At 39.9% G+C, this 265,527-nt stretch overlaps 7 protein-coding genes and 1 non-coding gene across 22 annotated transcripts; 4 read left to right on the forward strand and 4 right to left on the reverse strand.

Moving 5' to 3' along the window:
- Nucleotides 1-15,294: 15,294 nt before the first annotated feature.
- tmem182b (transmembrane protein 182b) lies at nt 15,295-23,239 on the reverse strand. 2 transcript variants are annotated; one of them, XM_047159021.2, is made up of 6 exons: nt 23,146-23,239; nt 22,960-23,036; nt 18,158-18,281; nt 17,935-18,021; nt 17,513-17,650; nt 15,295-15,964 (listed from the first exon to the last, which is right to left on the reverse strand). In XM_047159021.2, the coding sequence occupies exons 1-6, from the start codon at nt 23,174-23,176 to the stop codon at nt 15,681-15,683; spliced, it is 741 nt and encodes a 246-aa protein (XP_047014977.1). In that variant the 5' UTR covers nt 23,177-23,239; the 3' UTR covers nt 15,295-15,680. The 2 variants fall into 2 exon arrangements, with proteins under 2 accessions (XP_047014977.1, XP_017336323.2); XM_017480834.3 differs by lacking the exon at nt 23,146-23,239 and having other exon boundaries at nt 22,960-23,139.
- Nucleotides 23,240-31,194: 7,955 nt separating this feature from the next.
- inpp4ab (inositol polyphosphate-4-phosphatase type I Ab) lies at nt 31,195-110,447 on the forward strand. 5 transcript variants are annotated; one of them, XM_053684105.1, is made up of 23 exons: nt 31,195-31,325; nt 59,463-59,656; nt 62,106-62,150; nt 62,596-62,714; nt 64,816-64,932; nt 67,003-67,082; nt 67,258-67,369; nt 68,136-68,226; nt 69,719-69,866; nt 74,582-74,712; nt 75,712-75,816; nt 77,225-77,333; nt 80,797-80,983; nt 81,266-81,475; nt 83,892-84,201; nt 87,527-87,559; nt 87,927-88,099; nt 91,368-91,491; nt 92,302-92,569; nt 92,768-92,865; nt 93,163-93,275; nt 96,695-96,849; nt 106,699-110,447. In XM_053684105.1, exons 2-23 carry the CDS (start codon nt 59,566-59,568, stop codon nt 106,829-106,831), a joined length of 2,952 nt encoding a protein of 983 aa, XP_053540080.1. In that variant the 5' UTR covers nt 31,195-31,325; nt 59,463-59,565; the 3' UTR covers nt 106,832-110,447. The 5 variants fall into 5 exon arrangements, with proteins under 5 accessions (XP_053540080.1, XP_053540082.1, XP_053540084.1 ...); XM_053684107.1 differs by having other exon boundaries at nt 83,892-84,030; XM_053684109.1 differs by lacking the exon at nt 106,699-110,447 and adding an exon at nt 100,606-100,878 and having other exon boundaries at nt 83,892-84,030.
- Nucleotides 110,448-123,555: 13,108 nt separating this feature from the next.
- On the forward strand, nt 123,556-159,112 carry cacnb4b (calcium channel, voltage-dependent, beta 4b subunit). Of its 3 annotated transcripts, XM_053684565.1 has the most exons (15): nt 123,556-123,717; nt 123,842-125,638; nt 128,323-128,406; nt 139,549-139,680; nt 139,970-140,092; nt 141,362-141,489; nt 142,512-142,561; nt 142,812-142,831; nt 144,987-145,067; nt 150,394-150,452; nt 150,574-150,683; nt 154,410-154,561; nt 154,731-154,826; nt 156,133-156,318; nt 157,543-159,112. In XM_053684565.1, exons 2-15 carry the CDS (start codon nt 125,576-125,578, stop codon nt 157,813-157,815), a joined length of 1,557 nt encoding a protein of 518 aa, XP_053540540.1. In that variant the 5' UTR covers nt 123,556-123,717; nt 123,842-125,575; the 3' UTR covers nt 157,816-159,112. The 3 variants fall into 3 exon arrangements, with proteins under 3 accessions (XP_053540540.1, XP_017336265.1, XP_017336266.1); XM_017480776.3 differs by having other exon boundaries at nt 123,556-125,638; XM_017480777.3 differs by lacking the exons at nt 123,556-123,717; nt 123,842-125,638; nt 128,323-128,406 and adding an exon at nt 132,976-133,769.
- A 12,000-nt stretch (nt 159,113-171,112) lies between these two features.
- Nucleotides 171,113-178,797, forward strand: etv5b (ETS variant transcription factor 5b). 3 transcript variants are annotated; one of them, XM_017481485.3, is made up of 12 exons: nt 171,116-171,279; nt 172,640-172,789; nt 173,063-173,150; nt 173,279-173,326; nt 173,564-173,611; nt 174,834-174,957; nt 175,054-175,323; nt 176,014-176,303; nt 176,530-176,592; nt 176,736-176,974; nt 177,059-177,166; nt 177,446-178,797. In XM_017481485.3, the coding sequence occupies exons 2-12, from the start codon at nt 172,742-172,744 to the stop codon at nt 177,677-177,679; spliced, it is 1,560 nt and encodes a 519-aa protein (XP_017336974.1). In that variant the 5' UTR covers nt 171,116-171,279; nt 172,640-172,741; the 3' UTR covers nt 177,680-178,797. The 3 variants fall into 3 exon arrangements, with proteins under 3 accessions (XP_053540025.1, XP_017336974.1, XP_017336975.1); XM_017481486.3 differs by having other exon boundaries at nt 177,059-177,160; XM_053684050.1 differs by having other exon boundaries at nt 171,113-171,279; nt 174,834-175,323.
- A 6,256-nt stretch (nt 178,798-185,053) lies between these two features.
- Nucleotides 185,054-185,158, reverse strand: LOC124628779 (U6 spliceosomal RNA). Its single transcript, XR_006983461.1, has one exon. It is a non-coding gene; the product is annotated as a U6 spliceosomal RNA (small nuclear RNA).
- Nucleotides 185,159-186,466: 1,308 nt separating this feature from the next.
- On the forward strand, nt 186,467-209,756 carry gca (grancalcin). 3 transcript variants are annotated; one of them, XM_017481488.3, is made up of 8 exons: nt 186,467-186,626; nt 199,960-200,103; nt 200,287-200,356; nt 203,940-203,983; nt 204,707-204,854; nt 205,620-205,733; nt 208,283-208,341; nt 209,390-209,756. In XM_017481488.3, exons 1-8 carry the CDS (start codon nt 186,606-186,608, stop codon nt 209,414-209,416), a joined length of 627 nt encoding a protein of 208 aa, XP_017336977.1. In that variant the 5' UTR covers nt 186,467-186,605; the 3' UTR covers nt 209,417-209,756. The 3 variants fall into 3 exon arrangements, with proteins under 3 accessions (XP_017336977.1, XP_053540026.1, XP_017336978.1); XM_053684051.1 differs by lacking the exon at nt 186,467-186,626 and adding an exon at nt 190,734-190,884; XM_017481489.3 differs by lacking the exon at nt 186,467-186,626 and adding an exon at nt 199,156-199,833.
- A 1,152-nt stretch (nt 209,757-210,908) lies between these two features.
- Nucleotides 210,909-244,613, reverse strand: ptprnb (protein tyrosine phosphatase receptor type Nb). 3 transcript variants are annotated; one of them, XM_017481490.3, is made up of 23 exons: nt 244,056-244,611; nt 237,675-237,725; nt 235,797-235,907; nt 235,366-235,471; nt 232,569-232,692; nt 232,125-232,452; nt 230,483-230,620; nt 230,335-230,369; nt 229,838-230,121; nt 229,555-229,641; nt 228,688-228,767; nt 228,413-228,477; nt 223,760-223,963; nt 223,349-223,597; nt 223,062-223,209; nt 222,764-222,837; nt 222,122-222,199; nt 218,436-218,555; nt 218,158-218,324; nt 215,154-215,207; nt 213,239-213,303; nt 212,845-212,918; nt 210,909-211,699 (listed from the first exon to the last, which is right to left on the reverse strand). In XM_017481490.3, the coding sequence occupies exons 1-23, from the start codon at nt 244,129-244,131 to the stop codon at nt 211,628-211,630; spliced, it is 2,790 nt and encodes a 929-aa protein (XP_017336979.1). In that variant the 5' UTR covers nt 244,132-244,611; the 3' UTR covers nt 210,909-211,627. The 3 variants fall into 3 exon arrangements, with proteins under 3 accessions (XP_017336979.1, XP_017336980.1, XP_017336981.1); XM_017481491.3 differs by lacking the exon at nt 237,675-237,725 and having other exon boundaries at nt 244,056-244,613; XM_017481492.3 differs by lacking the exon at nt 229,555-229,641 and having other exon boundaries at nt 244,056-244,602.
- Nucleotides 244,614-246,815: 2,202 nt separating this feature from the next.
- dnpep (aspartyl aminopeptidase) lies at nt 246,816-254,163 on the reverse strand. 2 transcript variants are annotated; one of them, XM_017481494.3, is made up of 15 exons: nt 254,043-254,163; nt 253,736-253,826; nt 253,175-253,263; nt 252,180-252,293; nt 251,761-251,886; nt 251,544-251,668; nt 251,335-251,425; nt 249,917-250,024; nt 248,943-249,020; nt 248,765-248,845; nt 248,411-248,571; nt 248,110-248,149; nt 247,925-248,026; nt 247,584-247,751; nt 246,816-247,178 (listed from the first exon to the last, which is right to left on the reverse strand). In XM_017481494.3, exons 1-15 carry the CDS (start codon nt 254,046-254,048, stop codon nt 247,128-247,130), a joined length of 1,431 nt encoding a protein of 476 aa, XP_017336983.1. In that variant the 5' UTR covers nt 254,049-254,163; the 3' UTR covers nt 246,816-247,127. The 2 variants fall into 2 exon arrangements, with proteins under 2 accessions (XP_017336983.1, XP_017336984.1); XM_017481495.3 differs by lacking the exon at nt 254,043-254,163 and adding an exon at nt 253,931-254,024.
- Nucleotides 254,164-265,527: the final 11,364 nt, after the last annotated feature.

Raw genomic sequence — 265,527 nt, forward strand, 5'->3', positions numbered from 1 at the left:
TATTTATTTATTTATTTTATTTTATTTTTTATTTTTTTAATTTTTCCATCCCAGACAGATTTGAAAGCTTCATGATCACCAATCCTTCATGATCTTCTGTCCTTATTTATTTTAGTTAACTTATTTAGGTATGTACTAAATTGCAGTTTCTATTCTATTCTATTCACAGGGGAGCCGCAAGGGGGGCTCCTGCAACTGGCTGATATATAAACAGTTTCACCAAACGATTTTTTCTATATCTGCTCTCATCATGCTCTCAGTGTCTGGCATTTCTACTACTGAATTTATTCCATTTTTTTCTAGTGTATCCAAGGGTTATTCAGGTTTACATTTGAATACTAATACAGATACACATATTTGGAGTACTAAACAGACTATACAGATACATTTTCTTACCTCTCTACAATGAAGGGAATTAAAAATTACTACTCAACGTAAGCAAAGCCAATAGACAGATTTGAACATGGCTTACCATTGGAGTTGTCTTAATATTTTAGGGGAAGATGACTTTTAGGGGAAGATGACTCTGATATATTATTTAAATTGACACGTTTTAAATTAAGCGCTTTTATTTTCCTCGGCTAAGAACGAAGACAACTTGCGTTTTCTGGCCCAACATTGACTCTGTATGCTAGTTGGCAAGTTGTAGCTCAGTGAAGGAGAAAGCAATATTTACTTCCCCATGTACTCTCCCCATGAGCTTTGTCAACTCTTTTAATAGCATCTTGGAGAGAACCTGTGAGAAGATTAAAATGCTGTCGTTAAAGCTCCTGAAGTAATTGCTCTGGACAGGTCTATCACTGCAGGACAAAGGCCTCAGTGATGAGGGCAAGCAACAAAAGCGTGAGTGGTGCATGTGACACTCCGGCGGTGGGAAGGAAGCGTACAGAGAAGAGGGAGGTGTAGGGGGAGGGGGACACAAACCGGTAATGAATCTGCCAACACATTCCTCACTACAGAATCATGGAAAAAAAATTTAATCTGAGAGATATGAGTGAATACGAATATCCGTATTCATTAAAAATCTACCTTAAGACCCGATTCGTTCGGGTGGTTTGACGAGGCCTGTGCTGACAGAGATGTTTAAGTTGGTTTAAGCAAATGTGACAGGTTCAGGTAGAAGACTGTAGACTATATGCAGTTTGATGGTGGCTGTAATGAGGAGAGTGCCGATATTAGTGCAAGTTGAACGCTTTGCAATGAGCTATTCATTAAGAATTTGCCCTTACTAAACAACAATTTCAAATGATTCATTTCTCTTTTAAATGAACAACTTTTAAGCACTTTTTTTAAATGAATCATCTAATCAAAACTTATTCTGTTACCCATACACTAAACTCTTTAAGCTAAACTTTGTTTAGGTCTTACTAAAGCATTTGACTTATAACACGTCACATTTCATCTGATGTACTTAGTTTTCTATTAGTTTTTGGTTTTCCCCTTACAGCTCAGTTCCAGTGTTGCCCATGTGTTATCTTATATAGTATCATATAAATGTTTGACTTATCACACTCTAAAACACACTGGGCTAAAAACAACCCAAACTGGGTTGACCTCGTTTCTCGTTTCATGTTCAGACCTCGTTTCATGTTTAGACCTCGTTTCTCGTTTCATGTTTAGACTTTGTTTCATGTTTAGACCTCGTTTCTCGTTTCATGTTCAGACCTCGTTTCATGTTTAGACCTCGTTTCATGTTCAGACCTCGTTTCATGTTTAGACCTCGTTTCTCGTTTCATGTTTAGACCTCGTTTCATATTTAGACCTCGTTTCTCGTTTCCTGTTTAGACCTCGTTTCTCGTTTTATGTTTACACTTCGTTTCTCGTTTCATGTTTAGACCTTGTTTCATGTTTAGACCTCGTTTCTTGTTTAGACCTCGTTCATGTTTAAACCTCGTTTCTCCTTTCATGTTTAGACCTCGTTTCTCATTTCATGTTTAGACCTCGTTTCATGTTTCATGTTTATGACCTCATTTCTCATTTCATGTTTAGACGTTGTTTCAAGTTTAGACCTCGTTTCTTGTTTCATGTTTAGACCTCGTTTCTCATTTCATGTGTAGACCTTGTTTCATGTTTAGACCTCGTTTCTCATTTCATGTTTAGACTTTGTTTCTCATTTCATGTTTAGACCTCGTTTCTCATTTCCTGTTTAGACCTCGTTTCATGTTTAGACCTCATTTCTCGTTTCATGTTTAGACTTCATTTCATGTTTAGACCTCGTTTCTTGTTTCATGTTCAGACCTCGTTTCTCGTTTACTGTTTAGACCTCGTTTCATGTTTAGACCTTGTTTCTTGTTTCATGTTTAGACTTTATTTCATGTTTAGACCTCGTTTCTCATTTCATGTTTAGACCTCGTTTCTCGTTTCATGTTTAGACCTCGTTTCTCGTTTCATGTTTAGACCTTGTTTCATGTTTAGACCTTGTTTCTTGTTTAGACCTCGTTTCATGTTTAGACCTTGTTCATGTTTAGACCTCGTTTCTCGTTTCATGTTTAGACGTCATTTCTCGTTTCATGTTTAGACCTCGTTCATGTTTAGACCTCGTTTCTCATTTCATGTTTAGACCTCGTTTCTCGTTTCATGTTTAGACCACGTTTCATGTTTAGACCTCGTTTCTCGTTTCATGTTTAGACCTTGTTTCATGTTTAGACCTCGTTTCTCGTTTCATGTTTAGACCTTGTTTCATGTTTAGACCTCGTTTCTTGTTTCATGTTTAGACCTCGTTTCTCATTTCATGTGTAGACCTTGTTTCATGTTTAGACCTCGTTTCTCCTTTCATGTTTAGACCTCGTTTCTCATTTCATGTTTAGACCTCGTTTCATGTTTCATGTTTATGACCTCATTTCTCATTTCATGTTTAGACGTTGTTTCAAGTTTAGACCTCGTTTCTTGTTTCATGTTTAGACCTCGTTTCTCATTTCATGTGTAGACCTTGTTTCATGTTTAGACCTCGTTTCTCATTTCATGTTTAGACCTCGTTTCATGTTTAGACCTCATTTCTCGTTTCATGTTTAGACTTCATTTCATGTTTAGACCTTGTTTCTTGTTTCATGTTCAGACCTCGTTTCTCGTTTACTGTTTAGACCTCGTTTCATGTTTAGACCTTGTTTCTTGTTTCATGTTTAGACTTTATTTCATGTTTAGACCTCGTTTCTCATTTCATGTTTAGACCTCGTTTCTCGTTTCATGTTTAGACCTCGTTTCTCGTTTCATGTTTAGACCTTGTTTCATGTTTAGACCTCGTTTCTCGTTTCATGTTTAGACCTCGTTTCATGTTTAGACCTTGTTCATGTTTAGACCTCGTTTCTCGTTTCATGTTTAGACGTCATTTCTCGTTTCATGTTTAGACCTCGTTCATGTTTAGACCTCGTTTCTCGTTTCATGTTTAGACCTTGTTTCATGTTTAGACCTCGTTTCTCGTTTCATGTTCAGACCTCGTTTCTCGTTTCATTTTTAGACCTCGTTTCTCGTTTCATGTTTAGACCTCGTTTCTCATTTTATGTTTAGACCTCGTTTCTCGTTTCATGTTTAGACCTCGTTTCTCATTTCATGTTTAGACCTCGTTTCTCATTTCATGTTTAGACCTCGTTTCTCGTTTCCTGTTTAGACCTCGTTTCATGTTTAGACCTTGTTTCTTGTTTCATGTTTAGACCTCGTTTCTCGTTTCCTGTTTAGACCTCGTTTCTCATTTCATGTTTAGACCTTGTTTCATGTTTAGACCTCGTTTCTCGTTTCATGTTTAGACCTCGTTTCTCATTTCATGTTTAGACCTTGTTTCATGTTTAGACCTTGTTTCTCGTTTCCTGTTTAGACCTCGTTTCATGTTTAGACTTCATTTCATGTTTAAACCTCGTTTCTCCTTTCATGTTTAGACCTCGTTTCTCGTTTCATGTTTAGACTTCATTTCATGTTTAGAACTCGTTTCTCATTTCATGTTTAGACCTTGTTTCTCATTTCATGTTTAGACCTCGTTTCTCATTTCCTGTTTAGACCTCGTTTCATGTTTAGACCTCATTTTATGTTTAGACCTCGTTTCTTGTTTCATGTTCAGAAATCGTTTCTCGTTTCCTGTTTAGACCTCGTTTCATTTTTAGACCTCTGAGATGCCTCGCTGACATATTTGTTTATTGTTACGAAATGGTAATGGAGGTGGAAGCAAGTGCAGATCACAGACTTTATTCATGGGAAAACAAGGCCATAAACATGAAACGGGAAACGAGGTCTAAACATGAAACCAAGTCTAAACATGAAACGAGAAACGAGGTCTAAACATGAAACGAGGTCTAAACAGGAAACGAGAAACAAGATCTAAACATGACACAAGGTCTAAACATGAAACAAGGTGTAAACATGAAATGAGAAACGAGGTCTAAACATGAAAGAAAGTCTAAACATGAAACAAGAAACGAGGTCTAAACATGAAACGAGGTCTAAACATGAAACGAGAAACGAGGTCTAAACATAAAAGGAGAAACGAGGTCTAAACATGAAATGAAGTCTAAACATGAAACGAGGTCTAAACAGGAAACGAGAAACGAGGTCTAAACATGAAACAAAGTCTAAACATGAAACGAGAAACGAGGTCTAAACATGAAACGAGGTCTAAACATGAAACAAGAAACGAGGTCTAAACATGAAACGACGTCTAAACATGAAACGAGAAACGAGGTCTAAACATGAAACGAGGTCTAAACATGAAACGAGAAACGAGGTCTAAACATGAAACGAGAAATGACATCTAAACATGAAAGGAGAAACGAGGTCTAAACATGAACGAGGTCTAAACATGAAACGAGGTCTAAACAAGAAACAAGGTCTAAACATGAAACAAGGTCTAAACATGAAACGAGAAACGAGGTCTAAACATGAAACAAGGTCTGAACATGAAACGAGAAACAAGGTCTAAACATTAAACGAGGTCTAAACATGAAACGAGAAACGAGGTCTAAACATTAAACGAGGTCTAAACATGAAACGAGAAACGAGGTCTAAACAGGAAACGAGAAACAAGGTCTAAACATGAACGAGGTCTAAACATGAAACGAGAAACGAGGTCTAAACATGAAAGGAGAAACGAGTTCTAAACATGAAACGAGGTCTAAACATGAAACGAGAAACGAGGTCTAAACATGAAACGAGGTCTAAACATGAAATGAGGTCTAAACATGAAACGAGAAACGAGGTCTAAACATGAAAGGAGAAACGAGTTCTAAACATGAAACGAGGTCTAAACATGAAACGAGAAACGAGGTCTAAACATGAAATGAGAAACAAGGTCTAAACAGGAAATGAGAAACAAAGTCTAAACATGAAATGAGAAACGAGTTCTAAACATGAAACGAGAAATGAGGTCTAAACATGAAATGAGAACTCGTTTACACCTCGTTTCTCGTTTCATGTTTAGACCTTGTTTCTCGTTTCATGTTCAGACCTCGTTTCTCGTTTCTTGTTTAGACCTCGTTTCATGTTTAGACCTCGTTCATGTTTAAACCTCGTTTCTCCTTTCATGTTTAGACGTCATTTCTCGTTTCATGTTTAGACCTCGTTCATGTTTAGACGTCGTTTCTCATTTCATGTTTAGACCTCGTTTCTCGTTTCATGTTTATGACCTCGTTTCTCATTTCATGTTTAGACGTTGTTTCATGTTTAGACCTCGTTCATGTTTAGACCTCGTTTCTCATTTCATGTTTAGACCTCGTTTCATGTTTAGACTTCATTTCATGTTTAGACCTCATTTCTCGTTTCATGTTCAGACCTCGTTTCTCGTTTCCTGTTTAGACCTCGTTTCATGTTTAGACCTCGTTTCTCGTTTCATGTTTAGACTTCATTTCATGTTTAGAACTCGTTTCTCATTTCATGTTTAGACCTTGTTTCTCATTTCATGTTTAGACCTCATTTCATGTTTAGACCTCATTTCATGTTTAGACCTCGTTTCTCGTTTCATGTTTAGACTTTGTTTCATGTTTAGACCTCGTTTCTCGTTTCCTGTTTAGACCTCGTTTCATGTTTAGACCTTGTGTCATGTTTAGATCTTGTTTCTCGTTTCCTGTTTAGACCTCGTTTCATGTTTAGACCTCGTTTCATGTTTAGACCTCGTTTCTCGTTTCATGTTTAGACTTGGTTTCATGTTTAGACCTCGTTTCCTGTTTCATGTTTATGGCCTTGTTTTCCCATGAATAAAGTCTGTGATCTGCACTTGCTTCCACCTCCATTACCATTTCGTAACAATAAACAAATATGTCAGCGAGGCATTTCCTTTATTTATACACAAGAGGTTGTTCAGAAATGTATTGCTATAGCTGATAAAGTGGGGTTTATATATAGACTTTGAAGTAAATGACTCAAATAAGTCGTACATTTAAGATGAAAATGTCAGATTTTGATCAAAGGAGATGATTTAAACATCTAATTCTGATCATGAGTAACCAACAATCCAGCGGGCATTACAAACATGTAAGCCAAAGCTAAAGAACATAGGGGTGCATTTAATGTCATGTAAACTGGACTGTTATTGCACATTTTTGCTTTTTCTAGTGTACAGTAATGGTTTTATGGATAAATATATGATAAATATGATACAAACCTTCATTCCATCATTTTTTAATTTTTAACACACCTGTGTGTCTAGTTAAGGACAACGCATTTTGTGTTGCTTTTAACACAGTTAATGTGTTAGTACATTTAACACATGCTGTGTGTTAAACATTTCCACACAAAAATGTGTTAAAAAATAAAATAACATCCCCTACATTCATCCTAAAACGCAATTTGTTTGCATGTAAAAATTCTACTAAAACGCTCACAAAATAAGCAATTGCATGAAATTCAGGTCACATTTATTAAAACAATTTAAACATTTGACAGATGTAAGAATTGTAGTTGATGCCTCTTCTTACAAATCTTCCTGCCATCTGGGAAGACAGGAGTCCCACTTCCTTCTATTTAAAAAGGAAAAAGAGGTTAGTTAGTTGTTTAGTTATTAGCTATAAAATATGGACAAATGCCTTTGGGCTTTAACTGAGAAATTGCGTTACAGAATCCCAAATTGTGTAATTTTGGAAATGTGGCCTCCACTCTCCTAATGAACAAAATGACGCTGTAGACTCGCTAGAAAAATGGATCTAACTTATGAATATTTATTTTCCAGCCTTTAGCAACTCAGCGCCAATTTTTTTGCACAACCTAATTAAGTCAATCAACATTACAGAGATAGTTGAAAGCATTACAACCTAAACTCCATCCTCTCTTTTTGTCACATTAACCTTGTGAAGAACATTTGGCCTCAACATTACTGAGCTAGCTAAGTTCCTTTAGCCACTGACTGTCTGCACCTGTTACCCGGCATTAACATTCACCCTATACATGAAGAAACACCTAACCCATCCTCCTAATGCTAATTACTACAGCTTGCTAAATGTAGTTAATGTAAACAAAGTCTCTGTATTACATCATGGTGAACAGCTGTAATGTTAGGTTATTGTTATCTTTCAAAAAGGTAAAGCGAATGTCTAACATTACTGTGAGCTGTATGCTAAAGTAATGTTATTATCTCAGGTGAGCGTCTAGGTTAGCATCACTCATCCCTACTGGTGACAGCATCTAGCTATCTAACCCTAACTCTGAGTCTCAGATAAGATGTAGACCCAGAGAATTATATAATAACCTCAGTCCATTTTTCACAGCCAACATAAACACATGACACTAGTAGTGTAACACTGAGGAAACAGTACATGTTATTCATTTTTGAAGCCGTTGCGATAGATAAAGTTAATTATCACTCGTTGAGTTACAGTTTTCCCATGAATACATTTTGGAGAGCTCCCTGCCTAAATATCAGAAACTCGGACAGGTATTTTCAGCAGCATTAACGCTAAATAGTGATGAACACTGTATAATTTACCTGTGGTTATTTGGATTCCTCTCCTCAGGACTCCAACTCACAATCACTCGTGTGAATTTATTTCTTTTTTTTAAACACATTTATTGGATAATTTAACACGTGTTAAATATTAAAAACACAAAAAGTGTGTTGGAAATGAACACATCCTTTCTGAGTGAAAACCGCTACCTCCACTTGAGGCGAATTCAAACTGAGTTGATTCGACCCAAGGAGCTGGACTGATATGTTGGGGTGAGGTAGGGGTGAATTGATTCAACTGTCAGTGAAAATGACCCAGCCACTAACCCAGCAGTTGGGTTACACAAAACTAGCCAAAAACTACCCAAGATTGAGAAAATAACAAAATTAAATGACCCAAAAGGCTCAACCCAGCATTTGGGTAGAAAAAACCCCCTAATTTTATAGAGTGCAGACACATGTCCATTAAACATATGGTAGGATAAATGTATCATTTGTGGTATTAATTGCATTATTATGTCTATGCAGAATGGCTGCTTATATTATAGGGTTATACAAATGTTCTTTCAGTAGATCAAGGTTCTTCTTGGACCTCCCTCTTGGTTGCAAACACTGTTGTAAGATTCTTCATAGAATCTTTACAGATTTCCCCAGAGGACAAAACTGAAGATCCCGTAAGCATGCTAGGAGCAAACCTTTCTGTTTTATATTCCCTGGCAGTGATTTGGACTTTTCATTTTACATTCTTAAAAAAGTTCTATATAGTATCCCAAAGCATTTTTCAATTTGTTGCTCTGGGGGACCCTGAAGGACAAACCCACTAGGAACGTAATGGCTCATAATGCTGCTATCTGGTGTCACCGAGAAGGGGATGGATTCCCTTTTGTGTCTGGTTCTGGAGTTTTTCCTTTCCGCCATTGCCTCTGGCTTGCTCCTTAGGGACCAATTAAAATTTGTATCTGGATTTCTGTAAACCTGCTTTGTAAAAGCACTATATAAATACATTTAATTGAATTTACTATGCAGAACTAAATGACTCTATAAGGGTTTCACTTCTAGAACCATTAAGAACCCATGAGGAACTTTTTTCTATGGCGCTAAGTCAAATTACACGAGAGATAGTTTACAGGAGAAACGTAACATTTACAATATTTAAAATTTCACACCAAATCACCAGAACACGTTCTGCTGCTGCTCAGGACTATTAACAAAGTTATCACTACAACTGTACAATAGTGTTTAGGTTTATTTTACAGTATGTAGAGTCGGGGTACTCAGTCCCATACTCGGACTCGAATTCAATTATGAACAAACTCGGACTTGTCACACACTCAGCTAAATTTGTACTCGAACTAGACATGTACTCGGACATTTTGGACTCTGAAATGTTTCTGAGTACAGTCGAGTCTGCATCATGTGACTCGAAAGGTAAAAAACTAATAACAGCATAAAATTAGGATAACAAGCAGGGGTGTAGCTTGTGAACAGGCAAGGCAGGCAACTGCTTGGGGCAGCAGGCCATTAGGGGCCCCCCATGGTAGACCAACTTTACTCCACAGCAATGTCTCAAAATGTGGCAATAGCGATGACAACCGACGACTTGCAATGACATGACAGTTGGAAACCTTCTGAAAGTGGCCCCATGTCATTCCCTTTGACTTTTCGGAAACTATTATATAATTAATTATTAATTATTATATAATTATTATATTTTCAGAAAACAACATCAATGAAGGAAGGTTAAGAGGACTTTTCTGTGTGGAAGTGACAGAATGCTGTTATTTAGATACGGCGGCTTAGTGGTTAGCACATATGCCTCACACCTCCAGGGTCGGGGGTTCGATTCTCACCGTGGCCCTGTGTGTGCGGAGTTTGCATGTTCTTCCCGTGCTGTGGGGGTTTCCTCCGGGTACTCCGGTTTCCTCCCCCAGTCCAAAGACATGCATGGTAGTCTGATTGGCGTGTCCAAAGTGCCCGTAGTGTATGAATAGGTGTGTGAATGTGTGTCCAAGTCCAGGGTGTACCCCGCCTTGTGCCCAATGCTCCCTGGGATAGTCTCCAGGTTTCCCCATGACCCTGAAGGAAGGATAAGCGGTATAGAAGATGGATGGATGTTATTTAGATATGGAGGACATAGTGGCAGCATTTACACTAGCAAATAAGCAGCATTTGTAGAATCAATGCTTAAAGAGTGTTGATGAGCGCTGCCTTATAATGTGGGTTTAGATCCCTAAGAAAACTAAAAAAAAAAATCAGTTTTTAGATATATTGTTTGCACTATATTTGTATTGTTTTTATTTTAAGTGTTTTATTTTAAGTGTTTATTTTAAGTGTTTTATCGTTCTATATATTTATATTTTGTTCTGTATTTTTATATATTTTTATTGACAATTTGAATGGTCTTTTGACCTGGAGTTATTTATTGCTTTTATTGTTCTTTGTATTTATAGTTTGAAAATTGTACTAATGTGAACATTTGAAATAAATACAAAAGTTTAGATTGTGTACATTTTTGGTTGGTGTCAGATTATTTATATCATAATAGTGATGAACGCTGGTTGGAGGGGCCCCCTGAGAATTTTTGCCTAGTGCCCCAACAGACTCTAGAATCGCCCCTGATAACAAGAAATTAATGAATGTCTCCCTGCCTGACCAGGGGGCTTTCTGTGTGCCCTCATCATGCGAGTTGAGTTCTCTTTAGCGGCTTATTGCGATTGGACGGTCAAATAAATACGCACACATCATGTCAAATTTCAGGTCTTGCCGAGTATTCATGTTTTAATATTCAGTCGGAGGTGTGTCAATACAGTATATTAGATCTGTGCATTAGGTCTTAAAGTGACAGCAATCGAATAAACCTGCTGCTGTCTGTGTCATTAATGTTCATCAAACAACAAAACACAAAGACAAAATCACTCTCATTTAATAAGAATCACTGTATATGTCATACAGTGAAGTCTATTTTATTTTACATTTAATTGCTTTATTCAGTTTTTGTAGTATTTATTACTTGAATACTACTGATAGACCGACCTGAGAAAACGTATCGTTATCGTGAAATTTTTTTGTTGATTCCAGTCTTGAATTTCACATAAAAATGTAAAATGTACTTCTTAATATAGTAAATATCACAAACCCTGCTGAAAGGGATTTTTTCATTTTAATTAGAGTTTGCATGTTCTCCCAGTTCTTCGGGGGTTTCCTCTGAGTAGTCTGGTTTCCTCCCCCAGTCCAAAGACATGCTTTGTAGGCTGATTGGCATCTCTAAGTTGTCTGTGGAATTGTGTGCGATTGTGCCCTGCTATTGGTTGGCACCCCATCCAGGGTGTCCCCCCGCTTTGTGCCCCGAGTGCCCTGGGATAGGCTCCAGGCTCCCCGCAAGCAGCTGCTTGTAAATACTCAGAGCTACAGGTAACTTGTTCACCCAAGATTGTAATAAACTCCTCTAATCTCTTCTGCCACAGTGAGTGGTAGTGAGCTGGCAGTGCTAACATTGCTAGCCTTATTAGCCATCAAACCTATTTTGTTGCTTAGTAAGCAGCACTCACCTTTCATTCTTTCCAGGCAAAAAACCTGCGATTCACATATTACATCACTGGTGTTCTCATCAAAATGCATGCTGTCCAAGTGCTAAATGAAGAAGCAATGATGACACTACTGAGAAATGACAATATTTCATTACATGTGGCGCACACTGATAATACACCATTTTCCTGCTGGCAAACATTTATCCCTCTGTAGGGAATCTGAGCCACACAACTCTATGCCAACCCTGGGCAGTTCTATTTCAACTCAGTTTATGCATGGTGCCAAGTGTGGTAAGCAAAATTCCACTTTACTGGACGTGTGCAAATCATCACTGGGAATTTTGCCCTGTGTGCTATGGCCCTGTGTGGCATACTGCCAAAGAGGCACTGTTGAAGAGGGCACAAGTTTACATGGCTCTTTTAGGTCATGGCAACTTGGTTCCATGTTCCACCATCCACAAAGGTTCCACCTGCCTCATACATGATTTAGGCTAGGACACTTATGGGCTGGCCCTAAACAGTACTCCCACCACCATAGGGAACATGCCTGTGAAAGGCATTGGCTGGTGACAGGATGATTTACAGTGCAAAATATTGCTTTTTGCTCAATGCACAGTGACTACATCCTGATGACATAGTCACAGGGATAAAAATTTAAAAAATTAATGAATTTCCATCACTCTTCACTGAGCACACTCCAACTCCTCTTTCCTCATGGAAAGAGGTGCAATTAAAAAGCTAGACCCCACAGATCAAAATGGGTCTAATCAACAAACATCCTTGTTCTATCAAATTCAGAAGAGACTAAGCTGGTTCCTATAGATACCCTTCCCTTCCATATGCTAAGGGTATCGGATGTAATTCATATGATGCAACCACAGGACTGACTTTTTAAGGTTTTGCCTTCCAAGGACAGTCATTCATTTATATTAAAGTTCTTATAGTTCATGGGTGTTTTTGAGCTGTATACAAAAAGCCTTGTCTCCCCTGATAGCCAGCAGCATCAGGATACTGCTGTACTGCTTTACAACTGGCTCCTATGTGCCACTACCAACAGCAGGTCATTCTCGCACCCTACTCACACACATTGCAGTGCTTGGTCTCATGGTGAACTCAGAAAAAACTTCTTAACAGTCTACACAATTAATCGGTGATTCACTGATAATACTAGCCTCCCTTACACCACAATGTGTGGCAACCATTATTAGGCTTGCCAAATCAGATTTAACCTGGGCACAATGTGCGATACCGTTTCCTTTTGAGGATACTAGGTATGTTGACCATCAGCTGCAGTGGTAGTCCCACTGGGCTTGCTAGAGCTACAAGCTTTTTAGAAGTGGGTTATCAGCCTAACAGAGCCATGTCCTTGTTTCAGTAAGAGAGACACTGTGTCTAGATTGCTGGAGATGCAAAGCTTTTCTAACAAATGGGGTCCAGTTGAAACGGGTGCCCCATCGGAGAGATATAATCAGCAAGGACACTTGGTTTACTGATGCAAGGACACAAGTTTTTTGTTGTTGTTGTTTTTATACCAGTTTTTAGATTATCAGACAATGTGGGACACACAGTGGGGGATATAAGAATTGGATAAGTCAACATTTTTTTCAGTAAATATATTTCCAATGAGGCTGTTCACATAAATTTTTTAGTATTAACTCACAACGTTAAAGTCAATAAATAAAGGTATGTGTAATAAAGTGGAATGACAGGAAAAAATTATTGAACACGTTAACTGAAATTTATTTAATACTTAGGGGAGAATCCTTTGTTTGTAATGACAACTTCAAGAAGCTTCTTGTATGAAGAAATTAATCGGCCGCAATATTCAGGTGTGATTTTTGTCCCGTTCTTCTAAACACATTGTCTTTAAATCTTGTTCAATTGGATTCGAGTCAGGTGATTGACTGGGCCATTCTAACACCTGGATTTTTTTCTCTGAAACCAATTGAGAGTTTCCTTTGCTGTGCGCTTTGGATTGTTGTCCTGCTGGAAGCTCCAGCCACGTCTCATCTTCATCATCCTGGTGGATGGCAGCAGATTCTTCTCAAGAATCTCCCGGTAAAGGGCTCCATTCATCGTTCCTTCAATTATATAAAGTCTGTCAGTATCATGCAATGAAAAACAGCCCCACACCATGATGCTTCACCTCCACACTTCACTGTTGGTTTAGTGTTTTAGGATGATGTGCAGAGCCATTTCTTCTCCAAACATGGTGTGTAGTATGACAGCCAAAAAATTAAATTTTGCTCTGGTCTGACCAGGCTACACTCTCCCAGTATTTCACAGGCTTGTCCAAATGAGTTGTAGCAAACTTTAAAGGAGCTTCGACATGCCTTTTCTTTAGTAATGGAGTCTTGCGGGGTGAGCGTGCATAGAGGCCATGGTGGTGGAGTGCATTGCCTATTGTTTTCTCTGTGACGAAGGTACCTGCTGCCTCCAAGTGTTTCTGGAGCTCTTTCTGAGTGGTCCGATTTTCCTGTGTCATTCCACTTTATGACACATAACTTTATTTATGGACTTTAATGTTGTCAATTCTTTATATTTGCAGATTTCTTGAGTTAATACTGATGTCTGGTAAAAAAAAAAAATTATGTGAATAGCCTCATTGTAAATATATTTACTAAAAAAAATGTTGACATGTGCAATACTTATTTCCCCCACTGTATATATATATATATATATATATATATATATATATATATATATATATATATATATATATATATATATATATATATATATATATATATCAACTTATCAATGTGGCATGTACAATGGTTTAATGGATGTTCTGTATATCCAAGTATTGTATTTGCTTCCAGTAGTGGTCTCCCAGATCTAGGAAAGGAGTAAATGGATCTTCACTGATGCCATGATTTTAGGTACCGCTGCTACTTTTGCTAGAGTTCAGAAGAACCTGGCTGCTTCCTCCCCAAGCCACGTTAGTTGCACCTGTGGATTTGGCTTCTCAGTACGAATCACAAACACTACTGAACAAATGAGTCCATTGTACTCAAGCCTTGTATTTGTGTATGAAAACTTCCAGAGTTAATATTTTAAGTTAACTCAATTGACATTTGAGAACTGACCAGTAACTAACTAACTAACCACTCCAGAAAATTCCAAGGAAAGACTTCTGTATGACAGTGGTATTTATTACAGATACGGGGGCATACAGTAAGTCGTGGCTTTGCTGGTCCTTAGAACCTATCCAGATGATTCTCACTGCATCTACCACAACATCTACCATTCTTTCTGGCTCTAGAAAGAATTCTTTAGTAAAAGACTAATTTGCAAATGAAAGACCACAAAGCGTGACATTTTGTGAATGTTTTTTTTTTTTCCAAAGCATATTTTTTCTTCATGTTGAACTTATGATCTATATATAGTCAGTAATATATGACTGCTATGGGCGTTAGTATAATAGGAGAGATTGATTGACAGTGAGGCAAGTGATTTTGCTTGCCACTCTGAACGTGAACAATCTTCAAGTAAAATTCCTGTAAGTGAATATGTAGTTTGGAAATTTAAAAAAAAAAAAAAAAAACACTAAATTGAGTTGTAATTCATATCTCTAAGACAGTGCGCATGGTGCTCACTCAACATGAATTTAAAAAAAAAAAAAAGGACATCTTGTATTTGTAGAATCACATGAACTGATTTTATGTATAGATGTGGCAATTTGGTTTATCTCTAAATCCTATTGCGTACAACAGTTACTGACTTAATCAGATTCTTACTGGATACATAAACTAAGCTCATTTGCTCTTTTTTTTTTAATACAATGTAATAGAAATTGCAGTCTAAGTCCTCATGTTGCAATACTAAAGCAATACTGCACCCTGGTGGTAGGTTGTTGTAACCAAAATAGGCTCTTTAGGTCTAGTCCACACATTACAATAAGACACAGCCAACATTGTAATCAACTTTTATTTACAATATGCTTGTGGTTGTCCTCTACAGCTGTCCAGTCTACTCTATATTTATGACTGGCTTCCTACTCACACTGAACCACAACAACATGACTGTTGTCCTCATACAGAGAGTTAAGTCATTTCCAATGAAAGTTCCCTTCAGAGTGAGTATCAGTAAATGCAAACCAGTAGAAAAGCATAATTGTCCTTGCTGCTCAGCAAGGGTATATGTTTTTAATGTGTAAAATTGTCTCTTCTATGTGAAACTATTTGTGCTGCCGTCTTGACCAGGACTCGCTGGAATAAGAGATCTTGTATCTCAGTGGGACCTTCCTGGATAAATAAAGGACAAATAAAATAACATTTTTAAAATGGCAGTTTTTGCTACCCCAGAATGCACGCATCCAGTTCCTTCTGTACAGATGGGGGTTTGTTTGCTGCATTTGCTGACACTGTTCCTGAGGCAGTCTGTGTGAGAAGAAGGAAGATGCCACAAAGGATGCTGAAGAAGGAGGCAGGGGGCGCCAACATGAAGGATGGACCGTAATACAGATTGAGGTGCAGGTCCGAGCACATGGAGGACCTGCGCTGGAGGATGTAATGCTCCAGAGAACCTGAGACCTGCACCCATACTGCAAATGTCACCACCACGACCAAAAGCAAGAATCCTAAAGACATGGATAGAAATTTTAGATATTATGCTGAATTTTATGGAATTGATAAGAGAGGAAGATGATGAAAGTTAAATTGAAATGATAAATGTTAGGGTTAGACATGTGCTGATTTTCACATTGCAGTAATACCTTACACTTTTTGCATGGTTTTCAATGTTATCCTGATATTTTAAAGATCCAATTCTATAATGATCCAGAAAAGATATTGGTCTGATATGGATAGCTAGTATCAGATTAGTGCTTCCTTTATTAAGGGACTGACTGTTCTTTGCAAATTTAGTTGAAATAAGCTAACTTAAAAGGTGAAGCAAACAGCAGTAGCAATGTACAGTCCCCTCTGAAAGTATTGGAACAGTAAGGCCAATTCTATTGTTTCCAAAACATTTGGGTTTGAGATCAAAAGATGAACATGAGACAGCAATTCAGAATTCCAGCTTTCATTTCCTTATATTTACATCTAGATATAAAGGGGCGGGGTTCTCTCTTCAATCTCCTCTTCAGAAGGTGAAATGCTGCTCAACAGCGTTAAGGTCTGGTGATTGACATGGCCAGTCCAAAACCTTCTACTTTTTTGTGATAGCAGTGCTTTTTTTGTGCAATTGTTATGCTACATGATGATATTCCTCCCAATTAGATTGGATGCATTTCTCTGTAAATTGGAAGACAGAGAATTGTTTCTGTAAACTTCTGATTTCTGCTGCTATCATCATGAGTTACATCATCAATAAAGATTAGTGAGGCCATTTCAGAAGCAGCCATGCAAGCCCAAGCTATGACACTACCTCCACCATGCTTGACTGATTTAGATCATCACTTTGGTAGAGGTTAATCTTGGTTCCAGAACTTTTGTGGCTCAACTCTGTATTTTTTTGTGAATTCCAATCTGGCTTTCTGATTCTTACTGCTTATGAGGGGTTTGCATCTTTTGGCCTCTATATTTCTGCTCTTGAAGTCTTCCTTGAAAGGTGGATTGTGATACCTTCACCCCTGCCCCGTGAAGGTTGTTGATGATATCACTATTTACTCTATAAACAATCAATTTAACAGGCACACCTGGGCAGCAAGAAACACCTATCAGTCACACGTTCCAATATTTTTGATCATTTGAAAAATGGGTGGGTTCAAACAAAAGGTGCCATGTTCTAAGTTGTGTAACACATCTAGATGTAAATATGAGGAAATGAAAGCTGAAATTCTGATCTATTGTCTCATTCATCTTTTGACCTCAAACCCAATGCCTTCAGTGTATAGTGGAAACAACATAACCTTGCTGTTCCAAGACTTTCAGAGGGGGACTGTAAGTGCCCACAATATCAAGATTGTGCATGCCAAATATTATGGTATATCACACAACTGATTATCAGCACATGCCAAATGCAAGCAAATTTGAAAGCAATCCTGAATACAATATTGTATCTGCAATCCTGTATATCAAAGAAAGGAAGGAAATAGAGATGATGGAAGAAATATTGCAAAACAGCAGGTATGCTAAAGGAAGAAGAAAACGAAACAGAATGCATTATTAGCCAGGAGTGTATTTACCACCAGTTATGAAAAGAGCACCTCCAGCTTCATAAAGGCGACGGTTGGCTCGTGGGACAGCGCAGACGGTGACAAACACACCAATCATAACCATGGTGAATCCCAGGATAGACATAATACACCAAAAAGTCCTATGCACTGGAAAGCATATTGGATAAAAAAATAAATATTTGCTGGATATCCATCAGCTCTGCAATCAAAATGCATCAGAGGGTAAATTAGGTGTATAAATTGTTTTCCAGAAATCTTTTTATAGTATATTACTATATATTACTATATTGTTCCTGAACTTTGTTTTATTTTGTTATGACAACAATAGGCTTAAAAGGAAAATTCTGCTTTCACGCATACATACAGTGTATGTATTGTGCATACAGCTTTAGATATGCATTTTTTTGTGAAGTTCTCACATGTAGTTGTACCTGCATTTAAAGTGTTTCTTCTTTTCTCAGGTAGAGGATCATGGGAAAGGTAGACAGGCATGCAAATCTTCTCTGTTGGTTGGTTGGCTGTTAGAAAAGGCATACAGCATGAAAATGAATAATTCACCCATCAATAACACTATTCATGCAGATTACAACATACAGTAAGGCAAAAGTTAAGATCATTGCATTGGTACTTCAGGTTCCTGGTATGGTCACCTACTGATCCAGAAATCCAGTATGCTCTGCTCCTCTCTGTCTGTTCTATAGGAGCATCTCCAAAAAATCCCTTCATGGTAGGACAAGACTGTGTTTTTACTATCATTTGGGTCTTCCTTTAGGCCATCCTTGACATTTTAAACAGAAAAACAGTCATTTGTAACAAAAATCTGCTTATTTCTTTTGTTAAAACTAAGCACATGAGTTAAGAAAACACATTAAATACACAATTGAACTGGATTGAGTTAAATCTCACACAGTACATATTCAATATTCAATACATATTCACACACCCATTCATACACTACGGACACTTTAGACACGCCAATCAGAATACCATGCATGTCTTTGGACTGAGGGTGGAAACCGGAGTACCCGGAGAAAACCCCCACAGCACGGGGAGAACATGCAAACTCCGCACACACAGGGCCATGGTGGGGATCGAACCCCCGACCCTGGAGGTGTGAGGCAAACTGGCTAACCACTATGCGCCCTACCACCATACATTATACTTTTATTCACTGTAGCCTATCTTTTGCTATGCAATCATCTATCACATCCCCAAAATATCAACACCACTGAACTGTTTAGTTAAATCACTGAAACAAAAAGTACACAGAAAATGGTAAGCTGTATAAACAGTACACCTACAAGGTACATTAAGAAGGTAGGTCTGTCTAATAAATTGACCAGTAAAGCCCAAAACACTTCAATTTAATTAGAAAAGAAACTTACAAAAACTGTGGCATTTTTATGGCAATGTTACATCAGGAGACGTATTGTGCTGGTGTGTTCTCTCTCTCTCTCTCCATTTGTTTTGCTCCCACAGATCGCTCTACCTTAATTGGACGTGTTGAAGTTATGAACAGGGATTGGAGAGGAGAAGAAATTTTAAAAGAGCATCTTTTTAAAAGAAATAAGGACATTATGTCAAGAGGAAGGCGGATGTGTGGTGTGTCTGTGATCACTTTGTGGCAGAGTGTACTCCTCATTTGTATATATTGCAACCTATTGTAAATATTTCTTTTCTTGGTATCACGAAAGCTGTAGGGGTTGGGTGCCATTTATTTTGAGTCGATCTTTTGTTCTCTGTTTTTGATTCAGCTAGGGAGTTAGGTCAGACTCTGCATTTTGTTTTGAATTACCTTTTCTGTTGTTAGGTTATTTAAATTGATACGGGCAAGCTAGCGGCGGTTTTGTTTATTATTTTGGTCTCCCCCAGCCCTGAAGAGATTTTGCTTTCTGCGTGATTCTGTTTGTTTGGGATTATTTCTTTCTTGCAATCATTAAATTGGCAAGGTAATCAAATAGTTGAATGGAACGTGTGTCGACCTCATTATTTTGATTATGATTTATGTTTATACTTTTTATGTTACACCTCGACCCTAGACCGGGGTCATAACAGGCAACATGAAAAAAACAGAAGGTGGTGAAAAAGACGGTAAGAATAACAACTCTGAACATTTTTGCAGTGGTTTTGGTTATAACACAATGCTTACACATGGTGTAGGCGCATGGGGTACCTGCTGAATTTCAACCACTCTTTCGTCGTCATTTATTTTGAGGCTTAAAAACTTACGTGTGTGAGATTGTGCACACAAAATGCTACAAATGCAAAAATAGAGTCAGCTTTAATCACAATCATTCAGGCACCAAGTAGATTTAACACTATAGACTAAGAAGCTAATAATGAGCACAAATTGATGGTGGCTTTAAGTACTACAGTATCAGTAAAAATGTTTTAAATGAAGTTGTCACGATTTCCCCTCGAGCCAGCGCTGCAGTATTGCAGCGTGCTCTTAAAACCAAAGCGTAAGCTCATGCATGATCTTGATGCGTGAGCTCTTAGCGGACGCATGCTTTTCAGCCTTCAATATCATTGACTTTGTTTACGTTGGACATGTTCTTTTGTTATGGTTATGTTCTGTCGCCACTCCTGTTCTGTCATTGGTTGTTTCTCGAAAGTGTGGCATCATTGTTTTCAGCTGTCACTTGTTTAAGCCATGATTACGTTCGTTATATAAACCCCTTGTGTCCCTGTGCACATTGCTTAGTATTGACTTTCTCATTACCAAGAGGTTGTTCATTATTTTTCGTTTTTGATTCATGTTTCTCGTTTCTCGTTTTCGATTCTAGCCTCGCCCAGTTTATGCCTGACCTTTTGCCTGTTATTAGACCATGCTTTGGATTACCGTTTTGGATTTGTCTGCCTGCCTCTCTCTCTAATAAACGTCTTTTACTGCACTTGCATCCGTCCCAACCTCTATTACGTAAGTTACATAACAGAATACTATGCCATACCATGGATGCAGCAGGAAGACAGAGGAGACGACACACTAAGCAAACCATCCCCACCTTGGATTTGATCCAGTTTCCACAATGGACTTTCGTAGATCTCCCAGATCTGTATGATGGGTTTTTTGGCTACACTGAATAGCAAGCCTAACGGACCCCAAGCCCAGTGAGAAGCAATGGATAGGGTTCATGTTGTCCCAGTTTTTTGGCTCAGCCCACCAGTGGGCGCAGTGTCTAGCAGCCATGGGATCGAGGGGACTGGAGAACATAACTCAGTTTGTGGGACTATTCATGATGATGTTTGGCAGTCCAGGATCCAGGGAAGTCTTGGAGGATCTTTTTTGTGCCTGCCTCAGAGATGAAGCTGACGTGCCATTCACCACCTATTATGAACAGGCAAACTGGGGGATCTCTTTCTCAAAGCTCCTGCCTAAGACCCACTATGTGGTCTCCCCTGCTGAGCTCCAGCCGGAAGTCAACATGGTGACCTCATCTCCAAAGCTCGAACCTGAGACCCATGAGGTGGTCTCACCAGCCGAGTTCCAGCCAGAGGTCAATGTGGTGACCTCGGCTCCAGAGCTCAAACCTGAGACTCACGAAGAGGTCTCACCTACCGAGCTCCAGCCGGAGGTCAACATGGTGACATCATCTGCTCCACGAAGTGGTCTCACCTGCCGAGCTGCAGTCGGAGGTCAACGTGGGGACCTCTGCTCCCAAGCTACAGCCTGAGATCCACGAGGTGGTCTTATCTGCAGCGCTCTAACTAGAGGTCAACGAGGTGTCCTCCCAAGCCATTTTTACGTCCGAGATAGAAGAGGCGACCTTTCAAGCCAAGTTCCTGTCAGAGGTTGAAGAGACAACCTCTCAAGACACGTTCCTGTATGAGGTTGAATAATTGACCTCCCAAGCTAAGTACCTTTCCCAGGTCAAAGAGACGGCCTCCCAAGCCAAGTTCATGTCCGAGGTTGACAAGGTGACTTCCCATACCAAGTTATACCCATACCACTTATGCTGATACCAAAATCTGTCGATATGACCAACCAAGTCCTCATGCCTGAAATCGACGTCACGACCAACCAGGGTCTGCTCACGCATGAAAGTGACATCACGACCAACCAAGATCTGATCATGCCCGAGTCTGCTGACGCGGACAACCAAGTTATGCTCACGCCCGAGTCTGCTGACATGGACAACCAAGTTCTGCTCAGGCCTGAGACTGCTGACACGGGCAACCAAGTTCTGCTCAAGCCCGAGTCTGCTGATACGGACAACCAAGTTCTACTAATGCCTGCAGCAGACGTCATGACTAACCAAGTTCTCCTCATGCGTGAGACCGACGACACGATCAACCGAGTGCTCCTCATGCCTGAGACTGATGACACAGCCAACCAAGTTCAGCCTGCAAAGTCGATGGAGAACGACGCTCAGACTCTCTGCATGACTGAGGATGCCGCTCAGCATCCCTATACATCTGAGGATGCCACTCAGCCACCCTGTTCTACAGAGAAAGTTTCTCTACCTCCCGTTGCAGTCAAGAGCTCCACTTTGCTTCCTTATTCTGCCGTTAATGCCACTACACCAGGGTTCTATATGGACGTCGCTCCATTTTCCCATGCCACTGAGGACGTCGCTCTGCCCTCCTGCTCCGCTGAGGACGTTGCTCTGCCTGCCTGCTCTGCTGAGGATGTCACTCTGCCTGCCTGCAGCGCCCTTGGGAGGCGGTTCTGTCACGATTTCCCCTCAAGCCAGCGCTGCAGTAAATAAACCCGAAGCGCAAGCTTGTGCATGAGCTCGGTGCACAAGTTCTTAGCAAAGGCACGCTCTTCGGCCTTCAATGACATTGACTTTGTTTACATTGGACACTTTCTTTTGTTATGGTTATGGTTGTTCTGTCTCCACCCCTGTTTTGTCATTGGTTGTTTCCCAAATGTGTGGCATCATTGTTTTCCCGTGTTTAACCCATTATTACATTCGTTATATAAATCCCTCCTGTCTCTGTGCACATTGCATAGTATTGAGTTTCTCATTTCCAAGCGGTTGTTCATTGTTTTTCATTTTGATTCATGTTTCTCGACCTTGTTTCTCGTTTTCGATTCTAGCCTCGCCCAGTTTATGCCTGTTTGTATATCGTCTGACCTTTTGCCTGTTATTAGACCATGCTTTGGATTACCGTTTTGGATTTGTCTGCCTGTCTCTCGCTCTAAAAAACGTCTTTTACTGCACTCGCATCCGTCCTAACCTCCATTAAGTAAGTTATGTTACAGAAGTTCTGCACTGATATCAAGGAAAGTAGTTCATCTCTAGTCTAATAACAGAAACAGATACACACACACACACACACACACTCACACACACACACACACACACACACACAGTTGTTCCAGGATCTCAAATAAAAACCAGTTACTCTTCATTTTCTAATTCCCAAGCTTATAGCTAAATGTTGTTTAGCTTCTTTTATTGGTATAGTGCTTTGCTCCATGAAATATTATGCAGACACTTTGTTCTTACCTTTCTGGTGACTCTTCTTAGTTTTTCGGTGTTTTTGTCCTGTGGATCACAAGACTCCAGGGATAAGAGCCAGTAGTCTGTACCGAGAGAAAGCAGAAAAAACAAGGAGCCCAGAGCTCCACAGAAGCCAGCCATAAACTGAAGCACTGCTAACCGCATAACGAAAGAACTCAGACAGTCACCTACTATAGCTAGACTCCTGTCTGCCTTCCAACATCTGTTTGTCTGTCCATCTCTCATGTCTGAGGAGTCTAATGACAGCTTGTGATACAGTTTCAGTTGTAACCCTCCTTGTTATTTTTGGTACATTCATTACATACCAGTTACAAAACCCACCCCAATTCAAAACTAGTTCAAAAATAACAACTAAATAAAGGAAGCAACAGACACACATGACATATGGGGTGTTGCATTCCTCATGGTGGGGGCTATATAAGGATACTGGGTGTTGGAGTTGAGGTAATGGCAATCATTTTAGAATCTCACACCAAGTGTTGCGACCTTAGGTCATTATTAATAGTCATTTTCTTTTATAAGACCTGAGTTAGCATGTACAGTTACACAAGAAGATTTTTTTTTTTTCTGTGGCACTGTATCTACTGAATAGTAATTCAGTAATACAGTGAATATAAAAAAAAAAGTCCACACAACCCTGTTAAAATTGCAGGTTTTTGTGATCTAAAAAATGAAAAGATAATTCATGTCAGATATTCTACCATCTTTAATGTGAAAAAAGTGAAAAACAAGTAGAAACATTTTAGGAAAAAGAAAAAAAACTTACAATAACCTGGTTGCATAAGTGTGCACACCCTTTTATAATGGGAGCATGTAACTGTGCTCAGAATTATCCAATCACACTCAAACTCGTATTCAAATGTGTTTATCATACAGCTGTCATCAGTGAAGTTATTCAGATTTACCCCAACTAAAGGTCAGCTGTTTCTGTAGGATTTTCTTGTTTTTATCCTACTGCTAACACCATGGTCTGCAAAGAGCTTACAAAGCATGTGCAGGATCTTAGGTATTGATCAGGAGATGAGTGCAAAATAATATCTAAAACATTAGACATACCATTGTAACACCATGAAGTCCATCATCAACAAGTGGAGAAAACTGGGCACCACAGTGACACTGCAAAGAACAGGACATCTTCCCAAAATTAATAAAAGGAAAAGAAGGGAACATATCACAGAGGCTGCCAAGAGCTCTAACACAACATTAAAGGAGCTTCAGGAATATCTGGCAAGTACTGGTCACTCCCTTTATGACAACAATCTCTTGTATTCTTCACAATTCTGGGTTATTTGTTAGGGTGGCTAGATGGAACCTCTCTGAAGAAAGAAAGAAAAAAATCCAAGCCAGCCTACATTTTGTCAAACCATGTGTCAAAATGTCTTATGGTCTGATGAGACCAAGGTATAACATTTTGATCGTGAAGATATGCTTCCAGCACAAAAGCAACCCAAAGCACAAATCCAATGGAGAACTCCCCCTCAATGAGGGCACCCGCGTTTGTTTCCAGGCTAAGCTTGCCTTGGTTCTTTTCTAGTCTTTGGGGGATTTTTTAAGTTGTATTTTTATTAAAGATGTCTACAATAACATCCGTCTTCCCTGGATTTCCTGACAAATGGAATGTCTTAGGTAGAAGATCAACATTTTGCAATGGTCCGGTCAGAACCCAGATCTAATTCTTATCAAAACCTGTTACTAGAAGAGGGCTGTGCTTATCCTCTTGTAATTTGATAGATCTGGAGCATTTTTCAAGGTTAGTTGAAGAAAATAGCCAAATCAAAATGTTGTTCTAACATTAATAAACTGTTAAAATGCTGTATTACAAGCAAAAGGTGCTTTAACAAAGTATTTGTCAAGGGGTGTGCATATTTATGCAATCAAGTTATTGTAAGTTGTTTGCCACTGTTCTGAAGCTTGGTTATTTGAGTGTGACTATACTCCCCTGAAGGTGTTTCCTTCCACAGAACTGATGCTCACTAGATGTTTTGGGGGTTTTTGGGGTTTTTTTGCACAATTCTGTGTAAACTCTAGAGACTGTTGGGTGTGACAATCCCAAGAAATCATAATTGGCTGATTGGATAATTGCATGAATGTGGAGGTGTACATCTGTTCCTATTAAAGTGGTCAGTAAATGTATATGCTTGTGATTTGCTCAGTAGTCGGCTACCGTCAGAGCTAGTTGGCTACTACAAAAAATGGGTCAACACCTTTTCAGATTAGAGAATTCAGTAGTGCTGTGGTACAAATCCATCCATCCATCCATCTTTTACCGCTTACGCCTTTTCAGGGTCATGGGGAACCTGGAGCCAATCCCAGGGAGCATCGGGCACAAGGCGGGGTACACCCTGAACAGGGTGCCAATCCATCGCAGGGCACAATCACACACACACTCACACACCTGTGGTACAAATATAAATCGTAAATACATTATTGTTATAATACTAACATTATTGTAGAGCTTTATATGTTGAAAACTAACATCATTGGGATATTTCCCAAAAATCCGGCTCTCCAGACACCTGAATCTAACAGATGGCATACAAACCTATCCCTATGTTATTCTGCAGGGTGCCCAACACAGTTCCCACATTCGAAGGATGTGGCATGGTGCCAGCTATGATCAGGCCTATGATGATCAGACTTGACTCAGGCAGGCAGATGGCAATCTTTAGATGCATGTGAAAACCTTTTTAATATATTGCATGGGTAATTTAAAATAAAAATTGTTCTCACTACTCCAGAGTCCCTGGTTCGATCGTGAGCTCAAGTCACTGTCTGTGTGCCATTTTGCACGTTCTCTGCATGTTTGTATGGCTTTCCTCCAGGTTCTCCAGTTCCCTCCCACTGTCCAGAAACATGCACGTAGGTGGACTGACTACACGGACTTACCGGGAGGTGTGAATGAGTGTGGAAATGTGTGATGGACTGGGGTCCCATCCGTGGTGAATTCTCCTGCCTTGTTCTCATTGCTTCCAGGATAGGCTCTGGATTCACCTCAGGTCTGATCAGGATACAAGAGGTTACAAAAGATTGATGTATAATAAATAATAGTACAAATATGTTTTACCATGTAATGCAAAAGTGCTGCTCAATCTATGTTGCACAGCAGAGAAAAGAAGTTGCATCAGATAATCACACTGGTAAACACAATGATATTGTATTGAAGATTAATAATGTTCTTCACGGCTCATGACTGTTCATGAGTTTGATGGATTCTGTAAAGAGAGGAAACTCTTCATATGTCTGGTTGTTTTGACACCAGATGACTTATAGAGCCGACTCGAAAGACGATAATCAAATAAGGTGTGTTCAGGATGTGAAGTGTCAGTGATCTGACAGCTCAGAGCTTTAACCACTGAACCACCACTAGACAAACTGAAATGTGATTATGAAATTAAGCTCAATAAAATAATTTACAAAATACATTTGTTACATCAAAAAATTCCAAATTATGCGATATTATAATGCATTGTTTGGGAATTACTTGTTATTCTATGAGAACTCAATTATTATTTTCTAGTAACAATGGCTCCAACAATCACTTTTTCAAAGATAAAATGCAAAATTTCAAATGGTTAGTATGATGGATGCTGAAGACATTGGTGGAATTAGTCTTTTTTTTTATTGACCGGATCACATTTTAATGTCATTGCAATTATGTCTAATGCATCAAGAACAGAAAAATATAGGATGACGCCTACGTTGAGTAAAAAACACTTTCATATTTTGCCCATTGTCCATTTACCGTATATTTTACTCATTTGGTCAACGTTTTATCCAAAGCAACATGACTGAGACAGGATATAGCTGAGGGGCTGAAAGCCTTGATCAACAGCTCAACAATGTAAGTTTGGTAATGCTGGTGTTTTAACTCTTTGAATGAATTTCTGATCAGTAGCTTTACCATTGAGATACTACTGCCCAAACTGTCCATGTAACATAATCTAAATATAAGGGCAAAAAAATACTAATAATAATAATAATAAAAGCAGATATAGCTGCTTTTTTCTTATGTTGATACTAAATTTAATTAATTTGACCGCCGAGAATTATTATGAAATTATATATTGAACTTTGAAAATGAAATACTTGCATCCAATGATCACATGGTGGCAGCAGAGTCCTAACTCAATTTGAGTTACAGTTCATGAAGTTCATAAATTTAGATGTCTATACTTCCTGTAATAAAGAATGGTTTATTAACACATAATGCAGAATTCATAGAATATAACATTTTATTTAATATGAGAAACATTATGCTGTACTGATGTGGAGAAGTGAGAAAAATATGGCATAGTTTTGATAAATCTTTTCAGGGGAAAGGATCTGATGCATGTTCCAAAAGCCGCTAGAAGTCATCCGCTTATGTCATATAATAATTTGTGTATTAACTATATTATCATGATTGTTGCATATTCAAATGTATTACATGAAGAAGGACGATTTTCTAAAGACCAAAATACTAGACTAGAATAGAATATAAGTAGAATAGAGTTTTATCAGAATAGAAAATAATAGATAAATTGTTTTTTTATAAAAAAAAATTTAAAGTCTTTGATCATGGCACCACGAGCTAACTATATACACTATATGGCCAAAAGCATGTAGACACCTGACCAACTCAGCACATCCCATTACAAAACCATGGGCATTACAATCACTGATATGACACAAAACAATTTTTGTTTATTATCTGAACATTCTGGCTTCGTGAAGCATACCTCAAATAAGTTAAATGAAATTATTTTAATTAATGGCTTATTTTCTCCACATAAGTACAGGAAAAAATTATTTGTCAGTTATAACAATTATAAAATTATTTAACAATTATTTAACAATTATAAAACTCCTTCAAGAAGGAAATCAAACACAGTGTGGTAAAAGATGCTGGTTGTTCCCAGTCAGCTGTGTCTATAATTTGGTGCAAGTATAAACAAAATGGGAAGGTGAAAAAATTGAAAACATACGGGTCGATCAAGGAAGTCGTCAAAGCGTCAGGATAGATAACTCAAAGCAAAAAGCACAACAAAACAAATGGAAAACAAATGAGCGTTAACAGGAGTCAATGTTTGTGACAGAACTGTAAGAAATCAGCTGAATGAAATGGGATTTACGTACTGAAGAGCCAAACGAAAACCAGCACTAACACCTAAACAGAAGAGAACAAGGTTACAGTGGGCTAAAGAGATGCAATCATGGAGTGTGGAGGATTGGATGAAAGTGATATTCAGTGATGAATCACGAATCTGCATTGGCCAATGAGATGATGCTGGAACTTTTGTCTGGTGCCGTTCTAATGAAACATATAAAGATGACTGCCTGAAGAAAACAGTCACATTCCCCACTCATTTATGATATGAGGTTACATCTCAGGTAAAGGACCAGACGAGACCTCTACAGACGATGCACAGGTGTACACTGAAATTTTGGACACTTTTCTCATTCCATCAATAAAAATAGGTTTGGTGATGATGAAGTCATTTTTCAGGATGGTGATGTATCTTGCCACAGAGCAAAAAGTGTTAAAGCTTTTCTTCATGAAAGGCATATCATGTCATAACTCAATGACATGACCAGCAAACAGTCCGGATGTCAATCTGATTAAAATTTATGGTGGAAATTTTAAAAAAAATAGCCCATGACAAGGCTCCATCCTGCAAAGCTGATCTGTCAACCTCTATGTGAGAAAATTGGAACCAACTTAATACAGAATATTGTTTTTCATTAGTGAAGTCCATGCCTCAAAGAATTCAGGCCGTTATAAAAGCATGAGGAGGAGCAACAAAGTACCATTTGCGATTTGATTTTATTCATTTTTTATGGAGTGTGTATATTTGTATGAGAATTTGTGCCCATGCACTCAAAAGAGCATTTGTGAGATCAGGCACCGACGTTGGGCGAGAAGGCCTAGCTCGGAATCGATGTTCCCATTCATCCTAAAGGTGTTCACTGGGATTGAGGCCAGGGCTTTATGCAGGTCACTGGAGCTCCTCCACACCAAACTCATCAAACCATGTGTTTATGGACCTTAATTTGTGTACATTCATGCTGGAAAAGGAAAAGGCTTTCCCCGAAGTACATGTTCCCACAAAGTTAAAGGCAAGCAATTGTCTAAAAAGTCTCTGTATGCGGAAACAAATGGGGCCCAGATTTGTCCATCATACTGCCAGATAGGGCAGGATGATTCATCACTACAGAAAATATGTTTACACTACTCCAGAGTCCAGTGGCGGGGTGCTTTACACCATGCAAGCCAGTGATTTGCATTGTGCATAGTGATCTTAGGCTTGTGTGCTGCTGCGAGGTCATGGAACCCCATTTAATGAAGCTCCCAGTGCACACTGCTTGTGCTGATGTTGCTTTCAGAGGCAGTTTGGACCTCTGTAGTGAGTGATGCAATAGAGGATAGTTGATTTTTATGTGCTACCCAATTCAGCACTCAGTGGCCCTGCTCTGTGAGTTTGCGTGGTCTGCTGCTTCATGGCTAAGCTGCCGTTGCTCATAGATGATTCTATTTCACAATAATGACACATGTAGTCTTCCGGGGCAAATCTAGCAGGCTAGAAATTTCACAAACTGATTTCTGACGAAGGTGGCATCCTATGACAGTGCAACATTTAATCATACTCATCAGTATGATTCTGTACATTCTACTGCCAATGTCTGTCTATGGAGATTGCATGGCTATGTGCTTGATTTTATGCACCTGTTAACAATGGTGTGGCTAAAACACCTGAACTCAGTAAGGATGGGGGTCCACAAACATTTAGCCATACAGTGTATGTATTCAAGTAATAATAGATAAAAATAGATAAAAATATATATATAAATAGACAAAATGTACTGGTGGTAGTAAGTAGTTTGGAAACAGGCATGATGGAAAATTGTGATCAGTGGTGATCAGTGATCACTGGGAATTGACTCATGCAAATGCAGCTCAGTCAGGCTTTACACTGGTGTGGGGTCTGGTGAACCTTGTATAACCATAAGCTGTGATGTGAGCTAGAGGGCTGTACTGAGTGCTTTAGTCACTAAAGTCAGCTCAAGAAGGCACTAGATCTTTTGCTAAAGGGGCCTACAAAAAAGCGCCACATCTAATGTAAAATTGGCTAAGAAGGCAGCAGTGAGCAGATCCGTTTAAATTAAAATGTACATTTATATTAAAATTAAAATCAAATTTAAATATCATTTTAATAAAAAGGCTCAACCCACCGTGGCCCTGTGTGTGCGGAGTTTGCGTGTTCTCCCTGTGCTGCAGGGGTTTCCTCCGGGTACTCCGGTTTCCTCCCCCAGTACAAACACATGCATGGTAGTCTGATTGGCGTGTCTAAAGTGTCCGTAGTGTATGAATGGGTGTGTGAGTGTGTATGTGATTGTGCCCTGTGATGGACTGGCACCCTGTCCAGGGTGTACCCTGCCTTGTGCCCTATGCTCCCTGGGATAGACTCCAGGATCTCCCGTGATTACCTCGATTAAGCGGTATAGAAGATGGATGGATGGATGGATGGATGGATGGATAAAAAGGCTGAAATGTAAACAACGAATTAAAAAACATGCACAAATAAGAAATATAATATATTAATAGATACAAATAAATACTGTGTTTATTTATTTACGTATTTATTTAAAGTTATAAATCAGCATGTATAATATATATTTAAAAATAAATCTAATGGTTTTATATTTTTAAAAGTGAAAAATATTGTCAATGCCGCTCAGATGGCAGCAGTGGGCAGGTCTTTTTTTTAAATGACATTTTACATTTATATTTAAATTACAATTTAAATTTGAATCAAACTTTTAAAAAAAAAATGTGAACAATGAATAAAAAACATTATTAATTTTTATTTTTTAAAATATATTTATATTTACTTTTATATATATATATATATATATATATATATATATATATATATATATATATAGTATTAGTATTAGTATAGTATTTTTTACAGTATTTATTTTTATAGTATTATTATTATTACACAAATAAGTCACTACTAATACATGTTAATAGTTGCAAATAAATGACGAATTGAGTTAGTTATTTATTTATAGATTTAAATCAACATGTCTAATGTGTATTTAAAGACAGACACAATGGAGTTTCTATTTTAAAAGTAAGAACACTGTCAGCCCTTTGACTCTAGGAGGCACGCGTGTAGTCGCAGACCGCACGTGCGCAGGGGGCGGGGTCAGTTGTGGCGACGTCACTAGGAAGGGCGGAGCGAGCTTATGCGGCGGCGCAGGCGGCAGGGTTGTCTACATGGAGGTACATGTCTTCGAGGAAATACACGGGGAGTTGAACGCATTTGGGTTGAAACATGGACCGATCATGTGTCTCCGCTCCACATGTGAGTATGTTTAGTTTGCAGTGTGTTTGTAAATGGTCAGTTTGGGGAACGCCCTCTGCGTCACCGGACATTTTAACTGGAGCTGTGTTTACTCGGATGGTTGGAATCCAGGGAGATGTGCGCAGCGAGGCTAAACTTAGTAAACAAGTAAACATTCAGCTCTGTTAGATGAAGGGGGACGTGGAAATCTGCATGCAACTCTGTGCATTGAGGAAATGTGTCACTATAATGAAGCAGGGCTGTGTTTATGGTGTGTAGATAAATAAACACACCCCAAGTGTTATTGACACATGAAGATCTGATCAGCTACCCAGTGTTTATCTAATACAAACCTGGGACAACATGCAGATGATCACCATAAATTATACAGCAGGACCATTTTTTTATTGGGAATAAATACATTTATTTTCTTACTTGATGAAATGACTCATACACCTCAAGGATCACCTGAGGTCAACTTGAGATCATGAAAAAGTCTATGAAGAGGACTGAAGTGTAATGCACGCTTTATGGTCGCTAACTCTCCTGCTCCTAGATCTAATCAAGCTTGCGGAAGGGGTCGATAAGATCAAGGTTCTCAAAGTGGCGTCCAGGAACTTCTGGGAAGTATTGCCGAGATCCACGTTATACATCCAGTATGTTGCACGTATAAAGGCAGCAAGTGTTGACAAGGCGGTACAGTAGATTGGTGGTTAGTGCATTTGCATCACATCTCCAGGATTGGGGGTTTGAATCCCAGCTCTGCCCTGTGTGTGCGTGGAGTTTGCGTGTTCTCTCTGTGCTTCGGGGGATTTCTTCAAGAACTTCGGTTTCCTCCCCACCCCCGAGTCTGAAGACATGCATTGTGGACTGATTGGCATTTCCAAATTGTTCGTAGTGTGTGAATGGGTGTGAGTGTGTGTGCGTTGTGCACTGAAAAGGGTTGTCCGGGGTGTCCCCTGAGTTCCCAGGGATAGGCTCCAGACTCCCCTGCAACCCTGTGTAGGATAGTAGTAATAATAATAATAATAATAATAATAATAATAATAAGGTACGGAAACCGGATGGATGGAAGTCCTGAGCAATAAAATCAAGTAATTCCAACCAGCTATAAATAGCACCAATAAAAAGTATTACAAGACACACTTACATGTGATAGGACACGGCGACACCTGAAGACTACAGACTTTAAAAATACTCAAACACTTGGGAGATTAAATAAGTTTTGAATCAGGTTTTTGTCAAGATGTCTCCATAAACTGCGACAGAACTTTGGTAACTATGGTTAACTTTAAACCACATTCGAGTGTGTGAAATAATAATAATAATAATAATAATAATAATAATAATAATAATAATAAAACTACTGTTGGCTTGAAGATCTTAAAGTTCCAGAAAAAGAATGAGTACAGAAGAAGTCGGAGATATATTTAGATATCATTTAAATCTACTGATTCACTTTTTTCATACTTGATTGATTCAATACTAATATCTGACTTAGGAGTAATCCAATACTGGAATCCGCTTACTAACCAAGCTGACTATGCGCAAGCTTCTTTTGCCACATTTTGCAAAAAATATTGCATGCATGATGGCCTTTAAGACAGTTTATGGTCTCTGTGCAAGATCTGTGTTGCTTCAGTCCACGTCACACACTTTTATGGCATGAAATATGTCAGTGGATCGGAGAGGTAAATATCACATGCAGTATGAGATTGGTCCAGTGTTTCACTGTGTTAACAGCTGCTACCACGAAATAAGTGCGCAAACAGCCGACTTGATCTTTAAACAGGGCTGCTGAAGTTTACTGAAGGCTGGAAGGATGTTGCATAAACTTGAGATGAGAAATCTAGTTTGAGAAATGTGGTGGGCTTGCTCTCATTAAACAGGGGAACTTGGCCTGGTAAAGCTGCTCAGAGAAAGGGTAAGTAAAGGACTTAAGTGCCAAAAAAAAAAAATTAGAAATGAGGAACTGTGCTCCTTTACTTAGGCTTAAGGATGGGAGAACAATATACAAAAAAATATTTAGTATTCTTAAATTGAGGCGTATTTACAAGTGCTTCAGAGATTTTTTTTAAAAATGCAATTTATACAGAGCTCATAAAGAACGAATAACTCCAGCAGTCTGGTAAGAGGAGATGCACACATCATCTGGCTTCTCTGAAAAATGGCTTGATACAAAGCATTAATCATTTCTGCCTCTCATGGCAAACTGTTTTCTTATCCTTACTGCTCAGATTGAAGCCAAATCCACTCTTTAGGCTGTTTGTTCTTTCTTTTCTTTTCCTTTCTTCCATCCACCCTTCCACCTGTTCCAAAATCCAAATCTATACACTATATGGTGTGTATTTGGATTCAGTAGGGACCATCCATCCATCTATACCGCTTAATCCTTTTCAGGGTCACGGGGGAACCTGGAGTCTATCCCAGGGAGCATGGGGCACAAGGCGGGGTACACCCTGGACAGGGTGCCAATCCATCGCAGGGCACAATCACATACACACTCACACACCCATTCATACACTACGGACACTTTGGACATGCCAATCAGCTTACCACTGGGGGAGGAAACCGGAGTACCCGGAGGAAACCCCCGCAGCACAGGGAGAACATGCAAACTCAGCGCACACAGGGCCACGGTGGGCCACCCTGGAGGTATGAGGTGAACGTGCTAAGCACTAAGCCACCGTGTGAGTAGGGATCATAAAGCAGGCTAAACTTTGATAACATCACTTAGGAAGTATATAGAAGCTGTAACTGTATTACCTCAAAGGAAGTGGCATTAAATTTGTTATCATGGACACTGTAGCGTAGTAAATGTGGGATATTTATTTATTGGATTTCACATAAATATAGGTGCCTTTGAAACTAGTTTAATAGTGTTTTTATTATTATTATTAGTAGTAGTAGTAGTAGTAGTATGGCAGTGCAACTATCGTACTTAGCTCCTAGGATTGACTCCTACGTCTTACTTAGAGTTGCTCAATGAACTTTTATAGAATGTCTACTCTCAACTTTTAACTGAAATTGTTCCAGTCTTCAGTATTACTTCTGAAAACGAAGCATGTGCAAGCCTCACATACCACCGCTTGAGTCGGGAGTAGTTGAGAATATACTGTAAACTGTTTAGCTTAATCCACTGCTGGATTGTGTTTGTGATTTAACAAATGCTGCTGCACGTGGTCCGTTAATGAGTGATGATTTGGCTTCATGAGTCGAATGAGTTGAACTGTCTACTAGCAGATCAACATATGGAAAATAAGAAAAACCCGTCAGTCGTTCAGCAGCTCTCCTTGTTAAACATGAACTACCGTGGCTTCTGTATCAGAGAGTGGCTTGTTGTGACCAAGCATGGTTTTTAAAAAAAAAATAAAAATTTTAATTTACCATCAACAGTGCTTATTCTAAAATGTCTATGGGGAAAAACAATGTTATAAGGCGGAGAAGTGTGTGTTTATTTGCCGCTTCACATTCAACACAGATGTCCTATGTGTTCAGAGACTGTAGCGCTGGTCAAAAGTCATAACATGTAGTGCCGAGGCGAAAACCACTTCACATTGATGAGTTCGTGGCTGTAAATAAGACTAAGCAATAAGGTAACCGTTGCCGTTCAGTCGTGTTAGTTGCTTGCGAATTGTGAGTAGCTGGACTTTCATAAATACAATAATACTTAGATAGGAGTGGCATCACAATCATAACCACCAGGGATTCTGGGTGTTCCATCGTACAGTTTTCTTTACAGGAATTTGGTTTGTCTGTCTGATGCAAAACCCACTGAATCTCTTACTGGAACGAGGACAGTCTTAGTTCAGTTGTGATCAGCACTGTATGCTGTTAAGGCTAAATCCTCAGCTGTTATAGAATATAAAGTGTAATCATTATGTGTAACTACAAAGTTTACAAAGATGAATTCTGTGTCTTACCGAACAGTAATTGTTTTTCTGTACCAGCCTGTACCTTTCTGCACAGCAGGCATAATCTAAAACTATAAAACACTTTCTAACAAGTGACATTCTAAGTGTGTAAATTAAGAACCTTGTGTTTTGTCTAAAGCAGCTTCACTCTATGGCAATAAATTAGCATTTAGACATTCACCAGAATTGTGTTTCCAACCAAAGCCCTTTAAGCTTGCAGATCAGTGTCAGAATAAAACGTAAGACTTCCAGGAGGAAGGGTACCAGGCTGGGACTAGAGCCAGAAAAACATTAAGGTATAAGGGTGAATTATGGGACGAGGGAAAAACCCTGTCCTGATGAAATATTTAAGAAAATACAACTGACAGTGTATGCACCAGACAAATGTAAGGTATCATATGGATATGAATATTTAATTAAGGCAGTGGAGATTGTTTTTTTTCTTGAAAGAAAAGGTGAATGCCTCACCTATGGAGAAGTATATAAAGACATGTTTGTGTATGTATAATTCAGACTTTCTGCAGACTGTCTCACTTTATTGTTTCAATAAAGTTTAATTGCTTTTTGACATCTGCTAACCTTCGGTCTCTGAAGTTTTTTGGTAGGCTGGAAAGATTGTTCGCCACGACACTATCAAGGATAGATACCTGATGGGTCCATCATATGTTTTTTTTTTTTTTTTCTTCTTCCCTAAGCTGTCCTTAGATTTGCTTGGAGAGAAATCATGTTTGTCACATTGAGATGACAGTGGCTCCCGTACCATTAGTTAGTGTCAGATTTGGTAAGAAGTTGGAACCATTCCTATTTTCAGGCCAATTAGAAAAAAGCTGAAAATAACCTCACTTTTATAATCATGAGTGAACCAACGCCATGTAAGTACGAGCTGCTATATGTGCATGTCATGACAGAGAGACGTATTTTTAAGTCTTTCAGCACTGTGTAGACCGGTTTATTAAGTCACAATGTGTTATCGGGACGGTTATATTAGTTGGACGTGTGTGAAGAGTGGGTGGGGTGAAAGTGTGGCCAGGGAGAGTCAGAAGTTTTTTTTTTGTTTTTTTTTTTTTTTATAAATGCAACACGTTTCTCAAATCAGAACAACCCACACCATGCAAATATTTTAAATCACACCCTGTTCACTGGAATAGTTTCATGAACTTCAGCCTCATTAAATTATTTCCTTTCACACACAGTAGTCTGACGTGCCCAGTTCACAGGGCAGTTATTTTCATGTTTATTCAGAGCGGTTACAGCCTTGCATAAGTGATATTGTAGTGCTATGAGCATGAGAATGTAACTACTGGACATTTTAGGCTACTGAACGAACAAGTGGGATGGAAGATTAATAAGAATCTAGTGAATAAGAAGTCAACTTGAGCCTCATGAAATGAAATTATTTTTAATAGATAGAAGTGGTTAGCACATTTGCCTCCACTCTTGGTTGGGGGTTTGAATCCTGCCTCCACCCTGCATGTGCGGTGTTTGCATGTTCTCCTCCAGTCCGAAGACGTTGTAGGCCGATTTGGCATTACGAAATTGCCCATAGTGTGTGAATGTGTGCGAGATTGTGCCTTGCGATGGGCTGGCCCCCTGTCCAGAGTGTCCCTCGCCTCGTTCTCCGAACCCCCTGGGATATCCTCCAGACTCCCTGCGACCCTGTGTAGTATAAGAGGTACAGAAAATGGATGGAAGTGTTCTTCAAGACGCTGTCACTATAGTTTCTGCCTTGAAAAGCTGTTTCTATGGCTACTAAATAAATAGTCAGACTAGTATGGACATTTTTAAAAATGATTTAATAGTTACTTAATTAAATTAATAATTACGTGTTCTGCATAAGGTTTGAAATATACATGTTTTGGCTCAAATAGAAGGGGAAAAAACCAGTGGGGGGGGGGGGGGCGCGATCTATTCAGATGAGTCATCCTTCACCATATTCTCAACAAGTGGGTGAGTACATGTTTACAGCACATGCTTGACCCCTGCAGTGAGGGGGCATGTTGGCTTGGTTGTGCTCTGTGGGAGGCATTTTGTTGACCTGGCTTTGCTCCACTTGTTCGCTTACAGGGAAGCGAAAGTTCTCCTGACTGATTACCTTTATTTCTATCCGGATGCGAGAGGTCTCTTCTAGGATGACCCTGCTTCCATCCACAGGGCACAAGGGCTCGCTGAATGTTTTGATGAGGGTGAAAATAATGTCAGTCATATGCTTTGGTCTTCACAGTTAGCTGGTTTTAACCCAAATTAACACCTATTGGAGACTTTGGAGCAGTGTGTTGAGTGTGCTTTTCCACAGTCATCAAGCCCCCGCTTTAAGGAATATCTTTTAGAAGAGTGGTGTTTCTTTCTCCAGTACAGTTCCAGAAATTTGTAGAATCAGTTCCAAGGCACACTGACGCGTTTTCTGATTGCTGGTGGTGGCCCACCCTTAAAAAAAAAATTGTTTGTATGTTCTGCATGGTAAGAGAGAATAATAAGCTGCTTTGCATCTATATATATATATATATATATATATATATAAGTCATAGTAAGCTATGCAAGCTATCTATGCCTCCCTCATACAGGTGATTGGCAATGGCTGGCCTAGAGAGCCAGATATGTTTTGCAAATGCAAATGACTTTGCAAATAAGATGGCCCAACTGAGGCCTTGAAGCCCATCAAACATATATGAAATATGATTACCTTTCCTATGTTTTATTAAATCTCAGTAAGCTGCATCCTCTTGTCCATGCACTGAGAGTGTGTTTTGCTCCTTATCGGATTTTTTTCTTTTCTTTTTCATTTATGGGAAAAAACAGTTATGCAGTCATTTTTACCTGGAGCTTGTTACATTATTCAGGAGCACTTATTTAGTTTTGACCGAACATTGAGTCACTCTCGTATTGCGTCTTCACGATACACGCTGCTTTTATTTATTTATTTTTTTTAAATAATACATTTTATTTGTCTAATTTTATTTTGCTTCAGAGATTTACCCGTTTAAAGGAATATAGCCTTATAATGCACAGGGCGAAATAACAGGCAGTTTAGTCATTGAAATTTCAAATAAATCAAAAGAAATGTTTTTTTCTTAAATAAAAGTTTGGCTTGTTGTCGTACATGTTATCATATATATCCTTAGTGCTGTTTATTGATGCAAGAAAGCTGTAGAACATTTAAGCCCCGTAATGGAGCTGTTCCGTCTCCTCTCCCTACCTGCTTTTGGTGTGTGCCTTTAAAGATGACTTTGCAAAAAGTCTCCACAGCAGGCCTCTGTAGTGTTACATAATGTTCGTTCTGATGCTTCCATGGACAGTATCCACTCTGTAGTCATGTGGTAGATTGCATCATGGAAACGGTGTCTTCCATGGATTAATGGAGAACTCGCTAAGAACAAGAGCCAGCATGGACAGCTGTGAAACCAAGGTGTTCTGGGCAGAATATACTGATTTACACGTAGAACATGGAGAACTTCCCACTTGCCAAAATTGAGAGAGAAGACAGAAGCTGACAGAAGTTCTGTAATGCTGCGTTTATCCTTACTTTTAACTGCATGTATGCAAGATGGTAGTCGTGCTTATCCAGCATTTTTTTCGATTGCGCAAGCATGGGGGTAAATGTTTGGGTATAGTGTCATGTGTCACAATGTCTGTAGTAGACTAAACAAATTGGAGCTGTGCCTTAAATTTTTGTGTATTGACCTTTGCCATTGCAGTTTATCTCAGCTGTAGCCATTGAGGCAGATGGACTAAGCAGAATTTTTTTTATATATATATCTATATTCTACAGATTTCTGGCCCAGAAATCTGATTTGCCAGAGTGACATTTGACAGCTTTTCCAAGATCGCGACACACGATTAAAGGCATTTATGAGTAGTGTGCCTTGTGTACATTTACCAATTAAAATACAATAACAGTTGCAGTCAAAATTATTCAACCTCATTGCAAACCAGGTTTATTGTCACAATTTACAGACTTTCAGCTGTTTGCAATGACCAAATCAAACAAAAGAAATTTAAAATAGTTCAGCACAACGAATGCTTCAAGTGGTTTCCCCAAATTCAACTGAAAATGCAATTTATAATGACTTCAAAATTAGTCAACCGCTTCATGGCAAGCATCTTTGGTACTTAATAGAGCACACTTTTTCTGTTATGACCTGCTGCAAACGAGATGCATAGCCAGATACCAGGTTCCGGCAGCGTTCCTGAGGAATCTTTACCCGTTCCTCATGAGCAATGGCGTCCAGGTCAGTTATATTCTTGGGTTTGCGTGCTACAACCGCCGCCTTCAAATCCCACCAGAGATTTTCCATGGGGTTCAAGTCAGGTGACTGTGATGGGACTGTAGAATCTTCCAGGACTTCTTCTGCAACCAAGCCTTGGTGGAATTTGAGGTATGCTTGGGATCATTGTCCTGTTGGAAGATCCAATGACACCCAAGCTTCAGCTTCTTCACAGATGGCATGACGTTTTCTCCTAGGATTTCCTGATACTTCAGTCAATCAATCTTGAATTCCATATGCTGCAGGTTTCCAGTGCCAGAGGATGCACAGCAGGCCCAGAGCATCACTGAGCCACCACCATGCTCGACTGTGGACAGAGTGTTCTTTCTTCATTCTTCTTCCTCCAGATGCTGATCCATCGTGCCAAAGAGTTCCAGTTTTGTTTCATCGCTCCACAGCACAGAATCCCAAAACTTCTGTGGCTTATTGATATGATTTTGAGACAAATTTTCTTGTGCATTTGGGTCAGTCGTGGTCGACGTCTTGGAGTTCTGGCATGGAAACCTTCTGCGTTTTTAGTATTCGCCTTACTGTGTTCACTGAAACCTCAGTGCCTGTTGCCACCAGGACTTTCTGCACGTCTTTTGCAGTCACTCGAGGGTTCTCAGAAATCTGGTTGCAGCCTTTGATAGCATCCTCATTCTGCCCTGTCCAGGTAGTGTACACTCAACAAACCACTAGCCAGTTCAGGTATTTAATGTGTTCCCGCTCAAGCACATCTGGTGCAACTAATGAAGCCCTTGATTAGTTACATCAGGTGTGCTTGAGAAAACACCTGTTTTGCATATTTGTGCTGTTGTGAATTCTATTCAGGGGTTGAATAAGTTTGAAACTGAAGAAGTCATTATAAGTTGCATTTTCAGTTGAATTCAGGGAAACCACTTGAAGCATTCATTGTGTTGAATTGTTTCACTTGTTCATTGCAAAAGAGCTGTAAATTTCGACAGTAAACCTGATTTGCAATGGGGGTTGAATAATTTTGATTGCAACTGTAAATATCTCAGAGTTTAAATGGAAAAAAAAAACCCTAATTTTGTTTAATCCCCCCCAGCAGTTCTCCAGGATTACAACCACACCCTTCAGTTTAAATAGTATACTATTTACTATTTTAAACTATATAATATACTCTGCTGTATTCAGGCTAGGGATGTCACGAGAGCCGATACTTCGGTACCAGGTCTGTACCAACATTCTTAAAACGTGACGGTACTTGCTTTTCCGCAGTAGCGTTGGCAGCCGGCGTTGTTGCCCTGAAACCAGCTGACGTTATGCTCCAAGTAATGTTGCGATAGCCAGTTATTTGTTAACGACGCTTCTGTTAACGACACATTGCAATGTTATAAACTACCTCCTAATGGGCCTCCATGCATCTCCATTCAGCCCGGGTCCTGTCAGCAACATGTAGCCTAATCGCACAAATAATTATTCAAATGTTCATGCTTTTCATAAATCTTTCTGTCCTGCCACTATATCAGTGAATTTAAACTAATTCTTGCATTCAGAGTATAAGGTGTGTGTGCATGTGTGTATTTAGGAGTGCACCTTAGCACTTGTAGCCTCCACTGTTTTATTAGTCATTGTCAGACAGTGTTTGATAACTAAAATATCCCCCCTCTCTCTCTCTCTCTCTCTCTCTCTCTCTCTCTCTCTCTCTCTCTCTCTCTCTCTCTCTCTCTCTTTTTTTGCCAGTATCAGCCAGAGGAGGATGTCCTCCAGGAGAGTTTTTACGTTTATTTTTAAAAATTTTATCTTTAAACCACACCATGGTATCGACTTTGGTATGGAGTATCGTGTACTTTTGGTGGTATCAGTACCGACTACTAGATTTTTTTTTTATCGTGACATCCCTATTTCATGCCCTTTTAAAATCCTAGTTTTCTGGTAATCCATCATGTTGAATGTAGCTGAATATAACAAACTGAAATAATAAATATTAAGAACGCTATCTTGTGTATTGTCTACGCCTCTGAGAAATCTGAGTTTATGATTTTAACAGAATCATTGTGTAAATGATGAACATGCTCTTTACAGTCACTTTCATCACTGCATCATCGTGCCTTGTTAAAGATTTCTGCACTCTTGAGCCTTTGTGCTGTATGCTGAATTTGCTCTTTGCCATTTTGAATTATGTATTTATTTATTTTAGAGGTGTTTTTTTTTTTTTTTTTTTTAAAGAGGAGTAAATAATATATGTCTTGCATCGTGCCTTCTGCTAATTTCAGTAGTGGCATTTAGTAGTTTTCGGCTTCCTTATGCAAGGCTGATTTTGCTAACCACATCACTGAAGTCATGTCAGTAATCAGCATAGACCACACACACATCCGTACTCACACGCAATCTGTGATTGGACTTCTTATATTTACATCACCTGCCTTACCACACGTATGTGGGGCTAATAATGAGTGGAATCTAGTAGCCAAAATGCTAACTGGTGGCTGTGGCTTAGCCACATGCGTATCCGTATTGAAATACACCTTGCCAGCCTAAATAAATCCTCACATCATTCATTTATTAATGAAATAAAAATGTCCACGTTGCTGTGGAGTCATTTTGGATGGTTAACTTACTCCAGACAGTTTTGTTATTCCGTTATGCAACTATTATTTCTGGTAAATATGCACGCGAGAGCGTTTAAAGAAAAGCTAAGCAAGATGGCTATCTAAGGAATAAAATCTAGTGTAGAAAATCCACCTGCGTGCACGTTAGTGGAAGAAACCAGAGGAAACCTACAAGGACACAGGGAGAGCATGCTAAACCCCAGGACCTGAGCTCAGGATCAAATGTGGGACCCTTGAGCTGTGAGGCCTCAATGCTACTACCCTGCCACCTCAAGTTCTAACTTACAATAACCACAACTTTCACTTTCTCGCCATACTAGATATGGCACCTCTGGTAAAACATTAGCAAACACTCTGCCAAAACTCCCTGCTTTCCCTTTGCCAAATTCTGTGTCTGCCACTGATTTGTTCATCTTGATTTATTGTTCGGAAATTATGGTGGTGTTTTTAATAACTGCTATAGTGTAACGTAAGAGTGATCAGTGCTCGGCTCACGTCTTCTGGTGTAACAGTGCACGACAGTCATGTCAAGCGAAGCGAGAAACTTCCTGTTATTCTCAGAGCGAGAGCTGAGGCGGTGAATTTGGTCGTTTTCTCCTCCTCCTACCTACTCTTATGACACGTAAGAGTTTTGACACAAGCAAAGAAAAAACAAGCGAGAAACATTTCCTAGGTCACTCATCGGTCACTTTATGTTTCCCGGATTGCCCCTGCTCTGATTCACCAATCGATTAACACAGTTCCTTGATGCCCAGCTATTATAGGACACGCTTGTATTGTAGGACTCGTTGCCCTTTTGGTCAAGCACGCAAAATGGGTTTGTCAATATGTGGCAGAGAGGCTTTTATCTATAAATTGATTCCAGTGTGACATTTTAGCTCATGTTAGATCTCTGCTATTCACAGGGAGAAGCTATTGAACATGTGTGTGTGTGTGCGTGCACGCACGTTATACTGGCTATGAAGATATCCCCATGTTTCAGGGTAGAAATGTTCGTCTGTGTTTGTGGTGTAAAAGAGAGAGAGAGGGCGATCTAAAACACATGGTGCTGCAGGAAGGATGTCCGACGCTCATTTTCATGTGAAAGGGTTACCTCTTTTGAGGCCTTCCAAAGAAATTATGCATGCTCTACTTTGAATAACAGGCCTTGTGTCTTTTTTTTTTTTGGTGGTGTTGCCTTTGCAACACACACAAAGGGTGAGGGGTTCGAGACGTGTTCGTAGCACCAGCACATGATCAATGTCTGCCATCTGGAGAGTCTTCGTGTTGGAGAAACGGAGGCTTAACAAAAGAGAGCTGCAGGCTAGACTCTTAAGAGTTCTGGGGAAGCCAGTGAGCCAGGAGCTGTCAGGAGTCGTGCAGATGATGATGTACTGAGCCGATCTAAGATTTATGTTCTGTATATTTTTGTTTTTAAACTTCTCCTAATCTGTATTAGCAAATGTATTAGCTAGCCCACGGGCAATTAAAAGCTCCAGTGTACTAAGTCTAGTGTTTTGGTTGCCTGGAAACTGGCTAAAATGTGGTAGATAAGGTAATATAATAACATTATAGTAAGCCAGTTATGTGCATTAATACAAAATTAAGATAATGAATAAATACATATTCATGATCTTCTTCGAACTCCAGTGGTGCTTGAAAATATTTTCTGCATATTCTAGTATATCTGCATAAATATGACCTAAAACATCATCAGGTTTTCACACACATCCTAAAAGGAGATTAAGAGAACACGAAAGTATGTGAACCTTTGGTTTCAGTATCTGGTGTGACCCCCTTGTGCAAGAATGACTGCAAATAAACATTTCCATTAACTGTTGATCAGTCCTGCACATCGGCTGGGAGGAATTTTAGCCCGTTCCCGTTAGCCCATTACACAGGTCTTGCTCTTGGAGTGATCTTTGTTGGACGATTACTCCTGGGGAGGGTAACAGGATCCCTGTTCTTTAAATAAAACCGGGCGCTCACAGCCACCTGATTGTCATCCCATTGATTGAAAACACCTGACTCTAGGTTCACATAACTTTGCCGCTCACACATAAGTAATATTGGATCATTTTCTTAATAAGTGAATGACCAAGTATAATATTTTTGTCTCACTAGTTTAATCGGGTTCTCTTTATCCACTCTTAGGACAATCAGTGTAAAAAAAAAAAAATCAGATGATGTTTTAGGTCATATTTATGCAGACCTGTAGAATATTCTAGCACCACTGTAACTGTCTAATGTAGCACATTGTGTTCATCCTCAACGAGTTATTGGCCGGTGTGTTGGCTATAAGGTGTGCTGGTCCATCTTTGCGTTCAGTGTAAGAGATATTATTCTGATGAGTCCGGTTTGTGTCTCGATACGTTTAAGCTGCTCTGAGAGATGAAGGCCTGGTTGTGTTTCTCTCCAGGTACAGCGTGTAACACCGTAGAGCATGTCAGAGCGCATCCGTGCCTCTGCTTTCATTAACCGCTGATCGAGTTTACAAAGGAAACAGCTGGGAAGATCGACGCACTATCACTGAGCAGATGTTCTGATCTCCGTATCCTGTTTTAGCGAAACCACAGAGTGTGGAGTTAGACGGTTGTACAAGGTTTCATTTGTGGTTTGATGTGATCGCAGCAAAATCAGTGTGTTTATGTGTCCTCTGGAGAAAGAAGCTAACGCGTTTATTATTTAATAGTCTATTGTATTACCTGACTAATCCCTAAGAAACCATGGAGTATTCCACTCACTCAGATGGCAGGGTGGGTGTGCTGTTGTAGGAAAATAATAAACTACCAGGTGGTGGGAGGCGGAGCTACTGTTATTACCACAAAGTCGATCATTTTCCGATAATAACGCAAGTGTTGCAATTTTCTCATATCATCATACATTTTCCAACACTAACCTTTATTATATATTAATGAATAGCACATGGTAGGACTGGGAGATATATTCATGTAATATTGATATCATGATAAATGACAACGCAGTACAATGTTCTGAGATATTGTTAGTATGGTGATATATATTAAAGAATCATCAAAGTCAGTTTAACGAATTTTTATTTTATTTTATTTTTTAAATTATTTTTCAGACAATTTCTTAGCTAAATTATATATATCGTGTTGCACACCGTGTATTGTAGAAATGTCCTCAAGTATCATGATATGATATTTTTTGTCCTATCGCCCATCCCTAACGCGTGGCACATTTGATACATTTATTGTTAGGTTTAATGTTGTGAATGACCCTGAAACACAGGTTAGTTCCTTTTAATCACTTATTTTATAGCAGCTATAAACATTCATTTCCCTCACTAACTTTATCTGTTTGTCTCTCTTGAAGTTATAAATACTCAATGAATGAATAAATAAATCAATACTCTGACCGTAACTCTTTCCAAAAATGCGAAAACACAAAACATTCACAGTGTTACGGCCCAGTCCAGGTTAGGCCGCACAGAGTGACCAGCTCGGGATTCAATTGGGTTGACCTTTAAGAATGAGCAAGCCAGGAATAACAACACAAACAAGGTTGTTGAAAAAGGTTGTGATATATTGTAACACACACAATTATATACTGTACAGATTAACCAAACCAGGCGTAACGTCAGGGTGGGCCAAGGCCAAAATAATAAACAAAAGAATTCTATTATGAGGTAGCTAGCTTACCGAAACGGAAAAGAAAGCAAATACAAAGATACTTCCCTAACTACCTAAGCCAAAAAATAGAGACAAAAGGACCCTCTCCCAAAAGAAATGGCAGCCACACCCCTACTGCCAGTGAACCAAGTGAACTTATATACAACGGTGGATAAAATGCACAAAAACAGGTACAGGGACAACCAAACTCAAAGTAAAAAACCAGAACAGCCGTCAGAATATAGCATAAAGCAGCACAACCAAACACAATCTCTAAACCACCAACACACCCCATTCTCACTCCTCTTCCTCTTTAAATATGGCCGCCATTTAGCGATATCATCCTGGGAGGCGGGAGCAAGGCACGCTAGGGCATGCTGGAAACTCTGGGAAGGAGTTCGGACCTGCACAGCACACAAAAACTTCCCATCCCAAAGATAGCGGCTTGTAACAACGGTATCAAGCGTTACAAGGTTGTTGTTTTTTTAAATCTGTTCATGTGGAATGTTGTTATTATAGACACGATATATGTTCGGCTACATGACATATGAGAGCGTGCATTAATATAAACGGATGATTTGCTTTACAGCTGCACTACACTCAGAGCTGATGTTATAGAAAATGAATCGACACCTTCTGACCAATCAGAATTGAGAATTTAACAGCGCTGCGGTACGAACTGTAATATTAATGTAAACATTTTGAAGTCTTGAGCACTGGAGGAAAGCACACTAAGATATACCCATTTGTTCCTGTTTCCGCTTGAGTAGCTATCACATGTCAGTACCCTAGAACAGGAAGTCGCTTCCAGTGTATATGATGCCAGTTGCATGTATCGAGTGTATTCATTATTTGGTCAGGGTTTTCAGAAGAAAAAAATCAGGTATATTAATTTGAAATGATGAAGTGTGTGTGTGTGTGTGTGAGAGACTGTGTAATAAAAGTTAGTGCACGTGGGCAGACGACCGAAGACCTGCAGCAGAAAAAGGCTTGTTGAGTTTAGTGCTGCACTCCTATTATTCAGTGTGGGAGTGTTGGATAAGCGATGAAATGTCATCTCTGAGGGTGGTTCAGGTCTCTTTGCCATCCTCGTTGTTAACGCGTGTGTGTATGTATGCATAAGCAGGAGGTTTTGAGGTTTGGCTCGCAGACAGAAAGGAAAAGTAGGGTTTGCCCTTTTATGGTTGCTGGGCTCTGCTCTCGGTCCAGCGGCTTGTGGAAAATGAGACTCTTTAAACAAACGTATCCTCACGTTTTCATCTTTGTCCGTCGATATCGGATAAACGCAGCTTCTTGTGTTTATCTCGGATGCGGTCCGTACAGAAGAGGGTGTTTAACTAATGAGTCCCGATCGGAATTAGCATTATATCTGTATTGCATTTTTCCACCTGAAAGTTGAAATCCTGTCTCTGACCTTTTTCTACATACATGTTATTCAAATCTCACAACTTGAACATGGTGTCAGTTTTCATACACGCAGATTCGAAGGCGGAAATCCACATTTGCATGTCAAAGAGCTCATGTTCTACTTTAAATCTTCCAAAGTAGTACTAAAGTAATATAGGTAATAGTAGTAGGAATTATGATGTATTGTTCCAAACGGTATTGTTGTCCTTTTAAGACCCTTTTATGCCACTGATATAATGGTTAATATAGTAACATAATAACACAGCTACACCCTTTGAGTGAGCAATGAGCGTTTAATTCTTAAGAATGTTCACGTATTTGAACTTGGATGGTCAAAAGAAAAGTTATATCCTAAATAAATTTAACATAAATAAAAATAACACAACATTGTGAATTCTTTGTGCTGTAGTTATTCGTTGTGCATGTTTTAGTTCGGCGTTATGGAACGAGCGCATTCACAGTGTGACTTCCGTCTAGCGCTTTACTTAAGCTCAAGTTCACTTGTGCGTTTGTGTTATTTTGTGCAGAAGCAGGTTGTCGTATTAGGTTTGTCTTGTGTGTATGTCTTATTGATCTCCTATGTGTATGAGATGCGTTTGGGGGAGATAATTAACCCGCTAGTAAAGCGCTTCAGTTTACCGGTGTTCATTCACTGTTCAGCTTCAGCTTAAGCGGCTCGATCCCGGACGTTATTGACTATGACTTTATTTGAATCACTAGAACTACAACCCGAATTTCAAAAAAGTTACTTTTCCAGCCTTTTGTTGCCCTGTCCCAATTTTTTTGAGACGTGTTGCAGCCATCAAATTCAAAATCAAGCCCCCCTGCCCGCCCCCCCGAATTTGTTCAGTTTAAACATGACATGTTTTCTGTGTTCTATTGTGAATAACATATGGGTTTATGGACTCTGCAAATCATTGCATTCTGTTTTTATTTACATTTCACACAGCGTCCCACCTTTTTTGGAATTGGGATTGTATCCTTTCTAGATTTTTCCTTCTTCAAAAAACACTGTTCGTGCACTGTTAATATCGATGCGTGTCATTTTTTTCCCCGTAGTATGTTTTCATTCAAATCTGTGTTATTGCTTGCTACACATCTTAAGATTCGAATGCACGCAGTTGTTGCGTGTTAACGTGCATTTCTATCTCAAATTTGATGAAGATTTGGAGTTCGGAATTTTATTTGACAGCCCTAGAGCAGACGAGACGACAGAAGCAGTGTGAATGGCTAAAATGTATTTTTTTTTTTTTTGGATAAATCGAAGCTTGTAGAAATTTGTACTTTAGCAACTCTTATCAACGCGACTGTGCAGAGCTGCATGATAAAAACGTGTGGTAGTATCTGCATCTACGCTCTTATTGCAACACTGGTAGCACAGATGCGTTGAACAAGCCTCCTAACTGGAAGATAATCATGAATGATCTACCTACCAAGCATTTTTGTGAAATCAGCAGAGTTTTTTTTTTCTCTCTCTTCCTAGGTATTTTTAAAGTTTCTCGTTACGCAGCGGTCACAGTGTGATGTTCGTTTCTTTCATGCAGCGGTTAGATTCAATACGCACAATAACCTCCAGAAGATCTTGAAGTATGCCTGATGAAAAACCCGTAACAGGATGCGAATGTGTTAACGACTCGCGCAAAACACAGTCTCCCTTCCCTCTCACAACAGTGGCTGTCGACAGAGTCATTTTTGGTTCTCTGGACAAACGCCCCCTCACTCAGTGCTTTTACTTGCATTTCCTCATTAGTGCCCATACAAAATCTGCTAAACATACCGTGCCCTACAGTACTCAAGAAAGCCTGCTAATCCATGAGCAGACAAATTTTCAGCACCGACACAAAACACAGGGCCTTTAATGTTCTGACCAACTGAGTCAATAAAGATACCATTCTGTTCAAGAGCACTGACCTCACGGAACAGTGGAGCGAGCGCTGCAGAATAACCATGTTTCCGGAGGTCTGTTACTTTACAAAGCGCTAACTGGATGGTATGTTATGCTGATCGAAATTTAGGGGTAGCTTGGCTAGGGTTCGATGCATTGCATGAAGTTGATGAATTTTGCGAGATGTCCCTAGACGGTTGGCAATTTCAAATTCATCAACGTAAAGCCTCCGTTAGTTCTTTAGTCAAGTCAAGTCCAGTGAGTTTTATTGTCATTCCACTATATAGCTTGTATAAATTGGGACAAAATGTCGTTTCTTCAGGACCATGGTGCAACGCAGAATAGTATGCAGGACTGCATAAAGTGCAAATACACAGCAGTCTTGAGACTAGTGCAAGAACAAGAGGATAAATACATCGAACAATAAATACACGATATAGTAAATACGTATTACTTGGGCTATAAACTGTAAACTATCGTGTGGTGTAGCAGCTCAAGTATAACAGCAGTATTGGCAGCAAAAACAAGTTCCATAATATAAAAATGACTGATGCAGCTTTGTAAAGTGCGGTGGGCAGTGGTACTGAGTCATACTGGGTTAGGTGTTTGACTAGCCCAGGAAAGCGTTGGGAGGTAGCGGGGTATTGAGTAATACCCTGACTGCCTCGGGGAAGAAACTTGCAGAGTCGGCTGGTGGTGGAAAAGATGCTCCTGTACCTTCGGTCAGATGGTATGGTATGAGGGTGAAGAGTCCGTGTGAGTGGTCACCCGCAATAGTGGTGGCTTTGTGGAATGAGGCTTCGATGGCGGGTAGAGAGCCTCTGATGATCTTTAGTGGACAGTCACTCATTTTCACGGCAGTAGGTATAATCACTGTTTGACATATAACAGCTAAGCTCTGAACTGCCTACGGTAATCTTATTGAAACAAACACCGAGTCATTTGTAGAGCCGGAAGATACATGCTACGATGTCCAGATCACTCGACGTGTCATTACAAGCCGATAGTCCTGCTCGATGAATGTCTTCCTGCATTTTGATGAGAACAATTCTATACGTTCAGATGTTGCATCGAATAGAATAGTACAATTCATGACAACACTGAACGATTCACACGCAGTGATCGATGATTCACACCACTGACGGTTTTCCTGGTCGATGACCGTGATGACGAGTAGGTTCGGTTGAGGTGCTCGACCATTTCTTTAGTAGCTGTGTTCCACAGTAGATACGTGAAGAACGGTCTGCATCTTCAGGAATGAAGCGGCTGCATTACGTTTTAGCTGATTTCTCAGAGCATCAGAAGGATATGGATAACTGTCCTGTATATCTGTGTCATCAACGGAGAGCTCATCTGAAATATCTCGTGCATCAGAAGTAGAGGAGACGGGCTGGCTTTCAGGACTTTCAGTCAACAACCTTTTGGAGAGCTGAGAGATAACTAGTTTGGTGTCCCCTACTCTTGTGCGAGTTGAATGACGAAAACACATTGGTGCTATAATTGCAGTTCTTATATGGACACACCATAGTCTCGTGACTCTTAAGCTGGCGTCTACGGTGACTAAAAAGTGCAGCCTCGGAAATGGATTGCTCAAATGTACACATTTAAATGAACTTATATTACGGCTACTTTCGCCATGGTTTCTACATAAGTGAGTTTTGAGGGTAGTGAATGTCTGAAATTACCCCCACTTTTTTGGGGGGGCTGATTTCCTTCAAAAATAAAACTCCTCCACTTCAGTGGCTCTGATACCGGGAGTACACGAAGACTCTTAACAGAACACTTACAAAGCTTACGAAGCGGAGACATTCTTATCACTATAGCTGCTCGAGTGCAGCTCACTCAGGGGAGGAGCTATGCTAATAGGGCAGAGTCAGTCACCGGTCATGGGCGGGGCCTGTTCCAACATGATGTCACATTGATGTGAAAATGAAAAATGATTCATTTTGAGACACAGTTTATGATTTATGGGGCATATATATTTTTTAAAAAGGATCGGGTCGATGTTTACTATTATCAGGTGGTTGTGTACGCACACTGCCGATACACATTTATGTCCAAACACCATTTAAAAGTGAGTTTTGCTTAATAGGTCCCCTTTAACACCGCTACAGGCTTAACGTACAGTAGCAGCATGTACTCGCAAAATCTATTGCTGATCTATTGCAGTCTAGCAAATGCGATCTGTCTGGATAACTTTTTGACAGAACAGCACATCTAAACAAATTCTAGTCCTGGCACTACACAAACATCACTCTTAACCCTCCTATTATGTTGGGGGAAAAAAGTTACATCTGTTATGTTACGGGTCAAAATGACTGCAGCAACGAACAGCTTAAAACTGTACGCCTTTTTATGGCTTGTCCGTGACAAACCATAAGAAGAATGATTTGCATACCCTAAGTTTCTTGTAATTTCTTGAATTTTAAGTTCATGACCCTAAATGAGGAAAGTCCAAAAATTTCAAAGAGAAAAAGAGAGATTGACCAGTATTTCAGACATCTCAAATGTGGAAATGGGTCACCATAACATAATAGGACGGTTAACTATCAACGCCGAGATGACGCAGAGGGTCCTCTGGTTTTTAAAGACGATACTTACGGCGTTAGTGCTGCAAGACCGTTCCGCCGTCATGAGAAGAGAATTCAGCGTGGTCCGTTTGCGTACACCTGGATGGCGTCGGACGCAGAATTGCTCCACGGACGAAATCTGAGTTCTTCTCAATTTAAAGCGAGAATTTTGTTAAACTCAAAACAATAAAACAATTCCCGTTACTCAAAAGTCAAAAGAAAGAGAAAGTTCCAAATACTCATCAAGGTTAAATTTTTCCCTACTCAAGACCATTCATTTCTTTGAACATTACGGTTTACAGTGAAGCTTTAATTGGCATCATTAATTGTGCAGTACGTTCGTGACCTACAGATCGCTGTCGTTTTGTGTCATCTGGTCATTAGCGCAACAAAATACATTCGATTTCTACGCCTCATACTATCACCTGGTATCAAGCTTTTTTGTAAATGAGCACTCTATCGGGCCGATACCATTATCGGTATCAATACGTCCATAGTGTTTTTTTTTGTTTTGTTTTGTTTTGTTTTTTTTAAATAGTTATTGGCCTATTTGACTAGTCTGAATATATGAATAAACCTAAATATCTCATAAACAAGTCAGCCTATAAATACACATTGAATCTAGTGACAAAATGAGTGAAAAGTTCAGGGGAAAAGCAGCCATAATAATACTGTACACATTTAAGACCTTATTCCAATATGTGAATGTGTTCATCATTAAGGGGTGTTGGGGATTAGTATTTTTTTTAAAAACAGTTAAAAGGTTTCCTGGCTGCAAAAGTTTGAGAACCCTTGCTATAATGAAAAAGATAAAGCTATGTCTACAATGGTGTACAATTTTGAGTAGTCCCTGACCAAATTTTATATATATATGAGGTGAGAGTGTTGCTAGAAGCTTGAGACAGTTTTGTGCGTTCTCTTGCCAGAGGTTCACACATAGAGTAACATAATTGAGAGGACGTTCACACCATCCCTCCCAAGAGTGTTTTAGTCTACTCCAGTAGGCCTGCTGCTCAGGCCAACGCTTAGCAGATTTTTATAGTAAATTTAATGATATACACCCTTATTTCCTCATTCTCACCCTGCAGATATGATCTCCAGGTCGAGTATGTGTGTCACTTTCAGCAGGTCATATGAAAAGTGTGTCAGGCTGTCTATGGGGGATTCGTTTTAAAAAAAAAAAGCTTCCCCAGATCCTTGTTCTAGTTCACAGAACCCTGAAAAGGTCCTATAAATGGCACTTAAAACTGTTTCTAGTCTTTCCTTATTAATCCTGAGAGTTTAGTTTCACGTATGGCCATACCACGACCACGATCAGCCCTACGATCAGGATTCACATTCACAGATCCGATGATGTTTTAGGTCATATTTATGCAGAAATATAGAAAATTCCAAAGGGTTCACAAACTTTCAGGCGCCACTGCAGCGTAAAAGAAGAGCAGTGTGTCGAATTGTGGTAACAAACAGGATGTCTCTATAATGTCTCGTCAAAGTTGCATTATGACGAGACTAAAAGAGGCACAACGTGGAAAGAAAAAATATATATAGGTGTGTAGCTAGCTAATTAGCATGTGAGCTCTGTTCATAGACTGGAGAGTATTGGCTATCATGACTATTTTTATGCTTTCCAGTTGACGAGATACAAACCTGCACTGCGTCGCTGCACACCCAGTATGGTAGAACATACTAACCATCTTCATCGTCTAATCTGACATGAAGAACACACTATCGCACCGTCGGTTATAGAATCTTTATTGGAATAATCTCGTACGGTGTAATAATCGCAAAAGAGCGCTGGAATTGCAACGCGTAAAACTGCCTCAAACTGATAACGTTCCAATCACTTCACAAGACTGAACCGGAGCTCGTATTTGCACAGTACGTTTCTCATACCCACTGACACGCTGCGAAGGAGAAAATGAAAACATTCCCAGGTAAAAACAAATACGTTTAAAAAAAACAAAAAACGAAAGTAGTAAACAGGACAGGATGCAACGAGGAGGTCAGCACTGTAGAAGTGAGCAGGTCTGTGAGTTTCTCCGTGACTGAAGGAAGAGCGTTGGATCGTGGAGACTAACTCCCCAGATTAGAGACATTGCCCTTGACATGGCGTGTGGGGTCGAACGATGCATAGCTCGCTGTTGTGCTAGCAGTACACTTGAAAGAAGTCCAGACTCGAGAGCACTCAATTGTAAATATGTTCATATCGTGAATCCTCTTGTATGAGCATAAAAAAACAACAAAAAAAAGACCCTCTTGTGAGACGAGTGCTGTCGATGACCCTGACAATAAGGTGACAGCCTGCTCAGTACTTCTGAGTAGGTATCTCAGCAGTTCAAATTCTGTGCTAGTAGCTACAAGACTGAGTTTAGTTCTCCTGATTTCCAGACGTTAAATGGGGAAGATTTGTCAAACATCAAATTCACGGAAATTTCCACTTAAGGCAAATGTAGTGGGTCAGGTAGAGACATGTCTGATGAGCGATATGTTTTGCACTGGAGCTACAAGGAAACTGTATTGGATGTACATGTACGTTATGTCCGTGCAGTCTGTACAGAATAGAGCGCTTTTTTTTTTTTTTATCGTTGCATCCAAAAATGCTTGATTTTTGCTGTGTTTTTTTGCGGGAAACTACTTGAATTGGCGCGATTGCACTAAATTGTTTTGTACGGATTTTTTGCAGTGATGTTTGTTGATAAATGAGACCTTTCAGCTGTACTCATTTTCGACACACGTGAATCCGAGGGGGTTTTGGCCGAATGCCCGTTGTGATGACGTCACATGACGCGTCTCGGCCCAAGCTCCTCCGAAGATCGTGGCGTTTCCTTGATATTGCGTTCATTTCTGCGATCGCAAAAAAAACGCTAAATCCTGGACGGATTGCGTCTGTGTTTTTCTATTACGTGTTAGACCGTAAAAGACCTTGTAGCTCGATTGCAATATTAAATGAACCGACACGATGGTTTAGTGGTTAGCGCGTTCACCTGACACCGCCAGGGTCGGGGGTTGGATTCCCACCGCTGCCCTGTGTGTGTGGAGTTTGCATGTTCTCCCCGTGCTGCGGGGGTTTCCTCCGGGTGCTCCGGTCTCCTTCCGCGGTCCAAAGCATGGTAGCTTGATTGACATGTCCAATGTGTCCGTAGTGTATGAATGGGTGTGTGAGTATGTATGTGATTGTGCTCTGCGATGGATTGGCACCCTGTCCAGAGTGTACCCGCCTTGTGCCCCATGCCTCCTGGGATAGGCTCCAGGTTCCCCGCGATCCTGAAGGATAAGCGATATAGAAGATGGATGGATGGACAGCTAGTAAAAATGAATGTTCATGAATCCTATAGTGTGAACTAGATTGTTTGAACAGCTGTTCCTTTAAGCAAACGAGTGAACCAAACCACATTTTCATTGTACCTTCTCATATAAGTGGCTCTTTCTTTTGTTAAAAACAGATTCCTTTTTTGTAACCAGCATCCACAAGAAATGACAGTACTTTCATCTGCTATCTGCTTAACTGTGGTAAAATATGTTCCTTCACGGCTGAGTAGCATCTTTATTTTCATTATACATGTGTTTAACTGCGAGGTACAAGTGCACTGTGCTAAAGCTGAAGCTAAATCGCCTTGCATTGTGTTGTATTTTACTCAGTTTTGATAAGCTTGAGTGCTTCTTTATGTTTCTGTACTGGCTCACTAGGCTGAACAGCCAATCAGAATCTCGCTCGTTCAGCATGCTCAGTCTGTGCTTTTACAGCGACGGCTAGCAAAACGGCGTGGGACAGAAAGCATAAAACTACAAGCTAGACCCTTTACACCGTGCCACACTCGGTGAATGATCAAATCGATGGATTTGCTACCTCCGACTAGACGTAATGAACTTCTTGCCTTCGTCTCTCTGTGGAAAAGAAATGAATTATGGAGCTACAGAGAGACTGGAGAAACAAGGAGTGTGTAAACCGTCCTAATGCTTTTTCATTTCTCTTTCTTTCTTTTTTTTTTCTTCTTAATTTCTCTTCTCATTTTTAATTTTATTACTGCTCTACTTTTATTGTGCTTATGATATCACAGATACGATATAAAAATGCCATGCAGGAACTCCACGCACACCACACACCCATTATTAACAGAAAAAATATACATGGTATGCGCCCTTAAAGCTGCGTTTGTTGTGTGTGGGTGCACACTGTGTATTTTTGCATGACTAATTATATGTGTGTGTGTGTGTTGCACTCGTTCCCTGCTCCTCTTCATGTCTGACTCAGAGGACTCTGATGCCTTTGCACAGCTAGCTATATTCATCGTCCTTTCCTTATAAAGATGGACATACTAGTCATAGCTGTACTTTATGGCTGTACTGTATACGAGGCTGTTTTGTGCAGTGTTATGTCTTAAAGTATTTTTTTTTACACGATGACCTTTTAATAATAATGGCATACGCTGTCTCGTTTGAATTTAGCTTTATTCCAGACTACAGGCACAGATTTCATCTCAGCAATCTCACAGGTTCATTTTTGAAGTTGTGGGTTGAGACAGCATTGATTTCTCCATGACTCATTTAGCGAGACAAAGAGACCGTATGCCGAACACTAGTGTTTGCTTTAATTCTGATAAGGGATGTCAGGATGGACAAACGGGTAAGTAAAAGCCCCAGTGTGCTTCGCAGGACCATGTTGTGGGTGCCCACAATCCTACTTTTTTACTAGGCTTGATCAAGTATGGAGCGGTAGTTAGCCAGTTAAGTGCATTAGAGCAGATTTAGTGGAACTGAGTGTGCCTTCACATCTCACGTCAAAGATATATAAGTCTGGATAGAGTGTGCATGGTGCTAGCAGGTGCAAAAAGTGTTTGTTTTTATTGGAATTTTAATATTTCACCCTCGTTTGCTTTCATAAATCTATTATAAACTAGGTACACAACATAGTTACACTCAGGACCTTAAGGACAAAAATGTCCCCATTGAAACCCATTCAAACTGCCATATGTAATCCCCGTAACATTTAAGCATAGAATTATGCGTTCTGCGTTATTAGGTTTTTATTTTGTTGACAAGGTTTCAAAACATCGCATTTATTTATTTATTTTTATCCTGAAATGTGTACTATCTTCTCAGGTTTAGCCGATGGAAAATGCATGCTTTTTCTGTGGTTTTTTTTTTTTCTGATTCTGATTCTGCTGTATTCTAGAGCGCTGCAGACCAACGGAATAAATGATGCAGCTATAATTGTGTAGGTGTGTTTGTATGGATACCAGAGTTGCGCTACTGAACATTTTGTGTGTGTGTGTGTGTGTGTGTGTGTGTGTGTGTGTGTGTGTGTGTGTGTGAACAGTTTGGAAGAAGGAAATGATATTGTACTGGAAATCACAAATCCCGCCCCATGTATATGAGTTAAAGAAGATTACTGAGCTTTGGAGATTTTTGCATTATGAAGTAAAGAAACCAGCGTTTTAAAGGGATAAAATTCTGAAAATGAATAAATGTTTGGTAATTATGATCAGAACTGATGCTGGTTTAAAAAAAAAAAAAATCGAAATATATTAATATATAATAATTCTATGACAGTTTTTTGATGTGGGCATTTTTGTCCTTTATTTTCTGAGTGGTTGTTTTGCTGTTTTTTTTATTTATTTATTTATTTATTTATTTAAAATCTGAAACTGCATAAAAATATGAATGCATCAAAATTCATGCCGGTGTTAATCATTGGCGTATCGACGAAAAAAAAAAAAAAATTCTGCTTAGCATTTAGTATATGGAAAATAAATAATTCATTTTTCTTTTCTTTTTTTTTTTTTTCATTAAAAAACAAACCAGCATTTAAAGGGTTACCGTTCTGAAAATGAATGAATGTTTGGTAATTATGATTAAAACTGACGCTGGTGAAAATGACAATAAAATCGACGTCCGTGAAAGTGGAAAAAATATATTAACATATAATATTTTTACGACAGTTTTTGGACATCGAGGTTTTTGTCCTCTGTGGAACTTTTTTTAATTAACGCACAAGGGTTAAGTGCAAAAAAAATAAATATTTCTTTGCAGCATTTTAATTGACTAATACTACTACAGAGCTCTTCTAGGCTTAGTTTATCGCCACTAACTACAATACAGACATTTATGAGAGAATCTGCCACAGCAACTATAGGTCTTATTTGCAGTTCGATCTCGCTAACTAAAAGACTTTTAATGCCTGGTATCAGTGAATCGACTCTTTTTGGGAAAGACCAAAAGCAGGGTGGAGACTTAATGACTTGACACACATCATTCGTTAAAACTACCGGGTCTCCGGCTTGATGCAGCTATTTCAAGCAAGGGATATGCAACTAAATATTAATTATCATTTACTTTACTTTTAAAATATCTGTTCCTATATTTTTCTGGCCTATAAATTTTTAAGTTCATCTAGTTGTAAATATCAGGGAAGCAAATCTGAAATTCTGATCTATCGTCAACATAAGAATTGGTCTTGCCGTTCCTATACTTTCGGAGGGGACAGTATACATTGTGTATTCTGTCTACGAAACACTATGCTTCAGCCCAAAACTGCAGAAAGCGCACGCTTCGTGCTATGAGTTGGGTTTTAAAGTGAGAAAATCTTCATCTGTTAGACTAATCGTTCATTAGTGACCATCGAAGCGACGGGATTTTTGGTTGTTATGACGAATTGAAATATTACTCGTATGAGAGCATAAATTTAACATGAGACCAATGGTGTAATCATCAGAGTTTCATATTTTAGAAGAGGTCATAGCATGCTGTAGGAAATCTGCTTGTTTCAAGCTGCCTGAGATATTGATTTGTCCACCCTGACTCTTCATCCTAAGGCTAGTTCACACTGCGTGACTTTCAGCGTGGGCAGGTCGCTGTGCCGTTCGGACTACACCACTTGCTGTTTTGTAATCAGGAGTCTTGACGTCGTCGTGATGTTCACGCTACAGGGCAGGGCGTCACACACTGTACGATCTGAGAAACCCCGGAAAGGATAAGACGAAGAAAGTGGGTTTGGGTGATAAAAGAATGGATTAGCACACGCGGGTAGCAGGGATTGTGTGCGCTACAGAGAGAGTTAGAGGTGAGTACAAAAGTTCTGCGGGTTCCCGTTCCTCACGGTGACTTCACCCCGTGCCTTGCTCTCTCATTGGCTGTAGCTCGTCGCCGCAATCACTGCCACTATCGAGACTTTTCACAACACAGGATGTGGAGTTGCCCGACAGCTACAGATATCTGTGTGGCGTCGCCGATGCCTCGGTGATGTGTCGGCGAGTAGATCACACACAACGCTCGACTGTCGATTGGCGAGCACTGATTGCTCGCCTAGTTGCCTCCGGTCGAAGGGTTTTTGTCTGCGAGCCTGGCGACTTGAAAATCGGGCTTAAACATTCCCGCCGCCGCCCCGTGTGTGTAGAGTTTGCATGTTCTCCTTGTGCTTCGGGGGTTTCCTCTGGGTACTCCGGTTTCCTCCCCTAGTCCAAAGACATGCCTTGCAGGCTGATTGGCGTTCCCAGCATGTCCCCCACCTCATGCCCCGAGTTCCCTCGGATAGGCTCCTCGCGACGCTGTGTAAGATAAGCGTTACGGAAAATGGATGGATGGATGTCCATATATCGTACAATAAGTTGGTAAAGTAATTATCATGACAGGCCTATTCTATTGAATCAGTGTCTTCATGGTTGTCCTCTGGGTTCTCCGGTTTCCTCCCACCTCAAAAAAAAAAAAAAACCCAGTATGTGCCAGTACTCTAAATCACCCTTAAACGTATTCCTGCCTAGTGCCCAGTGTTTTGGGAATTGTCTCCAGATTCTCCACAACCCAAACCAGGATAAAGCAGATTGCATACTGAAGATGAATGAATAAACCGATTTTCTTTTTACCTTTACCACAGAAAAATGGTTCTTGTGCTGTTTGTTTGTTTGTTTGTCTTAATTCTTATGTTTAAGTATGCATTCATTTTCTTTTCCAGCTGACTGAGAAGTAAGCTGCCCCAAGCCTGCCGTAAGGACTGTATGCTTGGAGGTGCGTGCTTCTTCACCGCTACTTCTCCAGCTTAAACACACCTTGACAGGATGTCGGTGAGAGAGCGACAGCGTCCATGGTCTGTGTACAGAGCTTCCACACTGGACATCTCCTCTGAGATGCTTGGCCTGGCACTGGCAGGTCAGACTCCTCTACAGTAATATATACTGAATATCAGCTAGAATAGTACACACTATTACGTCATACTCTCTCTGTAACGGTCAAGCTTTTGATAGTATTATATTTTGAAAGTGGTTATGTTACATCGGGCTGTAAACATACTTTTAAAAATGGCATTTTTGCGTTCAGTTATTTAAAAAATGTCCATCCCTTTTAGTATTTAGCGATCACGAGTGAATGAATGCTCCACAATATTCTGAGTAGCTCGTAATCTTTCGAAATGATCGCAGATTCGGGCCAAGACGTCATCACGACACGCATTCGGTCAAAGACGTCTTCAGTTCATGTGCGTCGAGCATGAGTAAAGCTAAATAGTCTCCTTTACCAACAAACATCACTGCAGGAAAAAAAGAAAAGCTGCTATTTTAAAATGTACGTAAATATTAAAGTGTATAAAGTGAACGATTTAACTGATGAAATTATAATGTCATGTCTTCATATGAAAAGTAACTTTTATTACTTATCTAAAAAAAAAAAAAAAAAAAAAAAAAACAACTATGCTATTATTCATTCTTTGTATGGTTGCCCTAAGGTTGTCTTAATCATGGCTACATAGTTTGATAATGATTTAATATTTAATATTTAATATTTCATAAGATGAAATATTATGAAAATAAACAATATTTACCCTTAGCCTATTTACCATTAGCTAGAATTCGCTGCCTAGCCAATTTATGTAGGCTACTGGAGTCTTGGCATTAACAAAGAAAGCAAGCTAAATTAGTTACCGTAATTATCGGACTATTGAGCGCACCTGAATATAAGCCGCGCCCTCTAACTTTAAAAAGAAAAAAAATTTTGTACGTATATAGGCCGCACTTGCCTATAAGCCGCAGGTGTCCACGTTGTAACGTGAGATATTTACACAGAAAGATGTTACACAGAAAGACTTTTTTTTAACTTTGAATTAAATACGTACCGTAAATGCTTTTTTTCCGAACAGTGCCTGTAACATGGCCGGTTAAAAAAATTAAAAATACAGTTTCCTACCAGGAAAAGTCTTTAATCGCTATCTTCATCTTCCTCCTGCGCACTAAAACCACTAAAGTCATCTTCTTCGGTGTCGGAATTGAACAGCCTCAGAATTACCGGTACTTCGTCACACACTTCGTGCCGCAGCTCTATTTCCTTCTTCGACAGAGAGATCGATCGCCTTTAACTTGAAAGCTGCATGCATTTCTTCATGTGTTTTCCATGATGAGGGGGTGCGCATGAAGCGCAAAATGACTGATCTGAAGAATTTAGTGTGAGTGCCTTTGATTTAATTCGAGCATTTTCATTGGTCCACTGTGACCTGTTCGGTAATTTCATCGGTCCGATGTGACGAGGCTAAATGTTTTGGCGCGGAGCTCGTTAGCCCCTAAAAATCCATAAATTAGCCGCGTCGTTGTTTAAGCCGCAGTGTTCGAAACGTGTGAAAAAAGTAGCGGCTCATAGTCCGGAAATTACGGTACTGATGTTGGCATATTTGCAGAACTTACGTCAGCATGCTTTCTCAAATTAGAAGGATTAGATTCATGCCTTCATAACTTCTAAGCAACTAAAGGCGTCTCTCACACTGGCTAACGTTAACGCGCAAAAGTCCACCCGTCTGCAGTTTGCTAAAGATCACGTGGACAAGCCAGAAGGCTGTTGGAAAAATGTTTTGTGGATGGATGAGATCAAAATAGAACGTTTTGGTTTAAATGAGAAGCGTTATGTTTGGAGAACGGAAAACACTACATTCCAGCATAAGAACCTTATCCCATGTGTGAAACACGGTGGTGGTAGTATCGTGGTTTGGGAATCATGCACCACTTTATGATGTTAAGTTATATTCAGAAGGCGACCACAGATGACGAACTGGCACGTTAATCGTTTTTTCTACCTTTGGATGTGAAAATGAAATGATTGGATGCAAAACCTAAACGTTTAGATGCTAAACGGAGCCCGTGCGATTTATAATATATATGTATAGCGTATTTTTGGTGGTCGAGATGAGAGAAGGTACGTTTTAGAATTGTATTGAGTACTTTGAAGGTCTTAAATAAGACTTTCTTTTTTATTCTTGGAAATTAAGTAAAGAGTACGAATATTCCATTTTAACAATACTCAAGTCAAGTATAATACTCTGTAATGACACAGTTTCTCAGGGGTTTTTTTTTTTGGCCTTCAGTCTTCTTAAACTATTACGTGCGCCATCACATCGTTAGCGCACACATGCAACACCTGACCAGCTAAAACTACAACCTGAATGAGGGACATTTGAATGAATTTTTGCCGTTGAATATGAAATATATGAATAGCGCACACACGGTCGCCTAAAAATACTGTTTCCTTGGCAGCCTCTTCCCAGTGGAACACCGAAGATATTTTTTGAAGTGTTTATTCTAAAAGCAAAAATTCACAATCCTCTTATTCTTCCTTTTAGGGAATAGTCAAGACCCAGACGAGCCTGTGTTGGAGTTCAGCCTCGGTCAGTACATGTATCATTTTATGAAATTGTACCTTCACTTACATCACAAAAGTCACACCCGTTCAGGTATTAGCTTACCCATGAGCCATTAGTGCTGGCCTCCGTCCCTCTGGCGTGTGTTGCTCGGATATCACCCTGATGTCTTAATGGAGACCCTAGTGCACAGAAGTGTTTTTAAACCTCAGTCTGTGTGAGGCTGTGCAGAAGGGAATATTGTAGGTGTGTGTGTGTGTGTATATAGGAGGTCAGTGGCAGTGCCTGGCTAAAAGCTTATGTTCTTGAAGCTTAAAGACTCTGCTCTGCTCTGTGTCTCTTCAGTCCAGTATGCAGTGAGGGGCCTTTCTTTGCAGCCATGTCTGTTTTGTATATACTGGATGCTTTATGGAAAAATCTCACCCTGTTGTGACCTTGGCTCGCGTGTGTGTGTGTGTGTGTGTGTGTGTAGCCTGCAGTGAGCTGACTACTCCGAGTTTGGACCGTAAACCCAACAGCTTTGTGGCTGTGAGCTGTACAACTCCACCTCAAGCCTTCTGGACCAAGCATGCACAGACGGAGATCATCGAGGTGGTTAAAGTGGTCTCAGCCAAATATTGGTGTAATCCCTAGATAACAGATTAGCATTTAAAGTTGTCACGTATACAGTCATAGTACGCAGTTTGCGATGCAAACCATAAATCTGATAACGTGCAAATGCAGAGTGTTATGCAATTTCTTATTTTAGATATGAACATGGAGGTAAATATATACTTTTGTATGGCCAAAAGTTGTGTGGGTGCCTGACCAGCACACCTACAGTGTAAAAAGTACCCAATTAAACAAATGAGACAAAAATATTCTACTTGGTGATTTATTTATTGAGGAAAATGATCCAATGTTACATACCTGTGAGTGGCAAAAGTATGTGAAACTTTTGTTTTCAGTGTCTGGCGCGACCCCCTTGTGCAGCAATAACTGCAACTAAATGTTTGCGGTAACTGCTGATCATCCTGCACATCAGCCTGGAGAGATTTTATCCCGTTCCTCAGTACAGAACGGCTTCAACTCTGGGATGTTGGTGGGTTTCATCACATGACCTTCTTGCTTCAGGTCCTTCCACAGCATTTCTACTGAATTAAGATCAGGACTTTGACTCGGCCGTTCCAAAACATTAACGTTATTCTTCTTTAATCATTCTTTGGTAGAACGACTTGTTTGCTTACGGTTGTTGTCTTGCTCCACTTTATCTTGAGATTCAGTTCATGGACAGATATCCTGATATTTTCCTTTACAATTTGCTGGTATAATTCATAATTCATCGTTCCATCGATGATGGAATTGTCCCGGCCCAGATGCAGCAAAACAGGCCCAAACCATGATACTACCACCAGCATGTTTCACACATGGGATAATGTTCTTATGCAGGAATGCAGTGTTTTCCTTTCTCCAAACATAACGCCTCTCATTTAAACTAAAAAGTTCTATTTTGGTCTCATCTGTCCACAAAACATTTTTCCAATGGCCTTCTGGCTTGTCCACGTGAGCTTAAGTAAAATGTATAAGGGCAGCAGTGTTCTTTTTAGAGAGCAGTGGTTTTCTCCTTGCAACCCTGCAATGCACACCATTGTCGTTCAGTGTTCTCCTGACGGTGGACTCATGAACATTAACATTAGCCAATGTGAGAGAGGCCTTTAGTTTAGTGGCATAGATGGCTCCTTTATGACCTCGCAGACTCTTGGAGTGATCTTTGTTGGGTGATCACTCCTGGGAAGGGTAACAACGGTCTTAAATTTGTACACAATCTGTTTGAATGTGGATTGGTGGAGTCCAAACTCTTCAGAGATAGTTTTGTAACCTTTTTCAGCCTGATGCTCATCTTTTTTTTTTTTTTTTGTGAGGTCTTCAGAAATCTCCTTTGTTCATGCCATGATACACTTCCACAAACATGTGCTGTGAAGATCAGACTTTAATAGATCCCTGTTCTTTAAATAAAACAGTGCGCTCACTCACACCCGATTGTCATCCCATTGATTGAAAACACCCGACTCTAATTTCACCTTCAAATGCACTGCTAATCCTGGAGGTTCACATACATTTGCCACTCACGGGTATGTAATACTGGATCATTTTCCTCAATAACTAAATGACCAGGTGTAAAATTTTGGTCTCAATTGTTTAACTGGCTTCTCTTTATCTACTTTTAGGAAAATCTGATGACGTTTCAGGTCATATTTATGCAGAAATCTAGAAAATCCTAAAGGGTTCACAAACTTTCAAGCACCACTGTAGGTGTGCTGGCCATATAGTGTGTATTTACCTCCATGCCCATGTCTAAAATAAGAAATGGCGTGACCTGAAAACACTCTGCGTTTGCACGTTATCGGATTTCAAGCACCACTGTATAAGAGGAATAAGACACTTCGGGACATGTTTTGAAAATCGTTAACGGTAGCTTTAATAACAGTAACTCCGCTTTGTGTCTACGGAGTTGCTTATATTTGTTGTACTATGTGATATCTTTAGCAAACATTACAAAAAAAAAAAATCTCCAATACAGAGGTTTTCATCAGGACGGCCGTCTGGACATACCGTAGCTATACGAAACGTATGAATTCAGCGAGAACATGAGGTTTATAAACCAGTGCTGATACGTGGTCCAGTCTTGTTGAGTCTGCTCGCTGTTTTTCAGGGCACGATGAATCCCGTCTTCTTAAGCAGTGTGGCCTTCTTCCAGGATTCCTTCATCAATCAGCAGACGCAGATCAAACTTTCTGTGTACGACGTGAAGGACCGCTCGCAAGGCACGGTGAGAAACTCACAAACACACACAAACATGGACAGCAGGTTTGTTTTTGGTTTTTTTAAGAGTTGGGCTTCCAACCACTTGTTTCAATCTGAAGTTCGAATTAGCACATAGCACATAGCACATAACAAATGGGGAGGGGGGAGGGGTCTATAAATATGTGTGAGAAGGAAAGGTTGGACTACTGGCCGTGCAGTGAATAGTGCACGCTGTGATGACTGCAGTGATCTACTGTGAGGTCTTATTTCAGCATCCTTTTTAGTGCAGCATTATTTTGTAGGGTTTTGGCCTAATGCCATTATAATAGGCAGAGCTGCAGAGACTACAGCCAGGCCAACACTGTCAGTAAACACTCCCGGGATGAGAAGAAACTGGCTGGCTGTCAAATATTTTAAGTATTTGCTAACTATCAGACACCTGTCAATCATCTGTTCACCAAGAGATACTCCAACACCATATCACCTTTGAGTCTCCTTCACCTTGTGTCCTGTTTCAGCTCAGGCTCTGTCGCTCTTCTTTTCTGTGTGTGACCTCTCTAGGCCTCTCATCGCTCGCTCTGTCTCTATCTCTCGCTCTGTCTCTATCTCTCGCTCGCTCTGTCTCTATCTCTCGCTCTCTCTGTCTCTATCTCTCTCTCTGTCTGTCTCTATCTCTCTCTCGCACTCTCTCTCTGTCTCTATCTCTATCTCTCTCTCTCTGTGTCTCTATCTCTCTCTCTGTCTCTATCTCTATCTCTCTCTCTCTGTGTCTCTCTCTCTCTCTGTCTCTATCTCTATCTCTCTCTCTCTGTGTCTCTCTCTCTCTCTGTCTCTATCTCTATCTCTCTCTCTCTGTGTCTCTATCTCTCTCTGTCTCTATCTCTATCTCTCTCTTTGTGTCTCTATCTCTCTCTGTCTCTATCTCTATCTCTCTCTCTCTGTGTCTCTATCTCTCTCTCTGTCTCTATCTCTATCTCTCTCTCTCTCTGTGTCTCTATCTCTCTCTCTGTCTCTATCTCTATCTCTCTCTCTCTATCTCTATCTCTCTCTCTCTCTCTGTCTCTATCTCTCTCTCTCTGTCTCTATCTCTATCTCTCTCTCTCTCTGTCTCTCTCTCGCTCTCTCTGTCTTTCGCTCGCTCTGTCTGTCTGTCTGTCTGTCTCTCTCTCTCTCTGTCTGTCTGTCTCTCTCTCTCTCTGTCTGTCTGTCTCTCTGTCTCTCTCTCTGTCTGTCTGTCTCTCTCTCTCTTTCTGTCTGTTTCTCTCTCTCTGTCTGTCTGTCTCTCTCTCTGTCTGTCTGTCTCTCTCTCTCTCTCTGTCTGTCTGTTTCTCTCTCTCTGTCTGTCTGTCTCTCTGTCTCTCTCTCTGTCTGTCTGTCTCTCTCTGTCCATCTGTCTGTCTCTCTTTCTCTATCTCTGTCTGTCTGTCTCTCTCTCTCGCGCGCTTTCTCTCTCTCTCTGTCTGTCTGTCTCTCTGTCTCTCTCTCTCGCGCTTTCTCTCTCTCTGTCTGTCTGTTTCTCTCTCTGTCTGTCTGTCTCTCTCTCTGTCTGTCTCTCTCTCTCTCTCTCTCTCTGTCCATCTGTCTGTCTCTCTTTCTCTATCTCTGTCTGTCTGTCTCTCTCTCACGCGCTTTCTCTCTCTCTCTGTCTGTCTGTCTCTCTCTCTTTCTCTCTCTCTCTCTGTCTGTCTGTTTTTTATTCTTTGATTATCCACTGCATAAGATAACAGTGTTTGGCAGTTCCCGGAATCATAAGGTGCCTAAGGCTGCGGTATGATGAAATATCACGTGTCTTTTATGATATACGAGTCCCGAGGCACCAGCACAAGTCCAACCCCACCAGCTCTGACCTTGAATTAATACTTTAGGCTTTTAAGGGTGACTCACAGCAGTGCAAGAACAACGCGTTTTTGAGTACTGTTTCTCCCTACTCATAGCGAAATGGTTGTCCCTCTGGAGGAACCCTTCAAGTTAAAACCTGACTGAGAAAGGGTTCCAAAGCGAAAAACGTTTTACAATTCAAATCAGCCCTTTTCTGAGCGTGTGTCAAAAATACAACATCATGAAAATGCATCAGACATGCTCTGTTTCCCTGTAGATGTATTTATTAGGCTCAGCGATGTTCACCGTGAAAGAACTTCTGCAGGACAAGAACTACACACTTCACATGCCACTCAGGTGCGACCCTTTTTAATACAGCTCTTCTTTTCATTTTAATGAATACTTCAGGAAGATCGTCAAGGTACTAATATAGGAAACAATACATATTCTATTTCCAACCGAAACCCTGTTATTTTTATGAGCAACTGCAATGAATACGATGAGTGAATGTTGTTATTTCATTATGCCTCAGTTCAGCGGAAAATGTGCGCGTGGGGGATATCAGAGTTACCGCCTGGCAACTGGAGGAGAAGCGGGAACAGCGGGCACCACTAACCCATCTACCAGACACCATTAATGGCAGGGTGAGACACACACACACACACACACACACACATCTGCTAGCATGAACCCATTCTTGTGTGTATATTAATTAGACTATTATCAATGCTTTGCCTTTGATACGAGCGAACGCACTATGTTCAACCCCCATACGCTGTACATAAACGTCAACGAGGAGCGTTTACTGTTTAGGTGAGAATGAAACTAGTAAGAGTGAGATGGTTATGTGTCTGGGAAAACCCTACACGCTTTCCTGAACTGAAATATGTTTCTCTTTCGCATGCACTGTATCCCGGTCACGAGAAGGTACGCTTTTAGAGGAATATAATCACCAGTAGTGAAGTTAACTGGAGTGAATTATTCCTCTTACACCACAGAGCAAGTTCGTTCCACTCATCGTGTACATTATACCAGCGATAAACAGTGGTTTCCTCGCCAGCTTCTTTTTTCCGTCTCTCTCGACGTGAATAAGACAAAATACGCCGCTTGTCACGTCCGCGAGAAACCACAAAGCCCCTCCATCCTGTGTCGGAAAACGTAAAAGTTACGGCTGTCTGTTAAGAACTGACACTGGCGATATACTCCAACATATAAAAATCGCGTACCATCCTACATATCAGTGAATGAGCGGTTACTATAGAAACCATAAAGTAAACAATAATCTAACGTGCTTTGAATTACAGCCGGTACGACTGTCAGAAAATCGAGATGGACAGTGCATCCACACCTTCAAGCCTGTCGGAATCGCGAATTTAACTATTTAATTATGCTTGATTTCTTTCTCCACAGACGGTCCTCGCTGTCGATGAGAGTCTGACGGAATCGATAGGAATCCGAGCCAAATATGCCTCTTTGAGTAAAGACACACTCCTGCGATCAGGTACGAGTTCGGGGTTTTTTTGTTTTTTTTAAATGAATATAAATTGTTTACAATTAAATGTTCTTCCGCGCTTGACTGGGGGGAAAAGGAATAATAACAACTCCAGTATAAGGATGTGTCAAAACATGCTGTTATCCTGATGATGAGTTTAGATTATAATTCTTGAGAGAGCTGACAGCTAATTGGAAGTGTCTGCTATGGAAGACGTACTGTAGAGGTGTATGGTCGTGCGATTTATTTTATACCATTAACTGTGAGCGGTGTCGGGTATTTATCGCTGGTGTGGCTCAAGTCTATCTGAGACTTTCAGTTGTTTGTACAATCAAAAACTGAGAGATGATTTGGACACGGGTCAGCAGTCTGAATTCTGCAGAATGTTTATTAATGGCATTAATGTTTGCAGCGTTATTTTCATCATATTTTTTTTTGCCAATAATCAGTTTAAATTGCAGTTATTTTAACTGAAGAGAGAGGTTATTTTGGAAAATGTTGGCAAATATTTAAAAAAAAAACCCCTTTATGCACGGCATAAATAACAGACAAAACAGAGAGGTTCATATGAAAGGCTATAAAATATTGACACCTATTTCTAGTCGGGCTTTAATTTCGCAAGCATGAAAAGGTTCCTTAACTTACAGTTGAGGTCATAAGTTTACATACCCCTTGCAGACTCTGCAAAATGTTCATATATTTTTTTTTTTAATTAAGAGGGATCATAAAAATGACATGTTGTTTATTTAGTGTTGCCCTGAATAAGCTATTTCACATAGCAGATGTTTACATAAAGTCCACAAGACACAATAATAACGGAATTTACCCAAACCAATCAGTTCAAAAGTTTACATACGCTCGATTCTTAATACTGCGTGTCGTTACCTGGACGATCAACGACTGTGTTTATGTTTTGTGAGAGTTGTTCACGAGTCCCTTGTTTGTCCTGAGCAGTTAAACTTCCCGCTGTTCTTCAGAAAAATCCTCCAGGTCCTGCACGTTCTTTGGTTTTCTAGTATCTTCTGTATATTTGAGTCCGTTGCAACAGTAGCTATATGATTTTGAGATCCATCTTTTCACACCGAGGACTCGTACACGACTATTACATAAGATGCACACATTCACTGATGCTCAAGAAGGCAACACGATACAATAAGAGCTGGGGGGTGTAAACTTTTGAACAGGTTGGTCGGTGTAAATTGTTATTTTGTTTAAAAAAAAAAGAGGAAAAAATCAGGAATAGGAGCCATACCTGATTCCACCTGTTTAATCAGATGTGCTTGGCTTTCAGTAGACTCAGGTGTGGCTTCTGCCTGGTTGGAATGAAAACCTGCACCCACACCGACCCTTTCCGGATACGATTGGACGCCCCTGTTTTAACCAACAGAATCGAGAGTTTGAGAGTGTCTAAAAGCAGACCTCCTCGCCTCATATTCTCAATTTCAGTCTTGAAGAATTCATTCAGGAATGAATACACAAACCCTCTCATTTACCTTCTCAGTGTTTGGGGGAACCATGTCCCGTATGTACCGCTTCCCCACCACTGACGGGAACCACTTACGCATTCTGGAGCAGATGGCAGAGAGTGTGCTGTCTCTCAACGTCCCACGACAGTTTGTCAAACTACTGCTGGAAGAAGACGCTGCCAGGTACACATGCATGCATGTTCTCATGCTGATGATCATTTATACGATGGAGTAATAATATTTAATCATGGACACTTCACCTTAATTTGCTTTACCAGACTTAAAAAATAAAGGGGTGTCCCATGGGTCCAGGATCATAGCACTAATGTACAGTAGGGTCCAAAAGTCTAAGGCCACTAGGGAAAATGCTTCTATTTCGCATTCATTTCTAATTTAATGCAACAGTTTTTAATGACAAATTATACTATTGACAACAACTTGAATGATAAGTAGAATCTCAGAGTTTCTTAGTATTTGGTACACCCCCCTTTTTTTTTTGCTTTAATGACAGGCTGCACTCGAGCTGGCATGGACTCCACAAGTTTGTGCAAAACCTTATGATCCATTTTTATGGAATTCAATTTGTCCCGGAAGGACTGAACGTAACGTTTCAAGAAACAAACAAATATACAACGAGAGAAGGAAAATACAAACTGGAAACGGTGAACTCCGTGGCAAAAAATGTAACACGGTCTTCAAATGAAACGCATTCTTTGTTAGCCGTTTTCTAAGCTTCATTTGCTCTAATCATGGTTTATGAACGTGCTGCCAGAGATTTCATTTACACTCCGCAAGTTTAAGTTCTCCATTCTGGTTCAAATCTCACCTGTGGGCGGGGCTTAACAGTGGTTTACTCTCAGTGACTGCGTTTACATGGACCGCAGTAATCTAGTTATTGACCTTACTCTGAGTAAGATAATAATGTGATTAAGGTGTTTACACGAGTCGCTTTTAGAATACTCCCATCATGTTCCCGTTTTACATGTTATAGAACATAATTAGATTAACAGCACACGTCATTACGTCACCGCGCCACGCCACGCCGTCCGACGTCCCTCCAGAATTTCACAACAATCACAAATCAACATACAGTTGGTCTTCGTTATGGGACCGTATACACTTTTGAGTGTTTTTATTTTAAATTTTTACGAACGCTTTAAGTGCGGTTAATTATTTGTCGTGCTGTACGTGCTAATAGACAACTGCTTGAAGCCGTGGGCTGCGTCCCAAACCGCATACTTACCTACTGTATAGTAGCCGAGATGCATGTATTCCACCTACTACAGGCCTATAGTAGGCGAGTATGCGGTTTGGGACGCAGCCGTACTCTCTTGTTCGCTGTAAAACGTTTGAGCACTGCCGTGTGTGATCGTGTCCTGTCGCAAAATGCAGTGAAAACTCTCACACGGCGTTAATAGTGTGATTAAGGTGTGTACATGTCTGTAATACACGTCCATAATACGACTAAAACAGCAATACTGCACACGTCTTAATTCGATTAGTGCTTACTTCGAGTATGACTTTAATCGGATTAAGGTCATTAAAAATTGCTGTTTACATGCTAGTTTCTTAATCAGACTATCGTCTTAATCGGGTTTATAGTGGATTATTATCGTCCATGTAAACGCACTGACTGACTCGTGAGATTGTGCAGCTGAGGAGGAAGATGATGACACTGATGACGTTGACTGCAATGTTCCGTGCCCTTCCTCAGTGCTCGTGGTGTGAGACTACCCAAACCTTAAATATTAATTATGAACTAATATACTGACTGAGTAAGTAATCTCCACAACAAAGTACAAACACTATAACTATACAGAGAACCGCATCCAGAACGCGCTCCATAATTCACTCACTAACCAATGAGAGTAAGTCGCTGTTAAGCCCCGCCCACACGTGAGGTTTGTGCCAGAATGGCGAACGTAAACTTGCCGAGCGTAAAGGAAAACTTTGAAAGCGTAAACAAAAACTCTTAGCAGCGCATTCATGAACCATGATTAGCGAAATGGAAGAATGCTGTTTATTTCAAGACCAGGTTACATTTGTGCCACTGTGTTCACTCTTTTCAGTTTCAGAGTGTTTATCTTCTCTCTCATTGTATACTTTTGTTCATTTCTTGAAAACTTACCTGAAATACTCTTGCCCCGATTTGAATTCCATACATTTTAGATCAAATCCGAGTGAACTTCAGTAGAAGAGACATGTGGGAAATCTGACCTCTTGTACAGAGCAGTTAACATGGTCAGTGTCACACATTTGCCTACATTTAAATACGAACCTAGAAACCGTGCAGAATCTTGAATATTAAATATTCAAGATATTGAACGTGTACTGTCTTAGTTTTAAATATTACACAATTCTCAAACCTTCTGTTTATTTGCAGTTTTATATGGGGGGGGAAAAAAATCCCAGATTGTCAACATGGTCCCAGACTTTTGGACCCCACTGTATATATTTATGTTTTTACAGACCATGATATATCTGAGAAAGGAAGAACGAATCCAAATAGTTCTACTCATTGGGATTTGTTTATCGAGAACAAAATGGACATAATGAGCAAGTTCTGTGAATGGACTCTTTTGTTTTGTATTCTTCTCAAATGATGCTGGATTTAAAGGACACCCTGAAGAGGGACTTGTTTCTCTGACCACTCAGTTTAAGGAAATTATTTATAAATGTGAATGGATTGCCCTTTTTTTTATTTTTTTTATTTATTTTTTTATTATTTTTTTTAACAGAGTTACTTGAATTTGCTCACACCGTGAACTAACCTAAGACGTTAATGTAGCATGTAGACACTGCTGATACTTTGTATAGAATGTGTAGATCATATTTAGTTCTGTGTCGTTTTATGTGGTTAGTGTGTTGTTTTATGTAGCACCCTGGTCCCGGAGGAACGGTGTTGTGTTTCACTGTGTACTGTACCAGTTGGTTCACTTGCTGGTTATGTCATTCTTTGGTAATCCTATGTTCCATACCACTTATCCTACAGGGTCGCAGGGAACCTAAAGCCTATCCCAAGGGCCTAGGGCACAAGGCAGGGTACAATCCATCGCAGAGCATAATCACATGCACATTCACACACCCATTCATACACTACGGACACTTTGTAAATGCCTACCATGCATGTCTTTGGACTGGGGGAGGAAACCGGAGTACCCGGAGGAGACCTGCAAACTCCGCACACACAGGCCACAGCGGCGGGAATCGAACCCCCAAGCCTGGAGGCGTGAGGCGAACGTGCTGACCACTTAAAAACCTAAAGTGCCTTTAAAAGAAGATTGCAAATCAATATTTACAAGTGATGGCATACATGTATGTATGTTGACCGTGGAAAAAAAAAAAAAGGTTTGATTGACGGTGGTGCCAGTGGGATTTATGCTGCGTTCATGGTGCCCTGTAAGTGGTAATTTTCAAGTTGTAATAACGTTATTTCCCAACCTCAGCATGTGGTGTGAATTGACGCATCTATGAAAGCGTGTCTTTTGTTTGCTCTGTCCAAGCACGTAGCGCTCATAAATAGCTACAGGACTGTAACCACTGATGCCGTTCGGTTAGAGTGACCTTCAAGCATTCGTGCAACATTTGAACTGAAATTGCAGCACAACAACAGCATCGAACAAAACAAGTAGCTTTAGCAACAAGCTAGCCAGCTGATGTTAGTGATAACTGTAATGTTGATGATTACCTTCTCAGTCAGTACTTAGATTAGTATTAGTACTTGGACTAGTATGGTCAGGGTTATAGATTTAACCAAGTAATAAAGCCAGTACTGCTTTAAACTAATATAGAAGCAGAGAAATGTGGGTGGCCATGTTGGTTTGAAGTCACTCCTGAAACACGGAAGGAACTGGTGTTTGAGAAGACCAGCCAAAGTTGACGGGTTGAAATTTCAAGTTGAGGGGGTGTTTACCAGGGGGATTACAAGTCACCTCGAACGCCGTATTAGCCCTCGTTTCATCTCTAGCGTGATGAGAGTGATGCAGCAGTGCTTTGGTCCTTCGTCCATCTCTCTCTGTCTCCTGTCTCATCTGTATACTCTGCCCAGACAGAGCAGCTTCCAAAACTTCAACTTTCACGCTAACGTCCATGCCCAGCGTCAACACTTTCCCGCTTGTCATCTCATAGCTGTATCTACGTACCTCTTACATGTAACTAAATCTAACCAGTCGAGTCAAGTCTCTGACGTAACTCATCACGACTTTGTCATATTGCATTCTGGGATGGCTGAATCCAATGTTTGGCGTGCAAACTTTCGATTTACCATTAATGTGAATCTCACTAGGGGCACGGTGGCTTAGTTTTCACTCGTACCTGCACTTTCCAGGGTTGGGGATATGACCGTCCGCCTTGTGTGCATGGAGTTCCTCTGGAGGTTTCCTCTGGGTACTCTGGTTTCCTCCTCCAGTCCAAAGACGTGTTGCATTTACAAATTATCCGCAAGTGTGTGAAGAGGTGTGTGATTGTGCCCTGCAATGGGTTGGTCCAGGGTGTCCCCCGCCTTGTGCCCAGAGTTTCCTGGGATAAGCTTCAGGCTCCCACGTGACCCTGTGTAGGATAAGCGGTACGGAAAATAGATGTATAGATGACATTCACTGAGTGATGAAAGAAGCTCTTGCTCTTTTGATTTAAGGGGCTAACAGAGCAACCTGACCTTTCACCTATTAAACACCGTTGTAGCTGCTCTAGCAGTGTGATATCAGTGTGGCATAAGAGTCAGCAACAGAATCACTAAGCTCACCCCAAGTATTTCACTATAAATATATTGAATGTGTTTTAAGGTAAAGGTTTCCTTTTAAAGTAAACGTCTAACACATGATTGTATGCGCACACTCATATAGTGTGTATATGTGATATACTGTGTGTGTGTGTGTGTGTGTGTGTGTGTGTGTCCACAGAGTATGTGAGCTGGAAGAGTTGGGGGAATTATCTCCATGTTGGGAGAATCTCAGGCGGCAGATCGTAACACAGTACCAGAGCGTTATTCTCACCTATCAGGAGACGCTGAAACACCTGCAGGACTACAAGGGTGTGTGGAGTTGCTGTAAACAGTGATGCAACATATTATTATGTACACAGTCAACTCCAAAATTATTGGCACCCCTGACAAAATATGTGCATTGAATGATATTTTAAGTTTAAACTTGTGCAGACACTTGCACTATCATTGAGAATGGAAGTTTGAATCTCTCTCTCTCTCACACACACACACACACACACACACACACACACACACACACACACACACACACACACACATATACACCAACACTACGAAACTGTTGGTGTCTGTGAGCTCATGTACGCGCAAGAGGGCAGATAACACTTTCCTATGTGTGTCCTAAAGTTTACAAAGGTTCTACAAAATGCTGGTTTCAAATTATTGGCACCCCTACAGTTGCCATCTGGTCAAGCCTTCCTTGGAGAGAATAACCGAACCCCTTCCTGTCATTTCTAACATGGTTGAAGATACTTGTAGAGGATCTTGGTCCACTGCAAAACGTTTTCAAACTTCTGTCTTTTTTTTTGGCTTGTACATGTGGTGTGGGATCTTTAGTTCCGTCTGTACAAATCTGAAGACCGAGACGCCCATTCCCAAACCGCTGCGAATATGTGCGGCAACCGGATATGACATCACATGCCAGTGTTAAAATATATCACCCGTTCCTGTATGCAGCAACACTACGATCCAGGCGACTTCTCTTGTGATTTTCGATTTCATATCCATTTAAAGCTGCGTTGCGTAAAACGGGATCGAATCGCCGCTTCCTAAATCTCGGACGAGCCGGTCTTCTATCGATCGCACGTCTTCACGTGATACGGATACGCAGGTCGGAGTTCACCAAACTTGCATTCGCACGTGTAGGAATGGAAGTCAGAGGAAATTTCACATCCTGAGAGTCGAGTGTGACCGCCGCTTAAGTACTTTCCCTATCTTTTGAGGGGTGCCTTTAATCTGGAGTTGGCTATGGAGTCTCAGTCTCATTTGCTCTCTCTCTCTCTCTCTCTCTCTCTCTCTCTCTTTCAGGCCCCTCATTCAAAGCAAGCAACCTCAAAGCTGACAGGAAGTTGGAGTTCATGTCCACTAACCTCCACATGCAGAGGATGAGAGTGCAGGACGACTCTGGGTTTGGTGAGACTCCGTCTCGCTCGCCTCTGCTCTCCTCCTCACTTATCCTTCATCCAGAGCCCTTTTATTAAAGTCTGTCCACTCGGCTGCCGTCCTGGCAACACTCCCAGGCAGTTCTTCCCAGTCGTATAAGACCAAGCTCCTGTCTATTTGAATGCAGAAGAACCCAGAATAGACAAAATGATGTTTCAATACGCAGATTCTCACCGAAATTCTCTATAGCTTTCAGTCCTGTTTATTTGGGTTTTGTTCACTTCTAGAGTTGAACTGAAAGAAACAGACAGAAGACAATTCAAATACACGGTGTCCCAAAAGTCTCCGTACGTCGGGGTGGGGGGACATTTTTTTTTTTAGCAAAATGTCTTCCGAAATTTTTCGTACTTAGTTTATGTTATATCTTTTTTTCCAGATAGCTTTTAAGAACGCCTTTGACAAAAGAAGAACGTATTGAAATCATTCTCACGGCTGGATCAGGACGCTTTAACAGGAAACATGCCGAGCACATCACACACCACGCTGCTGCCAGACTTATTAACAAATTCAAAAATGACTAGACGTGTCGTGGGCCAGCCGAGAAGCGGACGTCCACGACCGTCCACTGACGAAGGTACAGCTGATGTGGTGCTGGCAAACATAGTCCCTTATGGAAGACTTCTGGGACACCCTGTAGACACCCAAACTGCCAATACAACCATAGACAAAAAAAAATCTAAACTAAATAAAGTTTGAATTTCTTTTTTTTATTATTATTTTTCCCCCTCTCCCTTTTTCCCCCATCACTTAAGTGTCTGGTTTATTTGCACAATGAACTGTGGGAAGTGCTAATTAGTGTATTTGACACTAACACACACACACACACACACACACACACACACACACACACACACACACACACACAGAGTCATTTCTCTCTTTAGGCCTTAGTGCTAAAAGTGTCCACACTCAGGGGAAACGGTAGTAAATATCACCATATATTTCTGTTTGTTTTATACACACACACACACACACACACACACACACACACACACACACACACAGTCATATCCTGTCAAGATGCCAAGTTTTGAATTATGGCCTCTATCTCTGTTTCTCACACACAGATGTGCACACACACACACACACACACATACACACACACCCTTTTCCTTTTTAGGACGCAGCCCCCTGAAAACACTGACCTACATAGCACTAGCTTTCTGTTTCACTCCACTGGCTGATATATAATGTAGAACATAATCATGGTGTGTGTGTGTGTGTGTGTGTGTGTGTGTGTGTGTGTGTGTGTGTGTTTGAGTTAGTCAAATGTGATCTATCTACATTATGTAAGATTCTTTATCTTGTGTTTATTAAATGTGTTCTGATATGTGTTTGTGCTTGTGTATGATGTGTGTGTGTGTGTGTGTGTGTGTAGATCACACATATGATGTGGTGACAATCGGCGCTCCAGCAGCTCACTGTCAGGGCTTTAAGAACAGTGGCCTGCGGAAGCTCATCCAGAAATTCGAGGAGGCCAAGAAACAGTAAGTGACAGTGATCGAAGTCTGGCCTGGAATAGAAGAGCCGTGTGTGTGCGCGCGTGTGCGCGCGTGTGCGCGTGTGTGTGCGTGTGTGTGCGTGTGTGTGCGCACTTACGTGCATGCGTGTGCATGAATAGGAAAGGGTGTGTATGTGTTAGCATGGTGTTAGGGTGTATGTCTGTGTGTGTGTGTGTGTGTGTGTGTGTAAGAGAATATACAGTCAGCTCGATAATTATTGGCACCCTTGGTAAAGACGGAAATGGAAAAAATGTCTTTGCTGTCGATTGACTTATATATACCGAAGTCAATTTTATCCTGAAAACAAACCCTTAAATTATTTATTTATTTATTTTTTTAAACAAAACCATGTCACTGTTATTGGCACCACAGCACTGGGCACTTTTTGTGGCCTCTAGAGGTTCGGTCCAACGGTGTATGAATTGGCTTGGATTTACATGTTGGAACAGTGGCTTCCTATGGTCGTTAAGGTACAGCAGCTGTAAACACTCATTCCCTCAGCACCATCTCTCTTTGTTTCCTCTATTGAAGTTAATAAGTCAAAAACGACTCTGCATGTGTTGTTACTGAGAAACCCGGACAGTGTAAAAGTCCTCTATCCATATATCCAGTGTTCCAGTTATGTAAAAGTTTTTGGGATGTCCCAGCCCCCGTCGAAGTTTTGATGTTGTGCTATATATATATATATATATATATATATATATATATATATATATATATATATATACACACACAGTACTGTGCAGAAGTCTTAGGCACATGCAAAGAAATGCTGTAGAGCAAAGATGCCTTCAAAAAGAATGAAATGAAATGTTTCTACATTAATAAAAAATACTATAAATAGCAGTAAACAGTAATAAATTAAACTCAGTATTTAGTGTGACGACACTTTGCTTTGAGGAAGAAAAAAAAAAAAACACATTTAAAAAATTGTAGTCTCCGTTACAGTGTGTGCAGTTTTATAAGGAAATGAGCTGCAAGTTTTATTTTATTTTAATTTTATCTCGCAGAACCGTCCACGGTTCCTCTGGACTTTTACTGTCGCACTTGCTCCGTATTTTTGCAGCAAAATCCAGCAGCCTTCGCTGTGTCTTGAGCGTGTTTCGAGTTTTCAGATGATCAAAAACTCTAATCTGGATTACTTATGAAACCGGGACAAATAACGGACACTGTTGACGTTTCTAGTATTTTAGTTTCAATGAAACACCAGGGTGTCCCCGCCCTCAGTTCAATATTTTTGGCCTTACAGGGGGGCCCTTAATGCCCCCCTCCATTCAATCACTGCGTATACAGTATCTACAATGGAAAACTTAAAGTGCGCTAAACTGAATCTTATGGAATCAGTCCTGAATCAAATCATATAGTTGCGGAGTATGAAACTAATAGAAGCGTATCGAATTTTTACGTCTTTAACTGTATCGTTTTTGAGTCCTACTGCGTACTGCTGTATTAACGTGCGTGTCGTATCGTTTGGAAGAGGGAAATGCGTAGCGCTAGTGATCTGCGTTGATGAATACAGACCAAACAACCGGAGTCGACTCTTCGATACACCGTCGAACTAAACACAAAGACATTTTCATGCCCGTCATTTCCAAGGGTGTGTGTGTGTGTGGATCTGAGAGAAAAGCAGAAATACTATTACACTCTGCTTGGTAAGAGGCTAGTCTGTGTAACACAGCGACCATAACTGCCCATTCAGCATTGTTGTGTATCGAGCTCAGCACATTTCAGCAGCTCACATGCTCACACACATACCAGCGCTCTAAAATCACAGCTTTGCTCTTTAGTGCCACTGATTTTAATATTAATTCTAAAATAAGATTCTTTTATTCACAGCAGAACCCTTTAATATTTACAGCCGTAACTGCTCGCTTTTAAGTGAACCTCCTGTTCACTTTGTGTATTACTGCATGCTGGTTATTCCTATTGTCTTTACCTCTTCATCGTAACTCTTAATCAGTGTCATCTTTTTTTTTTTTTTTTCAATGCTCCTTTCATAAGCTCTTGTTTTCAAGAGTGAAATGACTCATTTGTAGTGATGCTGATCTCTTCCTTTGTCATTTATTTCTTGCTCTTTAATTGCCTTTTTGTTTTCCAATCAGCATTTATGAGGAGGAATGGTGAGTTTATTTTAAGTTGAAGTTTTTTTTTTCGCCCCACTATTTGTTTTTGTGATTTTTGTTTGTTTGTTTGTTTGTTTGTTTGTTTGTTTTGTTTTGTCCAAAACTCTTAATCTAGTCCCAAGGACTTTTTGTTTATTCAATCAGTTATGAAAAAAAAAATGTATCAATATTAATCAAGAAATGTTCTTGTTGATTAAAAACTTTAAAAATTTATATACTTTAATCTATAAAATTTTCATATGAGAAGGTATCAATTTTAAATGTTTTTTTTTTCCTTTTTTTTTTTAAAACAGTAAAAGCTTAGTATTTATTTATTTTTTGCTTTTTTTATTATTATTATTTATTTTATTTATTTTTTTTTATAACTGATTAAGCAAAAACAGTTCTTTGTAGTGGGCTGGAATTGTTAGACCCCACTCTGTGTATGATTTTTTCCCATGGATCCATCCCACAGGTGTGAGCGTGTTACAGTAGGTGTGTGTCTGTGTGAGAACAGTTTCCCATACACACAAACATACACGTCTCTGTTCTGTCTTTGTCCGTGATGTCTTGTATATGAAGACACGTAAAATACAAATATCGCCACGTGTATAACCTTTACAGAGCAGAACGTCTTCATAGAGCTAACCAATAACACTTCTTTAAAAAAATTTTTTTTTTTTTTTTTTTTTTTTTTAAACGGCTGCATCGATGAACTCTCATCACCCCACTGCATTATGGGAAGGGACACAAGCTGATTACACTCAAAAATGCACTTCGATATGTCACTGGACAGTGATGGGTTCAATTCCTCTAGGATCGTTTTATTCTAGACGGATAAGGCTAGAGGGTGAGCGCTAGACAGTTACAGGCTAGTGCATTAAGGCAAGGAGGATCGCGCTAGTGGGTTAGCGCTAGAGCGTTATAGGGTAAGAGCTAGAGAGTTAGCTAGTTCAAATCCTAGGACATCCTGGGATACACTGTTAAGCCCTTGAGCAAGACTCTTAACCCTCAACAGCTCTGTGTTTAGACTGGGTTATTCCAGCCTTGTTTGGATATTAGTGCCTGCAAAATGACTAAATGTACGTTAGAACGTAAACTGCATTTTTACTTTACTTGGAATCCTGGCATTCAAAATTCAGCTTTGCCATATGTCATGATTTCCACGTTTACTTGTTTGCAATCAGTCACACACACTTGAGATTTTATAAATACAATGACACTGATGAATCTGAAGCATTCTTGGTAATAATATTAGGAAATGCTGTCTAGCAGATTTTTGCCACTTGTCTGGTCATACAAATCTGTATTGACTCTAATGCGTGTAACCTTCTGTGTCCACGCAGCAGTTCTTTGAGCAGCTCCCAGTCCATCATGTACATCCCTCAGGACATCGTCCACGCCAAAGAGATCATCTCACACATCAACACTCTGAAGACTCAGGTCAGTTACTACGCCGAGCGCCTCTCCCGCGCCGCCAAGGACCGCTCCGCCAACGGCCTGGAGAGAACACTCACAATACTGGCAGACAAGGTGAGCAAGTAGACACACTTCGGTTATAATCATGATCGTTTATCATGTTTATCATGGCATGTGGTTTCGTGGTTATTATTCTCTCAAGGCATCTGAAATAACATATCTGCATATAGGCAATCTGTAGCTGTCATAGGCTGTAAGAGCGAACAGCCAGTGGGGGCGCCATTACGCTTTTTCTTTTGTTATCGTAATATCAGTAACAAATAGGAATGAAGAATAGGTTGTGTTTGATTCTCATGCTTTTTAGGTTTTATAGCTCTAGATTTCTCCTTCTCGCAGACACGGCAGCTTGTGACTGTGTGTGACTGTAAGCTACTGGCATCAGCTGTGCAGGCCCTAAACGCCGCCAGGCCAGAGTACATCGCCTCCAAGAGCTCGCCGTCAGCCGACTCGGAGCATGTGGTGCTACGCAATGACCAGGATACACTGCTAGCCAAGTGGAGCAACAACCGTTCATCCCTGCATGCCGACTGGCACGAAGAGGAATGGGTAAGAGCACTCACTGATGCCAAACTGGAAGAATTTAGGGACAGAATTTAGTCCATTACTTGAAATCTATGCCTGAAGTATGTTACATATTCTATGGTTCAAATTCCGAACTGACAACTTAAGTTTCTACCTACGACTGGGTCCCATTTACTGTTTGATGTTCAATAAAAATGGAAGAAAAACCTACAACTGTGGTTATAATTGTATCTCGTCATATACGACCGATCATTAATTGTGTATAGAGACATTTCAAAGTAAATAAAGCTTGAAAGGAAGAGATCATTGATGCCTCTGGTGAGTTTACCGTAGCTTGTACAGTAATATGAAACACAACGTAAATCAAACAGCCAATTTTCTCACTGATAAGTGCATTATTTAATTTGTGTTTTACTAGTTAGCTTTAGAAGCTATATACAATCCCCTCCAAAAGTATTGGAATAGCAAGGCTAATTCTTTAGGGGTTTTTTTTCCTGTACTCTGAAGGTATTTGGGTTTGAGATCAAAAGATGAATATGCCGATCGATCAGTATTTCAGAGTTCCATCCTTGATATTTACATTTAAATGTGTTAAACTGTGTGGCAGATCACCCAGTTTTTGGGTGAGCAAAAGTATTGGAACAGATTGTCATTTTTGTTGCATATCCCGTGCTTGCAATAACTGCATCAAGCCGGCGACCCGCTGGCATCACCAAATTGTTGCGTTTTTCTTTAGTGGTGCTTTTCCAGGCTTGTACCACAGCTTCTTTCAGTTTTTGTTTGTTTTCGGTGGTTTTCGCTTTAAGAGGTGAAATACATGCTCAATTGGATTCAGATCTGGTGATTGACTTGGCCAGTCTAAAACCTTCCAGTGTTCCCCTGATGAAGTCCTTTGTTGAGTTGGCAGTGTGTTTTGTGTCATTGTCTTGCTGCATGATGAAGTTCCTTCCAATTTAATGCTATGCATTTCTCTATAAATTGACAGACAGAATGTGTCCGCCTTCTGAATTCATTCTCCTGCTACCATTATGAGTTAAATCATCAATAAAAATGATTGAGCCTGTTCTAGAAGCAGCCCTGCAAGCCCAAGCCATGACACTACCTCCACCATGCTTGACTGATGAGCTTGTATGTTTTGCATCATGAGCAGATCCTTTCTTTCTCCACACTTTGGTAGAGGTTAATCTTGGTTCCAGAACCTTTGTGGCTCATCTCTGTATTTCTTTCAAATTCCAATCTTGCCTTTTTTACCGGTCGAATCTGGCTGATTCTTACTACAGATGAGTGGTTTGCATCTTGGGTTATGGCCTCTGCATTTCTGCTCTTGTGGTTTCCTTCGAACGGTGGATTGTGATACCTTCACCCCTGCCATGTGGATGTCGTCGGTGATTTCACTGACTGTTGTTTTGGGTGTTTCTTCACAGCTCTGTCTCTGTAATTAACTGCTGTTGTTTTCAACGTCTGGTTGTTAGTACACCAGGGGTTTCTTTCCTTTTCCTGGACATTCCGAGTTGTTGTATTGGCTATGCTCAATGCTTGTGCAGTGGCACTGATTTTCCCTTCTTTTCTCAGCTTCAAAATGGCTTGCTTTTCTCCTATAGACAGCTCACTGACTCTTTGTGTTGGTTTAACCTTTTTAACCACAAATGCGGCATTCACAGGTAAAACTCAGGGCTCAAACCAGAGAGTAGACATTCACAGCTATTAACTGTTGAAACAGTCAGTCTAGCAGGGCACACCTGGGCAACAAGAAACCTGTCCGTTCCGTTATTTTTTATCACTTGAAAAATGGGTGGGTTTGGACAAAAGGTGCCATGTTCTAAGTAGTTTAACACATCTAGATGTAAATATCAGGAAATGAAAGCTGAGCTTCTCATCTACTGTCTGATATTCATCTTTTGATCTCAAACCCAGATATCTTCAGTGTATAGCAAAAACAAAAGAATTGGCCTTGCTGTTCCAATACTTTCAGAGGGGAAATGTAGCTGCTGCTTCTCATCAGAACTAAAAAATAAATAAAAAAATGTTGGGCACACAGGGCATTCCCACAATCAACAGTGGCATCGTGCCCACGAGAGACAAACTGCACGCAGCGTGAGAAACCAAACTTAGAGCCAATGTCAGAGTTAAAATGTCTGTGGCTAATATATGTCATTGTAATATACAGGAATATATACAGTATACATTTGTTATTTTATATAAGTGTTTTCACATTATTATTTTTTTATATATTTAAATGACATAATAATCAGTTTCCATTTCTTTTTGTAGACTAATACCTGGCTGAAATATTGCGTGTTTGAGCTTGTGGATGTACATGTGATTATGTGTGTATGACTGAAGTTGAGCGATGAGCGCTGCAGCAGTAATTAAGATCAGTTTACCACGACGTGACAAGGATATAAACCAAATATCCTCTTTACTGTCCTCTGGCTCTCAGGAGAAGGTGTGGGTGAACGTGGATAAGAGTCTGGAGTGCATCATCCAGCGGGTGGATAAGCTGTTGCAGAGAGAACGATTGCGCAGCAGCAGTGAGGACATGTTCCAGGCCGACCAACAGAGCGCTGTTCCTAAGAAAGGTAACGAGAGGTGTCAAGCGTTCTGGATCAACCCAATCTGCACGAATGAGTGTCCATCAGAGGCTTCACCGGAGCGGTTTTCTTCATCTTCATCACCGCCTTCACCTTCGTCCTCATCATCCCTGCCTGCTCTGAATCCTGCATGTCCCCTTAAAACAGAAATTCAAGCCTGTAGGTGGCCTACTTACACACAATCTTTCACTGGGATCCTTTATAAGGCCTCTCTATGGCTTCTTCACAAAGGTCATGAGCATAATAATAAACTGACGGTCATTTCTATTACTTACAAATAAGATCGCATACAGTACGTGCGCTCAAATATATATCTTGCTCGGATGATCTGCTTTGCTCACGGTTCAAATGAAAGCACTTAAAAAATGACACCGCTCTTGCGTAATTCTGCTCTTTTCTCATTTGTATACATGATCGAATTCACGCTGCTCACATTCTGGTTTTCTTCTAGTCACACTCCACTGTTTAGGTAAACGACTATTTTCCAAGCATTAAATGATCACTACTTCCATAGATTCTATGTGGTAGAGGTGTTTAGCTAGCTACAGAGAAAGATAGGAGTTCTTTATCGATTCCGAGCAGCAAAGCCAAATTTATTGCCGTAAAGTAAAAGTCGGAGGTGAAGCTGTGAGCTGTTTAAGTCTTCAGGACGTCGCAGAGAGGCTAGCAAAGGAACGATTGTTTATAGCTGTAACTCACTCACGGATGTTCCACATCATTACACGTAACTATAAACAGAAAAAAAAAAAAAAAAAGAGTATGATCTGCTGCTCATTAAATGAGGAATAACACAAAACAGACCTTGTGGTTATATGAAAATAATCCACACCGGGGCAGTTATCTTCGTATAAACGCACAGTCTGGTGTGTATTTGTCAACGATAACAATGTTTATTTCATGAATGAACTGCACGGCAAGCGTTTTAACATCTTATAATTAGATTCAGCAGTGTGGGACATCGGGGTGGTTCGTCCCCTCACCGGCATCTCCTGTTTTCTTTCTTTTTTTTTTACTTCCGCTCTCTTTCTCAAAAATGCAGTTTTCGGTTGTAACTTTACAGAGAAAGTCCTGGAAACTTCGCAAAGCGCCGTGACTGTTGGAAAGCGCTGACACCCGAGACTCCTTTTGGCAACGTTAAATAAACGTCTCCTCACAAAAAACATCAAGAATTATATAGTGAGGTCCAACAGACCAGTAGAGAAAGTGCTTCTATTTTGCATTCTTTTCTAATCGAATGCACCGGGTTCCATTACAGATTATTTCTTTGATATCAACTTGACTGAGAAAATAGAATCTCTGAAATATTCACATGAATTTCAGCGTTTCTTAGTGTTCGGTACGTCCGCTTCTTTGCTTTAATGACCGTGCGCACTCGGGCTGGCGTGGACTCCACAAGTCTGTCCCAAAGCTTATGATCCATTTCAGATCGAAGTGTCATCTGAACACTCGATCGAAGAGATTAGGCATGAGGAAGTAATTCCGAATTCTGAATATAAACTATTCAAGATATTGAACATTTAATTCTCCTTGCTTTAAATATTAAAAAATTCCAAAACCTTCTGCTTATTTCCGATTTTAAATGGAAACGAAAATCGTCCCAGATTTTCAACGCGGTCTCACGTTTTTTAACATTAGTCCTAGATTATGCGGCGCATCCACTTTGCAAGTCCGTGTTAATGAGCTATTACTCTAGAAACGTGTATATATAATTACGCAGTTATACGAAAATGATGCTCACCTTCTGACGAATTAGATCCGAGAATTCAACCAGGCTGTGATATGATTAATAAATAATTGTTAGTGTTCATTTGCTGTGGTTTAATCCAGGGTGCGCCGTTATTGGGGAAATGAATCAACTTCAGGGTGGTAATAATACCATAGCGTCAGTGCCTAGGGCTTCATCAACCCCATCATTGATTATTTTCCTGTAACAGCATGTTGTGTTCATTCCTTACTTACATGTTGTACATAACTTATTAATGTCCACAAATGTTATAACTGTCTGGTGTGAACAATAAGGCGTTAGAGCGGTAGGCGGTTCTCTTCAGTTTCGTCACTAATGAGAATGTAGTAGTTTGATCATGTGCAAGTGCATGTTTACATGAGAGCAAAGAAATCCGAATGAACCCTGCTCATGATCTTGACTTTTGGCAGTAAAATTATACCACACGTGTGACCGTAGTTATGCTGCCGCTTAGCTCTTCTCTCTCACACACAGTTGCACTCGGGTATCATGTCACTTCCCTTCTTCTCACCTGCTCATCAGGGTGCATGCTGCCATAGCAACAGGCTTATTGCCATTAGTTGTTATTTTTGCATGAACTTTTTTCATATCTATCTTTACCTCATCGCTTTCTCCATTTTTATAATCATCCATTTTTCTACTGGCTCTGTCGCAGCTAGTCGCTCCATGACCTTGTCTGTGTCCGTGTGTTGTATGTGCCAAATACGAAAATGTTAAATGTAGACGTGTTAAACGTTTGTGCGACCGAGTCGTGTTTTGTTTCTGTCTTTCATCTAAGCTTGTACTGTATGATCATGTGACAGGAGTTCGCTCAATGATTGGCTTGCTGGCTGGCCCACGCTCTGGGGGTGTTTTTGTGTCGCTGTACGTCTGTTTAATCTGTGCCGGCTAGAGAGCTGGCATGACTCAGACACTGAGCATACTGGGAAAAACAAATAATTCTAACAACAATGAACTGATAATAGTCAGTTGGTAATAGTAAACAGAAACTGACACCCATACATCCGTAGCATATGAAGTAGGAGGGAAATTTGAAATGACTGGAAAAGGAGGGTCAGATTTAAAAGTCTCAGAATATTAAGATGGATAACTGGCAACCCATTGTCGCAAGGCCTGAGTATATGTGCTTGGATGAAGCAGGATGTGGTGAAAGAGTACAGAATCATAGTGTTGTGAGGAGATCCATCATATTTATATCAGCTTGCACAAGAAAATCCAATTCATAGATTTATAGTTATTAGATTATAAGGCAGAGTGCCATGGTAATACAATGCCACCTCACAGCTCTAGGATCCCAGGTTCGATCCTGAGCTCAGGTTGTTGTCTATGTGGAGATGTTCTCTCTCTCTTCATGTTCTCCCTGTGAACATGTGGGTTTCTGCTGGGTTATCTGCTTTTCTACCAAAAAACATGCCAGTAGGTTGATTGCCTCTAGGTGTGAACGTGTGTGCACGGTGCCCTGTGATGCATCTGCCGACCCATCCATTGTGTATTTCCGCCTTGTACCCAGTGTTCGCAGAATAGGCTCTGGATCCAACACAACCCTTACAGGATAAATATAATTTCTCACAATGGACTACTTAGCGCAGCTTTATTATTAAATCCAAGTTGAGGGTTGTTTGTGTATATATCGTCTCTATAGCCATATTGAGCCACAGTGGTTGTGTGTGTGTTTGTCTGTGTGAGCTTGGCAAGGTATGTGCTGGTTGTGCGTCCTAACTGTGCATGTTGCTCCTCTAGATTGCAGTAGCAGCAGAGAGGAGAGTTACCCAGGTAAGAGCCCCACCAACCCCACATCGACCCCCTTATCGCTGGTGTGCTTATGCTAAATGTTTACGAAAGAGTCGTTTTCCCATTATTTCCCTGTGCTTTGTGTTGTCTGGTTTTTTTATGTTGTCCTGTAGCAGTAGAAATTAAGCCAATATGTTACATATTGACTGCTAATTACTACACAGCAAAATCGCCAGTGTTGATTTAACACCCTCAGTGTTGAATTTACACCCTACAGTGTTTATATAAGTCCATTGGACTCAAATGAACACTCTGGGTGATAATTCAATACTATGGATTTTACTGTGTACTTCATAGTGAATAATACTGGTCTGTAGTTGACTTGTCTGTGTGTACGGACGTGTGCCAGGTGAGTGGAGTGAGGCACTGTATCCCCTGCTAACAACGCTAACAGAGTGCGTGGCTATGATGAGCGACAAGGCAAAAAAGTCAATGGTGTTCCTGCTAATGCAAGACAGAGCACCGACCATCGCCATGGACCTCAGTGTGCAGTACCGCCGAGACGTGGTCTTCTGCCAGACAGTGAGTATACACAAACATCGGCACACAAACACCAGGAATGTAGTAAAATATAGTTAAAAAATGATCTACAGTCTAATCCAGTGGTCAACAACCCTGTTCCTGGAGATCTACCTTCCTGAAGACTTTAGCTCCAACCATAATCGTGCCCACCTGACTATCCATCTATCATTGCCTTAAGAAGTACTTGATCAGCTAAAACAGGTGTGTTAGACTTTGGTTGGAAATGAAACCTGCAGGAAGGTTTCATCTCTCAAGCAAGAGGGTTGGTGACCGCTGGTGTAATCAGTTGTTTAACATTTTCAAAAACCAAAGAAACTGCCAAAATGGCCCAGAAATATCTCTGTGCTATTATCCTCACTAACAATGCTGGGAATTAAGAACATACAGTGGTGCTTGAAAATTTGCGTACAATATTCTATATATATATATCGGCATAAATATGACTTAAAGCTTCATCAGATTTTCACACAAGTCCTAAAAGTAGACAAAGAGAACACAATTAAACAAATGAGACAAAAATATTATACTTGGTCATTTATTTATTGAGGAAAATGATCCAATATTACATACCTGTGAGTGGAAAAGTGTGTAGGATTAGCAGTTAATTTGAAGGTGAATTTAGAGTCAGGTGATTTCAATCAATGGGATGATAATCAAGTGTCAGTGAGTGCCCGGGTTTATTTAAAGAACAGGGATCTATCAAAGTCTGATCTTCACAACACATGTTTGTGGAAGTGTATCATGGCACGAACAAAGGAGATTTCTGAGAACCTCAGAAAAAGAGTTGATGCTTATCAGGCTGGAAAAGGTTATAAAAACCCTCTCTAAGGAGTTTGGACTCCACCAAGCACAGTCAGACAGATTGTGTACAAATGGAGGAAATTCAAGTCTATTGTTACGCTCCAACAAAGATCACTCCAAGAGCAAGATGTGTAATAGTCTGCAGGGCCACAAACGAACCCAGAGTAACATCTAAGCAACTAAAGGCCTCTCTCACATTGGCTAATGTTAATGTTCATGAGTCCACCGTCAGGAGAACACTGAACGACAATGGTGTGCATGGCAGGATTCAAGGAGAAAACCACTGCTCTCCATAAAGAACATTGATGCCCGTCTGCAGTTTGCTAACAATCACATGGACAAGCCAGAAGTCTATTAGAAAAATGTTTTGTGGACAGATGAAACCAAAATAGAACTTTTTAGTTTAAATGAGAAGCGTTATGTTTGGAGAAAGGAAAACACTGCATTCCAGCATAAGAACCTTATCCCATGTGTGAAACATGCTGGTGGTAGTATCATGGTTTGGGCCTGTTTTGCTGCATCTGGGCCGGGACAATTCCATCATCGATGGAACGATGAATTATGAATTATACCAGCAAATTGTAAAGGAATCCATGAACTGAATCTCAAGAGAAAGTGGATCATGCAGCAAGACAAGGACCCTAAACACACAAGTTATTCTACCAAAGAATGATTAAAGAACGATAAAGTTCATGTTTTGGAATCAGTCAGTGTCCTGACGTTAATTCAATAGAAATGCTGTGGAAGGACCTGAAGCAAGAAGGTCATGTGAGGAAACCCACCAACATCCCAGAGTTGAAGCTGTTCTGTACTGAGGAACGGGATAAAATCTCTCCAGGCCGATGTGCAGGACGGATCAACGGTTACCGCAAACATTTAGTTGCAGTTATTGCTGCACAAGGGGGTCGCACCAGACACTGAAACCTCACAGATATGTAATATCAGATAATATTCCTCAAGAAATAAACGACCAAGTGTAATAATTTTGTCTCGTTTATTTAATCTACTTTTAGTGTGAAGATCTGATGATGTTTTAGGTTATATGTATGCAGAAATAGAGAGAGGTGAGAATTCAACATCACACTTTCTATTTATATTGTCATATCCTCAGGCTAGGCCACTATTAAATACATTGCTGTCACCACATCCACCAACATGAGGTGTTAATCACAAACATTAGCTATGGCTAGATAAATTCGCACGCCGGTTCTGTGGCTAACATTTTAATGGCAGAACGATTCTTTATAGTTAGCTTATATGAGTTGCCTTGAAAATCCTGGAGTAATAATTCACAGTCAGTACCGTGTGAGGGATGTGGGGGTCAGATTTGAAGGGAAATCTGTATGCCTAGGTCATATGCTAGCTCAAATCTACATCTTCAAACATCGGGCACAAAGAAAGTCTGATTAAAAAGTGACTGGCAGGAGATCAGGAGACGGAGAGGGTGAGAGAGCGCCAGAGTGTAAACAAAGCAAAATGGACTGAGAGAGTGAAAGAGTCCCAGACAATACTATATAACATTGCTAACCCTCCCGGATTAGTCGGAAGGCTCTGATAATTAACCTCAAAAGTCTTCCTGTACGCTCACCACTGCAGATTTCCATTCAACCAGACCGCATATTTTAGCTGTCTGGCTAATGCTGTAGATTATGTATTACTTATGATACCACAGAAGTGCCATTAGACTGAGGCAGGACATGATGCTGGCTAAAAACATGCTATTGTTGAGAGGTTTTACTCTTTTATTTGATACTCAGTAACTGTGACAGCCACATTAATGAGCACAATAACGGTAAGTTATTCTCATAACACTGAACTATCACAAATCACAAATAATGGGGCTCCATCCCAAACTGCATACTATCATACTAGACAGTACGTCATGACACCTGGTCTCATAACTATTTAGATATACTACGTAGTGTGCCTTGTTTGGTTTGGGACACATCCTTGACCTCTTGCAGCCGTGAGATTTATGCATGCACTGGAGGAAAAGTGCGGCACAAACAAGGTACGCTTTTGCAATGCTGGGGTGTTGCAGCGAGTATCTTTCTTAGTGAAGGTATTAGTTTGTACTAAGTTTAAAATTTGCCTTAAATTTTAAAAAAAAAAAAAAAAAAAAATCATGGCAGACAGAGCTCAACGTGAGAGTTACATTTACAAATGGAAAATTTTTTACCGCATTTGTCGTCGTAGATTACCAGAAGTTGTTTCCATGGTTAAATTTAGCAAATTTGTTTGATGATGCAACGTACGAGCAGCATGTGTAACTAGCTAGCTCGGTATGTTAATGCTTGCTGATACAAGGGAAAGCCTGTGTTTAAAGGTACGGACTTGATGAGTGTTTGCACACTAGAATTAGTGGCTAAAAATGTGATCCAGAGGTTCTTTGTGGTTAAAGTAGTGTGAAGGTCGTGAAGTAGATGATGTAACATACATTTCTTTGTTTCCTCTTTTCCGTCTCTAGCTTACTGCGCTTATTTGTGGCTTTATTATTAAACTGAGGAATTGTCTCCGTGACGACGGTTTCCTGAGGCAGCTATACACCATTGGACTGCTTGCTCAGTTTGAAAGTCTACTGAGTACATACGGTAAACACACAGAACACCTTGACTGTTGTTATATGTGTTCTGTTTACACTCATACTGTATATACGTACATATGCACGTCCAGATGAGATATATCTGACTTAATTCTAAAGCACCGCAGCTGAGAGGGTTAATTTTAAACTAAGCATGTTGAGTTTAATGGTTGAATATGTGGCTGGAAGGTTGTGAGTTTACAATCCAGGGTTGCCAGGTAACCACTAAGCAAATCCCGTATGGATCGTTCCATCTCAAGTGGTCCAAAAAATTGCAACGGTGGGTTTTAATTTTTTTGTTTTCCAATGATTACCTACATGTTTTGGCATTGTAAAACCAGCATTTAAAAAAATTACCTCGGCCATCTTTGTGTCATGGCACACAACAAACCTCAAGGCACATGGACGTATATAAACATTTTGCACGTTCTTGTTTCTTAGACTTAGATCCTGAGCCCAAATGTACTGCTCAAGATTGCTCAAAGTTCCACTTTTGGTGTCAGTTTATAATGGGAAGGATTCGAGTCTCAGTCTTAAATTTTTTAGGGGATACCTAGGTAAATACAGCGTGCATGCAGAACATTTAATGTTTGAGACTTATCTCAAACAATTAAATAATTTCGATTTTTTTTATTTCCCAAGTAAAATAAAAACCGGTGATTTTGTAGTGCCAATACATTGAAGTAATCACTCAAATTAGTTTTTTAGGAAAATTAAAAATAGTCGAGCAACCTGCGTTGAACCACTTGAAATGGAACGACCCTTATATATTGTCTGCCGAGCTCTGTGCTAGTAAGATGTATATGTGTGTGCACTGTAGGAGAGGAACTAGCCATGCTTGAAGACATGAGTGTGGGGATCATGGACTTAAGGAACGTAACGTTTAAGGTGACCCAGGCTGTGTCGATGTCCTCTCCGGACATGCTGCCAGTAATCACGGGGAACCGCGACGGCTTTAACGTGCGCATTCCACTGCCAGGGACCATGTTCGACGCACTGCCACGGGAAATTCAGAACGGTATGCTGCTGCGCGTACAGCCCGTTCACTTCAACGTCGGCATCAACGAGCAGCAGACGCTAGCCGAGAAGTGAGTTCTATAAAACTATCGCGTTCGTAATGGAGTAATAACAATACCTATGATAACGTTTTATATTTATATAATAATAATGATTATATTTTGGTTTGTGTCAACACTGTTATTTACAAATAATTAAACACACCTTTTCGATGTCTGTGTACAACTCGTGCAAGGATTCAAAAGCGCATAAATTTGATGTGTGTCCAGGTTTGGGGACACGTCCTTGCAGGAGATCATTAATTCTGAGAGTCTGGGGCGTCTGAATTCCTACTATGAACAGTTCAAGGAGGTGTTACCAGATGACTGTGAGTCACCACATGTTTCTTTGTGCCCCCCCATTACAAGAACAGTAAGACCCTGTTACAGAACCTTGTGGAACACCATGTTATTCTCTAAAAAAAAAAAAAAAAATTTGATTAACACGAACAAATGGTTACAGAATTTTAAGATGTAATCCAGGCACTGATTACATCTGATTTAGCCGACTCTGTTTTCAAGCCTGTCTATTAAAATGTTATGGACAATGGTGTCAAATGTTACATTTAATTCCAACAGTAATGGCATTGATCTGTCTCTCTCGCTTCTCTCTTTCTTCCTTCTAGGCCTCCCTCGTTCCCGTAGTCAGACGTGTCTTCCCGAGCTCTTGCGTTTCCTTGGTCAGAATGTTCATGCCAGGAAAAACAAGAACGTTGACATCCTTTGGCAGGCTGCAGAGGTAGAGAACATTTTCTACTTACTGTTGTTTGGAAATGCTGCAATACTACATTTGTCACATTTCTAAATAACTACCTCTTTGCAGTCCCGGAACGGTTTGGCTGTCAGCTTCATTATGAGTTACGATATGCTAAGAAAGCTTTAAGGTCTACTGTACACTTATATGATGTAAGATTAATTAAACATAGAACGTTTTTAGAAAGCATAACGTTATCCTTTATCTTTGTGCAAGATATCTCTTTTTTTTGGATAAATATTGGTCGACTGATTTGCCATACTGTCTTATGATATATTATACACTATATGGCCAAAAGTATGTGGACACTTGACCATAACACCCAGATGTGCTTGTTGAATGTCCCATTCCAGATTTAGTCCCCCTTTGCTGTTGTAATGACCTCCACCCTTCTGGGAAGGCTTTCCACTACATTTTGGAGCAGAGCTGTCTGGTTTTGCCCATTCAGCCACAAGAGCATTAGTGAGGACAGTCACTGATTTAGGACGAGGAGGCCTCTGGCACAATCTGTGTTCCAGGTCGGCCCAGAGGTGTTCAGTGAGGTTGAAGTCAGGGCTCTGTGCAGGATATTCACGTTCTTCCATTCCAACTTTGGCGCACCACGTCTTCATGGAGCTTGTACTGTGCACAGGGGCATTTTCATGCTGGAACATGTTTGGGCCTCTTAGTTCCAGTGAAGGGAAATTGTAATGCTACAGAATACAAAGACATCCTATACGATTCCAACTTTGTGGCAACAGTTTGGGGAGGAACCACATATTGATGTGATGGTCAGGTGTCCAAAAATGTTTGACATATGTATGTATATAGTTCAGGCTGAACTAGTATCCAATGACAGTACATCTGTTTTATCAGAATTGTGGAAAGTATGTTTGTTCTACAACCCCAATCCCAAAAATGTTGTGTAAAATGTCAATAAAAACAGAATGCAATAATTTTCAAATCTCATAATCCCCTTTTTATTCACAATAGAACATAGAAAACATATGAAATGTTTAAACTGAGTAAATGTACCATTTTAAGAAAAAAATAAATAATGTAATTTTGAAGTTGATGGCCGCAACACGTCTCAAAAAACTTGGGACGGGAGCAACAAAAGGCCTGACAAGTCAGTGTTACTAAAAAGAAACCACTAGAGGTTAATAGTGAGGTTAAAGAACAGGTCAGTAACATGATATAAAGAGAGTATCTTAGAGAGGCGGAGTCTTTCAGAAGTAAAGATGGACAGAGGTTCACAAATCTGCGAAAAACTGCGTCTACATTTTGTAGAATAATTTTAGAATAATGTTCCTCAATGTAAAATTGTGAAGACTATGAATATCTCATCATCTACAGTACATAATATCATCAAAAGAATCTGGAGAAATCTCTGTGGGGACAAGGGTGAAAAGCAATATTGCATGCCTGTGATCTTCGGGCCCTCAGGCGGTACTGCATTAAAAACAGACATGATTCTGTAATGGAAATCACTGCATGGGCTCAGAAACACCTCCAGAACTCATTGTCTGTGAACACAGTGCGTCGTGCTATCCATAAATGCTGGTTAAAGCTCTATCATGCAAAGAAGAAGCCATATGCGAACATGATCCAGAAACGCCGTGTGGAAAACTGTTCTGTGGTCAGATGAATCGCTATTTGAAATTTTTTTTGAAACCATGGACGCAGCGTCTTCTAAACTAAAGAGGACTAAAGAGGAGAGGGACTTTTTATCAGCGCTCAGTTCAAAAGCCTGCATCTCTGATGGTATGGAGGTGCATTAGTACCTATGAAATGGGCAGCTTGCACATCTGGAAAGGCATCATCAATTCTGAAAGGTATACACATGTTTTACAGCAACATCTGCTTCCATCCAGATTCCATCCCATCTTTACTTCTGAGAGACTCCGCCTCTCTAAGATACTCTTTTTATACCCAATCATCTTATTGACCTGTTGCCAAATCACCTAATTAGTTGCAAAATGTTCCTCCAGCTGTTTAATTTTAGTAACACTTACTTTTGCAGCCTTTTGTTGCCTCTGTGCCTACTTTTTTGAGACGTGGTACGGCCATCAGATTCAAAATGACCTTATTTGTTCCTTGAAATGGTACATTTCCTCAATTTAAACATTTAATATGTTTTCTATGTTCCAGCGTGAATAACAAATGGGTTTATGAGATTTGCAAATCATTCTGTTTTTATTTATATTTTATACAGCGTCCCAACATTTTTGGAATTAGGGTTGTAGATATTACTTCTCCTCCATTTTGGTAGTTACATTGCTGAGTGTGGCTGAATTTGTAATTAAATGTGTGTGTCTGTATATCATTAGAGTGAAAGCAAACGCTGTGTTTTTATGATTTGATGAACAAAATCAGTAATCACTACCACGCACACACCAGGCATAAACGTATGTGTCTAAACCAAGCCGGTACTGACTTTGCAATAGGGATGTCACGATACCAAAATTCTACTAGTCGGTACCGATACCACCAAAAGTACACGATACTCGATACCAAAGTCGATATCAAATTAAAAACCCTCCTGGGGAGTTTAGTTATCAAACACTGTCTGACAATGACTAATAAAACAGTGGAGGCTACAAGTGCTAAGGTGCACTCCTAAACACGTGCACACACGCACACACACCCCCCTTATACTCTGAATGCAAGAATTAGTTTAAATTCACTAATATGATGGCAGGCCAGAAAGATTTATTAAAAGCATGAACATTTGAATAATTATTAGTGAGATGAGGCTACATTTAGCTGACAGGACCCTGGCTGAATGGCGATGCATGGAGGCCCATTAGGAGGTAGTTTATAACACTGCAATGCATTAGCGTCGTTAACAAATAACTGGCTACCGCTAACATTACATGGAGCATAACGTCAGCTGGTTTCACGGCAACAATGCCAGCTCCCTCATACAAACTTAATATAGATTCGTCTTTCAGGGGCTTCGCCAAATTCCAGGTGTTTCCTCGCTTTGTTTGAAATGAACGATAGCATCGGTTGCGCACCGGCTTCACAGCATCAATTATATGTTTGTTGTTCTCGAATGCAAAGTATTTCCATATTTGACTCTTACCACTTTTCCTCTCAACGAGTCGGGGCGGAGCTAAACTTGTCGGCATCTTCTGTAGTTTTTCCCGTGTGCTTGTAGACGTTCTTCTTCTTCTTTACCACTTGTGGACCGACTAAAACACTTAGACGTATTTGCTGCCCCCTTCAGTTCCGGAAGAATTGCAACCTCGGTACCTCATTACTAACGGTACCTACGCTACTGCAGAAAAACAAGTACTGTGACGTTTTAAGAATGTTGTTACTGACTTGGTACCGAAGTATGGGTTCTCGTGACATCCCTACTTTGTTATATTGCACTGTATTGTATCTGGTGTAATTCATTCTTTCCTTTCCGGGTTCAGATCTGCAGGCGACTAAACGGTGTGCGCTTTACAAGCTGTAAGAGTGCGAAGGACCGCACAGCCATGTCGGTCACACTAGAGCAGTGTCTTATCCTGCAGCACGAGCATGGCATGGCACCACAGGTCTTCACTCAGGCCCTCGACTGTATGCGGAGGTAAGAAGTTGTCTCAGTACTGGTACAGTGCCAGCCACGTGAGTCTTACAAGATACAGGAGGATCAAAAGGTCTGAGTCCACTACCATCAGCAGTTTAATTAGTTAGTAATATGTGTACCATTGGTGCAGTTTAAACTAAGTCAGGATCAGAGACGTGCATGTTATGTAACTCTCCTGGCGCAACACGTCACCTTGCAGTGAAACATATGGAGAGAAAATAAAGATGTTAGCCTGTCTCGAGCAATATTTTTACTTGAGATGCCGAGACAGAACACCACGTCTCATACCCGAGCCCACCAACAACACAGCGACTTGTCGAGTTCGCAAACACGATGTGCTACCTTATGTGTGCAACTTTATCAGGAGAGGATAAGGATATGTCTACACAGTTATTCTCTCAATGGAAAGTCATACTTCTTCACTTCCCTTAGACTATATGAAAGCATTTAACTAGCTAATTACTGTCAAAACTATATAAATAAATAAATAAATATATATATATATATATATATATATATATATATATATATATATATATATATATATATATATATATATATATATATATATATAACATTAAAACTCGTTAGAGTGGCACCTGTCAAGAGTTGGGATCTATTAGACAGCAAGTGAACAGTTTCTGTTCTGGAAGTTGATATTTCGGAAGCAGGAAAAATGGGCAAGTGTAAGGATCTGAGCTACTTTGACAGGGGCCAAATTGTGATAGCTAGACTACTTGGGTCAGAGCATCTCCAAAATGGCAGGTCTTGTGGGGTGTTCCCAGTATGCAGGGGTTAGTACCTACCAAAAGTAGTTCAAGGAAGGACAACTGGTGAATCAGAGACAGGATCAGGGGCGCCCAAGGGTCAGTGATGTGTGTGGAGAGCGAAAGCTAGCCCATCTGGTCTAATCCCGCAGAAGAGCTACTATAGCACAAATTGCTGGAATTTGAGATATATTAAATATCTCTTTTATCTAAGGATTTTTTTTAAAACTAAAGCTTAAATTGCTTAAAAAAAAGAATGAAGTAGGTTCAGACTTTTAGACCCTGCTGTATGTCTCTCTTATTCTTTATCTGCTTCTTTCTTTCTCTAAAATTAGCAGTCTTGAACACCTCATCATCTTTTTTCCTGAAGCACCGTGTGTCTCCGCGTCTGAATTTTGCCCCTGCTGCTGCTGCTGCTGCTGTTGTTTTTGTTGTTGTTGTTCTTGTTGCCTTTTTTGGTCCAGTGACATTATCTTCACCAGCCATGTCACCCTGCCTCTCCATTCCTATTGATCCACCCTTCTGCTCTTTGCTTGCTGAACAGATAAAAAAGCAGAAGCTGAGCCAATAAATAAAAGAAATCACATCAGGGGTAATGAACAGAAGTTTTAGAAAGGTCAACTAACATTTAATTTAGCATGTATAGGTGGAATGGCTTCATCTCAAATCACCTACCCTACCCTTTATCCCCTTCTTGGATCCTCTCTGAAGTGATTTCCAAATCGTCATGTGTTTCAGAGAAAGGAGACAAGATACGGGATTGCTTTGTTATATAAGTCATGTAGGCTGCCTATCTCACCTGGTGATCAGTATTGGCTTTGCACAAAGAGCACAGTTGTGTGTGAGTGTGTTTTGCTCTAGCGCATGGGAAAACACACTCTCCACACACTCCCTCTACTCCTCCATAGCCCTAAATGCCTGGGCAGTTCTGTAGCTGCACTCTTTTTTTGGTTACTGGGTCATATTACATGATCGTGCCAATGCAGTGGATGAAAAGAGGGATGTTGTGTGTTTTGGCTGCGTTAGCGACCTGGAACTGTTGCATGCTCTAGCTTGCACGACTCGAAGCTGTTTAAATAACATGCAGGAAATGTTGTCTCCTAATTGGGCCTTTCATTGTGCATTCTCGGAAATAAAGGTACCAAACTGTACTTTTCCTTGTTGCTGGGGTCGTACCATCAAGGGGACATCTTGGTGCATGTGGTCTACCTTTAATTAGCTATAAAGCTTTATGGATACATCAGTGGTCCTTAAAGTGCCCCTGAAATCAAAATATGATTTTTTAAAAATTTATTTATTTATTTATTTACTTGTACTGTATATACAATACTATAGATATAGATATACGATACTATATCCAAAAAATATATTTTCATAGTAAACTCATAGTTTGACACCTTTTGATCATTCATATCTAGGCAAAATTTCATGATCATCCAAGTAAGTGCTCTCTAGAACTATATATGTCCCGCCCCCAGAGGCGGGTCTTACGCTACAGTTCATTTGGAAAATGGTGGAATTTGTACAGGATCACGGTTATGTGACATGGACTTCTGAAAGGAGTATTTTACCAACTTCGTGCTCTTAAATGTTCGCTTCAGTGTGGCTTCCTTAGACTTATTTAGAGTACGGATCTGTCTTTATACGTCGCCGGGGCTTCTCCAACAGTAAGACTAAGTAAAAGCCTCTTATACCACAGCACGATTGAATTCTCTGATCTGATTGGAGAACAGCTGAACAATAGGTTAATATTAACGTGCTCGTTTTGATATGTTCTCGTTTCTATAGTAGCAAGGACATGTACGACGGACGCTCCACATAATCTTAGATGAATAATAAATGGATATAAAAATGTGTTGTTTAACCAACTTATAATCATTGATGTGGTAACGTGTTTTTTTTTTTTTTTTTTTTTTTTTTTTTTTTTTTTTTTTTTTTTAAACGAGACATTTATTTAACATTTATAGAAGGAGTCCCAGTTGGCAGCGCTTTGTAACATTCTAAATTTCCCAGCTCGATCATGTCTTGATGTTTATGTTTTTGTGTTCGAGAGAGAGGGCTGGTGATGGAATGACTGTTTATCGCAGCTGTAACTTTTATGAGAGCTGACTTGTCTCTCAGACGTTCCACGACATTAAATCTAACTATAAACCATTAAAATGATGTTTTGTATATTAATAATTAATCATTGTAATAGTTGGCAACTCGCTGTGGTATAACCATGCTGTTAGACAAAAGCACTCCACTCGAGCGTTATGTTGCATCACACCACCCCCTGGCTGTATTATTTTTGTATAACAGCACGGTCTGTGGTGTATTATTTCTTCCTTTTTAAGCTCTTTGCATTTTCCATATGTAGCCAGCTCACTAAGCTGCTGTCAGGTTGGTTTAGATGGTTTAGATTTTATGTGGTGTTTCTTGAGCTCTATTGGCTGTCAGCCAAGCAGTTCAGCACGATGTCACTCTGATTCTGACAACATATGGAATCAAAGCACAGCTGTCATTTCCTGGGGACTTTAAGGTCAAATGATATACCCTAAATAATCTTTAAAGGGTCTAAAGACACATACAGGTATTAAAGCTGTAATCATTAATGATACCAACTCGGCGACAAGGAAAAGTACAGTCTGGTGCCTTTATTTCTGAGAGTGTACACAGTGATGAAGCAGAACATTGTTCCTAATTTACTCTTCTTTCCCTTCTCTCTCTTCATCCTGTTTCTCTGCATCGTCTGTTTTGTTTCGTTATATTTGCCTTTGTTTCTGTTCTCATTTAATGTTTTTTTTTTCTCCTCTTGTACAAACCTTTGTTTTATCCCTACGTACCTTACAATTTTATCCCTACGTACCTTACAACCCGATTATTTATGATTTTGAATCCATATCTGATTTTGTCATCCATCTCCATCAATGTCGGTCCCGCTGCGGTTATTTAAAAAAAAAAAAAAAAACACGGCCCCTCCACTTTACCCCCCACCCCCTGGCTGCAGCGTTGGTACCCGTGAGGGCGTGACTCAGAAGAACCTGAGTGGCTTGTTGCCCGTGCGGGAGTTGAGGCTAGAGCCCAGTCTGCTGTACTCTCTGCCTCTGCTCGCTCTCAGCCCCAACCTGCTCATCGTCTGGCTCTTCCTCAGCGTCGCCTACCTGCTGGCCAAACTCCGCTGCAGCTGAGCCACAACACTCTCCCAGCTCCTCTTCTTTTTCTTCTGGTTCTTTCCTTAGTGCTTTCTTCTTGCATTCTACTTTCTGTCTTCTGTTTTTCCCTTTCTGCTTCCTTTCCTCTTCTGGTTTTTTTTTTTTTCCAGTTTTTTATTTTTTTTATTTCTCTCCTTTAATATCTTTCTTTACTTGTTTTTGCTTGCTTGATTTCCTTGTTCCTTCTTTTTTATACTCTCCCGTTTTTTTTCTTTCCATTTTTCTGACACTTTCTTTCTTTCCATACTTCTTTTTTTCATTTGACTTCTTTTCTTATTTACTTTGTTGTATTAATTTGTTTTTTTGCTTCTACTTTCAGTCATTCTTTCTTCTCATATTCTTTCTTTCTTGCTTTTTTTTCCAGTGCCAGTTTTTATTTATTTGTTTGTTTGTTCTTTTGTTTATTTGCTTGCTAATTTGCCTTATTTTCTTATTTACTTATTGTATTCACTTTTTGCATTTTGCTTCCACTTTCAGTTTTTCTTGATTCCCCCCCTTATTTCCTCTGGTTCTTTCTTTCTTCCTTTCTTTCTTTTCTTTTTTCCTTCCTTACTTTGTGTGTTAATTTTTTGGTTGGTTGTTTATTTTACCTCCTATTCCTTACCTTCTTTACATCCTCTTTTTCAATTTAATTTTTTTTTTTCAGTTTCTTCGTTCTTTTTTTTTTTTTTGTATTTGATTACTGCTTTCTTTTTTTTGCTTGCCTTCCTCCTTTCCTTTTTGCCTTTTGTCTTTTCTCTGATTGGCTGATTGTGTTGAGAAGGCTGGTGACCCCGTGTTCAGTGGCTGCACATCCTCTGTGTTTAAAGGTCTATGTGTACCAAGCAATGCATTTCTGCCTTACTTCCTTACTTCACTAAATAACTGGGGTGTGAATCCCAAAATTTGTAACATATCTATGTATGTATGTATATGTATATATATGTGTGTATATATATATATATATATATATATATATATATATATATATATATATATATATATATATATATATGAGTTTATTAAGTATGAGATAATCACACAAAGTGTAAGAATTTGTGTTCGTTCTTTTTCCTGCACCTGCTACAGATATGCTGGTTATAAAGACCATATACCATATGACCATAGAGAACCGGTTTCTTAACCAAGATCATATTTCCTCAGTGATTTGTGGTTGAATTTTTACGTCTTCCATGTGTTTGTATTGAAATGCAAAGCTAACGGCTTGGCCAGAGCTTAATCTACTATATACAAAGCCAGTGCACCTTTACGATCACGTTTTAGCGGCAGGTGAATTCGATTGTACATTAGGTCAGGGGAACTTTTAATTATGCAGTAAATATAGCTCCGTATTTTTAAATATGATTATTTTTATTAGCTACTAATTTGTGCAATATGCCCAGGTTTTTATTAGAGGTCAATTTCGATATGTTTCCTTGGTTAATTTAATATGTCTATATATTTCTTAGATGATGTGAACCTAAACGTGTTTATTTATACTGAGGCAAATTATGCAGGAATCATAAGCAGAATGTAACTACTAGTGCCAAATATTGAACTAATTATGTTGCTTTCTTTGTGCTATAATAATATTATTATTCAGGTCCCAAAGCTTCAGAGCTCTTCCTGGGTTTCCCAAGCTTATTATCTTATAAAACACTATTTTTGCTAGAATTATATTTATTTAATTTGGCAGCCACATTTAGCATGGGAGCATTGAGGGCCAATTCAAAGGAGCTTCCTGGCTGTACTGCAGTTTGAATTCGCAACCTTTACTACCACGGAAGGTTATGTACGAGCTTCCTCGGCCCTGTATATCATTTATATTTTGAGAAAAGTATTTGTTGAGAGATGCCAAATAAATATAACCCTCTTCTTCGTGTTCCGAGATCTGGTTTAGCCCTGTATTTTTGCATGCTACACAAATAGGGATGCATCAATACTTTTTTCTGTCCCCCCCACCACCACCCCCACCACCACCACCACCTCCCACCCCCCAGACGCAGTATAATTTTCTTAGTACTTGTCGATACTGGTACTGAAATGACTAACCTACTTAGTATTATGCAATCAGGGGCATCATGGCACATTTTATTTAGCTCTGTTTATTTTGGTTGCTGCAGGGTGGTACATGCTGAGATTTCTAGGGAGGTTAAATAGAGAGGGCGAGGGTGGTCGACGTAAGCATGAATATCACTATCCACAATCGTGGTCATTAAAATGAGTGCAAAGTGCTGTGAATTACACCGTGTGTGTGTGTCTCAGTGCTCGCTGAACTGAAGTGCTCTCTGTCACCTGTGACAGTTGATCTGCACCCTCGCTCCACTGCTTAAACAATCATGAATTGAAGTCTGGAGAATAGATGTCTCAAGTTAGACCTGCAATACAAAACAAAGCAATCAAAACAAATCAACTGATAAAAAAATAATAATCCAGTTTATCATAGACTATTCTCACTTTAGTCTTCATTGTTGTATGAGAGAAAGCCAAGGCATAAAGTCTGTAGTTTGGACTATGGATTAAGCCTCATTTTTACACCCCCCCCCCCCCCCCCCCCCCAAAAAAAAAAAAAAAAAAAAAACTATGTTAAGCACACCCCAATGATTACCACCAACAACTTTTAAGTATCGGAGAAAGCTTTCCGTCATACACGCCGACCTATGCAGATGGATCAAAATCTGGTGATCATGTGTCCGCTGCTTTTGTGGTCAACCATCAGAATAGTAGAATACAGACTCCCAGCCATAGTTCAGTTTTTACTGCAGAAGCCAATTCTATTATTTTGGCACTGGATCATATTAAAACTTCTCAGCATTGAATTTCCTAATAATAACAGGCTGGGATCGACGCAGTACAAATAAACTTCACGGAATCAACCTCGTTGTTGGTAGAAAATGCCGTTTCTAATTGGATCATCATTGGGACCATATGGCGGCTGTGGCTCAGCTGGTAGAGCGGGTTGTCCACTAATCGTTGGGTTGGCGGTTCGATTCCCGGCCCGGGTGACTCCACATGTCGAAGTGTCCTTGGACACTGTACCCCAAGTTGCTCCCGATGGTAAGCTAGCGCCTTGCATGGCAGCTCTGCTACCATTGGTGTGTGAGTGTGTGTGTGAATGGGTGAATGAGACACAGTGTAAAGCGCTTTGGATAAAAGCACTATATAAGTGCGCCATTTACCATTTACCATATAACCTACACCCATTTCCAAATACGCCTCTCCAGACTCACTCACTAGTCTCTGTAAGGGTGAAGATCCTCCTTTATGCCCCTTGTACCAGTATCTCTGAGGCATATTTTAATGGACTGTGCTGCTTTCAACTCCTCTAGGACCCTTTTTTTTATTTGGTTGATTCATGTGAAAAGATTTCTAATGAAGTAAGGCCAGATTTAGTTTTAGAATTTTTATTGAGTATGAACTTAAAAAAATAAATAAATAAAAAATAAAAAAAATTGTAAATTCTTCATATTTTGCTACATTTTAATATGTTTCCTGGTTAATAGCCAGGACACATGTTCCTGGAGAATAGCCATGGTAGCTGGCTGGCATGGCATGGCATTAAATCACAAAAAAACCAAGCAATCATGTATACATTAGTGTGCGCACAATGCATGGCACTCATTTTAAATGACCACACTCACTGATACTCATCTGCACACACAGACATACTGTTTAAATGCCATAAGATGTTCCGTCATGTTTCTCGTATTACAAGATGTCTTGATATTTTTGAAAAGCAATGTTTCCAGTCTGCTTTGCTTCGCTTGCCATCAGTAATCATGAAATATGTGCTATTCAGTAGCGCGATAACATACCCTAGGCGTTTCACATGTCAGATGTTGCGTCTCGAGTATCGAGTAAATGAGCACGGTATTGGACCCATACCTGATTACCAGTATTGATGCGTTATGGAATCCTGGTCAGGATTTCTCCATAACACAAAACCAGGCTACTCTGTCATCTGACCCAAGTAATGAAATTGACTGCTCTGAAATATCCTCATTTGGGAATCATATCAATTTGTCATACGGAAAGCTCATGTCTTAAAAATAGGTTGGCATATTTCTCATAGTGGCTATTTATACACTTGGAGAAGGGTCAGGTAGAGACAAACTGAGTCAGTAGGCCTGATAAATCCTCAGAAGAGTTTGATATATGAAATTCTTTTATTTATTTATATATATATATATATATATATATATACACTTCTGGACACTTAGGATTATTTTAGGATTAGGATGAGGGCATCACTGTATATGATTTGGGGTTTTAAGTCATTAAATAAGTTTTGATTCGAGACTTTTTTGGAACTTTGATACATTGTGGTTTTCTTTCTATGATGCATGAAGTCGCAGTGCCATATCTGTTAGCTGAATTTAGATTGCCTTGGTTATCTGGTTTAGACAGTAATTTTTTGAGTGTATTGTTCTGTTTATTACCATTTCTTGGAACGAATAATGAATTTGTATTGTGCTCAGGGAACGATTACCCTACATTCACACTAGGACGCGACAAAGCGATCGACAACCAATCGTTTTCTGTGTAAATGCAACAAAGCAACAGCGTGACATTTGACATTTTTAAATCTACGGTAATTAGGTGTGACATGGCAAAAGCGACAAATCCAAACGGTTCCTTGGACCAATCTATGGCATGTGACGTTTTTTTTTTCAGTTCCCCACTCATAACTTTAGCTCCTAAAAGCTAAGAAGGAAGTAGCAGAGATTGATGGTTGTACGTAACTCGTACAGGTAGCTTGCTTTGCTACCAATGAAGCCAGTACAAATCCTAGAATTTAACATGTAAAACAACCTTATTTTGACACCGATTAGTGCATTGTTTAATCCGTGTCTAACTTTAGAAGCTATATACTGTATATCTTATCAGAACTAAATGGTGTACAGTACACACCCATAATCAACAACAGTAGCAGTTGATACACAACCACAGGAGACTTGTCGCTTTCTAGTGAGAATGTCAGTGTTAGGCTTTATGGATTTAGTTTGGTAATAGACTCTTGGGTACTGCTTGCATTTAGCTTGAGCTTCCTTGTTTAGAGAATGTTTACATTCATATTTAGAAATACTATATTTAAGAAATTTGCTAAGGAATAAGATATGCTAAACTACCTCTAGATTTCCTGAAGTGTAAGACATGACAATTCAGAACTTCAAGGACATTGGTGAGCTATGGCACTATGGTGTGAGATGTGTTTCGATAGAATCTGATGACGGAGCATCGACGTCGATGCTCTGCGCTTCCGTGTTATCTCTGCGCTTGTGAGTATATTAGAATCGTATTATAATCAGCAGGACCATTCGTTGGCATGTTTTGTGATGGTCTTAGTGGCGTATCTTCTGTATGAACCCACATTATGAAGCCGGTCTTAATTCTTTCGTAGGTGGCTACACTTGTGATATGTTTCAATGCTGTCAGTTCACATTTTGATTGCTTTTTTTTTTTGGTCGTTGTTTCGAACTTTCTACTTTTCCAAATGCAGTCGAAAAGCAAAAGGTATAAACCTAGACAAAAATATTTAGTATTGTGCTTAAATGCGTATGTACCCAAAGTGCAGCTCTGCTGTTTCTCAATCCAACTCTTAGCTTTTAGCTATTGATCCACATAGACAAGCATTGGCTCAGCGGCATGTCCTGCTTGCTTTTTTCAGTCCCATTCTCAGCTCTCTTCCAGCCCCCCATTTTTCACTACCTAGCCATGTTCTAAAGCCAATGCGGTCATATGTCTATGCTTCTTCATTGTCTTGAGTTTTCTTTGCTCATCTTCTCTAAACATGGCCCCTTGTTGTTTTTTTCTGTTTATTCTTTTGTTGTTCTCGTTGTTGCTGTTGTTGTTGTTGTTGTTATTTACTTCCACTTCCTTTCATAACCCCCATTCCCACCCTTCCCCAGTGAGGGTTGCCGTCGTGAGAACACGGTGAAGAACGTGGGATGTCGCAAGTATGCTTTCAACTCTCTCCAGCTGAAGGCTTTCCCTAAGCATTACCGCCCTCCTGAGGGGACGTTCGGAAAAGTGGAGACGTGAGCACCAGGACCAGGCTTGTGCAAAACAAAGAGATTAATCTGAAGTGGATGAGTACATCAGAGAAAGAAAAACAATCAGTGTGTAGCTGATATGTAAAATATGCTGTAGTCAGTCTAGACCTCACACTGATCTTGGTATGTGAACCTCTTGAGACACACTCAGCGCGTCACACATTTCTGATCCTACCTTTAAATGAATGCACACGAGCCATTCTTAGTTCGAAATGAATAATTATTAACCATTCCACAATTATTCCCGGATTATTAGAGCATTGCCGAAAGCACATTATTCCGATGTAGTGTCTTTCCATAGGTTAATATTAATAATATTAACTACAGTAGGGTCCAAACTTTAGAGCTTAATAGACACAGATGCAAAATTGTGAGGGTTGATCTATATGTTCTTGGCGGTCTGGGAAACCCTTCACGTGGTGACATTTTCAACTAAATGAAGTTTCCACAACCACAGTTTAGAAAACTTACCTGAACTGAAATATAGTGAAATGAGAAAAAAAAAATTACTTTTAAGGTAAGTCACTCTAGACTGTTCTTCTGAGGTAAAAGTCACTCATGGCATTTGGTAAACATTTGGTAAACTTTTTTTTTTTTTTTTTGCGGCCAAAATGCTTGATTTTTCAAAAAATATGTTTGGGCTTTATTTTGCGCTAAACTACTTGAATTGGCACAATTGCACGAAATTGTTTCGCACGGTCTTTCAAAGTGATGTTTGTTGGTAAACGAGACCTTTTAGCTGTACTCATGTTCGACACGAACATGAATCTTTGATTGTAAACTGTAAACATTGATTCTCATGAATCAAAGAGTACGCTGGCGTTGTGATGACGTCACATGGCGAGTGAGTTAGCACATTCGCCTCACACCTCCAGGGTCTGGGGTTCGATTCCCACTGTGGCCTGTGCTCCGGTTTCCTCTCCAAAGAGGGGTTGAGAGTGGGTTGATTGGCATGTCCAAAGTGTCTGTAGTGTATGAATGGGTGTGTGAATGTGTATGTGATTGTGCCCTGCGATGGATTGGCACCCTGTCCAGGGCATACCCCGCCTCATGCCCGATGCTCCCTGGGATAGGCTGTTTCCCCGTGACCCTGAAAAGGATGAGCGGTATAGAAGATGGATGGATGGATGGATCTATCGTTCTTCAACATGACCAGTAACTTGTCATTATGTGTGTTAGGAAAGCCTACTTAGCGATTTAGCAATTAAAACATCATCTTTAGGCAGACTGATCGTTTATACAGTACAGACATGTTCATTAAACTGGCTCTTTATTTAGCTAAAGTGATCTCTGCAGGCAGAAACCACATTGTTTTAATGAAATATTTTTTTTCTTAAATCAGAGGTGTCACAGCCTGTTCTAGGAAGAAACAAAGAACCAGTTCTATTTAAAACCTGACGTTTTGTCGTTTTGGGCTGCCCGAATTCAGTCACATCGCCATCTGATGGGTTTCCCCAGACCCCCACACATTCATTCATTTATATTGATACACCACAAACAAATAACATTTTGGCTCCTTGTGTAATCCTTGTGTGCAATTTAAAAGTGTCCATATCTATTCAGTATCTATTCACACACCATTTCCTTAATTTCTTACATCAGTAATCTTGTTTGTACGGAAGCCCTAAGCGGCCATGCGTTCTTCTTCTTCTTCTTCTTCTTCTTCTTGTTTTCTGGTGATCACGACTTAATTTTTCCTGTGTACTCGACATAACATTGTTTTTACTGTTCTTGAAGGCTTAGCGCAAATCCTCAGCACCATGGATGAACAAATTAGTTTTTACTTTGACCAGGGACTCCCTCAAACTCAAACATCTCTATGTCTGTCAGTGATTAGTGTCCGACATTTCAGAAGTGGGCGTCCTCCTTTCTTAATGCAGAGATAAAGTCCATCTCTAAAGCGGGTAATTATTACCTTTGTGATGGCGATGGCAAAGACACCAACGTGCATGCGACACCAGTTCCGTTCACAAGATGTGAGATTTTCTCCTGATAAAATTAAATTGTGAGAAGACGGCTTTTTTCTTAGGTGGAGATCACAAGAACATTAAGTTGAGTTCACGAGAAAACAAAAAACAAAAAAAAAATAATAATGATACATGGCCGCTTAGGACTTCCGTATATTTGAATGAAAGAGAAAAAAACATTTCTCGGTAATGGACCGAACTCTGTGTTTCAGCTCATAACCTCAAAGAGGGCTTTAATCATTCTTAGTGTACTTTACTTTTCTCTAAACCCCTCAAGACAGTACACACACTCGCTAATTCCTTTTGCTTCTCCACATCTTTTCCACCTCAACTCTCTATCCTTCACGTGTCAGACTTTAATACTGTATGAATCTGATATACACTCTCAAAAATAAAGATACCAAACTACTTATCATCGTCGCTGATTTGGTGGTTCCACCAAGGTTGCATCTTTTGTACCTTTAGTATGTATCTTTTATCTGCAAATGCGAATATCATAGACCTTGAAAATAATGCACGGTACGTAATTGGACCTTAACGCCCACTAATGCATCTTTAAAAGCTTTAAAGCTCATTAAAGGTGCACCAGATGCAATGTATACACTAAAGGTGCAAACATTGTCCCCTTGATTGCACCACCCCAGCAAGTTTTCAAGAGTGTAAGGGTCTTAATATATTACGTATCATGAATCGGAGATCATGATAGAAAATTATGATACTAAAGTAGCAATATATTATTCCTTCACTTCGAGTCTCTCCTGTGAGGTTTCGTTTGAAATTCTTGAGATTCAGTGGCAAATCCCCATGATCACCATGATCATGGTGTCCACACACACACACACACACACACACATCCATCCACTCATACTTATATACTATAATATGTGTCATAGTCATATAATAAATTTATTATATTTATAGCTATATTCAGAAGTTTGGGGAGTGTTTGGATTTATAAATATTTTGGCGTGCATTATGTTGTTTAACATAGTAAGAATGTGATTTGTAGGAATCGTGCTGTTCTCCAGACCTCAGAAAAAAAAAAGCCTTCATTTCATGAAAATATCATAACCTTGTAATGTCCAGGAATTCATTTTCTGCTGATTTTTATTTTGAATTTCTTTCTTTCTTTTGTTTTGCTGCAGCCATATGCATGAATGCAATCCGTGTGTTCAGATATCATATCATAAAGTGTCTCATTCACCTTCATATTAATCTGCAAAGCAGTTATCCAGAGCGCAATTCACTACTGTCGTTTTTATTTTTGTCCAGCACCGTGTTACCGTTCGACCTCAGCTGGCAACCGTCAGCCCGACTGTGAAATGCAAGTTACGCATTGTTGCATTTGTTATTCTTAAATTTACTTGAGACATTTTTACTCATGCATTTTTGTATCATTGCCGTTGTTAATTTTGTCTTAATTTTACACACGTTGATGGGTTTGAATGACTATAGTCTATAAACCCTAATGTATTTTTAAAATATTACGTTCCCAGATATTTGAACTTGATTTGTATTTATTCCTGTCTTACTCAATTGCATCTTTTATTAAGCTGACTAAGATGTCTACATGAGTTCTGCTGTACAATAAGCTGTCATCAATATATGATGCCATTAAAAGAAAATTATCTGCCATAATCTAGCTCATTTTTACTTCCTGTGTGTGTGTGTGTGTGTTAAAAGGAAAGCTGGATAAAAAGCACTGTATGAGGTTGTGTCGCAACATTGTGTTTTTTTCTGAGAATCTCTTGCTGATATAAAACAATAGTGATTCTGTTGCAGTCAGAAACAAAAAAAAACATGAATTGGTATTTTATATATATATATATATATATATATATATATATATATATATATATATATATATACACACACACACACACACACACACACACACACACATATATATATATATATATAAGGGCTGCAACTAACAATTATTTTCATAATTGGTTCGTTGGCCGATTATTTTTTTGATTAATCGGATGGGGACCTCTTGTTTGTTTGTTTGTTTAAAATAAAATCCACAAACTGAGTGTTACAAATATAAAATCAGACTAAAACTTTACACAACTGTTTTTCCCAAACAGAAAAGAACCCAAATACACACACACACACACACACACACACACACACACACACACCAGAATATATATTATTAATTTAGGGCTGTAGTTTAATACGGTGCTTTTTGTGAATCCATAAAAAATGAATGCATAATATAAATATAAACTAAATAAGTAAGATATATATATATATATATATATATATATTTATGGATGCACAAAATGCACCGAATTAAACTACAGTCCTATTGTCCTATTGACTGTTGAGGTATTGTATGAAAGAACTTAATTTTTCTTTTCCTCCAAGCACATTCAACTTGTTTTTGTTGCATGACTTTTACAGTCCTCTTTCATACAATACAATTATATTAATAATAAAAACTCGCTTTCACTGCACCTTGTGGTTTCTGTTACTCACTGGCTTTAGGAATATTATTTTCCTTGTGTTTACTTTTGATCATAGTGTTTTAATTAGGCATTACAGATCTTACTCGCGCTCCTATTGCGCGTCTACACCGCGCGTGATTAGCAACGCGGCCTTGTTACTAATACATCACTTCCGTTATAATAAACGACAGAATTTAAGCACTGGAAGCGCGCAAATACAGCATATAATGACAATAAACTTAAACATTTTAAGCAACTAACCATCGAGAGAAACAGTGAACTGAAGAAAGTCGGGGACTGGGTATTAGGCTAAAGCTAGCGGCATCGCATTGCGTCCGTGTGACGTCATGCGCCGTCCACTAGGAAGTGGATTATACCTCCGGTTAGTAAAAAAAAAATGCTAGTGTTATATTTGAGATGATATTGCCTTTCTAAAATCCACACATTAGACAGTAGTGCATAGTGTACGTGTACAGTACGTCATTTGGGACCCAACTTTAGTATTTACTCTCCGAAGCGTGTTTTCTGAACAGAAGTAACGTAATGAGTAAATCTCCCCCGCGCCGCGCGCAGACCAACTAATCCATGATGAGATTCGTTGACAACGATTTTCATAATCGATTATTATTATTATTATTATTGTCGAGAGTCGATGCAATTCATAACAAATAGTTTTAGATTTTCAAACAAAAACACCATAAAACAAAGGCAACCTGAGTAAACAGACAATACACTTTTTATTTTTTTATTTGAACAAAAAAAGTTATTCAACACTTATCACCCATGAAAAAAAAAAAAAACTAATTGCCCCCTTAAACTTAAAATCTGCCTCATTTAACTTGTAATCTGTCACCTTTACAAGCAAGAACTGCAACAAGACACTTCTGATAACTGGAGATCTGTCTCTCACAGCATTGTGGTGGAATTCTGGACCACTCTTCTTTGCAGAACTGCTTTAATTCAGCCACACTGGATGGTTTTGAGCATGAACAGTCCATTTAAGGTCCTGTGCCCTGAAGCAACAAAGCATCCCTACACCATCACATTTCCACCACCATGCTTAACTGTAGGTATGAGATTCTTTTTGTGGAATTCTGTATTTGGTTGTAACAGTTCCACTTTCGACTCATCAGTCCACCAAACATTCTCCCAAAAGGTTTGAGGATCATCAGGGTGTGTTCTGGCAAAATTCAGATGAGCCTTAATGTTCTTCTGGTTTGCAGTGGTTTTCACCTCACCACAGTTCCATTGATGCCATTTTTTCCCAGTGTCTTTCTGATACTGGAGTCATGAACAGTGACCTTTATTGATGCAAGAGAGACCTGTAGATCCCTTTGATGTTGTCCTTAGGTCTTTTGTGACTTGCTCGCGAGTCATTGCTGTGCTCTTGGTGGAATATTGGAAGGTCTGTCACTTCTGGGAAGGTTCATTACTGTGCCGGGTTTTTCCATTTGAAGATAACGGCTCTCACTGTGGTTCTTTAGAGTCCCAGAGCCTTTTGAAATGGCTTTGTAGCCCTTCTCAGACTGATGTATTTCAATCACCTTCTTCCTCATAGTGTGTTACTGGGTAAGACCTTTTAACCAACTTCATGCTGTTGAAAAAGTTCTATTTAAGTGTTGATTAGATTGAACAGGGCTGGCAGTAATCAGACCTGGTTGCATCTAGTCCAGTTGAACCCCATTATGCAGTTTCATAGATTTGCGGAATTAGTAACTACAGGGGCAAATACATTTTCACACAGGCCCAGTTGGATAACATTTTTTGCTTTAATAAATAACATAACAGTTTTGGGTTTACTCAGGTTGCCTTTGTTTTATCATAGATTTTGTTTTGATTTCTGTAACAAGAGATATACACAAAAAAAATAGGACTGTATGTGCAGAATATTGGTGTGCAAATTTCTGATGTTTAATTGCAATGTATATTTATACAAACTTTTTACAAACATTTATACCACAGGACTACAATTCTCACTTCTAATTGGTCAGCACGTATCGATTAATTTTTTTTTTATAATAGCAGCTGTGACACAATTTCCAAATTGAAGGTTTATATTCATGTCATAAGTGCTATTAAAGCAGGATGTGAATGCGCAAAATCAGTGCGGTTTCTTTTGGCTAGTTTAAGATTCATATTCAACATCCATGGCAGCAAAACACAGGCAGGCAGAAATAAACAAGGATAATGTACAATCACATCCAAAACACAGGCAAGAGTCAAAACAAGAGTGAGCACTACGTGAGAAAACAAGGCTTGGACTTAATGACACAGAGGCACAATGCGACTTAGCGAAGACTCCAATGCACAAGAAGGTATACAAAGACAAACACTACTGTAACACTACTGTAACACTACTGTAACAACTTAAATGAGGACTTGGTTGCAGTGCTCCACATAAATGAATAAAAACAGGGGTCTGCAGTTGCTGAACGCAGTGAGGTTTTCTCTAAGGACACGACGTTTATTTGAACATTTCTGGACGGAGTCTCTAGTGCCGACACTTTATAAGAGATGGAGGTATCGCAATTTCTCTCCAACATGACAAGTTGTGTTTATTTATTTCTTTATTATAATAAATGGCTATTATAAAATAAGTAATAAAAGGAACTTGTTTTGCAGACGTTCCACAACATTGAACGTAACTATAAAAGGATTATTTACAGTGTGATTCTTTAATAATTATAACCTCTGCCTCTTTTGGGGGTGCCCGTGTTCACCGTTGAATTTATTCTGTTATGGTTAATGGCTCATATTTGCCGGTTTTCATTAGTATATTTTTTTTTTACCTAGCCTACACGGTTTAAATGTTGTCATTTTATTGTAGCAGTTGTATACAGTGTTTTACTATCAAAAAAAAGCTTTAGTTGTGCTGTCTGTTTTATGTCTGTACTAATGTTATTACCAGCAGCTAAACTCAGACTCACGATACTCTACACACAGAAACCCAACAGACTTTTGACAATAAAATAAACATTTGTTTATGCTGATTGAAAATGTCCAATATGTCGATTTCCAGTCCGCCGGTGGAATGGAATGCCAGTGTACTGCGAGAGAGGGTGCAAATAAATTGGGGTGCAAAATCTTTAAACACAACATACAATTTTACAGCTAGGATTCGTTTAAGCTGTTCTTATTTTTAAGGATCAAAATGATTATGCATTTAGTCTTTTTTAGCTCCCTCACTTGACCCTACTGCTATAGTGCTCATATTAGTGTGCCAGCAATCATAAGATACAGCGCAAATGAACTTAAATTATTTGCATATTACCTTAATGCTTAAAACAAATAAAGTAGTGCACATAAATATGCAGCAAATGCCTTTTACAGGATTAAAAGAATGGTAAATTAAACAGAAAATGAGAATCATAAAGCTTTCTTTAAAAAAAAAAAAAAATTTTTAAATATCGATGTGTTATGTGAGGATTTGCTAGTCCTGAACTGCAAGTAGTTCTGTGTTAATGTCTGTACCTGTGAGTGCCAGTAGAGGTCTGCATTGTGCTGCATTTGAAACTTCATCAACTACATGAAACATTTCAAGAGCGGTTTACCTTTTAATAAAGCTGTTTGCCTTTCACAGTCTTACTTAACAATCTCTCCCTCTCTTACCTCCCTCTCCCTCTCTCCTTCTGTCGAGCCAAACATGATTTTATGGATATTCTAATTATCCAGATCCTTCATGCTGTCCAGACCTGCCTGATGCCTTCGGATGCGCTGCCTCTGGATGGAGCGCTCATCTACTCCAATTCCACATGGACATTCTCACTGTGGTTGCTGGGATTATGGTTGCTACTTTGGCCCTGGGACTGCAATCACCACATCCAGTTTTGCACTCGGGTCTCCCTTGAACAGTGGACTAGTTCAACAAACAGACTTCATATAAAACCATAATGAACTTTCCTTTACTTTTACACTATCAGTTGTTACCCAGATGAGGACGGGTTCCCTTCTGAGTCTGGTTCCTCTCAAGGGTTCTTCCTCTTAACATCTTAGGGAGTTTTTCCTCGCCACTGTCGCCACCAGCTCGCTCAATTGGGATAAATTCACACATTTAAAATCTGTATCCAGTGTTTATATATTTCTGTAAAGCTGTTTTGAGACCATGACCATTGTAAAAAGCACTATACAAATAAAATAAAATTGAATTGAATAATCCCTCCAAAATCCTTGCTGGTTTATCCTGCAGGTATCCCCATCACCATCTTAAAGGCTATTGCATTACTGTATTGGGTTTGGCAAGGGCAGCCACTGAGAGTGCATTTTCAGTTCTTGATTACTTAAAATTCAGTGTATTTGTAAAAAAGCAGAGATGAGGGGATATGAATGATCAGCAGACTTCATTAGGCTGTATCGCATTCTGACATGGGAATCTACACCCATCACCCATAACATTAAAACCACCTGCCTAATATTGTGTAGGTCCCCCTTGTGCCACTAAAACAACTCTGACCCATCAAGGCATGGACTCCACGGGACCTCTGAAGGTGTGCTGTGGTCTCTGGCACCAAGATGTTAGCAGCAGATCCTTTAAGTCCTGTAAATTGCGAGGTGGGGTCTCCATGGATCCTCCATGGATGCTCAATCAGATTGAGATCAGAGTTCAAGTCAACACCTTGAACTCTTTGTCATGTTCCTCAAACCATTCCTGAACAATTTTTGCAGCGTGATATGGCACATTATCCTGTCATTTGGAAACACTGTTGCCATGAAGGGGTGTGCTTGGTCTGCAACGATGTTTACATATGTGGAACGTGGAAAGTAACATCCACATGAATGCCAGGACCCAATGTTTCCCAGCAGGACACTGCCCAGAGCATCACACTGCCTCCGCTGGCTTGCTTTCTTCCCATAGTGCATCCTGGTGCCACCTCTTCCCCAGGAAAGTAACACACACGCACCCAGCCATCCACATGATGTAAAAGAAAATGTGATTCATCAGACCAAGCCACTTTCTTCCATTGCTCCATGGTCCAGTATTGATGCTCACATCAATTGTAGGCTCTTTCAGCAGTGGACAGGGGTCAGCATGGGCACTCTGTCCGGTCTGTGGCTACACAGCCCCCTAAGCAGCAAGCTGCGATGCACTGTGTTCTGACATCTTTCTATCATAGCCAGCATTAATTCTTTCAGCAGTTTGTGCTACAGTAGCTCTTCTGTGGGCTCAGACCAGATGGTCTAGCCTTCACTCCACATGCACATCAATAAGCCTTGGGCACCCATAAACCTGTCTCTGGTTCACTCATCATTTTTTCCTTGAAAGAGTTTTGGTAGGAATTAACTACCACATACCAGGAACACCCCACAAGACCGGTAATTTTGGAGATGCCCTGACCCAGTCATTTAGCCATCACAATTTTCCCTTGTCAAAGTCACACACATACTTACGCTTGCCCATTTTTCTGGCTTCCAACACATCAACTTACTGAATGTTCACTTGCTGCCTAATATATCCCTCCACTTGACAAGTGCCATTGCAATGAGAAAATCAATGTTATTCACTTCACCTCTCAGTGGTTTTAATGTTATGGCTGATCGTTGTATGTGTGTTCAGTTCTCAGGAATAAAGAATGTTTGATGTCAAATGTTCTTACCCAAAATCTTAAATGATCAACTTCATGTTGAAAGTTAATTGACATGCACAAAGCGACACCTGCAAAAGTTTGTGTCTACGTGTCAACCTAGCTACCCATTGATACTCATGCTGAGGCAAAAAAAACAAAAAAAACAACAACAATTTTTGCTACAAAAGTGTTTCATTCAAAGTTATGACCCAGTTCATGTTAATACACCTCACACATCTTTTTGATAGCATGTCTATCATCTGTGGGAGCCCATTACAACTGAATGGAACAACATTGGCATATCCATGGACTACATTATTTTAGAAAAATTAAAGGAGAAGCTGTTCTGTAGTAACTTGCATGTTGCTTCATTCTTTACTTTTTTGTTAACCTTTTATTCATTGATTAAATACAATTTTTGGACAAGCAAATAAAAAATGTGCATGAGATTTAGTATTGAATGAAAAGCATCAAGCAAATAAGGACTGAAACAACACGCAACTTAAAAATTTTAAACACTTTGTGGCAAACAGAATCTCCGTGTCACGTAATGGAAGTTGAGATGGATGCTAGTGCAGAATTTTCCAGTTTAATAAAGAACAAAACCAAATACAAAAAGACACTATGACCTTGAAGCAAAACACTATGGCAAAACTAAGCATAAACCAGAAACGTAAACACAGCAACAAGAACCATCAGCAGACTCTGGCATGAGCATAACTTGGTTGTCCGTCTCAGACGAGCATGGAGGCTGAATGACGTTCTCCGTCGACTTGGCATGCTGGAAGAGATCCACAGGTCCTCCCTACCTGGGAGATGGTTCAAGCCTGTTTGGAAGGCTCCCATTTTGCATACCCCTTGACAGAATACATCACGTCGAGCCATTCCCGATTGGCTTCTATGAGGGAGACGTTTCCCTGTTTCTCCCACTTCGGCTTCTCCCTCTCGTACAGGGCCTCTTGGACCCTGAAAAATTCTGCTGCATCCAAGTTCATGGTCTCACGTTCTGTCACATAATGGAAGTTGAGACAGATGCAAGTGCACAATTTTCCAGTTTAATAAAGAACAAAACCAAATACAAAATACACTATGGCCTTGAAGTAAAACACTATCGCAAAACTAAACATAAACCAGAAATGTACACACAGTATCAAGAACTACACCAAAGAAAGACAAACATGAGCCCAAAAGTGCAGTGCAAACTGTGACTATATACACGATGCTTGATTAACAGGAACATGATTCAGGTGCAGGTGGTCATGGGACTGTGATGCAGTGGCTGCTGGGAACTGTAGTTCAGAGTTCCTTCTCTGATTACATGACACTCTGCCCTTTTTTGCCCCAGAAAATAGTGGGAGAGTATTTTCATTAGTGAAGCTATTAGCTAAATAGTTTATTAGCTGTTTTTTTTTCCCATTCGTTATTTCACTTACAAGTAAGCAGGTAAAAGCTTGAGAGTTTCAAGTATGGCATTTACGTTTGGAAGAATTGTTTTCCTCAAAACCAGAAAAAACTGATTTAACTTTGCCAAAAATGTCTAAAGCAAATCATTCATTTACATAGGGTGTGTACAGTAAATAGAGGTTGAGGTGATTTTGCCAAGAAAAACATGTTCCTGGATCAACATCCTTTGTTGATCCTGGATCAACATTTCCATCGACCAATCACAGCCCTCTGATGTCATCAGTGTGTAACAAACAACGCTGCTTCAAAACCATTTGGTCTTTCCCTCCCTTTTTACCTGACCAACAAGAGGTAAGTTATTTTGTGCATTTCTTTTTATAACCCAAAATGTATTATTTATACGTTTTGATAAAATTAAAAATTCCTGAAATTCAACAATCACATGGCATAATGTAATACAGTGTTGAACTGCTGTAGCTAGTAGACAATTACATAGAACAGGTTTGTGCTAATTAGCTAATGCCTGAGTTTAATTAGCTTGATAACCCCTTGCAGTGTTTGTGTTTTGTACACAAATCGTCTGGGTTGCGCATGTAACCCTGTTCCCTGAGAAGGGAACGAGATGTTGCGTTTAGCATAACACAATGGGATCGTCCTTGCGCGCGACCAGCATCTGAAGCTTGTGTAAAATCATGCCTATTTATAGGCCTGCCGTGATCAGGTGACGTGGCAATTAAGTGCGTCGCGTGAATTGCGCCATCAGCCTCTATTATCTGAAGCGAAGACACAATTCACAGGCCTGCCCTGGTATGACAAAGCTATGCAATGTCTCATTCCCTTCTCAGGGATCAGAGTTACATGCGTAACCCAGACGCAGCTCGACATTGCGTTTAGCATAACACTATTACAACGAGAATACCCACTCCGTCATACCGAGGTTACCGTCTGTTCAAAAAGACCCAAGCCTGAGGGTCAATGCAAGACACTTGAGCCCGGGGTGGGATGAATGTCCAGGCTGTATTATCGAATGAATGTGTGTGGTGTAGACCACCCTGCAGCAGCACACACATCCTGTAAGGATACCCCTTTGGACAAATCCTTCGAGGAGGCCACCCTCCTAGTAGAATGAGCCCTTCTGCCCAGAGGCATAGCAAGACTGTGCGCCTCATAAGCGATAGAGATTGCTTCCACTATCCAATTAGAGATGCGCTGCTTTGACACAGCATCACCTCTACTGTTGCCGCCAAAGCAGACCAGCAGCTGCTCCGACTTACACCATTGGCCAGAGCAGTGGACGTAAGTACAGAGAGCCCTTACTGGACCCAGCAGGTGCATTCTCTCTTATTCCGGTGTGAGGAACGGAGGAGGACAGAAAGCCTGCAACACCACAGGCTGGGCGTGATGTAGATGTAGGCACTTTAGGAATATAATCCAGCCTGGGATACAGGAAGGCCTTGGCTAACCCAGTAGTATAGTCAAGGCAGGAAGGGGCAACAGAGAGAGCTTTTAGATCTCCTACTCGCTTGAGAGATGTCAGGGCAGCAGAAGAGCTACCTTTTAAGTCAGAAGCTTCTCAGAAGCTGACTCTAAGGGCTCAAATGGGGCCCGTGACAGTCCTTCCAGGACCACCGAAAGGTCCCAGGAAGGTATCTGCAGCCGGCAGATGGGTCTCAGCTGCCTGAGTCCACGCATAAACCTCGATGTTAGAGGATGTTGCCCCACAGAGGCTCCATCAAAAGGGGCGTGGCTGACCGAAATGGTGGCTACGTAAAGCCTGATTGTAGAAGGAGCCCACCCGCTGAGAACATTCTTGTAAGAACTCCAGGACTGTAGCTATTGCGCAGTTCACTGGGTCTAGCTGGCGTTCCTCACACCACAAGACAAAAAGCCACCACTTGAGCACATACAATTTCCTCATGGATGGTGCTCTAGCATTCAACATGGTCTCTACAACCTCAGTTGTGAGACCAGAATCTATGAGCTGGTGCCCCTTATTGGCCAGACCCACAGTTTCCATAGTTCCAGCCTGGCTAAATCAGCCCTCAGGCTTGAGACAGTAGATCCCTGCGGATGGGAATCTCCCAAGGAGTGCCATCTAGCAGGTATATTATCTCTGAGAACTATATTCAAACTGGCCAATAAGGTGCTACTAGCAGCAGACCTAGACAGTCTTGGCAAACTCTCGCTAGAACTTGTGGGAGCAGAGCGATCAGGGGAAAGGTGTACAGATGTGACCTCGGCCACATGTGCACCATGGCTTCCAGCCCTGATTGTGCGAGAGGAGGGAGGGCGAACCACAGCAGGCAGTGTGTTGTCTCCTTGGGGGCAACGCATCCACTCTCACTTGGCCAAACCTCCGCCATACAGACTCCACCACTTGTGGATGGAGCCACCCATCCCTGGGCCTCAGCCCCTGCCTCAGCAGGATGTCTGCCCCAACATTCCAGTTCCCCGGACACTGCACTCACTGACAAAACTTTCCCTCTGCCCAGAGAACAATCAGTTGCGCCTGCCTGAACAGCCTGGATCCTCCATGGTGGTCAATATATGAGACCACCGCCGTGTTGTCTGTAAACACATGGTGACCTCTCAGTTGAGGACAAAGGAATTTCAGTGCTAGAAATATGGACCTCATTTCTAGGCAATTTATTTGCCACTCCAGATGAGGGCTGCTCCAGAGACCATGAGCTGAACAGCTGTCTAAGACCACGCGCCAGCCCGTGAGGGAGGTGTCTGTCATTACCGTCTTGCGCTAAGGAGACACCCCTAGAGTGTGACACTAATTACTCTCAGAGTTTTCGTCCTCGGACGATACCCCCAACTTCTCAGCCACCACTGAAACAGTCTCCTGTGCAATAGGCCCAATGGTATGATGTTGGCTGCTGCTGCCATAAGCTGCAATAGTCTCCCATAGAGACTGGAGGGGATGACAAGATCCAGCTTTATCTTGCTCAATGTTGATAGGATTGACCCTACGCATGTTGGGGATAGAAATGCCCTCATTGTAATAGAATCCTTATAACCCCGAGAAAAGTTGTCCACTGCACTGGAGAAAGCATACTTTTCTGAGGTTCAACCTGAGCCCCAAGCTCTTCATGTGGGCGAGAACAACATCTCGATGTTGAAGCGCCTGTTCCCTAAATCGTGCTAGAATTAGCCAGTCGTCCAGGTAGTTTAGTACATGGATGCCCTGGAGTCACAATGGATCCAGAATGACATCCATGCACTTTGTGAAGGTGCGAGGGGATAAAGCTAGCCCAAGGGAAGAACCTGATCTTGGTATGTTTCCCCTCCAACCCAAACCCCAGGAACTTCCTGTGACTGGGTGATATTTCTAAATGGAAATATGCACCTTTTAGATCTATCATCACAAACCAGTCCTCAAACTGAATCTGTGGAACGATAAGTTTGGGTGTCAGCATCTTGAACCTGTATGTTCGAAGAGTACAGTTCAGATGACACAGATCTAAAATCGGTTGCATATGCCTCTATTTTTTTTTTTGCGGACCAGGAAATAACGGCTGTAAAAAGCTCCCTCCTTCAGGGAACGAGGTACATGTTCTATGGCCCCTTTGTCCAAGAGGGATCTTACTTCTTGTGCTAACGTCAGGCTCTGGTCTGTGCTGACTACTGTGGTGAGCACACCTCTGAACCGGGGGGGTCAAGCTCTGAACTGGACCCTGTAACCCATTTCTGCAGTAGACAGTACCCATGGAGACAAATTTGGCAGTAGTTTCCATGCTGCCAGACGGTCTTTTAGTGACGTTAACTATTCCACATTCTATTGGAGGGAAAGCATCAATTTTTTGTTGCCCTGTGACAGCTCGCTGACCAGAGAACACTGAAAACTTGTGACAGCCTTATCTAGGGGAGGCCCTACAGTAGCAATGGGGGCTAACTGCCCTAACAACCTCATGCCCCATGATACATCCCTCCACAGCCCCTCAGGACCGCTCCTCTTTGTCTACTTGGCCTTTATGACCATTCTCAGATCAGGCCTAGTAGCAGGGACTGAGGCCGCCTGGTTCCCCTGGCTGTCTGCGGGGGGTTGGCGGGCTGCTGTACTTGCCTTCTGTGTCTCCCTCGCACTACGCTGGCCCGGTCTCCACTCGTGGATGCCCGGGTGAACTCGACACAACAGGGAAGGAACTGGCTGAATGCTCACTCAGTAGGTCTGCTTGGTAGGCCTGCAACACTGTCATTGTCTGCAGTGACCCACTACAGCATAGGCCTTGCCCACCTATGCCACGGTGCCTTACATGGCTTGGATGGGAAAGCCAGCCCACCTAATTTACGACAAAAATCCGACATTGTGGGGTTATAAATACGACTTATGCATCATTTTCCCCCAGAAGCCTGATAGTTTCTCATGTACTTCTGGAAAAAAGGGGAGTTTTCTGTAGTTTGAGGGATTTACTTTCACTGGGGAGAAAAAAGCTCATCCAGCCTTAGTAATCAATTCAAGCAGCTCTTTATATGCTGGTCTCAGTTTTTAGCACACCCGTCTGGCTCCTCAGTGTCAGACAGGAATTATTTTGTGTGTGTGTGTGTGTGTGTGTGTGTGTGTGTGTGTGTGTGTGGCGGGGGGGTTGTTTTTTTTTTTTGCTTTCCATCGGAAGGAGGAGTCGTGACGCGAGCTCCAAAATCCAGCCGAGTGCATCTGAAATTATTTGATAATGGTATTTTGGAAACTTTGTTTATCATGCTAATTCGGAATAGTGACAACGGTCCTGGATCAACATTACATCAACATCAACATAGCAATGATGGTCCTGGATGAACATCAGCAAATGTACAACATATTGAGATGATTATGATGGTCCAGGGTCAGCATTTGTGAATACAGTATATCCCAAGTATATCAATGAATTCATGTATTTTGGATCAACCTTTTTCTTTGATGTTTTCAAAGACAATGGAGATTATTATTATCCTTGATTAATCCTTGATTACCCTATTCAAAAGGTTAGTAATAAATCATTCACTTTTGGAAATATACTGTGTCTGGACTCAAACCACATGAATCAGGGATGCAAAATCTGCTTAAATCAGGGATGCAAAATCTGCTTAAAAATTATTAGTAAATTGTATTCATTTCTTAAGAAAGACTGTAAGGGATGATCAAGCTAACTAAACTCAGGCATTAGCTAATTAGCACAAACCTGCTCTATGTAATTGTCTACTAGCTATGGTAGTTCAACATTGTATTACATTATGCCATGTGAGTTGAATTTCAGAAATTTTTCATTTTATAAATACATATAAATAATACATTTTGGGCTATATAAAGAAATGCACAAAATAATTACTTCTTGTCAGTCAGGTAAAAAGGGAGGGAAAGACCAAATGGTTTTGAAGCAGTATTGTTTGTCACACACTGGTGACATCAGAAATTGATGGAAATGTTGATCCAGGAACATGTCTTACTTGGCAAAAATCACCTCAACCGTAAATATGTGGAAGCACCCTGTCTTGCATTGAATGGAAAAGGTTAGCATCCATAAAAAGAATGAATAATATTTCCAGTACAGTAATTTTGCTATTTATTTCATCTTACCATCTCTCAGCATATTATTATAGTCACTAGTTACCTTGAACTGTTTGTTTTGTTTAGATGTGCTAAGTGAGGCGCCCTCTGCTGGAACCAAGAAGCTCAACATGTTCAAACTACATTGGACTGAACACATCATGGAGATAAATCTCAAAACTATTGTTTTAAAATCACAAGTTAACATAGTTTTATGGGTATGCATCAAACAAAAATGAGTAATAGTGTGTCATTAGGCAGTAGAGTGTGCATTCAACCATTATTAGCATCTTTAAAGCACTTACTGAGAGCACATACTGTATATCTTTGTCTGAGATTATTCTGAACAATTCCACCCAAAAGCCAAAACCATTAAGAAATGACGTTAAAGACATTAAGTAAGGAAAGAAGGGAAAGCCGTTATAGGCTGGGGGTCAGAGTGGGAAAAGGCAGGAAAATTAATAAGTGTGTACAAAGAAAAGAAAGAAAGAATGGAAGGTCTGTAAGAGCTGAGTACGAGAAAAAAGACAGGAAAATGAAAACGAGTGAGTGTGCAAAGGAAAGAAAGAAAACATGTATAGGACTATAGGAAGTGAGCAAGAGTAAAATGGAGAAAAAAGAAAGAAAGAAAGAAAGAAAGAAAGAAAGAAAGGTCTGTAAGAGCTGAGTAAGACAAAAAAAGACAGGAAAATGAAAAAGAAGAAACAAAAAGAAACAAACAAAGATATATAGGAAGTGAGCAAGAGAACAATGAAGGAAAATGAATGAAAGAAAGAAAGGTCTGTAGGAAGGTAGGAGGAGAAAAAGGAAAAAAGAAAGTGTGAAAAAAAGAAAGTGTGCAAATTAAAGAAAGACAGAAAAACAAAGGTGAGTAAGAGAAAATTTGAGGGAAAACAAAAGATCAGAAAGAAAAAAGTAAGAAAGGTCTGTAAGAGAAAAAAGACAGGAAAATGAAAAAGAGAGAGTGTACAAAGGAAAGAAACAAACAAACAGGTATATAGGAAGTGAGCAAGAGAAAAATGGAGGGAAATGAAGGAACGAAAGAAAGAAAGGTCTGTAGGAAGGAAGGAGGAGAAAAAGACAGGAAAGGGAAAAAATAAAGTGTGCAAACTAAAGAAAGACAGAAAAACAAAGGTGAGTAAGAGAAAATTTGAGGGAAAACAAAAGATTAGAAAGAAAAAAAAAGAAAGAAGGGAAGAAAGAAAGGTCTGTGAGAAAAAAGACAGGAAAATGAAAGAGAGAGAGGGAGTGCAAAGGAAAAAAGAAAGAAACAAACAAATAAAAGGTATGTAGTAAGTGAGTAGGAGAAAAATGGAGGAAAATAAAAGAGTGTCAAGAAAGAAAGGTCTGTGTGAAGAAAGGAGGAGAAAAAGACAGGAAAGAGTGCAAAGGAAAGAAAGAAAGTGCCTTCACGAAGAAAGACTAAGAAGAGAAATATAGTACGAGGGACGGGAGAACAAAGAGGTGAAATGAAAGGGGAAGAAAAGGTTAGCTCATCTCTTGAGCATGGGGTCAGTTTACTTTTGTTTTTCTGACGTAACTGAACCCGGACTCGGCGATAGCGCGTGCGTCGAGTACACTGTCACGCGCGCGCACGCACGCGCACGCACGCACCCAGACCTGTCTGTCACTCAGTGTTGAGCGTCCGCGCGCGAGGCAGCACCAGCAGAAACAGCAGCAGGAGTAACATCAGTAGCATTTATTGGGAACGTGAAAGCGCAAAACCGGGCGAAACTGGAGCAGACCGCGAGAAACCCGCCTAACCTGCCGTGGGGCGCAGCGGCCGCGCAGCCGCCCGTGTGGACTGATGTGCTGGCGGAAATGTCACGGCACATCTACATCCGCAACAAGATCGGCGAGGGCATCCAGGCGCCCATATTCCAGGTGAAGCCCGTGAGCGCGCTGCACACGCCTCCTGTTCTCAAGCTCAAAAGTGCAGTTGAGTCGATTTAACTTATGCTCCAGTTTATTGCATTCCTCCAGTCTGCTTATCTAGGTTTGAGTTCATTTTTATTTATTTGTGCTTTATTCTAGCTATAAATTAGGACTCACAGTGAATATCCTCATGTTGTATACACAGATGAGTTAATTCACTATGCTCTCTTTATATTTCAAACTTTACTTAAAACTGTTCATGTTAACACAAGTTACCATTTTTCCTACCATTTTGTGTAATATTTATATATATATATATATATATATATATATATATATATATGTATATGTATATATATATATGTGTGTGTGTATATGTGTATATATATATATATATATATATATATATATATATGTGTGTGTGTGTGTATATATATATATATATATATATATATATATATATATATATATATATATATATATATATATATATATATATGTATGCGTTATTCCTTCATTGTTGAATTTACGCTTCATTTGCAGCCACCTGGACACAAACACACACGCACACAAATGCTGCTATGTTATTCGTTCAAAACTGTCTGTGTTTATTCGACACTGAGTGATTTTCCTGTGCCCGCATACATTTTACAAAGGAATATTGGTGTTTGCTTTGTGCAGCCTCCACTTTAGCTACACCGAGATCGCTGACGGTTACTGACCACAGGAGGAACATCCTATTTGGTGGCGTTAGTGAAATGAGCACAGTGACCCACTTTGACTTGGCCCTGTTTTAACAAAACTCGGAGAAGAATGATCAGCTGCTGTCTCGGCTCACGTTCCCCGATGACTCACGGAAATGGATCAAATGAGGACTTCCTAATTAACCTAGCCCACAGAGGATGCTATTCGTGGCCACGTTGCTTTAGGTGGAGGGAGGGTGGTCCGACTGGGAGGGATTCTGTGGTATAAAGTTAAACGGGAAATGTATTGAGTGTTCAGTGACAAATGGTGCCAACTGATACGTGTATGTCCATCCATCCATCTTCTGTACCGCTTATCCTTTTCTTCAGGGTCACGGGGAACCTGGAGCCTGTCCCAGGGAGGACATCCTGGACAGGGTGCCAGTCCATCGCAGGGCACAGTCACATACACACTCACACACCCATTCATACACTACGGACACTTTGGACACGCCAATCAGCCTACCATGAATGTGTTTGGACTGGGGGAGGAAACCGGAGTACCCGGAGGAAACCCCCACAGCACGGGGAGAACATGCAAACTCCACGACCCTGGAGGTGTGAGGCGAACGTGCTAACCACTAAGCCACCGTGCGCCCTGATACGTGTATGTGTTTTTATTAAATCACGTATCACACAAGGTAACAGGTTGTTTAATGTCAGAACTTAAATATTTCAAGAGCTCTATTGAGTTGGTTTTTGTTTGCGTCCTTGCTTTTTTATGAATGTATGAACGATTGAATGTCACTGATTCGGTGTTAATACGTAAAATGATTCTGGTGGTCCATGGAGGGCCCAAGGCTTAGTGGTTGGCACGTTTGCCTCAACCACCGGAGTTGGGAATTCAAATCCCGCCTCTGTCCCTGTGTGTGCAGAGTTTGCATGTTCTTCCTGTGCTTCAGGGGTTTCCTCCAGGTACTCCGAGTCCCAGATATGCACTGTAGGCTGATTTGGCATTTCCAGATTGTCCATAGTATGTGAATGTGTGTGCGATTCTGCCCTGTGATGGGTTGGCACCCCGTCCAGTGTGTCTCCCGCCTTGTGCCCTGAGTTCCCTGGGATAGACTCCAGGCTCCTCGTGACCATGTGCAGGATAAGCGGTACAGAAAACTAATTGATAGATGGATTCCAGTGGTCCAGGATGGCTGCTCCACTTTGCAGTGAGGTTTACTGTAAACAAATAACACATCGCCTACATCACAGAGACTGTACGTGTAACTTGTTGCAGTTTAAGGTGTACAGTTTGTAGTGTGGGCGTGAATTTAAAGATACAGTCTCGGTGGTACATATATCCATAACCTGTATCTACATTAGCCAAAATATACATTAATGCAATACTAAAAAGCAAACATTTGACACACTGGAAAATCAAATACAACTCCCCCCTCCAAACTATTCATTGAAGGCTGTGTACTGCAACTGGAACACTGAGTTCAATCCTAAAAATCCCAGAATTAACACACTGCCACTGCTGGGCTTTTGGCCCTGCTCAGCTCTAAGCTTGGATTGTATTTAGCCTCACTTGTAAGCTGCTTCAGTATGTACCAGATCAAGAAATGTAAATTTGAGAATGAAGTACAAGGGCTATTTTTTTTCCCCCGTGCCTTTATTATGACCATTTGTATAGATGTTCAGTGGCAATAGTTGCATTTTTTTTTTTTTTGGCATATTGCTGTTTGCATAGAAACCGTTTGAAAATTGTAAAAATTTTGTGAGAAATGGCATTTACACATTATGTGACTTTTTGCATTATTTTTGGTCATGTTTTTGTCATTTTGAAACACTTGAGTGATGTATTTTCAAGTGTTTTTTTTTACTTTGTCCAGAATACATAAGCAATCATTTCAATATTTTCAATCATTCAGACATCTCATCTGTTCATCCTTTCTATATATAGAAATAAAGTTCTGTTGTTAAATCATGCTGAGTTGCTCTTTGCTGCCCTCTCAGGTGAACAGAGGAACGTACTCGAGACGGAGTCGCCTTAAACGCTCCGATGGCAGCACCACCTCCACCAGCTTCATCCTCAGACAGGTGAGCTCATCTCCTTTCTTCATCAGCGAGCAGTCTACATGCCGATCTATTACAATAATTTATAGGTTGATTGCGGATGATGGATGCTAATAACATTTTTTGCTGCTGTGTTGCTTTTCTGATAAACTGAAAGTACTGTTATCAGAGTCAGAAATTGTTTATTCACCAGCTGGAATTTGACTTGGGGAAATTAGTACAAGAATATGTTGGCATGTCAACGCGCCTCCACTGCATCTCATACAAACAACTTACAATTGTATATGGTAAAATGGTAAATGGCGCACTTATATAGCGCTTTACACTGTGTCTCATTCACCTACTCACACACCAATGGTAGCAGAGCTGCCATGCAAGGCGCTAACTTGCCATCGGGAGCAACTTGGGGGTTCAGTGTCTTGCCCAAGGACACTTCGGCGTGTGGAGTCACGTGGGCCGGGAATCGAACTGTCAATCCTATGATTAGTGAACAACCCGCTCTACCACCTGAACCACAACTGCCCCATATGAGTATATGCCCTGTATATGAGTGTAATTTAACACATACAAATAACCAGAGGTAATAAATTACAGAAAATCTCTATTTAAGTAAAAGTGTGGTTACTCATCAAAATACATTCTCTGGAAAATGCTGAAGTGCAGTTTCAAATTCTTCTATCAAGTGAAAGTAGAAAATTATTTATAAAAGTATTACATTTATTCAAAGTATGAAAGTAAACGTATGAAAGGAACATTGGAAAACATTGGAAAACATTGACATAGTTGGACAAACGAACATTTGATCATCTTTGATACAGTGCCTATTAATAAAGTTGATATACTTGAACTAGGGCGCACGGTGGCTTAGTGGTTAGCATGTTCTCCTCACCTCCAGGGTCGGGGTTCGATTCCCACCGTGGCCCTGTGTGTGTGGAGTTTGCATGTTCTCCCCGTGCTGCGGGGGTTTCCTCCGGGTACTCCGGTTTCCTCCCACAGTCCAAACACATGCATGGTAGTCTGATTGGCGTGTCCAAAGTGTCCGTAGTGTGTGAATGTGTATGTGATTGTGCCCTGCGATGGATTGGCACCCTGTCCAGGGTGTACCCCGCCTTATGCCCGATGCTGGGTATTTATTTATTTTACATTTCACTGCATTCTTTTAAATGTCTGAATGTTCACTTAGCTGTTAGACACTTAGACTGGCTAGAAAGACTTTTTATTATATTGCTGATACTTTTTTTAAAAATTGGTTTTATTGTATTTTATTATTTTAGTAATTTATTGTCTTTTGTTATGTTATTAGTTTGTCCTGAATAATTGCTTGAGGACAATGTTTTATAAGAAGTTATTAATGGCTTTTTATGTGATATTTATATAAACATTTAACTTCTGAAATAAAAGTGTTTACAACATTACCATGTTCTTTTACAAGTATATAGACTGTGTCAAAGTGATATGATATTAAACTTCTAAAATAATATGTAGATTTGGGCCTCCATGCCCATATCTTATACCGTATATGATATGAGTGGAAGGCGGTGAGGCCCACATCAATATTTTTTCAGGGGGCCCAGAACTCCCTATCTACAGTCCTGGGATTGGCCCTGCTAGACCATTCATACCAGACACTCCTAGCAAAAGTAAATAGTAGAAATTGGCTGACCTGTTTGGCTGACCTGTTTGATGTCTGGTTGTTAGTACACCAGAGGTTTCTTTATTTTTCAGGACATTTGAAATTGTTGTATTTGCTATGCTCGATGCTTGTGCAATGCCTTTGATTGATTTCCCCTCTTTTCTCACCTTCAAAATGGCTTGCTTTTCTCCTATACACAGCTCTCTGGTCTTCATGTTGGTTTATCCTTTTTAACAACAGTTTTCACAGGTGAAACCCAGGGCTTAAAATAAGAATGGGGGGCTACTTTAAGTACTACTGTGCATCTCATCCTCATGGACTGGGCCAGATTTGTCAGTTCTTGCTGTGAGATGTTACCCCACTCTTTCACCAAGACCTTTGCAAGTTCTCGATCACGTCTGGGGGGACACATGCTTACATGTAATTTTCCACTGCAAGGACAATCAGCTCTCTTTGCTGACTCCCTGTAGCACTGTCGTAAGCCTAGTTCACACTACACGGTTTTAAGCCCGATTTGCAAGTCGCCGACACTCGCCCATTGGCAGTCGATTGTTATGTGTGAACTTCTGAAAGACGCATCAAAGAGGCTCGCCGGGGCATCACCGACACCAGACAGATATTTGGCACGCTAAATATATGGAGCTGTCTGGCGACTCCACGTCCTGCGGTGTGAAAAGTGTCATCACTGGCAGTGATTGCGGCGACGAGCTACAGTCAATGAGACAGCAAGGCACAGGGTGAGGTCTCCGTGAGGAACGGAAACCCATGAAACCTATGGCAGAAGCATAAGGGGGAGAAGCTGTACAACTTTTAAAATTTTTTTACTCACCTCCAACTCTCTCTGTAGCACACACAATCCCTGCTGCCAGCGTGTGTTAATCCATTCTTTCATCCACTTTCTTTGTCTTTTCCTTTTTGGGGTTTCTTCAGCACAAATCATTGCACAAACAGCTCACAACGCTCGTTTCTGTCCTACGTCCATCTTCAAATAAACAACTCCTGTTTCGCACGTGGTTTTCGCGTCATATACCCGTGTCACTTCTCGCGTGTGTTTTTGTGACAAAACGTAGTTCGGACATCAGATCGAGTCATCGGGTGACAGAGTCGTTGACAGATCATCTAGTCTGAACACCACAACGACTTCAAGACTTCCGATTACAAAACAGCAAGTCGTGTAGTGTGAACAGCACAGCGATCTGCCAACGCACAAAGTCGTGTAGTGTGCACTAGCCTTTAGGCATCGAACATTACAGGCATTACAGTTTATTGCTCTGGCCACATCTGCAGTCCTCATGCCTCCCTGCAGCAGGCCTATGGCATGTTCACGCAGGTGATCAAGCCCCCTAGGCATTTTTCTTCTGGTGTTTTTCAGAGTCAGTAGAAAGGTCTCGTTAGTGTCCTCAGTTATTGTAACTGTGATGTTAATTAACTACCACCTGTAAACTGTTAGTGTCTTAAGGACTGTTCCATAGGTGCAATAATTGTTTATAGTTCATTGAACAAGCATGAAAATCATTGTTTAAACCCTTTCCAATTAAAGATCTGTAAAGCTTATTTAGATTTTTGACCACTCTTCCATGCAATATTCTTTCAGTTTCAAGATGTTTGAGGGTTTTCATGCATGTACTGGCCGTTTCACATCCCCCCACAACATTTCAATGGGATTCAAATCCAAGCTTTGACTAGGCTATTCCATAACCCTTTCAGTTCAGCTTCAACTTTTGGACAGATGGCCTCACATTATCTTCAAGCACTATGTGACATGATGCAGAATTCATAGTTGAATGAATACAAGCTGTCCAGTCCTTGAGGCAGTGAAGCAACCCCAAACCATAACATTTCCACCACCGTGCTTCACAGTTGGTATGAGGTGCTTCTCCTGAAATGCTGTCTTTGGTCTGCGCCAAACATGTCTACTGTTATTGTTGCCAAACAACTCTATATTTGATTCATTTGTTCCAAAAGGCCTGGTCTATATGCTCATTGGCAAACTGTAGTCTTGCAAAGGCTTTTTCCTTGCATGCCTCACATGCAAGTCAAATTTGTGCAGTTTCTTTCTGATTGTAGAAACATACACTTTGACACCAAAAGTTGCAAGATTGGTAGATCCTGTGATGAAATCTGATGGTTCTTGGAGTCTTCTTTTTGCATTAGATGGTCTGCTCTTGGGCTGAATGTGCTGGGACGGCCAGTCCTGCATAAATTGGCAGCCGTTTGAAATCTGCGCCACTTGTTGATTGTTTTCCTTAAGGTGGAATTTTTAAATCCCTTTCCAGACTCATAGGCATCCACATGATGACACCACACACCTCAATATCAAAGGGAACACCAGACAGTAGATATAAGATGGGTATAAATAAGACCGGTTCCACTTGCACTCCCTAAGCAGGTTCTGATCACTGGCACCCAATCTTGAACACCTGGTTCAAATTATATGGATTTGACGGTGTGATAAATGTAAGGGTGTACATGTGACTGATCTGGGTTTTTTTTTTTTGAGAATTTAAATTGTGAAAATTACTACAAAATGTAAATTTTATGTGTCATTTGATAGAGTGTAACAGGTTTTTTAATAGGCACTTTCAAAGAGGACCAAATGTTTGCTTCTTCAAATATGTCAAACAAAAACAATTTCCATGGAGTGTACTTGTTTTTACATCTGATTGTGTATATATAGTCCACAATTATGAATATACCAACATCATATATTCTTTATTTACATAAATGTTTACATTTTTTTCTGAAGGGAATTTCCTTGAATGTCTGCTTACTATTTTTATGCTCTTACTAATCAGATGTAAGAGGAACAAATGAACAAATTGTGCTCAAATTGTCTGAACACTTATCACAGGTGATCTAGTGACAACATTCTCATTGATGTTTTTTTTTTTTTTTTTTTTTTTGTGCAAATCTAATTATAGAGCAAGCCTTCCTATTCATCAAGGATAGCCCAGGTAGTGTTGTCAGATTCAATCTGAGGTCAGTGCAGTGTAACAGTGTGGACTACACAGCGCAAATTAGGCTTATTACTGTACATTGAACCCCCATCAGAAAACATCTACCGCTTCACAGCCAAGGAGAATATGCGTCATCACCTGCTTGGCCAATCAGGATTGAGCTAACCAAGTGTGTCATCAGTCTCAGACTGAGGAAGGGTTCTCTCTTTCTCTCTCTCGTTTCTCCCTTTCTCTATCTGTCCCCCTCTCTCTCTGTCTATCTGTCTCTCGGTGGTGCACGGAGCCATACGCATGTGCGTGTGCATGTATGTGTGTGTGTGTGTGTACTGAGGGATAATGAAATGCAAGCATTGTGCAGCCTCCGGGGAGCTTCTCCCAGCCTCAGGATGTGAGAGAATCGGAGGCTGAACCAGGGATCTTCTCCAAGCTGCAGGCCAATCCTTCTATACGGGCCTGCCTTCTTTCCTTCTCTCTTTCTCACTCTCTCTCTCTCTCTCTCTCTCTCTCTATCTCTACCTTTCTCTCTTTCTCCATTCCATTTTCTGGCATCTCTTGCATTTTTCCTCCTCATCCTTCCTCTAGTGAGCGAGGGGATTGTCATCCCCCTCAACAACCCTTTTTTTTTTTTGGTGGTGGTGGTGTTGGTGGCTCTCTCCTCCTCCCCCACCTCTCCATCTCCACCTCCTCCCCGCTCTGTCTTTTTTTTTTTCCTTCTGTTCTTGAAGAGGATCTCTCTGGAATAGCAAACCTCCATGTATGACAATTTGTACCTGCATGGATTTGAAGACTCGGAGGCGGTGAGTGTGAGCGTTTTTGTTTTTCTTTCATTCTTTCCTTCCTGACTGAGATTTATTTTATTTTTTTTCGTTAAAGTCTATGTGTGTATTCAGACTGCTGCTGCTGCTGCTCTTGTATGTGTGCGATAAGCACTGGCTCAGCTGTGCTGCACACATAGGCCCTGGGAGATTCACTGTAACACGATATTCAGAGATGCATCCATCTGATCACTGGGGTGTACATGTTCAGTGGAGCCTGGTCCATCTGTATGTGTGTGTGTGTGTGTGTGTGTGTGTGTGTGTGTGTGTGTGTGTGTGTGTGTTCATATATATTATCAATAGTATACATTTACATTCAACTCTCGTTTTATTTTTTATCTCATATAAAGAGAATAACACCACTTCTTTCTCTATAGTGCAATGATTTGCATCATACTTATTTTTAAACTCAAGCTCGCTTTATATATCATGATAAAAGCTCTGGCTATCAGAAAGCTGCATTCGCCGTGGCTGTTTTAAAGCGCCAGAGCCCTGTTCCGGGCACGACTGGCCAGGTGATGATGTGTAGCGTGAAATGAGTCACATGGTTTACGTGGCCCTCTTGAACACCTGCTATCGCGCAAGGGAACAGAAAAAGCTACTGTGTGTGTCAGCAGGCGCTACGTGAGTTCCTGCTCGTGTGTCACGTGGTGTGATGTAACGTTCCCTGTGTGTTGTCACGATGAGAGATATTTTGGACAATGGTGCAAAGTGCTCTGTGTTTGTATCCAAATGTATCCAAATTTTTGTGGGTGGGTGTTGATTCACATGTGTAGAATGTGATTATGGCTCAAGACAAGAATGGCAGCAATATACTATTATACACATGGCATTCAAATGTAAATGAACCAAACATTTTCATTACTGGTTTAGCACTCAAAGTTTATTTAAGGAATAATCTACTGTATCTGTAGCAAGAAAAACAAGAAAGACACTGTACTGAAGAACAGAAAGAAAAGGCTGTAATGAAAGTCTAAGGGCAGTTGTTGGGGCAGTGGTAGTTCAGCGGTTAAGGTTCGGAGATAATGAATCTAAGGTTGTGGATTTAAGTCTATCAGAGGACTATTAGAGAATCTCAGTTGGGTCCTTTTAGCTCTAAACATCTTTGACTGTATGCGCTTTCAGTAAATTTACTTTAAATGAAAGTGATAAAAGTATAAATGCTGTTGGGGTGGTCAGTAAATGTTTATGCCTTTATCAGGGGTGGACAAATCGTACATTTTTTTAGTCTACAGAGCAAATAAAAGCTTAAGTGTTCTGCCCAGTCCTGTTTTGGATTCTCAGAAAGCTAACTCAGACTAAAAGTTGTTAACTGACTTAATGTAATAATGTATGCACAGCTGGCTTGCTCGTTAAGGGCATTAATACAGACTAATAAAGGAAACTAAGGAAGTCATAAAATAGCCTGGACACGATATCTGCTTGTCCAGGGCAACTAGAAACCTGATTTGTCCACCAACGTTTATAAATAGTTTCGAAATCTAAATATGTATATAACCTTTTAGAGGTGGTATATATATATATATATATATATATATACAATTAAATTTTTTTATAGATGGAAGAATTTGTGGTTATGCGTTACCAAAATGGTGATGGCAAACATTTTTCTTCCTTTTTTTTTTTTTTATTTACACAGGATTCCGTAATTGGGTCAACTTTTAACCCACTCGGAAAGGGAAACCCTCTTTTGTAGGGTTCTATATAGAACCTTTAAAGGTTTCTCCAGAAAGAAGTCTTTAGAGTGCTAGATGACACCTTTTTTTTCCCCAAGAGCAAAGCTCAAAGTAAAGAAGGAAGTGTTTCGTTTTTTTCCTTTTAATGGACCATGGAAAACCAGAAATAAACAGAATTACATTTACCATTATCCAGAACAACTTACATTTTATTTCATTTATACATCTGAACAGTTGAGGGTTAAGGGGTTGCTCACGAACCCAACAGTGGCAGCGCTGGGGTTTTGAACTCACGACCTGTTACTGTTAAGACATTTACTGTTAGACTGTAACAGTTATAGTGTTAAATTTGAACTATGTAGACGTTATAGGCTGTATTTATAGCTGAGTGTAGGGCTGTGCAATGCGGCCATATCAACTCTAGGGCACAGTATTAACCACAATGATTATCAGAGGAGAGACTGATGTTGATTTTCATTTTCTGGCAGAAAGCTTTCCAGACATGAAACATCTTCAGGGATACTTTAATATAAACTTCTTAAAAAATGATTTTGGCTGTGTCCATGGCAATGGGTGCTAGAGGTTTTAGATTATGATTAGTAAATCAGACAATGATTACTGAAATGGTAGTATAACCTTGGGAGATGGGTAGATCAGTGCTAAAATCAAGCACTATGTGAAACCATGAACAGTGAGGACTTGGTTATAGTTCTAATATACCTGCAGGTAGATGGCATGGGGTTCTAGACTGATTGGAGATGATTGTGCACAGATACATATGATGATGTATACCATACATACATTTTAATGTGTTCCCAATCAAATAGGAAATCAATCAGAATAAATTAGTTTAGCTACTCATAGATGAGTTTGTTTACAAAGGATTGGAAGACATGGAGGGGGCATTAACCAGGCCATAGGACATGACTAAATATTCACAGTGACTTGAAACTGTGATAACTGTGGCACAGGTTACATGTGTTGTTCAGACCACATTTAGTGAACATGCCTGTTACCCACACCACTTTTTATAGCACTGAAAGCACCAAGGGTAATGAAGATCGGAATTTCTTCATTTAAGGCCTATAAACGATGCAGGATCTGAGTCCACTATCCTAGGGGTGAGGTTGAGGGATGAATGTAGCCCAGAGCCTCTTTTACATAATCTGTCATATTCTTCTTTATTAGTCTCTGGGCTCTCATTTTGCACTGTATGACATAAAAGAAAAAGGCATACATCATGACAATGAAAGGTCCAAATTGTAAGTTCTCGATTTATTTTCCTCATGGGATATAGGAGATGGACGTTGTGAGGAGACACCCTGTGTACATAATTAGGGATATGCTATCCATTGCTATTTTTATTTAGTTAAAGGTTCACCATATAGACTACGGATGAGAGCAGGGATGAAAGGCACTTTTGAGTTGTTTGAGTTATACATCTCTTCAAGTATAAAGGTAAAAACTTCCCTGGAATCTGGTAGAGCTGAAAAGTAATAGGATTTTTCTGCACCACGACAGACAAACTGGTAATGTGGTAAAGAGTTCAGAATGGTGCAAGGGAAGTATTCTTTAAACCACTGGACTCAGGATATGTGCAGACAAGTGCAGACCATATGCATTTCAAAATAATAAAGGATAACTGAAGAGTAGTCAGAAGAAAAGTAAACACATGCAAGGCTATGAGGGATAAACAAGGCGTACATACCTTGAGAATTGGTAAGACTTTGCAAAGAGATACTGAAGGGTGTGAGCTTTTATATTTGACATGGGAAAGTGAACAGAAATTTGAGGTCAGAGGATGCACTAGAACACAGAAAAGTGAGACCTCTATTGGCAGGGAGGTGTAATGCCCTGGGCTGGTGTTGCAGCTTTTATGTTATATGGCAGTTAACAGCAGATGGGGGAAAAAAGCACAATGATTCTTTAGTCATTTTCTATCCCCCAATTATTTTAATTAAAGGCCTGTGCTTGGCTTTAAAGGCAGTGGTCTAGACAGTACTGTGAACGCTATCTCAGACGCCTCTCCTTGAGGAAAAATCTGGAAATCGCTGAGTGGTGAAATACATATAAGTAATCTTAATAACTTGACTTGGCCACCAGAAAATCAACTTTAACACCTGTGTTAAAATGTTAAATCGCTTAAACGTTATTGATAGTCAACAACTGCCCTTAGACTTCTATTTTAATTTCAAGTAATCAGATTTTCAAGTAATCAGATTTTAAAGTAATCAGATTTTCTTTTTCAGCTACACAGGGAAATGTGTTAAATTATTGCCTGTAGTAACTGCATATGCTACAGATGCTGTAGATAGAGATTAGGTTGAAAAAATGCTGGAATATTCCTCTAGAGAAAGTCATCATTGTATTAAATTAGCGTCATACTGTGCCCAGCATTACCTTACAAAAAGAAACATGTCTTACAGTTGTGGAAAAGGCTAAACATTTCTGCCTTCCATATCTATAGTCATTTATATCCAAATTTGCTAACTGCTCTAAAATCACATTATTAAACAAGCGAGTCAGATTTGCAATGTTTTCAGCATAACAATAGAAAGTACTGGAAGAGTAAACCTAATGTACTGTATATGTACGAAGCACAAGAACAGCATTATTAATTACGGTTTAAGTCTGTAAAATGCATCAACTGACCCCAAGATGTCATTTGGCAGCAAGAACAGTGTTATCTCATCGAAATCAATAATGAAGGACGTTCATTTGAATCCCAGTTTTTCCCCAGAATCATCACTTCTGGGGGTGAAAGATAAGCGTGCATGTGCAGTTCTTGTTTCCCGAATCAGGCGTTTTGTGATTGGACTTGCCGTGCTCAATTGGGTCCCTGCTGAAGTAAGCCTGAGCCAAACGCCTGCTGCTTCAATGGAGGAAAAAGTGCTTTGACATGGCTGGTGTGTTGGAGTGTGTGGGGTTTTTTTTTTAGCCGACTGCAAGGCTTTTTCTCTCGCTAATGCGATATTGACCCAACCGCTGATTTCACTGACTTGAGCTAATGTCTTTTCCAGTTGGATTTTCACAACAAAACTCCTTTACCCAGAGTTCATATTAACCCAGAACTTGTGAGCTCGCTCGTAGCATCTCCTTTGTTATCTTAGCGAGGCATAACGATCAGTATACAGGTGATGGACTTTGTTTTTTAAGGTTTGATTGAGATCTATTCCAGCTGCTTCTTTCCTTCTTGGATCATGACGATGGAGCTTTCTCAAGACCTCATGGGGATCCCAGATGAAAACGTACAGATTTTGTATTGCGAGGTCTTTCATGGTCCAGAAAAGGTACTGCATGCGCTGGCTGAGACAGTAGTAAGCTGGAGATCTTGCAGGAATAATATGATGTTATTACATGAGCACTATCTATTTAATGTGCTGGATCTGTGCACTCAAGATGTAGTTGTGTGAAAGAGAGTTAATGAAGTCATCTTAAAACGTCCTCTTAATAATGGAGAACTAAGAAAACAGAAAATAGAGAAGTATATCTGTACGTATATGAGTCATCGGATTCTTTGCTATTTTTTTTTTATATTAATAATGAGATTAAAAGGTTGTGGGTGGAAAATCATATGAAGTGGCATAATATTCAACATTTGTTTGGAAAAATACTGCCATTAGTTATGCTTTCTGTGGTTAAACAGCCTATAAAAAGATAGTTTAAGATATTACACTGAGTAAATGTTAAGTTTGGGGAATTATATTTCAACATGCAAATGTATATTCTTTTTGTTGTTGTTGTTGTTGTTGTTGTTGTTGTTTGTTTTTGCTAGTTTGAGATTCTCAGATTACAGGTATTTTGCTTCTTCCTCTTTCAGGACTCTTGAAGAGCTTTTTGATGTAGTCTGCGTCAGAGCTTGTGATTTTGAGATTTTCGTGATGAGTAGTACGGAGGAAACTATTTTACTTTTGGTATAACGTAATTTTAATTGCCTCGGTTTGATGTAACACTGGTTTACTACAGTGCACAGTGATTAAATCACTGTGCCATTTCTCAGAAGGCTACGGATAAATCTGTTACTTAGGTGCATAGTACATGTATGTGTAAGTGTGTAACCGGTGCACTGTTGTCTTTCGTTCCAGGGCTCAGCTGATTCCTACACTAGCAGGCCGTCCGACTCGGATGTGTCATTGGAGGAGGAGAGGCAGGATGTGGGGAGCCAGGGCCGGCAAGAACGAGAGCAGCAGGCCGCCGTACAGCTGGAGAGAGCGAAGGTTACTCTACACTATACAATACTACACTTTAATATATCCTGCTATATTTGTTCACTTTGGCAATGCTGTCTTGGTTTTCATCATGCCAGTAATGCTCATTTAAGATGCAACGCATGACACAGTTAAATTTCATAATTCAGTGTGTTCTGTATTATACACAGTGATACCTAGGTGTAGTGCTGGATCCTGGATCATGGTTAAGATAGATGCGTTTATGATTATGGTTGTTCAACATTGTGCCTTCTTTTATTACATAACTGCTGTCATTAATGTATATGTGATGTTACAGGCCAAAGCGGTGGCCTTCGCCGTGAAGACTAATGTCAGTTATTGTGGAGCGCTGGACGAAGATGTGCCTGTGCCAGGAACAGCGATTTCATTTGATGCTAAGGACTTCCTGCATATCAAAGAGGTATGGTGGCCTCACATCATTAGTATTACAAATGTGCAAACATTCACTGATGCTCAAGAAGGCAACATAATACATTAAGAACCAGGGGGATGTAAACTTTTGAACAGGATGATTGGTGTAAATTGATATTATTTTGTTTTGCATTATATTGCATCTGTGCCTTCTCACACACTGATGATGAGTGTTAGAGATGTATGAGTAATACAGGCTGAAACATATCGGCCCAAATGGAGATCAAATCTAAAGACATTTCACTCTGTGTAAATACATGACATGACCGTCACTGATGGGTTGCATGAATCTTAAAAGACATCAGGCCAGTGGTTGCTAGTTGGTACCATTCTGTGTATTTTTCTTATGACCACTGGTGGTGCTGTTGCACTCGGTTTCACAAAAGTCCAGAATTTTTAGTTAACTGCAAATAATCTAATGTGGATGTTGTAAATTAAATCTTCTATTGATGATTTTTTATCATTGGAAAACACGGGGGCTTAGAGCTGCTAGCTCATTGTACCAACTGCCTCTGCCTAAAAAGCTGCATGTACAGTAAGAATTTAAAATAATAATAATAATAATAAAAATAATCAAAACACAATCAGGTATCAATGTGACTCCCAGTTGGTTCCCAATCATCAGGAGATTGCGAGTTCAAATAGCGACGATGCTACAGCCATCTGTGGCCAAGGGTCAAGAGAGAAATTGGCCGTACTCTTTGAGTGGGTGGGAAATGGCAGGCGTCCAAACTGGAGAGAAAAATGGGAGAAAATCTAAAAAAGGAAAAGGGTATCAATGCAGAATTTCAAAGTGCACTCTGCTGACTTGTCGTGACAAGTAAATATCACCATTTTAATTTACTTATAAAGGCCAGTACCATCCAAGTAGAACTAAATATAATAGAGGTCATACTGTACATTGATGTAGGATATATTAATAGAAATATATATTAACTGTGAGTTTGCTGCATATTGGTGAACCCACCCAGGCATGTCATTTCCTAATTCCCTAATTCTATTCCACGGTGAAAATGTAATAACTTTTGGAGCTGTAATATTAAATGCACAAAAACGATGGGAACCTCCCAAAAGATATTTTCCCATGAGTCTTCTTTCTTAGTCCATTATTCTAACCAACCTCAGATGTTCAATAATGGCTGATGTATTAAGTTTAGCCACAGTAAAAAAAAAATAAAAATAAAAAAAACGATTAACAAAAAGAAAGCACTTGCCTCAACACGTCCTTTCTTTGTTCCCTTATTCCATCAAACTGTAGAAGTTCAATAATGACTGGTGGATCGGGCGGCTGGTGAAAGAGGGCTGTGAGATCGGCTTCATCCCCAGCCCTCTGAAGCTGGAAAACATCCGAGCCCAACTGGAGCAGAAGAAGAGCCGTGTTCAAGGGTAAGCGCCGGAAGGCCATTCGAGAATTAAATTAGAGCATTTGGTTTTCCACAAAGCGTTGGGGATTTTTTTTTTTTTTTGTAAAAAATAAAATAATTTTTTAAAAAATTTACATTGTTACTGCATTTGTGAATTTTTCTCTAATATGCTTTACTAATTGTCATGAAACTGTATTTTGTTTTGAACAGACAAGACACGAGTTTGGTTCAGTTTCTGAAAGTTTTTTTTTTTTCCCTTAATTGCATTCTGTTCCCAGAAAATCAAATGCTCTACATAGATATAGAAATATGTAGTGTGTGTGTATATATATATATATATATATATATATATATATATATATATATATATATATATAGGTAGGTAGGTAGAAATAGTGAGATGCTGTATTATGTAGATAATAAGAAATTTGGTTGGTGCTATGCAGAAAAATTATTAAAATTTATTTAGTATACAAATGTTAGAAATTGTTCTTGTCAGATGGGTTTAAGCTATTTATGACCATTTTTGGCATTTAATATTTAATCAAATCACTTGGACGTTTCCATACATGGTTTGTGTCAAATCATAAATCCTTTCTGTCTTATTTGTTTAAAAAGTATTGTTTTGTTTCAAATATGTCCCAAATGATCTCTTTCAGTACATAAGCATACAGAATTCTAATCTTCATCCCAGTATAAAGTAATACTCCATATAATACCTACAAATTATTTCTTACAACAATTCATAAATAATACAACTTTAGAATAGTTAGAATAAGATTAGATTGTAATTTTTTTAGTTTTAAGTTGTATATCTCTTTACGGATATACCGAATGCTTATGAGGCAAATTTATATTAATTACAGTATTATAATATGATAAGTACTGATCCTTATAGTTGTAATAGTTGTAGTAGTAATCAGTGATCCATGATATATTAACACATTATAGATATAGGTTATATAGAGTAGAACATTGTTGTGTATAAAGAGGCACCCTAATACTGTGCTCTCTTTGTCTCTGTTTGTTCGCTCGTCTCTTTAGTAAGTCCAGTGGAAGCTCCTCCTCCAGCTTGGGGGATGTGATGTCATCAGGTGAGCCTGTGGTCTGGGGGGAGGGGCTTTGGGAGATTGGGGGTGGGTGGGGTCACAGGAATCACCACGAAAAAACATCAGTGGGCGATTTTACTTCACCACTGTCCTGCGTAAGGCTAAAGACAGAACAAGCAGCTTCTTGTGAGCGTTGGGCAGCGAATTATAATGTTCTGACCGGACGCATTAATTTTAGACATTTGCTGATGCCAGAACAACTATTCTGAAGTCCTGTTTCTTTTTCTCTTTGCAGGCAAGCAGAAACAAAAAGTGGTAAGTGTACAACATGGGCACAGTCATCTCAATCTGTACTGATCATACAACGCAGTAATGGAAGCTTAAAAGCTGATATTATCTGATCTTCAAATTTCGCTCTGATAATTAGTTAGCTTATTTATCCCATAAACAAATTGCATGCTTTCAGCATCTTAAGACAGATTGAACAACAATTAAAGAAGCAATCAGCAAAAAAAAAAAAAAAAAAAAAAAAAAAACCCCAAAAAACAGTAAACTAGTAAAGTGGTAAGCACAAGAGAGTAATTAATTAAGTACATGGAAGTACAATTGCTTCACTATGCCTATTCTAAGTAAGGATTAAAACGCAACAGTGTGCGGTTTTATAGAAAAACGATCAATAATAGTGTGCTATGATGCGAAGAAGCATTGTCACCTCGAAGTCGATTATTTTTGAATAACATCACATCCCGAGGTGTTTAATTCTTCTCATAGTGCAGCAATTTGCCAACGCGGACAATTATTTATCTATTAAAGAACAATACTTTTTACTTTTTATCTGTTTATGGCAGGGATTGATGCCTTTTTTTTTTTTTTCAAAAGAGTCATTGCAAAAACGAATATTTTAGTATTATAAATAACATGTTTTTTTTTTCAGTAACATTTCAACAACAAATAATTTGTTTAGGTGAACAGACAACAAAAACAAATCGTTACAATACGTAACATGTTGCAATATGGAATTAATTGTGCAGGGCTTTTTCTTTGAGGTTGAGTTTCCACCTGAGCAGCATAAAACCTCTTCTGTGTGTGCGTGTGTGTATACAGACATGTGTGTGGACTCCTTCAGTGCAAGAGATCAAGAAGTCATGCACTGTTGGGACCGACAGGGGCACGCCTTTTCATTTCCGAATGATTTTCTGCTTGTTCAGGAAATCCGCAAACAGTTCAACTGCCATACTCAAGATGAATGACTTAATATATCCTCCGTCAGTAAAAGGTTTTCCTTGTCTTACACTCTCTAATGAGCCAGCAAAGCTGGCAGCATGCAGGCTTCCAGTCGCCCCTGTCCACGCTTGCATCTGCTGCTGTCCGGCTTGCAGTTTACGTTGGCGCTCCGTGCACACCTTCCTTCGACTTTCACCCACGGGTTACCTTGCTGCAAAAGCGAATGTCTTTTAACGATTGATTTATTTAAACGAGGGAATATGTTCTGTGCAAATCAGATACAGCAGAGCGTTCAATAAAAGCATACGTTTCAGTCCATCCACTTTGAAATTTTTCCGATGCTCCTCTGAATTCTGTCTTTTCGCCATCTCCACGAACTGGCTAGGTAGCTGCTTGAATCTGAGGGTGAGAGGTTACCATAGAAACATAAGTGGTTTGCCGTTGATTGGTGTCGTGACACGTGCGCACATCACTGCATACGTGCACTGGCTGGAACAACTCTGGAGATGTATTATTGTAAACTGACTTTTCATTCATTTCGGTAGGCTGTACAACCAAAGAAATGTAACTGACTTTTCATTTTCTGCAGGAAGCTGAGCTCTAGTGATGTGTTATGTTTTTAACGATGATATGTTAGTAAAGGATGAGACACCTCACGGGACACATGATTTTTTTTTATTTTTTTTTTTCATCAAAGAGCCACAGGTTCCGGACCTCTGGATTATAGTTCAATTTAATGTTGACAAGCATCTGCAAAACAATTTCCTGTTATTATAACACTATAACCCATCATTCCCTCCCATTCTGTCCTTTTTTCTTACTCGTGAAGTCAATAAGACACAAACATGCAGCTTGTCATGTTGCAGAGAAACCGCAAAGCCTTCTGTCATGAAGACTTTCCCGTGTCTGAAAATTTCATAGCTTTACCTGACCGTTCCAACGCACTGACTCTGGAGACTCCGAAAAATGCTAAATAAACATTTTTCACCACAGTATCGATTACAAAGATGTTTTAATCTGGTTATGTGGAGCATCCCCCAAGTTATTTTATACATGATAACATATTCAGCTGAGCGCGTTAATATAAACCTTGCAGCTGGCACTATTGTCAGAGCTGCTGTTATAGGAACTGAATCGACACCTTCTGACCAATCAGAATTCAACAGTACTGTGTTATAAGATTACAATCATGATTATTGACACACTGAACTAAAAGTAATGTCTGCATATCTATGACTCTTTACAGACTGAGCATGTGCCTCCCTATGATGTCGTGCCCTCCATGAGGCCTGTGGTTCTGGTTGGTCCATCCCTAAAAGGATATGAGGTAAGCATTTAAAGATTTGATTGGTCTAATCATATTGAAGGCTTTCAATTGGAATGTGATGATATAATGAGATAATAAAAGCTGACATAGTTATAGAATTAATATTAGTCATTAATATGATTATCATGAAAAGCAAGCAAGTTTGACAAAGTGTGATCGCACAAATCAAGTAATGCAAGCTTCATCCAATACAATGTTATGTCGTTTCTAGTTATCTGATTTACAATGTGACGTAGTAATTAGATATCATTATACTGAAACCCAACATATTAATTTTGTGGTTCAACATTTTTCATACTGTTCCACTTCAATTCCATTCCTTTCCAAGTCATAAAGTCATATTCAATTCACATCTTAAATTTTAATATTAACCCTTTATAGTTCATACAGCTTAAAAAAAAAAAAAAAAAAAAGTTTTCCATTTGATTTTTAATTGAAGTTGGACCTAATAGTGTGTATATATGTGTGTGTGTGTGTGTGTGTGTGTGTGTGTGTGTGTGTGTGTGTATATATATATGTATATATATATGTATATATATATATATATATATATATATATATATATATATATATATATATATGGATACAGTGATGGACACAGTTAATATGTGTGCCTCTGCCTTTCTTTCATGCTTTTATATACTAAAACGCAAAATAAAATTACATTTTGTGTAAATACATTTTGTGTGTCAGCTACCTGGACCTTTCTAGGTTTTTCTTCCTATGTGTTTGTGTCTGTGTATCTGTGTCTTGTAAGCTGCAGAAATCACTAAATCTGTACTCCCCTTCTCAGTCTACTTGCGTGGACAAAACAAAAAAGCATGCTCCTCCTCCTCCATTGCTCAGTTGCCATGGCAACAACCTTCCAGGATCCAAGAGACGTCAGTGGTTGGAAAGTAGAGCAAGGTTTGAAATTAGAAAATGAGGGTAAGGGGGAGAGAGAGAGAGAGAGAGATTGGGAAAGCAAAATAATAGGAACGAGAAGACATTATTTATATATACAGTGTGTGTATATATATCTACAGTGCATCCGGAAAGTATTCACAGCGCTTCACTTTTTCCACATGTTGTTATGTTACAGCCTTATTCCAAAATAGATTAAATTCATTATTTTCCTCAAAAACCTACAAACAATACCCCATAATGACAACGTGAAAGAAGTTTGTTTGAAATCTTTGCAAATTTATTAAAAATAAAAAACAAAAAAAGCACATGTACATAAGTATTCACAGCCTTTGCTATGACACTCAAAATTGAGCTCAGGTGCATCCTGTTTCCACTGATCATCCTTGAGATGTTTCTACAACGTGATTGGAGTCCACCTGTGGTCAATTCAGTTGATTGGACATGATTTGGAAAGGCACACACCTGTCTATATAAGGTCCCACAGTTAACAATGCATGTCAGAGCACAAACCAAGCCATGAAGTCCAAGGAACTGTCTGTAGACCTCCGAGACAGGATTGTATCGAGGCACAGATCTGGGGAAGGGTACAGAAACATTTCTGCAGCATTGAAGGTCCCAATGAGCACAGTGGCCTCCATCATCCATAAATGGAAGAAGTTTGGACACTGCCTGGTCTGAGGTGTGTTGGAGGTGTGTTAGGGGTCGTTATCATGCTGGAATACTGTCCTGCGGCCCAGTCTCCGAAGGGAGGGGATCATGCTCTGCTTCAGTATGTCACAGTACATGTTGGCATTTCATGGTTCCCTCAATGAACTGTAGCTCCCCAGTGCCGGCAGCACTCATGCAGCCCCAGACCATGACACTCCCACCACCATGCTTGACTGTAGAAGACACACTTGTCTTTGTACTCCTCACCTGGTTGCCGCCACACACGCTTGACACCATCTGAACCAAATAAGTTTATCTTGGTCTCATCAGACCACAGGACATGGTTCCAGTAATCCATGTCCTTAGTCCGCTTGTCTTCTGCAAACTGTTTGCGGGCTTTCTTGTGCATCATCTTTAGAAGAGGCTTCCTTCTGGGACGACAGCCATGCAGACCAATTTGATGCAGTGTGCGGTGTATGGTCTGAGCACTGACAGGCTGACCCCCCACCCCTTCAACCTCTGCAGCAATGCTGGCAGCACTCATACGTCTATTCATTGAGGGAACCATGAATGCCAACATGTACTGTGACATACTGAAGCAGAGCATGATCAGTATGCAGTATTCCAGCATGATAACGACCCCAAACACACCTCCAAGACGACCACTGCCTTGCTAAAGAAGCTGAGGGTGAAGGTGATGGACTGGCCAAGCATGTCTCCAGACCTACAGTGAGGGAAAAAAGTATTTGATCCCCTGCTGATTTTGTACGTTTGCCCACTGACAAAGAAATGATCAGTCTATAATTTTAATGGTAGATTTATTTGAACAGTGAGAGACAGAATAACAACAAAAAAATCCAGAAAAACGCATGTCAAAAATGTTATAAATTAATTTGCATTTTAATGAGGGAAATAAGTATTTGACCCCCTCTCAATCAGAACGATTTCTGGCTCCCAGGTGTCTTTGAAACCGGTAATGAGCTGATATTAGGAGCACACTCTTAAAGGGAGTGCTCCTAATCTCAGCTCGTTACCTGTATAAAAGACACCTGTCCACAGAAGCAATCAATCAATCAGATTCCAAACTCTCCACCATGGCCAAGACCAAAGAGCTCTCCAAGGATGTCAGGGACAAGATTGTAGACCTACACAAGTCTGGAATGGGCTACAAGACCATTGCCAAGCAGCTTGGTGAGAAGGGGACAACAGTTGGTGCGATTATTCGCAAATGGAAGAAACACAAAAGAACTGTCGATCTCCCTCGGCCTGGGGCTCCATGCAAGATCTCACCTTGTGGAGTTGCATTGATCATGAGAACAGTGAGGAATCAGCCCGGAACTACACGGGAGGATCTTGTCAATGATCTCAAGACAGCTGGGACCATAGTCACCAAGAAAACAATTGGTAACACACTATGCCGTGAAGGACTGAAATCCTGCAGCGCGCGCAAGGTCCGCTGCTCAAGAAAACACATGTACATGCCCGTCTGAAGTTTGCCAATGAACATCTGAATGATTCAGAGGACAACTGGGTGAAAGTGTTGTGGTCAGATGAGACCAAAATGGAGCTCTTTGACATCAACTCAACTCGCCGTGTTTGGAGGAGGAGGAATGCTGCCTATGACCCCAAGAACACCATCCTCACCGTCAAACATGGAGGTGGAAACATTATGCTTTGGGGGTGTTTTTCTGCTAAGGGGACAGGACAACTTCACCGCATCAAAGGGACGATGGACGGGGCCATGTACCGTCAAATCTTGGGTGAGAACCTCCTTCCCTCAGCCAGGGCATTGAAAATGGGTCGTGGATGGGTATTCCAGCATGACAATGACCCAAAACACACGGCCAAGGCAACACAGGAGTGGCTCAAGAAGAAGCACATTAAGGTCCTGGAGTGACCTAGCCAGTCTCCAGACCTAAATCCCATAGAAAATCTGTGGAGGGAGCTGAAGGTTCGAGTTGCCAAACGTCAGCCTCGAAACCTTAATGACTTTGAGAAGATCTGCAAAGAGGAGTGGGACAAAATCCCTCCTGAGATGTGTGCAAACCTGGTGGCCAACTACAAGAAACGTCTGACCTCTGTGATTGCCAACAAGGGTTTTGCCACCAAGTACTAAGTCATGTTTTGCAGAGGGGTCAAATACTTATTTCCCTCATTAAAATGCAAATCAATTTATAACATTTTTGACATGCGTTTTTCTGGATTTTTTTGTTGTTATTCTATCTCTCACTGTTCAAATAAATCTACCATTAAAGTTATAGACGGATCATTTCTTTGTCAGTGGGCAAACGTACAAAATCAGCAGGGGATCAAATACTTCTTTCCCTCACTGTAAACCCTATTGAGCATCTGTGGGGAATCCTCAAACGGAAGGTGGACTAGCACAAGGTCTCTAACATCCACCAGCTCCGTGATGTCATCATGGAGGAGTGGAAGAGGACTCCACTGGCAACCTGTGAAGCTCTGGTGAACTCCATGCCCAAGAGGGTTAAGGCAGTGCTGGAAAATAATGGTGGCCACTCAAAATATTGACACTTTGGGCCCAATTTGGACATTTTCACTTAGGGGTGTACTCACTTTTGTTGCCAGCGGTTTAGACATTAATGGCTGTGTGTTATTTTGAGGGGACAGTAAATTTACACTGTTACACAAGCTGTACACTCACTACTTTACATTGTAGCAAAGTGTCATTTCTTCAGTGTTGTCACATGAAAAGATATAATCAAATATTTTCAAAAATGTGAGGGGTGTACTCACTTTTGTCAGATACTGTATATATATTATAATGTGTGTGTGTGAGAGACAGAGAGAGAGAGAGAGAGAGACAGAGAGAGGGGGTAGTAAGTGAAGAAAAAAGAGGAAGAAAATTTGAAGAAAAAAAAAGCAATGGAAACTGGTTAATTTTGATCAGATCTGTCTACATCACAAACATGACATCATTAATAAACAACAAGGACTGAAATATATTGCTAGAAATATACATTTATTCGCATTATTTGTCAGATGAATTTATTTAAATGAAAATTTTTAATTTTATTTTATTTCAATTTCAAAACCAGGAAGCATTAAACTAGGGTGGGAGATAGGAACAAAGCAAACATGGAAGAAATAAGTACCCAGTAATGCACAAATACATGTCACGAGACTAAAGCGCCATGCTCTGCGGGGATTCGTGACAGATCAGTCACCATCTCACAGCTCCCTGTTTCGATCCAGAGCTCAGGATACATCATGTGTGGAGTTTCATATGTCCTCCCCATGTTTACTGGATTTCCTCTAGGTTCTCCGGTTTCCTCCCACCTCCTAAAAACATGCCAGTAGTTGGACTTACTATGTGTAAATTGCTCCTAGGTGTGAATGAGTGTGTGAACGTGTGTGCATAGTACCTTGCAATGGACTGGCCTCCTATTCAGAGTCTCACGCCCAGTCTTCCCTGAATCCACCACAACCCTGGCCATGATAAAGAAGTTACTGAAGCTGAATGAATGATTGAACTTCCACAAACACAATCACACGGACCTACAGATACAAAAACAGCCACAAATAAAAAATAAAAAAAATTAAGAAAAAACTCAAATGAACCCATGACAGTGACCTACTTCTAAAAATATCAGCACTGCAAAAGAGAACACACCTGTTCATATATGTACATGAACACACACTCGGAGGGAGTGGGCTTAGAGCAATATTTGTGAATGTTATCTTTGTATGATTGCATTAATCTCTTATGTGTATTGTGTGTGTGTGTGTGTGTGTGTGTGTGTGTGTGTAGGTGACTGATATGATGCAGAAGGCTCTCTTTGACTTCCTGAAGCACAGGTTTGATGGCAGGTGAGCAGAGTAGCTACATTAAAAACTTTTACTAGTTTTGAAAAGACTCTTTATACTTATACACTACACTTGTACACGCCTATGTGAGTCAAAACCTAAATCCACATGTTGTTCTGTTTAGGATATCCATTACCCGTGTGACCGCTGACATCTCCCTGGCTAAGAGATCTGTGCTGAACAACCCGAGTAAGAGAGCCATCATCGAGCGCTCCAATACCAGATCCAGTCTCGGTAAGAAACTTAAACACAATGTCTGAGCTTGCTGTTAACGTTTACATTTTATTTTATGCAATTTTTTTTTTCAGGCTACTTAGAGAAATTTTGGTAACACTTTACAATAACAGTACATGAATAATCATGCACTAATACCGGAATTAAAGCTTACTTAAATACGAACTTAAGGCGTGTACTAATCACAAACTAACCTTAACTACGATGCGAGTTATGAATTCTTGTGTGAATAACGACCACCTTCAAGTACATGTTAGTACATGTTTGTTAGTTAATGTATTAATTAACACGTAGGGGTGAACTAAATAGAACGCTGGTTTTCAATGTTAATAGATAATAACATCTACTAAATGAACAAATGTTACCGTATTAATTTCACCCTTGTGGGCAAAGGAGCAATGCCCTGGGTCCTAGCCACCCAGAGCATGTACTAGTACTACAGTGGGATTTGAAGAGAAGTGAATGGAGAATGACACATAACGGGTGGAGATGAAATTATTCGCGTTTATTATTAGTGCATCTTTCTAGGTTCGATAAGGAGGATCGATGTAAATTATAAAAGTAATCCAGCGCCATCCAATGATGTTTGTGCACGCAGCAGCACACTGCAGATTATATAAACAATTTGAAATTCATATTCTTTCTTATAGAGCATGTTTGATTTAGTTTACCCCTACGTGTTAATTAATACATTAACTAACTAACAAACATGTACTAACGTACTTAAGGTGGACGCTATTCACGCGTGAATTCATAAGACTCACGTCACAGTTAAGGTTCGCTCGTCATCAGTCAGTGATTAGTACACGCTTTAACTCATCCTTAGTTCAGTATTGCCAAAATTTTCAAACAAAATATTTAACCTGTATTCTGAGTTGGCAACTTAAGTTCAAACGTTATGTAAATGGTCTGCACTTATATAGCGCATTTTTAACCTTAGCGGTTCCAAAGCATGTGTCTCATTCACCCATTCACTCACACACACACCAATGGTAGCAGAGCTGCCATGCAAGGCGCTAACTTGCCATCGGGAGCAACTTGCGGTTCAGTGTCTTGGCCAAGGACACTTCGGCATGTGGAGTCACATGGGCCGGGAATTGAACCGCCAACCCTACGATCAGTGGACAACCCGCGCTACCACCTGAGCCACAGCCGCCCCACGGTCAATATTTACACAGGGAAAGTTCTTTGTATTCAGAATTGGGTTACACAGCTACTTAAGTTGCTATTCTTGGTGGCCCATTCAGATTATTAAAAGTATTTGTGTGAATTTCACTGCCCAAAGGTTGCCCAGATTTTCTTGAATAGAAGTGTCAGGAATGGTTTTTCCCCTAGTGTCTAAACAACCAGAATTAAACACGAGCACTTGCCTTTAAATCCCGCCCAAAAAACAAGGACAGAAAATGTAAACATAAGAAGGAAATGGTGTTTTTCCCCCTTTGCTGTCAAATGTAATATTACGTAACATAAAATCAAGATCGAATTTACAAATGAAAATATGTGAATGTTACAATGATAATACATTGCCAATATATTGGATTGCTGCAGGAATGGCCATGATAGTAATTATCACATTAATCGCTGAAAATTTTGTTGAATTTTAATAATATGACCTCCATCCTCATGATTCGGGAGCTTATAAAATAGGCCATAAATCAGCGCAGCATTCTTTCATTTTTTCTTTCTTTTTTTTTTTTTTTTTTTTTTTGCATTTATTTTCTTATATTGTGCTCCAGCATTTAATTGTGCACACAACTTAATGTAGCCACCAGACTCCAAACTGTAGTTCTCGCAGGATATAATCTATTTTATCACGCTTTTGATTTGCTATTTTGAGTTGTTGTTCAAATTAATAAAATAATGTCGATGCTTTCCTTAATTCAGTGTGCTCGCTTTTAAATAAAGCGCGCCCGTGTTTTGAAAGACACGGCCACTAAGTATGCGTCTGCTATGCTTACAGCTCACTTTAATTTAAATGAACTTTATTCATTAAAACGTGTCCCGTTTACGCATTTAATGTTGGTCTGAAATTGCCTCTTGTATTTTTTCATTTTTATTTTTTTCAGTGGTTTTACAGCCCAAAACATACATTTCAGCATGATGTATTGTGGTTACACACAAGAAAAATCTACTTGAGTCATGTGTTTATTTTATTTTATTGATTTATTTATCCTTTATTTAACCAGGAAGATCCCATTGAGATATCATAATCTCTTCTTCCAGGGAGACCTGGTCAAGACGACAGCACATAGAGTTTCACACAGAGATAACCACAGAAAAGAATACCCATAGAAAACACTTAAGAGTAATTAATACTGTTTGCGGTCCTGCACGGTCCTGTAGAACTGCACGGTCCTGTAGGTTCATCCTGTACAACATCAAGAAAATCAGACCCTACCTCACTGAACAGGCTGCACAGATACTAGTCCAGGCGCTTGTTATCTCAAAACTGGACTACTGCAACTCACTACTCTCGGGCCTCCCGGCCAGCTCCATCAAACCCCTTCAGATGATTCAGAATGCTGCAGCGCGCCTCGTCTTCAACCAGCCCAAGAGAACCCATATCACACCCCTCTTCATCTCCCTCCACTGGCTTCCTTTAGCCGCCCGCATCAAATTCAACGCCTTGATGCTCACCTACAAGACCTTGTCTGGAACAGCTCCCTCCTACCTCAACTCTCTCCTGAAGGTTTATTTTCCCTCACGCAATCTGCGATCAATCAACGACCGACGCTTAGTAGTGCCTACTCAGCGTGGCTCAAGGTTCCTTTCAAGAACATTCAAACTAACCATTCCTCAGTGGTGGAATGAACTTCCAACCTCAATCCGGACCGCAGAATCTCTCACCATCTTCAAGAAACAGCTAAAGACCCACCTCTTCCGTCAACACCTCACCAACCCATAAAAAAAACCTTACTCTGGCACTTTCACCTCTACTCTGCGCACTTTGCTTCTTCTGTAACTCAATTAACGGATCTTGTACGGTAGCACTACTTGTATTGTTCTCTGCTTGATATGTCGCTTTGCTTGTATTTTCTCATTTGTAAGTCGCTTTGGATAAAAGGGTCTGCTAAATGAATAAATGTAAATGTTTGCAAAAGACGTTTAAAAGTACTCGGAGGTGGCGATATGTCTAGTTTAACTACGTTTTGCAGATCGTTCCAGGCGCAGGGAGCATAAAAAGAAAAAGCATGTTTGCCAAATTCTGAGTATACTTTTGGGACTTTTAACCGAATGTGTACCTGAGACACACCTCTTTTCCAGAAAACCCCTCCCCCGTGTAACTCTTGTTCAAATATCCGAGTAGCACTCACGTCATTAATTACATCCGGAGTCTGAATACCAATTTTGATGTAACTCGTCTCCGAATTGCGGCCCTGTGCGTATAGTGTTCGTCGGATCACTGTTTTGAGAATACTGTCTTTTCTAACTACAGAGAAATGTGTCCAAATTATTGGTACTGTTAATGACATATATACTAGTCTGTCTTAAGTATATTATATTGTTGCCATTATCACTTGATGTCATACTCTGATGCACTGAAAATCATGACACGGAGCTGTATGGGTGTCTATGAATGTAAAATCACAAGATTTTACACACATCATGTCACACATTCCTAATTTGTATCCAGATGTATGCATCGTCTCAGTCTCCTAACCCTAAGCCAGTGTCATTATTCCAATTTGAAATCTAACGTGTTCTCACTTACGTTTGTGTGTATAGCCGAAGTGCAGAGTGAGATTGAGCGTATCTTCGAGTTGGCACGCTCCCTCCAGCTGGTAGTGCTGGACGCAGACACCATCAACCACCCTGCTCAGCTGTTGAAGACCTCACTAGCTCCCATTATCGTTCACGTCAAAGTGTCCTCACCGAAGGTACTCACAACTTGTACATTCTCTGTAAAAAAAATAACAATGGGATTTTGCTTAAATTTGTACCTTTAGACAACAATAATAGAAAGGCCATAAATAACTGAGTGGTGAAGCTATTTCTAAACCACAGCTGTGCACGAGTGTGTGACGGTCTTTTTGTTCTGTCCTGCAGGTCCTCCAAAGACTGATTAAATCCAGAGGAAAGTCTCAGAGTAAACATCTCAACGTGCAGCTGGTAGCAGCCGATAAACTGGCGCAGTGTCCACCAGTAAGTCATTTCTGTCACAAACTCTCTCTCTTTCTCTCTCTCTCTGTCTCTCTCTCACACACACACACACACAAATATACACTTAATTGCCACCTAGTGTGTTTACATGTGTCCACTGAGACTGCAAAGGACTTTTTTTCGACTGCACACAAACTCCTGGAAAGTCTGACACCACGAAGCTGAAGAATTATCATCAGTGACCGATCCTAAAGTTCCTAAAGAGCAATTTTTGGTACCTGCTCAAGATGATCACTAACTGGAACTAATGGATGGAATGGAATGCATTGTTTGTTGCTGATTGTTTACGCACAGTGTGTAACATCATGTCCACAACATAGTTTGATACGAAAATTCTGCACAAAAAAAAAGCAGTAGTAATTCTGACGTAGTCCGACTTTTTTCAAGCATGGTTTATCAGTTTCAGAGTTCACAATTCACCGATCACTCAATCGTTGGAAATTTAGACGTCCGTTATCTCACTTACTGATTTTATTTGGTGCAAAAAGATAACTGCGCTTTCGGCATATTTTTTGCCCTCCAGCATATTCGGATGTTAAAATGCAGAACCTCTATGCAAAATGCGTAAAACATGATACAGTCTTGGTATTTTCCATCTCACCCTTCACCCTGCAGTTCTTTCGCCCAACATTCAACATTCTGCCTTTTTTATTTTTATTTTTATTTTTTTTTTTACTGTTTTTACATTCTGTCACCCGAAAACGGAATGATAATTTTTTTGTGTTGTGTTTTGAATGATTATTTTATTAATTTCTCAAAAAAACGTACCAACACAAAACAGTGTTTGTTTTTTTTTCCCTCCAAACATCAAGCAATACAAGCAGCTACTGATAAACAGAATTACTTTCCGATCATATGGGGTGCCACCTGATGGATGTTTTTGGTGTGTTGATGACATCCATACCATATTTTTTGTCGTTTTTACAAAAAAAATAAATAAATAAATAAAAAATGGGTCAGACTTGCTAATATTAATAGAAACTGGTTAAACGAGCAGCTGGTTAGTCAAAGGAACAGGTCCAAGCACTTCTTTCATGTTCAGTTTACATGTTAATGTTAATTTTTAAATGTTAAACGATGTTAATAACGATGCAGTCTATGATATTAATCTTCCAGCCGTCTCTCAAGTTAATGGGGAAAAGAACTAGAACCCTAAGTTCTTCTGGTTCCTGCTTAGGCCAGTTCTTGCGTTTTGATTATACAGTAGAGAAATGCTCATAAGAGGATATTCAGCGGTACGTTTTCGCACTGACACGCTGATGTTTCACACGCAATCCTTCAATTACAGGAGATGTTTGACATCATTCTGGATGAGAATCAGTTGGAGGATGCGTGTGAGCACTTGGCCGAGTATCTGGAGGCGTACTGGAAGGCCACACACACCTCCAGCAGCACTCCACTCAACCCGCTCTTGGGGCGGAACCTTGGCCCCTCTGCCCTCGCCCCTTACCCTTCCACCATCTCCGGCCTGCAGGTCTGTAGCCACACACACACACACACACACACACACACACACACACACACACACACACACACACACACACACACACACACACACACACACACACACACACACACACACACACACACACACACACACACACACACACACACACACAGAGAGAGAGAGAGAGAGAGAGAGAGAGAGAGAGAGAGAGAGAGAGAGAGAGAGAGAGAGAGAGAGACAGCGCAGTTTCTCCTGTTTTCCCTCAGGTCCTATGTAATATTCAGAGAAATAAACATGCAAACCTCTTTACATGCTGGGTGATCCTGATTACAGATGAGTTTTGTTTCATAGTGGGGAAAAATCAGTCCTTTTTAATAAGTTTATTTCATATTTCACCTTACTCAACTGTTAGATTTGTTCCACTACTTTGATTGGTTGAGAGGCATTCCAAGAGCGCCTATATTCCCTATATCTACACTGGGACGTTTCCCTGTGTGTATTACTCCGTTCGCCACGTACAATTCCACTTCCTAGTTCAAAACCGTTACTACAGTAGTGTTAGCGACATCATCGGTGGACATGATAAACAATACTTTTCAGGAATATAACTCATGGTTTAAACTGTGAAATCTTGTCAGATGAAGATGAAAAATAAGACGGGACAATTTTACCGGAAGCGCCTTTTAACGAGAAGGTACAAATCATGGCTGCTTTGGGATCTACTTCCGCCATAGGGGCAAAAATCAACATGACATTTGGCCATTTTGTGTCCTGAATGTCACTTACTCGATATTATAATAGTAACTGTCAATAAGCTTCATTTTATTGGTCTTAAGACAGAGGGAAGCGAAAAGGCTGGAAAGGGAATGAATATGTGTAGTTGTTAAAACATAAGTGAGAACAGGAACTAACTTAAATGTAAATATAAATGGATAAAACATACGGTATACTTTGTTGTTCTTTAAATTAAAAAAAAAACAAACTTACGATGTACTGTTATTAGAAAACAATCAACTACAAGCCACATCACACCACCTCACTGGTGATTATTTTTTACCTTGTGTTTAGTAATCTTGGCTATAAATAAATAAATAAATAAATAAATAAATATACATGGGTCACTTTTTATCATATTTAAATCACTTCTTTAAAAAAAATGTAATGTGGAATATTACATTGCTTAAACGAAATTGTGTTCTGGTGTATTGTATATAGTGGTTGTAAGTCTTGATCGAGTTTCTTCTGTCTCAGAACCAGCAGGGCCAAAGAACGCGGCACGCCAACCACACAGGAGACCACTCCACAGCCAACGAGCGGCGCAACCTGATGACCCCGGATGAAAACTACCACAACGAGCGCCCTCACAAGGGCCGCGGCAACCGCAGCTCGTCGGGCTCACAGCAGGGCCGAGAGCACCACCACTACATGGACGAGCAGCAGGACCCTTACCAGGACAGCTACAAACCGCACCGCAACCGCAGCTCACCGGGCACCTACAGCCAGGACTCACACCACCGGCTCTGAGCAAGTTTCATCCCCTGCACTTGAGTCCATTGTCATTTAACATAGCGTTTCTTTGGTATGCATTGAGTATTTTTTTTGGTGGACGTCATAAGCTCCTCCTAAAGCCCAGTCATCTGACTTGCATCTCCATCTGCACGAATGACATGCTGAGATAAATGTGGATCGTCCAGACTTTCAGCACTCCACCATTCATGCGTTCTCTTGTTTATTTGTTTGTACTTGTGTTCTGTTACTGTTACTAAAGGTGAGATTTTCCCAGCCAACAAAAAAACAAAACAAAACAACAAAAAAAAAAAACATGTTTTTCATGATGTTCAAAAATATATCAAGTGATAGCCCTGACAGGGACCGGAGAGTAAACAAAAGCCCACAGAACAGATCCACACTGTGTGCTTGATGCATGCTTCCTTCGGTGCTGGATGTTGCGGTGACGCAGAGGCTCCTCAGACGTTACAGTCAGGCTTAATGTCGATGATATACCAACCCACTGCCAGTGATATTTTGTTATATTTATGGAGTGTGAAGAGAATTCTGCAAGACCAGGATCTTAGGGTCTTCCATAGCCTCTGGATCTAGTTATGACGAGAGGGATTTTTTTATACAGCTGAATAAAAGATAAGATCCATTTTGCGCCTTTGACACGTTTTCATTTAGTACGAGAGAGTAACTTCTGTGAAAGTGCTTCCTCGTAGCTTCCATGGTCTCAATGGCCCTCTCAGCATAGACCATTGTTTGCTAGATAGAATAGCCGCTTAACCAAGAGACGCAGACCATATTTGGTAAACAGTAGTGTTGCTCTGAGCTAGTTTACAATACATGTAGGTGACATTGCTCTTTAGATTTTTTTTTCTTTTTTTTTTTCTCGATACTAAGCATGAGCAGACCCCAGAATAGACCTACATTTGCAGGACCTCATATGTCTCCATCATAGGTGCTGAGCGTCAGGTAGAAAACAAAAGGTGATACTTCCTCATGATCATGTGAGTGCCACTTTGGTCTCCTGACTGAAGTTGTGGTTTGATCTGCTTCAACAAATTCTCAGGCTCTTCAGGATCATATCACCATGATGTGCTCTGATCTCTGGAAGACAGACCGGATTTACATCTCGGATATTATTAGCTAAAGTTCTCTCTTCTACTTGAACGCGCCATGGTGGAAAAGCTGATCTAAACCATGGATAATAAGCATGCATGTCAAGGAACTTGAACGTTTGAGAGCCTGGATTTTCTCTCATTGATTTATGCTAGTTTGTGCATTTAAAAAAAAAAAAAAAAAAAAAAAAAAGATTTTAAAACAAGATGAAAAAAAAAAAACATTGCAACCGCAAGACTTAATCAAACACGTACATTCTGTATGCAGTTGTCTATGAGCATGCTTCTCTGTTAATACTATAATTGAGGATGAATGAAACAAACGGATCGAGATTCAATGCCCATAACTCATCATAACTGCACTGAAGATTCATCTCTGAGTTTGCTGCTTGAGACAATCACACAGATCTTCTCTGTTCATCTGGAAACTTCTTCATCCCGTCCCAGCTCCATTCTGAGCTCCAACTCGACAAGGGAAGAAAAAAAAAAAAAAAAAAAGATCCATACTTTTGCTTTTTGTTTTCCCTTTTTTTTTCTTTTTCTTTTTCTTTTTCTTTATTTCTTTTGTGAAATTAATGAGGGAAATGCAAAGTGCATGCACAATATATGATTTTAATTTATAAAAACAGATTTAAAAGGAAAAAAAAGGTTTTATGGAAATCATATTGTAAAAGACAAATCTAGCAGTATTTAAGTTTTCTTTTACAAAAAAAAAAGAAGAAAAATTAAAGAGGGAGAAAAAAAATAAATGGCCGTTTTGAAAATGTGTCGGGTTGATTTTTTGGGGCAGAGAAAGAGAGAAATCACAGATCAGTGCAGTACCTTTGATTTACCACTAGATGTCAGTCTAGTTATATTGATATAACACATTTTTTAAAAATAATTTATTGAAATCTTTATGCTTTGGGAGTGAAAACAAATTCCCACAAAGATGGTTTTTTGTTTTGTTTGTTTTTTTGTTTTTTTAATCTTCAACTCACCTACCTTAAAACTGACTACTTGGTTTGAAACCAGGGTATGTTTTCAGCATATGGAGATCATCTTTGTAGCTGCACCTGTTTACGATAAACATTTACATTTGATTTACTGTGTGGGATTCTCTGGGTTCTCCAGTTTCCTCCCAGTAGTCTCAATCAGCAGGTGTTCAGCACAAATCTACATACACACAGCCATACTGGCACAGATTCAGTTTTGTCAAGGTTTGAACACATGGTATGGGGGACAAGAAGACATTAAGGGGCTACATAATTAATCTATAAGACAAAGTTCACTCTAGCGACAAATTGACGGGCTTTCGTTTTCTACGTACGCGGCGCAACATGAATTTAGCAGCAAATCAAAATGTTTCACTGGAATGGTTCCTCGGACCAATCCTTTGATACGTTGATAACGTTTTTTCAGCTCAACAGTTCCTACTAGGGATGGACGATATAGACACGATATTCCATGGCAGTTTTTGATGCCGTGAATGATATAAATGGCGATATGAATGTAGTAACATTCAACACTATCTTTTTAGCCACCCGACACATCCGCATACAGTCCTGAGAGCTGTGTAAAAACAAAAATTGTTCCAAAAAAGTCAAACTTAATCCTGACCATCATCAGATACTAATCTATACCAATTAAGTAGGCTAAAGCTGTGTACCGAGACATTATGAAGAAAAATAAAGCTTGGAAGGAAGTTGCAGCGATCATTGATGGATCTGGTGTGTGCATGTAGTTAGTAGTGCATGCTTGGGTAATCCCCAATTAAAGCACTCCTGCACATTTTGTACATTTGCATTTAACTATTTAGCTATAGACTACACATTTTAGCTACTTTCTCACATAACTAAAAAAATCCACTGGACAGTACGTACCACAGGATTTAAATCAGTTTGAGTGTGATATATTAAGATTAGGAGGGACATGGTGGCTTAGTGGTTAGCACGTTTGCCTCGTACTTCCGGTGTCGGGGTTCGAATGCCGCCTCTGCCCTGTGTGCCTGGGGTTTACATGTTCTCCGTGTGCATCGGGGGTTTCCTCTGGGTACTCCAGTTTCCTCCCTCAGCCCAAAGACATTTTGTAGACTGATTGGCATTTCCAGATTGTGCGTAGTGTGTGAATGTGTATGCAGTTGTGCCCTGTGATGTCTTGGCTCCCCATTCCGGGTGTCCCCTGCCTCAGGCCCCGAGCTCCATGGGATAGTCTCCAGGCCTCCTGTAACCCTGTGTAAGATAAGCAGTACAGAAAATGGATGAATGTTAAGATTGCATTAGTTACTAAGGAGTTATGAAATTCTTAGCGATGTGATATTTAGTCATTAGATGGCCAAACAAAGAACTCAACCTGTTGAATGTATCAGGAGTATGGCAGGACATTTTAAAAGTAGCTCAATTCCATGGGAAACAAATATTGCGAACCTGGCAACACCGGTGACGAGGTCATGTGATTCTGTATCTGAATCAACTTTAAACTCTGAGTTTTATTTTAAACTCAATTCATAATTTTACCTCGCGCCTCTGGGGTTGACGGTTGAAATCCCGCCTCCGCCCTGTGTGTGTGGAGTTTGCATGTTCTCCCCGTGATTCGGGGGTTTCTTCCATGTACTGTGGTTTCCTCCCAAAGGCATGCTTTGTAGGCTGATAAGCATTTCCAAATTGTCTGTAGTGTGTGAGTGTGTGTACGATTGTGAACTGCAATGGGTTGGTTGACACCCCATGCAGGGTGTCTCCAGCTTCGTGTCCCAAGTTCCCTGGCATAAGCTCCAGGCTCCCTGCGACCATGTGTAGGATAAGCGGTATGGAAAATGGATGGATAAATGGATGGATGGTCTGACAAAGGAAGTGGCACTAGTGTGTTACAAACAACACAAATGTGTTAAAACTGTAATGGAAAGTACCTGGGTAGATACTGTAATCCTTTTATTTGTTGATTTATTTATTTGTTTTTGCTAATGCTTTGAACATTAGCATTTCTTTCTGGAACAATACTCAATACAAGCAGCAGAGGGCAGTAATATTTTGCTTTAAAATTTTTTTATTTTTTTTTAAAAACACACTTTGGGGGGGTGTCTTTTCCTGTCCGTCTCTTCAGCCATTTCTCTTCTGGTTCTGATATGGGCAACACTAATGAAAAGTGTGGATTTTCTTGTTCTTCTTTCATATGAGTGTTATTCGATTTTCTAGATAACGCATCCGAGCCCCTGATGGTTTATCTGGTAAACTATTAGATAAGTTGTTTGGGGAATATAGGGCCATTATGTATGAAATAATGAGGCACTGTTTTCTATCTGTGCTTATCTAATTAACCTTCACTCACTGAAATCACAATCACATCATGTGAGGTAACACTGCTCTATACGTGGCAATTACACTGAAAGAGTTTCTATCAATGCTATAAAATATTATTTCCTGAATGCAGACGTCCTATATTTGATATTTGAGTATCTATAGCTGGCTTTTTTCATGCTGGTTGTCTTCACGAATGTAAATTTAAAAAAAAAAAAATCTTTTCGTAATGCACTTTTTTGAGGATGTAGGATGTTAAGTAACTAGAACAAAACACTCATTTGTTGTTGCCAAGCAACACATTATTTTATCTTCGTCAGTAAAATGATGGTGCTCTCATGGAGAATGATGTATGGCCTACACGTGGTATAAAATCAGTGAGGTCCCTTTAGTGTTTGGCATCAGAACATTTTGTGAAATAGGCATCTATGTGCTTTCTGTCTCTATCTAAGAGATGCACTCAAAACAGTTTCTGTGAACACCCAGCGATGGGGCGAGAAAGAGATGGCAACGTGTGGGGGAGGATTTGCATTAAACTGTTCTCGCTGGATAAATATAGAAGTGCTGCCCTTTTTTTGGGCATGTTCGCATGTGTATTCTATAGTTGTGGTTTTAGAAATGAAAGGGACACTATGGACTTGGCCATCGCACAAATATTCAGAAGAATAAAAAAAAAAAGAAGTCCAGGTCTAAATTTAGAATCTGATCCCACAGAGTTGTTGAATTCTGCAATCTGATTGGTAAAAAAGGTGTTGAGTAATTTCTTCTTAGTAATCAACAGTACAGCTTTCTGGCTGTAATTCAAATGAATATTAATACGTTTATTATATATATATATATATATATGGGGGCATGGTGGCTTAGTAGTTAGCATGTTTGCTTCGCACCTCCGGGGTTGGAGGTTCGAATCCTGTCTTCGCCCTGTGTGCGTGGAGTTTGCATGTTCTCCCTGTGCTTCAGGGGCTTCCTCCAGGTAATCCGGTTTCCTAACCGAGTCCAAAGACATGCGCTGTAGGCTGATTGGCATTTGTGTGCGTATGTGTGAGATTGTGCCCTGCAATGAATTGGCACCAGGGTGTCCCTCGCCTTGTGCTCCGAGTCCAATGTCCAAGCTCCAGGCTCCACGTGACCTTGTGTAGGATAAGAAGTCCAGAAAATAGATGGATGGATGGATGGATGGATGTTGATCTGATGAAAATTTCCGTTAGGAGATGTTTAGGTAACATTAATGCATTAATGGAAGGAGTCTTCAGTGTCATCACTTTGTAACAGAGAGTCTTCAGCTATGAGAAAGTGTTCAGGATGGAGGACTTTGCACTGTCAATAAGATGACAAGCTCTGTGTGTGTGTGTGTGTGTGTGTGTGTGTGTCTTATTAACTTTAAGCAAGACGGGGAAAAAAAGAAGCTGGTCAGGGAACAACTGATTATAGCTGCTGTAGAATGAGTGATAACTAGTCTCGTTGATGTTCTCTAACATTAATTGTAGCGATAAAGACTTTTGTGTGTTACAGTTGTGTAATTTTTTTCTCTGTCCCTTATCACTACTGCAAAACCCTCATAAACAATAAAGCAATGCTAAATGTAAATAAACAGAGCCAGACTTGAATGCTATCTTGAAAACACAGCTTTTTTGTCTTTTGCTTGATTTCCCAGTAGCTGTCCATCTAGCCTCAAGTTATTATTAACATTGTTAGTGGAATGGCAGAATGTATTTTTAACATAGTTTAAAGCTTGTAAAAGGCAATCCCATCGAAGACATCCTGAAAAACAGATATGACTTATGAGACGCTAGGACTTTGGATTTTAAAAGTATTGCACCAAGGCTGTTAAATAATAAATGGAAGTAGGCTGCAGTATAAGCCTACATAAACCGATGTGAATTGGCAGTATGCTAGCGTAAGCACAGATGGTCACACATCAGGGTGCACTCAGTGACTTCTGCCAGTGCATCATGGGTGACAAAAGCAACCTGGCTAATAAGCAACCTGACACGCTCCTGTGCAGCACCAGTTTTTCAGTGAATTGAGGGTATGTGGATCGACTCATTCTCATACTTTGTAACCGTATTATGTGACTATTTTGCTCTTTATAGGAGATTCTTTGGGACTGCACTAACAATTCCATGGAAACTCCATGAATAAAATAACACTTGAACATCAAGCCTAATATCACTTACAGCTTAATAAAGCATTTACACCACAATGCTGTTGAATTCTCAAATCTGATTGGTCAGAAGCTTAATTATATTAATGCGCTTGTTCTAATACGTTATCCTTTCCATACTAACAGCTCATTCACAGAAACTTGTCCGTCAGAGGCTACACATAATCTAAGTCTAATAAATGGATTAGAAATGTGTTGTTATCGGGCATAAATTCAGCGCTGTGCAAAAGCACATGCAAAGAAATGCTGTAGAGCAAAGAAGCCTTCAGAAATAATTCAACGAAATGTTTCTACATTTAAAAGAAGTACTACTACGAGCAGTAAACAGTAATAAATGAAACAAAGTCAATATTTTTAAAATTGCTTTAAAACAAATAATAATTGTAGTGTCAGGTGCCTGTAAGTTTTATTGAGCATCTCGCAGAACCAACCACGGTTCTTCTGGAGACTTTGTCGCACTTGCTTTTTTTTTTCTTTTTTTTTTGCAGCAAAACCCAGTAGCCTTCATTGTGTTTTTGTCTGAAAAGTGGTCTCTTATGTAATATGCGTCCTTCTTTACTGACATACAAACATTTTTCTGTAACAGTTCGTTTTGTTCTGGAAAACGAATATTTGGAAATCTAAAATGTTTTTGTACTGACCCGATAATGTAGAAGTCACAAAATTTAAAAATAAATAAATAAATAAATAAATAATCTATAACAGAGTTTGTATTATAGAAAATAGAGTGCTAAGACTTTTGCACAGTACAGTATAATCTGTAACCTTTATTTAACATTTCTGGAAGGAGTCTCCAGTGTCAGCACCTGGTACCACTTTTTTTTTTTTTTTTTTTTTTTGTTTGTTTGTTTTATATATTTTACTATTTCTCAGTAACAAGTTGTATTTCTTTTCTTTTCTTTTTTATTACCCTCCAAGAGAAAATTTGTGAATTACTTATGGCTTAATATTTATAGCTACTATAACATAAGTGATAACATGAACTAATTTGTTCCACAACATTAAACATAACTATAAATTGATTTTTTTTTTAATCATTCAATAAATAAATAAAAAAATGTAAATGTTGGTAAAATTCTGTGGTATAAGAAGAATTAAACACGTCAGGATGTGCTACAGAAACAATCAACTTCAGGGAGGTAGCAACCACAGCACAGACATCCCCCCCCCCACCCCCCACCCCCCCCGTTTGTAAATTGTTTCTTATAACAGCATACCCCATTGTTGTTTATTAATTAGTTAACTGGCAGGCACTTTTACAGACACATTATGATGTGTCATTTGGGTGTTTTGCTTTTTGGAACGAATTAAATAGAATATACCACATGGCCAAAATTCACTCAGACAGGACAGATGGAGAACCAGCGTCTGAACAACTGGTCATTACTACACCAAAAGTCAGTGTGACTTGTTCAGTTGCAGTTTAATAAAGACTGTTATACAGATTTAAGTTGACTGTCCTGTAGTGCCCATAAAATGGGTACACTCAGATGTTGGCACATAAAATTGCTACGTTCGCAGATGTGTGAAAAAAAACATCCGATTCACTGATCATAAAGCCATAAATGTGCCAATTACAGCACTAAGTCCCTCATAAAGTCAAACAATCATAGAGGACTTTTTCATTCACTAGTAGAGGAAGTTACCTTCATATCTCGAAATGTTGACTTGGCACTTATCCAACCTTGCTCTGCGCTACGTTCACGTTAGCACGACTCAACTTGACCCTCGAGGTACGACATAACGACATGCATTAAGACTCTTCTCTTTACTGGCACCCAGGCTGTGAATTGAACTTCCCCCGGCTGTATACAGTAATATACAGTATATGAAAATGTAAATAATGAGTCTTTATTAATCACATATACATTTCAGCACAGTGAAATTCTTTTCTTCGCATACCCCAGCATGTTAGGAAGTTGGGGTCAGAGCGCAGGGTCAGCTATGATACAGCGCCCCCTGGAGCAGAGAGGGTTAAGGGCCTTGCTTGAGGGCCCAACAGTGGCAGCTTGGCAGCGCAGGGACTTGAACCGCCGACCTTCCGATCAGTAACCCAGAGCCAAGCCACCACTGCCACAAATGTAATATTTGCCACACTTAGAGAAGTTTAGCAATAATTTACATTCTGAGTACTGTCATTTTATTTATTGACACCTTTTGGAATATGTAGGAAAAAGTAGAGGACCTGTTTTAGATTACTAATATAAAACATTTATTCTACAGATACAGACGTGAGAGTAGAATCTTGAACTGAAAAATTCAGTAGCATTCAACTGCTTGTTACTTTACAACCCGTTAGTGAACTGCGTCATTAATTATTGTGTTCTTACACTGGTACTAAGTGGCATGAGAGATGAGTAACGTCTATTTGTATTGCTATTCCAAGCCATGCGATCAGTGACGTCCTCCATCAGAGGTGACAGTAATGTCACTCACTTCATGGACACTTCTCACCACTGTCCCAAAAGGTCATACTATACGACAGCCACAGCTCTCTTCTGTCATACGCTGTGTTTTGTGCGTTTTTTTTTTTTTTTTCCTCCCATCTTCATTCTTCTCATCGTCAGAGGCTACACTGATACAATGATGCCATGACACTGGAGAGGACCTAGTTTATTTTCCCCACTCAAGAGTAAAAAAATGAAGAAATATCAAAGATCAAAACAGCCCTGCATCACTGGATGAAATGGAAAATGTAATATAGTGCAGCAGGAGACTCAAGTAAAAGCACTATATGTGGGTGGGATGAAACAATTCATTCTAATAAATTTAATATCATATTATTTGTTTGAGCCTGATTTACAAGCACAAATCTTCAGTCGGGCTGTGTGTTAATTAAACAAACATTACTGATTTTTGCTATTGGAAGAGAATGTTTTCACGGCAACTGTGAACTTTGGGCCATGAGAGTGGATTACGTTATCTAGTAATATTAAGGCATTTGTCACCACAAAGACTTCCCATCTCCTTTATGCTCCACTTGCTTCTTATCTTGCTCACAGTGTATAGTCATACCAAATCCCATAGCCTAAATCCAAGCCTTTGCTTTCTCAATCAACATTACTTGGATTTTAACAAAGCATGGAGGAGGGGACAGATGCATGGAGGCGTGAAGTAGGGGGTGATGATGGCTTCAACACCAGGCAGTCCTCCCTCCTAAACTCTCAAGGTATCCCCCACAGCTGAAGTCCATTTGACTTAATGTGTGTACCTGCATGTCCTATAACACAGTCCCCACCAGGACTTGGGTCTAGAGAACGATCTCTCACCTCTCACAACACAATGCCCTCCCCCTGTCTCATCAGCAAGTGTCAAAGTTCACAGCTTAGAACCCCAGCACATTGGGTTCAGCATAAATGGGCTCAAATAGAGGAATGACAATGGGAAGGTGTGAGGCAACTGCCTTCAGCAATCCTGTTCCTGATAAATATATCACCGAGATTCGGCAGAGCATCTATCTCCCAGCCGTATTCTGTATACTGATGTAATCTCTGGTTATTAATGTTCAGCAGTATGAAACAGTACTACTATGGCAGGAACACTGGCATTACGGTATTTTCTGTAAGTTATTTTTGTTCATCTTTCTCCCACAAGGTTCAACCACTTACTCGCCCACTGTGTACAGCACTTCAAAGTTCCTCAGTTACTGCAATTCATGGCTGGGTTTTTTTTTTTTTTTTTTTTTTTTTTTGCATTTAACAGCACCATTGCCACATGAAAACCATTTCTAAATGTCAAATGTATACTACTATATGTACAGTATATATTTGTACAAGTTACCTGCCTGTTGCTTTTTGTACTTCAGGTATTGCTTGAGAATCTTGGGCGTTGACCTTGTAGCAAAATTAGGACCACATTACAAGAAGGAAACAAAAAGTTTCCTATTTGGACAATCTTAGTAGTAAGTAGATAGTAGTAAGACTGAGTTATGAGCTGCATAAGTGTTTATAGTCACTATCAGGATTTGCTGAACGAAAATTGAAATGAATGCACCTAACTTTGATAACAGCCCTATTTGAAAGTAGCTGCAGACAGCCACGTTATCACGGTTATGCCTAGCAGGGACTATGTAGGAAGTCTCCCATAAAAATAACAAGTTAGGACATGCTAACATGTGGAACCTCCTGCTTTGTGCTATTTTAAAAGCTAAATGTTTAACAGATACTGGAACAGTTTGATTCAAGTCAAACCACAGAGTGTTTATCACTTACTGTATAAGTGGTTCAAAAGACGCCGAAGGCTAATGGTATTAGTCAGCTTAGCAGTGAGTCAGAATATCTCTACCCCCCCACCCCCCACCCCCCACCTTCTCTCTCTCTCTTTCTCTCTTTCAGGTGTATCCATGGCTACCACAGCCATGCAGGTTGTTGAAGAAAGAGGACATGTGGGTGAGGTGTTATCTGGAGCTGCAGTGAATGATAGCGGATGAATAAATTGAATCGTGTTACTAAAGGCACCCAGGTATATTGAAAAATAAGTAAATTAAGTTTTTTTTTTTTTAAATCAGAATTGAGATTTAATGTCACATGTGACAGTATCTAGTGTCAGGAATGAGTCTCCCACGGCACAAGTTTTGTTCGTTATATTCACCGACCTGTTCAGCCTGCCCCAAAGCGCTGGGGCAAATGAAGATGATTTTGAAGTAAAAACGATAGTATACAATTAAGTGACATTTTGACATATCTCCACAAATTCCCCACTGAGTCACCAGGCTACATTTATGTTGGGTCTTTTCATTAGTTTTCAGAGGTTGACGTTCTCAGAGGTTGACATATATTAGCTATTAGTTTTTGAGCCAAGATTTTGTGATTTATCATATTGTTGGGGGTTGGTGGGCACCTGCGTATTGCGGTGGTTAATCCAGGTGATGACATTCCCTAGGTTCATATGGCTAACAACATGTTTAAGGTGCTATGGTGAAATAGTAATTGTGTTTATTACCATTGTCTGTGCCTTTCTTACTATATTACTTCCCCAACAGTGTTTTTCAACTGATGGTATTCTAACTCCATGACCTAGTGAACCAATATCAGGATATATTTATTGATAGAGACTTCAAAGTACTTCTGTAAGTCGCTCTGGATAAGGGAATCTGCCAAATGCCATGAATGTAAACGTAATATAAATGTCACACTTCTGCACCCTATCCCTAATTATTCCACAATGGAATTGAATTCAGCAAGGTATCGCTCTGTTCCTGGGGTCTAAATGCATTCTGCATGCTTTCATAACCAGAAACATCGTAGAGGGGTTACATAAGAGCCATGTTCAAGTTCTATGTTTAGAACAGGACTACAGAGAGGTTGATGGGGGGTGTAGTATAAGCAACCTTTTTATTTTCACGGTACCAAGAGCACCGTGACATGTGTCCAAGCAAGAATTTTTCTCAGACAGAGATGCAGAAAAGGATAAAGGATGCATTAGTAATGGAGGCATTATATATACACTGTGTCTTTTGTGGATTTGCATAGTATACACAGCTAGAGAAAGAGAGAGACAGAGAGAGAGAGAGAGAGCGAGAGATGACAGAAGGATGACTCATTACCTTATTTACCAGGATGCATGCAATATTCATGTCTTTAATACTGCCACTGAGCAGGAGTGTAATATGTTATGAGTCAATAACACAGACACATATTAAGAAAAGTCTGCCCGGTGGAAGTTGTTAAAAAAAACAACAAAAAAAATAGGTAGAGTTTAAACAGCTCGACATATCAAACCGCCTATGCACAGGTAACATAATCAAGAAAGTGCAAATACAGTTTCCTTATCATAATTCCTTATGTGCCAGTCAGACACCCAAAAGTTATCAGAAGTAAAAGACCCCCATCGTTTCTAATGCAGGAAAGTGAGAGCAGATGTAGACCAGACAGCGCTGTCTGGCATGGGGCTATACCATTCCTTTGAAGGCTAGACATGAATAATAGATCAGAGACTAAAGAGGTTTCTTGTGGTGGAGTTTCCCCTCAGCCTTTCCCATGACTTGGATTTTACAATCTTACATGTGATAGACCAAGACAGGTACATCTAATGCATTAAAGTGTTTAGTTTTCTTTCACCATGATGAGGTATTTCCATTAAAAACTTTTTTTTTTTTTTTTTTAGGATTATCTAGAGTGGACAATGACGTGTGTAATCTTATTAATGATATGCATCGTTATACACTAGGTTAAGATCATAATTATACAGTGTATGGAGCAGAATCTTATTTATTTATTTATTTACACATTATTCTGTCTTGCGTAGTGAAGTCATGTGTATATCTGATCTGATCTTTACTGATTCATGTAGGAAGAGTGGTTATAAACTTTCTAGAGGGTTTAAAAGTTAATAACTCAGTTTCTTAAAATATTGGGTTTGGGCTGTAGGAACGTTAGATTCGTCAAAAATATGGTCAAGGAAATGACATTTAGACGTTGAATAAGTAAAATATTGATCAAGTAACATCTGAAATTCAAGATTTAGCAAATCCCTGTTGTTGTCTCTTTAAAAAAAAAAAAAGAAAGAAAGAAAGAAAGAAAAAGAAAAAGAAAAATTAACGTCCTACGTTCCTGGCCCTTTAAGAGCAGTATCCACCATGGAGAAACATCTGGTTGTTGAATGAAACCCAGCCATTCATAAAAACAGGAAAGGGACTCGCTGCTATTGGCTAGCCGAGGTCTCGTGCGAACCTAAGTGATTTGCGAACGCCTATTGGTCGTTATCATGAATGACGTGCTGGACCAGCCAATGAGCACGCACTGTTGTGTTAAGCACCAGCCTTGGGCTAAGCAGGCGATTCCATTGAGAAAATTTTCAGTCTGGCAGAGCTTACTGAGCGCGCAGCAAAGCGTGCACCGGAGGGTCGCGTGTATTTCTTGGGAGTTAATAAATCGCCGTTTTTTTGTTTTTTTTTTGGGGGGGGGTTTAATACTTGAACGGATTCAAGCATAAAAAGGTGAGTATATTCGCGTGTGTTCTATTGTATATTCGCGATGTTTATGCACAATACTTTGTGCAATAGTGGGTTTTTCCCCCCTCCTAGATTTATTTTTTTTTCGCGAAGTTCTAGAAATCTAGATTTTGTTTATTCCTTGGTCGCAGTTCCGCCATTTTCTTTGTGCGAATCTCGCGCCACCATTTTCTACGCGTTTTCTCGCGCTAGTTTGTTTTCTTTTCGTTTTGTTGTTGTTGTTGTTGTTGTTGTTGTTTTTAATACGCCAGTTATTGTGTGGGTTTCGTAACGCCTGTGGTTTTTTAAATCAAATTCCTCCTCGTCTTGCTGTGCTTGTGCTGCAGAGCGTGTCGGGATTTGTATGAATGGAGCGGGTTTCTTTTTTTTTTCTTCCTCACGCAGCGTCAGGAGGATCAAATTTCACTTCATTGAGGAAAACAAGAGGAGGAGAGATGGAGAGACTGAACTTCTTGAACTTAAAGAGCCTCGTAGAGTTAACCCATTCCTGTGCTGCTTTTTTTTATTTTTTATTTTTTAAACAGGGTCGTTAAAACTTTACACCGAGTGCTCTAGCTAACTGCTGTATATTTATGCACGCGCTTCTATTTATATAGAGGGCGGAGCCTGTGTTCATGCTCACGTCCGTTTCATAATCTAGATTAGAGGAAGCAATAACAGTAAATGATGGTTGTTTAATTGCATCCTATTTTAGTGCACAGCTTGCGAAGATTGCAGTGTTCATGGCTTCGTTGCAGGAGAATATTGTACTTGCGTCAGGGGGGGGGGGGGGATACACGCGCGTGCAAGCTGTGTTTGTTTGTTTGTTTGTTTGTTTATTTATTTATTTATTTATTTATTTGGTTAGTTAGTTAGTTTTTGTCACTTTACTGTTATTGTTATCACTACTACTACTATTACCTGGGAAGGTGCATGTAGTGTGCCTTTAATCAGCTTTAAACCTACACTATGTAAAGATGCATTATGCAAATGTTTCAAATGAAAAGCTGCACACACAAGCAGTATCCAGAGCATTGAGTGTGAACAAGCTGAAATTTGTTCTTCAGGTGGTAGGTTATGAGTGATCAAGCCCAGAAAAAGGCACACTGTGGTACATAAACGTACCACAGGTCTCACTGCCTTGTGGGATCATGTAAATTCCACATCTGTACTGTGAATTGTAAACGTTGAAGTCTAGCGTGAGTGTCTCTCCACTCTTCATCTGTGGTTAGAAGAGTTGCACAAACAAACCTACTGATCAAAGGGACAGTTGGCCTGGTCCTGTCATGGCATGGGATGATTGCTGACAGCTGCCCGTGTGCTTCTGCTTCTCTAAGTGCCATTTTTCTCGGCTTTTCCTAATCAGGACCTGACAAGTGTGGAGCTCTCCACCGTGAGAGCGAGAGGACGCATCTCCCTCCATCATTCCCTCGTTTGATTTGTCTACCCACACTGTTGATCCCACAGCATGGACAGTTTTTACGATCAGCAGGTTCCTTTTGCTGTCCCACCCAATGTAAGTTTCTATCAGAAAGATAGTACTAAATTGTACCTTTCCTTATCACTGGGGTGGGTATATCTTTTGTACATTTTAATATGTATCATTGACTTTTAAAAATTAGAAGGCACTTAAATGTACTGTAATTAGTTAAGGAAAAGTACGGTTTAGTACCCCCCCCCCCCCCCCAGGTGCATGCATAATCTGGTCATATTTCATCGTAAGATTTACTAGTGCTAGTTGGCGTGGTCGAAGCAGACTGTTTCTAATCTTGACCATCTGTGTTTGTAGAAATGCAATGCCAAGGAGCCACCATGCAAGCCACTGAGTGACAGGAAGAGGAAGTTCTTGGACAGTGAGCTCGCTCAGGACACTGAAGGTATCTATAGTTACTTTACTCGCCTGAATATGACCTTAAAATATAATACGATAGAACACAATAAAAAGCTGCACCAAGTCATGGGACGTTCTCAAGCCTGATCCTGATTTAACCCTCATATTTCCCAGAGCTGTTTCAGGACCTCCGTAGGCTGCAAGAAATATGGATAGCTGAAGGTAAGGTTCCTATTTCATTCACCATGTACATAGTAATGAACACTGTCCTCTCTATAGATTTAGTACTTGATTAAAAAAAAAAAAGAACCTTGCTTTGAGTTCAAAGCTGACTAAAATGAATTCCAGGTGTGCACGAGTACACAAATTCAAATCAGTGTACATGTATTGAATGTTACCTTGCATAATTGTATAAAGCCGTCAGTACAATGAGGCATTTGTTTATTTTCTTCGCTCCAGCTCAAGTACCTGACGATGAACAGTTTGTTCCAGATTTCCAGGACAACTGTGAGTATCTGATCTGAGTGTATGTGGGTAGACCGGGTTTAGGATGGATTGTAGGGCTGCCAGTAGTTGTTTTTTTTTTTTGCGTGTGAGTCATCAATTATTAATGACAGGCCGTAGAATAACAATCCACAGTTCATGGACTATTACCCAGCCATTGTGTACTTTCATGATCTTGCCAGATAATGTTATTGATGGTCTGGAAATTTTGACAGCCATCTTAGTCCTAGTTGATGTGTTTAATTATCCGAGTAAAAGGTATCAAACTGAGTTTTGAGGTACAAACCACTGATCTATCTACCTATCTATAACATAGATCAGTGGTACAAACGCTTGTCCTCTTGGGGAACAAAAAAAAATCTACCATTTAAACACCATTTAATTCTGTTTAATGGTTTGAGACTTTCAGAACCATGAGTTATTCATGAAAGACGCCGGACCCACTGTACTCCCTAAAAAAAGTTTTGGGCTTTTGGCACAAAGTTTAGGGTTTAAAAAACCACAACTGAATGGACCGCACTAGACTCTGTATCACTTCTTATTCACTGTTCTGGTCTGAAAAAGTGTGTGCGCTCACGGAGGGATAGATGTTGTGCAGGGGCCCAACATCCGACTGCAGTGCCGTAAATCACTGTGGCCTTCAGTACACTGACATTTTAATGGGTCAGGATACACACACACACACACACACACACACACTCATTATATGCGCTACACTAGTCCTTCTGTTTCCCTTGTAAGACTTTTTTTTTTTAAACCCCATTTGGATTTTGAAGTGCAATTATGTGTGTGTTCTATAGTGATAATGTGACTTTGTGTGTCTAGTGAGTACATGCATAAGTTTGCATAGGTACGTGTGTGTGTGTGTGTGTGTGTGTGTGTGTGTTAGTTTGACACAGTGCTACAGCTTTGGCAGTAGGCCGATTAGTCTCACAGGAGCCTCTTTCAGCATGCCTGGGCAAGAAAGACCCTGTTTCCACTGAGATCATTCATTAAGTTATAGGTTCCATGACACATTTTATGGATAAATTAAAAAAATTGTGTGTTCTTGCTTTATTAGGTGATTGGAAAAGCACTATAAGTAAATGTTAGCACCAACCTGTAGAAATGTAATTGTTTAATACCGCGCAACCTGTTCCTGGGTACCATTCATGCTTTTGGTTAGTTAAATGGTAATGTTTGTCAACCTTCTGTGTTAAAATAAAACTATTTTCCACCTTTTTAGTGATGTTCCATGGCCCGCCTCAAACCAAAGTGAAGAGGGAAGTCAGTCCGAACAGAGACTTCTCCCCCTGCGGACAAGAGCAGAGACTCTCACCATATGGAGAGAAGTGCCTTTACAACTACAGGTATGTGTCTTCGTGTCACTTAATTTTAAAACCCTGTTACACGGAGTTATGCTGTGTATGCAAAAATGCCATTTCCCCACATCTGTTTCTCATCAGTGCCTATGACGGGAAGCCATTTGCATTCAGTAAACCCATGACGTCGCCGCCTACCCCTGTATCACCTTGCAACTCCACTCATAACCCAGGGACACATCCCCTGCAGAAAAGAGTCACACCTCCAGTCCACACTCAGACACAGGGGCTACCGCCTGTGACTGGCCACACTCATCAGAGAATACAGAGCACGGTTCACAGCCAAAGTCCACCTTTTGCAGTGCCCTGCCCACCTGTCAGTCACCCAGATGCCTCCTACAATGCAGATCACAGGTATGATACCATACTAGTGTTTCTTGGTTTAGTTTTCCCAGTTTCTGACACAACATGGTTAAACCAAGTTTAATGCTCAATACCTGGTACACGTGTGTTAGGATCTGCGTAAGCCAAAATGCGGTTCCCAACCCTGATTCTGGAGTCTGCTCTCCTTGCACGTTTGAGTGCTTCCCCTATCCAAACACGCACATGGTGAATTAAATTAGCAGCTGATTAGTTGGATCTCAATTACTTGGTGTAGTATTAGAGCAGGGTTAGGATGTAGGGCAGTGGTATTTCTGGAACAAGGTTGTTACCAAAAATAATATTCATGTATTACTATGTGGACATTTTATTTCAGCACTTATCCAATTTACTCCGTTGGGTAAAAAAATGCATATGAGTATAGTGTTGTTATTGATGATAAATTATTTATTTAAATGTGTTTTTGCACCCTTATATGACCTAAAAAAAAAAAACTTGACTATGCAAGCTCATGCTCTTTTATATCAGTTGTCCATTGTAATTTACTACTATGTGTCTTCTGCTGGAGCGGTTAGTCCTCTAATCAGCTCTCGCTCAGTCTTTGGGTATTAACCTCTTAATGATTCCACATTGACCCAGAGGAAGAAGCTATATTTATCCCAAAGGTTAAAGGTTCACTCTTTTTTTTTTTCTCTTGTCCTTTCGTCCTTTTCCTATCTCTAGATTCCATAGGCAGCTCTCGGACCCATGTCTGCCCTTCCCACAGTCCAATGCCCGTTCTAGGACTCCATACCCACCACAGAGCACCAACCCCTTTGCACGGGACAATCGGCCACAATACCACCGCCAAATGTCTGAGCCAGTGATCCCGCTTCCTCCACGGGGGTTTAAGCAAGAGATGGTGGACCCCCGGTATCCTGAACAAGGTACCTCTAATGTTGCAGCCAATCGTGTCCCATCGTTCCATCAGATGTCCATCAAACAGGAGCCCAGAGAATTTGGCATTGACTCTGGTAAGCATTGTATTGGTTGCAATTCACTGTAACCTCTCTCTCTCTCTCTCTCTCTCTCTCTCTCTCTCTCTCTCTCTCTCTCTCACACTTGTGTGATGCGACAGCAAATCCTTTTGTCACACTAAAGCAGCACAATTGCTCACTTCAGTCATCATTTGCTTTTGATTGCAGCTGATAATAACGTGCCCCAAATTAGCCAACTGAATTGAATTTGTTAATTTTGCAGAGATACAGAACTGCCAGTCATCCTTCAGGAAGTCATCAAATTTCTATCAGACCAACAGTGAAGGTAAAGATTCATCTATCGTCTCGTACACCCACACTTCTTTGTGTGCTTGTTTTAGACATCGGTTCAATGTGTTACGGGATCATCGTCATTCCTGATCAATGTTCGATGTTCACTTGAGACGCTCATGTTTCCTCCATGTACAGGGTTCATGTACGACGGAGAGCCTCACCTCTATTACGAAGACGCGTGCGTGGTGCCTGAGCGGCTCGACGGAAAGTGCAAACAGGAAGGGGTGGGCTTCAGGGAGGGGCCTCCGTACCAAAGGCGGGGCTCCCTGCAGCTCTGGCAATTTCTGGTGACGCTTCTTTATGATCCGTCCAACAGCCACTTTATTGCGTGGACCGGCCGTGGCCTCGAGTTTAAACTCATTGAGCCTGAAGAGGTCAGTTTGCAACGTACGATTTAGATAAGTAAAAGTATGGTTTTTCCTGTATGTAGAGAGTTAAGTGTGTGAGTTTGTGTGTAGGTGGCCAGGCGCTGGGGAATCCAGAAGAACAGACCTGCCATGAACTATGACAAGCTGAGCCGATCTCTCCGCTACTACTATGAGAAGGGCATCATGCAGAAGGTAAAGGCACGTTCCCGTTCCAATTTTTACCTCCTTTCTTCGCTGAGTACTTTTAAATCATAAAATCCACGTAATTTTGAGTAGTCGTAGTAGCTGTAAGTTTGTAGAGCTAGACTTGTTTTATAACCTCGATGTTTCATCATCATTTCACTTGAAGTGCTTTTGGATAACCGGTTAGACATTCCTCCATGTTGAACAACATATCAGCAGCCAAACATGAGACAATATATTATTCTAGTATTGTTTAGGATTTCAGATCAACGCCTGTCTTTCTCTCCAACACAGGTCGCAGGTGAACGGTACGTGTACAAGTTTGTATGTGACCCAGAAGCTCTCTTCTCCATGGCCTTCCCCGATAACCAGAGGCCAAGCCTTAAAGCCGACCCCGATGGGATGCAGGTCCCCGAGGATGACACCGTTCCTCTCTCCCACTACGATGAAGCCAGCAGAGCCTCTTATGTAGATGGCAGGGATCAGAGCTTGGCAGGGCTGTCTTTCCCCGAAAGCTACACTTTCTGAACTGCTTTCATCTCAGTTTGGACTCCCGAATCCCCTCCGCCCACTGAGCAGGACCACACACACACGATGATTTCCTCCTGACACATGAAGCTGAATTACTGGCATGTATAAGTATATACCACACATGCTTGTATCTTTTTAAAAACATTTTCTTTTTCTACATCATTTTCAGTCCTTTCATACTCGTCTCAGCATTTGAACTGTTTTCACCAAGCACACAAATTCTCTACTGTAATGCACAATGTCATTTTTGTCTTGGTTTTTTTTTTTTTTTTTTTAAATCAGTCAACACTAAAATGGGCTCTGCAGTATTTTTAAACCAGCTTCAGGTTTTCTATGTATAAATCTCTAAGTGAATATTCTAAGATGGCTTTTGTGCACTGTTTCTCTTGTAGAACCTGCTGTGTATTTTTCAGCTCTATGCTTAAGTGGGATTTCTAAAATTCTATGGCATCTTTGATGCTTTCAAATTGCTGAATTTATTAAAGTATGTAACTCGTTTTAACGAAAGGTTTGCATATTATTCCAGCCATGCAAGTGCACATGCTTTATTACTGGCCCGAAAAAAAAGTGCAAGCGTTTCTGCTTTTGTAGGAATGTTGAAAGAGTAAAATCTATGTATATTATATAAGTATATTTTTGCAAAGCCTGCATTTGTTTTCATTGTTGTACAAGCTATATACCAGACCTTTCTCACTCTAATATGTTTAATTTACATAGTGGAAACTCGTGCTATGTCTAGACAGGCAATCAAAGGGTTTCTCTTTTTTAAAACTTAATATCTGGGGGATTTTAATTCCTGCATTAAAAAAAAAAATTGTCCAAATGTGGGTTTAAGAGAAATGTATCTGACAATCTAATAATTTAAGCATTGCAGTAGCTCTCTAAAGGTAGCCCAGTGTTGGGTTTTGTGCTCAAGCTCATGTTGCAGAGATGTTCCAGTAACTGCTGAGCCATAGAACCTTGTACTTGTGATGGTATATCTTACCAAAGGGTCTTATTCAGCAGTAAGTGTGACATCAGCTCTGTAACATGGGATTTATGGGTAACCTTTACATCCACTATTAAGCTTTATAATCTGTACTGGGTACAATAAACTCTCTTCTGCTTCACTTAAACCTTGTAATGTTCTTCTGTATTATAATGACCTCATAAAATGTGACCGCATTACAGATTAGCCTATACTTCTGCAAACACTGAACTTTTTTTTTAACCACAATTAATTAATCAGCTAATAATGTAGCAGCAGAACAATGCTTAAAATCATGCAGATGCCAGTAAAGAGCTTCAGTTCATGTTCACATCAAACATCAACCTGGGGAAAAATATGATCTCAGGGATTTTTGACCAGATGAGCTGGTTTAAGTATTTCAGAAACTGTCTCAAATGCTTACACAGCCATCCATCCATCCACTATACCGCTTTTTAGGCAGCAAGTAAACTGTCAGTTCTTGAAGGTGATGTGTTGAAAGCAGGACAAATGGGCAAGCATAAGGATTTGAGTGATTCTGACGAGGGCCAAATTGTGATGGCTAGATGACCGGGTCAGAGCATCTCCAAAACAAGTCTTGTGGGGGGTTCCCAGTATGCAGTGGTTAGTACCTACCAAAAGTGGTCCATGGAAGGACAACCGGTGAACCAGCCACAGGGTCATGGGCGGCCAAGGCTCACTGTTGCTCACGGGGAGCAAAGCCTAACCCGTCTGGTCCGATCCCATAGAAAAGCTACTATAGCACAAATTGCTGAAAAAAATTCACGCTGGCTATGATAGAAAGATGTCAGAACACAGTGCATCACAGCTTGCTGCGTATGGAGCCGCGTAGCCACAGACCAGTCAGAGTGCCCACGCTGACCCCTGTCCGTCACCAAAAGTGCTTACAATGGGTGCGTGAGCATCAGAACTGGACCAATGGAAGAAAGTGGCCTGGTCTGATGAATCACATTTTCTTTTACATCATGTGGACGGCCGGGTGCGTGTGCGTCACTTACCTGGGGAAGAGCTGGCACCAGGACGCGCTATGGGAAGAAGGCAATTCAGTGGAGGCAGTGTGATGCTCTGGGCAATGTTCTGCTGGGAAACCTTGGGTCCTGGAATTCATGTGGATATTACTTTGACACGTATCACCTAAACATTGCTGCAGATACGGTACACCCCTTCATGACAGCGGTATTCCCTAATAGCAGTGGCCTCTTTCAGCAGGATAATGTGCACTGCCACACTGCAAAAATTGTCCAGGAACGGTTTGAGGAACATGACAAAGAGTTCAAGGTGTTGTCTTAGACTCCAAATTCCCCAGATCTCAATCTGACTGAGCATCTGAGGGATGTGCTGGACAAACAATTCCGATTGATAGAGGCCCCACCTCGTAATTTACAGAACTTAAAGGATCTGCTGCTAACATCTTGGTGCCAGATACCACAGCACACCTTCAGAGGTCTATCATTATTAGGCTGCCTAATATGTGTTCCTTATGCTAATGAGTTAAAGATCAGGGTTTGTATTTCAAGGATACATTGAAGGGTTAGTGTCGGAAGACATGCTAGTGGGAAGACATCGCCCTCTGGTGGCTACACATGTCACTGCTCTTTGACGCCATTAAAAACAAGCACCGCCCAGGCACAGAGCTGGACAGTCAATATTGAAACAACAGAACATATTTCTCATTTCTCAATTCTCTGTTCTCATCAGAACATCTTAGCTCATTAGAATGTAAGGATATCTAAACAATATAATTATATATGCGAAATATGTTGTACATAAATTAAATCCCTCCACTAAAAAGTTTAAAGAAGTTTTAAAAAAAGATTTTATTTAAAAAATTTTAAATGTTAATAATGAGTCTTTATTGGTCACATATACATTACAGCACAGTGAAATAGTTTTCTTCACATACCCCAGCCTGTCAGGAAGCTGGGGTCAGAGCGCAGAGTCAGCCATGATACAGCACCCCTGGAGCAGAGAGGGTTAAGGGGGTTAAGGGCCTTGCTCAAGGGCCCGACAGTGGCAGCTTGGCAGTGCCAGGGCTTGAACCCCTGACCTTCTGATCAGTAACCCAGAGCCTTAACTGCCAAGCCACCACTCCCCTTAGAGCACTGTTCACCCTCCTGTCACTGAAACTCCATCTGATTGATCAGGTTTCTTTTTCTGAATTGAGGAACATGTGCATATGAAACCCACAACTTTGCAACATGATGTTGACCCCTCATAAAGGATACGTTCGATACAATCGGCCCTAGCAATCGAGTTATTATTACTTTTTGCTTGCATGTTTTAAGCACTTTACTCTTTTGAGTAAAGTCCAGGCTTTACTCAAAGATACACAACCTTGATGTGAAGTGTCTAAATAACTATCATCAAATCTGGTTAACTCTTATCTTAAACATAGGACATTCTCAGCGATTATAGGCCAGTTGTTTGCTTCCTCTGCTCCTGTCACCTATGGAGTCCTTCACGGGTCCATTCTGGGGCCGGTACATGTTTGTACATGCTCCCTCCCACATTATTAGGAAATATACTGTAACATCTTCTTTCACTTGTCTGCTGATGATTCACAGCTGTGTCTCCCATTAAAATCTAGGGTTTCCCTACAGCCTCTCCTGGACTGTCTTGAAGGTCATTAAAGGCAAATAATTTCCTCCAGCTTAACAGTGACAAAACTGAAGTAATCTTTGGTCCTTCCATGTCCAGAAGCTGTCTCGCCAGCATGTTAGGCCACCTCACCCCATATTTAATGACACATGCAAAAAAATACCTGTGTGTTATACTTGATTCTGAGCTCTGCCTTGACAAACAAATCAGTCCTGTCGCTGCCACATGCAGCTGCCACATGCAGCTGACTTTCTTGCTCTCCTTCCCACATTCGACCTCAAGCAGTTCACCACACCAGCAACCCACAAAGCCGGTAAACAGCGTGACCTCATCCTCACACGTAATTGCACCACACATAATCTTCTCGTTACTCCTCTCCACACCTCTGACCATTTCTTTATCCAGTTCTCTATTTCTCTCCACTCACCACCATCAATGTCTCCTCCTTCTATCTGTTTTCGTCGCAATCTTCGCTCCCTTTCCCCCTCACATTTCTCCTCCGTTGTCACAACCTTACTTCCCTCCGAAAGCCACCTTTCCTCACTTGACTTAAACATCGCAACCGACATGCTATGTTCCACTCTAACGTCTTGACAGCATATGCCCCCTAACCTCCAGACCTGCTCGCACATCACCGTCTAGTCCTTGGCTCTCAGAAGCTCTGCGAAGCAACCGGGCCAAACTAAGAGCATCTGAAAGGAAATGGCGCAAATCGAACAACCCAATTGACCTAACCAATTACCAGACACTTCTCTCTTCTTTTTCCAATAGCATCTCCATTACTAAAGCCACATTCTACCAAGAGAAGATTCTTACTTCTCCCAACACCCGCATTCTCTTCAAAACCTTTTCCTCTCTACTCTGTCCCCCTCCTCCCCCTTCCCCTACTTCTCTCACTGCAGATGACTTTGCCACTTTCTTTACCAACAAGGTTACATCAATCAGAAACCTGTTCTCAACCCCAGACATGCATAGACCGACTCCTCCTCCCAACTGACTTCCTTCTTTCCCCTCTCAGAGACTGATGTATCGACCGCAGCACTTCTTGTATTGTTCTCTGCCTGATATATCGCTTTGCTTGTATCTTTCTCATTTGTAAGTCGCTTCTGCTAAGTGAATAAATGTAAATGTAAATTAAAAAATAGCTACTAGTAGTTAAGAATCATTTCCAAACTCAAATCATCTGTCTTTCCATGATGTGAAAAACAAGACATGCATGCATTTATTACATCACAACTGGACTATTGTAATTCCCTATACCTAGGTCCTCTGCAGTCTTTACTAACACGCTCGCAGATGATCACATCACCCCAGTCCTGGCCTCCCTTCACTGACTCTCTGTCCATTTTACAATTATGTTTAAGATCCTGCTGATTGTTTTTGAAGCTCTTCATGGGCAGGCCCCATCTTAGATCACAGCCATTATCCATTTGCATTCAGCTCTTAGGTCTCTTAGATCTGCCAACAAAGTTCTCTTACATGTCCCACGGTCACGTCTGAAACTAAAAGGTGACAGAGCCTCTGCAGTCGCTGCTCCATGCCTGTGGAACCAGTTGCCACTTGACGTTAAAAGTGCTCCTCCTATTTCTGCTTTTCAGTCCAGGCTCAAGACACAACTTTATTTTCTGGCCTTCTCAGCCCAATGATCTTTCAATCCGTCTGTAACTCTGTGCTGGTCCCCTGCTGTTTGCCAGTCGTTGCTGCTGTTGGTATGTATCAGTTTCGTTAGTATATGCCCCTCTCTCTCTCTCTCTCTCTCTCTCTCTCTCTCTCTCTCTATATATATATATATATATATATATATATATATATAAAATATGTTTACTTATTTATTTACTATTTTTATTATATGTTTTTTATGTCCTTTGTACATCACTTTGGTCAGTGTAAGCTGTGTTTAATTGTGCTCTAGAAATCAAATTTACTTACTTACTGTTGTTTGGTTTCTTAAAAGAAACTTTTTGCATTTTGTCTTTAATATTAATGAAAAATAAAACCTTCTTTCGAATCCTTTCCTTAAAAAAAAAAAAACTAACTTTAATTATGTATTTATGTAATTGTATTTCATCTTTGACCCTTCTATTATCTTTGATAATACTTTTAATAAACAACAACAACAACAACAACAACAACAACAATAATAATAATAATAATAGGCCCTGTGTGTGCGGAGTTTGCATGTTCTCCCTGTGCTGCGGGGGTTTCCTCCGGGTACTCCGGTTTCCTCCCCCAGTCCAAAGACATGCATGGTAGGCTGATTGGCATGTCCAAAGTGTCCGTAGTGTATGAATGGGTGTGTGAGTGTGTATGTGAGTGTGCCCTGTGATGGACTGGTGCCCAATGCTCCCTGGGATAGGCTCCAGGTTTCCCCGTATAGAAGATGGATGGATGGATGAATAATAATAATAATAATAATAATAATAACAATACATCCGGAACGAAGGCCGGTGGAAAAAGTGTGCGGTGACATTTCAGCTCTGTAGTGCACAGGGTAAACGAAAAATATTTTCCTCACTTCTTTAGCAATGTGAAGGTTTTGTTTTACTTTGAATTAAACAGAGAACAGAAACTTTAACAGTGCACTTCCGCTTTTGTCACTTTCTGCTCATCAAACAAGAACATCTGGTGCAGGACAAATAGTTGACGCTGTGAGAACTTGACAAAAAGGTTTTTGTTTTCTTTTAATTGAGAAAATAACGAACTAAAATACAATACAATAAAGAGAAAAAAAATAAAGCAGGACTTGATGAAAAGTAAAAAAAATCTTAACCTACCGTTCTAATTAATGAGATAATACTACTTTGAATTGCTTGTTAATGCACAAATCCCTGCATTACTGCTATTCATATCCATTATGTTATTAATGTATATTCATATACATATAATGTTATTCATATGCAACATTTGAGAATAGTAGTCATGCTAACAAGCAGCTTAGATGTTGAAAATAGGTTTCCATGGAAGTCTATTAATTAAATTACACTGCCAAACAGTTCAAACATGAACGAGCCGACTAATAGAGCCGAATCATTTGTGAACGAGACTTTAGAAAAACGACTGCTTTATTATCAACAAATGATATCACAAGATATCACAACTGGAGAAAGTTTCACATCCATCCATCCATTTTTATACCGCTTATCCTACACAGGGTCGCGGAGGAGCCTGGAGCCTATCCCAGAGGGATGCTCTGGATGAGGTGCCAACCAACACACACACCATCGCACACCCATTCACACACACACTACAGACAATTTGGAAATGCACAATGGGGGAAGAAACCGAAGCACGGGGAGAGCATGCAAACTCCACACACACAGGACGGGGGTGGGAATCAAACCCCCAACCCTGGAGGTGCAAGGTAAATGTGCTAACCATCTTGTACATATGTATGTACCCTCATATGTATATAAAAAGATACACATGTGAGGGTGCATACAATATCATTATATAATTGAATTTTAGAAAAATATACGTGAGGGTACATAAGCATTTTTTATATGAAAATATTAAACAAAGAGCACATTGCAAATGTTTTTGTTGCTTTCCTGTTTTTAGATTTTGGCAGTACATCTATACCCTTTTTTTAAATGTGCTTCTCAAACACTATAAAAAAGAGGCAAGTCGGTATTTTAAAAATATCCTTTTATGGACAATAAAACCCTCGACATTTTCCCAAAAACACTTGGTGTAGAACGAGACATCACAGTTGCCTATCCCAATAAAACGGTTCATATATGCGTATTGGCTGTCAAGCTTCACTTAAAAGAGCCGAATCATTCTTGAACGAGACATCACGATTCCCGATTTTGCGCGTCGCACTTCCGCAGGGCCATGCTAATCTTCTCTTTATCGTTCCAGTTTTAGTGTATGTGCTGCCGTCTATGCATCAGTATTCTCTACACCGATCAAATCAGCTCATGTATGCGAACAGACTCTAGATATTCACCTAAACGAGCCGACTCAAAGAGCCGAAACGTTTGTAAACGAGACAACACTATTCTCTACACCGACAAAAACGGCTCGTGCACGCGAATCGACTCATAAGTTTCACTCAAAATAGCCGACTCAAAGAGCCGACTCGTTTGTAAACGAGACATAACTATTCCCTACACCAGTTTCTCATCCTTTTGTAACTAAATCTCACCCATAACACTATAACTACTTTGACCAAGAGAACTAGACTGTAATAACGTGTACTATTTTACATGTAAAGCATCGTTATCCATGACATTGTTAAATCTCCGGCTCTCAGCCACTCACTGAACAGAGAAGAAGCAGCGGGAAAGCTCGACCTCGCGCTTGTAGGACAGTATTGGCCACATTTGGAAAGTTGCTAAGGTTTGTCCAAAAAATCGCTAAATTTGTCGCTAGGTGCTTTTATATTTTTTTTTCCAAAAAAAAAGTCGCTAAAGGGGTCTGAAAAGTGGCTAAGTTGTTAACACTGGTCTGCACTAACAGCGAGATAAAAGGCAGACTAAGCTCCGCCTCTCCCCAGAAAAAGAAAATACAGAGGGAGAGGGAACGCGGTTTTTCATTTATGCACATGCTATTTGAAAAGCAATAAAATACACCGAGTACCCAAATGATGCCCTGTCTGTCGTTTTTTCTTGAAAAAAAAGGGTTCTCCTGGTTTGAGAACCACTGCCCTACACCAATAAAAACGGCGTGTGCACGCGAAACGACTCTCATGGTTCACTTAAAGGATCCGACTCAAAGAGCCGATTCGTTTGTAAACGAGACATCACTATAACCTACACCGACAAAAGCAGCTCATGTATGCGAATCGGCTCTCAATGTTCACCTAAAGGAGCCGAGTCGTTTGTAAACAAGACACCACTATTCCCCATACCGACAAAAAACGGCTTGTGCATGCGAATCGAGTCTCAAAGTTCACTTAAAAGAGCCGTCTCAATGAGCCGTCTCTCAAAGTTCGACTCTCAAAGTTCACTTAAAAGAGCCGTCTCAATGAGCCGAATCATTTCTGATTGAGGCATCACTATAGCCTACACCGACAAAAGCAGCTCATATAGACGAATCGGCTCTCAATGTTCACCTAAAAAACCGACTCAAAGATCCGAATCGCTTGTAAACGGCTCGTGCATGAGAATCGGCTCTCAAGTTTTACTTAAAAGAACCGACTCGTCACTCGTCACAAGCCGTGCGCCAGTTAGAACATCCGCCTGTGAGTGCGAGCTGTTAACCAATCATGGAGCAGGAGGCGGGACTTGTCTAAAATATCGCCAGGGTAATCATAACCGTTCCGTGAAAATACTTTCACAACTTCAGGCAGAGATTCTCTCAGATTACAGTTTTCCAGCAGTGTGATCGCGAGGCATGGCTTACCCTTATGGCGGAGTGAGTTTTATATGTAGTTCTTTACAGCATACTGCGCATGTCTTTATGAACCTTACTAGAATACAAGGAAATGGAGGTTGTTTTGTAAGGATATGGGATCATATGGCTAATTTCTCATAAAGCATACATTTCTGTACAGTTTTACGTATAAAAATAAAAATCGGATTCATACATTAATCTAAGAAGTGTGCTTAAACAGGTTTGAGTATGTGCTGAAATGTTCAGGGTGGGTAGGTGGGCGAGGGTTGTTTTCCAAAAAGGGTTAAATCTATTTATCTGGCAAGGCATGCAGTGACTTGGCCAGCGCAAAACGAAGGTAGTCTGTGGATTTTCTCTAATTGTGTCTTAGCTGTAGTTTAAAACATTCCAGGGTCTACAATTATAGAGCAATTTGATTCTGATTGCGTGCAAATAAATCAATAAATAAAATGAAGACATCCGCTCTTTTTTTTTTTTTTAAACCGAAATGTGTCCGGATATTCAAATAAAGAGGAAATGTGTGCGAAGGGACGAGGCAACTGAAATGTCACATTACGGGTGGATTTAATAGCCGTTCAGGTCTGTTTTAAAGTTTAATCTTTACACTGAACCGGAAATATAAACCCTCTCCAAGACATCGTAAGAACAGAGCATTTGGTCCTCTTGAGTAGGAAGTGCATGGTTATGTCTAAACTGCAACCTGTGGCTATGGTTTTCTTCAGGAAGTGACGTTATTTTTAATTCAACCTCTACACAAAAACGCCTTAAATATGTCCATACTGACGTGTATGTGACGTGTTTAGTGTTGCGGCTGTATTTTTGTTATTTCCGGGTAAGTTAGTGGTTGTGTGCGTTTCTGACGTCACAGGGGGGAATTCTTAGAGCAGTTACAATCAGTGCGGTTACACGGACAACACTAATCCGATATTAACCCGATTAAGGCGATATTGTGATTAAGAAACTAGCATGTAAACAGCTATTTTTAATTACCTTAATCTGATTAAGGTCATACTCGAAGTAAACACAAATTGAATTAAGACGTGTGCAGTATTCCTGTTTTAGTCGTATTATGGGCGTGTATTACAGACATGTACACACCTTAATCACACTATTAACGCCGTGTGAGAGTTTTCACTGCATTTTGCGACAGGACACGATCACACACGGCAGCGCTCAAGCGTTTTACGGCGAACAAGAGCGTTCGGCTGCGTCCCAAACCGCATACTTGCCTACTATAGGCCTGTAGTGGGGAAAAAGAGCTCGGGTAGTAAACGTCATACGAGGTGATGAGCATGCATTTTGTTGATGATAGTATTACCAAGAACTAAATTACTAAAGTACTAAAGTGCTGCTGCATCACCCTGTTTAGGTATAGATGAAGCACAGGCTTTCCGCACATGAAGTGGGGAAAAAAAACCCCCGAAACTTCCATGTTCGACTTTTTTTTAGGAACAAGCTATCGAGCTATCTGTGACGAGTGATGTATATTTCCTCATTGTTATAGATTAAACAAGTAAATATGTATGTATGTTGATTGAGCTAAAGCAAATACTTGTGCATACAGCATAATTCGTTAAACAGTAAGGTAATAAGTGCTGCGTAGTTTAATTCTCATGCTGTGCGCAGTCGTGTTGATTTCAGATCTCGCTGAAAACTAGGAAGGTCCTCGTAGCTTCCTTGTCGTTGAAGTGGTGTTTTCTTTGAATTTTCCTTCTTTGGTGGGAATTAAAAGCTGGGACCTCAAGTTGAACGCAGTGTAAATCCTACCGGCATGGCTATCAGCGGGTAGTTTGTATGGCACTGTGGGTAATATGGGAAAGCGTTACCGTAGTCAAAAAAACAGACCAGGATGTTGTGGAAAGAAGTTTAAATCGAATCCGTTTCAGCATAAGTTTAATAAAAGCGTTATACGTTATGGGACAACGACAAACAAAACAATAATAGCATTTAGAGATTTCGCTCGTTTCTCTAATTGGGGTCTCATTGTGCATAAGCATGGCGCGTACATTCCTATCCGCTGTACTTTCATTCAGAAATTCATACGGAATTTGTAATGTTTGCTATGTTTTGTGTAATGTCTGCATTTCTTTACCCAATTCACACCATCATGTTCACCACCTGTATGAAGGGTAAGCTAAACAGGTCTAAACCTGACTCTATGGAACTGGAAATTCTTTGGAAAACTTTTTTTCTTTCTTTCTGAGAATAGGTGTGTCCATGGGATATTGAAGGTGGTCTAAAGATGTGGCTTCCTCCCCCACAAATGTTTTAGTGTCTTCACACTGCCTTAGGAACGGCTTGTTCATTAGAACAGTGCCGTTTCATGGCCTGTTAATTAAACAGCACTGTAAGCAGGGCAGGGGTACTTCAGGACCCAATTTGGCAACCACTGTTTTAAATTAAATACAACAGGTACGATACGTTTTCACTGTGGAACTGAATTCTGATTGTTTGTACAAACAAAACATGCAGTAAATCCCGTTTTCTCATGCCTGTGTGGTTATATGATTCATGAGAAGAGCTGCTTCATTGCATTTAAAACATACTCACACTGTGCTGTATATAGTGCCCTCCATTAATATTGGCACCCTTGGTAAATATGAGCAAAGAAGGCTGAGAAAAATGGTCTTTATTGTTTAACCTTTTGATCTTTGGTTAGAAAAATTCACAAAGATACGCTGCTCTCATGGATATCAAACAACTGCAAAGACAACACAGGTTTATCCAAAAAAAAAAAAAAAAAAAAATCTTTGTTAAATATAAGTGTGCAGTAATTATTGGCACCCCTATGAATTCATGTGAGAAAAATATTTTTGAAGTATGTTTCCATTGATGTTTAAAACATTTTTACTACACCTGGGTGAATAGGAACAGGAAATTGTTCAAACATGACTTCCTGTTTCACAGAGGTATCAATATGAGAATACACAGGTCAAATTCGCGTAGTCATTCATAACAAATTCGTAAGGAATACAGCTGTGATGTGCGGCAAAAGGTTGTTGAGCTTCACAAAATGAGAAGTGGCTATAAGAAATTGTTGCACACCTATGTTTAACAAAGATATTTTTTTTGATAAACCTGTGGTGTGTTTGCAATTGATTGATATCCATTTTATCAATGTCAAAAGTACCGGTACTTCGGTACCAAGTCGGTACTAAAACGCAAAAAAGTTGACTGTACCGGATTTTCCAAAAATACGGGTAGTACCGGGTCAACCGGTGCTGACGTGCCGCCTGACAGGTGGTCAGTCGGGAACTTTTCATGGGTGCACCATGCAACAAGAAGACATCGGAGCCAAAGCAGCAGCAGCTCCGCCGGTCGCCATGGCTGCGTCCGAAACCGTATACTTACCTAATATATACTAGGTCAAATACATGTATCTCTCTCGGACGCTTGTTTTCCACTTTCGTTGCTATTACCGCTAAGTGTCTAAAAGCCACGCCCCTAATATATATGTGCCGCTAGATTAACCGTGCTTTCAGGAAGAGCGGCTGCTTCACCTCAGTATTTATTCAAGCAGGTGAGTTTAAAATGATGCATTATGAATGTTGTAGCGTAGTTTAATTTCATTAAAGTGTGTTATTGCAAGAAAACATCCTCGTTTTTGCTTACTTAATGGATAGCATATACACGTTTAACGCTAATACTGTCAAGAGTCCTTAATAACCTTTTATTGGGGGAACATAAATGGGAGGACATGATGGGGTTTACTAATTTTACACACCAGAGGCTTTTCGATGATCTGAAATTTCTGTGGTGGAAAATAACAGACGTGCGGCTAGCACTGTTCATGTCTTTAATAGCAGTTAGTCAGAAAAAACATTCCTCCTCTTGTCTGGACGACTCTAGTAGCTTTAATAATGATATATGAAGTATACAGAATGGCATTTTTAAAAATACATTTTATATTGACATTTAACTTTATTTAAAAAATAGTGTGTCGTTCAATTAGTGTGTTTTTGTGCTTTGCTTTTGTACAGAGTACTGTGGAATTTTACTGGTATTGGTTCCGACTACTGAAATTTTGGTACCGTGACAACCCTAATATCCATGAGAGCAGAGTATTTTTGTGAATTTAAAAAAAAAAAAAAAATAGATCGAAAGGTTAAACAACAAAGATAATTTTTCACAGCCTTCTTTGCTCATATTTCCCCAAGTGTGCCAATATTAGTGGAGGGCAGGATTGAAGGAACCAGGAATGAAGTCTGCTTTTGTAGAAGACATTCGAGGATCTAATAATCATGGTAGAAGTGGTATTTCTGAAGTTAGGGTCCTTTTGGTAAGTATCAGAAGATTGTGAGTGATCAGGTCTGGGAACCAAGAAACGTGTGCTATTTTGGAGAAATCCAATCTAAAGCAAGCTACAGTTTTTTTTGCATCTATTTGCACTCACTGTCTGTCTCTATCTGTAGCTCTGTATTTCACTATATGTCTATCTATATAATGTATGTATAAATCGATACATCTCTGTCTGAATGAAAATGTCTGGCCAAAAGAATAAAAGCACGTCTTTATTGGCGGCAGCCCAGTACACATCCTCCATCATCATCATCTGTAGCAAGGGTCAAAATACAGGCAGGCAAAGATATCAAAGTCTATAATCATAAAGTTAAACAGACACAAGGGTCAAAGTCATCATTTCTTCAGAACTGTTAAAAAAAAAAAAAAAAAACACTTTACTGTACACATTAACATGATGATTATATCCTCCATTTAAACTTTCGTAAACAGAAAGGAAGCGTGCCTGCGCGAGCCGCACACACGTGAGACTGGGGGAATGGGCGTGGCTGTTATTATCCGAGAGTTCAAAATACATGCACAGTTCAATACAGAATTTACATATCGATTAGCTCATTTCCTGTTTGATTGGGGAAAATGACTGTCTTCTTGTTGTTGTTTTTTTTTTGCTGTGTTTTTGAGCGATCACTCGTACAAGTGTATTCCGATGCTTTTACTGCGCCCCTGCTCAAAACGTATAAAGTTTGTCATGCCTGGTAATATGATATATTTGGCACTAAATATCACCGGACATTGTGGCAACGTAATATCGTGTATAGGGACAACAATATCGCCGAATCACACACGGTTAATGGGGGAGCTATAATTCAACCATATTAGTAGGTAAGCATTCAGTGGTTTATTGTTGACTGACTTGAATTACGTCAGATGAGTCGTAGTGTATTTTGGTATTACAAAGAAAGGAGCAGAAATCTTTAATTCGCCTCAAATGACTTTTTCAGAATTGAAATGGTTCTTTGTAGAAGTTGTCTTTTCAGCTCGCCAGCATTAAACAGCGGTGCACATGTTCTGTGTAAACTGAATCATATTTTTAGTAAAGTTGGTTTATTCCATAGACTAGAAGTGTGTGGGACTGTTTTTTTGTTTGTTTGTTTGTTTGTTTTGTTTGTTGTTTGTTTTTAAAATCCCGCCCACTCCCGAAGCAATACCGACCAATCCCGTAAGCTGCCACAATTATTATTTTTGCTTGTTCTATCATATTTTCTGACAAACGTGTTAGGGTCTGTTTCTTAAAATGTAAACAAATGAGCAATTTAAGCCACCGTGTCCAGGACAGAGCAGTTACTGAAGACGAACGAAGACGAATACACGCAAGTAAATGTGTCACACGACGCTGCTTAAGCACCCTGTACGCTCCCACGTTAATGAAAATAGCCTTGCTTTGTCCCAGGAAAGTAAACCAGCTGGTCCTGCGACATGTTTTTTGCTGACTCTCGTGGAATCTCAGTCTCAGTACACGACTCTGCATTGGATTTTCTCTAAACTTGAATTCATTTCGTCAGGATTGATTACGGGTAGTTGAACGAATTCAACGGTAATTGAAAATGTAATGTCTGAATAAAATCTGGGTGTTTTTGCTGTCGTTCTCCCGACCTCCACGCTCCGTACTTCCAGTTCACTTCTTCACACACCGTTTCTGTGACGTCTGTACGGTGGTTACAGCAACAGCCGCACATGCTTTACCACAGGTTTTTCTTTAAATCTCTTTGCTAGCATAACATTTCCCTCAATATCTTGGAACAAAGAAGTATGGGGTTTTGTATTTGGTGATTTTAAGTTTCAGGATGATGCAAACGGATGAATGGGTAACGGCGCGTACAGCAGGTTCAAACATAAACTGATTAAAAACGTTCAGATCAGGGACTACGTTTACATGGACAGCAGTAATCTAATTATTGAGCTTACTCTGGCTACGTTTACATGGACAGCAGTAATCTAATTATTGACCTTACTCTGAGTAAGATAATAATGTGATTAAGGTGTTTACATGAGTTGCTTTTAGAATACTCCCGTCATGTACCCGTTTGACATGTTATAGAACATAATTAGATTAACGGCACACTTCATTACGTCACCGCGCCACGCTGTCCGACGTCCCTCCAGAATTTCACGTATCGACATACAGTTCGTCTTCATTATGGAACCGTATACAGTTTTGGGTGTTTTTATTAATTTTTTTATGAACGCTTTTAAGTGTGGTTAATTATTAGTCATGCTGTACGTGCTAATAGACGACTGCTTGAAGCCGTGGGCTGCGTCTCAAATCGCATACTTACCTACTGTATAGTAGCCGAGATGCATGTATTCCACCTACTACAGGCCTATAGTAGGCGAGTATGCGGTTTGGGATGCAGCCGTACTCTCTTGTTCGATGTAAAACAGTTGAGCACTGCCGTGTGATCGTGTCCTGTCGCAAAATGCAGTGAAAACTCTCACACGGCGTTAATAGTGTGATTAAGGTGTTTACATGTCTGTAATACACGTCAGTAATACGACTAAAACAGGAATACTGCACACGTCTTAATTCGATTATTGCTTACTTCGAGTATGACCTTAATCAGATTAAGGTCATTAAAAATTGCTGTTTACATGGTAGTTTCTTAATCACAGTATCGTCTTAATCGGGTTAATATCGGATTATTGTTGTCCGTGTAAACGCACTGATGAACAGTTCACAACTCGGACAGTAAACCAGCTCTCAGTAAACTTGTGACTTTGTCACGAGTGTAACGTTTAATGTCAGCCCAAGGTCTTTTTTGGCCCACAGAAGAAGAGCTAAAGTTTTAAAACAATAGATAGCTGACTGCTGATATTTTTCTAGTATTTCTTTTGCATTAACTTCAAGATTTTAGGTTTTGACATTTATATTATTGCAGTTTAAAGGAAATGAATCATGAAACACATCCAGAAAAAAAAAAAAAAAGAAATTGTCATTTCTTGCTGTAATGTCTTGCACAACTGGGAATTCCACTTAATGAGGCAAGTCTCTTGTGCTTTTTATATTCGACACTGATGAACAGTGCAGGAGAGCAGACTAAACCCTGTTTGTAATACAAATAATGCAGAACAACTGATGATCCCAAAATAATATTGACCGCTGTCTTATTTCTGACAATAGTATTGGATTTACATTTCAGTAATATATATATAAAGTTTTGCTTAACAGGTTTTATTTTGATTGTGGTAGGTCACAAGGTGTTGATTAATTTTCTGTAACAGCAGCTCTGACAGTAGTTCCAGCTGCAAGGTTTAAAATATTGCGCATATGATACCGCGTATGGCTGACAGTCCTCGTAAACGGATTAAAACCTTGTGTGTCATCGTCGGTACATGCTTTCTGCGAGGAGAAGTTCTGGATTTTTGAATGGAGTCTCCGGTGTCGACTTTCACTTTCGCTTTGTAACAGTCAGGAGAGGAAGGGCTTCAGATGGCAAGGCTTTGCAGTTTCCCTGTAACATCAAGAGCGAGGGGAATAACGTGTCAGGTGACCATTTATAGATGCTATAATGTAAGTGAAAACAGGATCTAACTTGTATACTAATAAAAAGGATGACGTCTTGCTTTTTAAAGCAGCGACCGTTGGCAAATTGCTGTGAAATTTAAGGTAAATTAAACAATTATTGGAAAATTCACACCACCCACATTGGTGGTTTTCCTATAACGTGCCCCATTGTGTTTTATTCAGCACATCCGTATAAGGTTGTATTATTGTTCTCATGTATTTAAAATTTAGCACTATATCGTTTCTGATGCTAGTATTACTTAGCAGTTTATCGTAGTAGCATTCTTCTTTCTGGAACTATAATCAGTGAAACAAATCAAAATAACAAAAATAACAAAGTTAACAGCAATCTCTAAAGAAAGAAGATTGACTCATGAGTTACAAATGACTGTAGAAATGTTGTAGATAACTTTCTTTGAACCTTATTCTTTCTTTAACAATATTCAGTGATGTGGCAGGTTATTTCTAGACATATAGCAGTCAGTGTACAGGGTGTTTGTTTTTATAGCTTGGGGTTAGAAATACACCATGTACAATAAGAAATGTTAATAATAATAATAATAATAATAATAATGAGCCACATGTATTGTATAACTGACTTAACTTAAAAATATTGTGTTTATGAATTAAGAATCAGGCAAGGAACTTTTTAATAACATTGGAAATCTTCATGGAGAGAATTTTGTCTTTGCTAATCTCCTATTAACAAGGCTGGACGTAACTAAGATGAAAGAAAATGCTGAATGCATCTTATTCCGAAAAGATTTTTCTCCACTATTTAGTCCCCTGCCAATCCCCACCCATCAGCCAGCTCTCCTCATCATACAACAACTATCAATCAGTGAGGGTGACGGCCAACACGAGCCTGGCAACTGAACATCTATTCATGCTGCGTCACAAGACAGAGGAAAGCGCTTTCTTCCCTCTTCCGCATACAAGAGCTCACAGATGCCCATGATTGGCTAACGACTCTGTGATTGACAGGGGAGGGCAAGTATTCCATCCCTCCCACACAAAGAACACAGCCTTTTTTTTTGCTTCCTAGACGTCCAGCCACGGGCGGCTGTGGCATCATCAGAGAAAAAAGTTTAATGCTGGTTATTTTAAATGTTTGGGTTAAAGTGCAAAAAATGAAGAACATTATGGCCCTCTTTTTCATATGTATTCATCCATCCATCCATCCATCCTTCTTTTATACCGCTTATCCTTTTCAGGATCATGGGGAAACCTGGAGCCTATCCCAGGGAGCATCGGGCACAAGGTGGGGTACACCCTGGACAGGGTGCCAGTCCATCGCAGGGCAATATTTATTCATAACCATAAATTTCCTTATATATACTGAGTTTGGTTTTCTTGAAAGGAAATTAGAATGCTAATTTACTTTACTCTTCCATTTGTGCGCACCCAAGGAAAGAGCAGCGTAAGTAAGTCTGGATATCGCTTCTGCCTTTCCATAGCCGAACCCTTCCTTTTAATGAAAGCCCTAGGGTTGGTCTTTTCGTAGCCTTAGCAATAATCTCAATCTGTCATTGTTCCCTATAAGAAACAGCATCTTAGCCACTATATATATTTAGGATTATTTAAGTACCATAGAAATGATTGGGTAAATGTTGTTTGTGTAGTAGTTGTGTGAAAGTTAAAAATGGTAACAGTAGGGTGTCACGTGAGGTACAGGCAGACAGATGCAAATGCAGGAAGAGGTGGGTATTAATGATGAGGGCAGACAAATCCAAAACGTAGGCAAAACTCAGAATCAGTAAACAGGCAAAAGTCGGGCGATGAACAAACAGGATGTCCGAGGCAGGACGATATCGGTAAACACTAGGCAAAACAAGGTCAGTAACAGAAACACGAGCAGAGATAAAAGCAAGCCTGGTATCGTCACAACCGCAAGGAATGGCGCATATCCTTCGCCCTGAGTGAGTGAGTCCCTTTATACTGTGGCTGTGATTGTGCTGTGAATCGGTTACAGGTGTATCTGGGAATTGCAGTCCATGGCGGCCATGTTAGTAGGCCACAGTGATGGGAAATGGAGTTTCTGGCGTGAGTAGTGACTAGACCTAACATAGGGCTGCACGATAACGATTAAAATGATCGTCACGATTAGTATTTTAACACTTTACTATAAGATTACATTCATTTACATTAATGCATCATGAACAAAGGACATACTAAATTATAAACATTGACCAAGATAAACAAATGGTATTACTTATTGTTAGCTCATGATACCTATTGCATTAACAATTGCTTGTTGAATAAATATGCTGAATATTCTGTACTGCTCTAGATGTCGGCGCAATATCAGAAAAATGACTGAGTGCACATTTAATAAAACTGGCAAAATAAATAATAAATTGCGCTATATCAGGGGAAAAATAACACAACTCACCAATAGCTAAATGAAGTCTATGTCCAAAGCTATGTTGCCTCATCCAGGAATTCAGAGATGCCTTGATCATGTTATCTGCGTTGTAATCCGTTGTAATGCAGAAATCACTTCTTTGAGGCCCGTTGCAACAGATTCTGCTGTGTGGTCTTTTGGGGAAAAATAAAGTTTGCAAACATTTACTCTTTATTTCACACTCACTGTCAGTATAATGAATGGTCATGCACAGGTACGGTTCCGCTGTTCCACTTGACCACAAGTAGGTTTTGGCAGCAAAAGGCAAGGCGACTTTAAAAAAAATAGTTGCTTGAGGGAATTTTGTATTTTTTGTCAAGTCTGCCGATCACTTTCTGAAACCCCTCATTGCTTACTGTGCTTATTGGGCACATATAGTGGTGCTTGGAAGTCTGAAGAATTTTCTACATATCTGCATATATATGATAAAAAATGTTATACTTGGTCATTTATTAATTGGGGAGAATGATCCAATATTACATACTTGTGAGTGGAAAAGTGTGTGAACCTCTAGGATTAGCAGTTAATTTGAAGGTGAATTTAGAGTCAGGTGATTTCAATCAATGGGATGATAATCAAGTGTCAGTGAGCGCCCGGGTTTATTTAAAGAACAGGGATCTATCAAAGTCTGATCTTCACAGCACATGTTTGTGGAAGTGTATCATGGCACGAACAAAGGAGATTTCTGAGAACCTCAGAAAAAGAGTTGATGCTTATCAGGCTGGAAAAGGTTATAAAAACCCTCTCTAAGGAGTTTGGACTCCACCAAGCACAGTCAGACAGATTGTGTACAAATGGAGGAAATTCAATATCATTGATACCCTCAACAGGAGCGGTCCACCAATAAAGATCATCACAAGAGCAAGATGTGTAATAGTCCATGAGGTCATAAAGGAACACGGGGTAACATCCAAGCAACTAAAGGCCTCTCTCACATTGGCTAATAATGTTCATGAGTCCACTGTCAGGAGAACACTGAACGACAGTGATGTGCATGGCAGGGTTGCAAGGAGAAAACCACTGCTCTCCAAAAAGAACTGCCCTTCTGCAGTTTGCAAAAGATCACATAATATTTTGTGGATGGATGAGACCAAATTAGAACCTTATGGTTTAAATGAGAAGCGTTATGTCTGGAGAAAGGAAAACACAGCATTATCCCATCTGTGAAACATGGTGGTGGTAGGATCATGGTTTGGGCCAGACATGGGGTTCTCTATTTACTTTTCGGACTCGTGAAAATCTGATGATGTTTTGTCATATTTATGCAGAAATATAGAAAAATCTAAAGGGTTCGCAAAGCACCATTTTCAAGCAGCACTATATTCTTGGCTAAATGAAATGTGATTACCTTCATTATTTCTAGGTGTCTTTGTGAGCCAGATGAATTCAGTGTTGCGCTGAGCAATGTCTCCATTATTGTTGCCTGTGTTGGGAAAGGCCAGGAATTTTATACGGTTAACGCTTTTTGTGTATTTGACCTTCTTTGACATTCCTTTGACAAATTGCATTTTATTTTGGCTTTTCAGGTGGTTGATGAGGTTTGTTGTTACCTTGCGGCACTGATCCGAAACGGAAGCGCACTTTGCATACGACTTGCACCAACGTCACTTTCTCTAAGCCCAAAATACTTCCAAACAACGGAGGATGATGCCTTTTTAGGCACTCCTGTATGCCCGTCACCTTCCTCTTGTTGCTCTGCCATTTTGTTTGTACAGTCAAGCTGAATGACTGTATGCTTTAATATGGTTATCTGCTACTTCAGTGCTGTGTGCGTGAAGCTGTGAACTTCTGCAACACTGTATTTCAAAGCATGCTTGAAAACGAAACACTGATCGGTTAGTAGGAAACTTCCTATGAGAGCACAACGGGTGAGTCGAGGCGAAAAATAACTTGATTGTGACTTGTGAATTTTATGGTTTAACATCCGTAGACTTAGCCCAGAGGTTCTAAACCTTTTGTAACTAAAGCCCTCCAAGCCTCCCCTATCAGGTGCCCCCCCCCCCCCCCCCCCATAATGAAGTAGACCTGATATAATGATGATCTATTCTATATAAAACTAAATAAATTCATCATAAAAAAAAATCTATGTATAAATAGATTTATAAACTATATAACGGACAGGTGTGGAACATGAATGATCGAAAATGTTTCTGAACACTAGAACTACTTTGAACAAGAGAACTAGGCTGTAATAACGTGGACTATTTTACATGTAAAACATGTTAAATTACATTCGTCTTGCGTTATAAAAACATTCGCATAAGAATGATGTAAATGGGGAGGAAGGGCGCGTCTCGTTATCCAGGACGGTGTTAAATCTCCGGCTCTCGGACCCTCACTGAACAGAGCAGACGCAGAGAGAGGTGAGAGTGCAGCGGGAAAGCAAGACCTCGCGCTTGCAGGACGGTACTGGTGACATTTGGAAAGTCGCTAAGGTTTGTCCAAAAATTCGCTAGATTTGTCACTAGGCGTCGTAAGTTGTTGGTAACACTGGTCTACACTGACATCTAGATAAAAGTCAGGCTAAGCTCCGCCTCTCCCCAGCAAATAGAAAATACAGAGGGAGAGGAAATGCGGGGTTTTTCATTTATGCACATTCTATTTGAAAAGCAATAAAATACACCGAGTACCCAAATGATGCCCTGTCTGTTTTCTTTCTTGAAAACAATTCGTGCCTACCTTCCGATCTCTCCGCGCCCCCCTTTTGGGTTGAGAACCACTGACTTAGCCCATAAGAAGAAAACAGTTTTAACATTACTGGGCTAATGTTTTCTGTTTGCTAACACATTAATAGTGCAGACAATTATGCTTAATTAATTATGGAAGGCAGAAATCGTGATTGCAGTTAAAATACGATTAATCGTGTAGCCCTAGGTAACAGCGTAACTTTTTCTATCGGTTAAATTTTTCTTCATCCTTCATGGCATCTTTGTGCTTTTGGCTGAAACCAGAACATTTTTGCTGGCTGAATCGTTGGTGAACACCTTTTTATGGAATTCAGTTTGTCAGCTGGTCAACCTTAGGCAAGTTAACAGAAGCAAATGTTAATATTTTCTAAATTTCTGTCATTTCTGGTAAGGTGGCATTACCATTGTTGGTGGTATACCCCTGTTTAACACCCTCATTCTCCCCCCCTCTTTCTCTCTCAGTATGGTGGTCAGATGCCAGGGGGCCCGATGGGTGGCCCTCCCCCAGGATCTTACCAAACCCAATATGGCGCCTACCCTGGCACCTTCAGTGCACCCCCTGCCCAAGACCCCATGTGGGGTTACTTCACCGCCATAGCCGGCCAGGTGAGATTAAAATCAGTTGAATTATTCTGTTTGGTTTGCGCTAACTGATCAAAACTGAGCAAAGCCAGATATTCATATAACCCATTTGAAATTTTAAGACTGATTACTAGCTAACTGCGTAAGTGAAGTTTACAGGAAGCCCTGGCCTATGTGTTGAATAATCATGAGCTTTTGTGTTGTTAGGATGGTGAGGTGGATGCTGAGGAGCTCCAGAGGTGTTTAACACAGACTGGCATCAGTGGCACTTATGCTCGTAAGTTGAGAGCGTGTGAGTGAGAGTGTGGCTGAGTGTGTGTGAGTGAGAGTTGAAGAAGAGAGTGTAATTGTAAAAAAAACATGTTTGCCCCTAAATATAGTATAAATAAATCAGGGGTCCATTTCCTGAAATGTGTGGACAAGATGACAAAAAACATCAAACCATGTAGCATTTTTTAATGTATTATGATAACAAACTGCCCGTAATTTAGTAGTGTCGCTTTTTTTTTTTTTTTGGATTGAGTATACATTATTTACTGTATGTCTGCAACATTTTTTTTTTTTTTAATTTCAAAATCATGTAAAAACAGAAAAGGTTATATTAAAAATGTTAACATTTTTTCCAATTTTAATTATGTAAAAATATCATTTGATTCCAGTCTGTTTAAGTTTAAATTTAAGTTTATATGTATAAAAAAAGATTCTAAATAAATAAATAAATATTTAATACTGGGGGGGGGGGATAAATAAATAAAAATGTGTAAAATATATCAAATTTATGAGCTTGGAGCCAAATCAAACCAGTAAACGCTGCCAGACCAACTCGGCAAAAACACTGCGCCTACGTGTATGTTTACGTTAGAACAGTACTCCACCTTCAAAGCTCATAACACAACCCCAAAACTATTAGATGAAAAATGGTGTACTATTCCATATTGGACATCAATAATTCAATATTCACTTTACGGAAATAATTACCTCTAATTATTAGGCCTGTGTCTAGTCCATTATCTTCCATTATACAGATGACGACGTACCAGCAGTGGAGACTGTGGTGCGACCAGATATAAACCTATTAAAACGTCTCTGTGACAGCAAGCACAATAAATGGCTACAAAACAACACTATTGTAGTACTTATTTTTTGTTTTTTTTATAGTTCAAAATATACCGTGTTTAAAGAATTGGTCAAAATGCATGTAATATGATCATTTTGTAATCGTACTGGAGCTACTTATGAATCATTGAGCCTGAACAGCGGTAATAAATCTCTCAGAGAAGTGATTATAGGTCAAGGTTGAGGAGGCTATTGGCGTAGCAGGGCTCTTTTCATGACTGGCAGCAGTCATCCAGTGCCCCCCATTTGGACACACCCTTTGTTGACTTATTAATGTAGATAAACAGCCATCCAGGGGTAAATTAAAGACCCTGCTTGTTTGGGTACAAGAGAAATTGTAGGCTATTGCACTGGTGAATCAGTGGTACAGTACTACTGTGCAGTGCACAACGTTACATAATGTTGTAACAGGAAGTTGCTGTAACTTGCATGAAATAAAACTAAGTTTGCCTGGCACTGGAAATATGCATTTTCCTTAAACCTAGATCTCTAAAATCCCATATACAGCGGTTTTAAGTATTCTTGGCAGCTAGCTGTGTACAAGTGTGACATTGTGGCCATACCAGTGGAGGGAGTACTCCTGGATCTCTTTATTTGGGGCAGTTGTAGTTGCAGTCTTGGCTTTTTTGGCGTATTTGGACAAGCAAACATTTGATCATTATTGAAACAGTGCCTGTTAATAAAGTGGAACAAAACCACAAGGAAATGAGCTTTTTTCAATAATTTACTGATGGATCATAGATGTGATATTCTTCTGTGGGAAAAGTAAGTGCAGCCTTTGCCTCAGAAGTTAGTATTGACCCATTTAGCAGAAGTAACTTCTTGTAGGCGTTCTACATAATCGTCCACCATAATTGTCTCTCACATCGGCTTGCTGGAATTTGTGACCACTCTTCCACACAATATTCTTTCAGTTGCAGGATGTTTGAGGGTTTTGTTGCGTGTACTACCCGTTTCAAATCCCACCACAACATTTCAATGGGATTCAAATCCAGGCTTTGACTAGGCCATCCCATAACCATTCATTTCTTCTTTTTGACCCGTTCCTTGGTGAATTTGCTAATGTGCTTAGGACCATTATCCTGTTTAAAAGGTCCATTTTTGGTTCAACTCCAACTTTCGGACAGATGGCCTTACATTATCTTCAAGCGCTCTTTGATATGATGCAGAATTCATAGTTGAATCAATGATGGAAAGCTGTCCAGTTCCCGAGGCATCACAGCAACCCCAAACCATAACATTTCCACCACCGTGCTTCACAGCTGGTATGAGGTGCTTCTCCCGAAAAGCTGTCTTTGGTCTGTGCCAAACATGTCTGCTGTTACTGTGGCCAACAGCAACTCTATATTTGATTCGTCTGTCCAGAGCACATTATTCCAGAAGGCCTAGTCTTTGCCTATGTGCTCATTGGAAATCTGTCTTGCAAAGGCACGCCTCCCATGCAAGTCAATCTCTTTCTGATTGTAGAAGCATGTACTTTGATGCCAACAGTTACTTGGTGTAACTGCAAGACTTCCTAGCAGATCCTGTGATGACATTTTGGGGTTCTTGCAGACTTCTTTTTGCATCAGACTTGGGCTCTTGAGCTGAATTTGCTGGGACAAATTAGCAGTCGTTTGAAATCTGTGCCATTTTTAGATGATTTTCCTTACAGTGGAATGTATTTCAAATAATTTGGAGATCTTTTTAAATCCCTTGCCAAACTCATAAGCATCCACAGCCGTTTTCTGAAGACCCTACAGAACTCTTTTGGTATGATTACACCACACACCTCAATAACAAAGGGAACACCAGACACTAGATGTGAGTTGTTTAAATGAGACAGGTTTCACCTGCACCAAATCTTGAACACCTGATTGTAATTTTATGGATTTGAAGGTGTGATAAATGTAGGGGTGTACTTACTTTTTCCATGCGACACGTCTGTTTTTTTTTTTTTATTGATTTAAATTGTGAAAATTACTGCAAAAGTGTCATTTGATATTGATTTCCGTCTTTGCGCCCCTCTACTCTTCTTCTTTTTCTTGTCAAACTGCCATTTAGAAATCAACGTACCTTGTTCTATCTCTTCCCAAAGCAAATGTAATTTCACTAACTTGTTTATTATCCACCTTTTATGAATACTGTCTGATGGCATCTAATGATCCATGTACAGATTTCACCTCTGGGCTGTGAATCGGTTTACTTGTTCTGACAAAGACATCCCAAATAATCTCCATCCATAGGGGACTATGTTTGCCAGCACCAATTCAGTTGTACCTTCGTCAGTGGATGTTTGTGAACGTCCACTTCACAGTTGGTCTGCGACACTTTGAGTTTTTTTTTAAATTTGTTAATAAATTTGGTAACAGTGTCGTGTGTGATGTGCTTGCCGTGTTTCCTGTTAAAGTCAATTGCAACCTTGCGACAGCTTCCTCATCCAGCCGTGAGAATGATTTCAATAAGTTCTTCTTTTGTCAAAGGCGTTCTTAAAGGCCATCTGAAAAATAATATATATAATATAAACCAAGTATGAACATTTTTGGAAGACATTTTGCTAAAAAAAAAAATGTTTGGAGACTTTTGGGACGGCCTGTTGAATTAAAAATAATAATAATAACTTTATATTATTTATTTATTTATTTAAAACAAGCTCATATCCTTCATTAAGTTGTTCATGGTTAATAGAAATGATCATTATCAGCAAATGCACCCATTAGACTAATATATACATTATTTAATAAACATATTTCGTTTGTTTGCAGCCTTCAGTTTGGAGACATGCAGAATTATGATTGCCATGCTGGATGTATCCTTTACAGAAATGTGGTGAAACAAATTTCATTTTTTATACTGTCCTCTATTTTTGATTGATCTTCTGCCTCATAACCTGTAGCTTGATTTATGGAGTGAACTCCCACATATCTATACATTAGGGTTGTAACATTATGAAACGTTTCTGGCCATAACTGTACAACCTAAAATTAGCTCGTAGTGGATCACTATTTATAATTTTAATGTCAGCACCACAATGATTTCATCTATGCCAGCTTTAACAATACTGAGAAGAGGAGTTTGTGTCAAAACACCAAAATTGATTATTGTCTAATAGCAACACATCCTGAAGTGTTTTGCCGCTGTTCAAGGAAGGCTAAACTCAAATAAGCACTCTTTTTACAAGCAGAAAAGCATCTCAGAAAGTACAACATACTGAACGTTGATTCAATCAATGGAGACCATGTGAAGTTCCACTCGTATCAGCCAAGAACAGGAATCAGAGGCTACCAAAAAGTTCACCAAAACTGGACATTTGAAGAGTAGAAAAATGTTGCCAGGTCTCGTGGTTCTACATGTTGTGCATTCTGAGGTGCTTTTCTGCTCATAATGGTTTTAAAGAGTGCTTATCTGAGTTACCATAGCCTTCCTGTCAGCTCAAACCAGTCTGGCCATTACTCATCCTCAGGCCTCTTTCATCAGCAAGGCATTTCCGCCCACACTCAGCTGGTTGATTTCCTTCACAGTGCCCATGTAGAGAGATTATTCAGGTAAGATGGGCTTCACTGAGTTTAAGGAGCTGTTTGCTGTGCTGAATGGCTGGAAGCAGAACTTCATGATGGTGGACCGAGATAACAGCGGCAGCGTGGAGCCTCACGAGTTGTCTCAAAGCATCACTAGTATGGGTGAGTTGGCTAACATCACTCAAGGGTTTTAATACAACCACTTATCCTTAGTTCATCTCTCCTTATGAATGCTGAACAAGGTTAGTGAATTAAAGCAATGGTGGCCAATCACTAGCATATAAGCTAGTTACAGTTCTCCTTCAAGTCCTCTCCTTTACTCCTTTCTCATGAGTAAAGATTCAGAAAAGTAGAATGAGGGATTCAAGTCAATCACCAGGACAAAACTAAATGGCATAATATTGTAAAACTGACCTAAATAATTAAATAAAATTTTAATAAATATAAAAATAATTATTAGTATTACTAGTATTAGTAATAATACGTTGCCGTTACATGCGGCAACAGGCAGGACACAAGTGTGTAAACTCAGCATAAGCTTTTTTTAAAAAAAATAAAATTTTTTACTATCATAATTAAAGTCCATGGCAGAGTTCAAAACACGAAAACACAGCCGGGCAACAACAAACAAGGGTAATCCGTAATCAAAGTACACAGACAAGAGTTGGATGTATAATAACACTAATGCATGTAAAGACTTCACAATGAACGATGACACAACATGGCATCTATAGAGAAATGAATCAAGGACTAACACAGAATAGGTGAACACAGTCGGGTAATAATCTAATTACAGGACTAAAACAGAAACCATTTGTGGGAACTGTGATGCAATGGGGGAATCCATGGCAGTTGCAATTTAAGTGCTTGTATTCTTTCCAGGTTGCAACAGTAGCACTGAAATTGTACTTATGTGATGTTTCTCAGGGTACAGAGTGAGCCCTCAGGCTTTAGGGTGCATCATCAAGCGCTTTAGTCGGGGAGGCAGGGTCTATTTCGATGACTATGTGGCCTGTTGTGTGAAACTCCGGGCTCTAACAGGTGAGTGGCAAGGTTGTATTGTGAGATAACTGGCTAATCTCCTAAAATAAAATAAAAAGTCTTTTTATATCAAAAGCTAAGCTGTTTACTTTATCTCCAAAGTCATCATAAATGTTTGCATATTTTAAAAGTGTGGAAGCTGGGGTTTCCCTCTACTTCCTGCATTTAATAGTTATTACACTATAAGGTGCCCTGAGAAAATGTGAAATCTGTACCGAGTTCCATTTCTTCACTTCTTCAGCGGTGATGGGGAAAAAAAGTTCCCTATTTTTACAAGCGGTTTAAAATCTCAGATTTCATCAGCCTCACGTGAGTGATGCATTTGCGTACTCTTCCATGATTGTAAGTAACATGAAGTGCAACCAAGCAAGATTAGGTCTCTAACTTTTAAGTACAGTGCTGTAAAGTATTTGATTTCTTCCGTTTTTGTGTCTCATACTTAATCGTTTTTTTTTATTGAAGCAAAAAAAGTTATCCAACAACTTTCACCAATTTGAAAAACTAATTGCCCCCCTAAGCTTAAAATCTGGTTGTGCCACCTTTAGTAGCAGTAACTGCAACCGAATGCTTCTGATAACTGGAGATCAGTCTTACACTTACTTCTAGAACTAGGGTTTACTCCTATGCTTTGGATCATTGTCTTGCTGCAAAATCCAGTTTCGCTTTAGTTTCAAATTACGGACTGAAGACCAGACTATCTCCTTTAGGATTTTCTGGTAGAGAGCAGAATTCATGTTTCTTTCAATTTCTGTCGATTATTTTCCTAATCGATTAATCGGACTATTATTTTTCGATTGATCGGATATATATATATATATATATATATATATATATATATATATAATATATATAATGACAATAAACGTGAATTAAACTAAACCTTTTAAGCAACTCTCACCAGTTTCCCCAACCTGCAGCACACAGTGGAGCATTTTGGATATAAACACAAATTTTTGTTCGTGCATCACTGTTGTGCTTCCGTGTTACACAACATTGCAGGTTACAATCTTCTTCACGGCACTTAATATCAAATGCACCCCTGCCTTAGAGGACTTGGAGGTTGCACACTTTTTTTTTTTTTTTTTCCCGCTGTCACTTGAATACGCCTCCGTCTGATGGCCATGTTGGGAATAAAAGGTAATGCTGACAAACAGTAAACTGAGGAAACATATTTTTGTTGACTCTGGGTATTAAATTGAAGCTAGCGGTGTTTGAGGTCATGTGTCATTAACTGGGAAACGGCTTGTACTTCAGGTTAGTAAAAAACCGCTAGCGTTCCATTTGAGGCACTAAATGGTAGAGTGCATAGTGTAAGTGTATAGTACATAATTTGGCACACAACTTTCGTCTGTACTCTCCAATGTGTGTTTTCGGAACAGAAGTAATACAATGAGTAAACGTGCCCTATGCCACTCACAGACCAACTCAGTGATGATGAGATTCGTTGACAATGATTTTCATTGTCGATTTTATTAATTAGTCGTTACAGCGCTACTTTTAATTATTGCAAGTTGCCCAGGCCCTGAAGCTGCAAAGCATCCCCGTAGGTATGGTGTTCTTTTTTTGGAATTCTGTATTTGTTTTACGTAGATGTAACGGGACCACTTTCGACTCCTCAATCCACAGAACATTCTCCCAAAAGGTTTGAGGATCATCAAGGTGTGTTTTGGCAAAATTCAGATGAGCCTCAATGATGTTCTGGGTTTTCACCTTGCCACTCTTCCACGGATGCCATTTTTGCCCAGTGTCTTTCTGATAGTGGAGTCATGGACCTTTGATGTTTTCCTTGCGTCTTCTGTGATTTGCTCTATGAGCAGTTTCTGTGCTCTTAGAGGAATTTTCGAAGGTTGGCCATTTCTGGGAAGGTTCACTACTGTGCTTAGTTTTTCCATTTGGAGATAATGGCTGTCATTATGTCATGTCACACAATGTGTGTGCAATTGTGCCCTGTGATGGGCTGCCCCCCCCCCCATCCAGGGTGTCCCCTGCCTCGTGCCCTGAGTTGCCTGGGATAGTCTCCAGGCTCCCAGTGACCCTGTGTAGGATAAGCGTTACAGAAAATGGATGGACTATTGCCCCTTTAAGTTAAACTTTTTTTGTGAGTGCTGATGCACGACTATGACAAGCAAGAAGAGCCTCAAGAAATGGCAAATAGGTCTACTCACTTGTTCTTCAAAGACAAAGCTGTCCATACCCAGTGGATATGTTTTTATTATAGTAATTTCTAAATTAGCTTTATTCTGTCAAGGTTTGGAAAAGCAACAAGTCAACAGGTGAAACAATGACTTCATAGAAGCTGCATGCTTCTCATGATTTTTACTATTGACATGTAAAAGTCTCCAGGCTCCAGGCTTTATCTTTATTGAGAGTGCTATTATCCAGCTAATTTACCGGAAGGAGGCAACATTACCTTGCTGACTGTTAGTGTAGTATACAATTGTTAAACTGCAGTATGTTAATAATATAATGTATTACCATTAACCAGCATTCTATTCATAAGCTGTTTTGGAAGCGGAAGCCATTTTCACACAGTTTGTGTTTTTCTACAGAGAATTTCAGGATGAGGGATGTTATGCAACAAGGAGCTGTGAACTTCCGTTATGATGATGTAAGTAGCCCGTACTGTTGATTTCAGTGCTGCAATGCAATGCCACTAATATCAATACATTTCTGACTCAACCTTCAAGTTGCAAAAAAGTGTGATTTTTTTGTTTTCTTTCTACTCAAAAAGAATCAAGAGGCTGTTTATAAATTACCTGCAGTTACACCACAGTGCTGTCGAATTCTCAAATCTGAAGGTGTTTTTCAGTTTTCTGTAATGGCACAGCTCTAGACAGTAGCTCTCACTGTGATTCAAATGATAGGTTTATATCAGTGCGCTTGTCCTAATATGTTATTGTTTCAATAGTAACAGCTTATTCACAGGGACTTATCATGTGTATATATAGTCTAAGCCTAATAAGAAACAGATTATGTGTTGGAAAATGTATTATTTAACAAATAAGTATGTATATGCATATGATTATTTATATATATATATATATATATATAATATATATAGGAAGGATTCTCTAGTATCAGTACTTTGTAACAGTCAGTTCCACAAACAGAAAGTCTGTTTCTTGCTAACATTACAAGCTGGTCTTATTAACTTACGAAGAAAAGATAAAGAGAATTAAAGAGAGCCTAGTAAGGGGATGACTGTCTGTCGCAGTGATGACAAAAACTAACTTGTCCTGTGGACATGTCCACAACTTTAATTCTAAGTATAGATGGTTAAAAAGCACTGTTAAAAAGAAGTGTCATTCCTTAATAAATTTTAAAATAGCAATCATTGCCAAATCACTGTGGTATAAGAGGAATCAAACACTTCATGACGTGTTGTTATAGGAAACCGACAAAGTTTGGGGTGGTAACCTAGCAAACTACCTCACTGCTCATTTTTTTTCCCCTTTTACTATGATTTATGTTTTATTCCTTAGTCAATTTATAAAATTTAAAAAAAAAATTCAAGCAACAGTAATCGCCTCATCTACAATTTCAGCCAGCCACAGTATAACTGTAATTAACACCAATGTACCATATTCCCTACCATTTTTATATCAAAGATTTAACAGAATTAATTTACATATGCTACATTTGTTTCCTCTTTACAGTTCATCTTGTGCACCATGTCTATCTGAGGACGATTGGACAGACTTCCTGATTTATGGAGGAATAGAAGTATAATAGTGTGTGTATATATATATACCCTATAATATACAATATGTAGCCTCTGGCTAGTATAATATATATTCTAAATGTGCCACATTTTTTTATGGATTAGGAGATTTGTTCATTGGCCAATGAGAAACATTTTCTGATGTAAAGCCATTTGTTGGCAGCTTCTTTTTAAAGGGACAGACCACATCAATAAGCCTTTATTTTGTGCCAACATAATGTTCTGTAAACTTGTTATCCAGTTTTGACACCAACACTCACTACTTATGCAGATTTTGTTAATAAATTTACATTTTAAACTGGTGTATTGTATTCATAGTGAGCCCATTTATTTATTTCTTTATTTTTATAACAAATATGTGCGATTAGTGTTCTGTTGAAATACCATCTGAAGGTATATGGGAAGAAAGAGCAGTTTTCTTAGTTGATTCATTGGAACAGACCTCATAAAACATAATTCCCTTAATGTGCTTAGCTTAGCTATATGCACACAAGTTACCAGTTAATTAGGTACACCATCTACCTACACTGATTGGCCATTTTATCAGCTCCACCTAGCATATAGGTCATTTTGTAATTACTGACTGTAATCTATCTGTTGTACAACCCTTCACCATTAAATCTCTGTTATAAACCTGGGGAAATGTGCTATAGTAGAACATTTCTAAATCAAGCTTTAACCACTGAATTAGGTTTTGTGACAATTGCAGTAACACATATCCTTAGAAGTAAATAAAAACCTTTTGGGAGAATGTTCTGTGGGTTGATGAGTCGAAAGTGGAACTGTTTGGAAGACCGGGGTCCCGTTACATCTGGTGAAAACCAAACACAGAATTCCACAAAAAGGACATCATACCTACGGTCAAACATGGTGGTGGAAGTGTGATGGTGTGGGGATGCTTTACTGCTTCAGGGCCTGGGCGACTTGCAATAATAGAGGGAAACATGAATTCTGCTCTCTCCCAGAAAATCCTAAAGGAGAATGTCCGGTCTTCAGTCCGAAAGTTGAAACTCGAGCACAACTGGATTATACAGAAAGACAATGATCCAAAGCATATGATTAAGTCCTAGTCGTACAAGAAAGAGAAAGAGCTCCAGTTATCAGAAATATTTGGTTGCAGTTATTGCTGCCGAAGGTGGCACAAGCAGATTTTAAGTTTAAGGGGGCAATTAGTTTTTCACTTTGGTGAGAGGTGTTGGATAATAAATAAAGATAAATAAATAAAAACTTTACTGTTTGTTTGCTCAGATGGCCTTTCTTTTATGTTGTCTTTCGTTTGAAGATCTAAAACTATTTAGTATGAGGTATACACAAAAACGGAAGAAATCAGGATGGGGCAAATACTTTTTCACAGCACTGTACGTATATTCTGCACACATTTTCTATACACTGTGACTGTTTTTAATTCCTCTGACTTCCCGTTGGAATACAGCAAAAACGACATGTACACTTGATGCTGCTGCATCACTTCACAAAACTGTTTTATTTCTCACCACAAAATACAAAATTAATATATATTTCTTAGATACGTTGCTTATTTTTTATACTTTTTTTTAAATGCTGGAATGCAAGAAGAAAAGAACAATTACAATCAAGAGAGACAGAAGAACAAAGCGAGAGCATTCAGTCACGTTCAGTGGGAACCGATATCCTTCAAACCACATTAACCCATCAGACAGAGTTTGGACAGATTGGATCTCAGCCTGAGGTCCCTAAACCACTCAACCCTCTCATTCACTAATGCAACTGGAGACAAGAGAATCCTGGGAAAAACACTCACAGCACTGCTGGGGTGACATCAGGACAAAGCTATCACTATGGTTACGAGAGAAGAAACGGAAGCAGAGCAAATACAAGGAACAGATGATTACTCAATTCTGTTCCATTCGATTGTTAATACCAAGACAAATGATAAGGTGTGATCTGGTCCAGGTTTGATTTCCTCAAATAAGTTGTCTGTGATATTCTGTATGGTCAAAGAACTGAAGATGAGACGATGTATCGTGATTCTCTACGTTCAGGAAAGGAGACAGGCTGGTTGTACAGGTGTGTGTGCACGTACGCATACATGCTGGAGTGGAATGGCTGCAGGTTTAGACGCGTGAAGATAAGGTAGTTGTTGCTCATGCATGAATGTATTCTGTATGGATTGTATGATTTTCAGGCTTAGGTCTCACTGGGGAAGAGCTTTAAGAATGGCATTGACTTCTTCAGCCACAGCAGTCAGAGCAAACTCAAACTGGTCCTGAGGAGAGACAAAAGCACTGCTCAGCATCTACGCAAAAATGCACGCGTCAATCAAACAATGAAGCAACGCCGGCTACATTTTGCCTACATCCAGTATTTCTTTTTAGTAACGCCAACCTTTATAAAACATTTTTATGACCATATCCTTTAGATTCATTTCTGTGTACAGACTGGTCAAACTGCATTTTCATTCCCTACATGAAAATCTCTGGAATATCTGAGTTAGTATTACATGTGACTGACGAGTGTTACTGTGTCATAAAATATAAGAGCCAATCATGTTACAATATGCAAATGAAGGGCATGTAGGAAAAAGGGAGGGTGTAGAATTTCCAGTTTTCATTATATCGTTCTATAAAATCTGATTTTATTCTAGGCATTTCTGTGCTTTTTTTTCCATTGTCTATCAATATAACGAACAATATTTTGTACATGAATGTTTTGGGTGATGGTTTCCACCCTTTTCCGAATGGAAATAATTCAAAGTGACACAACCCAGTGTCACGATTTTCAGAAATAAATTATTTGGTAAAAACAGAAGCAACACATAATTTCGGTTACGGAAAATACTAGGATAGGCAATCGAAACAAGGTTGCCTGTTTGTATTTGTTTTCCAAAATCTTCTGCTACATTTTAAGAGGCACATATTAAGAACCTAGAAAGAATGTTTTTTGTCTATTATTTTGATCTATTCTAGCATAGCATAATATTAACAATGTACTTTCTGATTGTAAATAAGTAAGTAAGTTACATTTATATAGAACACAGCAAAACTGACCAACGTGCTGAACAGGGTAAGAAAAAGTTAAATAGAAATCAGAATAAAACGAAATAGAGACAGAGAATAGTAAAAAAATTAGATTAAAACGCCTGGGAGAAGAGATACGCTTTCAGCCTCTTTAAAAATGATCATAGAGCGTGCAAGGCGGATGTCCAGTGGCAACTGATTCCATAAACAAGGGGCAGCAACTGAAAAAGCTCTGTCCCTCTTAGTTTTTAAATGGGATCGAGGGACATACAAAAGAAGATCAGAAGATCTTAAAAATCTGCTAGATGATTGTGGTCATCAAGAAGGTCAAGAAGATTGTACTCATAATTGTAACCATACACTATCAAGAGCCTAACTTCTTGCTTTGTGTTACCTTTGTGCGCACCATTCCCGGTCTCTGGTCACGAATGTGCTCCAGGGTTGCAGCGATATCTATTTCCTTCACCCCTAAACCACAAAAACAACACATATTTCACACACAGCATTTCCCAGAATACTAACAGACCTAAAAAGGTTATCCTTTACAATAGACAAAGAGAAAGGAAGATAGGGGATGACAGACCAAGCAAGACTAAACCCTCATTTTCAATTCTGAATTAGAAGAGTATCAAATACATGATTGGCCAACTGCGCCATTACTAAGACATTTAATATATAAGCAAATGACTGTTTTTTTTTTGTTTTTTGTTTTTTTTTTTAAAGTTAAATGAGTATATTATAGATGAAATGGTATGTATGAATAAAAATGTAAGTAGCCAAGAATCCACCTTTTGCCATACGGTTCAGAACCATGTCAATCAAGATGTATGTTCCAGTCCGGCCTGTACCATCACTACAAAAAAAAAAAAGGGAGTACAGTCATAATAAAATTCCAGACAATACCTATCTACAATATGGTACAGAACAAAAGATAAAATTATACCACTGTGCTGTTAAATGCTTGATTCTGATTGGTCAGAAAATGCTGATTCATTTTCTCCAACAGCAGCTCTGACAGTTGTATCGGTTGTAAGGTTTATATTAATGCACTCATTCTAAGACGTTACCGTTTTTATAGTAACATCTTACACAGTATGGTGAAAGTTCCACACAAACGGACTGGAAATCGTATATATATATTACTGTTTTTTATGAGGACGTTTGTTTTTTTTAATCAAAATTATCATCTAAAGTAACGCTGCTTTTCACATCACACCACCCTGTGTCATTGATTAGTTTTATATAACAGCATGTGCTGTTTTATACATTTTGTATATGCACTCAGTTGCCACTTTATGAGGTACACCTAGCTTATACCTATGTTCAGAGGCTCTTTTATCAGGTACACCAACTACTGGCATGTGGCACAAATACATCAGGAGCAGCAGTCCATCCATCCATAAAACCATCCATCTTCTATACCGCTTATCCTTCCTTCAGGGTCACGGGGAAACCTGGAGCCTATCCCAGGGAGCATGGGGCACAAGGCGGGGTACACCCTGGACAGGGTGCCAGTCCATCGCAGGGCACAATCACACACACTCACACACCTATTCATACACTACGGACACTTTAGACACGCCAATCAGACTACCATGCATGTCTTTGGACTGGAGGAGGAAACCGGAGTACCCGGAGGAAACCCCCGCAGCACGGGGAGAACATGCAAACTCCGCACACACAGGGCCACGGTGGGAATCGAACCCCCGACCCTGGAGATGTGAGGCGTACGTGCTAACCACTAAGCCAAAAAATGAGCGGCCGTTTCTAACTGTTTCAGTCTCGCCACCCTACCCCATAGCCCAGATACATGAAGAATTCAAGAGATTGTTGTCACATGTAGGGAACAACTTGTACTTGCCAGAAATTGCTGCAATTCTTTTAATATTGCTGTAGGACTCTTGACAGCCTCCCTGACCAGTTTTCTCCTGATCTTCTCATCAATTTTAGGACGTCCTGTTCTTAGTAGTATCACTGCCGTGCCATATTTCCTCCACTTGTTGATTATTGTCTTTACAGTGTTCCATGGGATATCCAATGCCTTGGGATTTGTTTTGTAACCTTCTCCTGATTGATATTTTTCAATAATTGTGTGCCATGGCTGTTACAGTTGGATGTTACCATGATGTTAGGAGAATCCTATAGCAACAGCTGTACTTTATTTGGGGTTAATCAGTCACCTTAATTGATGACAGGTGTATACTAATTAGTATTTAACATGAGTTTGTATGGTATTGATTCTGAACATTATCCACATTCCCAATTATAAAAGGGTGTTCATACTTAAGCAAGCCGGGCATTGGAAGTTTTCAGTTTATCTTTTTTTTCCCCAAAAAAAAAACATTTCTAGGTGTTTGTCACTTGATATTTATATGTTGCAATTTCACAATAAAGGTGAAAAAGATTCTGACATGATTTAACTTAGTTTAATTTTTTTTTACAGCACAAAAACCTGCCATTTTAACGTGTTTTACTGTTGAGTGTACACTTTTTTATATATATATATATCCAAACGAAGACGCCATTGCTATGATACCACCCAAAATATATCTAGTCAGGTGGGACCTTAGCGTTGTCCTTTTCGAGGCAGGCAAGGGGTGAAGGGCTGACAAATTGCTCATAGCAACGGATGATTTTTGACAGAACAGAAATATGGTTTTAGCGGATGTTGGGTATATAAGCATTTGCTTTGAAACACTGTACCTGCAATGGACAATAATTGGGCAGGAGCGTCCTCGGTAGCATTTATTTACTTTCCTATGAGAAAAAGGCAGAGGGACACAAAATAGAGGAGAAAAATGCCCGTCCATTAAGGAGCAATACACCATCCAGTATTCACATCCATGTCATGGTTAAGAAATTACATTTCAGTTCAGTAAAGGTGAACAGGACCCATGATCAAACAGAAGGGATATTCATATACATACTAAGAGAAAGGATGACCAGACAGACATTAAAGTACCCCAAGCATGTCATTTAATGTGTTTTTTTTTAATGAGCAAAAAACTATTAAAATAGCCTAGAAACAGCATTACACATTTACAATTATATATTAATGCAACCATTTATGAATATTCATTATGCAATTTGGTAACATCATAAATATTATAGTATCATGTTATATGCTGTGCCATCCCGACCCCAACCCTTTCCCCCACTTGCTTGGTGATGATGTGCTATTACTTTTATTTTTTATTACTTTTGTATTGCTACATGCTTTCACTATTACAATTTCCACACAACTGTGGAGTCTGAAGTGGTGATATCTGCATATCAGGTGTGATGTGTGATGTATCAGAATCCGAACTACAGGCAAACCAAAATAAATCTGGGGCCAGCCTGTTCATATGGCGGCATTTTTTGTCATAAGTGAGTGATTCATTTGTCTTAATATATTTGTATTGAATTGAATGTTTTCTTAATATACACTTATCAGTGGCACCTGTCAAGGGGTGGGATACATTAGACAGCATGTGAACAGTCAGTTCTCAAACATGATGTGTTGGAAGCAGCAAGAATGGGCAGGCGCAAGGATCTGAGTGACTTTGACAAGGGCCAAATTGGGATGGCTAGATGGCGGACTCAGAGAATCTCCAAAATGGCAGGTCTTGTGGGGTGTTCCCGGTATGCAGTGGTTAGTACCTACCAAAAGTGGTCAAAGGTAGGACAACCGGTCAATCGGCGACAGAGTCATGGTTGCCCAAGGCTCACTGATGAATATGGGGTGCAAAGGCTAGCCCTTCTGGTCCGATCCAACAGAAGAGCTACTGTAGCACAAATTGCTGAAACAGTTAATGCTGTCTATGATAGAAAGGTGTCAGAACACACAGTGCATCACAGCTTGCTGCGTATGGAGCTGCATATGCCCATGCTGACCCCTGTGCACCGCCCAAAGCACCTACATTAGAACTGGACCAGGGAGCAATGGAAGAAGGTGGCCAGGTCTGATGAATCACATTTCCTTTTACATCATGTGGATGGCCGGGTGCGTGTGTGTCGCTTACCTCGTTAAGAGATGGCACCAGGATGCACTATGGGAAGAAGGCAAGCTGGTGGAGGAAGTGTGATGCTCTGGGCAGTGTTCTGTTGGGAAACATTGGGTCCTGGTTTTCATGTGGATGTTACTTTGACATGTACTGTACCACCTACCTAAACATTGCTGGCAGTGGCCTCTTTCAGTAGGACAATGCAAAAATTGTTCAGGAATGGTTTGAGGAACACGACAAAGAATTCAAGGTTTTGTTTCCAATCAGATCGAGCATCTGTGGGATGTCCAATCCATGGAGACCCCACCTCGCAACTTACAGGACTTAAAGGATCTGCTGCTAACATCTTGGTGCCAGAGACCACAGCACACCTTGCAGAGGTCTTGTGGAGTCCATGGGTCACAAGGAGGACTTGCACAATATTAGGCAAGTGGTTTTAATGTTATGGCTGATCGGTGTATGTGTCCGTGTTGGCTCGACTTTCTTTCTTTTTTTATATTCTTTAATTAATGACAGTAAAATAGAATGACTGGTTTTCATAACATTTTCTCGATTGTATTATTAGTCCCTGACCTACAAAACTAGCATGAGGATGTGTTTTTGATAGAGACTCCAAAGCACTTCTAGAAGTCTCACTGAATAAGGGCTTCTGCTAAAAGCTGTAAACGTGATAAAAAATAAGCAATTTAAATGTAACAGAATATTCCGTATATAAGAATGCAGTAATCCATGCAAATGAAATGATTCGAGGACGATCAATCGAGACTTACATCAGTTAGTATTCTTATGCATGAATTTACCCACACTCAGGAGCACGGGTAGGATACGAACCTTTTTCCGAATTTATCGGGATTTTCATGAATACCGAATTTCCTGTGTAAACACTCGTATTTACAAATAAATATGTTCGTATGCAGCTTGATAACTGATCGATGATGTTGTATAGCTGTAGCCAGCTAATTCTTTGTAAACTAGTTCACCTAGCTTGGATCTCAGTATCTGAGTCTCTGTTTGCATCAACGTATTCTAAGCAACTTATGTAACAGTAGCCAATCCTGCCAAAACTTTTAACGGAAGTATTTAATGGAAAATGTGCCGAAAAATGTGCGTTCAGTGATGTGTCTAAAAACGGACCAATGTATATAATCAGAATCCTCCATCTAAAAGGGGTTCACCATTGAAAAATTCCGTTTGTGCATGTAGGGGTACTTCAACAGAAAGATATACACAAACTGATAGTTCAGAACAAGAAAAGGGAGAGAAAGGGTGTGAGACAGAGAGATGGGACAGATGAGGAGGAGGCTTTGAGGCGATGGAGCGTACCATCAGCGTTGCTCTTGCTGCAGCCACACCTGTCCGTGCTCATTTTTGTGACTATGCAACTGGAGTCAGATTACTAGCTGCAAACCACAAAAATGACACAGACAGCTGTGCAATACCACGGGCTCCGCTGCGCTCCATCGCACATGGAGAGAAAGAAAGAGCGAGAGACAGAGAGAGCGAGAGAGGGTGAGTGAGAGAGAGAGACAGGAGGCAGAGAGATGCAGAGATAAGTGAGAAGATAAAAGACAGATGGTGGAAGAGAGAGTACAAGACAAATAAGGACATAGAAAGAATGATGTCTAGATGATGCAACTGAGAATGAAAACAGAATAGCGAACATGAGGGCTAACAGCAATGGGGATAATGTTTGCTGCAAATGGGGTATAAATGTGCAATACCTGCGGAAGTCCTGCAGAGGGCGCGTGGAGGATGGTATACCCTGTGCAGGCCAGCTCAGAAAGTGGAATTGGGTGAGAGTGCGTGTCTCCTGCGTCTGCACATTTTTCAGGTAGAAGCTCCGTACCAGGAAGTCATTGCACCAGATGTGCTCCGACACCAGGTTCACCTGCATGATGTGACATTTACAGTCAGCTTACAATTTTACGGAAAAAACAAGTTAGTATAACAATCGAGATGTTTACCCAGATTTCGAAAGTCATAGGACAAACATAAACACCTCATAGATGTGGTAGAGAGATGAGCCTTCATCAGGCCAGTAGCGGTCACACTGCTTCTCTCCATCCTCAACAAGAGCGGTCATCATCACAATCACAGTACATCCGTTCTCCCAGACCATCTACAGTAAATAACACACAAACACACATCACTCAGCCTTCAATGCAATCACTCCATCTGAACATCATCAATTTACCCTGATACACTATCTAGTCCATTAAGACGTTGGACTACTGATCGGAAGATCGTGAGTTCAAATCGCTGTCACTGTTGGGCCCCTGAGCAAGGCCCTTAACACTCAACTGCTCAGATGTATAAAAGAGATAAATGTAATTCGCTCTGGATAAGGGCGTTTGCCAAATGCCTGTAAATGTAAACTAATTTCGCAAACAAACACAATCTGCTTTGCAAAGGAAAACTCGACTCTCAAACAAACCGAAAGCCATTTTCTCACAAATGCAGCTAAGCAACTTCCTCTTTCAAGCCAACAGATGGCGCTATCGGTCAATTTACACTAGTTTCCTGGGAGAAGCATTACAACACAGCATAACGTTACACCGCAATAGTGTGCAGTAAATAATTTTTTTAAATTATTATTTAATCCTGAAATTAACTGTCTGTGATTAACACAAGCTCAAGATATTTTCACGGTTTATTCTATGACATTAACAAGCTCATGCACCAATTATCCCAATCTCGAACCTCAATTGCCCCAAGAGGAAGATTTTATCGGATGTCACTTATTGATAGCATTCAGTGGAGGAAAACTTGGTTGTTGCCATATAGCTATTACATACCAAATTTTAGAATCCTGTAAAAAAAAAAAAATCTACCCATGCAACACATGCAATATATATGCATGTTACCCATCTTTTCCTTTTTTTCTTCTTGTTCTTGGCAGTACTGTCACTGTTTATTCATACACAATTGCTTGGGATTATATGTGTCGTATGTGTACGATTGAAAGCTGTATCGACATATACTACTGTACTCCACTGTGGTGTACTGTAATGCGTAATGTAATGAGGCAGTTGCTTAGCTGCGTTTGTGAGAAAATCACACTCTGTTTGTTTGAGAGTCGAGTTTTCCTTTGCAAAGTACATTGTGTTTGTTCTTGCGAAATGGTAGATTTATATTTGTTTAGTTTAGGCACAAATGTAACTCCATAATGAGGCCCTATTTATAGGAACAGCAGAATAAGGCGCAAGATGGTGGTGTTGTGCGTATTTCATAACCATTGGTACGGGTGCTAACAGCATGAAGAGAAGAGTGAGAATTAAAAACATTCTGGGGTTTGGCAGTTTTTCAGCGAAAGGAAGTCTGGGACTAATTAGTATCTTGTTTGTTTAATGTAATGGCAAAACACAAATGCTATTACCGATTACGTAAATAGAATTAGTGTTATGTGAAACTATGTGAAACATCATACAGACTGAAAAACAGAGCATAATCCTATTCCAATCACATATTCTGTATTTATTTAAAATAAATAAATAAATAAATAGTCACCAGTAAAGTCAGTATGCTGTCTACTTACCATAACACTTTCATATTCTCCTGCTTGCTAAATCAGCTGACAGCGTGTGTTAGTTGGGAGCTACGTGTTTGTCGCGTTCCATTTTCGTGCTGAAAAACGCTGAAGAATGCACATAATTTGAAGCTCTATTTCTCACATGCCTCATTCTCCCTGTTAGGTAACCCTCTCTTCCCTTTATACTTCATAACACATTATATATTCATATATTCATATATTCACTGCCACAATGAGCAGCATGATGTTGCTCAGTAGCAATCACTCTGTGCTCCATTTCAGCGACTTCTCCTCATCATTTCTTGGTCGGTACTTCATGTACGATGAAGTTCTAGAGAGTAAAATATCGCCTAAATGTAGTCAGTTCATACCGATGAGGAAAGGAAAGAATGCCTAAGAGAGTACTGACTCTGCACTGACTCTTACATTAACCACATAGGTCTTTGGATAAGATTATCACTTGCAGCGATGAGCAGCATTATGAGAACTCCTCCATGAATTCTCACATCGGTTTGGTCAGAAGGTGTCGATTAGGGCAAATCCGAAGGTACCGATTAAAAAATATGTTGAATTTGGTATGGTAATAGCTCATTCGTAGGGACTTGTATGGTGAACAGATGTAATTGTTAATATGGTGAAGTTTTCTGTGAGGAGACATTTATGGAAGGAGTCTCCAGTGTCTTTATAGCACTTTATAGCAATCAGACGTATAGATGTTCCTTTAGGTTTTTCGACATGGGAAATTCTTCAGGACAGAGGGCTTTGCAAAGTGTTTGAATTATTTCACTCGCTTACTTACGTGTGTCTATTTTCCCCAATTTGGCCACCTGCCAAATTCCCCTCCATCAGCCAGAATAACACACCGGAGGAAAGTGCTATCTGCCCTCTTACACATACATAAACAGATGTCCATGATTGGCTAGTATTGCCGTAACTGACAGGGGAGATAATATACCATCCCTACCTCCAATAGAGGATGGCCAATTTTGCTCCCTTGCCTCCTGTCCACAGATGGCTGTCTCATTGTAGGGATTCAAACTAGAGATCTCTCAACAATAAGGTGAATGCTTTTCCACTGCGCCCTTCAAGAGCCCTTACATATGTCTTTCTACCATGGGGAAATATTTTAGTTTGTTATTATTATTATTTATATGAATTATTCTGCATGTGCAATTTTAAGAACCCTCGCCCTGTCTTTACATTCTTGGAGAGGGGTCGAGTGCTTAGTTATGAGCATCAGTCCCACCTCCCCCAACCCTCATAATATCTCGACCACTGAGAAGCACAGCTGTAAAAAGTAGCTGGGTGTGAATAATTTCTCGAGGTGTAACTAGGAGTGCTGCTGTGATATCCACTCAAATCAGCACCTGTGATTCTTTAATTCCCTTTTAAAGGCCAGTGCTACTACGTCTCAGTTCGCCTACTTGTACTACGGACTAAAAGTCTGTTTGTGAAGAAAAAGTACATAGTTGTGAGTGTGTATCAAAAGAGTATGCAAGTACTGGGACATATTAACACGTCATGTAACGGAAGAGAACGTTGTTGCCTAGTTACGCATACTGTCACCATAAACAAACTCCTCGTTGCTTTTCAGCTTTTCTCCATTTGTTATTCCTTATATAATTTATACCATATCATTTAATTTACCATTTGAGATGCAGCACAAGTGTGTATTGGTGTCTCAGTGCAGTGATATTTTCCTAATGGATTCACTTCGCAGAAGAAACACCTGACTGGTTCTAAAAAGCAGTAATATTAGTGCAATGTTCGCCAAATGCTCCACATTAGTGCAGACACATTCATTTTTTTTTTTCTCTGAGGGTTGAAAAAGGTGGAAATAATGGGGAAGAGCACTCTACAAAATTAGAAGTATGCCACTGTCATATCACGCAAGTTATGCTTCATTGTACATATGTATAGTGACAATAAAAGGCATTCATTCCATGAAAATTGAGCTGTAATGCACATACGTAGTGAATGAGTTCCTGGGTCCAGATAAAATCAGCAGTTGGTACCTAAAATTACTTCTTGGAAGTTCTATTTCTCTTACACACACACACACACACACACACACACACACACACACACACACACACACACTCACTCACACACACACAAACACGCACAAACGCACACATGCACACTCACACACTGACCTGCCAAAAGTCAGAGATGGTATGGGAGAGTGGTCCTTGGGTGGCGATGTACGCTGGCATTCTGGGGTCATGCTCAATCTAAAAGGTCAAAAAGAGACAAAAGGTTGTGGGTCAGCACCTTCAGCTCCTTCTGACCCGAGATTGTGCCTATCACCATGGCAACAAGCTATTCATGTGATCGGTGCGCAGGAAGGCTTAATAGATGATCCGCTCTTGCTACAACAGAACAGCGGGGATTCCGCACCACCTCCGCCCAGAGCTACATCAATACACTGTAGCCATGGCAACGGCAAGACGGGGATTCCGGAACCCAAGACACACTGCCACGGAATAAATGGATTTTGTCACCTCGGCAACCAAAGGGAGGGGGTGGACAAATGGGAAAGTTCAGGTTGGAGATGGCAGAGGCAGAGCAAGGTGCACTGTTAGATAAATGAGACGGTCAATTTATAGGCAGAAAATGTTTCCCGTCAGAAAGCTCTGAGCACGCACACACACACACACACACACACACACACACACACACACACACACAAGTGCAGAGTCAGACTGCACAGAGGCAGGAAACCACGCCTTTCTAGTGGTATATAAGAAGTGTGCACAGTCATAGGTAGCTGTTTATATGGAAATGCTTCAACCTACTATGGTGCTGGCGTTAATGTAGTCAGCTCTTGAGGGGTTAACCTCAGCCTTCAGTTTCACCCGGGAGTGATCGTCTGTACAGAAAAAAAATTACACGCAATTAACACCTGCAGAACAACAGCGTGGGTTAAGGCATATCTACGAAAGAACAGAAAATGCTGTCTATTACGTTAAATAATCTGGGGGAAAATGTGTTTCCCTACGGACATTGGTGGTGCAAATTCATGAAAGAGGATGGGAATTTGCTCTGATGGGAAGTCATTAAAATGGGGGGAAATATTTGGTTCAGAAGGCTCACATGGCACAGCGTCAGGGCAGCGGTTCTTCTTTATGTTTGATTCACTCTGAGCGACAGACACTGTGCTGGGTTCTGCTTGGTAGGAGCACAATGCCTCCCACTCCTTCAGCAAGCGATCCTTATTCTTCACATGATCCTCCATATATGCCTACAGAGACGAACAGAGAGAGAGAGAGAGAGAAAGAGCGAGTGTGTGTATGTGTGTGTGTGTGTGTGTGTGTACCTCTTATGCATTTGGAAAATGGCTTCAAGAGTGAAAAACATGGTGATCCTGTCTTTGTGTGTACCAGTATCATGTGGCCAGTGGAGATGTCCATGTTTGCCTGTGCTGGCTCCTCACACCAAGAGGGAGTGCTGCTGTGTGAGCTGGGGCTGGCCTGAGGGGCATCACTGTACTGAGACGATACGCTACTGACCCTCGAAGTATCTGTTCCGGCTCCTCCTGCTGCTCCTCCTGTCCCGCTCCCTCCTGTAGCGACCCCACTCTCTTGCTTTCCTGAGGAGGATTTAGCAGCCATGTGCTGCCTACAGAGGTCCTAAAAGTGGGACAAACAAAAATAACTAGAAACAGAGACTTGACAAATTCATCCACGTTCATATTTTCTTAGCACTCTGACTGATACAATAAGAGAAAAGAAACAGTATGTTTTTTGACGTCAAATATAGTTCAGCGTGATGCAGAAAAGATTACCACTTACCTGGTACGCATAGTGTGTGGCACTGCCTGCCTCTGGACCCAAGCCTAACTTCCTGGAGGCCAGTTGTTGAGCATGGCTACGCAAACATGCGATGGTTAGTGAGCCCACTAAGAGCCCACCCACACAAGCCACGCCCACAAACATAAGGAACACCCACTGGCTACTGCTGTGCACACGCGTTGCCACTGGCAGCCCATCATTTTTCTGTAAGAAAAAAAAAAAAGCCAGCAAACTAAAAGAACACACAACCCAACTCTGTCTACACTATTTGTAGTGTATATGTGATTACCAATGATATGTCAATGATATGATATGATATGATATGTCAATGATATGAGATGTCAATGATAATTTTGACGTTTTCAATGTGTTTGGAAAAAGATTGGAAAAACGATATACTCAAAACTCATTTATAATGATAACACAGTCGATACGTTATAATTTCTATAATAACAACTTGCTTGCATGGGAGTTGTATGGTGGATGCGCCACATAAACTGAGTGAAAAATGTGAAACTTAATTTTTTTTTTCCTTCACAGTGAAAATATTCAGGACAGAAGATTTTACAGTTTGTCTATAACATGACAAGTTGCACTTTTTGTCATATTAGCTTCATAAAAGAGAAAAGGTGGATGCTGAGACAATGACTGTTTATACAGTAGCTGTTATAAGTGACCATCCATCCATCTTCTATAGCGCTTATCCTTCCTTCAGGGTCACGGGAAACCTGGAGCCGATCCCAGGGAGCATGGGGCACGAGGCGGGGTACACCCTGGACAGGGTGCCAATCCATCGCAGGGCACAATCACACACACACTCACACACCCATTCATACACTACGGACACTTTGGACACGCCAATCAGCCTACCATGCATGTGTTTGGACTGGAGGAGGAAACCGGAGTACCCGGGGCCACACAGGGCCACGGTGGGAATCGAACCCCCGACCCTGGAGGTGTGAGGCGAACGTGCTAACCACTAAGCCAAAAATTGTAATCTGATTACATTGCTATTTACTGCATGTAAAAAGTAATCAGATTACTAAAAGACTTTACGTTCAAGTTACTTTCAAAACCTATCAAACCTACAAAAATACACTACAAAGTGAAACTGAAAGATAGTTCTTTCAGTAATTTTAGTGCACGTCAATGTAGGATATGATCAGAAAAACTTGGATTTATCATAAAACTTGCCTCAGGTGTTGTCACTGTTTGAAAGACTACCAGACCGATAAAATGTAATACTCTTCTAACTAGGTTAGTTTGGTGTCACTACCCAAAACTATAGGTTTAGCTGCTACAGTGCCATGCAAAGTACATGATCTTTCCTTATGTTCTACTCATATCATGTTCATGTAAACTAGAACTCATAGACATTTACACACCTTGTTTTCCTGCTCAGCTTCAGAGGATGTTACTGTTTCAGTTTCAACCCCTTTACTGCTTTAAAAAAAATCTGCGGATATCCATTTTCCCCTGACACTGACTGTGTGAGCTAGTGTTTGGCAGGATTGAGAGTGTTTCCATGTATTCTCCTGTAAACTCTGTCTGATTGGTTTCGCCTCCGTTCACCGAAGATATAAAATTACAGGCGGTCTTCTTTTACTGACGTTCAGTTACGTAGTGACAAACCGCTCCAAGTGGAGAATTATACAGGGCTAAAAAAAAAAAAATAATAACAAAAAATTATCTTCGGAGCAAAACATGATTATTTTAAAAATGCATTTTACTTAATATTGTTTTCCTCGCAATAAATTTGTAACGCAAGTAACGTAATTTTATTGAAATCAGTAACTTTAAAATGTAATACATTACATTACTGCATTATCAGAAAAATAATTAGATTACAGTAACATTGGGAGTTACACCCAACTCTGTTCGTTACACATTTCAAATATATATTGATGCAGCTTTGTTTCAGTTATAAGTATGTTTCGAGTCAATGCGTTTTCCTTTCTTTTTCTCAGCTAGAAGAATCATCTCAGAATTCTTTGCCTGTGTAATCAATTAAACGCTACAGAAGCAGCGGACAGAGATTAAGCTGAACAACGCTTCAGTATTCATTTAAGGTTTGTGTGTGAATGTTACAATGTTACAATGGAGCCTAAATCAAGCTGACAGGTCGATTATGATTTCTCACAGCTGCACGCATCTTAGGTGCGTATAGTTTTCCAAGAAAAACAACAAATTTAGTGAAACCAATCCATGCAAATTACAGCTTTAGTAACGGACAAGTATCCCTGCACCTCTTTTCAGTGGAAGAATGAGTTAAATCCTGGTTCTATCAAGAGACCACCCAGGCAACTCTATTCTGCTAGACCTTTTTCAAAAGAAATGGAATTAGAGGAGCGGGAAAGCGGTAACGGGAACACACACACAGGACGGATCGAACGTCTCAAAAGGAGGTTGCACCTCCCACCCTGTTGTCTGGGTTACCATGAGCCTCAGTGGGGGCAGTAGTTGCCATGGTAACATCAGAATGCCTGATGTAAGGCCTTTGGCCATCAAAAGTGACAAAAAGGGATGAGAAAATGTGTCAAATGAAAAGAGACGTGAGGGAGAAATAGGAACGAGGTGGCAGGACTATTCTGTAGTTCAACTCCTTCTACAGTTGTATAGACTGAACTGCAACTAATCATTCTTAGATCTGAAACTCCTCCTGAATCCTCAGCTCAAGATATGCTCTCATTTTCTATTTCTGCCTCTCTACTGGTATGAGGCAGAGAAGTCGGGGCATTACATCACCGTGTTCGTGGCAACTGCGCTGACCTTGTCGCCACAGCAACCGCCTCACCTGACATCACTGTCTGTGAAGATATTGCAGCGAAGTGAGGTGAGTGCACTACAGGATTCCCTTACCTTCATCCAAGAATTCGCTCGTTTTATTCCCTCTTCTACAAAAAATGTGGATTCACTTATATATTTATGGTTTTGCTTTATTCGTTTGTTCATTCCTTCCTTCTTTCACTCTTCACTCAAACAAAAAAAGAATCATACATAAATAAACCATATCCAAATCATTTTCTTCCCCTCAGAATTAGACAATTAAATAGTAATATTATATATGAATGAAATTACACAAACAACTTATATACACATAGTAAAAGGCTAGAATATTCAAATATAATAAGAAAAAAAGAATCTTATATTACACACTTGGACTCAAAATTAACAGTATACATGCGTATGCAACCTAGTTTTACGTAATTTCTTTTCTTTTTTTTTTTTTTTTTTTTTTACTTTATTTAATAATCTAATTCTAAGAAAAAAATGATTTGGATATGGTTTATTTATGTATGCTTTTTTGTTTGTTTGTTTGTTTTGAGTGAAGAGTTGCATAAGCATATATACCGTTAATTTGGAAAATATAAGTCCAGGTGTATACAGAGTATTATAAGATTATTTTTTATTATTATTATATTTTAATATTCTAGCCTTTTACTATTTGCTTTTAAGTTGCTTGTGTAATCTCTTTCACACATATAACTTTCCAGTGGTAACGATTTTATACAAACTATGCAAACAAGTAAAAACCTTAAGTAAATCTGATCATATATTTGTTTATATACATATATAAACGCAGCTTAATTCCTTAATATTACATTTCTTTAAATGATATAGGGCTTGAATAGTTTGTCACAGCTGGACTTTTGAAAATGGAACATCTTAATCGTTCCCTCTTTACAAGATAAACATACAATTAAAGCATTAGTGAAGTTTTTAACTCACCTGAGCAACAAACACATTCTTTCTCTTCCTGTTCGAGACAGTTGACTGTCAGCGTCTGCGATAGGCACAAACCCAGACCGGCGGACAAACGTGAAGCCCTCAAGCGATAACATATATATATATATATTTTTTTTTTTAGCCTTATTCGCTGGTTCTTAGTTGCTGCAACCCAAACTGAGACTTCAGACAAGACGAAATCGTCACCAGGGATCGTAATAAATCAGCGAAACGGAACACCGCGCTGGAACAGACCAGCTTGTAGGACGCCTCAGCTCGGCCGCGCGCGAACGAAATCCCGCGCGCGCCTGTCAGTTTGACACTTATGAAGTCGTCGTCATGGCAACAGAGAGAACGGTGACGAGGCGGGATAAAAGGGAGGGGGGGGGCGGCATTAATGGCTCTTCAGAGAAGCTCTGTCAGGCTTTGAATGACATGAAATGAGAGGGGGGGGGGGGGGATGCGACGAGAACAAATGAAGCGAAATACTAACTGTATGACGCTGGGCTTATCTATGTGTGTTTTCTATCCATTCAGAGATAGCTGAAAATTCCTCCTGAGTCTAAACACATAATAGGGTTAGTAACGTCAACAGGAAATCTGGTATCAGGACCAAATTGGCTCAAAACCAACCAGCCATATCTAATGCTTGTGCAGTGTTTGGGCTTTGCTTTCAAAGTAGCCCAGTTGTAAGCTCGGCTCCATATCATGCCAGAGACGATCTCACGAAGCGTGAGCTGTGCCTGTGCTCTGGCAGCCAGATTTGGATGAGCTCATCGGCATCATTCCAGGGCGGTATGTTGGCCAGACGAAGTGGTAAGAACGGGCCAGCATTATGCTGTTACACATTTGCTATCAGGGACTATGTTTCCTTTGAAGATATATCCATATGTCCAAACCATCTGTAGACTTTCACTATAAGCTTACCTCTCCAACACCTGCCTGGAGCACATTCAGGCCAGTTTCTGACTCTAGAAAGTTCTTCTCAGCCACTGTTCAAAACAACAGTAGAGAAATGAGAAGACATCAATCAGAACTAAACTATTTCATGAAACACTACTGGATAATCGTTTAGAAATGCAAATACAGACATTTGTGTGTAGCTTCACAAAGGTAGTGATGGTGTTTACTGTGCATGGTGTGGATCAAATGTGTGCTTTGTTAACTGACACAGAATTGCCATCATGTTCTTCCACACTCACCAGCCTTCTCCGCCACTTCAGTATTTGACAGGTTTTGGCTATTCGGGCGAACTTGGAACGTGAGAGCCGGACCTACCACGCTGCAAACAGAAGTTAACAGTCATGCACCCAAAATTAGGACAAGCTACAGAAACACATGGAGGGAGGGAGAAGGTTAGTGGCAGAGTCGAGGATCAGGGGGTCAGGGTGCGCCAGAGATGAGCTTGATTCATGCCATTCATTCGTTGCCACCCAATGGTTCTCCACCGCACTGCAGACCACAGGTTAGGCCTCCACCTCACCACAGCTTGGGCTCGGGATTCAAACAATTCATATTGTCACGGTTAGAGCGATTGCGTTTGAATTAAAGAGTTTGAAATATAAATAAGCCTCATAGACTTATACATCAGGCTTAGACTTGGTTCTGTTCAGGCCAAAATTGCCCATGGAAAATTTTATACTGACATTGGAAAAATCATAAAAATTCGTATGCACGGCTAAATTGTTCCGCAAATCCATTCGTAACAATCATCTTTATTTTACATTGACAGTGCTCACACCTTTTTGACCTGAGAGTAAACAGTGTTCAAATAAAGGGTTAAAAATGTGGACTGTGGAAAACACAAAACAAATGGGTGATTTTAATTGAGGGCTATCTTCTATCTGCACACACATTTACAAGTGGTGAGCTTTTATGTCTCTATTTATATTAAATATAGTTTATACAGTAGACAATCAAAATCAGGCCGAGCCATACCGGCCATTATAAAATAACTGTATTGCAAGAAGATTAAATTAGGTGCGCAGAGTCAACGAAGACAACATAAGGCTCAAGACTATTTTATGGGCTTGGGATTTTCCTGACACAGTGACAGGAAATAACATTACCTGATGTTGATAAAAGAGCCAATGGTGAGATGGATCCTCTTAGTCAGGGCCACCAAAAGACGAACAGCATCAAAAAGAGAGAGGGGACTGCAGAGACACGCATTGACATGCCACATACAAACACAAGCACCACAAAATACATAAAAACCCACAAACGCAGACAAATAATCCATTCAATGTGAGGGGTTTTGATGCCATTAAGAAGAATGGGATGGATGAATGGCAAATGTGCAGTGAGTTACTCAAACAGTTTGGAGATGAAAACACATGGCAATGTTCGCACCTCTTGTTTGTAACAATATATCCATACTCTTCTTTGTACTTGGTTTGATTCTTTGCTGGTGTTACACTGGGGACTCCTTTCCACCCCTTTTCCTCTAACTTCCACCCTTTATCTTGTTTCAGCAAAGCTGCAGGAGCCTCTACACTGGCCTCGTCTTTAATATCGTTGTTCTGTGAAGATCCACCAGTCTTGGGATCCTCCATAACAGAAGAGGAAGATGAGGAGATGGCTGGTACTGGAGCTTTGTGCACCATGTGTGTCATTTCTCCCTCAGTGATCTTCATCTATGAGAAGGAAACAGACCAATTTAAATTCAATTTGTTGATTTGAGAGGGAAACACTATTGTGGTCAGTCATGTCCTATAATTCATGAATACACTGCCTTGTGCTGGACATGCCAGTCAATAGCTACTGTATCTGGAGGTGTCCAGATACATGAGCAACAGTGCAAATACAGGTCTACTAGCTTGTGTAATTCTTGGATAAAACAAGTTTACCGGTTTCTGTGGGGTGGACGAATCAACAGTATGATCTATGGAAAAAGAAAGAATAAGCAGTTACGACTGTGCTGGCGAAAATAAACTCACCCAACTCAAAAGCTTTTTCCTCGAATGAACAAATTAACAGTAATTAACGGTAGATCACCCTGGTTGTGTGGGATCGGAGGTTCATTCTGCAAGAGATCCAGGACTGTAAAGAGACGTTCCATCTCTCCAGGGTTCAGATGAGTCAGATCAAAGCCATGCTGCAGTAGCAGTTCATTCAGACTCTGCTGAGTGGGGTCTGCACAAAAACAGTCAAAACTCAGAAAGTACCAGCGATTTGCCTTCTTTTACTTGAATTTTGCTTCATGTATTTGCTTCATATATTTAGCATATTCGTAGCTTTTGAATACATTCATTTTACATTCAGTCCTTGAAAAAATCCTTATTCCTGGGCCACCCTAGCATATATGATCTTTATTTGAACCCTTTACTGCATTGTGTTGCCATATGGCAACAATTAATTTATCTCCAATTTTCTGATAGGCAGTAATACAAAACTACTATTTCCCTATGTAACTGGAAAAAGGGAATTGTATACATTTTGTGTTATTTTTGACTACATGATACTTTACACCATTGCACCCCTGAACATTTTTTCAATGTATTTTTTTTTATATATTACTTCAAGTACATTAATTCAGTTAATAAATAAATAAATAAATAAATAAAAACTTTTTTTTTTTTAATGTAAATGTAATAATTCATGCAGTGGAAGGTTAAACATTTCTCTATCAAGATTGTGTAGGGTGTCCAATCTTAACCACACCCCAAGTTGATTTAAAGTCATAAATATTAAACATGTTCAATATTTATGACTCGACATCCTGTCATGTAGGGGGACACCAGCTGTCTCATGGGAAGACATGAACTTAACAATAACCAACAAGAGTTGAACTGAACATTTGTCACATTTGTTTATAAAAAATTCCGAGAGAGCCCAGGTTCTGAGAATTCTAACGGTCAGGACTGTAATTTGTGTGCATCATCTGAAAGTAGGAGGTGTTTTATTTTTTGGCAAATCTTGGAGCATGTAGGGACTGAAGGACTGATGACTGAAAGACAATCTAGGACATATAATCTGCGAATTGTGCCAATATATGTGATTTATAAACATTAGAATATTATAAATCTTATAATGTGGCCCAGCATGGCTATCATGTAGTATCTTTAGTAACATGGGCAGCGCTACTGCAAATATTGTTAGATCTAATGCTTCTGTATTCTTCAGAGTTGATTCTTCTGCTGGCTACTGTGGTCACATCAGAGCGTTACATTAGTGATGCAGGCCAGCACACACGTCAATACCCATACCACTATGTAATGTTTCAGTAATGAGACGGTATGCAGATCAGGAGCGGTTATTCTTTTCCTCTGTACTTTCTTCATTTCATTTTTAAGCGAACAGCGACCTGACTTTCATGAATTTCTTCATATTCCTTAAGATTATATTCTCCTCTTTAAGGTAGTCTTAGACTCAAATGTGCATGGCTAATGGAGAATTTTTTTTTAAACATTAAACATTCAGCACTTTAACCTCATAGTCACTTTTACAATGCAAATCCAATTTGATTAAGATCAGAATCAAAGCAAGAATTATATCCAATTATGGACTGCACTATATGTTGTATCCTATGGCTACTAATGCGTCTCTTGAATTTACTGTAGCAACACCAGAGGGAAAAAGCTAATTTTTTTTTTGCAAGCCTTACCTACAGTTAACCCACTTCCCAGGACCTACTCACACTCATCATCAGGCTTGTACTCCTTGGATGACTTCTTCTTCTGATCCTGGCTACTAGCGCCTATGTTCTGGGAAATGTAGTCTTTGCTGTAATCCAGCGGGAAGTCCAGTTCCTGGAAGAAAGGTGAACTGGACAGAGGTGTCGCCACCCGGTGGCGAGTGGTGGGCTGGGCAGGAGAGGAGAGTAGGAGAGACATCATATCCTGAAGCAGCTGTGCGTCCTTATCCAGAGCGTTAGGGCGAGGCCTTGTCACTCTGGAGGAGGATGAGGGGTACATGTTTCCATCCACAAGGTTTAGAGAGCGCTCCGCTTCATCTTGGTAACCATACTACATGGTGAGAATATGAACAGTTGGAATCAATGAAAATGATTGAAAAGAAAGTATTGTTTAAAAAAAAAAAAAACACCTTTTGTGATTGTGAGTACTTTTGTGTCTATTCTAACCTTTTGGTAGGTATAAGGTTCCAGGCTTTGCATGTGAAGGGAGGACTGGGGAGGATCAACAATCATGTAGTCCATGTATCGCTGCAGTTTGGGGTTTAGCTGGTCCGCTGGCCTTCCACCAGATCTGGGCAGGATGATAAAAAAGAATGGATAAAATAAGGTCTACACTTTGCTTATGAGTCAAAGTGCAATTCACAGCACCATGTGTTCATTTTCAGTGACCATGTTAGCTGAAAAAGCTCTGCACACTCAGATCGGCCACCCGCGCATTCTCCATTAAAGATATTGTTTAAACGCCATAACACCTTAAACATGCTAAGCGTAAGGAGTTCATTAGCAGAACACAGCAGCAACCAACATAAACAGAGCTAACTAAAATGTTCCGTGACACCTCCGATTGGTTAAAACTAAGGTGGTTATAAAAGGCTACAAACTCCTGTTAAAATAGCATCTTTTTGCGATGTAAAACACTGAACCCAAGATAAATCATGGCACAGCTTTTTCAACCTGTAAAAAAATAAAGTGAAAAATAAATCGGAATGTTTCACGGGGAAAAAAGAAAACTTACAATAACCTGGTTGTACAATAACATGCCCTGTTTTATCGATCAGACGAGGGGTCAAAAAGACTTTCCGAACATTACATGTACCATAGTACACATGTCTGGCCTGTGGGGTAGGGTGGCTAAATGGAAACCCTCCTAAATCACTCCAAACCATACAGCAAGCATCCAAATGAACAAAGGAACGGCTTCGCTGAAAGATCAACATTTCGGAATGGCTCAGCCAGAGCCCAGATCTGATTTCATTGAAAATCTGTCAGGTGACCTAAAGCGGGCCGTGCTCAGGAGACGGCCTTACAATTTGACAGATCTAGACTGTTTTTGCAAGGAAGAGTAGGAAAATATTGCCAAGTCAAGATATGACAAGCTGATAGCTTCTTACCCAAAAAGACAGAGTGCTGTAATAAAATCAAAAGGTGCTTCAACAAAGTATTAGTTTAGGGGTGTGCACACTTATGCAACCAGGCTTTTGTAAGTTATGTATTTATTTATTTTCCCTAAAAAGTTTCCGATTGTGTTTCACTTTATTTTTAAAAGTTGCAATTTTACCTTAAAGGTAACACCAAGGTTAATCATGTCAAAAAGTTCAGGCATGATTTATCTTTTTTTTTTTTTTTCGTGTTGTTTTTACATCACAAAAACCTGCCATTTTATCAGGGGTGAGTAGACGTTTTATATCCACTGTATCTGTCAAAATAGGTGACTCATTCTTGTATCCGTATCAAACGGTACCAAAAAACCTGTACTTGGTCTTGGTCTGAAAAATAAAATGTTATCAATGCAGCCCCAGCTGAAAGAGAATGAAAGCTAGATAATTAAAACGGAAATGAATACACGTGACGAAGGACGAGAGTAGAATCAGAGCTCTAGCTCAAAGTCACTACTGTTAAAACAGTATGCACTTGTTATTTAATGACATCGATGACTAGTGGGGTTAATGAGGACCTGCTTATTCACCCTGGAAGTGGGAGCTTGGACATGCATTCTTTCGTGTTGTGGACAATGTTAGGTTGTTTTGTGGGATAAAGGACGTGGAAAGTAAACAGGTAGAGTTGAGAAATCAAGAACAAGTAGATTGAGTTCCTTTCCTGCGAGCCTAGTATCTGTGGTGCTAGTAGCCATAGGGAAGTCCCAAAATGAAATCGTACACGTTTGCAAATATAATTTTAAGGAACGTATTTGCCTTTACCTGTTATTCAGCTAGTCATCCTCCTGTTTGCTTTTGCTGAGGCGGAAGAAGACAGGAGGGAAAGATCACGGTAAATGGATAAGGATGACACTGGATACTTCCCTAGAGATATTACTTACAGAGTTACGCAGATATCTGAGGGGATAAGGCTGATTGGTATGGGTTGATGTTCTTTTTTTTCTTATTTTTTTTTAAATGAATTGGTCTGTCAGGGAGGTCAGTCCAGGGTAACAGCACTGTTGGTAGGAAAATGGACTGTGAGTAGGATAATGTATTGTCCATACAAGAGTGCTTTCAGGTCTGGGTGGAGTGTTATATTATGCTTTCCAGTGTGAACTGAAATTTGAGGGAGAGTGTAATAGGAGCTGATGGAGTTTTAAGATTGATTTCCTGAGGTGATTCACTTAATTTACTACATGTAACCTATTACACAGAGTAACCCTGGCAATGCGCCTTCTTTTTGGCATAGATGTGGGATTTTTTTTCTTCTTCTTTCTTTTACATATGAGCTGAAATTAGCCCCGCATATGAAATAACACCAAGATATATCAAGTGTTGTAATGTGTATCACTGGGGATTCTGAAAATCGAAATATTGAGATCAAATTGGGCCTTACCATTGGACATTGTCACGTATTAGGAAGCTCTGGACTCCACTTCCCATCAGCCACTGCACTGCACTACATGTCACATGACCACCTGCACCTGATTCACGTTTTGGTTAATGAGCACTCATGGGTGTATATATAGTCCTTGTCTGCGCTATTAGCTTGTCTTTCGTTGTCTTAGACGTTCGTGTTCCCGTGTTTTGTTTCATGCCACAGTATTTTGCCTAGTTGTCTTAGTTTTGTTCTTTGATTGTTTAGATAAATGTTAGATACTGCAATTGCTTCTGAGCCCATCCTTGAACCGTGACAGACATACTGTGCGTTTTTAGAATGAGTAGGCCACTTTATGCATTTAATGGCATAATTTCTGTTCCATCTCAAAATACAAAAAAAAAAAATCAAAAAAAAAAAACAACCTTTCTGTAGCTATAAATCTTACTTGACGGAGGGAGCGTTCTTCACAACAGATGACAGTGGGATCTTCTCAACCATGCTAAGTTCCTTATCTACAATAGATTGGGTGGCTTCATCCTGCCAGGTCAGCCCTACAAAAAACATTGGACAAAAAATGTCAGGACGAGTCAAGTCAATGACAACGACCTTATCAGTCAAGACAAAATATGCCAACTGTATCAATAATAATAATAATAATAATACATACATACATACGTACATACATATGACCTTTGTTACCACGGTAACTTATTAAAATTTTTATGTTAACAGATGGAACGTAACATTTCACTGTGGTGTTTATACCGTGTGCTGTTCTTAATACACTGAATACACTTATGAGCCCAAAGGAGCCTCTGTGGAAAATCCTTATAGACACAGGATCAAATACCCATTATGAAAATGTGTGTGATGGACCTTTTCTCATGAGCATTTGCAGTAAAGTCTGTAGTCTGTCCAGTAAACCCGCAGTCACCCTGTAGCGAAATCTCTCTTGCTGCTGTGTAAGGCACTGCCCAAACAACTCATCTGGAATTAAAGAGATAGCACATAGGAATACATGCACATACGACACATATCCATAATGCTGCAACACTGGTTGTATAAGACGATGAGTGCTATCTATCTCATTTTGAACAGAGCATAAAATTATCTACAAATGGCATCTACTCAATTATTACCTTGGGTGACATTTTTTACTTAGTTGTAAATGTTGAGAAGAGTCACAAGAAAGCAGGCTGTTTTAATATAAATCGTCAGTAGGGCTGACTCAAAGAGCATTTACAAGGCTTCGAATACTTCTCGGTGTTTCAAAATGAGTACTCAAATACTCATGCTCAAACCACCATTAAAAATAATAATATTTACGTTTCATCGTTTTATGTTCATTGCCGAAGGTCAAAAGATATCCCATATGCAGCAATGATACATTTAATGATACTGTGTTAACAGTAATAACAAAAATGATAGAAAGTCACATATGAGTCTCAGCAAATAATAATCCAAGACACTCTCAGACAGTACAATATATTTAAATAAAATGTTTAAAATTTTACCACCATCATACCTTTGTGCTTTCCTTTCCAATTTATCAGTAATATATTCATCTGATGTTTATGTGGCATTAGAAGGAAGTTGAGTTTGGAGGAATTCTGAATGGCCAGCAATTTGAACATTATGGCACAGGTTCCCAACCCTGCTGATGGACTATCCCATATTCTACACATTTTATTGTTTGCACTGCTCCCGACACCTCTTATTCAACGAATCAGCTAATTAACAGTCCGTCCTGAGTTAAAGTGTGTGTGTGTGAGCAAGGAAAACATGAAAGTGTTCAGGAGAGGGGGTACTCCAGGGCTAGGTCTGGGAGTCTGTGACATATGGCGTAGAAAGTGTAAGAATTGTACGCTATAGGGAGTAGGAAGGAATAGACTAAGCTTACGAATACTAAATAGCGAAACATACGTCGATGTAACGAACGGATACTCAAGTATTCAGATTATTCAGACCATCCCTAGTGATCAGCTAGCACATGAGCATGTTTCTTTACAGAGATATGCTATTTATTTCATTCAGAAGAAAAAAAGAATTCAAATGAAACCAGATACACATACTAAGACGTATACTAAGAACACATTCATTTTGCACGGTTTTAATACACAGGATGCGTGGAGTTATATATTATTCTTCAACTTAAGTAACTGAGGAAATTTCACTATGACTCATTTTCCCTCCTTCCGTCTCTCATCTCTCCCTTACACAGAACCTTGTAAGAAGGATGTTATGTTTGCCTCAGTGATGTCAAAGTTGCCATAGAAACGCTGTAAGGTCCTCATCACTGGGTACAACCAGGTGATTATAAAACGCAGTGTTTATGGGGTAATTTGTTGCTTCTGTGTAAGTATTTTACACACATAGAGGGGCTTTTCCCAAAGAACATATGCACATAAATTGAAAGAATGGAGTATAAAAATATTATCCGGACATGGAAAGATTTCTCAGTTTGCGCGAGCTTCCGGTCAATTAGTCCAAAGAACAAAAACAAATTCAGAAAAATGAAAAGGAAAGAGATGAGAAATGTATTCGAGACTCCTAGATGAGAACCATGTGAACCATGACAAACACAGTGTTAAATAAAAGCATTGGCAGTTCTACATGCATGCGATTATTAGAAATTCCTTTTTGGATGCTTAACAGTGTCTTTTGAATTCGGAAAAACTCGACTTTAACAGGTGATCAGTTTAAAAGATGTGTTCAGAATGGGAACAGGGAAAAGATGTCTGCTTGAATACTCACCATCCCAACAGATCTGCCCACTGGAGCAAAGCCCCCCATCAAACAAACAACCTGAGAGGGGGGGGGGGGGGGGGGTGAGAAGTGAGTGCGAGTGAAGAAAAAACAGGTAGATTATGCATGAGAAAGAACAAACAGAATGACAATAGACACCAGATGACAGAAGACTCTAAGTAACTGATAGTGAGAAGGTAGACTAATAATTGGCTCTGGAGACAACATATTGGGGTTTCAAAAAGCAATCACGTATGTGTGTGTGTGTGTGTGTGTGTGTGTGTGTGTCTCCTATTTGATAAGCAAAAGTGACCTTTAAGCCTTTCTGCTGCCTGCCACAATGCAGAGAATCTCATTCAACAAGTGACTGACCACCTGTCCATATTAATGGTGAATTTCCAGTAACTTAACCCTTAACCTCCGCAGCCTAAACTGATTTGCCATTGGCAGGCTTATCAGGCACTGTGGTACCATAGTAACAGACAAACAGTGCTTACAAAGTGCACGGTCACCATCCTGGAAAGAACAAACATCACCAGACCTTGTTACTATAATATGAATTGTGAGGTCAAAATCTTAAACAAACAGAGACACGGACATCCTGTTCATTTCCCCATATTCATAGCTGTTTAGGCTGGGATAAAATATAGAGATTTTGTGCACACATTCTATGCATAATTAATTCTAAGTACTAAACTCCGTTATGGAGTGGGAGTTCCCTGACATTTTCCTCTGTGTTCTGTTTTTAGAGCCTGCAGTGGGCACCTCCTCTCTACTTCATCTCTACTCTTCTGGGGCTTAGAGAGGGAGTATGTGTGAAAGAGAGAGATACAAAAAAAAAATGAGAAAGACAAGGAGGGATAGAAAATAAGAGAAAGAAAGATAGGCAGGAAAAAGGTGAGCAGAGGAGGAGACACAATACAATACAGTTCCCTCCACTAATATTGGCACCCTTGGTAAATATGAGCAAAGAAGGCTGTGAGAAATTGTCTTTGTTTAATCTTTTGATCTTTTGTTAAACAAATTCACCAAAATACTCTGCTCTTATGGATATCAAACAATTGCAAAAAAAATAAAACCCACAAGTTTATAAAAAAAACAAAAAAAACCCACCTTTGTTACCTCCCTTTGCCAAGATAACAGCTCTGAGTCTTCTCCTATAACGCCTGATGAGGTTGGAGAATATATGGCGAGGGATCTGAGAGCGTTCCTCCATACAGAATCTCTCCAGATCCTTCACATTTCGAGGTCCATGCTGGTGGACTCTCCTCTTCAGTTCACCCCACAGGTTTTCTATGGGGTTCAGGTCAGGGGACTGGGATGGTCATGGCAGGATCTTGATTTTGTGGTCAGTAAACCATTTCTGTGTTGATTGTGATGTATGTTTTGGATCATTGTACCGGTGAAGATCCAACCACGGCCCATTTGAATCTTTCTGGCAGAGGCAGTCAGGTTTTCATTTAATATCTGTTGATATTTGATAGAGTCCATGATGACATGTGTCCTAACAAAATGTCCTGGTAGAAGGAAAAACAGCCCTGAAACATAAAGAGCTAAAGAGCCACCACCATATTTAACCGTGGGCATGAGGGACTTTTCCATATGGCTACCTCTCTGTGTGCTCCAAAACCACCTCTGGTGCTTATTGCCAAAAAGCTCTATTTTGGTTTAATCTGACCATAGAACCCGATCCCATTTGAAGTTCCAGTCATGTCTGGCAAATTAAAGATGCCTGAGATTGTTTTTGGATGAGAGCAGAGGCTTTTTTCTTGAAACCCTTCCAAACAACTTGTGGTGATGTCGGTGACTTCGGATTGTAGTTTTAGAGACTTTCTGACTCGAAGACGCAATTAACTTCTGCAATTCTCCAGCTGTGATCCTCTGAGGTTTTTTGGCCACTCGAACCATCCTCTTCACAGTGCGTTGAGACGATATAGACACACGTCCAATTCCAGCTTGATTCATAACATTTCCAGTTGACTTGAACTTGTTCATTATTGCCCTGATGGTGGAAATGGGCATTTTCAATGCTCGTGCTATTTTCTTATGGCCACTTGCCATTTTGTGAAGCTCAACAACCTTTCGCCTCACATCACAGCTATATTCCTTGGTCTAATCCATTGTCATGAACGACTAAAGGAATTTGGTCTATATTACCTCATATTTATACCCCTGTGAAACAGGAAGTCATGGTTGAACAATTTCCTGTTCCTAGTCACTCAGGTGTACTAAAAATATAAAATAACAATGGGAATATACTTCAAAAATATTTTCTCATATGAATTCATAGGGGTGCCAATAATTCATGCACACCTATATTTAACAAAGATTTTTAAAAAAATTTATATATATATATATATATATATAAACCTGTGTCGTGTTTGCAATTGTTTGATATCCATGAGGGCAGAGTATTTTAGTGAGATCGCAATGTTAAACAATAAAGACAAATTTTCACAGCCTTCTTTGCTCATATTTCCCAAGGGTGCCAATGTTAGTGGAGGGCACTGTATATGGTGGGCCAGATTCTTATAGTTGCATATTGTTAAATGTATCTTATTGCACAGATTCTCTGAATTCTCTGGAACTGCACTGGAGGGATGAACACTGTTCTTCAAAAATATTCCCCCAGTTGTTTTTCTGATAATGGTTGTGTAGAGTGCACTCCAAAAACTCTGATTGGTCTCCTACTGGGTTGAGATCTGGTGACCGTGAAGGCCATAGCATATAATTTACATACTCATCAAACAATTCTGTGAGTCCCCGTGGCCTCATGGATGGAGTAGGTCATCCTGGAATAGACTCCTATCACTCTAAATGTTTCCTCATAAGATGAAGGAGGTCATTCAGAATAACACTGTGCACATATGCACATAACATATGCAGTGTTTTATATCTAAGGTACCATTCTTTAACCATGTCTCTTTCCAAATTTTTTAAATAAAAAAATGTTCTTCTGTTAATGAATCGCAGTTTATCAATTGTAGTTGATACTGTATATGTATATCCAATCTGTCTATGTAACCTTCAGATAACTGGCAATAAATGAACACAAAATTTAAGAGCGGACGTTGATTTGTTATTCGTCAGACTGATTTTTGTCCAGTCACTTCACAATGGACTGAGTGTAATGTATCTGTTACCTAAAATGAGTTTGAAATCCCTGGTCTAAGGAGACCAGTGAACCTAAAATGGCCCCACAGCATAACAGAGCCTCCATTTCCCCATTACTTTGTCTCCCATCTGTATGCTTGAGAGTATAATAGATAATGTTTGTGTTCTGTACAATGGAGCTGTAATGAGGTGAGCACTCAGCAAAAGAAACAACTCTTAAATGTAATTAACTACACCTCTAAAGGCACCATCACCTTTGTCTCCTAAGCTTACACTAGTCATTCAAACGACCCAGACAGATGGATAAACAAATGTACACAAAGGCACTTAATCTCTCTTGCTTCTTTGTACAAGTACACATCCAGTAATGGGCAACGCAGCAAACATGTCCGGTCTTCAGATACAAACAGACTTATTATTTTTTTTTCAGCATTTCCGTTTTGTTCTGAACAGACATGTAAACCGACATTCCCACACTGATGGTGCGATGTGAGACAACTCATTGGAGGTGAGTCAGCCAACAGAAGAGGCCAGATTGCAGATGTAGAGCACATACACATGCCAGAATCTGAGGGTCTCTCCCTCTCAGAATATCACAAACAAATACTGTGAATAGCTGACTGGTCTAACATATGCTTTGGGAGTACAAGGCGTGTTAAACAAGGGATTTACACAAAACACACACACACACAGAGATCTTATAGGCCTGTCCTTTGTATGTGGGACCAATAGGATTGCAGTCACTATCCATGGTGCTGAAATAAATTTGTACACAGCTGCATGGCCATGCATTGGCAAGGTGAACTGAGCTGACGCAAACTGTATTTAGATCCAGAGACATGGGAACTGCGGGGTGAGGGAGGGGGGTTACACTTAAACTGGGGATACTGGAATTTTAAGCAGCATACATGTGAATTGTGTTACAGATCTAATATTATGTTAACAGTTGCAGCTGGAATTGCAGCTACAGGGATCCTGAAAGTCTGTGGTGCTGCAGCACCCTCAGCACCCCCACTTGCCGCATCCTTGTTTAGATGCCTAATTCTGACACAAAAACACATGACAAAACCCAAATACCAGTGACATGATTCAAGTCCATATGTCTGCCCAGATTTTCTACAAACTAAAAACATCTCCAAATAATTTGTTCAAGCTCAGTCTTCAAAATCAGATACTACTGAATGCCTTTACCCGGGGTTATTCCATGCGATTTCAGCAGTCTTTTAAGATTATTACTTGTCACACTTTTTTTTAAGTGAGATGAGATGATGTGATGAAATCTTGTCTGAATTCTATTACAGACTACAGTGTGATAATGTTTCTCCTAGTCGGATTTTTAAAGAAAATGACCACAATCACTTTACGTTTAAATCCAAGCTCATGCAGAAAATGGGGATGCATTCAAAGAAACATTCCTGTGAGCCTGAGGCAGTAAGAATGTTTTTCCTTTAGCATGTTTCATCTATAGCCATTACAGTATTTGCAACAGTTCTGTGAGTTGACGTAATCCTATGCCGTCCTCCTATTGATGGATTTTCAGCAGTCAGAGCATCGTAGCAGCAATCACACTCAAAGATTTTAATACAATAAATTCAGACACTGGAAGAACTTTGTTGCTCTGAATCAGTTGCTAGTGAGCACATCATATCATGCGTTCTGAGGTCTCGACCAACGACCAAAGAATTATTTTACAATATGAGATTTTTCTCTGCAATGGCAAAATCACGCTGAAAAGTGCACAGTGTAAACCCGGCTTTAATTATCTGGATCAAAGACTTTAAGACTGAAACAAAACTGGGCAAAGATGTGCAGCTCTTCTTAAAACCAATCGAGGTTACTGATTTGACGCACTATATACAACAGGCCTGTAGTGAATGTGAATGTTTATGAAGAGTTTTTCATAAGTGCATTATATGCTGACAAACTGAACACATTATTGACCGGAACACAGTAGATCTGCGTTGCTGACTTAACAGCTTGCCATATAACATATCGTTTACAGCTATACTTAAAACTGACATCTCTCTCTCTCTCTCTCTCTAAAGAGAGACAGATGATTTTCTGAGACATCTGTTGGGGTGTACTCATTTATGCTAAATATATATATATATATATATATATATATATATATATATATATATATATATATATATATGTGTGTGTGTGTGTGTATATATATGTGTGTGTGTGTGTGTGTGTATATATATGTGTGTGTGTGCGTGTGTGAGTGCGTATGTATATATATATATATATATATATAATATATATACACACACACACACGCACACACACACACACACACACACACACACACACATATATATATATATATATATATATATATATATATATATATATATATATATATATATATATATATATATATATATATATGAAAGCTGATCCAGTCGTTGATTTATTTATATTTACATTTATATTTATATTTATATTTATATTTATATTTATGCACTCTCCATTGACAGACTGAACACATCAATGACTGGATCAGCTTTGCTTCACGGATGAGTCATAGTGCATGCAGAAGGGCCTGTGGCGGAAGAAAGAAGGGATGCCATCTTTATTACAGAAACTCATCTCTTTTGCACCGACAGAAAACGCAGGGTAAGCCGTCTAAATAGCTTGCCTTGCAACAGTTGTTTACAACAACAAAGTCTTTGCCAAGTCCTGACCATACAGGAAATGACACAGTGGTCCTGCTTAGATGTGGATTCTCGTTAGATTTACATTATAGAAACTCAAAAGATAGGGATATAATAATAATAATAATAATAATAATAATAATAATAATAATAATAATAATACAGAGCTCTTACTTGGGTGTTATGTCAGTGTGGATCGATTTTGGTCTTGGTGACATATTTCGACACCAAGCATTATTTTAATAGCCTTCTGACGTCAAATCTATTATCTGGCTAAAAATATACACGTAGAACGGACAGTGCAGTAACGTGCAAGTTCTAAGCTGTCATTACAGCTGCAGTCACGATGAAGAAATGCAATAAATGGCTGCAAGAGAAGAAACATCCCGAAACTGTTTGTTTTTGGCATCTTGACATACAGACTCATGCATGCAGGAAATCTCATCACCAAACACGCAAATCGTATCATTAATCATGATCAGGTTTTTTCCCTCTAACTTTCGCCTAAGCGTGGTGTGAGCTCCATGGATGTAAGAGGGCTGTTTGGGCGCACACTGGTGTTTAGCGCAAACCCGCAGCCCCTACACTACAGCAGTGTGCGTGTTTAATGACGTACCGTATGTGGCAGAAGTGGTGAGCTGCTGACATGCGGTCATTACAGCGAGGAGCATCCAGACGCGCAGGGACTTCATGTTCACTTCGGTCTTTCTTTGACTCACGCCGACATACCGACTCGTTATTAGAGGCTGCTAAAGGAGAGAAGCGATGCCGACGTGTAGGGTATAGAGTCCAGGACGCGCACGCACGCACGCACGCACACGGTGTTTCTATGAAAGTGCACCGAAAGCGAGTGAGTGCGCGAAAGCAGCGCGGTTTGCGCGCAAAGGAGGGAGGGAGTGAGGAGGGAGGAAAGAAACCTCGGGAAAGTTGCCTTGAAAATGACTCTCAGCCTACGTAGGGAAATTAAATCAGGTATAAAGTGACTTCCGTACATCAGTATTTCTGCCCAATATAGAAAAACATCTATAGGTTCAAGTGCTGTTGCAGTGCTACACTCAGCTTTTATCTTGTAGTTACTGTTGATCCATCAATTATTTTTAATGTTGATCCGGGGAGCCTGGAGCGTATCCCAGGGGACACCCTGGATAGGGTGCAAACCCATTGCCAAGTTATATATTGGCGTTTTATCAGGTCGCCTTTCCATGTATACTCTGGACAGCTGATGATCTTCAATGGTCCAGTTTGGGTGAGCCTATACTACGCCCACTGTAGCATCGGATTCCAGTTCTTGGCTGATTGGAGCGGAACCCAGTGTGGTCTTCTGCTGTTGCAGCCAAGCCACCTCACGGTTTTGGTGTGTTGTGCATTCCGAGATGCTTTTCTGCTCAGCATGGTTGTAAAAGTGCGTATTTGAGTAACTGTCATTCTCTTGAGTTCCTGTCAGCTTGAACCAGTCTGGCAATTCTCCTCTGACCTCGCTCATCAACAAAGCGTCCCGCCCCCACACACACACCATCCTGTGTAAACTTTAGGCTAGAGACTGTTGTGTGTGGAAAATCCCAAGACATCAGCAGTTTCTGAAATACTCAAACCAGTCCATCTGGTAACGATAACCATGCTATGGTCAAAGTGTTGTTATCTCTTTCATACTGCACTGCACTGACATTGGTGTGTTTTAACAGTGGTGTGTGACAAACCCAAGCCCCGTGAAGCAATCCGATTCTGTTGGCAGACACGAGCTTCCATGCTGTGCGCACTCAGTTCCAAAATCAACTATTTTGGGTGAGCTGCCAGGAGGTTCACAGAAGTGCATTCTAATAGCATTTAACCGCAGTAATAAAATAGCCAATATGTAGTGATGTTATGAATCAGATTTTGCTTTAACTATGGAAAAGATGATTGGTCAACCAGTAAAAAAACAAAACAGAACAAAAAAACACCCACACAAACTGGCCACTGCCATGTCAGCGTCACTGCTGTGCAGCAAATGGTTCTCTATCTAAATATCTGGTCAGCAGTAGTCCTATGGTTGTCCCATTCATATGATGGGTTTAGTTTCAGATGGGCTACAATCAATGATTGCATACCTACAATGTGCATCTATCAGTGCATTTACATGGACAACAATAATCCGATATTAACCCGATTAAGACCATACTCTGATTAAGAAACTAGCATGTAAACAGCAATTTTTAATGACCTTAATCTAATTAAGGTCATACTTGAAGTAAGCACTAATCGAATTAAGACGTGTGGAGTATTCCTGTTTTAGTCGTATTATGGACGTGCATTACAGACATGTAAACACCTTAATCACATTATTAACGTCGTGTGAGAGTTTTCACTGCATTTTGCGACAGGACACGATCACACACGGCAGGGCTCAACACTTTACGGCGAACAAGAGAGTTCGGCTGCATCCCAAACCGTGTACTTGCCTACTATAGTCCTGTAGTGGGGAAAAATACATGCATCTCGGCTACTATATAGACGGTAAGTACGCGGTTTAGGACACAGCCCACGGCTTCAAGCAGTCGTCTGTTAGCACGTACAGCACGACAAATAATTAACTGCACTTGAAGCGTTCATAAAAAAAATTAAATAAAAACACCCAAAACTGTATAAGGTACCACAATGAAGACGAACTGTATGTCGATACGTGAAATTCTGGAGGGACGTCGGACGGCGTGGCGCGGTGACGTAATGACGTGTGCCGTTAATGTTCTATAACATGTAAAACGGGAACATGACAGGAGTATTCTAAAAGCGACTCATGTAAACACCTTAATCACATTATTATCTTACTCAGAGTAAGGTCAATAACTACATTACTGCTGTCCATGTAAACGTAGTCTACGTGAAGTGGAGAGACCAACAGGCAATACCATTTCATACAGGATTTGACAGTTTGTTTGTGATTGTTGCGGCCAAAAATGTTTGTTTTGCTGCAGGTATTTTCCAAATTTGCAATGCAACTTGCAGAGTTTTTTTTTTTACTTGAATGGGCGAAATCGCAATTGTAAGAAATTGTTCTCACAGTGATGTTTGTTGGTAAATGAGACCTTTTAGCTGTACTCAAGTTCGAAGTGCGTGACTCGAAGAGTGCTTTGCGTGATGACATCATATGACGCGTCTTGGACCGAATCATTTTGAAAAATTGCAGAGTTTGCTTGATTTTTTGTTCAATTCTGTGATCGCAAAATCAGGAAATCCTGGAGTGACTGTTTAACGCATCTAACTCTAGTCTCGAGGAGCCACTGCCCTATAGTTTTTTGTTTTTTTTTCCAATATCAATCAATTTGTGTGCAATCAGGTGTGCTAGGACTCTATGAGTCCCCAAAAGTGCAGCTGAAAAAAATTCTGTCTAATGCAAAGACAAAGAATAGACATTTTTTACTGTCCATTCTGCTTCAAATGGAAAACAGCCAAATATTTAGACAACCACACAGATACACAGATAGTGAGTAAAACAGTGTCGAAATCCTTCGAGTCCATTCTGTGTTTGGAGTTAATATAGGATACATGAAATAATGGGTCTAATGTTCTTTGGGCTTTCCCTCTGTGGAGTAGAACAAATTTAAGACTGTTAATAATTTTAAAAAGTACATCATTAATCTGGTTTCGTTATTCTGATTTTCCTCCTTTGGATATGCATCTGTCTATGTATGCTGTGTCACAGCAGCACACTCTAGTCCACCACAACCATGTTTCTCACGGAGGGGAAGTGCTCGAAGAAGCCCTGCAGATAAAGCAAAAACAGGAGAATCAGTTGGCTGTAAATGCTTACACAGACTCCAGAAACTGCAGAACAGATGCTGACATTAACCTAACTCTTGTATGCATGAAAGAGCTGGTTTCCTTTACTTTGAGAAGCTGAAAGGAAACACAGCTTAAATATTTCTTCTACTTAACAACATTATTATTATTATTATCATCATTATTATGAATCTGATTTAAATAACTAAACTGCTCATAGAAACATAAATAAGATGGGTGTGATGAAAGAACATAACATAAAGGATGGAGGAGGCGGGGTAAACTGAAGAAATTACTCCAGAGACGAGGTGCTATTCTAAAGAAGACAGTCCGATTGAGCGGCCATTTAGAAGAGAATTTGATGAGAAGCTCAGACAAGTGGAAAAACCTTGAATAGAGTTGTGGTCTGGAGGACTCCGGAGGTGCAGCACATCTCTCTGATGGAGTGCATGGCCAGCTGCGGAGCGCCGATGTCAAGCACGGGAATTCCCAGCCGAGCAGCCAGGATGGGCCCGATTGTTGTTCCACAGGGACTGTCGTTCCGCACCATCACGTCCTGGGAAATAACACATACACGCCCACACAAGTAAATGCCTGTGGTGGGAATACGTTTAGGCCGGTTTTACCCGACACGAGTCGAATAAGTGTCACCTGAACAGTTAGTACACCCGCCTTAGAGTGAGCAAAAGCACAGAATAAAAAGAACAACGCTATTGAGCATAGATATACCTGAAGAGGCACAGCCATCCTCCCTGCAATCTCTCGTAAGATGGAGGCGGTTACGGCAGTGGTGGCGTATCTCTGGTTGCTGTTAAATTTTATGACTGGACCCTAAACCAGAACGCAGAGTCATTCGGCACCAGAGAGACAGGATAAGAAGTGTGTGTAACAGTGTGTACGAAAGGTTATAGTACCTTATGGAAAGCTGGTCTGTGATTCTCTTCGTGCTTATCTCTTTGACAATGAAAACAAGGAAGACATTACAAATCACTCTCCTCAATCACATGAAACTATTCACTATAATATAATATCCTTTCACAATAACCGTAGGCACTGAAAACGAAAGACCCTTTTATTAAGGCTCTTAGTTTTCATGGTCCGACACCTGTTATGTTTGTAGTGTTTTAATCTCTGGTATCACAGGTTTCAGACATTTGTTCACACAGGTGTAAGTGAATGATTCTTAAAAATGCAGTGAATATCACAATAACTGACTGGTAGTTTGGGTGCAGAGCATGAGCCATATCAGCGCTGATCATGAAGGACATAGGCAAGGCCTCCTGAAAGGCAGTCAGATTTTCTTGGCTGGTTGCCAGGCGACGCAGAACGAGCTCGGTCAGGTTTGACATGGCGCCCTGAGCACTCTCCGAGCCTACCTGCAGGACAAAGGTCAACGATTTGACTGAGGGATGTTTATTATGTTTAACTCAAAACGACAAAAACAACTATCAAATGTTGAAGAGAATGTTGGAGGCGCAAAGCTTCCATTAAGCCTGTTATTTTTCCTTCTAGCAAATTAACCACCGAGGCATACATTTAAAAATGGATACAGCTGGACGTTTTGCTCACCTCTTCATTGTCATACAGCGTGACCATACGGATATTGGGGTCTCCCGAGAGAGAGGCAGAAGTACTAGAGTCTATCAGAGCCTGAAACAGATGAGGACACGTGACTTTGTGAAAGCAGAATGTATAGGCTGGTGCGTACGTTACATGACTGGGGTAATAAAAACATACTGAAACTTACGGTCAGAGCACAAAAGCAACTGTGAAGGTTGTCCAGACGAGGAGAGAAAATAAACTCTTCGTACACACCACCAAGTGCCTGTAAAGTGCAACAAATATTTAACCTTTTTTCTTTCGTTTCCTTCTTTATTAGGTACGGAACATTCCAGTCCCCCCCCAATGATAATTAGTACGTACAGTGGGAGAATTTACAATTAGATATGAAGGTTGTTCGACAAGTGTCACTGTGACTGACAGGGAACGGAGAGAATGTGTAATCCGTCCTACCTGGAAAGCAGGGCTAATTTGGCTCCTGGTCACACATGGCTGTGGCATCATTGTGATCTCCTGATAAGGTGAACGCTTTTCTGTTGTGCTACTCAGGAGTGTGTTTATATGTTTTATCTCTACAGTGAGACCCCATGCTATAAGGCATAATGGTTATAATAGCAACACCAATTTACTGTAAGATGGTGCTGGTTACTATTATGAGCAGCGTCACTGCTAGATGGTACGTAATAATATCCCAATATCACTGCCACGCTATATCACTATAGCAAGGTCAATATCCCTGTGCAAATTTCATGGACCACGTATATACCTATGAAAGCCTGCTGAAGTATGTATTTGTAGTGCAGTACTGTTAAGACATGGTATTCAGTATGGGTTTGTACTTTTGTTCATGGCCAATTTGACAATAAGTGAAAAAATAAATGTTAACCTGAATGACCACATCTCAGTCAAACACAGTTTCAGTATTGTAACATGTCAGAGCAGCTAGAGCAAATATGGATTCAAGACAGGCGTGAATCTATTACGCTGATAAATGCAAAAAGACGGGATCAGATAGCGTTGTACAAATGAACTTTTATCCACAGTCGACTTTATCCTCACCGCTCTTAGCTGCTGCTGCTGCGGGCTCAAACGTGGCACCGGTGCTCTCTAATTTGCTGTGAAAAGCACAACGCCCTGACAGATTCTCCTTAGAGGACTCACCGCTGGCTGTGTGTCTGCCAAACACAGCTCAAAATCCAGCAGCACATCAGATTTGACTTTCAGCTCATCACAGAGCAGCTGGACCAGAGCTGGCTGGTGTTTCTCTGCCTGAGGAACACACGGCATCCCACAATGTTTTAAATGTCTACCAATATATCAATGGCAATGCAAATATTCCCACATTCCCATTCCTATTGAAATAGTTCATAATCGATTCACTGTGTAGGTTCTACAATGCTTTTATGCTGTACCCTGTATAGTCAGTAAATAGGAAACTATTTGGTCTGATAGTGTTCGATAGGTTTAAATAATAATAATAATAATAATAATAATAACAGAATAAAGAAGTGAAGATGGAAGATTTTTACATGGATCCGTGGTCATGAAAGAATATAGATCCATCGGAGTCAAGAGTACATTTCTAAATAAAAATGAATCATCTTAGTTGATAATAAAAATAATGGTATTTCCTTTCTGTGATTTTCTTTGCGTACTAAAGCAATGCAGAATTCATATTTAATGGTTTATAAGAAACCAATGCACTGTGCACAATCTAGGCTATTTCATATTCAAATGCGTTTTATTTAAATGTAATATTAACCCATATAAGGCTGTAGGACTCTGTTGTAAGTCTTTTCTGTAACGACTTGGATTGTCACAGACTTATTGCCATTTGTACTTGGACATTGGTCTCGGATATATGTTCGCTAAAGTTTGACAAGAACTAACTCCTTCTAGAAAAGAACCTAATCTTTGGCACGGTGCACAGATGAAGCCGACTAGTTGAAGTAAAGGCTTGGCGTCAAAAAAGGATTTGATGGGTTCCGGTCTCAATCTCGAGTCGGTCTAGCTTTCATTTGGACTCGATCTTGACTTGGCACCAATCTCTTTAAGACTCCTTAAGTCTTGACCCAATTGGTCTTGGACCTGGCTTAAACTTGACAATGGCAACCCTACTGTTCTAATGTTATTCAGTTATTCATCTATTATTACTATTCTGTAACCAATATAAAATATTAAGTAACTAAGTGCAGACCATTTAAGTGCAGACCAACTACAGTAAACCCATTATGGGGAAAAAAACTGTACGAAATTACACGAGTGAAGGATGTAAATTTAGATTGGGTATTATTATTATTATTAAATACGTTAAATATTTAAGAGCGGAATGAATTGTTAATTTTTTTTAAAAAGAAATTTAACAGCTTGATGACCAAAAAAAAAAAAAAAAGGTACGGAAATTAGATTGCTCTGGTCCATGCCACACTTCTAACTGGAATGTACTTCGTACTTTTATTGCACTTTTAACTTTAGCTGGACTGACAATCTGCGAGTTAGGATTATAATGTGCAGGCAGACTAGCTGATCTTTCAAACACACAGAGGGAGGAGAAAAAATATGGAAGATTGTTGTCTTACTGTAGATTCTGCACTGCAGGCATCAATAGAAGAAGAAGCAGAGGAACCTGTCTCTAGCTCCTCTTGAATGGCAGTGGCCAGGAAAGGCACGCTGAATAACAACACAAAAGTAAAAAGAAAATGATCTGACTACACAACATTGTGTTGTATTGTACTGCTCCTCGACTCTTTCCCCTCCCTCTAGCCTGCTCCTCATCCTGCAGACTCACAGGTGGTTCTCCTTGTTAGGGCCAAACGAGTCATTGACATCTCTCTGCAAGTGAATGGCCAGATGGGGAATCCTCAAGATGGGCCGCTGGACATGCACGAGACGATGCACCAGCTTATCTCCATTCTACACTCACAAACACAAAAATCAAGTGCTCGTACTTCTAACACAGACAGGGTGAGATATATGATCTGTATATATACATTCAGATGACGTACCCTGACCATGACACGGCCGGCAACAGTCAAATCCCGGTCGAACCACGTGTTCCAGATTCCTCCGCCGTAGCACTCTACACCTACCTGCAGGCAGCCTGACCTCGTCTTCCTGGAGCGTGGCTTTACCTGGACATACAGATGCACACACACACACACACACACATATATTACAATATATGTTTTTCTGCTTGCTTAATCTATTTATCCGTTGGCACCGATGAAAAAAAAATGCCGGACATGAAATCTGCTTGTCCTGGATGCCAGAGCAAGTCCACCCGTGCCTGCCTGCTTTCTGTGATCAGATTTGAATCTGTTTCATCTGCACTTTTTTGTGGCTACGAATAAAACAACCATGTGCACACAGTTTCAGAGTCTCAATACAAATTTGGCAATTTTCTCAAAGATCGGTTAACTCTTACCCTCAGACAGGGGCTGTCCGTGTGGGCTCCGATGATGGAGAAGCCGTTGCCCGGTTTGTACAGGCCTCCCACAGCAAAGGCAATGATGGTGGAGTAGTTCCGAGTCACAAAGTACTGTGAGGCAAGAATGACGTTGCTATAAACCATGACAGGACAAAATCGCTTATTAAATATCGGCCATTTTTTCCGCATTTCTTGTACGTTCTGCTAAATGAAAAGTGATTTACTAGAAGGGTGAACGTATGATGTGATACCAGTGCCTGATCCTGACACACTACTCACCCTCCTGCATCTTCCTGATATTTCCAAGTCTCCGACTAGATACTGCTGCTGTAATCATAGCTACTGTGTTGTGCTCATCCCAGGACTCCTTTCAACACACTTAGTACGGTCTGACTTTATCGTATACAACTTTATAATCCTACTATCCACTGTCACCCAGATGACGATGTGTTCCCTGGTCCTCAAAGTTTTTTTCCCCCCCTCAGTGTCATTTCTTTATCACTATACAGTGTGGGAAAGTATTGAACGCATCAACGTTTTTTTTTTGTTTTTTTTCCCAGTAAATATATTTCCAATGAAGCTATCCGCATGAAATTTTCACCAGACTTTGGTATTAACTCAAGAAATCCGCGCATATAAAGAAATCCAAACAATTAAGTCCATAAATGAAGTTACGTGTAATAAAGAGGAATGACACAGGAAAAAAGTACTGAACACGCTAAGGAAAAGCAGTTCTCCGAGGCAAGGAACCAGCTGAAATCCGTAAGTAATTATACCTCCTATCTGTGCAAAGTAATATCAGCTGGGTTTAGTAACTTGATGATCTATGAAAAGGCTTTTCCTTACAAAGGTGTCACACATGAATGCTGACGCCTTCAATACTTATTTCCCCACTGTATCTCCTCTGGCTTGCCTTAATAGCTTAATAGCTTAATAGCTTTTGCAGAGTCAGACACATGCAAACACACACACACACACACACACACACACACCAGGTTTGCTGGTTTGATATCCCAGTGTTCGGATTCCTTCAGCTCTGTAAAGCCAGCTTTTAAAAGGCGAGACTTGCACTCTTCAACCACTGTAAGACAAAGTGAAGAAAAGAGAGAGAGGAAAGAGTGTGAATTAAATCGAATACACACTGCTGCCCTTGGGACACATTACGATTGAGACTTCAGGTACCGGTACTTGATCATTTAACTGCGTTCATCAACGATGCGCTCGAGAACAAGGTGCAAAAAGAGCAAAGAGCAACTTGTGTTTATTACTCATGAGATAATGATCTAAGACAGACATGAGAGACAGCCTCACTATATGTATATGTGTGTATATATATATATATATATATATATATATATATATATATATATATATATATAGTGAGGCTATAGTATATATAGTCTATACTATATATACATGTAGTATATATAGTCCAATATAACCTCTGCAATTATACAAGTATATAATCTTGAACTAATACACAAACAGTTAGTTATAATAGAGATTAGAGAGATTAGACGTTGATCTCTTTGATGTAATGCTGCTTTCCTTACCATGATATGGTGAAACTCCACGATTAACGAAATTAAGAAACTCCTTTGCGGCGGTCTGAACAGCTTCCTTTGAAGTTTTCATGATGAAAGACTGAAATAATAACAAAAGCCGATTTAAAAAGAGAGAGAGAGAGAGAGAGAGAGAGAGAGAGAGAGAGAGAGAGAGAGAGAGAGAGAGAGAGAATATTAACGTACAAGTCACAGACAAGCCAGAATAAGTCGAGCACACACTTGACGCACAGGTCAAACCGGATAAACGTTAAAGATCTTCTGCTGGAGCACTGAGAGTCTTACACACTGAACTCACCTGCATAAAGGTTCAACACAAATTCCCAGCCAACCTGATACAACAGCAATAAATCAGTAATAAGACTCCGGGCTCAATCTGCGCGTAAAATAAAACAGCTTCAGCGGCACTCTGGCGCTCTTCCGCCCTCTAGTGTTGTGGAGGTGTCAGAACCTGCTTCCTTTTCGGCAGTCCTTTGACATAATAGGGAGAATAGCCCAGAATAGTAAAATAGCCATTTATAAAGTCATCCTGAGAACGCAGTTGAATGTGAAAGGACGTTTTTTTTGCAGAGTTTATATATTATTTGTAGTTATAGTTTTATCTTAACTACATTAATTTCATATAAATGGTGTTTCTTAGGCCAGTGGTTTTCAAAGTGGAGGCCGCCAGGGGGCGCCCGGGGGGCCTCAACAATTTGGTGTGATAAATAAATTCTCACTCTCAGACAACCACACACACAATCAATTCGTAATGTAATGTAATATAAATATGTAAGGTGTAATTATTAATTTAAAAGGGGGGGGGGGGGGTAATATTCAGAAATCTGTATTTTTAATGTGTTTTAAAGACATCTTGCAAAAGGACAAATGTTAATGCTGTTTGGGGGGCCTTGCCCTGGAAAAGTTTGGGAACCCCTGTCTTCTGTTGGTTATTGGTTTATCATGCAGTATTCTCAAAATGATTTGTTTGCCTTTTTTTTTTTATCAGCCTTCAGAGGAATGATTTCACACACTGCTTAATTTGACACAGGGATAATGGGTCGCGGTCGTGGGTCTGTAATATCTTGAGTAAGTTTCTTTGACATTTTGTCCCTAAAGCTATGTAAAAATATGCCATATAGTTGGCGAAAAAATAATTTGACACCTATTTACAACGTCATTTTTGTTGCTTAGGGTTGCAAATTGCTGTTAGCTTTGGGGAAAGTAAAAAAAAAAAGAAGTTCCTTGTTTAAACACTGGATGTCGCTATTACATCAAATGAAATATTTCCGCTGTTATACAGTCCCCTCTGAAAGTATGAGTATGCTGGAACAGCAAGGCCACTACTTTTTTTTTTTTTTTATACACTGAAGATATCTGGGGTTGAGATCAAAAGATGAATATGAAACAATAGATCATAATTTCAGCTTTCATTTCCTGATATTTACATCTACATGTGTTAAACAACTTGGAACATGGCACCTTTTATTTGAACCCAGCAATTTTTCAAGTGATCAGAAATATTGGAACATTTCAATGACAGGTGTTTCCTGATGCCTGTCTATGCCCTGTTTGAATGTTTAAACAATTAATAGCTCTTCATTTTAGCCCTGGGTTTTGACTGAAGACTGCATGAAGAATGCATTTTTTTTTTTTTTTAAAGGATAACCAACATGAACACCAATGAGCTATTTATGGGAGAAAAGCAAGTCATTTTGAAGCTGAGAAAACAGGGGAACTCGATCAGAGCCATTGCACGAGCACTGTGCAGAGCCAATACAACAAATCTGGAAAGTCCTGAAAAAGAAAGAAAACACTGGAGTACTAACAACCAGACATGGAACAATTCGGCCAGGAGTTGACGACAGGGAACATCGTGAAAGCTGTGAAGAAAAACTCAAAAACAACAGTCACTGACATCACCAACAACCTTCACAGGGCAGGGATGAAGGTATCCCAATCCACCATTCAAAGAACACTTTGAGAGCAGAAACTTTTGGTGCTTGGACCCCTACTAAGATTATATTTTTGTACCCTCAGCTTGTTTTCTATTCTTTGTTTATTTGAATAAAAAAATAGTCTTCAATATGTTTCTAAGTAGAAGAAAACAAAGCAGGTCTAAGAAGAAGAGAAGAAGAGAAGAAGAAGAGCTGCTGCAGTGATAAAGACTCAGTTGATCATCACTCATAACTAAAATTCTAATATTATGGTTTTCACTATAATAAGTAAAAAAAAAAAAAAAAGTGGCAGCTAGGTTAACCATAGTCTTCAGCAACACAAATTCGTACCAAAACAATATGCCTTAAAACGTCAGTTTTATTTAATACCGAAAAATCACATTTGTGTAGAATTCATAAGTTGTTTATATTAAATTTCTTATCTAAACTGTTTTTTGTTGTTGTTGTTGTTGTTGTTGTTGTTTTAAATAAAGCCTGTCTCTAATGTTTAAATGCTTCATATATTGGCAGTCTGATTTTTAATCATTTCATTATGATTTTCAAAATATGTTTGATAAAATGTCCAAAAAAAACAGTTGTTAATTGTTTAAACCAACAAAGCCTTCTTTGTGTTCTTCTTCTTCATAGAAACATCTTTAAGGCTTTTCCATTCAAATAAACAAAAATAGAAATAAAAACATCAAGTTTGCTTTGAATCGGAAAGGAAACCTTAGACTAAATGGAAAATCAAAAAGTGTCCCACTACCTCTGTATTCACTCTTTAATCATGGGGAAAAGAAAGTACGCCCTACTCCAATTCTAATAACCTCAGGTGACAACATAAAAACACAACAGATTTCAATATATACCTCTTTTTTCCCCTCAAAAAAAGTAATCCCACTTTCATAAACCAGCTGGGGGAAAATAAATACACCTTAGTAATTCAGTAACATGACTTTCATATCATTTTCAGCTCTATTACAATCCCACAACAGCATCTCGATGGGGTTGGGGTCTGGACGTTGACTTGTCCATTCCAACTCCTTAATTTATTTCTTCTTTACCCATTTAGATGTTGATTTGCTGGAGTGCTTTGGAACATTGTCCTGTTGCCTGACCCAATTTCCGCCCAGCTAATGTTGCTGGACAGATGGCTTCACATTTATCTCACAAATATTCTGGTGTAAAGTGGAGTTCATCATTGTCTCAGTGACTGCGTTTCCCCAGATCCTGTGGCTGCAAAACAAGCCCAAATCATCACCCTTCCACCACCACGCTTGACAGTTGGTAAGAGGTGTTTGTGGTCATGTGCTGTGTTTGGTTTTCACGCTGTGCATGATGACCAGACATTTCCACCTCGGTCTCATCAGTCCAAAGGGTATTGTTCCAGAAATATTGTGGTTTGTTCAGATGTAGTTTTGCAGCCCTATGTCATGCTGTCATATTCTTTCTGGAGCGAAGGGGTTTCTCCTAACCTCCTATAAAAAAAGAAAAAGCCATAAAGGAGAGCCAGATATGTTCGGTCTTTTTTCTGATTGTGTTGTCATGGAAATAATTTAAAATAACATTCGATGTGCTTACAGAGGCCCGTAGGTCACATGAGATAATTCTTGGGTTCTTTATATCTCTGGGCTGAATTTGCTGAGATGCCCACTCCTGGGAAGATTGGCAGCTGTCTTGAAGGTTCTCAATTAATAGCTCTTCATTTTAGCCCTGGGTTTTGACTGAAGACTGCATGAAGAATGCATTTTTTTTTAAGGACTGCATGTTTTTGTTTTTTTTTTTTGCAGTTTTTGCAATTCACTATTTTTTACTTTTGTATATGGGCTGTCACAATTGACATGTGCATTTATGCCATTTGGCAGACTCAGTTGTCCACAGCAACTTACACTCATGCCATTTATACATTTATATCATTTATTCATTCATACACAATGTCACAATACAGTTCAGGCTTCTAAACTACCCTGACAGGCATAAAACATTTTACAGAAAATTTCTACACATTTAATCCTTTAATACAATAAAAATAAGATAATCCTTTAATAAAAACAGAACAGTCATATAAAACAAGTAGGCTAAAAAAAAGTCCTTACAGTCAGACAAATTAATTATCATATTATCAGTGACTACACTTATATGTAACCTGAAGCACTTGCAAGCAGTTATTTCAGTACATTAAACTGTCATAAACTAGAACAAAGCTTTAAACTCACTGTTACAAACCCTTCAAAAAATTTAAATCACAAAAATTTTACAGATACTTTCTCTCTACACACACAGCGAAGCAACCTTGAGTGTAGTATTTCCAGATACACATAGTGAAGCAGACTCCTTGGGTCTGAGGAGTGGAGGAGGATTATTGTGCCTCATGCTGAGCCCCTCTCCAGTGTATATCCCAGTTTGGTGCAGTTACATCCATGTCGACTGGTATAAAGAATGTGTGCCATAGATTTACTGTGAGTGTACCATTTCCAGATACACATAGTGAAGCAGACTCCTTGGGTCTGAGGAATGGAGGAGGATTATTGTGCATCATGCTGAGCCCCACTCCAATGTATATCCCAGTTTGGTGCAGTTACATCCATGTCAATTCTTGTCAAGTATGTGTGCCATAGATTCACTGTGAGTGTACCATTTCCAGATACATAAGTGAAGCAGACTCCTTGGGTCTGAGGAGTGGAGGAGGATTATTGTGCCTCATGCTGAGCCCCACTCCGGTGTATATCCCAGTTTGGTGACGTTACATCCATGTCGACGGGTACAAAGAATGTGCGCCATAGATTCACTGTGAATGTACCATTTCCAGATATACAAGTAAAGCAGGCTCCTCGAGTCTGAGGAGTGGGGGAGTTGTCCCTCGTGCTGAGGCCCACTCCAGTGCATATTCCACATGTATCAGATGCACCCAATTTCCTGCCTACCAGACTGGTTATACAGACGTAAAGAAGATTCTATATGGATCCATCCACTTTGGAGAAGAGGTATTCTTCTGAAAGACATCGCCTCTGTAGCAGGTCACTCTTGGATCTAGTACAAGAGTGGAAACAACCTTATAATATATACAATAAGCAACTTACTAACCATCATATGTAATTTCTATTGCACTAAACCCACATCCCATGGAATTTCTAATAAGTCATCCTGTGATAGTAATGTTTAGCCTTGGGTGATACCATCCATGTCTTCTGTGTGGCACACCCATGAACTTAATCAGAGATCTATGTTTACTTGTCACCTATGTCTGTCCCATCCAAAATCAAATATGGTCTCATATAACTTATAAAATGATACAAATTAATCAAATTACTCATTCACTGAAGTCTAGTACTGTGGTACCACAACTAAGTTTGAAAAAAATTTCCTATGCCCCTTTCCTATGTTTGTAGTGAGGCTTTTGTGCTGGACCGGAAGCCCTAGTTGGTGCACGCTTTGGTAATCATAAAGTGGTGGAAATATTGCCATTAAAGTTAGCCTTGAAGTGTCTCAGTGCAGAAAATTCAGCCACGTTTGTTGACATATTATCTAGTTGGCCACACCTTACTAACTTACCATTCTGCAGTTAATCCTGAGATACAGCTGCTTGAGTACACTAAGCTCTGCTCTGCACGAATTTATTGGCATATGGCAGCCATACTGTCTCCAAATTTCGGTCAGACTCTGCTTGGAATTTGACACCAAAATTGTGAAGATAAGTCAAAGGTCGCAGTTGGAGCAGTTCACAGTTTCGAATATAGATTTGTTTTTCTGTCGAGAGTCTTGATGACTCTAACTAAAATAATGCTTATAGATCAGAACTAAAAAAAAATTCAAAGAACAGCATTTGTTTATGAAAATGAGATAGCCTAGCTATCTAAAAGATTAAAGACCGCCATACTGCACCATACTATACACAGTAACCAGTTTTTAGCATTATGCCTTTTATAAGAAAAGTTTTAATGATAAATGTTTGGATTGAACAGAACCTGTGTGATTCTGCAGGGTTAAACTGGACATTATAATGAACTACAGCCATTATAAAGTGTCATCATTTATATAATTTATTTATAGTTATACATTTATATTTATAGTTAAATACAAAGTAGCACTACTTTCTTTTTTTCTAACAGATTCCCACCCTGCTGAAAAAACCCCCAATAGAAACCATCACAGAAGTTCTAATAGTTTCCACTACAAATACCATTACAAACCATCAGCTAACTGTTAAACCCATTACCATTGTTGGTCCTTAATGGTATCCACTAGACATAACATGCCACCAATAGAAGGCAACAAATTACCAGTAGAGACCCAAAGGGACCATTACAGTTTCCATTAAAACCAATACAATTCCCAGTATAACCATTAAAAAGTCTACGAGGGTTTGTTTTTTTCAGTAGGTGATGTAAACCACAGTAACGCAATAAAAATGACTAAATCATCTGTCAATCAGGGATAATATGATACATGTGTGGATTTTAACACTAGTTAAATTGAAGTTCTTCAACACTAAACCACATGAATCTGCTCAATACAGACGAGTTAAAGCACTTCACAAATGCTTTCAGTGAGAATTTACGTGGTTTATAATTAATCACTCAAGCTTTCTTTTTTCCAAAACAAAATGATATCCGTATTGACCTCTTTTTCAGCTTTTCTTCGTTGTATACAGAAGTAAATTGCGGTGTGGTTCACGCGACAGCGCCTCCTACAGGACACGCCCACGTTACGTGCAGGTTTAAATACTTCACGTGCGCGAGCGTCCGCGCGCCACTATACGGTTCAGTGCTTGTACTTGTTGAAAGAGATTTTTGTGAAGTGAATAAGTCAAAACGTTACCTGACTTGTCACTGAGGATGATCTCGGATGATCTCAGCTCGGTGAGCTGCGGTTCCTGATGTGATTCTCTTCAGATTTGTGTGATTCTCAGCTTTGTGAGCACGTGCGAACACTGTGTTCCAGAACGATTAAGTCACGATTCTGAATCTCCTAAGACAGGGGTTCACAAACTTTTCCAGGGCAAGGCCCCTCAAACGGTATTAACATTTGACCGAGGCCCCTCTTTTACAAGATGTCTTTAAAACACATTAAAAATACAGACTTCTGAATGTATCCCCCCTTTTTAAAATTTTTTTTTATTAATAATTACATCTTACATTAGGAATTGATTGTGTGGTTGTCTGAGAGTGAGAAAGAGAAAACATACTAGTGGGAGGGATGGGCACACCAAATTGTTGAGGCCCCCCGGGTGCCCCCTGGTGGCCCACAAGGGGGCCCCCACTTTGAAAACCACTGTCCTAAGAGACCAAAAAGTGTGTTTAGAGCTCTAAATCTCTACAGCATGTGTACACCCATATATGATAACAGCACAATTTATTCATGCAATTTATCTACATACAAAATATCTACCATCATATTTATTTATTTATTTATTTATTTATTTATTTATTTGAGACTGAATTCACGTGTAAACAACTGAATCTCAGTCAGATTAATAACATGTTATAATTTGTAAATACAAAATCCACATATCGTCACACTGCAGTAAATAAACGTATTAATGTTTGGGATTATTGCTTCTACAACCTCTTCATACTTCTTTTAACAAACTAAATTTACTCACTTTCAGTAACCACTTTATCCTGATCAGGGTCGCAGTGGATCCAGAGCCAATCCTGGAAACACTGGACATGAGGTGTGAATACACCGCGATATCAGTTACAGTGGGGGGGTTAATAAGAAGTGAACTCATCATAATTTTTTTTAGTAAATATATTTCCAATTAGGTTATTCACATGAAAATTCACATGGCCATTTTAATGAACCAGTACACAGTTGCGGATTAGAATGTGAACATCTGTTTGCATCCTGTTGCCTGGCTGCAATAGAATATTTAGAAACATGACCTCTCTCTCTCTCACTCTCTCTCTCTCACACACACACACACACACACACCACAATTTTTTCATACTATCCTTGTGAGGACCTTCCACTGACATAATTATTAATGCAACTAAATCTACACATAAATCTAAGCCTAACCTTAACCTGAGTAACCAAAAGTAAACCTTTTGGGGGGTTTTTCCAACAAAAAAAAGCAGTTTTCCTCATGAGGACCAGCCAAATGTGACCACATAGATGAAACTGGCAGAGGATCCTAATCCACACACACACATCCTATCCTTTGGTCTCCATTAATATATAAAAACATGTCGACACACACACACGCACACGCACACGCACACGCACACACACACACACACACACACACCAATCCTATCCTTTGGTCCCCATTAATATATAAAAACATGTCGACACACACACCCACTCATACAACACACACACACACACACACACACACACACACACACACACACACACACACACACATCCACCCTAGCCTTTGGTCCCCATTAATATATAAAAACATGTCAACACGCACACACACACACACACACAAACACACACACAAACACACACACACAAACACACACACACAAACACACACACACACACAGAGCGAGAGAGAGAGAGAGAGAGAGAGAGAGAGAGAGAGAGCTCTATGTATTGTGTAGCTGGATAAACACCTAGCATTCACTTAGTGGTCATGTGACATGATAAGGTTAACATAAGGCAGCTAGTAGTTATGACAGGATGTATCGCTTGGTAAATGGAAATTTCTCAATATAAATGAGTATGGAGTTTTGAGGGTCTTTCATTTTCAGTAATTAATTGTAAAAAATGTGTTTGCATGCTGTTGCCTGGCTGCAACAGAATATTTAGAAACATGACCTCTCTGTCTGTCTCTCGTCTCTCGTCTCTCTCTCTCTCTCTCTCTCTCTCTCTCTCTCTCTCTCTCTCAAACACACACACTTTGGTAGCTTTATATATATATATATATGCGCAACATAATGGTATCAATATTCAATTCAATTCAATTCAATAGAAAAAGCTACAGAGCCATAAGCAAAGAACTTAAACATCAGTATCATTGTCAATATAATTGTTCAAACTGTCAGTATAATTGTTTAAATGATATGCAGAATGAAAGTTCATGGAATTACTACTAATAGTCCTTGGAAAGGTGTACAACACACAGTTTCACGATGAGCTCTGAGAGTAATGATAAGAAAGGCAAGAAAGAAACCAGCAGTCTCTTGAAAGGAGTAGCAGGATGACCTGAAAGCAACAAGAACAACAGTTACACAGAAAACAATAAGCAATGAGCTGAACCTCAATCTCTGTACCTAAACCCCATGAAAAATGCCTCTGCTACAGATAAAAATAAAAAAGAAGCACAGAGATGTGCATCTAAAAATTGAACACAAGCATATCGACAAATCTGAACTCTTTTTGGAATAAAAAATGAAAAATTTTTTAGAAGTATTTAGCAATAATTGAGCTTGTCATACTTGGAGAAAAATGGGTTGCATATGATCCCAGGAACACCAAACCCAGTATGGTGGTGGGTGCATCATTACATGGGGCTGCTTCTCTACAACTGGTGCTGGGGCATTTGACATCATTATAGGAAATATGAACGGTGCAATGTACCAGGACTTATTAGAAGAGAATTTAATCTCATCAGCCATTAAATGGAATCTGGAGAGAAGATTCTAGAAGATGTTTAAACAAGACGACGACCCCAAACACACAGCCAAGATAACTGAAAACCGGTTTCTGAAAAAAAGAAGATGAAGGTGCTTGCATGGCCTAGCCAATCACCTTACTATATTTATGAAGGATTTTGAAATTGAAATTTAGCTTCTAATCTAACCTAATAAATCTTAAAGTGAGTGAAATTTCAAACAAACTCAAATTATAAATGCAGACAGTGAGTCTGTGATGTACATTAAAAAAAAAAAATAAAAATTCTAGTGCAAAATAAATTGCACGGATTGGGAGAGTTTATGGAGTAGACAATGTCTGTCCATAAGAAACGCATGTGCACCACAGTGGCCATGTTTCCCACACAAAAGCTGAGAAAAAGAAGAAAAACATCTCATTTCTAACGGCCAAATTATTTGGTATAATTTCAGCTCCTTGGGGTCCTTGTTTTGTCAGGTGTAGTTGGGCTGGAAATGCTGCTGAAACTTGGAAACCCTGGTTAATGATATTAGCTCTTCTGTGTACACCTGGCTAGCATCGGGAAAATTCACCTTCTCGTATCGATCATAATTGAACAAAGGTCTGTCTAAAACTGCTCAAAACAAGCCGAATGTACGCTAGTACGACTGTGTGTGTTGTCAACTCTCAACTACGGGGTTACTCGAAAAAGAAATCCGCTAGATTGTAGCCGATAGCATAAATCAAACGATAGCCTTTCCACTTAATATCGTTGGAGGTTATCACGTTGTTAATGTCGTCCTGCAGGGTTGATGGAGGGATGATATTTTTCTGCGGATTGCAGTTTACTTACACAGTAATTGGGAAGCACTAAAGATGAACATATGCGGTAGATCCTAGATCAGTACAAAAATCTGTATAAATCATTTACGTTCCTAATTTAACAGATCGTGTATACTATACGAGTATTATACTATAGAGACGTTGAAGAAGCTGATACTACACAATTAATCACTAATGGTCAAAGTGTTAGTATTAAGGGGGTGGCTTGCCAAAGTGTTCTTGCAGCAACATATCTGACTTTATTTTTCTGTGTCTGGGGAAAAGACAATCAAAGACAGAAATGTCACAGTTTAATTATTGTTGCTTCCTGGAATGTGACTAGGTCCAGCCTGTTTGTGCAGACTTACTGGTGGTACCGGTGGTAAATTTCACTGGCAGATTGGTGGTTATCGTACAGTAAGTTGTAGTGATTTATTATCAGTTGAAGCATTGTGTGTCTTGCTTCAAGGGTATGCACATGCACCTATTTACAATTTAAGGTTATTTGCTTACAGCCTGATTTTTACGAATGAATAATTAAGAAATGAATCTTGAATGGTTTACATGGTTTACTCCAATTTTTTTTTAAAACAATTTAACGTTGAAAAATCCTGCAACCCTGCTACGTTTCTCACAGGGACCTCCTCTGTATCTGTGGAAGTTAAACATGAGAAGTTTGCTCTACCTTATATAGAGGTGAGAGCAGAAGAAAGAGGTGGAAGGGAAGGGGGAGGCGAGAGAAAGACAGAGGGAGGGAAAGACAGAGCGCCGGTTTACATCCTCTGTCACTTCTGATCTTTGTCTCTGCTTGAAGACTTCCAGAGAAGTCTTTGTAACAACGTAATTCCAAAGTGTTATCCCTGAATGCCTATAAATAGACTATTACTTGTGGTAAACTGTCCCTATTGGCTGGTCCAACCTTATTTGATCATTACACTGACCCTGCCATTGGCATTACATTTGGATTAAACACGCACGCTGATGGCTCCAGATTGGAACTCCTTGAGTGGAATTCCCAAGCATAAATTCTGAGCTTCTGCGAGTATCTCACTTGACCTCCGACCCCAGCACTGTTGCACATTTTACTCCCTCTCAGGTGAGGTCATCATCTATAGATGCATCATGACAAATGACATCGTTAGCGGCGCCCTGTGTTTACAGAAGCTGAAGCCGAGGAGTATGAATCTCCCTCTTCTAGGAGACGCACATCACACTTCTTTTCTGCCTCATGCCTTTCCTTTTTAAGGCAGGTCGAACAGGCCTCACCGTCATTTTGAGTGCAGTATTCAGTAGCTCTGCCTTCATGTGAGAATGAGCCTGTCTAAGGGTTAGGTTGATGTCAGAACATCAAAATAGCATGATGTGGGATGTTGATGTTCTTGCTCGTTAAAAATCCAGATGACAAACTGTGGTTTGTCACATGAAATGACTGTGTAATCCATTTAAGGGAAGGAGAAATAAACGGAGATGAGCTTGCAATCTGAATCAAGCAAGCCTGTC

The sequence above is a fragment of the Ictalurus punctatus genome, chromosome 12 (genome assembly GCF_001660625.3).
Source record: "Ictalurus punctatus breed USDA103 chromosome 12, Coco_2.0, whole genome shotgun sequence".
Classification (NCBI taxonomy): Eukaryota; Metazoa; Chordata; class Actinopteri; order Siluriformes; family Ictaluridae; genus Ictalurus; species Ictalurus punctatus.

Bases quoted from the DNA above. Each gene is read 5' to 3' on its own strand.
- tmem182b (XM_017480834.3), bottom strand. From the start codon at position 23,118: ATGCGGTTAGCAGTGCTTCAGTTTATGGCTGGCTTCTGTGGAGCTCTG. The intron at 18,282-22,959 runs GTAAGAACAAAG...TAAAATGTCAAG, and splicing joins TAAGAAGAGTCACCAGAAAG to GATGGCCTAAAGGAAGACCC. The intron at 15,965-17,512 runs GTAAATACACTC...CCATGTCTTTAG, and splicing joins TGCTCTTTTCATAACTGGTG to GATTCTTGCTTTTGGTCGTG.
- inpp4ab (XM_053684105.1), top strand. From the start codon at position 59,566: ATGTCGGTGAGAGAGCGACAGCGTCCATGGTCTGTGTACAGAGCTTCC. The intron at 67,083-67,257 runs GTGCGACCCTTT...ATTATGCCTCAG, and splicing joins ACACTTCACATGCCACTCAG to TTCAGCGGAAAATGTGCGCG. The intron at 68,227-69,718 runs GTACGAGTTCGG...TTACCTTCTCAG, and splicing joins AGACACACTCCTGCGATCAG to TGTTTGGGGGAACCATGTCC.
- cacnb4b (XM_017480776.3), top strand. From the start codon at position 125,576: ATGTCACGGCACATCTACATCCGCAACAAGATCGGCGAGGGCATCCAG. The intron at 139,681-139,969 runs GTTACTCTACAC...GTGATGTTACAG, and splicing joins TACAGCTGGAGAGAGCGAAG to GCCAAAGCGGTGGCCTTCGC. The intron at 145,068-150,393 runs GTAAGCATTTAA...GTGTGTGTGTAG, and splicing joins CATCCCTAAAAGGATATGAG to GTGACTGATATGATGCAGAA.
- etv5b (XM_053684050.1), top strand. From the start codon at position 172,742: ATGGACAGTTTTTACGATCAGCAGGTTCCTTTTGCTGTCCCACCCAAT. The intron at 172,790-173,062 runs GTAAGTTTCTAT...CTGTGTTTGTAG, and splicing joins CTTTTGCTGTCCCACCCAAT to AAATGCAATGCCAAGGAGCC. The intron at 173,151-173,278 runs GTATCTATAGTT...CATATTTCCCAG, and splicing joins GCTCGCTCAGGACACTGAAG to AGCTGTTTCAGGACCTCCGT.
- gca (XM_053684051.1), top strand. From the start codon at position 190,804: ATGAAGTCTGCTTTTGTAGAAGACATTCGAGGATCTAATAATCATGGT. The intron at 200,104-200,286 runs GTGAGATTAAAA...TTGTGTTGTTAG, and splicing joins TCACCGCCATAGCCGGCCAG to GATGGTGAGGTGGATGCTGA. The intron at 205,734-208,282 runs GTGAGTGGCAAG...GTTTTTCTACAG, and splicing joins GAAACTCCGGGCTCTAACAG to AGAATTTCAGGATGAGGGAT.
- ptprnb (XM_017481490.3), bottom strand. From the start codon at position 244,131: ATGAAGTCCCTGCGCGTCTGGATGCTCCTCGCTGTAATGACCGCATGT. The intron at 223,210-223,348 runs GTACACACAAAG...TCGTCTCTGTAG, and splicing joins CCACTGGCCACATGATACTG to GCATATATGGAGGATCATGT. The intron at 218,556-222,121 runs GTCAGTGTGTGA...TATTTACTGTAG, and splicing joins CCATCTCTGACTTTTGGCAG to ATGGTCTGGGAGAACGGATG.
- dnpep (XM_017481494.3), bottom strand. The intron at 248,846-248,942 runs GTAAGTTTCAGT...CATCTGTTTCAG, and splicing joins GTTGCTTTTGTGCTCTGACC to GCTCTGATAGACTCTAGTAC. The intron at 247,179-247,583 runs GTTTTTCCACTT...CTTTATCTGCAG, and splicing joins AGACCACAACTCTATTCAAG to GGCTTCTTCGAGCACTTCCC.